The following is a 288358-nucleotide window of genomic DNA, read 5'->3' as shown; positions in this document are numbered from 1 at the left end:
ACCCAAAACACCCGACACCCAAAACACTCGACACCCCAAACACCGACACCCCAAACACCGACACCCAAAACACCGACACCCAAAACACCGACACCCAAAACACCCGACACCCCAAACACCCGACACCCAAAACACCCGACACCCAAAACATCCGACACCCAAAACACCGACACCCAAAACATCCGACACCCAAAACATCCGACACCCAAAACACCCGACACCCAAAACATCCGACACCCAAAACACCGACACCCAAAACATCCGACACCCAAAACATCCGACACCCAAAACACCGACACCCAAAACATCCGACACCCAAAACACCGACACCCAAAACACCCGACACCCCAAACACCCGACACCCAAAACACCCGACACCCAAAACACTTGGCTACGGCTGAGGAACATTGGAACGTAGGAACAGGCCAATCAGCCCCTCGAGCCTGTTCCGCCATTCAATTGGATCATGACTGATCTGTACCTTAACTCCATTTACCTGCCTTTTCTCCATATCCCATGATGCCCTTACCCAGTAAAAATCCATCAGTCTCAGCCTTGAAAGCCCCAACTGACCCCCAGCATCAACAGTTTTTTGGGGGAGAGAGTTCCAGATTTCCACTCCCCTTTGTGTGAAGAAGTGCTTCCTGATTTCACCCCTGAACGGCCCGACTCTAATTTTAAGATTCTGCCCCCCTTGTTCTAGACTCCTCCCCACCAGAGGGAATAGTTTCTCGATATTTACCCCATCGATTACAGAGCTCACACTCAATGGGGTGGTTTGGGGTAGGGAGGAGGTTAAAGTGACAGCTTTTTGGAGAGGGACCACAGCCCAGCTCCAACGTTCCGGGTTTATCCCAGGCCCGTTAGGATGCACGCAACAGACACCAGGAAGTCCCGCCCCCAATTAAAGCCGGGGGGGCGATAATTAAAGGGCCAATTTAGGTACTTGAGAGACTGAAGATGATTAACTGTTTGTGGATTCTGCAACAGAATAGATTGAACTTCACATGAACTTGTCTCCAGTGAATCACGGCATGGAAAAGGAGGTGAGTTACAGACGAAGCTTGTTTGGCCTTTAAACCAGTGATTGACACATCTCAATAAAAGGTCAGTTATTGCAGCAAGGCACTCAGTTCTCAGACAAATCTTTGAGTCATAGAGTTAGAGTCATAGAGTTATACAGCACAGATAGAGGCCCTTCGGCCCATCGTGTCCGCGCCGGCCATCAGCCCTGTCTACTCTAATCCTATATTCCAGCATTTGGTCCGTAGCCTTGTATGCTATGGCATTTCAAGTGCTCATCCAAATGCTTCTTGAATGTTGTGAGGGTTCCTGCCTCCACAACCCTTTCAGGCAGTGAGTTCCAGACTCCAACCACCCTCTGGGTGAAAAAGTTCTTTCTCAAATCCCCTCTAAACCTCCCGCCTTTTACCTTGAATCTATGTCCCCTTGTTATAGAACCCTCAACGAAGGGAAAAAGCTCCTTAGTATCCATCCTATCTGTGCCCCTCATAATTTTGTACACCTCAATCATGTCCCCCCTCAGCCTCCTCTGCTCCAAGGAAAACAAACCCAATCTTCCCAGTCTCTCTTCATAGCTGAAGCGCTCCAGCCCTGGTAACATCCTGGTGAATCTCCTCTGCACCCTCTCCAAAGCGATCACATCCTTCCTGTAGTGTGGCGACCAGAACTGCACACAGTACTCCAGCTGTGGCCTAACCAGTGTTTTATACAGCTCCATCATAACCTCCTTGCTCTTATATTCTATGCCTCGGCTAATAAAGGCAAGTATCCCATATGCCTTCTTTACCACCTTATCTACCTGTTCCGCCGCCTTCAGGGATCTGTGAACTTGCACACCAAGATCCCTCTGACCCTCTGTCTTGCCTAGGGTCCTCCCATTCATTGTGTATTCCCTTGCCTTGTTAGTCCCTCCAAAGTGCATCACCTCGCACTTTTCCGGGTTAAATTCCATTTGCCACTGTTCCGCCCATCTGACCAACCCATCTATATCGTCCTGCAGACTGAGGCTATCCTCCTCGCTATTTACCACCCTACCAATCTTTGTATCATCAGCGAACTTACTGATCATACCTTTTACATTCATATCCAAGTCATTAATGTAGACCACAAACAGCAAGGGACCCAGCACCGATCCCTGTGGTACCCCACTGGCCACAGGCTTCCAGTCACAAAAACAACCTTCGACCATCACCCTCTGCCTTCTGCCACTAAGCCAGTTTTGTATCCAAAGTGCCAAGGCACCCTGGATTCCATGGGCTCGTACCTTCTTGACCAGTCTCCTGTGGGGGACTTTATCGAAGGCCTTACTGAAATCCATGTATACCACATCCACTGCGTTACCCTCATCCACACGCCTAGTCACCCCCTCAAAAAATTCAATCAAATTAGTCAGACATGATCTTCCCTTGACAAAGCCATGTTGACTATCCCTGATTAATCCTTGCTTCTCCAAGTGGAGACTAATTTTGTCCTTCAGAATTTTTTCCAATAATTTTCCTACCACTGATGTTAGGCTCACTGGCCTGTAGTTCCCCGGTTTTTCCCTACTCCCCTACTTGAATAATGGTATTACATTAGCGGTTCTCCAGTCCTTTGGCTGGAAGATCTTTGTGTTCAGACTGAGAATTTTGTGTTCAGACAAATTTACCTACAATTTTGGACCCCCTCAAACTGACAGCATCAGGATGGGGGGGGGCAATGGATTTATTTCACACCACCTGCAGCATCACAGTACAGAGAGCGCCACAAGGACCTGCAGAGAGGGGACCAATGGAGGGGCCGAGGTCACCGGAGGAACTACTCGTGTGAGAGGGTCTCCAGGCAGAGGCTGAGCTTCCTGGTCCTCTCTGAGGAGCAGTGCCCACGAAGGCTGAGATTGAGGTTGAGTCACCAGGTGGTCGCAGACATCTGCAGGCTCCTTCATGCAGAGCGGTCCCCGGATGGGCCTGGTGGCCACACATTGCCCGTGGCAGTTAAACTCACCACTGCCCTCAACTTCTTCGCCTCCGGATCCTTCCAGGGCATCATCGGTGACATCACCAGGATCTCTCAGTCATCTGCACATAAGTGGATCCGACAGTTCACAGATGGCTTGTTTGCAGGGCATCCGACTCCGTCAACTTCCCCATCGATGATATCGGCCAGACTGAGAGGGCAGTGGGTTTCCACTCTCTGACTGGCTTCCCACAGGTACAGGGCGCAATTGATTGCACACAGGTAGCAATCCGAGGACCTCCACATGAACCAGGACTATTCATAAACAGAAAGGGATATCACTCCATCAATGCACAGCTGGTGTGTAACCCCTGGAAGAGGTTTCTGCAGGTGTGTGCACCAAATTCCCTGGCAGCTGCCGTGATTCTTCATTCTGCACAAATTCAACATAGAATCATAGAAAGGTTACAGCACGGAAGGAGGCCATTCGGCCCATTGAGTCCGTGCCGGCTCTATGCACGAGCAATGCAGCTAGTCCCACTCCCCCGCCCTTTCCCCGTAGCCCTGCACATTTTTCCTTTCAAGTACTTATCCAGTTCCCTTTTAAAGGCCATGATTGAATCTGCCTCCACCACCCCCTCGGGCAGTGCATTCCAGATCCTAACCACTCGCTGAGTAAAGTTTTTCCTCATGTCACCTTTGGTTCTTTTGCCAATCACCTTAAATCTATGTCCTCTGGTTCTTGACCCTTCCGCCAATGGGAACAGTTTCTCTCTATCTACTCTGTCTAGACCATTCATGATTTTGAATACCTCAATCAAATCTCCTCGCAACCGTCTCTGTTCCAAGGAGAACAACCCCAGCTTCTCCAGTCTATCCACGTAACTAAAGTCCCTCATCCCTGGAATCATTCTAGTAAATCTGTTCTGCACCCTCTCTAAGGCCTTCACATCTTTCCTAAAGTGCGGTGCCCAGAACTGGACACAATACTCCAGTTGTGGTCGAACCAGTGTTTTATAAAGGTTCATCATAACCTCCTTGCTTTTGTACTCTATGCCTCTATTTATAAAGCCCAGGATCCTGTATGCTTTTTTAACCACTTTCTCAACCTGCCCTGCCACCTTCAAAGATTTGTGCACATATACCCCCAGATCTCTCTGTTCCTGTACCCTTTTAGAATTGTGCCCTCTAGTTTATATTGCCTCTGCTCATTTTCCTACTGAAATGTATCACTTTGCATTTTTCTGCATTAAATTTCATCTGTCACAATGAGAATCCCTACGTGGTCAGTTTTCGGTAAAATATTAAAATGCCTACGTGGCAAAGAAGCAGAACGCAAAATGGTTAGAAAGGGTTAATTAGTTAGTAACTGAGATTGGTACAGGTGGCCTGGCCTCCTGCTGGGCCATATGTTTGCGTAGTCAGCAGGTTTGCATGGTCTTATCAATGATAGGTCTTTGATGTGAGTCAAGGACTGGTCTGAATGTCTCCATGTTTATGGCAGATCAATATAGGTAACGAGCTTAGCCAAAGTTGAAAGACATTCCAGGTTGGGAGATAAGGAACAGAAGGAACAGGGAAGAACATTCCAAGTTGGAAGATGAGGAAGTATCCCCTTTGATGTCTAACAGCAACATGGTCAGCACATGGACGATTTATGATTGGCTGGAAATAATGTAACCTCGCATGGCAACCTGTGCCCGGCTTATGATTGGTGTTGACCCTCCTTAAGTATGTTCCAACCCCTATTGATTGTATAAAAACGTATGGATTTCTGTATGTTTTTGTTCTTGCTCTGCCAGCATAGAGGGACTCTATCAGGAGTCCAAATCAATGCTGCAGACTAAGAACCCTGCTATTAAAGATGTGTTGAACTTTAAAATGTATTCGACTTCAGTTATTACTGAACCAGATTGAGGGGAAAGAATCCGGATCGTCATTTGGTGGCAGCGGTGGGATCTTAACGGTCGTTCACCGAGAGTTCGCGGAGTAAGAGGCGGATTGTCTCAGACACGGAGGAAGGAAATGGCGCCCCGATGTAAGTAGTCTTAATTTACTACGTCGGTTTTCCTCCAATCCGTCAGTCTGACGACGAATCGTCCAATCGCTAACACTCGTGTGGCGTCCTTACAAGATTCAGGTCAGTCTGGCGAATACACAGAAATAGCAGGAAGAGGTCAGTGGTCGAATATCACTGAAGGAATAACTTGTAAGCGGTAGGTCAGTGGTTAATATCACTGAGGGTAGTCAGGGTTTAAGTTCCTGGTGATTGGATATAAACAGGAACTATTGATAAAACTTAGATGCCGAAAAAAGGCTCAGGAATTAATTTGGAAAAATAACAGAGGTACTACAGCCAAAGAAGTAATTGCTTTATGGAGACAGTACTGTAAAAAAATATGGATAGAATTAAGTGACTAGACAAATGTTTAAAAGACAGAGACCCGAAAAAGAAAGGTTCTGTTGTTTAAGTGTACTGTCCCTTTAAAAAGCCTGTCTTGATCAGTGTTTTTTTTTGTCGGTGTTGTGGGCCACGCCCCCTTCTTACTGTGTCTTACGTGTTTTCTTCCTTTGTGTAATGTATCTGTCTTGTCGTGTGTTTAATTCTGATACTGCTGAATTAAAATTGGAGTTATTGAGGTTAAGTGACCTATTAAATTCTGGTTCTTATAAAGTGTGGGCATGTTAAATTCCAGACATGGGATCTTCAAAAAATTGGCATTTTGAATGTTTATTTTGTGATTGGCTGTGGTTTAAAAAGAGGTTAAAAATTAACGGGATAGATTAAAAAACTATCTGGATCATTGTGATAGGAAAAGTCGGAAAGCTGGAACAGCTCGGAGCGTTGATTATAATCACATCCATTAAAAGTATGTGAAAAAATCGTGTGCAAAAATATAGTATAAAGCAATCCACAAATGTGAGAAGTAAAAAATCAGTCATACCTGTGTGAAGAGAAATTTTGAAGGTGGGAACTTAATCTCAAAGGGAGAAGGATCAAGTTACTCCTACCACAAGAGCAAGTTAATATTAACCCCTTCCATCCCAAGAAGCCAGACTGTCATGCCAAGACCAGTTCAAACAGATAGAAATGACCCAGTCGGTTGAGAACTGTCTGAGGCTTGCCCAGAACACAGGTGAACATGAGGTAACAATTGGTATAGGTTATATTAGTAAAATTGTCCCAATTACTCGGAAATGCCAAAGGCTACAATTGACTGAGATATAAGTTTTCACGCTACAGTGAAAAATTGATGAGAAAGGAATGTAAAACAAATCATATGAAAAGGAAGCAAAGGTTAGACAATTGGAAGTCCATTACTTGAGCTATGTACTGACACAGGGTACTAAACACCTATCAGTTTTACCCTGCCACAGTATGATAAGGAAGTTTTGACAAGTTCTGGGGCTATTCAATTTTATTTGAAATTAATAGTAGAATACAAGATCTGACCAAAGAGGGGAGACCTTCTCTGACAAATTATATAACTCGCATTGAGAATGCTAAGAAAACTCAACAATTAGATCAACACCTCCTAACTCAAGTGTTAAAACAATGAGCGACATGGAATGGAGGTGGACATCGTAAAAAGAGATAGGCAAATATGGAGACGTAAAGATCTGTGATAAGTGATATAGCAACTGCCTTTGCCTCAGTTGTTACCACCATTGATTTGACAACATTAGATCAAAAGGTCAGAGATTTAGGGTCTCACATTAAAGATATATTAAAAGATAAATGAAAATACAGATAAGGAATTGTCTGAGGATCAAATGCTGACCATATATTTGCAAAGGATAGCTACAGTGCTAGAAACACATGCCCAAACCATTAATAAATTAATAAAAGAGGAATATAACGTATCTTAGCAGGCGGCTGCTAATGATATCTGCTTAATGTGGTTACATCTTGAAAACACAGAGATTAGGACTTGGAGTTAGAAATTCCAGTCTGCAGCCCTGCGTACATCTGTATGTGGGAGAGACAGTGTTTATTTCAGACAGGCTGCGTGCTTCAGAGAGAGAGCGAGAGAGGGACTAGGCAATTTCTCTCTCCTGTTTTGTTTTCTAAATTTGTTTTGGGTATAGGGATTATTCCTTTGGATAAATAAATAATAAATGAAGATTTGATAAATTAATCACTTGGGCTCTCAAGAAGAGCCGCAATGGATTTTCTGTGTTTCTTTTAAAACAGGTGACCCTGGTTTTTTTTTGGACCACGTGAGTGTTGATGGTGCAGGATTACCAAGAGTAGTTACAAAGTTATGGTGCAACCTTTGCTGGAGAAATTTGGTGCAGGAAACGATCCAGTGGTGTTAAAGATTTAAGACTTTAGCTGCAGACATCAGCGGATACCAAATGTCACAGCGTGGTGATATCAACCTGATTCTCTTCTTTTGAAAACATTTTGATTTGTTTTGTTTTAGCCTATTTGTTGTCTTCCGAGACAGAGTGCTCGAGGTGGGGAGATATGGGAATTTCTCTAAAGTCATTGAATTGGGCATGATAAAAAATCAATCTGGCATAAATATACAATCTAGTGGAAGTCAGGAAAGTGTAGTTGAGAATAGTAAATTGATAGCTTTCTCGTGGAGATATTTGTGTCCTTGCCTATAATGAATAATGAGAAAACTACACTCAATAGCCTGGCCACTACCCTGACATCGGGACCATTCAGGGGGAGATAAGCACTCTAGACACCCCTGATCTTTTTGATAAGATAACCTGAAAATCTAAGAATGGCTACAGTGGACATAAAAGATACAAATGTATGTTGCCATCATCTGAAACGGAGATCAGGATGAAGAACATGATTACAAAGGCCTATGGCCTGGTGAGCTATTGCAACCACTCTTTAAAAAAAACAGTTGCTTTTACAGGACTGAATCCTACAGGACATATGATGTGTGCCATGGAAAATGTTCGGAAATACCATGAGGAAGAAGAGACTGGCCAGCAGAAAGTTAATATCCAAGAACACTAAGCTCATTCCTATGAGATGCTGCTAGTATGCGGAGATACATGAAGAAGATACATTGAAGAATGAGTCTCAGACAGACTCAGTTACTTGACAACAGCATAACAGGAAAATGGTTAATGTGGTCCAGGCGAGTGAGAAATCCTTTTAAACAAGGCACTGACACATGGTCCATAGAGAAACCAACTAATTAATGAAACAGTCAGGAAACACTGGTATCAATCAAAAGGACTGAAATTAAAGTAAAGAGGGACACAGTAATTTGGATTTCCAAAATTCAGGGTTAGGTTCCCATCAGTTAACAATAAAATTGGGAGAAACAATATTTAGAAGATATCCGCACGATGGATACAAAATTACAAGATTATGAGGGGCCCAGATAAAGTAGACAGGAAGTACCTGTTTCCCCTCGCAGAGGGTTCAAGAACTAGAGGACGTAGATTTAAGCTGATTGGCTGGAACAAAATTAAAGGGATGTGTTACTAGACATGCTGTCACTGTGTGTCCACATAGTGTTGGACACAGCCTAGAAGCACAGTGTGGGTTTAATACCGGTACCAATCAGGATATTAACTGTACCATGGAGGCCCTAGAGGCGGATCTAAAACCCACTTAAGTGGTATATGCCGGAGAGGGCGAATACTGTGTTACAACTAATTTGAAAACGTTTAAATATGCCAATCTAACTTGTGATATTTTAAGTCCAGAATTCTACTCCATTTCTGAAGTCCTGGTTCGGATTGGACCCGAGGAACTGGTAGAAATACACCGGCATAACCTCACCACCTTACAAGTTTCTGAGAATGTCAGAAAGGACTTCAAAGCATATCAGGACACATTTGGGTATCTGACACCCCTGTTGCCTAAATACTTGAAAGCATTGCGAATGGAGATACGCCTCTCCCAGAAGGTTTAATATAACCTACAACAGGACAATAACAACATTAAGCATGATGTGGAGATGCCGGTGATGGACTGGGGTTGACAATTGTAAACAATTTTACAACACCAAGTTATAGTCCAGCAATTTTATTTTAAATTCACAAGCTTTCGGAGATTTTCTCCTTCCTCAGGCAAATGTTTCAAGATCTCCTTGAAGCCTACGCATTTATACATATTGAACAATAATAAATGGTGTTTACAGACTGCCCCTGCAACTGCCCGTTGCCAAGGCAATCACCGTGTTCAGACAGAGAGGTGTTACCTGCAGAACCTCCGAATACACATTCAATAAAAAAACAAACAGGGAAAAAAAAACAGAGAAAAAAAAACACAGAGAGAGGCAGAAACATCCGGAAGGCAGAGAGAGCCAGCAAATGACCCATTATATTAAAAACAATAATATAATGGGTCATTTGCTGGCTCTCTCTGCCTTCCGGATGTTTCTGCCTCTCTCTGTGTTTTTTTTTCTCTGTTTTTTTTTCCCTGTTTGTTTTTTTATTGAATGTGTATTCGGAGGTTCTGCAGGTAACACCTCTCTGTCTGAACACGGTGATTGCCTTGGCAACGGGCAGTTGCAGGGGCAGTCTGTAAACACCATTTATTATTGTTCAATATGTATAAATGCGTAGGCTTCAAGGAGATCTTGAAACATTTGCCTGAGGAAGGAGAAAATCTCCGAAAGCTTGTGAATTTAAAATAAAATTGCTGGACTATAACTTGGTGTTGTAAAATTGTTTACAAACATTAAGCATGACATTGACCAAATTAAAGTCACCACCTGGTGAAATGACCTCTGGAATTTGGGACTGAATATACAGATCCATCTTTGGATTAGATTAATTTCATATGTATTAGTCGTAGTGCAGTTTGTTGTAATGTGCTTCTTGATTTTCATTGCATGTAATAAATGTAAGCAGAGGATGAAGGGTTTGGCAAAGATAGTAAAACAGAGCCTGGGTGAGAATGTCCCCATTGTCTCTGTGGTTTCAACTAAGAAAACATCTTAATGGTACCGGGAGTAGCACCCGCTGGGGTAAGGTGCATGTAAAAGGGAAGACAATTATAGTTTGATAGGATTATCAGATGCTCTGCCTCTCTTCCACCCGGACTGGTGGCCAACACGAAGGGAACCTGGTTAAGATGAGGTACAGCATCTAACGGGATATTGTAGGGAGAATTTGGATTAAGGGATATAATGGGGAGGGCACCAATTCACAGGTGTAAAATGGTCTGAAAGGTACCATTCAGTCTAGTTAGGCTGGAAACAAAATATAAAGCACCATAGGATATTTGACTATGTTAGTCTTTTCAAACTAACATGAATAGGTTTAGCTGACCAAGGACATTCGCAGCTTACTTGAGAGATGTTTAGAAGGAGTCTGTTCCTGAGAACAGATAAAAGTACAAAGGCGTATTGATGAAACATGTCTGTGTTCTATTGGGACTTCTCTAGTTCAAGGGCTAGTCATATTCATTGTTATAATTCTTATAGTTTATTGCTTACTTAAATGTTGCTGCACTGCAGAACCTGCAGAACCAGTGAGCACCGTAATAATTGGTTATCATAAAATGATAAAAGGGGGGAATGAGAATCCCTCCGTGGTCAGTTTTCGGTAAAATATTAAAATGCCTACGTGGCAAAGAAGCAGAACGCAAAATGGTTAGAAAGGGTTAATTAGTTAGTAACTGAGATTGGTACAGGTGGCCTGGCCTCCTGCTGGGCCATATGTTTGCGTAGTCAGCAGGTTTGCATGGTCTTATCAATGATAGGTCTTTGATGTGAGTCAAGGACTGGTCTGAATGTCTCCATGTTTATGGCAGATCAATATAGGTAACGAGCTTAGCCAAAGTTGAAAGACATTCCAGGTTGGGAGATAAGGAACAGAAGGAACAGGGAAGAACATTCCAAGTTGGAAGATGAGGAAGTATCCCCTTTGATGTCTAACAGCAACATGGTCAGCACATGATTATTTATGATTGGCCGGAAATAATGTAACCCCGCATGGCAACCTATGCCCGGCTTATGATTGGTGTTGACCCTCCTTAAGTATGTTCCAACCCCTATTGATTGTATAAAAACGTATGGATTTCTGTATGTTGTTGTTCTTGCTCTGCCAGCATAGAGGGACTCTATCAGGAGTCCAAGTCAATGCTGCAGACTAAGAACCCTGCTATTAAAGTTGTGTTGAACTTTAAAATGTATTCAACTTCAGTTATTACTGAACCAGACTGAGGGGAAAGAATCCGGATCGTCAACGTGTCCGCCCATTCCACCAGCCTGTCTATATCCTCTTGAAGTCTATCACTATCCTCCTCACTGTTCACTACACTTCCAAGTTTTGTGTCATCTGCAAATTTTGAAATTGTGCCCTGTACACCCAAGTCCAAGTCATTAATATATATCAAGAAAAGCAGTGGTCCCAGCACCGACCCCTGGGGAACACCACTGTACACCTCCCTCCAGTCCGAAAAACAACCGTTCACCACTACTCTCTGTTTCCTGTCCCTTAGCCAATTCTGTGTCCATGTTGCTACTGCCCCCTTTATTCCATGGGCCGCAATCTTAATTGCAAGCCTACCATGTGTCACTTTATCAAACGCCTTTTGAAAATCCACATACACCACATCAACTGCCAGCATCATTCAAGAAAAGGAGGATGACAGGGACAAGGACGATGAGGAAGAGGAAGAGGAAGAGGAGGAGGAGGAAAATGAAGATGTGGAGCCCGTCGCCAGGGCAGCGGTGCGCATTGCTGCCCGTGATGTCAGAGATTCCCTTGTCTCTAACAGGTTCTCGTAATGAGATGTACAAATTGAAGACTTTGAAATACTGAGGCCGCCTGGAACCATCAACATTCCCCCCTCCTCCATTTACACAAACCAGTCCATCAACCACACATACACCCATTGCACACACACCCAATGGGTGGTGTCATGTCTTGGCATTCATATTGAAGCAGGTGGAAAGGCGAACACGCAAACAGGATTCAAAATGGCCAAGACGTGGCAGTAGTGGTGAGAATTATTACACTTAATGTTACAACATGACATCCTGTCAGACCCCCTGTGCACGCCCTTGGTGAATTACAAAGTCTTCACCTTTCTCTTCCTGCCGTTTCTACATGGTCCGTCCCCTTGTGGCTGCAGCAGAGGTAGTGGCAGGTTGTTCAGATTCATGCCCTGACTGCTGAGATGCTCTCCGCCTACGGCCTCTGGGTTTTGGAGCCAGTGAGGGCTCTGCCAAAGACTGTTCCACCTGCACCTGTGCAGGGGCAGACTCGGCCACCGGGAGAGGAGGCAGCATTGTGGGTACTGGTTGAGGAGGGGGCAACGGGTGAGATGTGGGAGCGCTTTGAGTGGAGTCCCCACCTCCATGTCCCCTCTCGCCACTATCGCTCTCCTGGGCCAGCTCAATGTCACTCCCACCACTCTGCTGGCTGGTGAGCAGATGTGTTGTGTTCTAAGGCATCAGCTAAAGTATCTGTCTGCCTGTTTAAGGCGGCAGACATGTTGGCACCCAGAGTCCGCACGGCCATTGTCATAGTTTGAATGGACTCATTTGAGATCTGTGCTTAAAGCTCAATGCAGGCGGCCACTCTCCATCGCAGACAGTCCCACAAATACCAGTGTCACCAATCCACTAACGATGGAGTTGGACTCCTCCATCCTCTCCGCTATTGTGGAGATTGCACATGGCACGTTTTCCAGGACCTGGCAAATTTGCTGCTGTTTTATTCTCAATCATTCTCCTCAACGATGGTCCCCAGGGTTCAGCATCTGTACCCAGCTGAGCAGAGCCTGGAGAGGAGTGGGCCCCCCGACACGGACTCTCCACAGCTGCCCCTGCCACCATTATCTGCTCGTGCTCACACGTGAGTGGCGAATCACCAAGTGAAAACCCAACTAACTGTCTCACAAGACCCACCGAGGTGTGAGTATCTGCGCTGGTGAACGGCTGTATGTCCTGTGACGGTGAACCCTCAGATGGATTGAGATCCTCTGAGGAATCTCTTTCATCCATCGCGGCTCCTTCCTCTCGCCTCGTGAAGGGGTGAAGGGGTGACGGGGTGAAGGGGTGACGGGGTGAAGGGGTGATGGGGTGAAGGGGTGAAGGGGTGAAAGGGTGAAGGGGTGACGGGGTGAAGGGGTGAAGGGGTGATGGGGTGACGGGGTGAAGGGGTGAAGGGGTGAAGGGGTGACGGGGTGAAGGGGTGATGGGGTGAAGGGGTGACGGGGTGAAGGGGTGACGGGGTGAAGGGGTGAAGGGGTGATGGGGTGATGGGGTGACGGGGTGACGGGGTGAAGGGGTGAAGGGGTGATGGGGTGATGGGGTGAAGGGGTGACGGGGTGAAGGGGTGACGGGGTGAAGGGGTGACGGGGTGATGGGGTGATGGGGTGAAGGGGTGATGGGGTGATGGGGTGAAGGGGTGATGGGGTGATGGGGTGAAGGGGTGACGGGGTGACGGGGTGAAGGGGTGAAGGGGTGATGGGGTGATGGGGTGAAGGGGTGACGGGGTGAAGGGGTGACGGGGTGAAGGGGTGATGGGGTGATGGGGTGAAGGGGTGACGGGGTGAAGGGGTGACGGGGTGACGGGGTGAAGGGGTGAAGGGGTGACGGGGTGAAGGGGTGACGGGGTGACGGGGTGAAGGGGTGATGGGGTGATGGGGTGAAGGGGTGACGGGGTGAAGGGGTGACGGGGTGAAGGGTGATGGGGTGAAGGGGTGAAGGGGTGAAGGGGTGACGGGGTGAAGGGGTGACGGGGTGACGGGGTGAAGGGGTGAAGGGGTGACGGGGTGAAGGGGTGACGGGGTGAAGGGGTGATGGGGTGACGGGGTGAAGGGGTGAAGGGGTGAAGGTGTGATGGGGTGACGGGGTGAAGGGGTGATGGGGTGAAGGGGTGAAGGGGTGACGGGGTGAAGGGGTGACGGGGTGAAGGGGTGACGGGGTGAAGGGGTGATGGGGTGACGGGGTGACGGGGTGAAGGGGTGAAGGGGTGACGGGGTGAAGGGGTGAAGGGGTGAAGGGGAGACGGGGTGAAGGGCTGACGGGGTGAAGGGGTGACGGGGTGACGGGGTGAAGGGGTGAAGGGGGGACGGGGTGAAGGGTGATGGGGTGAAGGGGAGACGGGGTGAAGGGCTGACGGGGTGAAGGGGTGACGGGGTGAAGGGGTGATGGGGTGACGGGGTGAAGGGGTGAAGGGGTGAAGGTGTGATGGGGTGACGGGGTGAAGGGGTGATGGGGTGAAGGGGTGAAGGGGTGACGGGGTGAAGGGGTGAAGGGGTGACGGGGTGAAGGGGTGAAGGGGTGACGGGGTGACGGGGTGAAGGGGTGACGGGGTGACGGGGTGAAGGGGTGAAGGGGTGACGGGGTGAAGGGGTGACGGGGTGACGGGGTGAAGGGGTGAAGGGGGGACGGGGTGAAGGGTGATGGGGTGAAGGGGAGACGGGGTGAAGGGCTGACGGGGTGACGGGGTGAAGGGGTGAAGGGGGGACGGGGTGAAGGGTGATGGGGTGAAGGGGGGACGGGGTGAAGGGTGATGGGGTGAAGGGGTGAAGGGGAGACGGGGTGAAGGGGTGAAGGGGTGACAGGGTGAAAGGGTAATGGGGTGAAGGGGAGACGGGGTGAAGGGGTGAAGGGGGGACGGGGTGAAGGGGTGAAGGGGGACGGGGTGAAGGGGTGACGGGGTGACGGGGTGAAGGGTGAAAGGTGAAGGGGTGACGGGGTGAAGGGTGAAGGGTGAAGGGGTGACGGGGTGAAGGGTGAAGGGTGAAGGGGTGACGGGGTGAAGGGGTGACGGGGTGAAGGGTGAAAGGTGAAGGGTGATGGGGTGACGGGGTGAAGGGTGAAGGGTGAAGGGGTGAAGTGGTGATGGGGTGAAGGGGTGATGGGGTGAAGGGTGAAGGGTGAGGGGTGAAGGGGTGAAGGGTGAAGGGTGACGGGATGAAGGGGTGATGGGGTGACGGGGTGAAGGGGTGATGGGGTGACGGGGTGAAGGGGTGATGGGGTGAAGGGGTGAAGGGGTGACGGGGTGAAGGGGTGAAGGGGTGAAGGGGTGACGGGGTGATGGGGTGACGGGGTGACGGGGTGAAGGTGTGAAGGGGGGACGGGGTGAAGGGGTGAAGGGGTGAAGGGGTGAAGGGGGGACGGGGTGAAGGGTGATGGGGTGAAGGGGTGACGGGGTGAAGGGGTGAAGGGGGGACGGGGTGAAGGGTGATGGGGTGAAGGGGTGAAGGGGTAATGGGGTGAAGGGGTGAAGGGGAGACGGGGTGAAGGGGTGAAGGGGGGACGGGGTGAAGGGGTGAAGGGTGAAAGGTGAAGGGTGACGGGGTGAAGGGGTGAAGGGTGATGGGGTGACGGGGTGAAGGGTGACGGGGTGAAGGGGTGAAGGGTGAAAGGTGAAGGGTGAAGGGGTGAAGGGGTGAAGGGTGATGGGGTGACGGGTGAAGGGTGACGGGGTGAAGGGGTGAAGGGGTGAAGGGTGAATTGGTGAAGGGGTGAAGGGTGAGGGGTGAAGGGGTGATGGGGTGAAGGGGTGAAGGGGTGAAGGGTGACGCCGTGAAGGGGTGAAGGGTGAAGGGTGACGGGGTGAAGGGTGAAGGGTGACGGGGTGACGGGGTGAAGGGTGAAGGGTGAAGGGTGACGGGGTGACGGGGTGAAGAGTGATGGGGTGACGGGGTGAAGGGTGAAGGGTGAAGGGTGACGGGGTGAAGGGTGAAGGGTGATGGGGTGAAGGGGTGACGGGGTGAAGGGTGAAGGGTGAAGGGTGACGGGGTGACGGCGTGAAGGGGTGAAGGGTGAGGGGTGAATGGGTGAAGGGTGATGTGGTGAAGGGGTGAGGGGTGAGGGGTGAAGGGTGAAGGGTGACGGGGTGATGGGGTGACGGGGTGAAGGGGTGAATGGGTGAGAGGTGAAGGGTGACGGGGTGACGGGGTGAAGGGTGAAGGGTGACGGGGTGACGGGGTGAAGGGTGAAGGGTGAAGGGTGACGGGGTGACGGGGTGACGGGGTGAAGGGTGAAGGGGTGAAGTGGTGAAGGGTGAAGGGTGACGGGGTGAAGGGGTGAAGGGTGAAGGGTGATGTGGTGAAGGGTGAAGGGTGACGGGGTGAAGGGGTGAAGGGTGAAGGGTGAGGGGTGAAGGGGTGAAGGGTGAAGGGTGAGGGGTGAAGGGGTGAAGGGTGATGGGGTGAAGGGGTGAGGGGTGAAGGGTGATGGGGTGACAGGGTGAAGGGTGAAGGGTGACGGGGTGAAGGGGTGACGGGGTGAAGGGGTGAAGGGTGACGGGGTGAAGGGTGATGGGGTGACGGGGTGAAGGGTGATGGGGTGACGGGGTGAAGGGGTGAAGGGTGACGGGGTGAAGGGTGAAGGGTGACGGGGTGAAGGGGTGACGGGGTGAAGGGTGACGGGGTGAAGGGGTGAAGGGTGAAGGGTGACGGGGTGAAGGGTGACGGGGTGAAGGGTGACGGGGTGAAGGGGTGACGGGGTGAAGGGTGACGGGGTGAAGGGGTGAAGGGTGAGGGGTGAAGGGGTGAAGGGTGATGGGGTGAAGGGGTGAAGGGTGATGGGGTGACTGGGTGAAGGGTGAAGGGGTGATGGGGTGAAGGGGTGAAGGGTGATGGGGTGAAGGGTGAAGGGTGACGGGGTGAAGGGGTGAAGGGTGATGGGGTGACGGGGTGAAGGGTGAAGGGTGAAGGGGTGAAGGGTGAGGGGTGAAGGGGTGACGGGGTGAAGGGTGAAGGGTGACGGGGTGAAGGGGTGACGGGGTGAAGGGTGAAGGGTGCAGGGTGACGGGGTGAAGGGGTGACGGGTGATGGGGTGACGGGGTGAAGGGTGAAGGGTGACGGGGTGAAGGGGTGAAGGGTGATGGGGTGACGGGATGAAGGGTGAAGGGTGAAGGGGTGAAGGGTGAGGGGTGAAGGGGTGACGGGGTGAAGGGTGAAGGGTGACGGGGTGAAGGGGTGACGGGGTGACGGGGTGAAGGGTGAAGGGTGACGGGGTGAAGGGGTGACGGGGTGAAGGGTGAAGGGTGAAGGGTGCAGGGTGACGGGGTGAAGGGGTGACGGGGTGAAGGGGTGACGGGGTGAAGGGTGAAGGGTGAAGGGTGCAGGGTGACGGGGTGAAGGGGTGACGGGGTGAAGGGTGAAGGGTGCAGGGTGACGGGGTGAAGGGGTGACGGGGTGAAGGGTGACGGGGTGAAGGGTGACGGGGTGAAGGGGTGACGGGGTGAAGGGTGACGGGGTGAAGGGGTGAAGGGTGAGGGGTGAAGGGGTGAAGGGTGATGGGGTGAAGGGGTGAAGGGTGATGGGGTGACTGGGTGAAGGGTGAAGGGGTGATGGGGTGAAGGGGTGAAGGGTGATGGGGTGAAGGGTGAAGGGTGACGGGGTGAAGGGGTGAAGGGTGATGGGGTGACGGGGTGAAGGGTGAAGGGTGAAGGGGTGAAGGGTGAGGGGTGAAGGGGTGACGGGGTGAAGGGTGAAGGGTGACGGGGTGAAGGGGTGACGGGGTGAAGGGTGAAGGGTGCAGGGTGACGGGGTGAAGGGGTGACGGGTGATGGGGTGACGGGGTGAAGGGTGAAGGGTGACGGGGTGAAGGGGTGAAGGGTGATGGGGTGACGGGATGAAGGGTGAAGGGTGAAGGGGTGAAGGGTGAGGGGTGAAGGGGTGACGGGGTGAAGGGTGAAGGGTGACGGGGTGAAGGGGTGACGGGGTGACGGGGTGAAGGGTGAAGGGTGACGGGGTGAAGGGGTGACGGGGTGAAGGGTGAAGGGTGAAGGGTGCAGGGTGACGGGGTGAAGGGGTGACGGGGTGAAGGGGTGACGGGGTGAAGGGTGAAGGGTGAAGGGTGCAGGGTGACGGGGTGAAGGGGTGACGGGGTGAAGGGTGAAGGGTGCAGGGTGACGGGGTGAAGGGGTGACGGGGTGAAGGGGTGACGGGGTGAAGGGTGAAGGGTGAAGGGTGCAGGGTGACGGGGTGAAGGGGTGACGGGGTGACAAGGTGAAGGTTGAAAGGTGAAGGGTGACGGGATGAAAGGTGAAGGGTGAAGGGGTGAAGTGGTGATGGGGTGACGGGGTGAAGGGTGAAGGGTGAAGGGGTGAAGTGGTGATGGGGTGAAGGGGTGACGGGGTGAAGGGGTGACGGGGTGAAGGGTGAAGGGTGAAGGGGTGACGGGGTGAAGGGGTGAAGGGTGAAGGGTGAGGGGTGAAGGGGTGAAGGGGTGAAGGGTGAGGGGTGAAGGGGTGAAGGGTGAAGGGGTGAAAGGTGACGGGGTGAAGGGGTGAAGGGTGATGGGGTGACGGGGTGACGGGGTGAAGGGGTGAAGGGTGAAGGGTGAAGGGGTGACGGGGTGAAGGGTGAAATGGTGAAGGGGTGAAGGGTGAGGGGTGAAGGGGTGATGGGGTGAAGGGGTGAAGGGTGAAGGGTGAAGGGTGACGGGGTGAAGGGAGAAGGGTGATGGGGTGAAGGGGTGAGGGGTGAAGGGTGACGGGGTGACGGGGTGAAGGGTGAAGGGTGACGGGGTGACGGGGTGAAGGGGTGAAGGGTGAAGGGTGAAGGGTGACGGGGTGACGGGGTGAAGGGTGACGGGGTGACGGGGTGAAGGGGTGAAGGGTGAAGGGTGACGGGGTGACGGGGTGAAGGGTGACGGGGTGACGGGGTGAAGGGTGAAGGGGTGAAGTGGTGATGGGGTGAAGGGGTGACGGGTGAGGGGTGAAGGGTGAAGGGTGAGGGGTGAAGGGGTGAAGGGTGAAGGGTGAGGGGTGAAGGGGTGAATGGTGATGGGGTGACGGGGTGAAGGGTGAAGGGTGAAGCGGTGACGGGGTGAAGGGGTGAAGGGTGAAGGGTGAGGGGTGAAGGGGTGAAGGGTGAAGGGTGAGGGGTGAAGGGGTGAAGAGTGATGGGGTGACGGGGTGAAGGGTGAAGGGTGAAGGGGTGACGGGGTGAAGGGTGAAGGGTGACGGGGTGAAGGGGTGACGGGGTGAAGGGTGAGGGGTGACGGGGTGAGGGGTGAAGGGTGATGGGGTGACGGGGTGAAGGGTGAAGGGTTGAAGTGGTGAAGGGTGAAGGGTGAAGGGTGACGGGGTGAAGGGGTGAAGGGTGAAGGGTGATGTGGTGAAGGGTGAAGGGTGACGGGGTGAAGGGGTGAAGGGTGAAGGGTGAGGGGTGAAGGGGTGAAGGGTGAAGGGTGAGGGGTGAAGGGGTGAAGGGTGATGGGGTGAAGGGGTGAGGGGTGAAGGGTGATGGGGTGACGGGGTGAAGGGTGACGGGGTGAAGGGTGATGGGGTGACGGGGTGAAGGGTGATGGGGTGACGGGGTGAAGGGGTGAAGGGTGACGGGGTGAAGGGTGAAGGGTGACGGGGTGAAGGGGTGACGGGGTGAAGGGTGACGGGGTGAAGGGGTGAAGGGTGAAGGGTGACGGGGTGAAGGGTGACGGGGTGAAGGGGTGACGGGGTGAAGGGTGACGGGGTGAAGGGGTGAAGGGTGAGGGGTGAAGGGGTGAAGGGTGATGGGGTGAAGGGGTGAAGGGTGATGGGGTGACGGGGTGAAGGGTGAAGGGGTGATGGGGTGAAGGGGTGAAGGGTGATGGGGTGACGGGGTGAAGGGTGAAGGGTGACGGGGTGAAGGGGTGAAGGGTGATGGGGTGACGGGATGAAGGGTGAAGGGGTGACGGGGTGAAGGGGTGAAGGGTGACGGGGTGAAGGGGTGAAGGGTGATGGGGTGACGGGGTGAAGGGGTGAAGGGTGATGGGGTGACGGGGTGAAGGGTGAAGGGTGACGGGGTGAAGGGGTGAAGGGTGATGGGGGTGACGGGATGAAGGGTGAAGGGTGAAGGGGTGAAGGGTGAGGGGTGAAGGGGTGACGGGGTGAAGGGTGAAGGGTGACAGGGTGAAGGGGTGACGGGGTGAAGGGTGCAGGGTGACGGGGTGAAGGGGTGACGGGTGATGGGGTGACGGGGTGAAGGGTGAAAGGTGAAGGGTGAAGGGGTGAAGTGGTGATGGGGTGACGGGGTGAAGGGTGAAGGGTGAAGGGTGAAGGGGTGAAGGGGTGACGGGGTGAAGGGGTGACGGGGTGAAGGGTGAAGGGTGAAGGGGTGACGGGGTGAAGGGGTGAAGGGTGAAGGGTGAGGGGTGAAGGGGTGAAGGGGTGAAGGGTGAGGGGTGAAGCGGTGAAGGGTGAAGGGGTGAAGGGTGAAAGGTGACGGGGTGAAGGGGTGAAGGGTGATGGGGTGACGGGGTGACGGGGTGAAGGGGTGAAGTGGTGAAGGGGTGAAGGGTGAGGGGTGAAGGGGTGATGGGGTGAAGGGGTGAAGGGTGAGGGGTGAAGGGGTGACGGGGTGAAGGGTGAAGTGGTGAAGGGGTGAAGGGTGAGGGGTGAAGGGGTGATGGGGTGAAGGGTGAGGGGTGAAGGGGTGACGGGTGATGGGGTGACGGGGTGACGGGGTGAAGGGGTGAAGGGTGAGGGGTGAAGGGGTGACGGGGTGAAGGGTGAAGTGGTGAAGGGGTGAAGGGTGAGGGGTGAAGGGGTGATGGGGTGAAGGGGTGAAGGGTGAAGGGTGAAGGGTGACGGGGTGAAGGGAGAAGGGTGATGGGGTGAAGGGGTGAGGGGTGAAGGGTGACGGGGTGACGGGGTGAAGGGTGAAGGGTGACGGGGTGACGGGGTGACGTGGTGAAGGGGTGAAGGGTGAAGGGTGAAGGGTGAGGGGTGAAGGGTGAGGGGTGAAGGGGTGAAGGGTGATGGGGTGACGGGGTGAAGGGTGAAGGGTGAAGGGGTGACGGGGTGAAGGGGTGAAGGGTGAAGGGTGAGGGGTGAAGGGGTGAAGGGTGAAGGGTGAGGGGTGAAGGGGTGAAGGGTGATGGGGTGACGGGGTGAAGGGTGAAGGGGTGACGGGTGAAGGGTGAAGGGTGACGGGGTGAAGGGGTGACGGGGTGAAGGGTGAGGGGTGACGGGGTGAAGGGGTGGAGGGTGAGGGGTGAAGGGGTGAGGGGTGAGGGGTGAAGGGTGATGGGGTGACGGGGTGAAGGGTGAAGGGTGAAGGGGTGACGGGGTGAAGGGTGAGGGGTGAAGGGGTGAAGGGGTGAAGGGTGACAGGGTGAAGGGGTGAAGTGGTGAAGGGTGAAGGGGTGAAGGGTGAGGTGTGAAGGGGTGAAGTGGTGATGGGGTGACGGGGTGAAGGGGTGAAGGGTGATGGGGTGAAGGGGTGAGGGGTGAAGGGTGATGGGGTGAAGGGGTGAGGGGTGAGGGGTGAAGGGTGAGGGGTGACGGGGTGAAGGGGTGAAGGGTGAGGGGTGAAGGGGTGAAGGGTGATGGGGTGACGGGGTGAAGGGTGAAGGGGTGACGGGGTGAAGGGGTGTAGGGTGAAGGGGTGAAGGGGTGAAGGGAAGAAGGGTGAGGGGTGAAGGGGTGAAGGGTGATGGGGTGAAGGGGTGAGGGGTGAAGGGTGACGGGGTGAAGGGGTGAAGGGTGACGGGGTGAAGGGGTGAAGTGGTGAAGGGTGAAGGGTGACGGGGTGAAGGGGTGAAGGGTGAGGGGTGAAGGGGTGAAGTGGTGATGGGGTGAAGGGGTGACGGGGTGAAGGGTGAAGGGTGAAGGGTGACGGGGTGAAGGGGTGAAGGGTGAGGGGTGAAGGGGTGAAGTGGTGATGGGGTGAAGGGGTGACGGGTGATGGGGTGACGGGTGAAGGGTGACGGGGTGAAGGGTGAGGGGTGAAGGGGTGAAGCGTGATGGGATGAAGGGGTGACGGGTGATGGGGTGATGGGGTGAAGGGTGAAGGGTGACGGGGTGAAGGGTGATGGGGTGACGGGGTGAAGGGTGAAGGGTGACGGGGTGAAGGGTGAAGGAAGATGGGGTGAAGGGGTGAAGGGTGAAGGGTGAAGGGTGACGGGGTGACGGGATGAAGGGTGAAGGGTGACGGGGTGAAGGGTGAAGGGTGAAGGGTGACGGGGTGAAGAGTGATGGGGTGACGGGGTGAAGGGTGAAGGGTGACGGGGTGATGGGTGAAGGGTGATGGGGTGAAGGGGTGAAGGGTGAAGGGTGAAGGGTGACGGGGGTGACGGGATGAAGGGTGAAGGGTGACGGGGTGAAGGGTGAAGGGTGACGGGGTGAAGGGGTGAAGGGTGATGGGTGACGGGGTGACGGGGTGAAGGGTGAAGGGTGACGGGGTGACGGGGTGAAGGGTGAAGGGTGACGGGGTGACGGGGTGAAGGGTGATGGGGTGAAGGGGTGAAGGGGTGAAGGGTGAAGGGGTGATGGGGTGAAGGGGTGAAGGGGTCATGGGGTGAAGGGTGATGGGGTGAAGGGGTGAAGGGTGAAGGGGTGATGGGGTGAAGGGGTGACAGGGTGATGGGGTGAACGGGTGACGGGGTGAAGGGGTGAAGGGGTGACGGGGTGAAGGGGTGAAGGGGTGACGGGGTGAAGGGGTGATGGGGTGAAGGGGTGAAGGGGTGACGGGGTGAAGGGGTGATGGGGTGAAGGGGTGAAGGGGTGACGGGGTGAAGGGGTGACGGGGTGATGGGGTGAAGGGGTGACGGGGTGAAGGGGTGAAGGGGTGACGGGGTGAAGGGGTGATGGGGTGAAGGGGTGAAGGGGTGAAGGGGTGATGGGGTGAAGGGGTGAAGGGGTGAAGGGGTGACGGGGTGAAGGGGTGACGGGGTGAAGGGGTGATGGGGTGAAGGGTGAAGGGGTGAAGGGGTGAAGGGGTGACGGGGTGAAGGGGTGAAGGGGTGACGGGGTGACGGGGTGAAGGGGTGATGGGGTGAAGGGGTGACGGGGTGAAGGGGTGACGGGGTGAAGGGGTGAAGGGGTGACGGGGTGACGGGGTGAAGGGGTGACGGGGTGAAGGGGTGATGGGGTGATGGGGTGAAGGGGTGACGGGGTGAAGGGGTGAAGGGGTGACGGGGTGAAGGGGTGACGGGGTGACGGGGTGAAGGGGTGAAGGGGTGACGGGGTGAAGGGGTGATGGGGTGAAGGGGTGACGGGGTGAAGGGGTGACGGGGTGACGGGGTGAAGGGGTGATGGGGTGATGGGGTGAAGGGGTGACGGGGTGAAGGGGTGAAGGGGTGAAGGGGTGACGGGGTGAAGGGGTGACGGGGTGAAGGGGTGACGGGGTGAAGGGGTGAAGGGGTGACGGGGTGAAGGGGTGACGGGGTGAAGGGGTGACGGGGTGAAGGGGTGACGGGGTGACGGGGTGATGGGGTGAAGGGGTGACGGGGTGAAGGGGTGATGGGGTGAAGGGGTGATGGGGTGAAGGGGTGACGGGGTGAAGGGGTGATGGGGTGAAGGGGTGATGGGGTGAAGGGGTGACGGGGTGAAGGGGTGAAGGGGTGAAGGGGTGAAGGTGAAGGGGTGATGGGGTGAAGGGGTGAAGGGTGATGGGGTGAAGGGGTGAAGGGGTGATGGGGTGAAGGGGTGATGGGGTGAAGGGGTGACGGGGTGAAGGGGTGAAGGGGTGATGGGGTGAAGGGTTGAAGGGGTGAAGGTGAAGGGGTGATGGGGTGAAGGGGTGACGGGGTGAAGGGGTGAAGGGGTGATGGGGTGAAGGGTTGAAGGGGTGAAGGTGAAGGGGTGATGGGGTGAAGGGGTGACGGGGTGAAGGGGTGAAGGGGTGAAGGGGTGAATGTGTGAAGGGGTGAAGGGGTGAAGGGGTGATGGGGTGATGGGGTGAAGGGGTGATGGGGTGAAGGGGTGAAGGGGTGAAGGGGTGATGGGGTGAAGGGGTGAAGGTGAAGGGGTGACGGGGTGAAGGGGTGACGGGGTGACGGGGTGAAGGGGTGATGGGTGAAGGGATGATGTTCTGAAGGTCCTGGAAGACAACAGAAGCCGATATTAATTATTTATCGGAAAATTGACAATCTTTCCACTGACATTGAGGTCCAGACAGGATATCGACAGGTTAAATGAGTGGGTGAGAAGGTGGCAGATGAAATATAATGTGGAGAAATGTGAGGTTATTCACTTTGGTAGAAAAAATAAAAAATATTTTTTAAATGTGAGAAACTATGAAATTCAGAGGGATTTGGGTGTCCTTATACACGAAACACAGAAAGTTAACAAGCAGGTACAACGAGCAATTTGGAAAGCAAATGGAATGTTGGCCTTTATTGCAAGGGGATTGGAGTACAAGAGTAAGGAAGTCTTACTACAGTTCTACAGGGCTTTGGTGAGACCTCACCTGGAGTACTGTGTACAGGTTTGGTCTCCTTATCTAGGGAAGGATATACTTGCCTTAGAGGCGGTGCAACAAAGGTTCACTAGATTAATTCCTGGGATGAGAGGGTTGTCCTATGAGGAGAGATTGAGTAGAATGGGCCTATCCTCTCTGGAGTTTAGAAGAATGAGAGGTGATCTCATTGAAACCTATAAGATTCTGAGGGGGTTTGACAGGGTCGATGCCGAGAGGCTGTTTCCCCTGGCTGGAGAATCTAGAACTAGGGGGCATAGTCGCAGGATAAGGGGTCGGACATTTCAGACTGAGATGAGGAGGAATTTCTTCACTCAGAGGGTCGTGAATCTTTGGAATTCTCTACCCCAGAGGGCTGTGGATGCTGAGTCATTGAATATATTCAAGGCTGAGATCGATAGATTTTTGGACTCTCGGGGAATCAAGGGATATGGGGGTCTGGCAGGAAAGTGGAGTTGAGGTCGAAGATCAGCCATGATCTTATTGAATGGCGGAGCAGGCTCGAGGGGCCGAATGGCCTACTCCTGCTCCAGTTCTTATGTTCTTATGTCAATCATTGATAAAATCAATTCCTCATGGTGTGAAAGATGTTAAAGTTCTGTCACCAGCCGTCTGTGGGTCCCCAGTCTCTCCATCTCCGACTGGTGTCCGTGGCCTCCTCCACTGCATCTGTCAGCTGGGCTACTTGTTGTGGACCCTCCTTCACCCCTCATCCTCTCCCGTGCATTTTGCACTCTCTTCTCCTGCAAGGGGAGAAAGAACAGACCTGTGAGAGAGGGTGACGGGGTCACCGATGGGTACATTGCTTTGTGTGAGGCTGACAATGGAACAGATCATCAGAGGGTGACTATCAGACAAATTCATCACATTGCATCAGGAGTATTCAGATGCCTCAAGCAGTTAGGAAGGCGAATGGTATGTTGGCCTTCATTGCAAGAGGATGTGAGTACAGGAGCAGAGATGTCTTACTGCAGTTATACAGTGCCTTGGTGAGACCACATCTGGAGCATTGTGTGCAGTTTTGGTCTCCTTATCTGAGGAAGGATGTCCTTGCCATGGAGGGAGTGCAACGAAGGTTTACCAGACTGATTCCTGGGATGGCAGGACTGACGTATGAGGAGAGATTGGGTCGACTCGGCCTATATTCACTGGAGTTTAGAAGAATGAGAGGTGATCTCATCGAAACATATAACATTCTAACAGGACTAGACAGACTAGATGCAGGGAGGATGTTCCCGATGGCTGGGGAGTCCAGAACCAGGGGTCACAGTCTCAGGATACGGGGTATGCCATTTAGAACCGAGATGAGGGGAAATTTCTTCACTCAGAGGGTGGTGAACCTGTGGAATTCTCTACCACAGAAGGCAGTGGAGGCCAAGTCATTAAATATATTCAAGAAGGAGATAGATAGATTTCTTAATGCTGAAGGGATCAAGGGATTTGGGGAAAAAGCGGGAACAGGATACTGAGTTAGACGATCAGCCATGATCATTTTGAATGGCGGACCAGGCCCGAGGGGCCGAATGGCCTACTCTTGCTCCTATTTTTTATGTTTCTATGATTGGGGTGAGTGGGAGTGGTGGGTGAATAAATGGGGAGGTGAGGAAGTGCAGAGAAAGTGAAGGTAAGTTGATGCTGAACCTTAAGTGGGTGTGAGGAGTGATGTGATGGAGTTGGTTTGTCAGGACAGAGTGAGAGAGGAGTGGGGTGGGGGGTGTTGTACAACACAGGATGTGGGTGAATCAGCAAATGTACTCACTTTTCCTGACCTGGTTGGGTCATTGAACACTTCCTGCACTGAACCCAGGACCTGGGCACCGTACTCCTGCTGCTCACCTCCTCCGCCACCTCCAGTCACCCCTTCTGAGTGGCAGAACCAGGCTTCTTCCTCCTGTCAGCCGGGAACAAGACATCCCTCCTGCTCCTCACACCGGCCGGTAGCACCGAGGGAGGCTGAACCAGGGTGCTGCCTTCGCCCTGTGTCCTTCCGTTTTCAATGCTCCTCCGTTCTCCTTCAAAATCCATTTTTGCACTGGCTCTTGCTTTTGCCGTCAGGTGATGAGGGTTTCAGTACGGCCGCAGCCCAGCTTGGAGACGCAAAACACGAGAGTAAAATAAAGTGCCGGCAAATGAGATGCGATCACTCAATCTGAGACGTTAAATTATTTCCAGATATCACACGGGATATTTACACAATTGCTGAGTTCCCACCGCCATGTTAAAATCACGCCCAATATACCTGTACAGAGCCCACACCCCATGTACCTGTACAGAGCCCACATCCCGTGTACCTGTACAGAGCCCACACCTCGTGTATCTGTACAGACCCCACACCCCATGTACCTGTACAGACCCCACACCCCGTGTACCTGTACAGAGCCCACACCCCGTGTACCTGTACAGAGCCCACACCCCGTGTACCTGTACAGAGCCCACATCCCGTGTACCTGTACAGAGCCCACACCTCGTGTATCTGTACAGACCCCACACCCCATGTACCTGTACAGACCCCACACCCCGTGTACCTGTACAGAGCCCACACCCCGTGTACCTGTACAGAGCCCACACCCCGTGTACCTGTACAGAGCCCACATCCCGTGTACCTGTACAGAGCCCACATCCCGTGTACCTGTACAGAGCCCACACCCCGTGTACCTGTACAGAGCCCACACCCCATGTACCTGTACAGAGCCCACACCCCGTGTACCTGTACAGACCCCACACCCCGTGTATATGTACAGAGCCCACACCCCGTGTACCTGGACAGAGCCCACACCCCGTATACCTGGACAGAGCCCACACCCCGTGTACCTGTACAGAGACCACACCCCATGTACCTGGACAGACCCCACACCCCGTGTATATGTACAGACCCCACACACCGTGTATATGTACAGACCCCACACCCCGTGTACCTGTACAGAGCCCACACCCCGTGTACCTGTACAGAGCCCACATCCCGTGTACCTGTACAGAGCCCACATCCCGTGTACCTGTACAGAGCCCACACCCCGTGTACCTGTACAGAGCCCACACCCCATGTACCTGGACAGACCCCACACCCCGTGTATATGTACAGACCCCACACACCGTGTATATGTACAGACCCCACACCCCGTGTACCTGTACAGAGCCCACACCCCGTGTACCTGTACAGAGCCCACATCCCGTGTACCTGTACAGAGCCCACATCCCGTGTACCTGTACAGAGCCCACACCCCGTGTACCTGTACAGAGCCCACACCCCATGTACCTGTACAGAGCCCACACCCCGTGTACCTGTACAGACCCCACACCCCGTGTATATGTACAGAGCCCACACTCCGTGTACCTGGACAGAGCCCACACCCCGTGTACCTGTACAGAGCCCACACCCCGTGTACCTGTACAGAGCCCACACCCCATGTACCTGGACAGACCCCACACCCCGTGTATATGTACAGACCCCACACCCCATGTACCTGTACAGACTCCAGACATTATTTTTTCTGATACTGTGGGCAGTTTGATCAAGGCTCCGATGTGGAGTTTCTGCTGGGAACGAACAGCCTGGATTTCCAATTCCCAATACTAAGTTGGTGATAACTCAGCCTGACCTATGACACGGTCTTAGACCAGCAGATGGACTGAGCAGATCACAGAGTCCGAGGTCAGAGCAGAAACTGGTCCCAGGTTTATGGATAATGTTGATGAGAAGCGGAATATTAACCGGGAATATGGGGGGTGAAGGATGGAGCCAAGGACCACCCCTCATGGCCAGTGGGGGGAGGGGCGGGGGGAGACGCTTTTGGAGGCTAACGTCGGACAGGAAGAATTGGAACCATCCCAGTGTAGAAACATGAAAATGGACCATTGTGGGAGGGGGGAGAGGGTGGAGCAGGAGGAGAGCAGGAGGAGACAGTGCACCAGCTCACAGAGCAGGAGGAGACAGTGCACCAGCTCACAGAGCAGGAGGAGGCAGTGCACCAGCTCACAGAGCAGGAGGAGACAGTGCACCAGCTCACAGAGCAGGAGGAGACAGTGCACCAGCTCACAGAGCAGGAGGAGACAGTGCACCAGCTCACAGAGCAGGAGGAGACAGTGCACCAGCTCACAGAGCAGGAGGAGGCAGTGCACCAGCTCACAGAGCAGGAGGAGACAGTGCACCAGCTCACAGAGCAGGAGGAGACAGTGCACCAGCTCACAGAGCAGGAGGAGACAGTGCACCAGCTCACAGAGCAGGAGGAGATAGTGCACCAGCTCACAGAGCAGGAGGAGACAGTGCACCAGCTCACAGAGCAGGAGGAGGCAGTGCACCAGCTCACAGAGCAGGAGGAGACAGTGCACCAGCTCACAGAGCAGGAGGAGACAGTGCACCAGCTCACAGAGCAGGAGGAGATAGTGCACCAGCTCACAGAGCAGGAGGAGGCAGTGCACCAGCTCACAGAGCAGGAGGAGACAGTGCACCAGCTCACAGAGCAGGAGGAGACAGTGCACCAGCTCACAGAGCAGGAGGAGATAGTGCACCAGCTCACAGAGCAGGAGGAGGCAGTGCACCAGCTCACAGAGCAGGAGGAGGCAGTGCACCAGTTCACAGAGCAGGAGGAGACAGTGCACCAGCTCACAGAGCAGGAGGAGACAGTGCACCAGCTCACAGAGCAGGAGGAGGCAGTGCACCAGCTCACAGAGCAGGAGGAGACAGTGCACCAGCTCACAGAGCAGGAGGAGGCAGTGCACCAGCTCACAGAGCAGGAGGAGACAGTGCACCAGCTCACAGAGCAGGAGGAGACAGTGCACCAGCTCACAGAGCAGGAGGAGACAGTGCACCAGCTCACAGAGCAGGAGGAGACAGTGCACCAGCTCACAGAGCAGGAGGAGGCAGTGCACCAGCTCACAGAGCAGGAGGAGGCAGTGCACCAGCTCACAGAGCAGGAGGAGACAGTGCACCAGCTCACAGAGCAGGAGGAGGCAGTGCACCAGCTCACAGAGCAGGAGGAGGCAGTGCACCAGCTCACAGAGCAGGAGGAGGCAGTGCACCAGCTCACAGAGCAGGAGGAGACAGTGCACCAGCTCACAGAGCAGGAGGAGACAGTGCACCAGCTCACAGAGCAGGAGGAGACAGTGCACCAGCTCACAGAGCAGGAGGAGACAGTGCACCAGCTCACAGAGCAGGAGGAGATAGTTAACCAGGTAACAGAGAAGGAGGAGGCAGTGCACCAGCTCACAGAGCAGGTGGAGGCAGTGCACCAGCTCACAGAGCAGGAGGAGACAGTGCACCAGCTCACAGAGCAGGAGGAGGCAGTGCACCAGCTCACAGAGAAGGAGGAGACAGTGCACCAGCTCACAGAGCAGGAGGAGACAGTGCACCAGCTCACAGAGCAGGAGGAGGCAGTGCACCAGCTCACAGAGAAGGAGGAGACAGTGCACCAGCTCACAGAGCAGGAGGAGACAGTGCACCAGCTCAGAGCAGGAGGAGACAGTGAACCAGCTCACAGAGCAGGAGGAGACAGTACACCAGCTCACAGAGCAGGAGGAGACAGTGCACCAGCTCACAGAGCAGGAGGAGGCAGTGCAACAGCTCACAGAGCAGGAGGAGACAGTGCACCAGCTCACAGAGCAGGAGGAGACAGTGCACCAGCTCACAGAGCAGGAGGAGACAGTGCACCAGCTCACAGAGCAGGAGGAGACAGTGCACCAGCTCACAGAGCAGGAGGAGACAGTGCACCAGCTCACAGAGCAGGAGAAGACAGTGCACCAGCTCACAGAGCAGGAGGAGACAGTGCACCACCTCACAGAGAAGGAGGAGACAGTGCACCAGCTCACAGAGCAGGAGGAGACAGTGCACCAGCTCACAGAGCAGGAGGAGACAGTGCACCAGCTCACAGAGCAGGAGGAGACAGTGCACCAGCTCACAGAGCAGGAGGAGGCAGTGCACCAGCTCACAGAGCAGGAGGAGACAGTGCACCAGCTCACAGAGCAGGAGGAGGCAGTGCACCAGCTCACAGAGCAGGAGGAGACAGTGCACCAGCTCACAGAGCAGGAGGAGACAGTGCACCAGCTCACAGAGCAGGAGGAGACAGCGCACAACAGTCACCATCAGATTGGATGTCTGTGTCGTGTGACCAGTCTGAAGGGGTGGAAACAGAGAGTGGTGAAAAACGTGGTGACCAGGGGGTAAATTTTAACCCCCAAGATTGGGTGGGTTGGGGACGGGGAGATGCTTAAAATAACAGGATTTTGAAGTGGACGCATCATATCTCCAACTCGCCCACTTCTGGGAAGTATGACATTCAGCCCTTCGAACCTGTTCGCCATTCAGTGAGATCATGGCTGATCTGTGACCTAACTCCATGTACCCGTCTTAGCCCCATATCCCTTAATACCTTTGGTTAACAAAAATCTATCAATCTCAGATTTAAAATTAACAATTGAGCTAGTATCAACTGCTGTTTGTGGAAGAGAGTTCCAAACTTCTACCACCCTTTGTGTGTCGAAGTGTTTCCTAATTTCACTCCTGAAAGTCCTGGCTCTAATTTTTAGGTGATGTCCCCTTGTCCTGGACTCCCCAATCAGCGGAAATAGTTTCTCTCTATCTACCCTATCGGTTCCCTTTAATATCTTGAAAACTTCGATCAAATCACCCCTTAATCTTCTAAATTCCAGGGAATACAACCCTAGTTTGTGTAATCGCTCCTCGTAACTTAACCCTTGAAGTCCGGGTATCATTCCAGTAAACCTACGCTGCACTCCCTCCAAGGCCAATATGTCCTTCCGAAGGTGCAGTCTAACCAGGGTTTTGTATAGCTGTAGCATAACTTCTGCCCCCTTGTACTCTAGTCCTTTAGATTTTAAGGCCAGTATTCAATTAGCCTTATTGAGTATTTTCTGTACCTGTCCATGACATTTTAATGATCTATGTACCTGAACCCCTAAATCTCTTTGGACCTCCACTGTTTTGAAATTTTTACCATTTAGAAAGTACCCTGTTCTATCCTTTTTAGGTCCAAAGTGGGTGACCTCACACTTGCCTACATTGAAATCCATTTGCCACAGTTTTGCCCATTCACTTAATCTATTAATATCTCTGTAATTTTATGCTTCCATCTACACTGCTTACAATGCTGCCAATCTTTGTTTCACCAGCAAACTTGGATATGTAGCTCTCTATCCCGTCATCTAAGTCGTTAATAAATACAGTGAATAGTTGAGGTCCCAACACACATCCTGCCAATTTGAGTACCTGCCCATTATCCCGACTCTCTGTCTCCTGCCGCTCAGCCAATTTCCGAACCAGGTCAGTAATTTGTCCTCAATTCCATGAGCTTCAATTTTAGCTAACAGTCAGAGTTGTCAGGCACGACCAACCCTTTGCAAATCTATGCTGGCTCTCTCTGATCAGCTGAAAATTTTCAAGGTGTTCAGTAACTCTTTCCTTAATTATAGACTCTAGTAATTTCCCGACAACAGATGTTAGGCCAACTGGTCTATAATTCCCCGGTTTCCCTCTCTCACTTTTCTTAAATAGCGGAGTGATATGCAATTTTCCAATCTCGAGGGACAGTTCCTGAATCGAGAGAACTTTGGAAGATTATAGTTAGGGCATCGGCAATGTGCTCACCTACTTCCTTTAAAACCCTGGGATGGAAACCATCTGGTCCTGGGGATTTGTCACTCTTCAGTGCTACTATTTTCTTCATTATTGTTAATTTGCTTACGTTAATTATGGTGAGTCCGGTATCTGAGTTTTCTTGGGGAATCTGGCATGTAACCCTCTGCCTCTACTGTAAATACTGATGCAAAGTAATTTTTTTTATTCGTTCATGAGATGTGGGTGTCGCTGGCATGGCCAGCAATTAGTGCCCATCCCTAATTGCCCTTGAGAAGGTGGTGGTGAGCCGCCTTCTTGAACCGCTGCAGTCCGTGTGGTGAAGGTTCTCCCACAGTGCTGTTAGGAAGGGAGTTCCAGGATTTTGACCCAGCGACGATGAAGGAACGGCGATACATTTCCAAGTCGGGATGGTGTGTGACTTGGAGGGGAACGTGCAGGTGGTGTTGTTCCCATGTTCCTGCTGCCCTTGTCCTTCTAGGTGGTAGAGGTCGCGGGTTTGGAAGGTGCTGTTGAAGAAGCCTTGGTGAGTTGCTGCAGTGCATCCTGTGGATGGTACACACTGCAGCCACTGTGCGCCGGTGGTGAAGGGAATGAATGTTTAGTATGGTGGATGGGGTGCCAATCAAGAGGGCTGCTTTGTCGTGGATGGTGTTGAGCTTCTTGAGTGTTGTTGGAGCTGCACTCATCCAGGCAAGTGGATAGTATTCCATCACACTCCTGACTTGTGCCTCATAGATGCTGGAAAGGCTTTGGAGAGTCAGGAGTTGAGTGACTTGCTTCAGAATATCCAGCTTCTGACCTGCTCTTGTAGCCACACTATTTATATGACTGGTCCAGTTAAGTTTCTGGTCAATGGTGACCCCCAGGATGATGATGGTGGGGGATTCAGCAATGGTTGTGCCGTTGAATGTCAAGGTAAGGTTGTTGGAGATGGTCATTGCCTGGCACTTGTCTGGCGCGAATGTTACTTGCCACTTATGAGCCCAAGCCTGGATGTTGTCCAGGTCTTGCTGCATGCGGGCACGGACTGCTTCATTATCTGAGGGGTTGCGAATGGAACTGAACACTGTGCAATCATCAGCGAACATCCCCATTTCTGACCTTATGATAGAGGGAAGGTCATTGATGAAGCAGCTGAAGATGGTTGGGCCTAGGACACTGCCCTGAGGAACTCCTGCAGCAATGTCCTGGGGCTGAGATGATTGGCCTCCAACAACCACTACCATCTTCCTTTGTGCTAGGTATGACTCCAGCCACTGGAGAGTTTTCCCCCTGATTCCCATTGACTTCATAGAATCATAGAAGTTTACAACATGGAAACAGGCCCTTCGGCCGAACATGTCCATGTCGCCCAGTTTATACCACTAAGCTAGTCCCAATTGCCTGCACTTGGCCCATATCCCTCTATACCCATCTTACCCATTTAACTGTCCAAATGCTTTTTAGAAGACAAAATTGTACCCGCCTCTAATGCTGCCTCTGGCAGCTCGTTCCAGACACTCACCACCCTTTGAGTGAAAAAAATTGCCCCTCTGGATCCTTTTGTATCTCTCCCCTCTCACCTTAAATCTATGCCCCCTCGTTATAGACTCCCCTACCTTTGGGAAAAGATTTTGACTATCTACCTTATCTATGCCCCTCATTATTTTATAGACTTCTATAAGATCACCCCTCAACCTCCTACTCTCCAGGGAAAAAAGTCCCAGTCTGTCTAACCTCTCCCTGTAAGTCAAACCATCAAGTCCCGGTAGCATCCTAGTAAATCTTTTCTGCACTCTTTCTAGTTTAATAATATCCTTTCTATAATAGGGTGACCAGAACTGTACACAGTATTCCAAGTGTGGCCTTACTAATGTCTTGTACAACTTCAACAAGACATCCCAACTCCTGCATTCAATGTTCTGACCAATGAAACCAAGCATGCCGAATGCCTTCTTCACCACCCTATCCACCTGTGACTCCACTTTCAAGGAGCTATGAACCTGTACTCCTCGATCTCTTTGTTCTATAACTCTCCCCAACGCCCTACCATTAACGGAGTAGGTCCTGGCCCGATTCGATCTACCAAAATGCATCACCTCACATTTATCTAAATTAAACTCCATCTGCCATTCATCGGCCCACTGGCCCAATTTATCAAGATCCCGTTGCAATCCTAGATAACCTTCTTCACTGTCCACAATGCCACCAATCTTGGTGTCATCTGCAAACTTACTAACCATGCCTCCTAAATTCTCATCCAAATCATTAATATAAATAACAAATAACAGCGGACCCAGCACCGATCCCTGAGGCACACTGCTGGACACAGGCATCCAGTTTGAAAAACAACCCTCTACAACCACCCTCTGTCTTCTGTCGTCAAGCCAATTTTGTATCCAATTGGCTACCTCACCTTGGATCCCGTGAGATTTAACCTTATGTAACAACCTACCATGCGGTACCTTGTCAAATGCTTTGCTGAAGTCCATGTAGACCACATCTACTGCACAGCCCTCATCTATCTTCTTGGTTACCCCTTCAAAAAACTCAATCAAATTCGTGAGACATGATTTTCCTCTCACAAAACCATGCTGACTGTTCCTAATTAGTCCCTGCCTCTCCAAATGCCTGTAGATCCTGTCCCTCAGAATACCCTCTAACAACTTACCCACTACAGATGTCAGGCTCACCGGTCTGTAGTTCCCTACGAGGGCTCCTTGGTGCCACACTCGGTCAAATGCTGCTTTGATGTCAAGGGCAGTCACTCTCACCTCACCTCTGGAATTCAGCTCTTTTGTCCATGTTTGGACCAAGGCTGTAATGAGGTCTGGAGCCGAGTGGTCCTGGCGGAACCCAAACTGAGCATCAGTGAGCAGGTTATTGGTGAGTAAGTGCCGCTTGATAGCACTGTCGACGACACCTTCCATCACTTTGCTGATGATTAAGAGTAGACTGATGGGGCGGTAATTGGCCGGATTGGATTTGTCCTGCTTTTTGTGGACAGGGCACACCTGGGCAATTTTCCACATCGTCGGGTAGATGCCAGTGTTGTAGCTGTACTGGAACAGTTTGGCTGGAGGCACAGCTAGTTCTGGAGCTATTATTTAACACGTCCAACATTTCCTTATTTTCATTTACAATATCACCCTGGCAGGTTTGTCTGCGTGTGGACAGCAGCCACCAGGAAGTCCCGCCCCTGATTAAAGCCGGCAGGCTGATACTTAAAAGGGCAATGTACCTCATTGAAATACTTCATATTTTGTGTATTGAAATGAAGTTAACTGTACCTGTACGAGGATCCCATCACTTCCAAATCACATCAGGTGACAGCAGGTGGGAAAGGCCAGGTGACGGCCTTAATTGGTTGTGGGCCCAGAGGAGCAGGAGGGCTCACCTGGCCGACAGGAACCCCACGATTGGCCACCCCCTCCATCGGCTGACCCCCCCACCCCCGATTCCCAATGCTGACTGTACCCCCCCGATTCCCAATGCTGAACCCCCCACACAAATATTGCCCACGCTCCCCCACCTCCCCGCCCCCCCACCCTCCGATTTTTTTTCCAAGGTCGATGAACTCTCTCTCCCTCTCCCTCGCCCCTCTCTGATTCGCTGCTCCTTTCACTGACTGTCGCTGCAGCTGCCGGGCGAGTGGGAAACTCAGGACCTGAAATACCCGCCTTCAGGTGAACTGCAATCATTCATTCAATGCACTCAATTGGCTTCTGGATTCCCCATTGAATATCTGCGGACGGACTGGGTTCCTGACTCCGAGTTAAAATCCTGCCCCATGTGTTTGGGGACCTGTGAGAAGGGAGGCGAGTCAGAGATGGCCTAGTCCTTGGTGAAGTAGAGAGGCGTTAAATTAATCTTAAATTCATTGAAATGAAAGCAAGGCATTGCCTGTAATCAGAGAGAGCACCATAGGGCAGTGAACCCGTTACTGTGGGGCACTGAGACACCCAGATACAGCAGAGGCACTGAATCTAACAGTGAACCATCCCTGTCATCCCAAAACTACACAGGGAATAGCCTGGTATTTCAATCCGAACGTAAGGCAGTCAAGTGAGGCTTGTTAGAGAGAACAGAACACTTCCCATTTCAGGCACATGGTGTCAGCACCAAACACTTCCAGTGCAGGTACAGGATGGGTCAGATACAGAGTAAAGCTCCCTCCACACTGTCTCTTCTTCTCCCCCCGCTCCCCCTCTTCCCCCTCTCTCTTCCCCCACCTTCGTCCCTCCTTCCTTCTTTCCCTCTCACCCCTTATGTCCCGTTCGTTAGTTAGTTTTCTGCTTGTGTGCTTGGTTAGTTAGATGGTTGGTTGGGTGCTTGATTAGTTAGTTCGTTACCTCGCCGGTTGTGTGCTTGCTTCATTAGTTGGTTCGGTGCTCAGTTAGTTAGTTAATTGGCAGGTTGGATGCTTGGTTAGTTAGTTAATTGCCTGGTTGGTCAATTGAGCACTTGGTTAGATAACTAGTTGTCTGATGCTTGGTTAGATGATCGGATGCAGAAAATAGTGATAGTGAGGAGGAAAGCTGTAGACTGCAGGAAGATATCAATGGACTGGTCAGGTGGGCAGAAAAGTGGTAAATGGAATTCAATCCAGAGAAGTGTGAGGTAATGCATTTGGGGAGGGCAAACAAGGCAAGGGAATACACAATAAATGGGAGGATACTGAGAGGTGTAGAGGAAGTGAGGGACCTTGGAGTGCATGTCCACAGATCCCTGAAGGTAGCAGGACAGGTAGATAAGGTGGTTAAGAAGGCATATGGGATACTTTCCTTCATTAGCCGAGGCATAGAATATAAGAGCAGGGAGGTTATGCTGGAACTGTATAAAACATTGGTTAGGCCACAGCTTGAGTACTGTGCACAGTTCTGGTCACCACATTACAGGAAAGTTGTGATTGCACTAGAGAGGGTGCAGAGGAGATTTACGAGGATGTTGCCAGCAGAATAGAATTTTAGCTATGAGGAAAGATTGGATAGGCTGGGGTTGTTCTCCTTGGAACAGAGGAGGCTGAGGGGAGATTTAATTGAGGTGTACAAAATTATGAGGGGCCCAGATAGATTGAATAGGGAGGACCTATTTCCCTTGGCAGAGAGGTCAGTGACCAGGGGAGCTTTTTTTCATTCGTTCATGGGATGTGGACATCGCTGGCGAGGCCGGCATTTATTGCCCATCCCTAATTGACCTTGAGAAGGTGGTGGTGAGCCGCCTTCTTGAACCGCTGCAGTCCGTGTGGTGAAGGTTCTCCCACAGTGCTGTTAGGAAGGGAGTTCCAGGATTTTGACCCAGCGACGATGCAGGAACGGCGATGAATTTCCAAGTCGGGATGGTGTGTGACTTGGAGGGGAACGTGCAGGTGGTGTTGTTCCCATGTGCCTGCTGCCCTTGTCCTTCTAGATGGTAGAGGTCGCGGGTTTGGGAGGTGCTGTCGAAGAAGCCTTGGGGAGTTGCTGCAGTGCATCCTGTGGATGGTACACACTGCAGCCACTGTGCGCCGGTGGTGAAGGGAGTGAATGTTTAGGGTGGTGGATGGGGTGCCAATCAAGCGGGCTGCTTTGTCCTGGATGGTGTCGAGCTTCTTGAGTGTTGTTGGAGCTGCACTCATCCAGGCAAGTGGAGAGTATTCCATCACACTCCTGACTTGTGCCTTGTAAATGGTGGAAAGGCTTTGGGGAGTCAGGATGTGAGTCACTCGCCACAGAATACCCAGCCTCTGACCTGCTCTTGTAGCCACAGGATTTATATGGCTGGTCCAGTTAAGTTTCTGGTCAATGGTGACCCCCAGGATGTTGATGGTGGGGGATTCGACGATGGTAATGCCGTTGAATGTCAAGGGGAGGTGGTTAGACTCTCTCTTGTTGGAGATGGTCATTGCCTGGCACTTCTCTGGCGCGAATGTTACTTGCCACTTATCAGCCCAAGTCTGGATGTTGTCTAGATCTTGCTGCATGCGGGCACGGAGTGCTTCATTATCTGGGGGCTTGCGAATGGAACTGAACACTGTGCAATCATCAGCGAACATCCCCATTTCTGACCTTATGATGGAGGGAAGGTCATTGATGAAGCAGCTGAAGATGGTTGGGCCTCAGACACTGCCCTGAGGAACTCCTGCAGCAATGCCCTGGGGCTGAGATGATTGGCCTCCAACAACCACTACCATCTTCCTTTGTGCTAGGTATGACTCCAGCCACTGGAGAGTTTTCCCCCTGATTCCCATTGACTTCAATTTTACCAGGGCTCCTTGGTGCCACACTCGGTCAAATGCTGCCTTGATGTCAAGGGCAGTCACTCTCACCTCACCTCTGGAATTCAGCTCTTTTGTCCATGTTTGGACCAAGGCTGTAATGAGGTCTGGAGCCGAGTGGTCCTGGCGGAACCCAAACTGAGCATCGGTGAGCAGGTTATTGGTGAGTAAGTGCCGCTTGATAGCACTGTCGACGACACCTTCCATCACTTTGATGATGATTGAGAGTAGACTGATGGGGCGGTAATTGGCCGGATTGGATTTGTCCTGCTTTTTGTGGACAGGACATACCTGGACAATTTTCCACATTGTCGGGTAGATGCCAGTGTTGTAGCTGTACTGGAACAGTTTGGCTGGAGGCACAGCTGGTTCTAGAGCTATTATTTAACACGTCCAACATTTCCTTATTTTCACTTACAATATCACCCTGGCAGGTTTGTCTGCGTGTGGACAGCAGCCACCAGGAAGTCCCGCCCCTGATTAAAGTCGGCAGGCTGATACTTAAAAGGGCAATGTACCTCATTGAAATACTTCATATTTTGTGTATTGAAATGAAGTTAACTGTACCTGTACGAGGATCCCATCACTTCCAAATCACATCAGGTGACAGCAGGTGGGAAAGGCCAGGTGACGGCCTTAATTGGTTGTGGGCCCAGAGGAGCAGGAGGGCTCACCTGGCCGACAGGAACCCCGCGATTGGCCACCCCCTCCATCGGCTGACCCCCCCACCCCCGATTCCCAATGCTGGCTGTACCCCCCAATTCCAAATGCTGGCTGTACCCCCCGATTCCCAATGCTGACCCCCCACACAAATATTGCCCACGCTCCCCCACCTCCCCACCTCCCCACCCTCCGATTTTTTTTCCAAGGTCGATGAACTCTCTCTCCCTCTCCCTCCCCCCTCTCTGATTCGCTGCTCCTTTCACTGACTGTTGCTGCAGCTGCCGGGCGAGTGGGAAACTCAGGACCTGAAATACCCGCCTTCAGGTGAACTGCAATCATTCATTCGATGCACTCAATTGGCTTCTGGATTCCCCATTGAATATCTGCGGACGGACTGGGTTCCTGACTCCGAGTTAAAATCCTGCCCCATGTGTTTGGGGACCTGTGAGAAGGGAGGCGAGTCAGAGATGACCTAGTCCTTGGTGAAGTAGAGAGGCGTTAAATTAATCTTTAATTCATTGAAATGAAAGCAAGGCATTGCCTGTAATCAGAGAGAGCACCATAGGGCAGTGAACCCGTTACTGTGGGGCACTGAGACACCCAGATACAGCAGAGGCACTGAATCTAACAGTGATCCATCCCTGTCATCCCAAAACTACACAGGGAATAGCCTGGTATTTCAATCCGAACGTAAGGCAGTCAAGTGAGGCTTGTTAGAGAGAACAGAACACTTCCCATTTCAGGCACATGGTGTCAGCACCAAACACTTCCAGCGCAGGTACAGGATGGGTCAGATACAGAGTAAAGCTCCCTCCACACTGTCTCTTCTTCTCCCCCCGCTCCCCCTCTTCCCCCTCTCTCTTCCCCCACCTTCGTCCCTCCTTCCTTCTTTCCCTCTCACCCCTTATTTCCCGTTCGTTAGTTAGTTGTCTGCTTGAATACTTGGTTAGTTAGTTGGTTGGCTGGGTTGTGTGCTTGGTTAGTTAGTTAGTTGGCTGGGTTGTGTGCTTGGTTCATTGGTTAGTTGTTTGGTTGGGTGCTTGGTTGGTTAGTTAGTTACCTCACTGGTTGTGTGCTTGCTTCATTCGTTGGTTGGTTGGTTGGGTTCTCGGTTAGTTAGTTAATTGGCAGGTTGGATGCTTGGTTCGTTAGTTAATTGGCTCGTTGGTCAATTGAGCACTTGGTTAGATAACTAGTTGTCTGATGCTTGGTTAGATGATCGGATGCAGAAAATATGCAAGTTCGATCCAAAATTGGTTCAGTGGCAGGAAGCAAAGGGTAATGGTCGACGGGTGTTTTTGTGACTGGAAGGCTGTTTCCAGTGGGGTTCCACAAGGCTCAGTACTGGGTCCCTTGCTTTTTGTGATATATATTAATGATTCAGACTTAAATGTAGGGGACATGATTAAGAAATTTGCAGGTGATACAAAAATTTGCCGTGTGGTTGATAGTGAGGAGGAAAGCTGTAGACTGCAGGAAGATATCAATGGACTGGTCAGGTGGGCAGAAAAGTGGCAAATGGAGTTCAATCCAGAGAAGTGTGAGGTAATGCATTTGGGGAGGGCAAACAAGGCAAGGGAATACACAATAAATGGGAGGATACTGAGAGGTGTAAAGGAAGTGAGAGACCTTGGAGTGCATGTCCACAGATCCCTGAAGGTTGCAGGACAGGTAGATAAGGTGGTTAAAAAGGCATATGGAATACTTTCCTTTATTAGCCGAGGCATAGAATATAAGAGCAGGGAGGTTATGCTGGAACTGTATAAAACACTAGTTAGGCCACAGCTTGAGTACTGTGTACAGTTCTGGTCACCACATTACAGGAAAGTTGTGATTGCACTAGAGAGGGTGCAGAGGCGATTTACAAGGATGTTGCCAGCAGAATAGAATTTTAGCTATGAGGAAAGATTGGATAGGCTGGGGTTGTTCTCCCTGGAACAGAGGAGGCTGAGGGGAGATTTAATTGAGGTGTACAAAATTATGAGGGCCCCAGATAGAGTGGATAGGGAAGACCTATTTCCCTTAGCAGAGAGGTCAGTGACCAGGGGAGCTTTTTATTATTCGTTCATGGAGTGTGGGCGTCGCTGGCAAGGCCGGCATTTATTGCCCATCCCTAATTGCCCTTGAGAAGGTGGTGGTGAGCCGCCTTCTTGAACTGCTGCAGTCCGTGTGGTGACGGTTCTCCCACAGTGCTGTTAGGAAGGGAGTTCCAGGATTTTGACCCAGTGACGATGAAGGAACGGCGATATATTTCCAAGTTGGGATGGTGTGTGACTTGGAGGGGAACGTGCAGGTGGTGTTGTTCCCATGTTCCTGCTGCCCTTGTCCTTCTAGGTGGTGGAGGTCGTGGGTTTGGGAGGTGCTGTCGAAGAAGCCTTGGCGAGTTGCTGCAGTGCATCCTGTGGATGGTACACACTGCAGCCACTGTGCGCCGGTGGTGAAGGGAGTGAATGTTTAGGGTGGTGGATGGGGTGCCAATCGAGCGGGCTGCTTTGTCCTGGATGGTGTTGAGCTTTATTAGTGTTGATGGAGCTGCACTCATCCAGGCAAGTGGAGAGTATTCCATCACACTCCTGACTTGTGCCTTGCAGATGGTGGAAAGGCTTTGGAGAATCAGGAGGTGAGTCACTCGCCGCAGAATACCCAGCCTCTGACCTGCTCTTGAAACCACAGTATTTATATGGCTGGTCCAGTTAAGTTTCTGGTCAATAGTGACCCCCAGGATGTTGATAATGGGGGATTCGGTGATGGTAATGCCGTTGAATGTCAAGGGGAGGTGGTTAGACTCTCTCTTGTTGGAGATGCTCATTGCCTGGCACTTGTCTGGCGCGAATGTTACTTGCCACTTATAAGCCCAAGCCTGGATGTTGTCCAGGTCTTGCTGCATGCGGGCACGGACTGGTTCATTATTTGAGGAGTTGCGAATTGAACTGAACACTGTGCAATCATCAGCGAACATCACCATGTCTGACCTTATGATGGAGGGAAGGTCATTGATGAAGCAGCTGAAGATGGTTGGGCCTAGGACACTGCCCTGAGGAACTCCTGCAGCAATGTCCTGGGGCTGAGATGATTGGCCTCTAACAACCACTACCATCTTCCTTTGTGCTCGGTATGACTCCAGCCACTGGAGAGTTTTCGCCCTGATTCCCATTGACTTCAATTTTACGATTGCTCCTTGGTGCCACACTCGGTCAAATGCTGCCTTGATGTCAAGGGCAGTCACTCTCACCTCACCTCTGGAATTCAGCTCTTTTGTCCATGTTTGGACCAAGGCTGTAATGAGGTCTGGAGCCGAGTGGTCCTGGCAGAACCCAAACTGAGCATCGGTGAGCAGGTTATTGATGAGTAAGTGCCGCTTGATAGCACTGTCGATGACACCTTCCATCACTTTGCTGATGATTGAGAGCAGACTGATGGGGCGGTAATTGGCCGGATTGGATTTGTCCTGCTTTTTGTGAACAGGACATACCTGGGCAATTTTCCACATTGTCGGGTAGATGCCAGTGTTGTAGCTGTACTGGAACAACTCGTCTGGAGTTGTGGCCAGTTCTGAAGCACAAGTCTTCAGCACTACAGCCGGGATGTTGTCGGGGCCCATAGCCTTTGCTGTATCCAGTGCACTTAGCCGTTTCTTGATATCACGTGGAGTGAATCGAATTGGCTGAAGACTGGCTTCCGTGATGATGGGGATATCGGGAGGAGGCTGAGTTGGATCATCCACTCGGCACTTCTGGCTGAAGATGGTTGCAAACGCTTCTGCCTTGTCTTTTGCACTCACGTGCTGGACTCCACCATCATTGAGGATGGAGATGTTCACAGAGCCTCCTCCTCCCGTTAGTTGTTTAATTGTCCACCATCATTCACGACGGATATGGCAGGACTGCAGAGCTTTGATCTGGTTCGTTGTTTGTGGAATCACTTAGCTCTGTCTATACCATGTTGCTTCCGCTGTTTAGCATGCATGTAGTCCTGTGTTGTAGCTTCAAAAGGTTGGCACCTCATTTTTAGGTACGCCTGGTGCTGCTCCTGGCATGCTCTTCTACACTCCTCATTGAACCAGGGTTGATCCCCTGGCTTGTTGGTTATGGTAGAGTGAGGAATATGCCGGGCCATGAGGTTACAGATTGTGCTGGAATACAATTCTCCTGCTGCTGATGGCCCACAGTGCCTCATGGATGCCCAGTTTTGAGCTGCTAGATCTGTTCTGAATCTATCCCATTTAGCATGGTGGTAGTGCCACACAACACGTTGGATGGCGTCCTCAGTGTGAAGACGAGACTTCGTCTCCACGAGGACTGTGCGGTGGTCACTCCTACCAATACTGTCATGGACAGATGCATTTGCGACAGGTAGATTGGTGAGGACGAGGTCAAGTAAGTTTTTCCCTCCTGTTGGTTTGCTCACTACCTGCCGCAGGCCCAGTTTAGCAGCTGTATCCTTCAGGACTCGGCCAGCTCGGTCAGTAGTGGTGCTACCGAGCCACTCTTGGTGATGGACATTGAAGTCCCCCACCCAGAGTACATTCTGTGCCCTTGCTACCCTCAGTGCTTCCTCCAAGTGGTGCTCAACATGGAGGAGGACTGATTCATCAGCTGAGGGAGGGCGGTAGCTGGTAATCAGCAGGAGGTTTCCTTGCCCATGTTTGACCTGATGCCATGAGATTTCATGGGGTCCAGAGTCAATGTTGAGGACTCCCAGGGCCACTCCCTCCTGACTGTATATCACTGTACCGCCACCTCTGGTGGGTCCGCCCTGCCGGTGGGACAGGACATACCCAGGGATGGTGATGGAAGAGTCTGGGACATTGGCTGAAAGGTATGATTCTGTGAGTATGGCTATGTCAGGCTGTTGCTTGACTAGTCTGTGGGACAGCTCTCCCAATTTTGGCACAAGTCCCCAGATGTTAGTGAGGAGGACCTTGCAGGGTTTACTGGGCTTGGTGTTTTGCCGTTGTCGTGTCCGGTGCCTAGTGGTCCGATGCCGGGTGGTCCGTCCGGTTTTATTCTTAATGTAACTTTTTGTAGCGAGATTGTACAACTGAGTGGCTTGCTGGGCCATTTCACGACAGCTAAGGATCAACCACATTGCTGTGGGTCTGGAGTCACGTGTAGGCCCAGACCGGGTAAGGACGGCAGGTTTCCTTCCCTAAAGGACATTAGTGAACCAGATGGGTTTTTACGATAATCCGGTAGTTTCATGGCCACCATTACTGATATTAGTATTTTTATTCCAGATTTTTATTTAATGAACTGAATTTAAATTCCCCAGGGCCGTGGAGGGATTTGAACTCAAGGGAGGGATTTTAACCCGCAGGAACGGGTGGGTTGGGGACGGGTGGGAGTTGAAAATAATTGCTTTTTGAGTTGCAACCGCAAAATGTTCGGACTTTGCGTTCCCAGTAGGAAGCCTGGACTTCTCCGCCCCGATGTTAAACCCGGAAATAAAGCCGGGTTGAGGTCGCGACCCAAAAAACAACTATTTTCAACTCCAACCCTCCCGTTCTTAGGGTTTAAAATGACCCCAATGTCTCTGGATTACTAGTCCAGTAACATAACCACTGTACTACCGCACCCAGAGATTTAAAGTGATTGGTAGAAGGATTGAGGGGAGCTGAGGAAAAACTTTTCACCCAGAGGGTGGTGGGGGTCTGGAACTCACTGCCTGAGAGGGTGGGAGAGGCAGAAACCCTCAACTCATTTAAAAAGTACCTGGATGTGCACCTGAAGAGCCGTGACCTACAGGGCTACGGACCGAGTGCTGGAAAGTGGGATTAGGCTGGGGGGCTCACTTTCGGCCAGCGTGGACACAATCGGCCTCCTTCTGTGCCGTAAATTTTCTATGATTCTATGATTCTACGTAGGGAGAGACTGGGACAAAGCATTGACCAGAAACTTAACTGGACCAGCCATATAAATACTGTGGCAACAAGAGCAGGTCAGAGGCTGGGTATTCTGTGACGAGTGACTCACCTCCTGACTCCCGAAAGACTTTCCACCATCAACAAGGCACAAGTCAGGAGTGTGATAGAATACATTCCACTTGCCTGGATGAGTGCAGCTCCAACAACACTCAAGAAGCTCGACACCATCCAGGACAAAGCAGCCCGCTTGATTGGCACCCCATCCACCACCCTAAACATTCACTCCCTTCACCACCAGCACACTGTGGCTGCAGTGTGTACCATCCACAGGATGCACTGCAGCAAATCGCCAAGGCTTCTTCGACAGCACCTCCCAAACCCGCGACCTCTACTGCCTAGAAGGACAAGGGCAGCAGGCACATGGGAACAACACCACCTGCACGTTCCCCTCCGACTTGGAAATATATCGCCGTTCCTTCATCGTCGCTGGGTCAAAATCCTGGAACTCCCTTCCTAACAGCACTGTGGGAGAACCTTCACCACACGGACTGCAGCGGTTCAAGAAGGCGGCTCACCACCACCTTCTCAAGGGCAATTTGGGATGGGCAATAAATGCCGGCCTCGCCAGCAACGCCCACATCCTATCAATGGATATAAAAATAATAGGGTGGTAATAGTAGGGGACTTTAACTTTCCCAACATTGACTGGGACAGCCATAGCATTAGGGGCTTGGATGGAGAGAAATTTGTTGAGTGTATTCAGGAGGAATTTCTCATTCAGTATGTGGATGGCCCGACTAGAGAGGGGGCAAAACTTGACCTCCTCTTGGGAAATAAGGAAGGGCAGGTGACAGAAGTGTTAGTGAGGGATCACTTTGGGACCAGTGATCATAATTCCATTAGTTTTAAGATAGCTATGGAGAATGATAGGTCTGGCCCAAAAGTTAAAATTCTAAATTGGGGAAAGGCCAATTTTGATGGTATTAGACAGGAACTTTCAGAAGTTGATTGGGAGAGTCTGTTGGCAGGCAAAGGGACGTCTGGTATGTGGGAGGCTTTCAAAAGTGTGTTAACCAGGGTTCAGGGTAAGCACATTCCTTATAAAGTGAAGGGCAAGGCTGGTAGAAGTAGGGAACCTTGGATGACTCGGGAGATTGAGGCCCTAGTCAAAAAGAAGAAGGAGGCATATGACATGCATAGGCAGCTGGGATCAAGTGGATCCCTTGAAGAGTATAGAGATTGCCAGAGTAGAGTTAAGAGAGAAATCAGGAGGGCAAAAAGGGGACATGAGATTGCTTTGGCAGATAAGGCAAAGGAGAATCCAAAGAGCTTCTACAAATACATAAAGGGCAAAAGAGTAACTAGGGAGAGAGTAGGGCCTCTTAAGGATCAACAAGGTCATCTACGTGCGGAACCACAAGAGATGGGCGAGATCCTGAATGAATATTTCGCATCGGTATTTACGGTTGAGAAAGGCATGGATGTTTAGGGAACTTGGGGAAATAAATAGTGATGTCTTGAGGAGTGTACATATTACAGAGAGGGAGGTGCTGGAAGTCTTAACACGCATCAAGGTAGATAAATCTCCGGGACCTGATGAAATGTATCCCAGGACGTTATGGGAGGTTAGGGAGGAAATTGCGGGTCCCCTAGCAGAGATATTTGAATCATCGACAGCTACAGGTGAGGTGCCTGAAGATTGGAGGGTAGCAAATGTTGTGCCTTTGTTTAAGAAGGGCGGCAGGGAAAAGCCTGGGAACTACAGACCGGTGAGCCTGACATCTGTAGTGGGTAAGTTGTTAGAGGGTATTCTGAGAGACAGGATCTACGGGCATTTGGAGAGGCAGGGACTGATTAGGAACAGTCAGCATGGTTTTGTGAGAGGAAAATCATGTCTCATGAATTTGATTGAGTTTTTTGAAGGGGTAACCAAGAAGATAGATGAGGGCTGTGCAGTAGACGTGGTCTACATGGACTTTAGCAAAGCCTTTGACAAGGTACCGCATGGTAGGTTGTTATATAAGGTTAAATCTCACGGGATCCAAGGTGAGGTAGCCAATTGGATACAAAATTGGCTTGATGACAGAAGACAGAGGGTGGGTGTAGAGGGTTGTTTTTCAAACTGGAGGCCTGTGACCAGCGGTGTGCCTCAGGGATCAGTACTGGGTCCGCTGTTATTTGTTATTTATATTAATGATTTGGATGAGAACTTAGGAGGCATGGTTAGTAAGTTTGCAGATGACACCAAGATTGGTGGCATTGTGGACAGTGAAGAAGGTTATCTAGGATTGCAACGGGATCTTGATAAATTGGGCCAGTGGGCCGATGAATGGCAGATGGAGTTTAATTTAGATAAATGTGAGGTGATGCATTTTGGTAGATCGAATCGGGCCAGGACCTACTCCGTTAATGGTAGGGCGTTGGGGAGAGTTATAGAACAAAGAGATCTAGGAGTACAGGTTCATAGCTCCTTGAAAGTGGAGTCACAGGTGGATAGGGTGGTGAAGAAGGCATTCAGCATGCTTGGTTTCATTGGTCAGAACATTGAGTACAGGAGTTGGGATGTCTTGTTGAAGTTGTACAAGACATTAGTAAGGCCACACTTGGAATACTGTGTCCAGTTCTGGTCACCCTATTATAGAAAGGATATTATTAAACTAGAAAGAGTGCAGAAAAGATTTACTAGGATGCTACCGGGACTTGATGGTTTGACTTATAGGGAGAGGTTTGATAGACTGAGACTTTTTTCCCTGGAGAGTAGGAGGTTTAGGGGTGATCTTATAGAAGTCTATAAAATAATGAGGGGCATAGATAAGGTAGATAGTCAAAATCTTTTCCCAAAGGTAGGGGAGTCTATAACGAGGGGGCATAGATTTAAGGTGAGAGGGGAGAGATACAAAAGGGTCCAGAGGGGCAATTTTTTCACTCAAAGGGTGGTGAGTGTCTGGAACGAGCTGCCAGAGGCAGTAGTAGAGGCGGGTACTATTTTGTCTTTTAAAAAGCATTTGGACAGTTACATGGGTAAGATGGGTATAGAGGGATATGGGCAATTGGGACTAGCTTAGTGGTATAAACTGGGCGACATGGACATGTTGGGCCGAAGGGCCTGTTTCCATGTTGTAAACTTCTATGATTCTGTAGGGAGAGACTGGGAGTTATAGGGAGAGACAACGGGAGACAGTGCGACAAGTATCTGGGAACTGGAATACATTGTGGAATACTGTGAACCTGGGAGAGACTGCAGGGACAGGGGGAAACCAATTTGTCCCAATTATCCGATAATTTGTCGTAACTAACTGAAGTCATGGCTGAGGTTCTGTTTACCTGAATCGGTGAATCTGCCACACACCTGCAAAAGGGTTAATGCAGGGAGTGCAACAACCTCAGCAATAATTGAACACAGATGAATGTTTTATGGGGTAGATAAGGTGAGAGGCAGTGCCCTGTCAGAAATAAAAAGAGAGAGAGACGTAGGAGCGGACAGACAGAGCAACACAGGAAAGGACAGAGAGAGACAGGACAGGAGAGGAGAGAGAGAGACAGGAGAGGAGAGAGAGAGAGACAGGAGAAGATAGAGAGAGAGAGACAGGAGAGGAGAGAGAGAGACAGGAGGGGAGAGAGAGAGAGACAGGAGAGGAGAGAGAGAGACAGGAGGGGAGAGAGAGAGAGACAGGAGAGGAGAGAGAGAGACAGGAGGGGAGAGAGAGAGAGACAGGAGAAGATAGATAGAGAGAGAGAGACAGGAGAGGAGAGAGAGAGAGACAGGAGAGGATAGAGAGAGAGACAGGAGAAGAAAGAGAGAGTCAGGAGAGGAGAGAGAGAGAGACAGGAGAAGATAGAGAGAGAGAGACAGGAGAGGAGAGAGAGAGAGAGACAGGAGAGGAGAGAGAGAGACACACACAGGAGAAGATAGAGAGAGAGAGACAGGAGAGGAGAGAGAGAGACAGGAGAGGAGAGAGAGAGAGAGACAGGAGAGGAGAGAGAGAGAGACAGGAGAGGATAGAGAGAGAGACAGGAGGGGAGAGAGAGAGACAGGAGAGGATAGAGAGAGAGACAGGAGAGGATAGAGAGAGAGACAGGAGAAGATAGAGAGAGAGACAGGAGAGGAGAGAGGAGAGGAGAGAGAGAGAGACAGGAGAGGATAGAGAGAGTCAGGAGAGGAGAGAGAGAGAGACAGGAGAGGAGAGAGAGAGACAGGAGGGGAGAGATAGAGAGAGAGAGAGGAGAGAGGACACCGCAGATACTGAAGGTGCTGCGAGTCTCCCCAGGGACAGAGGTGGATTTTATTTCATTGCGAAGGTAAGAGACAGACTCAGAATCCGCTGAACGATAAACTCGCTGCCGTCTGAAAACCGGGTTTAATGTAAACAGTGAGAGCCGCCGGAATCTCCCAGCTTCCTGCCTTTGGTCAAATGTGATGGGGTTTAAAGTGATGAACCTCGAGTGACAGTAAATCCGGATTGAGTCCGGCTCAGCCCGAGTGGGATTTAGATCCTGTTCCATTTTGGTCCGTTTTACTTTTGTTCTTTTAATATTTGACACTGAATTTAATCCGTTAAAGAACCGAATTCCAGAGCCCGGTCTGGGGACCAGAGATTGGCGAGAAACCGGTCTCTGCACCAAGGGTCCTGCCCCCCAAAAACAACCAGAGACCCCCCCCAGGGTCCTGCCCCCAAAAACAACCAGAGACCCCCCCCCCCAGGGTCCTGCCCCCAAAAACAACCAGAGACCCCCCCCAGGGTCCTGCCCCCAAAAACAACCAGAGACCCCCCCCAGGGTCCTGCCCCCAAAAACAACCAGAGACCCCCCCCCCCAGGGTCCTGCCCCCAAAAACAACCAGAGACCCTCCCCAGGGTCCTGCCCTCAAAAACAACCAGAGACCCCCCCCAGGGTCCTGCCCCCAAAAACAACCAGAGACCCCCCCCCCAGGGTCCTGCCCCCAAAAACAACCAGAGACCCTCCCCAGGGTCCTGCCCTCAAAAACAACCAGAGACCCTCCCCAGGGTCCTGCCCCCAAAACAACCAGAGACCCTCCCCAGGGTCCTGCCCCCAAAAACAACCAGAGACCCCCCCCCCCAGGGTCCTGCCCCCAAAAACAACCAGAGACCCCCCCCCAGGGTCCTGCCCCCAAAAACAACCAGAGACCCCCCCCCCCAGGGTCCTGCCCCCAAAAACAACCAGAGACCCCCCCCCCCAGGGTCCTGCCCCCAAAAACAACCAGAGACCCCCCCCCAGGGTCCTGCCCCCAAAAACAACCAGAGACCCCCCCCAGGGTCCTGTCCCCAAAAACAACCAGAGACCCCCCCCCAGGGTCCTGCCCCCAAAAACAACCAGAGACCCCCCCCCAGGGTCCTGTCCCCAAAAACAACCAGAGACCCCCCCCAGGGTCCTGTCCCCAAAAACAACCAGAGACCCCCCCCCCAGGGTCCTGTCCCCAAAAACAACCAGAGACCCCCCCCAGGGTCCTGCCCCCAAAAACAAACAGAGACCCCCCCCCAGGGTCCGGCCCCCAAAAGCAACCAGAGACCCCCCCCCCAGGGTCCTGCCCCCAAAAACAACCAGAGACCCCCCCCAGGGTCCTGCCCCCAAAAACAACCAGAGACCCCCCCCCCAGGGTCCTGCCCCCAAAAACAACCAGAGACCCCCCCCCAGGGTCCTGCCCCCAAAAACAACCAGAGACCCCCCCCAGGGTCTTGCCCCCAAAAACAACCAGAGACCCCCCCCCAGGGTCCTGCCCCCAAAAACAACCAGAGACCCCCCCAGGGTCCTGCCCCCAAAAACAACCAGAGACCCCCCCCCCAGGGTCCTGTCCCCAAAAACAAACAGAGACCCCCCCCAGGGTCCTGCCCCCAAAAACAACCAGAGACCCCCCCCAGGGTCCTGCCCCCAAAAACAAACAGAGACCCCCCCCCCAGGGTCCTGTCCCCAAAAACAACCAGAGACCCCCCCTCAGGGTCCTGTCCCCAAAAACAACCAGAGACCCCCCCCCACCCCAGGGTCCTGTCCCCAAAAACAACCAGAGACCCCCCCCAGGGTCCTGCCCCCAAAAACAAACAGAGACCCCCCCCAGGGTCCGGCCCCCAAAAGCAACCAGAGACCCCCCCCCCCAGGGTCCTGCCCCCAAAAACAACCAGAGACCCCCCCCAGGGTCCTGCCCCCAAAAACAACCAGAGACCCCCCCCCCAGGGTCCTGCCCCCAAAAACAAGCAGAGACCCCCCCCAGGGTCCTGCCCCCAAAAACAACCAGAGACCCCCCCAGGGTCCTGCCCCCAAAAACAACCAGAGACCCCCCCCCCAGGGTCCTGTCCCCAAAAACAAACAGAGACCCCCCCCCAGGGTCCTGCCCCCAAAAACAACCAGAGACCCCCCCCCAGGGTCCTGCCCCCAAAAACAAACAGAGACCCCCCCCCCAGGGTCCTGTCCCCAAAAACAACCAGAGACCCCCCCTCAGGGTCCTGTCCCCAAAAACAACCAGAGACCCCCCCCACCCCAGGGTCCTGTCCCCAAAAACAACCAGCGACCCCCCCCAGGGTCCTGCCCCCAAAAACAACCAGAGACCCCCCCCCAGGGTCCTGCCCCCAAAAACAACCAGAGACCCCCCCCCCAGGGTCCTGCCCCCAAAAACAACCAGAGACCCCCCCCCCAGTGTCCTGCCCCCAAAAACAACCAGAGACCCCCCCCCAGGGTCCTGCCCCAAAAACAACCAGAGACCCCCCCCAGGGTCCTGTCCCCAAAAACAACCAGAGACCCCCCCCCCAGGGTCCTGCCCCCAAAAACAACCAGAGACCCCCCCCCAGGGTCCTGTCCCCAAAAACAACCAGAGACCCCCCCAGGGTCCTGTCCCCAAAAACAACCAGAGACCCCCCCCAGGGTCCTGCCCCAAAAACAACCAGAGACCCCCCCCCAGGTCCTGCCCCCAAAAACAACCAGAGACCCTCCCCCCCCAGGGTCCTGCCCCCAAAAACAACCAGAGACCCTCCCCAGGGTCCTGCCCCCAAAAACAACCAGAGACCCCCCCCAGGGTCCTGCCCCCAAAAACAACCAGAGACCCCCCCCAGGGTCCTGCCCCCAAAAACAACCAGAGACCCCCCCCCCAGGGTCCTGCCCCCAAAAACAACCAGAGACCCCCCCCCCCAGGGTCCTGCCCCCAAAAACAACCAGAGACCCCCCCCCAGGGTCCTGCCCCCAAAAACAACCAGAGACCCCCCCCAGGGTCCTGTCCCCAAAAACAACCAGAGACCCCCCCCCAGGGTCCTGCCCCCAAAAACAACCAGAGACCCCCCCCCCAGGGTCCTGTCCCCAAAAACAACCAGAGACCCCCCCCAGGGTCCTGTCCCCAAAAACAACCAGAGACCCCCCCCCCCAGGGTCCTGTCCCCAAAAACAACCAGAGACCCCCCCAGGGTCCTGCCCCCAAAAACAAACAGAGACCCCCCCCCCAGGGTCCTGCCCCCAAAAACAACCAGAGACCCCCCCCAGGGTCTTGCCCCCAAAAACAACCAGAGACCCCCCCCAGGGTCCTGCCCCCAAAAACAACCAGAGACCCCCCCAGGGTCCTGTCCCCAAAAACAACCAGAGACCCCCCCCCACCCCAGGGTCCTGTCCCCAAAAACAACCAGAGACCCCCCCACCCCAGGGGTCATAGAATCATAGAAAGTTACAGCACAGAAGGAGGCCATTCAGCCCATCATGTCCATGCCAGCTGAAAGTGAGCCCCCCAGCCTAATCCCACTTTCCAGCACTTGGTCCGTAGCCCTGCAGGTTTCGGCTCTTCAGGTGCACATCCAGGTACTTTTTAAATGAGTTGAGGGTTTCTGCCTCTCCCACCCTCTCAGGCAGTGAGTTCCAGACCCCCACCACCCTCTGGGTGAAACATTTCTCCTCAGCTCCCCTCTAATCCTTCTACCAATCACTTTAAATCTATGCCCCCTGGTCACTGACCCCCCCGCTATGGGGAATGTGTCCTTCCTATCCACTCGATCGAGGCCCCTCATCATTTTATACCTCAATTAAATCTCCCCTCAGCCTCCTCTGAAACCTACCTCTTTGACCGAGCTTTTTGTCACCTGTCCTAATATTTCCTTAAGTGGCTCGGTGTCAGTTTTTGTCCGGTTAAACTCCTGTGAAGAGCATTTTGGGAAGATTCAATACATTAAAGGCACTGTATAAATTCAAGTTGTTATTGTTGTTGGTAAAACTTTTACATTGAGTCTTCACATGTACAATAGTCAGTACGAGGCTCTGAGTCGCTGGAGCAGGTACAGGGTTAGATACAGAGTAAAGCTCCCTCTACACTGTCCCATCAAACACTCCCAGGGCAGGTACAGGGTTAGATACAGAGTAAAGCTCCCTCTACACTGTCCCATCAAACACTCCCAGGGTCAGGTACAGGGTTAGATACAGAGTAAAGCTCCCTCTACACTGTCCCATCAAACACTCCCAGACCCATGCCCAGTAGAATCTGGATTGAGTCTCCTCAAGCTGATTTAATATTGGACCCAGGGCCCCTGATGGATCAGAGACTGCCCTGTGCTCTGTATTGTATCGGGAGCTGCACTATTTCACTGAGCCCTCGAGGGAGCTGCACTATTTCACTGAGCCCTCGAGGGAGCTGCACTATTTCACTGAGCCCTCGAGGGAGCTGCAATGTTTCTACACTAATGTCCATCTTTATTCAGTCCTTGTGCGACTCGACAATGTTCTGGTGAAGGATGCTGAGTGAAGTTTGTGTTTATTGTCCCTCAGATGCGAGGTTGGGAGGAACAGCCCGATTCTGCGGGAACACAGGGACAGGTATGGAGATTTTAACCCTTTTCATTCTATGTACCAATCCAGAACTTACATCATGTGCCCTGCCGTATTATAGAGTGACACACAGGTGGGTGCTGTTACCCCCCTCTCCCCCCGGGCATCGTCTCACACACCCGCTGTTACCCCCCTCTCCCCCCGGGCATCGTCTCACACACCCGCTGTTACCCCCCTCTCCCCCCGGGCATCGTCTCACTCACCCGCTGTTACCCCCCTCTCCCCCCGGGCATCGTCTCACACACCCGCTGTTACCCCCCTCTCCCCCCGGGCATCGTCTCACTCACCCGCTGTTACCCCTCCCCCCCGGGCATCGTCTCACACACCCGCTGTTACCCCCCTCTCCCCCCGGGCATCGTCTCACACACCCGCTGTTACCCCCCTCTCCCCCCGGGCATCGTCTCACACACCCGCTGTTACCCCCCTCCCCCCGGGCATCGTCTCACACACCCGCTGTTACCCCTCTCCCCCCCGGGCATCGTCTCACACACCCGCTGTTACCCCCTCCCCCCGGGCATCGTCTCACTCACCCGCTGTTACCCCCCTCCCCCCCGGGCATCGTCTCACACACCCGCTGTTACCCCCCTCTCCCCCCGGGCATCGTCTCACTCACCCGCTGTTACCCCTCCCCCCGGGCATCGTCTCACACACCCGCTGTTACCCCCCTCTCCCCCCGGGCATCGTCTCACTCACCCGCTGTTACCCCTCCCCCCGGGCATCGTCTCACTCACCCGCTGTTACCCCCCTCCCCCCGGGCATCGTCTCACACACCCGCTGTTACCCCCCTCTCCCCCCGGGCATCGTCTCACACACCCGCTGTTACCCCCTCCCCCCGGGCATCGTCTCACACACCCGCTGTTACCCCCCTCTCCCCCCGGGCATCGTCTCACTCACCCGCTGTTACCCCTCCCCCCGGGCATCGTCTCACTCACCCGCTGTTACCCCCTCCCCCCGGGCATCGTCTCACACACCCGCTGTTACCCCTCCCCCCGGGCATCGTCTCACACACCCCGCTGTTACCCCTCCCCCCGGGCATCGTCTCACTCACCCGCTGTTACCCCTCCCCCCGGGCATCGTCTCACACACCCGCTGTTACCCCCCTCCCCCCGGGCATCGTCTCACACACCCGCTGTTACCCCCCTCCCCCCGGGCATCGTCTCACACACCCGCTGTTACCCCCCCCCTCCCCCCGGGCATCGTCTCACTCACCCGCTGTTACCCCTCCCCCCGGGCATCGTCTCACACACCCGCTGTTACCCCCCCCCTCCCCCCGGGCATCGTCTCACTCACCCGCTGTTACCCCCTCCCCCCGGGCATCGTCTCACACACCCGCTGTTACCCCCCCTCTCCCCCCGGGCATCGTCTCACTCACCCGCTGTTACCCCCTCCCCCCGGGCATCGTCTCACTCACCCGCTGTTACCCCCCTCCCCCCGGGCATCGTCTCACACACCCGCTGTTACCCCCTCTCCCCCCGGGCATCGTCTCACTCACCTGCTGTTACCCCCTCCCCCCGGGCATCGTCTCACACACCCGCTGTTACCCCCCTCCCCCGGGCATCGTCTCACACACCCGCTGTTACCCCCCTCCCCCCGGGCATCGTCTCACACACCCGCTGTTACCCCTCCCCCCGTGCATCGTCTCACACACCCGCTGTTACCCCCCTCCCCCCGGGCATCGTCTCACTCACCCGCTGTTACCCCCCTCCCCCCGGGCATCGTCTCACTCACCCGCTGTTACCCCCCTCCCCCCCCGGGCATCGTCTCACTCACCCGCTGTTACCCCCCTCCCCCCGGGCATCGTCTCACACACCCGCTGTTACCCCCTCCCCCCGGGCATCGTCTCACTCACCCGCTGTTACCCCCCTCCCCCCGGGCATCGTCTCACACACCCGCTGTTACCCCCTCCCCCCGGGCATCGTCTCACTCACCCGCTGTTACCCCCCTCTCCCCCCGGGCATCGTCTCACTCACCCGCTGTTACCCCTCCCCCCGGGCATCGTCTCACTCACCCGCTGTTACCCTCTCCCCCCCCGGGCATCGTCTCACACACCCGCTGTTACCCCTCCCCCCGTGCATCGTCTCACACACCCGCTGTTACCCCCCTCCCCCCGGGCATCGTCTCACTCACCCGCTGTTACCCCCTCCCCCCGGGCATCGTCTCACTCACCCGCTGTTACCCTCTCCCCCCCCGGGCATCGTCTCACACACCCGCTGTTACCCCCTCCCCCCGGGCATCGTCTCACTCACCCGCTGTTACCCCCCCTCCCCCCGGGCATCGTCTCACACACCCGCTGTTACCCCTCCCCCCGGGCATCGTCTCACTCACCCGCTGTTACCCCCCTCCCCCCGGGCATCGTCTCACTCACCCGCTGTTACCCCTCCCCCCCCGGGCATCGTCTCACACACCCGCTGTTACCCCCCTCCCCCCGGGCATCGTCTCACACACCCGCTGTTACCCCCCTCCCCCCGGGCATCGTCTCACTCACCCGCTGTTACCCCCCTCCCCCCGGGCATCGTCTCACTCACCCGCTGTTACCCCCCTCTCCCCCCGGGCATCGTCTCACTCACCCGCTGTTACCCCCTCCCCCCGGGCATCGTCTCACACACCCGCTGTTACCCCCTCTCCCCCCGGGCATCGTCTCACTCACCCGCTGTTACCCCCTCCCCCCGGGCATCGTCTCACACACCCGCTGTTACCCCCTCCCCCCGGGCATCGTCTCACTCACCCGCTGTTACCCCCTCCCCCCGGGCATCGTCTCACACACCCGCTGTTACCCCCCTCCCCCCGGGCATCGTCTCACACACCCGCTGTTACCCCCCTCCCCCCGGGCATCGTCTCACTCACCCGCTGTTACCCCCCTCCCCCCGGGCATCGTCTCACTCACCCGCTGTTACCCCCCCCCTCCCCCCCGTGCATCGTCTCACACACCCGCTGTTACCCCCCTCCCCCCGGGCATCGTCTCACTCACCCGCTGTTACCCCCCCTCCCCCCGGGCATCGTCTCACACACCCGCTGTTACCCCCCTCTCCCCCCGGGCATCGTCTCACTCACCCGCTGTTACCCCCTCCCCCCGGGCATCGTCTCACTCACCCGCTGTTACCCCCCTCCCCCCCGGGCATCGTCTCACACACCCGCTGTTACCCCCCTCCCCCCGGGCATCGTCTCACTCACCCGCTGTTACCCCCTCCCCCCGGGCATCGTCTCACTCACCCGCTGTTACCCCCCTCCCCCCGGGCATCGTCTCACACACCCGCTGTTACCCCCCCTCCCCCCGGGCATCGTCTCACACACCCGCTGTTACCCCCCTCCCCCGGGCATCGTCTCACTCACCCGCTGTTACCCCCCTCCCCCGGGCATCGTCTCACTCACCCGCTGTTACCCCCCTCTCCCCCCGGGCATCGTCTCACTCACCCGCTGTTACCCCCCTCTCCCCCCGGGCATCGTCTCACACACCCGCTGTTACCCCCCCTCCCCCCGGGCATCGTCTCACTCACCCGCTGTTACCCCCCTCCCCCCGGGCATCGTCTCACTCACCCGCTGTTACCCCCCCTCCCCCCGGGCATCGTCTCACACACCCGCTGTTACCCCCCTCCCCCGGGCATCGTCTCACACACCCGCTGTTACCCCCTCCCCCCGGGCATCGTCTCACCACACCCGCTGTTACCCCCCCTCCCCCCGGGCATCGTCTCACACACCCGCTGTTACCCCCCCTCCCCCCGGGCATCGTCTCACACACCCGCTGTTACCCCCCTCCCCCCGGGCATCGTCTCACTCACCCGCTGTTACCCCCTCCCCCCGGGCATCGTCTCACTCACCCGCTGTTACCCCTCCCCCCGGGCATCGTCTCACACACCCGCTGTTACCCCCCCCTCCCCCCGGGCATCGTCTCACTCACCCGCTGTTACCCCCCTCTCCCCCCGGGCATCGTCTCACACACCCGCTGTTACCCCCCCTCCCCCCGGGCATCGTCTCACTCACCCGCTGTTACCCCCTCCCCCCGGGCATCGTCTCACTCACCCGCTGTTACCCCCTCCCCCCGGGCATCGTCTCACTCACCCGCTGTTACCCCCCCTCCCCCCGGGCATCGTCTCACTCACCCGCTGTTACCCCCCCTCCCCCCGGGCATCGTCTCACACACCCGCTGTTACCCCCCTCTCCCCTCGGGCATCGTCTCACTCACCCGCTGTTACCCCCCTCCCCCGGGCATCGTCTCACACACCCGCTGTTACCCCCCTCCCCCCCGGGCATCGTCTCACTCACCCGCTGTTACCCCCTCCCCCCCGGGCATCGTCTCACACACCCGCTGTTACCCCCCTCCCCCCGGGCATCGTCTCACTCACCCGCTGTTACCCCCCTCTCCCCCCGGGCATCGTCTCACACACCCGCTGTTACCCCCCCTCCCCCCGGGCATCGTCTCACACACCCGCTGTTACCCCCCTCCCCCCGGGCATCGTCTCACACACCCGCTGTTACCCCCCTCCCCCCGGGCATCGTCTCACACACCCGCTGTTACCCCCCTCTCCCCCCGGGCATCGTCTCACACACCCGCTGTTACCCCCCTCCCCCCGGGCATCGTCTCACACACCCGCTGTTACCCCCCCTCCCCCCCGGGCATCGTCTCACACACCCGCTGTTACCCCCCTCCCCCCGGGCATCGTCTCACTCACCCGCTGTTACCCCTCCCCCCGGGCATCGTCTCACACACCCGCTGTTACCCCCCCTCCCCCCGGGCATCGTCTCACTCACCCGCTGTTACCCCTCCCCCCGGGCATCGTCTCACACACCCGCTGTTACCCCCCTCCCCCCGGGCATCGTCTCACTCACCCGCTGTTACCCCCCTCTCCCCCCGGGCATCGTCTCACACACCCGCTGTTACCCCCCCTCCCCCCGGGCATCGTCTCACACACCCGCTGTTACCCCCCTCTCCCCCCGGGCATCGTCTCACACACCCGCTGTTACCCCCCTCCCCCGGGCATCGTCTCACACACCCGCTGTTACCCCCCTCCCCCCGGGCATCGTCTCACACACCCGCTGTTACCCCCCCTCCCCCGGGCATCGTCTCACACACCCGCTGTTACCCCTCCCCCCGGGCATCGTCTCACACACCCGCTGTTACCCCCCTCCCCCCGGGCATCGTCTCACTCACCCCGCTGTTACCCCCCCTCCCCCCCGGGCATCGTCTCACACACCCGCTGTTACCCCTCTCCCCCCCCCGGGCATCGTCTCACACACCCGCTGTTACCCCTCCCCCCCCGGGCATCGTCTCATTCACCCGCTGTTACCCCCCTCCCCCCGGGCATCGTCTCACACACCCGCTGTTACCCCCTCCCCCCGGGCATCGTCTCACTCACCCGCTGTTACCCCCCTCCCCCCGGGCATCGTCTCACACACCCGCTGTTACCCCTCCCCCCGGGCATCGTCTCACACACCCGCTGTTACCCCCCTCCCCCCGGGCATCGTCTCACTCACCCGCTGTTACCCCCCTCCCCCCGGGCATCGTCTCACACACCCGCTGTTACCCCCCTCCCCCCGGGCATCGTCTCACTCACCCGCTGTTACCCCTCCCCCCGGGCATCGTCTCACACACCCGCTGTTACCCCTCCCCCCGGGCATCGTCTCACTCACCCGCTGTTACCCCCCTCTCCCCCCGGGCATCGTCTCACTCACCCGCTGTTACCCCCTCCCCCCGGGCATCGTCTCACTCACCCGCTGTTACCCCCCTCCCCCCGGGCATCGTCTCACTCACCCGCTGTTACCCCCTCCCCCCGGGCATCGTCTCACTCACCCGCTGTTACCCCCTCCCCCCGGGCATCGTCTCACACACCCGCTGTTACCCCCCTCCCCCGGGCATCGTCTCACACACCCGCTGTTACCCCTCCCCCCGGGCATCGTCTCACTCACCCGCTGTTACCCCTCCCCCCGGGCATCGTCTCACTCACCCGCTGTTACCCCCCTCCCCCCGGGCATCGTCTCACTCACCCGCTGTTACCCCCCCTCCCCCCGGGCATCGTCTCACACACCCGCTGTTACCCCCCTCCCCCCGGGCATCGTCTCACTCACCCGCTGTTACCCCCCTCTCCCCCCGGGCATCGTCTCACACACCCGCTGTTACCCCCCTCTCCCCCCGGGCATCGTCTCACACACCCGCTGTTACCCCCCTCCCCCCGGGCATCGTCTCACACACCCGCTGTTACCCCCCTCCCCCGGGCATCGTCTCACACACCCGCTGTTACCCCCCTCCCCCCGGGCATCGTCTCACACACCCGCTGTTACCCCCCTCCCCCCGGGCATCGTCTCACACACCCGCTGTTACCCCCCCTCCCCCCGGGCATCGTCTCACACACCCGCTGTTACCCCCTCCCCCCGGGCATCGTCTCACACACCCGCTGTTACCCCCCCTCCCCCCGGGCATCGTCTCACACACCCGCTGTTACCCCCCTCCCCCCGGGCATCGTCTCACTCACCCGCTGTTACCCCCCTCCCCCAGGGCATCGTCTCACTCACCCGCTGTTACCCCCCTCCCCCCGGGCATCGTCTCACTCACACCGCTGTTACCCCCCTCCCCCCGGGCATCGTCTCACTCACCCGCTGTTACCCCCCTCCCCCCGGGCATCGTCTCACACACCCGCTGTTACCCCCCTCCCCCCGGGCATCGTCTCACACACCCGCTGTTACCCCCCCTCCCCCCGGGCATCGTCTCACACACCCGCTGTTACCCCCTCCCCCCGGGCATCGTCTCACACACCCGCTGTTACCCCCCTCCCCCCGGGCATCGTCTCACTCACCCGCTGTTACCCCCTCCCCCCGGGCATCGTCTCACACACCCGCTGTTACCCCCTCCCCCCGGGCATCGTCTCACTCACCCGCTGTTACCCCTCCCCCCGGGCATCGTCTCACTCACCCGCTGTTACCCCCCTCCCCCCGGGCATCGTCTCACTCACCCGCTGTTACCCCCCCTCCCCCCGGGCATCGTCTCACTCACCCGCTGTTACCCCTCCCCCCGGGCATCGTCTCACACACCCGCTGTTACCCCCCTCTCCCCCCGGGCATCGTCTCACTCACCCGCTGTTACCCCCTCCCCCCGGGCATCGTCTCACCCACCCGCTGTTACCCCCCTCCCCCCGGGCATCGTCTCACTCACCCGCTGTTACCCCCTCCCCCCGGGCATCGTCTCACTCACCCGCTGTTACCCCCCTCCCCCCGGGCATCGTCTCACTCACCCGCTGTTACCCCCCTCCCCCCGGGCATCGTCTCACTCACCCGCTGTTACCCCCCTCCCCCCCGGGCATCGTCTCACTCACCCGCTGTTACCCCTCCCCCCGGGCATCGTCTCACTCACCCGCTGTTACCCCCTCCCCCCCCGGGCATCGTCTCACTCACCCGCTGTTACCCCCTTCCCCCCCCCGGGCATCGTCTCACTCACCCGCTGTTACCCCCCTCCCCCCCGGGCATCGTCTCACACACCCGCTGTTACCCCCCTCCCCCCGGGCATCGTCTCACACACCCGCTGTTACCCCCTCCCCCCGGGCATCGTCTCACTCACCCGCTGTTACCCCTCCCCCCGGGCATCGTCTCACTCACCCGCTGTTACCCCTCCCCCCCCGGGCATCGTCTCACTCACCCGCTGTTACCCCCCTCCCCCCGGGCATCGTCTCACACACCCGCTGTTACCCCTCCCCCCGGGCATCGTCTCACTCACCTGCTGTTACCCCCCTCTCCCCCCGGGCATCGTCTCACTCACCCGCTGTTACCCCTCCCCCCGGGCATCGTCTCACTCACCCGCTGTTACCCCTCCCCCCGGGCATCGTCTCACACACCCGCTGTTACCCCTCCCCCCCCCGGGCATCGTCTCACTCACCCGCTGTTACCCCCTCCCCCCGGGCATCGTCTCACACACCCGCTGTTACCCCTCCCCCCGGGCATCGTCTCACACACCCGCTGTTACCCCCCTCTCCCCCCGGGCATCGTCTCACTCACCCGCTGTTACCCCTCCCCCCGGGCATCGTCTCACACACCCGCTGTTACCCCCCTCTCCCCCCGGGCATCGTCTCACACACCCGCTGTTACCCCCCTCCCCCCGGGCATCGTCTCACACACCCGCTGTTACCCCCCTCCCCCCCGGGCATCGTCTCACACACCCGCTGTTACCCCTCCCCCCGGGCATCGTCTCACACACCCGCTGTTACCCCCCCTCCCCCCGGGCATCGTCTCACACACCCGCTGTTACCCCCCTCCCCCCGGGCATCGTCTCACTCACCCGCTGTTACCCCCCTCCCCCCGGGCATCGTCTCACTCACCCGCTGTTACCCCCCCTCCCCCCGGGCATCGTCTCACACACCCGCTGTTACCCCCCTCCCCCCGGGCATCGTCTCACTCACCTCCTCTTACCCCTCCTTTTGTCATTGTGACGACAGCCTTTGATCATCAGACAGGAACTCTGTGCATTTTACAAAATCATAACGACAGATCCTGCTTCTGGGGAGGTTTAAGAAGGGGATGTGACGGGGTTACCGGGGTTACGGTGTGTGGGGTGTGACGGGGTTACCGGGGTTACGGTGTGTGGGGTGTGACGGGGTTACCGGGGTTACGGTGTGTGGGATGTGACGGGGTTTCCGGGGTTACGGTGTGTGGGGTGTGACGGGGTTACCGGGGTTACGGTGTGTGGGGTGTGACGGGGTTACCGGGGTTACAGTGTGTGGGGTGTGACGGGGTTACCGGGCTTACGGTGTGTGGGGTGTGACGGGGTTACCGGGGTTACGGTGTGTGGGGTGTGACGGGGTTACCGGGGTTACGGTGTGTGGGATGTGACGGGGTTTCCGGGGTTACGGTGTGTGGGGTGTGACGGGGTTACCGGGGTTACGGTGTGTGGGGTGTGACGGGGTTACCGGGGTTACAGTGTGTGGGATGTGACGGGGTTTCCGGGGTTACGGTGTGTGGGGTGTGACGGGGTTACCGGGGTTACGGTGTGTGGGGTGTGACGGGGTTACCGGGGTTACAGTGTGTGGGATGTGACGGGGTTTCCGGGGTTACGGTGTGTGGGGTGTGACGGGGTTACCGGGGTTACGGTGTGTGGGGTGTGACGGGGTGAATCCTGATCTGTGCTGGTTTGGAACTTGCCGTTGGGAGTCACGCTGACAAATGAAGGCTGGACTTTGGCATTTACCACTTTGACATGGTGTCAGTCGGCTGTGAGTGTAAATGTGACCCTGTTATTTTATGGTTTGTAGGAGCGACATGTTTGGGATTCTGTGAAGAAAGCTGCCTTCATCCTGGGCTCTGGGGTCTTCGTATTTGCAGCATTCAGCAACACAGTCACTTGGTGAGCTGACACAGCAAGAAGGGGCCCTGGGGACTGGGGCCTGGGACTGGGGGACTGGGGATTGGGGGAGGAGGGACTGGGGGCCTGGGGACTGGGGACTGGGGGAGGAGGGACTGGGGGCCTGGGGGCCTGTGTTTGTGGGTTAGCGCACAACTCCAGTCTAATGTTACATAAAAGGGGAACTTCATTTAACAAGTAACGTGATATCAGCTCACAGTCTCTCTGTCTGTAATAACAGCAGCCACAGAGACTCAGTCCCTCCCCAGGGTGAGTGTGAGGCACTCAGTCCCTCCCCAGGGTGAGTGTGGGACACTCAGTCCCTCCCCAGGGTGAGTGTGGGACACTCAGTCCCTCCCCAGGGTGAGTGTGGGACACTCAGTCCCTCCCCAGGGTGAGTGTGAGACACTCAGTCCCTCCCCAGGGTGAGTGTGGGACACTCAGTCCCTCCCCAGGGTGAGTGTGGGACACTCAGTCCCTCCCCAGGGTGAGTGTGGGACACTCAGTCCCTCCCCAGGGTGAGTGTGGGACACTCAGTCCCTCCCCAGGGTGAGTGTGAGACACTCAGTCCCTCCCCAGGGTGAGTGTGGGACACTCAGTCCCTCCCCAGGGTGAGTGTGGGACACTCAGTCCCTCCCCAGGGTGAGTGTGGGACACTCAGTCCCACCCAGGGTGAGTGTGGGACACTCAGTCCCTCCCCAGGGTGAGTGTGAGGCTCCGTACTGATGATCCAGGGAGTTATGAGGCGCTGGTTTCCATGGTCTCACTGGCTGTTCCTCCATCCTCTTTATCTGTCCCTCGGGACAAGCTGAGCTTTTACCCACAGATAATCCGGTCATTTTTCCTCAATTGTTTTCAGGCATTTGCAGCAGTTCTGGGGAGCGTCCGGAAACTTCTGGCAGGCCCAATGGGGAAAGGCACACAGCTCCTTTGAAGAGAAAGAGTGGGTCCCCTTCTTCCTGGGTGAGTGGACGTTGTTTCTCAGTTCAGTTGATGAAACTGCACCAGGTTTCTGCCCCTCTGTGTACAGGAGAAACCCATCAGGAAGTGAGGCAGCTCAAGGAACAACTTGTGTGCTGCGCTCATCGATCCATTTCAGGATTCTTACTCCTGTTACTTTAACCGTCATCAAATAGGATGTTAAGACAAACATGAGAGAATTTTAAGATTCCACAATTGTTCTAGAAACCAAGTTAAAATGCCAAGGCGAATGGGGCAGGACGAGAGAGAAGGTTATTGGGTGACATCAGCCTGGGGGTTTTAAAAAGCCTGTAGATTGTAGGAGGAGCAGGAGACTGTAATAATCATCGAATCTTACAGTTCAAAGGGAGGCCAATCAGCCCATCGCGCCTGTGCTGGCTCGATGAAAGAGCTATCCAATTAGTCCCATGCCTCTGCCCATTTCCCACAGCCCTGTAATTTCAAGGATTTATCCAATTCCCTTTTGAAAGTTATTATTGAATCTGCTTCCACCGCCCTTTCAGGCAGCGCATTCCAGATCAGAACAACTCGCTGTGTAACATCGAGTCTGCAGCACAGAAACAGGCCATTCGGCCCAACTGGCCCATGCTGGTGTTTATGCTCCACACGAGCCTCCTCCCTCGGAAACAGGCCCTTCGGCCCAACATGTCCATGTCGCCCAGTTTATACCACTAAGCTAGTCCCAATTGCCTGCACTTGGCCCATATCCCTCTATACCCATCTTACCCATGTAACTGTCCAAATGCTTTTTAAAAGACAAAATTGTACCCGCCTCTACTACTGCCTCTGGCAGCTTGTTCCAGACACTCACCACCCTTTGAGTGAAAAAATTGCCCCTCTGGACCCTTTTGTATCTCTCCCCTCTCACCTTAAATCTATGCCCCCTCGTTATAGACTCCCCTACCTTTGGGGAAAGATTTTGACTATCTACCTTATCTATGCCCCTCATTATTTTATAGACTTCTATAAGATCACCCCTTAACCTCCTACTCTCCAGGGAAAAAAGACCCAGTCTGTCTAACCTCTCCCTATAAGTCAAACCATCAAGTCCCGGTAGCATCCTAGTAAATCTTTTCTGCACTCTTTCTAGTTTAATAATATCCTTTCTATAATAGGGTGACCAGAACTGTACACAGTACTCCAAGTGTGGCCTAACTAATGTCTTGTACAACTTCAACAAGACATCCCAACTCCTGTATTCAATGTTCTGACCAATGAAACCAAGCATGCTGAATGCCTTCTTCACCATCCTATCCACCTGTGACTCCAATTTCAAGGAGCTATGAATCTGTACTCCTAGATCTCTTTGTTCTATAACTCTCCCCAATGCCCTACCATTAACGGAGTAGGTCCTGGCCCGATTCGATCTACCAAAATGCATCACCTCACATTTATCTAAATTAAACTCCACCTGCCATTCATCGGCCCACTGGCCCAATTTATCAAGATCCCGTTGCAATCCTAGATAACCTTCTTCACTGTCCACAATGCCACCAATCTTGGTGTCATCTGCAAACTTACTAACCATGCCTCCTAAATTCTCATCCAAATCATTAATATAAATAACAAATAACAGCGGACCCAGCACCGATCCCTGAGGCACACCGCTGGACACAGGCATCCAGTTTGAAAAACAACCCTCGACAACCACCCTCTGTCTTCTGTCGTCAAGCCAATTTTGTATCCAATTGGCTACCTCACCTTGGATCCCATGAGATTTAACCTTATGTAACAACCTACCATGCGGTACCTTGTCAAAGGCTTTGCTGAAGTCCATGTAGACCACGTCTACTGCACAGCCCTCATCTATCTTCTTGGTTACCCCTTCAAAAAACTCAATCAAATTCGTGAGACATGATTTTCCTCTCACAAAACCATGCTGACTGTTCCTAATCAGTCCCTGCCTCTCCAAATGCCCGTAGATCCTGTCTCTCAGAATACCCTCTAACAACTTACCCACTACAGATGTCAGGCTCACCGGTCTGTAGTTCCCAGGCTTTTCCCTGCCGCCCTTCTTAAACAAAGGCACAACATTTGCTACCCTCCAATCTTCAGGCACCTCACCTGTAGCTGTCGATGATTCAAATATCTCTGCTAGGGGACCCGCAATTTCCTCCCTAACCTCCCATAACGTCCTGGGATACATTTCATCAGGTCCCGGAGATTTATCTACCTTGATGCGTGTTAAGACTTCCAGCACCTCCCTCTCTGTAATATGTACACTCCTCAAGACATCACTATTTATTTCCCCAAGTTCCCTAACATCCATGCCTTTCTCAACCGTAAATACCGATGTGAAATATTCATTCAGGATCTCGCCCATCTCTTGTGGTTCCGCACATAGATGACCTTGTTGATCCTTAAGAGGCCCTACTCTCTCCCTAGTTACTCTTTTGCCCTTTATGTATTTGTAGAAGCTCTTTGGATTCTCCTTTGCCTTATCTGCCAAAGCAATCTCATGTCCCCTTTTTGCCCTCCTGATTTCTCTCTTAACTCTACTCCGGCAATCTCTATACTCTTCAAGGGATACACTTGATGCCAGCTGTCTATGCATCTCATATGCCTCCTTCTTCTTTCTGACTAGGGCCTCAATCTCCCGAGTCATCCAAGGTTCCCTAGTTCTACCAGCCTTGCCCTTCACTTTATAAGGAATGTGCTTACCCTGAACCCTGGTTAACACACTTTTGAAAGCCTCCCACATACCAGACGTCCCTTTGCCTGCCAACAGACTCTCCCAATCAACTTCTGAAAGTTCCTGTCTAATACCATCAAAATTGGCCTTTCCCCAATTTAGAATTTTAACTTTTGGGCCAGACCTATCATTCTCCATAGCTATCTTAAAACTAATGGAATTATGATCACTGGTCCCAAAGTGATCCCTCACTAACACTTCTGTCACCTGCCCTTCCTTATTTCCCAAGAGGAGGTCAAGTTTTGCCCCCTCTCTAGTCGGGCCATCCACATACTGAATGAGAAATTCCTCCTGAATACACTCAACAAATTTCTCTCCATCCAAGCCCCTAATGCTATGGCTGTCCCAGTCAATGTTGGGAAAGTTAAAGTCCCCTACTATTACCACCCTATTTTTCTTGCAGCTGTCTGTAATCTCCTTACATATTTGCTCCTCAATTTCCCATGACTATTTGGGGTCTGTGGTACAATCCTATCAAAGTGATCTCTCCCTTCTTATTTTTCAGTTCTACCCATATAGACTCAGTGGGCGAACCCTCGGATATATCCCCTCTCACTACTGCCGTGATGTTCTCCCTAATCAAGAACGCAACTCCCCCTCCTCTCTTACCTCCTGCTCTATCTTTCCTATAGCATCTGTACCCTGGAACATTGAGCTGCCAGTCCTGCCCCTCCCTTAGCCATGTTTCAGTAATAGCTATAACATCCCAGTCCCATGTATCCTCCTATTCCTTTCTCCCTCGTGTGTTTATCTAGATTTCCCTTAAATGTATCTACACTATTCACCTCAACCAATCCTCGTGGAAGTGAGTTCCACATTTTAACCACTCACTGGGTAAGATGAATTAAAAAAATTCTCCCCATCTCACCTCTGGTTCTTTTGTCGATCACCTTAAATCTGTGTCCTCTGGTTACCGACCCTCCGCCACTGGAAACAGTTTCTCCTTATTTACTCTATCAAAACCCCCTCATGATTTTGAACACCTCGATTAAATCTCCCCTTAACCCTCTCTGTTCTAAGGAGAACAATCCCAGCTTCTCCAGTCTCTCCACATCACTGAAGACCCTCATCCCTGGGACCATTCTAGTAAATCTCCTCTGCACCCTCTCTAAGGCCTTCACATCCTTCCTAAAGTGTGGTGCCCAGAATTGGACACAATACTCCAGCTGAGGCCTAACCAGTGTTTTGTAAAGGTTTAACATAACTTCCTTGCTTTTGTACTTTATGTACAAAAGAGGGAAGGAATTCCCCAGTTTTGGTGGTCCTGGGAAAGGATGAGTTAAGAGTGGGGGTCGGTGTGATTTGAACACAGTGAGGATGCAGAGTGGAGGGAGAACATGCAGGACAGGGTATTTGGAGATGAGGGGCAAGTTCCCGAGCACTGACCACCATTAATGAAGTAAGAGTAACAGCTGGCCATTCGGCCCATTGAGCCATTTTGTTGGCTATGACACCTCTTTTCCCAAATCCTCAAAATGGAATCAGGATTGTTAGCCGTATTTGGGCTGTCGAACAGTTAAAGGGGTTTCTGGCATGACACAGCTTCGAAGAAGGGGAGCTGGGCAAGGAAGGGGTCAAGGGGTCTGGTGACAGGGTTCATGACAGGGTGAAAGAGGAGAGCCTACAGTGCATAGGTCGTGGGGACAGGGTGAAAGGTGGGAGAGATTGGAGGGTAGGAGGAGGACTGTGAATGATTGAACAGTCTAACCAGTAGTGTCAGAGTGAGTATGGAGGGTGGAGGGTGGGGGGAGGGGTCTGGCATATCCCATTTTCCAGGTTTTCCGGTACCCGGGATTTCTGGTTCCCACCCTCTCACATGGACTGGTGGAGCCCAGGGCCCAACCTGAGCCAATCCTATCAGTCCTGAGTTTGTTGGTTTACTATCTCAGGTGCCATGGTGATTCCTACCATCGTTTTCTGGCTTTTTAACGGACTTCTGCTAATTGTGGATGCGACTGGAAAGCCCCAGGTGATTGCTCGCTATCGGATTCAGATGGGCAGGAATGATCCGGTAAGGCTCTGGTCTCTTTACTAAGATCAACAAAATGGACTTTTGCTAAATTGTTATTTTGTCTCAGTGAATAATTCAATATCTTTCCACTTTTTACCCCAATAATGAGATTTCACTATTTCACCTCAGCTTCAGTTTTTCCAATAATAATAGTAATTGGGAATGAACTGGAGCAGATTAAAGTGTAGAGGAACACCTAGGCAATAGCGATCATAACATAATAAGGTTTAAAATAATGATTGAGAAAGACATAAGACAAAGACCAAAGTAATAGATTGAAAAAAAGTTAATTTTGAGGGGATGAGAATGGAACTCGGGAAGGTAAACGGGAAAAAATGTTGATCGACAAAGAGATCGAAGAGCAGTGGGAAATATTTAAAACTGTGAACAATAGGGTTCAGGAGAAATATATTCCTCAAAAAAACAAGAACAAACTCATCAATAATGAAACACCCTGGATGAATAAAGAGATACGGGTAAAATTAAAACTGGAGTAAAAGGCAGACACTAAGAACAGAGACAATGAAGGAGAGGATGAGAAAAGGGAATATGAAGAGGTTAGGAAAGAAATCAAAAAACAATTAGGAAAGCAAAGAGGAATTACAAAAGTAAATTATCAAAGAATATAAAAGGAAATATAATGTATTCTACAGACACAAATAACAAAAGAAAAATCAGGATAGGGATCGGGCCACTATGGGATACACAAGATAAACTCACAGGTAACGACAGTGAAATGGCAGAAATGTTGAAGTTACTTTGCCTCAGAATTTACCAGGGAGACTAACACGGTGAGAAGGACATTAGAAGAAGAGATCAACAAAGATATAAAGACATTTAAGATAGAAAGGGGGGAGATAATTAATAAACTGATCAAACTTAGAGAAGATAAAACCCCTGATCCGGATGGATTGTATCCGCAAATATTAAAAGAAATTGGGAGGAGATAACAGAGGCACTATTACATATATATAAAAATTCATTATAAAACGGAATGGTGCCAGAGGACTGGCAGACAGATACTGTGATTCCCATATTTAAAAAGGGAGATGGAACAAGTCCAGGGAACTATAGACCAATTAGTTTAACATCAGTGGCAGGAAAGATAATGGAATCTTTACTCAAAGATATAATCGAAAAACATCTAGAGAGCGAAAATATAATAAAGAATAGTCAAAGTAGACAAGGGTAATGTAGTAGATGTAATATATTTGGATTTTCGAAAGGCCTTTGATAAGGTACCACATTGTAGACTCCAGACTAATTCAGAACATGTGGAGTCAGGGGTCAGGTAGCAGAATGGATAGCAAACTGGCAACAAAACAGAAAACAGAGAGTAGAGGTTAAGGGTAGTTACTCAAACTGGTGAAAGGTGGGAAGTGGTGTTCCACAGGGATCGGTGCTGGGACCACTGTTGTTCACAATTTACATCAAGGATTTGGACTCAGGAATCGGAAATACAATTTCAAAATTTGTGGACAACATCAAATTAGGGGGTGTGGTTAATACAGAGGAAGAATGGGTCAAAATACAAGAGGCCATTAATAAACTCGCAGAATGGGCGTGTAATTGGCAAATGAATTTCAATCTAGATAAGTGTGAGGTGGTACATTTTGGTAGGAAGAATAAGGAGGCCACACACTGCTTGGATAATAAGAGTCTAAATGGGATAGAGGAGCAAAGGGATCTGGGGGAACAGATACACAAATCACTAGAAGTAGCGACACAGGTTAATAAGGCCATAAAAAAAGGCAAATCAAGCACTGGGGTTCATTTCTAGAGGGATAGAATTGAAAAGCAGAGAAGTTATGTTAAACTTGTGTAGAACCTTGGTTAGACCGCACTTGGAGTATTGTGAACAGTTCTGGTTTCCATATTATAGAAAGGATATAGAGGCACTGGAGAAGGTGCAAAAAAGATTCACAAGGATGATACCAGAACTGAGAGGATATAATTATCAGGAAAGTCTGAACAGGCTGGGGCACCTTTCACGAGAAAAGAGAAGACTGAGGGGTGACCTGATAGAGGTCTTTAAGATAATGAAAGGGTTTGATAGGGTAGCAACAGAGAAGATGTTTCCACTTGTGGGGGAGACCAGAACTAGAGGTCATAAATATAAGATAGTCACTAATAAATCCAATAGGGAATTCAGGAGAAACTTCTTTACCCAGAGAGTGGTGAGAACATGGAACTCACTCCCACAAGGAGTAGTTGAGGCGAACAGTGTAGATACATTTAAGGGGAAGCTGGATAAACACATGAGGGAGAAAGGAATAGAAGGATATGCTGATAGGGTGAGATGAAGTAGGGAGGGAGGAGGCTCGTGTGGAGCATAAACACCGGCACTGACCAGTTGGGCCGAATGGCCTGTTTCTGTGCTGTAGTTTCGATGCAGCTCGTTGTACGGATGCAGTGGAGAGTTCCCTCTAAACTGCCTCAGTAACTTCCCAATGCTTTAATGTAGCCAGTCCCACTTGCCCACAAAGTTCTCTTTTATTGGTTGTAAATCTGGATGGTGACTGACTGAATCCCTTCCCCTTTAATCCCTGTATTAGCCCAATTAAAGAATCATAGAAATTTACAGCTCAGAAGGAGGCCATTCGTCCCATCATCCCTGTGGCGACTCTCTGAACGAGCAATCCCATGAAGGTGATTGTGTGATGATGGGAGTAGACAGAGATTGTGTGCCCTCCGTTACTCTCCCCAATCCCTATCTCTGCACCTCCTTGTTCTCTTGGCCCGGGTGTTGTGACATTGACTCTTTTCTCAGTCCTGCCCGTGTGAACATTCCGTACTGTGTCCACAAGTTATACAACGTTCCTGGGAAATTGCTGGCAATGAGGTTACAGAACAAACAAGATATGCTTTCTGCCTCCTGTTTGTAATTCGTGGAGTGTCGAGTAATGTAGCCAGTCCAGCTTTGGATCAGCTGTGTGAGTTCGTTGGTTACTTCACGTTAATCCACTGTAAACATATCAACTGGTGGAATGTTGAAGAGTTGGTCCCATTGGCGGTGCCCAGGGTTCAATATTAAAGGGCTTCTCACAGGATAAAATGGACAGGAAAGTCCCAGCCCCTCACTGACCCCGTCACAGTCTACGACTGCTGATTTTCTGTCAGTCTCTCAGCTGTAGCAGAAACTGTTTCTGGCACCTGGAGTCTGGTCATTCAGTGCAATAAAGAAAGAAAGACCTGCATTTATATAGCACCTTTCATGACCTCAGGACGACCCAAAGCACTTTACAACCAATGAAGTACTTTTGAAGTGTAGTCACCGTTGTAATGTTGACCCAAGACACTGGGGAGAACTCCCCCTGCTCCTCTTCAAAATATTGTCATGGCATCTTTTACATCCACCTGAGAGGGCAGGCAGGGCCTCAGTTTAACATCTCACCGAAAGACGGCACCTCTGACAGTGTAGCGCTCCCTCAGTACTGACCCTCCGACAGTGCAGCGCTCCCTCAGTACTGACCCTCCGACAGTGCAGCGCTCCCTCAGTACTGACCCTCCGACAGTGCAGCGCTCCCTCAGTACTGACCCTCCGACAGTGCAGCGCTCCCTCAGTACTGACCCTCCGACAGTGCAGCGCTCCCTCAGTACTGACCCTCCGACAGTGTAGCGCTCCCTCAGTACTGACCCTCCGACAGTGCAGCGCTCCCTCAGTACTGACCCTCCGACAGTGCAGCGCTCCCTCAGTACTGACCCTCCGACAGTGTAGCGCTCCCTCAGTACTGACCCTCCGACAGTGCAGCGCTCCCTCAGTACTGACCCTCCGACAGTGTAGCGCTCCCTCAGTACTGACCCTCCGACATTGCAGCCCTCCCTCAGTACTGACCCTCCGACAGTGTAGCGCTCCCTCAGTACTGACCCTCCGACATTGCAGCCCTCCCTCAGTACTGACCCTCCGACAGTGCAGCTCTCCCTCAGTACTGACCCTCCGACATTGCAGCCCTCCCTCAGTACTGACCCTCCGACAGTGCAGCACTCCCTCAGTACTGACCCTCCGACAGTGTAGCACTGCCTCAGTACTGACCCCCCGACAGTGCAGCCCTCCCTCAGTACTGACCCTCCGACAGTGCAGCACTCCCTCAGTACTGACCCTCCGACAGTGCAGCCCTCCCTCAGTACTGACCCTCCGACAGTGTAGCACTCCCTCAGTACTGACCCTCCGACAGTGCAGCACTGCCTCAGTACTGACCCTCCGACAGTGCAGCCCTCCCTTAGTACTGACCCTCCGACAGTGCAGCGCTCCCTCAGTACTGACCCTCCGACAGTGCAGCACTGCCTCAGTACTGACCCTCCGACAGCGCAGCACTGCCTCAGTACTGATCCTCCGACAGTGCAGCGCTCCCTCAGTACTGACCCTCCGACAGTGCAGCACTGCCTCAGTACTGACCCTCCGACAGTGCAGCGCTCCCTCAGTACTGACCCTCCGACAGTGCAGCACTCCCTCAGTACTGACCCTCCGACAGTGCAGCACTGCCTCAGTACTGACCCTCCGACAGTGCAGCGCTCCCTCAGTACTGACCCTCCGACAGTGCAGCGCTCCCTCAGTACTGACCCTCCGACAGTGCAGCACTCCCTCAGTACTGACCCTCCGACAGTGCAGCGCTCCCTCAGTACTGACCCTCCGACAGTGCAGCGCTCCCTCAGTACTGACCCTCCGACAGTGCAGCACTCCCTCAGTACTGACCCTCCGACAGTGCAGCACTCCCTCAGTACTGACCCTCCGACAGTGCAGCGCTCCCTCAGTACTGACCCTCCCTCAGTACTACATTGGAGTGTTGGCCTGGATTTTGTGCTCAAGTTGCTGGAGTGGGGACTTGAACCCATGACCTTCCGACTCCCAGGTGAGAGTGATAACAATATAACGTAACACAAGGTAAGACAGGGGCCAATCCTGTGACACCCCTCCATTACCACTCCTCTAAAAACAGCAGGAAGTGGGTCGCATGATTTGAGATTCTTTGGCCATTTTCCACAGAAAGGACTTGAACATAAAGTGATTTCTGATGCATATTCTTAGCGACAGGTCCCTCGACGTTGTTAGCCTTTAGGGACAGGCCCAGACAGACACACGGAATTAATGGGCAGGAAAAGACCAGCTGGTCCATCAAACCTGTCCCACACCATGATGGCTGGAGCATCCTGACTAAATTCTTCTTCCGGTCCAGCTCCCTCTTGAAGGCAGAGAATCGGCACCGAACTCACCAGCCGGCAATATATTCCAGAGACTCACTGCCCTCTGGGAAAAGACAAACCGCCCGACATCCAGTCTATTCCCACTCTCCCATAGTTTAAACTCGTGTCCCTGGTCCTTCCCAACCTGTTAAACTGAAATAATCTATCAATAGGGACACTATCCAGCCCTTTCATTATTTTATAGACCCAATCGGGTCACCTCTGAGTCTATGCTGCTCTACAGTAAATAGACCAAGGTCCTCGAGCCTATCGGAGTAGCTGAGGTTCTTTAAGCCGTGAATCATTCTTGTCGCTCTCCTCTGGACCTCTCCCAAGGCCACTGTATAACCCACCATGTGGGGGGACCAAAACTGGGCCCAGCACTCCAGATACGGTCTGACCAGCGACCCGTATTGTGGCAAGATGGTGTCCTTTGATTTATACTGAGTGGTTCTATTCATACAACCCAATACCCTGTTATCTTTAGTTACAGTTTCTCTTCAGTGACCTTCAGTGACCTGTGTACAATAACACCAAGATCTTTTTCTTGCTCAACCTCTTTCAGTGTTGTTCCCTGCAAATGATTCGTGGATTCAGTGTTGGTCCCACCAACATGCATAATGCTACATTTATCTAAATTAAACACCATTTGCCAACGTGTGGCCCATGCCCCGAGCACATCGAAATCTTTTTGGATTTGTTTGCACTCCGCTATCCTCTTAACCCTTGCACAGATTTTGGTGCCATCTGCAAACTTACTGACCATCCTCCCAACACCACTGTCCAGGTCATTAATAAAGGCCGTGAAGAGTAGCAGGCCCTGGGGCCGATCCCTGGGGGACGCCACTGGTAACATGTCTCCAAACTGAACCACATCCGTTAACTACAACTTTTTGGCGGTGGGATTGGAGCCAATTCCTAATCCAGTTTGTCAAATTTCTACTGATCCCACAAGCCTCTATCTTGTGAAGTAACCTAGTGTGAGGTAACTTATCAAAGGCTTTCTGAAAGTCCAGGTAGACAATTCCTCATCCACTACCCTTGTGATTTCCTCAAAAACCTCTCGCAAATTTATTAGGCACAACCTATTTTTTCAGAAGCCGTGTTGTGCATTTCTATTGGCCCCTTCCTTTTCCCAGTGATTGTAAAGGGAATTTCTTACCATCGCTTTGAGCATCTTCCCAATAAAGGATGTCAGGCTGATAGGCCTGTAGTTCCCCGGCTCTGATTTGTCCCCTTTTTTTGAAAATAGCAACTACTCGAGTGAGTTTCCAGTCTAAGGGAACTATCCCTGAATTTATTGACATATTGCTGCTGGCGAACACGTGGGCAGTCGAGAGGTGATTTAAATCCAGTTTTGCACAGACCCCAAACAATGGCCAATTTGTTAGTAATGTCCAGCCATTGACAAAGACACTTAGCACCTTGGCGTTGACAAACTGACCTTTGAAGAAAGGCTTTTAAAAATCAGAACACAGACACCAGAAAGTCAGTGGAGCAGAAGAGTGGGAGGATTCCGACTGGCTGCCCTGAGCGGTGGGACAGGGGAGAGAGAGATTGTGTTTTTAAATCAAGTTGGATATCCGAGTGGCGTGGGCCAGCGTTGCGTGTTCGTTATCTTGTAACACAATTGGATCAAGCGATTCTCCTCGATCTCAACGTTCCGTGTGTTTTCCCTACTCTGGAATAAAGCAGTTCATGATTGGAATAAAACTCTCCCTTTCCCAGTATTAACTCCAGCTGCGATCGGAAACTTCACATTAAAAGAACATTTCAGTGAATTATTCTTTCTCTCCAAATTGATTTCTAAACAAAGAAGAGACTGTTTTTGGGGACTGGCTGGAATGGAAAGAGGGGAAGAGATTAAGAGGAGTCACATGTGACTATTTATTTTGATTGGTGATTTTGTCTCCTGATTCGCAGGTGGAACCTGCTCGGCTTCAGCAGGCCATTAGGACAGTAGCATTTAACCAGGTCTTCCTGTCGTTTCCCATGGTGCTGCTGCTGTACCCCATCATGAAGTGGCGAGGGAATCCGTGCAGCCTTGAGTTACCCGCCTTTCACTGGGTCCTGCTCCAGCTCTGTTTCCTGGGGTTGCTGGAGGAGATACTCTTCTACTATTCACACAGGTGAGCTGGAGATTCCATCCAAAACTCTACTGCCCCCGTATCCGAACTCGCACCGAGTCCCGTTCATCCATCGCCCCCTGTGCTCGCTGACCAACATTGGAACCCGGTCCGGGAACGCATCAATTTTAAAATTTCTCATCCTGGTTTTCAAATCCCTCCATGGCCTCGCCCCCCTCCCTATCTCTGTAACCTCCTCCAGCCCTACAACCCTCCGAGATCTCTGCGTTCCTCCAATTCTGGCCTCTTGCACATCCCCGATTTTAATCACTCCACCATTGGCGGCCGTGCCTTCAGCTACCTGGACCCTAAGCTCTGGAATTCCCTCCCTGAACCTCTCCGTCTCTCCACCTCTCTCTCCTCCTTTAAGATGCTCCTTAAAACCTACCTCTTTGACCGAGCTTTTGGTCACCTGTCCTAATATCTCTTTATGTGGCTCGGTGTCAAATTTTGTTTGATAATCGCTCCTGTGAAGCGCCTTGGGACGTTTTACTATGTTAAAGGCACTATATAAATGCAAGTTGTAATTGAGCTGCTCGACTGGGTTATTGCTGCTCCCTCCGCCCACTCCTCCCCGAAGGTATCGTCCCCCCGCTGTTACAGCCTCCCTCCAGCACCGTACCAGAGAGGCTGGTGTTCAGGTGTAAACCTGGAACAGTGAAGGTTAGCAAGGGATCTGGGGAAGGGGCTTCATAACCCAGCCAGTTCCTGGCGCCGTCTGAGCTCCACACAGGCTGCTCTCAGGTGTAAATAACCTGCATTTATATAGTGCCTTTAACGTAGCAAAACGTCCCAAGGTGATTCACAGGAGCGATTATCAAACAAAATTTGAGCCACATAAGGAGATATTAGGACAGGTGACCAAAAGCTTGGTCAAAGATAAGGATTGTAAACAATTTTACGACACCAAGTTATAGTCCAGCAATTTTATTTTAAATTCACAAGCTTTCGGAGGCTACCTCCTTCTCCACATCAAAGATAAGGAGGTAGGGAGGGGCGATGCCATGGAGGGATTTGAATCAAGAATAAATGTAATTTCTTTGTTCCAAATCCTTTCTGTGCAGGAAAAATGGATTAAACACATGAAAACAGACAGGGATATAGTGAGTAGGTGGGTAGGTGGGATTGAGGGATATGGTGGGTAGGCGGGTTGTTGATCTATCAAAAAGGGGATGGATTTATTGGGTTTAGTGGCATTTTCAAGCTGCCTGCCCCAATACTGTGACAACATTTCAATATTCACCCTCTCCAGGCTTTTCCATCATCCAACACTCTACAAACACATCCACAAGAAGCACCATGAGTGGACAGCTCCGATCGGGATCATCGCCCTCTACGCACATCCCATTGAGCATGTGGTAAGAAGTATTTGTGTTGAACCAACAATATAGATCAGTGCGGTTCTGTCGCACTGTGAATGGAGGGTTGTTGGATCATGGAATGCTTTACCACAGGGAGTCATTGAGCAATGAGGCCATTTTTGAATAATTATTTGAAACAGTGGAAGATACAGGGCTATGGGGAGAGAGCGGGGCAGTGGGATTAGTTTGGGGATTGATACAGGGCTATGGGGAGAGAGTGGGACAGTGGGATTAGTTTGGGGATTGATACAGGGCTATGGGGAGAGAGTGGGACAGTGGGATTAGTTTGGGATTGATACAGGGCTATGGGGAGAGAGCGGGGCAGTGGGATTAGTTTGGGATTGATACAGGGCAATGGGGAGAGAGTGGGGCAGTGGGATTAGTTTGGGATTGATACAGGGCTATGGGGAGAGAGCGGGGCAGTGGGATTAGTTTAGGATTGATACAGGGCTATGGGGAGAGAGTGGGGCAGTGGGATTAGTTTGGGATTGATACAGGGCTATGGGGAGAGAGTGGGGCAGTGGGATTAGTTTGGGATTGATACAGGGCTATGGGGAGAGAGTGAGGCAGTGGGATTAGTTTGGGGATTGATACAGGGATATGGGGAGTGGGATTAGTGTGCATGTGTTTTTGTCTCTCTGTGTGATTTCTGGATTGTGGAAGATTTTATTGATGCATCATTCAGTCCATCACTGTTTCTGTCTTTGACTAGTTCTCTAACATGGTGCCGACCATGTTGGGACCGATACTCCTGGGAACTCACGTGACAACCATGATGTTGTGGTTTTCATTGGCCCTGCTGACTTCCACAGTTTCACACTGCGGGTATCACCTGCCATTTCTCCCATCCCCAGAATTCCACGACTTCCATCACCTCAGGTAAGTACCAAATAACTGAGTCCGTGCTTCAGATCCGCAGAGAATTAAACTTCTGACAATCGGAACCAGACGGTCAGAATCCCCCCCCAAAGGGGAGTCACTCACAACAGACGGTCAGAATGAAACCAAATATTAAAAGGGTCATTGTCAGATTGGCAGGCTGTAACTAGTGGGGTGCCGCAGGGATCAGTGCTTGGGCCTCAGTTATTTACAATCTATATTAATGACTTAGGTTAAGGGACCGAGTGTAATGTATCCAAGTTTGCTGACGGTACAAAGCTAGGTGGGAAAGTAAGCTGTGAGGAGGACACAAAGAGTCTGCAAAGGGATATAGACAGATTAAGTGAGTGGGCAAGATAAGAGCGACCGTCTCTCAGGCTCTTTCTCTGGTTAGAGAGTCAGCGTCTGTGAAACTGTATCCCAGTGAGAGTCAGTGTCTGTGGGACCCGTACCCCAGTGAGAGTCAGTGTCTGAGGGACCCGTACCCCAGTGAGAGTCAGTGTCTGAGGGACCCGTAGCCCAGTGAGAGTCAGTGTCTGTGGAACCCGTACCTCAGTGAGAGTCAGTGTCTGAGGGACCCGTACCCCAGTGAGAGTCAGTGTCTGTGGAACCCGTACCTCAGTGAGAGTCAGTGTCTGTGGAACCCGTACCTCAGTGAGAGTCAGTGTCTGTGGGACCCGTACCCCAGTGAGAGTCAGTGTCTGTGGAACCCGTACCCCAGTGAGAGTCAGTGTCTGAGGGACCCGTACCCCAGTGAGAGTCAGCGTCTGTGAAACTGTATCCCAGTGAGAGTCAGTGTCTGTGGGACCCGTACCCCAGTGAGAGTCAGTGTCTGTGGAACCCGTACCCCAGTGAGAGTCAGTGTCTGAGGGACCCGTACCCCAGTGAGAGTCAGTGTCTGAGGGACCCGTACCCCAGTGAGAGTCAGTGTCTGTGGGACTGTCCCCCAGTGAGAGTCAGTGTCTGTGGGACTGTCCCCCAGTGAGAGTCAGTGTGTGTGAGACCCGTACCTCAGTGAGAGTCAGTGTCTGTGGGACCCGTACCCCAGTGAGAGTCAGTGTCTGTGGGACCCGTACCCCAGTGAGAGTCGGTGTGTGTGGGACCCGTACCCCAATGAGAGTCAGTGTCTGAGGGACCCGTACCCCAGTGAGAGTCAGTGTCTGAGGGACCCGTACCCCAGTGAGAGTGTGTGTGTGAGACCCGTACCTCAGTGAGAGTCAGTGTCTGTGGGACCCCAGTGAGAGTCAGTGTCTGTGGGACCCGTACCCCAGTGAGAGTCAGTGTCTGTGGGACCAGTACCCCAGTGAGAGTCAGTGTGTGTGGGACCCGTACCCCAGTGAGAGTCAGTGTGTGTGGGACCCGTACCCCAGTGAGAGTCAGTGTGTGTGGGACCCGTACTCCAGTGAGAGTCAGTGTCTGTGGGACCAGTACCCCAGTGAGAGTCAGTGTGTGTGGGACCCGTACCCCAGTGAGAGTCAGTGTGTGTGGGACCCGTACCCCAGTGAGAGTCAGTGTCTGTGGGACCCGTACCCCAGTGAGAGTCAGTGTCTGTGGGACCCGTACCCCAATGAGAGTCAGTGTGTGTGGGACCCGTACCCCAATGAGAGTCAGTGTGTGTGGGACCCGTACCCCAGTGAGAGTCAGTGTGTGTGGGACCCGTACCCCAATGAGAGTCAGTGTGTGTGGGACCCGTACTCCAGTGAGAGTCAGTGTCTGTGGGACCCGTACCCCAGTGAGAGTCAGTGTGTGTGGGACCCGTACCCCAATGAGAGTCAGTGTGTGTGGGACCCGTACCCCAGTGAGAGTCAGTGTGTGTGGGACCCGTACCCCGGTGAGAGTCAGTGTCTGTGGGACTGTCCCCCGGTGAGAGTCAGTGTCTGTGGGACTGTCCCCCGGTGAGAGTCAGCTTGTTTCGAAGAGGGGGTGAGAAAATGGGAGGGAATAATTTAATCGATGTTTTGCCTAGTTCCTATTGAAGTGCAGATGGTCATTTATATAAAGTGATGTAACGGGGGATTGTTGTTGCAGGTTTAACCAGTGTTATGGAGTTTTTGGAATCCTCGATCGCCTGCACCAGACAGACACCATATTCCGAGAAAGTAAAGCTTACGAACGTCACACTCTCCTGCTCGGCCTGACTCCTCTCTCGGAGACCATTCCCGACTCCCTCAAGACAAAGTGAACGGCTCCTTTAAATCGCAATTGGAAGCTGACGATTTCTCAATTCTTAACCCTCTTGTTGATATTTAACACTGACTGATTGCGAGATGATTTGTTTGCGAGGAGATTGTTTTCCATTTGCTGTGAATCTTGCCCAGCTGCAGGTTTTTTGTTGTCTGGGAGATTCTCTGTTCATTCTCTGCCTTCAAATGGGATTCGCAGGATCCTGACCCCGACCCCGACCTCATACCGACCCCCGACCCCCGACCCCCGCCTCCATACCACCTCCCAACCCCTGAAGTCGATACCGACCCCCCCAATATCAACCCCTGACCCCCCCCTCCCCATACCGACCCCTGACCCCCACTCCCCATACCGACCCCTGACCCCCCCCCATACCGACCCCTGACCCCCCCTCCCCATACCGACCCCTGACCCCCCCCCCCATACCGACCCCTGACCCCCCCCCCCCACCGACCCCTGACCCCCCCCCCCCGACGCAGATACCAACCCCCAACCCCTGGTGTGACCAGGTCTGAGCCTGGCCCTGGAAGGCGGGGGGTGAACAGAAGTGATTTGACCCTGTGATCTCCGCAAAGCTCAATTCCAGGTGATGAATAAATGTTTTTGTGGCAAACAGTGTTGTGAATTCTCATTGGTGATTGGTGGAGCCAATTGTTTAAATAAGGCACTGGATAGGATAATATAATGGACAGAATGATGGTTTTCTAGACCAATACGTTGAGGAACCAACTAGAGAACAGGCGATCCTAGATTGGGTATTGTGCAATGAGAAGGGGTGAATTGATAATCTTGTTGTGCGGGGTCCTTTAGGGAAGAGTGACCATAACATGATAGAATTCTTCATTAAGATGGAAAGTGAAGTAGTCCAATCCGAAACTAGGGTCCTAAATCTAAACAAAGGAAACTACGAAGGTATGAGGAGAGAGTTGGCTGTGACAGATTGGGAAGTTTCATTAAAAGGCATAACGGTGGATAGGCAATGGGTAACATTTAAGGAATTAATGCATGAATTGCAACAATTATACATTCCTTTCTGATGCAAAAACACAAAAGGAAAAGCGGCCAATCCATGGCTAACAAAAGAAATTAAGGATGGTATTAGATCCAAAGAGGAGTCATATAAAGTTGCCAGAAAAAGTAGCAAACCTGAGGATTGGGAGCAGTTTAAAATTCAGCAAAAAAGGACCAAGAGATTGATTAAGAGGTGAAAAATAGAGTATGAGAGTAAAATTGCAAGGAACATAAAAATGGACTGTAAAAGCTTCTACAAGTACATAAAAAGAAAAAGATCAGTGAAGACAAATGTAGGTCCCTTACAGTCAGAAATGGAAGAATTTATAATGGGGAACAGGGGAAATGGCAGAGCAATTAAACAAATACTTTGATTCTGTCTTCACGGAAGAGGACACAAAATAACTTCCCAGAAATGCTAGGGAACCAAGGGACTAGTGAGAAGGAGGAATTAAAGGAAATTAGTATTAGTAAAAAAATAGTGCTGGAGAAATTAATGGGACTGAAAGCCGATAAATCCCCAGGGCCTGATAATCAGCAACCCAGAGTACTAAAAGAGGTAGCCATGGAAATAGTGGATGCATTGGTGATCATCTTCCAAAATTCTATAGATTATGGAACAGTTCCTGCAGATTGGAGGGTGGCAAATGTAACCCCACTATTTAAAAAAGGAGGGAGAGAAAACAGGGAACTACAGACCAGTTAGCCTGACATCAGTAGTAGGGAAAATGCTAGAGTCTATTATAAAGGATGTGATAACAGGTCACTTAGAAAATATCAATGGAATTAGACAAAGTCAACATGGATTTATGAAAGGGAAATCATGTTTGACAAACCTACTGGAGTTTTTTGAGGATGTAACTGGTAGAATAGATAAGGGAGAACCAGTGGATGTGGTGTATTTGGATTTTCAGAAGGCCTTTGATAAAGTCCCACATAAAAGGTTTGTATGCAAAATTAAAACACATGGGATTGGGGGGAATATACTGGCATGGATTGAGAATTGGTTAACAGACAGGAAACAGAGAGTAGGAATAAACGGGTCTTTTTCGGGGTGGCAGGCAGTGACTAGTGGGGTACCGCAAGGATCAGTGCTTGGGCCCCAGCTATTCACAATATATATCAATGATTTGGATCAAGGGACCGAGTGTAATGTATCCAAGTTTGCTGATGACACAAAACTAGGTGGGATTGTGAGTTGTGAGGAGGATGCAAAGAGGCTTCAAGGCGATTTAGACAAGTTGAGTGAGTGGGCAAATACATGGCAGATGCAGTATAATGTGGATAAATGTGAGGTTATCCACTTCGGAAGGAAAAACAGAAAGGCAGAGTATTATTTAAATGGTGATAGATTGGGGAATGTTGATATACAAAGGGACCTGGGTGTCCTTGTACACCAGTCACTGAAAGCAAACATTCAGGTGCAGCAAGCAGATAGGAAGGCAAATGGTATGTTGGTTTTCATTGCAAGAGGATTTGAGCAAATAGGAGCAAGGACGTCTTACTGCAGTTACACAGGGCCTTGGTGAGACCACACCTGGAGTATTGTGTGCAGTTTTGGTCTCCTTACCTAAGAAAGGATATACTTGCCATAGAGGGAGTGCAGCGAAGGTTCACCAGACTGATTCCGGGGATGGCAGGACTGTCGTATGAGGAGAGATTGGGTCGACTCGGCCTGTATTCACTCGAGTTTAGAAGAATGAGAGGGGATCTCATTGAAACATGTAAAATTCTGACAGGGCTAGACAGACTGGATGCAGGGAGGATGTTTCCCCTGGCTGGGGGGTCCAGAACGAGGGGTCACAGTCTCAGGATACGGGGTAGGACATTTAGGACTGAGATGAGGAAAAATTTCTTCACTCAGAGGGTGGTGAACCTGTGGAATTCTCTACCACAGAAGGCAGTGGAGGCCAAGTCACTGAATATATTTAAGAAGGAGCTGGATAGATTTCTAGACACAAAATGCATCAAGGGGTATGGGGAGAGAGCAGGAATATGGTATTGAGATAGAGGATCAGCCATGATCATATTGAATGGCGGAGCAGGCTCGAAGGGCCGAATGGCCTACTCCTGCTCCTATTTTCTATGTTTCTATGTGACCTCTCCTCATAGGACAACCCTCTCATCCCAGGAATCAATCTAGTGAACCTTTGCTGCACTGTCTCTAAGGCAAATATATCCTTCCTTAGATAAAGAGACCAAAACTGTACACAGTGCTCCAGGTGAGGTCTCACCAAAGCCCTGTACAATTGTAGTAAGACTTCCTTACTCTTGTACTCCAACCCCCTTTACAATAAAGGCCAACATGCCATTTGCCTTCCTAATTGCTTGCTGTAACTGCATACTAACTTTTTGTGTTTCTTGTACCAGGACACCCAAATCCCTCTGGACACCAACATTTAATAGTTTCTCACCATTTAAAAAATATTCTGTTTTTCTATTCTTCCTACCAAAGTGAATAACCTCTCATTTTCCCACATTATACTCCATCTGCCACCTTCTTGCCCACTCACTTAACCTGTCTATATCCCTTTGCAGACTCTTTGTGTCCTCCTCACAGCTTACTTTCCCACCTAGCTTTGTACCATCAGCAAACTTGGATACATTACACTCGGTCCCTTAACCTAAGTCATTAATACAGATTGTAAATAGCTGAGGCCCAAGCACTGATCCCTGCGGCACCCCACTAGTTACAGTCTGCCAACTTGAGAATGACCCGTTTATCCTTACTCTCTTTTCTGTCCATTAACCAATCCTAAATCCAAGCTAATATGTTACCCCCAATCCCATGAGCCCATATGATGCGTACCAGCCTGTCGCCCTGCCCATCGCCCACCTGCTGTCAGCCGCTGAGCTTTGGGACTGGGCCCTCAAGCCACACCTGGCCACTCAGCTTTATTCTGCTGGATCCTGGGCCGAATCCCATTTCCCCGCTGGATTCTGGGTTGTCCCGTGTTCTCGGATGAGGATTTCTCACTCTGGACGCTGACCAGCTCCGTCCGTTCCCACTGGTTCCCTTTCTGCTCCCTTGCTACTGAACATTCTCTGCTTCCCGTTTGCTTGCTGCCGCCTCTGACTCCAACCATCCCTCAGAACACCTCCATCATCCGTCACTGGACATGGTTCCATTGGCTCCTCACGCCCTGCCTTGGGCTCCCGATCTGGTGTGCTCCTCACGTCCCTACAGCTCTCCCTTGGACCCATTCCCTCGACGGCCCTGACTCCTTTCACCCACCCCTGGATCCTTGGGTTTCACTGCCACTGTTCTCACTCACTGCTGGTTTACCAAATGTGCTCATGTGGATTACTAACACTGAGATCAGTGCTCAGCTCCGCTCGATTCCTGGAGCGACCTCTGCCAGTTTATACTCTGCTCTGCACTCCTCCGGCCCACTGATACTCATGCCTCTTTTCATTTTTCCCGTCTTGGGTAATCTGCCCCCACAAATCCCTACCACAACCCTTCAGCGCTCCTCGACCTTCCTACTCTCCTGCCGCAGTCCCAGGCTTGATTCCCTCTTAGATTAGTCTACAGCATCCCTCTGTGCCTCTCTCAGCATCCTCTGAAGGGCCTATCGAGGTACTCATCGCTGCCTCCATACAAGCAGCAACCTCAACTGCCCCATCCCACTCTCTCACCGACCTTCCCGCCCAGCGTGCCCGCTGGGGACTAATCTTGCCAATCTCCATCCCATGCCCACTCACCCCTCCTGGCGCTGACCCCATGGTCTCTGCCAGCGGACCAGCTCTCACCGCCCCTCTCCGCATCTCCCTCCAGAATGTCCCGTTCACTTGTGAACAAGGCCCTTGCCGTCCATGAGCTTATTGTGGATGATTGCATCGACATCATGGCCTTGGCAGAAACTTGGCTGACGGGTGATGACACCTTCCCCCTGAATGAAGCCTCCCCGTCTGGTGATATCTTCCACCACTTGCCCCACCCAGACCGCCGCGGTGACAGTGTGTCCCTTATCACCAAATCACACCTTGCTCTGTCACCCTGCTCCTCCGGCACCTTCTATTTCTCTGAACATCTCACCTTGTTCCACCCCTCTGACCTCGCCTTTAAAATCCTCATTCTCCACCGCCCTCCCAAGTACCACGCCAAGTTTCCCACCGAGATATCTTCACTGCTTTCCTCCCTCAGCCTCAGCACCGAGCGACTTCTCATCCTCAGTGATTTCAACCTCCATCTCAACTCATCAACTCTCTCCTCTGAGTTCACTGCCCTCCTATCCTCCCTTAATCTCTCCCTCCATATAACCTCCCCGACCCATATTCACAGCCGCCCCCTCCAACTTGCCATCTCACGTGGCCTCTGCATCTCATCGTGTCAATCAAGGATAAGGCCATCTCTGATCACATCCCCCTTTCCCCTCCCAACCCCACTTCCTTCTCTATCCGCCCCTGGAAAAAAATTCTCCCCCAAGTCACTTACAATTGCACTTTCAAATGCCTAACTGGATAACCTTGAGCTCTCCATTCACTACGATATTTCTACAGCTTTCTATCTGCTCACTTTCACCATTGATGCCCTGACTCTCTCCGCACCAGTCATTTCCACTCCCTTACGTCCAAGGGACTTGAGTGTATCTGCCACACATCTTCAGCCGTTCATTGGCAGATCCAGCTGGACCACATCAAGCAACATCTGGTCCTCTTCGTCCAAAACCACCCTTGTTTGTAAAGATAACGCTGGTCTCCCTTATTCCACCACTGTCTCCTTCAACCTTGCTCCCGTGATGTGCTCTTTCCTCCAGCTGGAACTCTCAACAGTTCCAAATGGTCAATCTACCCACAACCACACAGGAGCTACCACCCAGGCAATGACCCTCTCACTGCCCACTGACCCGACTTCATCTCTGCCCAACGACTACTCCCCCCTCACTGCCCACTGACCCGGATCCCCTTCACTGTCCACTGACCGAGATCCCCCTCAATGCCCACTGACCCGGGGAAGGTTTAAACTAGAATGGCAGGGGGATGGGAACCTGAGCAGGGAGACAGAGGAGGGGGAAACAAGGATAGAAACAAAAGACAGAAAGGGAAGAAGCAATAGTGGAAGGCAGAGAAAACAAGGGCGAAAAACAAATAGGGCCATAGTGCAAAATAAAACTAAGATGACTAGCAATCTTAAAAAGACAAGTCTAAAGGCATTGTGTCTTAATGCGCGGAGCATTCGCAATAAGGTGGTTGAATTACCAGCACAGATAGATATTAACAGTTATGATATAATTGCGATTACGGAGACATGGCTGCAGGGTGACCAAGGATGGGAACTGAACATCCAGGGGTATTCAATATTTAGGAAGGACAGGCAAAAAGGGAAAGGAGGTGGGGTAGCATTGTTAGTAAAGGAGGAAATCAATGCAATAGTGAGGAAGGATATTGGCTCGGAAAATCACGATGTGGAATCTGTATGGGTGGAGCTAAGAAACACCAAGGGGCAGAAAACGTTGGTGGGGGTTGTCTATAGGCCCCCAAACAGTAGTGGAGATGTAGGGAGGGCATTAAACAGGAAATTAGAGACACATGCAAGAAGGGTACAACTATAATCATGGGTGACTTTAATCTACATATAGATTGGTCAAACCAAATTAGCAATAATACTGTGGGGGAGGAATTCCTGGAGTGTGTACGTGATGGTTTTCTAGACCAATACGTTGAGGAACCAACTAGAGAACAGGCGATCCTAGACTGGGTATTGTGCAATGAGAAAGGATTAATTAACAATCTTGTTGTGTGGGGTCCCTTAGGGAAGAGCGACCATAACATGATAGAATTCCTCATTAAGATGGAGAGTGAAGTAGTTGAATCCGAAACTAGGGTCCTGAATCTAAATAAAGGAAATTACGAAAGTATGAGGTGTGAGTTGGCTATGATAGATTGGGGAACTTTACGAAAAGGGATGATGGTGGATAGGCAATGGCTAATATTTAAAGAACGTGTGCAGGAATTACAACAATTATTCATTCCTGTCTGGCGCAAAAATAAAACAGGAAAGGTGGCTCAACCGTGGCTTACAAAAGAAATTAGGGATGGTATTAGATCCAAAGAGGAGACATATAAAATTACCAGAAAAAGCGGCAAACCTGAGGATTGGGAGCAGTTCAGAATTCAGTAAAGGAGGACAAAGAGATTGAATAAGAGGGGAAAAATAGAGTACGAGAGTAAACTAGCAGGGAACATAAAAACTGACTGTAAAAGATTTTATAAATATGTCAAGAAAAAAAGTTTAGTGAAGACAAATGTAGGTCCCTTACAGTCAGAAATGGGGGAAATTATAATGGGGAACAAAGAAATGGCAGAACAATTAAACTCATACTTTAGTTCTGTCTTCACAAAGGAGGATACAAATAACCTCCCAGAAATGTTAGGGAACCAAGGGTCTAGTGAGAGGGAGGAACTGAAGGAAACCAGTATCAGTAAAAAAAAAATAGTGCTCGGGAAATTAATGGGGCTAAAGGCTGACAAATCCCCAGGGCCTGATAATCTACATCCCAGAGTACTAAAGGAAGTGGCCCTGGAAATAGTGGATGCATTGGTGATCATCTTCCAAAATTCTATAGACTCTGGAACAGTTCCTCCAGATTGGAAGGTGGCAAATGTAACCCCACTATTTAAAAAAGGAGGGAGAGAAAAAACAGGGAATTACAGACCAGTTAGCCTAACGTCAGTAGTGGGGAAAATGCTCGAGTCTATTATAAAGGATGTGATAACAGAACGCTTGGAGGGCATTAATGGGATTGGACACAGTCAGCATGGGTTTATGAAAGGGAAATCATGCTTAACAAATCTACTGGAGTTTTGTGAGGATGTAACTAGTAGAATAGATAGGGGAGAACCAGTGGATGTGGTGTATTTGGATTTTCAGAAGGCTTTTGATAAGGTCCCACACAAGAGATTAGTGTGCAAAATTAAAGCACATGGGATTGGGGGGAATATACTGGCATGGATTGAGAATTGGTTGACAGGCAGGTAGTGACTAGTGGGGTACCGCAGGGATCAGTGCTTGGGCCCCAGCTATTCACAATATATATCAATGATTTGGATGAGGGAACTGAATGTAACATTTCCAAGTTTGCAGACGACACAAAGCTGGGGTGGAATGAGAGCTGTGAGGAGGATGCAAAGAGGCTCCATTGTGATTTAGACAAGTTGGGTGAGTGGGCAAGAACATGGCAGATGCAGTATAACGTGGATAAATGTGAGGTTATCCACTTTGGTTGTAAAAACAGAAAGGCAGATTATTATCTGAATGGTGATAGATTGGGAAAAGGGGAGGTGCAACGAGACCTGGGTGTCCTTGTACACCAGTCGCTGAAAGCGAGCATTCAGGTGCAGCAAGCAGTTAGGAAGGCGAATGGTATGTTGGCCTTCATTGCAAGAGGATTTGAGTACAGGAACAGGGATGTCTTACTGCCGTTATACAGGGCCTTGGTGAGACCACATCTGGAGTATTGTGTGCAGTTTTGGTCTCCTTATCTGAGGTAGGATGTCCTTGCCATGGAGGGAGTGCAACGAAGGTTTACCAGACTGATTCCTGGGATGGCAGGACTGACGTATGAGGAGAGATTGGGTCGACTAGGCCTATATTCAGTAGAGTTTAGAAGAATGAGAGGTGATCTCATCGAAACATATAAAATTCTAACAGGACTAGACAGACTAGATGCAGGGAGGATGTTCCCGATGGCTGGGGAGTCCAGAACCAGAGGTCGCAGTTTCAGGATACGGGGATGCCATTTAGAACAGAGATGAGGAGAAATTTCTTCACTCAGAGGGTGGTGAACCTGTGGAATTCTCTACCACAGAAGGCAGTGGAGGCCAAGTCATTAGATGTATTCAAGAAGGAGATAGATATATTTCTTAATGCTAAAGGGATCAAGAGATATGGGGAAAAAGCGGGAACAGGGTACTGAGTTAGACGATCAGCCATGATCATTTTGAATGGCGGACCAGGCCCGAAGGGCCGAATGGCCTACTCTTGCTCCTATTTTCTATGTTTCTATGATCCCCCTCACTGCCCACTGACTTTCTGTCACACATCAATGCTTAAATTTCAGTTTTAAAAAATTCCATTTCAGAAATACCCACCACTCACTCCACGATGCATTACAAGATTTATTCCCACATCCCTTCTACTGAAAGGCTAAATGTTTAACTCCCGTATTCGTGCACAGGGACTGCCGACTGACACCACACAATGTGTGCATTGGACAGATCTGTCCCCAGCTCATCTGCCAAGACGTTGCTTCTCTCCGTGGCTCGACCCATTCACGGTCTCTCACTGGGGGACAGTCCCACAGGCATTGACTCTCACTGGGGGACAGTCCCACAGGCACTGACTCTCACTGGGGTACAGTTCCACAGACACTGACTCTCACTGGGGTACAGTTCCAGATACTGACTCTCACTAGGGTACAGTCCCCACAGACATTGACTCTCACTGGGGTTCAGTCCCACAGACACTGATTCTCACTGGGGTACAGTCCCACAGACACTGATTCTCACTGGGGTACAGTTCCGCAGACACTGATTCTCACTGGGGGACGGTTCCACAGACACTGACAGATTTATATAGCGCCCTAAACATAGAAAAATGTGATAAGGTGCTGTAGAGGTGTAATTTTTTTATAAAATGGACGTTGAGACATCAGGAGTTGCAACCAATAGTTTGGTTAAAGAGTTGTTTTTTTAAGGAGGGTCTTAAACGTGAGGGAGGCGGGGTGACTTTGGGAGGGATTCGCAACATACAGAATTGACAGCAGGAAAAGACCGTCCCACATCATGACTAGACATTTCCTCCCTCCGTCATGTAATCTCCTGGGAGGCAAAAAAAGAGAAAAACTCCGGGCCAATAAGCAAAAAAATACTCTGTAAAATTCCCCTCAGGCGATCGAAACCAGTCCAGGCGATCGAAACCAGTCCAGGCGATCACACGGACCGAGTGTTATCTATAAAGACACTGACCTTCTCTATGATGCGATCTCTGCCCCAGTCAGGAACTGGTCCAGCTCCCTCTTGAAGGCAGAGAGTCGGCACCGACCTCACCAGCCGGCAATATATTCCAGAGACTCACTACTCTCTGGGAAAAGGATCACCCGATACCCAGGGCATCCCAGAGGGTGGGGCACTCAGAGGGCGGCTGAGGCAGGGCCACCAAGTTAGACAATGGGAAGAGATTTATAAGAGGCCAGAGTCAGAGGGACAGAGAGCTCGGGGGGGTGTGGGATGGTATGGGTACCATAGTGTCGAGGTTATGTCACTGGACTAATAATAGAGAAATCCCACTGTGGGCAGTGTGAGAATTTGAATTCAATTTTAAAAAATCTGGAAATAAAAAGCCGGTCTCAGTAAGTGACCAAGAAGCTGTCGGATTGTCGTGAAAACCCAACGGGTTCACTAATGTCCTTTACGGAAGGAAACCTGCCGTCCTCACCCGGTCTGGGCCTATAGGTGACTCCAGTCCCCACACCCGGTCTGGGCCTATAGGTGACTCCAGTCCCCACACCCGGTCTGGGCCTATAGGTGACTCCAGTCCCCACACCCGGTCTGGGCCTATAGGTGACTCCAGTCCCCACACCCGGTCTGGGCCTATAGGTGACTCCAGTCCCCACACCCGGTCTGGGCCTATAGGTGACTCCAGTCCCCACACCTGCCGTCCTCACCCAGTCTGGGCCTATAGGTGACTCCAGTCCCCACACCCAGTCTGGGCCTATAGGTGACTCCAGTCCCCACACCCAGTCTGGGCCTATAGGTGACTCCAGTCCCCACACCTGCCGTCCTTGCCCGGTCTGGGCCTATAGGTGACTCCAGTCCCCACACCTGCCGTCCTTGCCCGGTCTGGGCCTATAGGTGACTCCAGTCCCACACCTGCCGTCCTTGCCCGGTCTGGGCCTATAGGTGACTCCAGTCCCACACCTGCCGTCCTCACCCGGTCTGGGCCTATAGGTGACTCCAGTCCCACACCTGCCGTCCTCACCCGGTCTGGGCCTATAGGTGACTCCAGTCCCCACACCCGGTCTGGGCCTATAGGTGACTCCAGTCCCACACCTGCCGTCCTCACCCGGTCTGGGCCTATAGGTGACTCCAGTCCCCACACCTGCCGTCCTTGCCCGGTCTGGGCCTATAGGTGACTCCAGTCCCACACCTGCCGTCCTCACCCGGTCTGGGCCTATAGGTGACTCCAGTCCCACACCTGCCGTCCTCACCCGGTCTGGGCCTATAGGTGACTCCAGTCCCCACACCCGGTCTGGGCCTATAGGTGACTCCAGTCCCACACCTGCCGTCCTCGCCCGGTCTGGGCCTATAGGTGACTCCAGTCCCCACACCTGCCGTCCTTGCCCGGTCTGGGCCTATAGGTGACTCCAGTCCCCACACCAATATGGTTGAGTCTTATCTGCCCTCTGAAGTGGTCTAGCAAGACACTCAGTTGTATCAAAATCACCACTTTCTCAGAGCACAAGGGCAATAAATGCCGGCCTGAGAATGAACTTAAAAAAAAATAGGGAGAGATAAGGCCATGAAGGGATTTAAATACAAGACATTGCCGGACTGGGAGTCAATGATCAGCAGGCACAGGGGGTGATGGGAGAACGGGACTTGGTGCGAGTTAGGATATGGGCAGCAGAGTTTTGGATGAGCTCAAGTTTATGGAGGGTGGAAGATGGGAGGCCGGCCAGGAGAGCATTGGAATAGTCGAGTCTAGAGGTAACAAAGGCATGGATGAGGGATTCAGCAGATGAGCTGAGGCAGGGGGCGGAGACGGGCGATGTTACAGGGGTGGTCTTGGTGATGCAGCAGATATGTGGCCGGAAGTTCATCAGGAACTTCCAGGATATCCCCAAAATACGGACCCTCCCTCCCCCCGCGATTTATGCTCAGTCTTCCTGGCACTAACTACCATCTGCAGCCCTTCGAAACATGTTAGACTAGACAGTGAGGTAGCAGGATATTCCCCTATGGGCTGGGAGACACAGCGCAGGTCAGACAGATTTGTAATTTACTGAACATCAAACTCGAGCTCCGTTACATTGAAAATAACCAGACCAAAAAAGATCATTTTAGTGTTTTTTTTAATTTTTTGTACATTTTAACTGATTTTTTTTTTATATAAAAGGAAAGCAGAATTACCACAAATTACAAAGGGCTAAACGCTACCCGGAAGGAACCACATCAGACTAAAAAGCAAATACTCTAAGTGATTAATAGTTTATGTTACAAGCTCTTGTTCAAGTATTTTACAAGTTTTTTTTAAAGTGGGATAAATCTGCGTTTGTTGTAGTTTCTAATGTTACAGCAGCCAGTGAGATCATGTAGAGACTCACCAGCACTCTGGGCACTCCACATCAGGCTAATGTTTCACTGTCTGCACTCAGTCTAGCTCTGCATATGTCTATATTTAAACTGCTAGGGAAGTGTAATAAATACTGAGCCACACTGCTGGAAGATGCTTCTTGGCTCATTAAAGCATTGTATCCCTTTTCAAACCATCAACCTGTCAATCTATTTTGCAATCGTTTGTACTCGAAGGTGAACCATCCTACCAGTGTGTTCTTGGTAATTGAAACCTGGACCTGTCAGTAACGGAGCGACTGAAATGAAATTATCAACTTTCAATGGAGAAAACAGACGTTTAAACACAGGTCGATAGGTTAAGAGATGTTCTGCCAGAAGGGGGCAGTTCAAATGAAGCAGAGATGAAAATATCATTCGGGCCTGGACATTGAATTATTTTGGGCTGGGGGTGAAGCCAGGAAATATAATCACACAAACGTTACAGCATCTGTGTGACAGCAAGTTAACCAGCAAAGGCCCAGGCAGCCCCCCTCCCACAACGAGGCCCCCCCCAGCCCAGCTCCCCAGCCTGCGAGGATATCCCTGGCCCGCACTGTGCTGTACATTCACAAATTTGCCCTTGAAAGGACAAACTCTAAGCCCCTGCTACGAGCAGTGGTATTCAATTTAAAATGAACTAAAATCCCATTTACTGGGAGGCTTTAGGCGTGGATGGAATCGGAAGTAAAGGTATTAAAATTAAACACAATTGACAAAGCAGTCTTGACGCGGGTCGACTAATCCGAGATTCAAGTGCAATGGAATAGTGTGAAACTTGCTGATTAGAATGGGCTCACTCACTGGTCTAAACACAGGTTAATATTGAACAAAGGACCTGCAGCGAGTAAACTAGCTCCAGGTCTATCAAATAAACAAAACAAGTGCGAACCCAGCCACACGGAGTAAGAGACCGTCTCTCCAAATCCACCACATTTACAGAGAAATCACGACCTGGTCAATAATCTGTGAATTGAAATGTTCCAAGAAATTTATCTATTTTCTCCCCTCACTCTGTTCCTGTTGCAAAAAACGGAGATCAGCTGGCCCCGAATTTGACCAAGCGGTTTTAAAGATGCACGCAGAGCTCGTTGACTACGTCAGGTCACTGGGCTGGGCTCATGCACCATTTACAGACCCGAGTTATGATTCAGTTGGTGTTGATTTAACTCCACCAGGACCCGGCCCCAATCTCAGGCACACACACACTGGTGTTCTGTGCCTGCAAAGGACCAGCGAGCCCTTTGGAAGAGAATCCAATTCCTCACCAGTCTCGGCCAGGTGCCACGAGGCTGAGTGCGGTGAAGGATTCTGCTCTAATCCCACCATCTTCGGCTCTGCTTTGGATTTGAAATCTGGGGAGATTGGAGGCCCGAGGGACTGACAAAAGACAAGTCCGTGAGATGACACTACCAAACGGACATCAACTGCTGCTGGGAAAGAGCTGGTCCAGGCTACAACCGAGGACATGAGTTTCTGTAGCAGACGATTTACTCCAGTAATTTCACATGACTGCCATTATTCCAGACTGAACAGGACTGGACCCTTCACTAAATGAACGAAAGAGCACATTTCGCGAGGTAGGATCCCTCATGCTTTACCAAAGACTTTCCCAACTCACACACGAGTTTCTATCAAGCTAGAAACAAAAAGCCACAGCTGAAAAGTAGAACTTCTCCAGAGATTTCACAGACTAGATACTCCTGAACAATTGGAGGGAAACTTTCCCCCTGCCTGGGCTGCCTGTACCCTAAACTGTTCACTACACATTCTCAGCACTTTCTGCAATTCACAGTAGTTCAATGTGAGACTAGTCTCACTGTGAGGGACAGTTTGCAATCTCAGTCTGAGTTTGAAGTGTGACTGCCCATTACTGAGGGCTGAGTGATGATTCCTGCCCGTACTGTAACCATTTATAAAACATCCCAGCTCTTTTCTAATTCCTATCTTCAGGTCAGGATATTTCTCAATACTTTAGTTCCAGTTTCCAAGGGATTTCTCATGTACAATAAGTTTGTACGTTCAATGTAGAAATTATTTAGAAATCATATGGACATTATTGATGAAGATTTGATAACGATGGAGCGTCCCAGTCATCAGACAGACTGAAACTTAATAATCTGAAGGGAGAACTTTCAAAACAAAATAAACCTGATCGAGGAGAGACTGGGCCCCGGGGAGGGCTTACACTGAGTGTTAAACCTGATCGAGGAGAGACTGGGCCCCGGGGAGGGTTTACACTGAGTGTTAAACCTGATCGAGGAGAGACTGGGCCCCGGGGAGGGTTTACACTGAGTGTTAAACCTGATCGAGGAGAGACTGGGCCCCGGGGAGGGTTTACACTGAGTGTTAAAGCTTCATACCCCAGAACAGAGAGACTGGATGCATCACTAGGTGTATAAAAGGTCTAACCTACATCCGGTGAACAAAGGCTACACATACAACTAATGTACTTCAACAAAAAACTGGGAAGTTAAGTTTGCAGCACTCAGAATGGAGCGCTGTTCTGTGAACCGTTAGTATTTTCCCTCCTCGTTCTCCTGCCCATTTCAGTCTGTTTTTAGTGACTGGCCCAGGATCCTTGCTACAGCCTCGCTGATGACTAACAGTCTCACTCACAGGGAGTGAGCCCTTCATTAATATCTGGTAGTTGGGATCTCAGTCTGGCTAAAACAAGTGGAGCAAGGCAGGGTGGGAGGGTGTCAGGCATCAGGTCCTCTGCCCCAGAGCTGATCACCTTTACAATGAGCACTGTGGCTTGTGGAGATATCACAGTTTAGGTAAAGTGGAGGTGGAGCCTGTTCTAATTCCCGGCTTGTAGCTGGACAGCTATCAACTGTGGCACTTCATACAGTGACAGGTGTGTGAAGCAGGAATATTAAGTTTGCACATCTCACTAAGATTTAAGGGATATGGGGATCAGGCAGGAAAGTGGAATTGAGATTGAAGATCAACCATGATCTTATTGAATGGCAGAGCAGGCTCGAGGGGCCGAATGGCCCACTCCTGGCTCCTATTTCTTGTGTTCTTATTTAAGCACTGATACTTAGTCTGTCAGCAGGTGTTCACGGGGGAGGGTACACGGGGGAGAATGGGGTGTTCAGGTATACAATGGAGGATACACGGGGGAGAATGAGGTGTTCAGGTACACAATGGAGGGTACACGGGGGAGAAAGAGGTGTTCAGATACACAATGGAGGGTACACGGGGGAGAAAGAGGTGTTCAGATACACAATGGAGGGTACACGGGGGAGAAAGAGGTGTTCAGGTACACAATGGAGGGTACACGGGGGAGAAAGAGGTGTTCAGGTACACAATGGAGGGTACACGGGGGAGAAAGAGGTGTTCAGGTACACAATGGAGGGTACACGGGGGAGAAAGAGGTGTTCAGGTACACAATGGAGGGTACACGGGGGAGAAAGAGGTGTTCAGGTACACAACAGAGGGTACACGGGGGAGAAAGAGGTGTTCAGGTACACAACAGAGGGTACACAGAGGCGAGTGGTTCAAAAGGAAGAAAAGGGGGAGGAGGAAGGAAAAAAACTCACGTCCTTGCCATGAACTGTTGATGTGAACCGTGCCTTTCACCCATGAGGCTGAGAAACGCAGAATAAATCCACACCATCTTTTTAAAAAATGTGTAACTGACTTATATCGAGTATCTGTGAAACCCAGAATATTTCTTTGGCAAATATGGCTAGATTCTCAAATATTTCTTACCTAGGAAAAAAATTACATTCAGCTGTACGCTCATGGCCTCGAGTTATATACAGATTGCCCCATGAACCAGCCACTGGCCTTCTAAACGTAGCAGAGTGATTTTAGCATAACCAAAACAGCAAAGAGTAGCTTACCAAATAGTCCCAATTACCTGAAATAAAACGTGTTGAAGATCTAGGTTCCTGTCTAGTGGAGGCATTTTAAAGTATTTCTCATTTAAATAAAAGCAGCTTCACATTCTCCGAACTGAACAGGCTGAGAATTCAGGAAGCCTCAGCCCTGAATTATTGCCAACAATGCAGCCTTTTAGTTACAAATACGTCAGTCTTGATTTGTGTGAACATTCTGGTTAAATTGGTCAAACAACTGACTGCATGTGATCACAATCCTGGACTCGAGGAGTTACCGGGGAGGGGGGAGAAAGTTAATCACACAAAGGATTGATGCAGTCTGTGGGACTCCCTGAAATGGAGTGCTGTAAACAATATGTGGTCAAAGATCACAAATCTGGTGACAGGTGACACGTTCAAACACAGTGCGTCAGGCAGGGACTCTGAAGTCTTCCCAGTCAGGCAATTACGGAGAGTTTAATCAAGGTCATGTTAAAGGGGTCACATTTTCGTGAACAGAGTGATGACCCTGAAAAGCAGGACTATTACTCAGTACACATACATTAATATACACACCTTAAAACTGATCTTATTTGGCCAACATTTCTTATCCTACAAGCTGCTGGTTAAACAACTCATCTTCAGAAAGAGTTAGCATCGATGGTAAATGTTAACCCGAAGATAAAACATCCAACAACACTGATCGGAGTTTCGGTTTCAGGGGCTAGTTCGACAGCACAGAGGAGGGAGGGAGGCAGACGCTGAACTCACCACTCAATCAGCAACAAAATCAACCTGATTTTAGAATGGTCGATGGGACTGTCCAGCAATGAACCCAGGGGGTTTGCACGGGGATAAGGGAGCCCTCCCCCAAACACCGTCTACATTGCACATACCCTCCACTCCTAAACAGCCCAGGGCACTTCACCAAATACCAACTCCTTCAACTGGGAGGACAGGGTGGCTCCGACTGCCAAAACTGCCTCTCCATGGCCTGCTGAATGAGTGTGAGAGACAGAGAAAAAGAACAAGAATGAGAAAGAACAAGAGAGAACAAAAGAAAAGAGAACCAGGGGGGCGGGGGGACGAGGGTGCGCGCGGACGGGGGGGGCGCGGACGAGGGAGGGGGGGGGCGGACGAGGGAGGGGGGGGGCGGACGAGGGAGGGGGGGGGGCGGACGAGGGAGGGGGGGGTGCGGACGAGGGAGGGGGGGGCGGACGAGGGGGGGGGGGCGGACGAGGGAGGGGGGGGCGGACGAGGGGGGGGGGGGCGCGGACGAGGGGGGGGGGGCGCGGACGAGGGAGGGGGGGGCGGACGAGGGAGGGGGGGGCGGACAAGGGAGGGGGGGGCGGACAGGGGGGGGGGGCGCGGACGAGGGAGGGGGGCGCGGACGAGGGAGGGGGGCGCGGACGAGGGAGGGGGGGGCGCGGACGAGGGAGGGGGGGGCGGACGAGGGAGGGGGGGGCGCGGACGAGGGAGGGGGGGGCGCGGACGAGGGAGGGGGGGGCGCGGACGAGGGAGGGGGGGGCGCGGACGAGGGGGGGGCGCGGACGAGGGAGGGGGGGGCGCGGACGAGGGAGGGGGGGGCGCGGACGAGGGAGGGGGGGGCGCGGACGAGGGGGGGGCGCGGACGAGGGAGGGGGGGGCGCGGACGAGGGGGGGGGGGGCGCGGACGAGGGGGGGGGCGCGGACGAGGGAGGGGGGGTGCGGACGAGGGAGGGGGGGTGCGGACGAGGGGGGGGGGGTGCGGACGAGGGGGGGGGGGTGCGGACGAGGGGGGGGGGGTGCGGACGAGGGGGGGGGGGGCGGACGAGGGAGGGGGGGTGCGGACGAGGGGGGGGGGGTGCGGACGAGGGAGGGGGGGTGCGGACGAGAGCGAGAGCGCCATGTGCACTCAAAAGAGATACAGAGGAGAGAGTTCATTTTCCTAACCAAAAGTTCCTGTAAAGCACCGACCCAACTCGCTGAGTTTTTCCAACAGTTCCACTTGAGGAAAAGACGGCCCAGGGTCTGAGCTGTGATTAGAAAAGCAAGGCTACCAGACTGCCCCCGTTGCCAGCTCCACCAGACTGCCCCCGTTGCCAGACTGCCCCCGTTGCCAGACTGCCCCCGTTGCCAGACTGCCCCCGTTGCCAGCTCTACCAGACTGCCCCCGTTGCCAGCTCTACCAGACTGCCCCCATTGCCAGCTCTACCAGGGCCCATTAATGCAACACTCGCCACATCCATGAAAAACATGCACACCAATCACAACATAATAATCTGATATTACGAATATCACAATAGCACATTCCAATATAACTCTGATGCAGTAAATCTGCAAAAATAGCAGGGCTCCATTTGTCCTGGGTGCTGCTAACCACAGACCACAGTAAATGTGAAAATGATCAACAAAATGAAGAAAACACCAAGCCTTGTGCTCCTAGTGATGGCCACGTTTTCAGGGCAACAGCTAGAATAATGGGACTTAAGATCACCACTGTACCAGTACATTGAAAATAAATCACACAGCGACATCCCTACGTAACACACAACATTTCGAGAAGGATGTTGCCCGATATAAATTGCAGCAATGTTACCCATTGTTACTCCGTGCAGGCAGCTCTGCTTATCTCAGGTTATCAACTAAGATGAAATCGGACTGTAGTTTTCGAGGAGGTGTTGCTGGTTTGAGTACGGGAGGAGGGAAAGAGACAACTGGACAGTAGCAACAAAATGTTTGTGGCCAAAGGCACTGTAGCAGTGGCCCTGATCGAGAGTTTGACGTGGGTCAGTGAGCCGCTGCCTGGGCTACTTTCGAACGTCTTTACCTCTGGCTACCAGACTGTTGAAGTCCTTTACCAATGACCAAGCGTAATAAGGCCTGACAGAAAAGTACCTGCCACTCAATAGGATTTGTGTTTTAAATCACCTTCCCTGTTTGTTCCCGCCTGCGGTAATTTTTAATGGGTAAAAACAAAACCTTGACAATTCAAAATCCAGGATAAGGAACTGATAATTTTATCAAGATTAGCAGGCCAATAGGAGAGTCATTAGCCGAGCGAGCAGAATTTAACTATGTGTAGCCCACAAACAGGAGCAGGCAGTAATAAGGCATCTTTTTAATCCCGTTCTCCTCAAGGGACAGTTTTTGTTTTTTTGTTTTTTTTGTGTTTTCTGGATATCTGAGCGAAGCTGTACTGTCGACCCCAAATGGAGCAGGTGAATTATATTTCAGCCAATTGTTCTCATGCAACATTCATTCATATGGGTGAAGGGCGAGAAACCGATTTTGAATACAAATCTTCAGGCAACGGATGCGATTGTCCACTGGTGAGGGTTGAAGAGTGTCTGATATCTGGCCCAGTTTTTCTGTAGGTCATTGAGGTGACAATACCAAAATTCTAATGAAAGATCCAGGGTTGAGGGGCAGAGTCCCAGCTCTATTTGTTTGCTGTTTCCGCTTCCAGGGGCTCCACTGAAGCAGCTTTCTGGCTCAGAGTGGGTTTGGCTTCTTTTGTCGTACTTTTCAAGGGGGGATGTGACCTGGTCTCGGCCTCACTGGTGGCGCTGGAAGTTTTACTGGAAGACAGCGATGGCTGACGCCGTTTCTCTTCAGCTCCTGAAGAATGACGCTTGTGGCCAACTTCATCACAAATTGGAGGCTGCAACGCAAATGGTTACTTCATTGTATAAAGTGGTAAGTCGCAATTCCCCACTGGTCAGAACCACAAGGCATATTCTCAACACTTTTCCCATTCTACGTTGAACCATTTTAGGATCTCGAGAAACCAGGAGTAACAAGACTGATTCATTTGGATATTTATCAACAGCAGCTCCCACGGACCACTTGTGCATTTCAGTGACAGTAATTCTACTCCAAAACACTAACGTACTTCCTTTACAAAGATATCTCCCAAATATTAACTATTGATTTCTGTAACTACTTCCTCAAAAGGAAGGAATCTGCCACTGAAGACCTTTAGGGAGGGTTATCAAATACAAACTTCCCACCACCCTCTGCTCTTACATCGCTGTCAGCACCAAGATCGAATCAGCAGCCCGACTCCCCGTTGTCGGTGAGACTGATAGTAGCTCAGGCTCAGGCATCAGACATGTTACCATTACAAGGCATGTGAAGCATTAAACTAATGTGCTCCATAGCAGCATTTAACAAGTGAAAGGATTCGTGGGGCACTGGCACCAGTGCTGGGGAAAGAGAGAGCTGTTCCATTGGGATGGACTCCACCTGAACCATGCTGGGACCAGAGTTCTAGCGAATCGAATAACTAGGGAGGTAGATAGGGCTTTAAACTAAATTAAAGGGGGGGGGTGGGGGAGGGGGTCCCAGTGGAGGGAAATCTAGAATATTAAAGAAAAAAGACAAAGAAGCAGTGCAGGAAAGTGATTGGGGTAAGGATACCAGATTGTGTGGATACCAGAAGGGACAGAGTGTACAAAAAAAAGGCAACAAATAGGGTCCGGGTAAGAAAAAATGGTAATAAGACAAATAGGGCCATAGTACAAAAAAATATTAAGATGTCTAAAAATGTTAAAAAGACAAATCTAAAGGCACTGTATCTGAATGCACAAAGCATTCGTAATAAGGTAGATGAATTAACAGCACAAATAGATGTAAACGGATATGACATAACAGCGATTATGGAGACATGGATGCAGGGTGACCAAGGCTGGGAGCTGAATATCCAAGGGTATTCGATATTTAGGAAGGACAGGCAAAAAGGAAAAGGAGGTGGGGGTGACATTGTTAGTAAAGGATGAAATCAGAGCAATAGTGAGATAGGATATTGGCTCAGAAAATCAAGATATAGAATCAGTCTGGGTGGAGTTAAGAAGCACCAAGGGGCAGAAAACACTGGTGGGAGTTGTCTATAGGCCTCCAAACAGTAGTGGTAATGTAGGGGACGGCATCAAACAGGAAATTAGAGATGCATGTAACACGGGTACTACAGTAATCATGGGTGACTTTAATCTACATATAGACTGGCCAAACCAAATTAGCAATAATACTGTGGAGGATGAATTCCTGGAGTGTGCACGAGATGGTTTTTTAGACAAGTACGTTGAGAAGCCAAACAGGGAACAGGCGATCCTAGATTGGGTATTGTGCAATGAGAAGGGGTTAATTAATAATCTTGCTGTGCGGAGTCCTTTAGGGAAGAGTGATCATAACGTGATAGAAATCTTCATTAAGATGGAAAGTGAAGTAGTCCAATCCGAAACTAGGGTCCTAAATCTAAACAAAGGAAGCTACGAAGGTATGAGGAGTGAGTTGGCTATGATAGATTGGGAAGCTTCATTAAAAGGCATGACGGTGGATAGGCAATGGCTAACATTTAAGGAACGAAGGCATGAATTGCAACAATTATACATTCCTTTCTGGCGCAAAAACACAAAAGGAAAAGCGGCCCAACCATGGCTAACAAAAGAAATTAAGGATATTAATAGACAAATACTTTGGTTCTGTCTTCACGGAAGAGGACACAAATAACTTCCCAGAAATGCGAGGGAACTAAGGGACCAGTGAGAAGGAGGAATTAAAGGAAATTAGTAAAAAAAAAAGCAGTGCTGGAGAAATTAATGGGACTGAAAGCCGATAAATCCCCAGGGCCTGATAATCTGCATCCCAGAGTACTGAAAGAGGTAGCCATGGAAATAGTGGATGCATTAGTTGTCATCTTCCAAAATTCCAAAGATTATGGAACAGTTCCTGCAGATTGGAGGGTGGCAAATGTAACCCCACTATTTAAAAAAGGAGGGAGAGAGAAAACAGGGAACTACAGACAAGTTAGCCTAACATCAGTAGTAAGGAAAATGCTACAGTCTATTATAAAGGATGTGATAACAGGACACTTAGAAAATATCAACGAGATTAGACAAAGTCAACATGGATTTATGAAAGGGAAGTCATGTTTGACAAACCTACTGGAGTTTTTTGAGGTTGCAACTGGTAGAATAGATAAGGGGGAACCAGTGGGTGTGGTGTATTTGGATTTTCAGAAGGCCTTTGATAAAGTCCCACACAAGAGGTTAGTGTGCAAAATTAAAGCACATGGGATTGGGGGAAATATACTGGCATGGATTGAGAATTGGTTAACAGACAGGAAACAGAGAATAGGAATAAATGGGTCTTTTTCAGGGTGGCAGGCAGTGACTAGTGGGGTACCGCAAGGATCAGTGCTTGGGCCCCAGCTATTCACAATATATATCAATGATCTGGATGAGGGAACCAAATGCAATATTTCCAAGTCTGCTGACGACTCAAAACTAGGTGGGATCGTGAGTTGTGAGCAGGATGCAAAGAGGCATCAAGGCGATTTTGACAAGTTGAGTGAGTGGGCAAATACATGGCAGATGCAGTATAATGTGGATAAATGTGAAGTTATCCACTTCAGAAGGAAAAACAGAAAGGCAGAGTATTATTTAAATGGTGATTGGGGCCTCAATTATTCACAATATTTATTAACGACTTAGATGAAGGCATAGAAAGTCTCATATCTAAGTTTGCCGATGACACAAAGATTGGTGGCATTGTAAGCAGTGTAGAGGAAAACATAAAATTACAAAGCGATATTGATAGATTAGGTGAATGGGCAAAACTGTGGCAAATGGAATTCAATGTAGACAAATGTGAGGTCATCCACTTTGGATCAAAAAAGGATAGAACAGGGTACTTTCTAAATGGTAAAAAGTTAAAAACAGTGGATGTCCAAAGGGACTTAGGGGTTCAGGTACATAGATCATTGAAGTGTCATGAACAGGTGCAGAAAATAATCAAGAAGGCTAATGGAATTCTGGCCTTTATATCTAGAGGACAAGAGTACAAGGGGGCAGAAGTTATGCTGCAGCTATACAAAACCCTGGTTAGACCGCACCTGGAGCACTGTGAGCAGTTCTGGGCACCGCACCTTCGGAAGGACATACTGGCCTTGGAGGGAGTGCAGCGTAGGTTTACTAGAATGATACCCGGACTTCAAGGATTAAGTTACGAGGAGAGATTACACAAATTGGGGTTGTCTTCTCTGGAGTTTAGAAGGTTAAGTGGTGATTTTATCAAAGTTTATAAGATATTAAGGGGAACAGATAGGGTGGATAGAGAGAAACTATTTCCGCTGGTTGGGGATTCTAGGAGTAGGGGGCACAGTCTAAAAATTAGAGCCAGACCTTTCAGGGGTGAAATTAGAAGACATTTCTACACACAAAGGGTGGTAGAAGTTAGGAACTCTCTTCCGCAAACGGCAATTGATATTAGCTCAATTGCTAAATTTAAATGTGAGATAGATAGCTTTTTGGCAACCAAAGGTATTAAGGGATATGGGCCAAAGGCAGGTATATGGAGTTAGATCACAGATCAGCCATGATCTTATCAAATGGCGGAGCAGGCACAAGGGGCTGAATGGCCTACTCCTGTTCCAATGTTCCCTATGTGATAGATTGGGAAATGTTGATGTACAAAGGGACCTGGGTGTCCTTGTACACAAGTCAGTGAAAGCGAACATGCAGGTGCAGCAAGCAGTTAGGAAGTCAAATCGTATGTTGGTCTTCATTGCAAGAGGATTTGAGGACAGGAGCAGGGATGTCTTACTGCAGTAATAAAAGGCCTTGGTGAGACCACACCTGGAGCATTGTGTGCAGTTTTGGTCTCCTTACCTAAGAAAGAATATGCTTGCATAGAGGGAGTGCAGCGAAGGTTCACCAGACTGATTCCGGGGGTGGCAAGAGCAATCCAGCTAATTCCACTCCCCCACTCTTTCCCCGTAGCTCTGCAATTTTTTTTCCTTTCAAGTACTTATCCAGTTTTCTTTTGAAGGCCATGATTGAATCTGCCTCCACCACCCCCTCAGGCAGGGCACTGCAGATCCTAACCACTCGCTGTGTAAAAAAGTTTTTCCTCATGTCACCTTTGGTTCTTTTCCCAATCACCTTAAATCTATGTCCTCTGGTTCTTGACTATTCCGCCAATGGGAATATAGGAACAAGAGTAGGCCATTCAGCCCCTCGTGCCTGCTCCGCCATTTGATAAGATCATGGCTGATCTGTGATCTAACTCCATATACCTGCCTTTGGCCCATATCCCTTAATACCTCTGATTGCTAAAAAGCTATCTATCTCAGATTTAAATTTAGCAATTGAGCTAGTATCAATTGCCGTTTGCGGAAGAGAGTTCCAAACTTCTACCACCCTTTGTGTGTAGAAATGTTTTCTAATCTCACTCCTGAAAGGTCTGGCTCTAATTTTTAGACTGTGCCCCCGACTCCTAGAATCCCCAACCAGCGGAAATAGTTTCTCTCTATCCACCCTATCTGTTCCCCTTAATATCTTATAAACTTCGATCAGATCACCCCTTAACCTTCAAAACTCCAGAGAATACAACCCCAATTTGTGTAATCTCTCCTCGTAACTTAACCCTTGAAGTCCGGGTATCATTCTAGTAAACCTACGCTGCACTCCCTCCAAGGCCAATATGTCCTTCCGAAGGTGCGATGCCCAGAACTGCTCACAGTACTCCAGGTGCGGTCTAACCAGGGTTTTGTATAGCTGCAGCATAACTTCTGCCCCCTTGTACTCTAGTCCTCTAGATATAAAGGCCAGCATTCCATCAGCCTTATTGATTATTTTCTGCACCTGTTCATAGAATCATAGAAGTTTACAACATGGAAACAGGCCCTTCGGCCCAACATGTCCATGTCGCCCAGTTTATACCACTAAGCTAGTCCCAGTTGCCTGCACTTGGCCCATATCCCTCTATACCCATCTTACCCATGTAACTGTCCAAATGCTTTTTAAAAGACAAAATTGTACCCGCCTCTACAACTGCCTCTGGCAGCTCGTTCCAGACACTCACCACCCTTTGAGTGAAAAAATTGCCCCTCTGGACCCTTTTGTATCTCTCCCCTCGCACCTTAAATCTATGCCCCCTCGTTATAGACTCCCCTACCTTTGGGAAAAGATTTTGACTATCTACCTTATCTATGCCCCTCATTATTTTATAGACTTGTATAAGATCACCCCTCAACCTCCTACTCTCCAGGGAAAAAAGTCTCAGTCTATCCAACCTCTCCCCATAAGTCAAACCATCAAGTCCCGGTAGCATCCTAGTAAATCTTTTCTGCGCTCTTTCATAGAGTCATAGAGTCATAGAGTTATACAGCACGGATAGAGGCCCTTCGGCCCATCATGTCCGCGCCGGCCATCAAGCCCTGTCTACTCTAATCCCATATTCCAGCATTTGGTCCGTAGCCTTGTATGCTATGGCATTTCAAGTGTTCATCCAAATGCTTCTTGAATGTTGTGAGGGTTCCTGCCTCCACAACCCTCTCAGGCAGTGAGTTCCAGACTCCAACCACCCTCTGGGTGAAAAAGTTCTTTCTCAAATCCCCTCTAAACCTCCCGCCTTTTACCTTGAATCTATGTCCCCTTGTTATAGAACCCTCAACGAAGGGAAAAAGCTCCTTAGTATCCATACTATCTGTGCCCCTCATAATTTTGTACACCTCAATCATGTCCCCCCTCAGCCTCCTCTGCTCCAAGGAAAACAAACCCAATCTTCCCAGTCTCTTTCTAGTTTAATAATATCCTTTCTATAATAGGGTGACCAGAACTGTACACAGTATTCCAAGTGTGGCCTTACTAATGTCTTGTACAACTTCAATAAGACATCCCAACTCCTGTATTCAATGTTCTGACCAATGAAACCAAGCATGCTGAATGCCTTCTTCACCACCCTATCCACCTGTGACTTCACTTTCAAGGCGCTATGAACCTGTACTCCTAGATCTCTTTGTTCTATAACTCTCCCCAACGCCCTACCATTAACAGAGTAGGTCTTGGCCCGATTCGATCTACCAAAATGCATCACCTCACATTTATCTAAATTAAACTCCATAAATGTGAGGTGATGCATTTTGGTCGATCGAATCGGGCCAGGACCTACTCCGTTAATGGTACGGCGTTGGGGAGAGTTATAGAACGAAGAGATCTAGGAGTACAGGTTCATAGCTCCTTGAAAGTGGAGTCACAGGTGGATAGGGTGGTGAAGAAGGCATTCAGCATGCTTGGTTTCATTGGTCAGAACATTGAATACAGGAGTTGGGATGTCTTATTGAAGTTGTACAAGACACTTCAATGATCTATGTACCTGAACCCCGAAGTCCCTTTGGACATCCACTGTTCTTAACTTTTTACCATTTAGAAAGTACCCTGTTCTATCCTTTTTTGATCCAAAGTGGATGACCTCACATTTGTCTACATTGAATTCCATTTGCCACAGTTTTGCCCATTCACCTAATCTATCAATATCGCTTTGTAATTTTATGTTTTCATCTACACTGCTTACAATGCCACCAATCTTTGTGTCATCGGCAAACTTAGATATGAGACTTTCTATGCCTTCATCTAAGTCGTTAATAAATATTGTGAATAATTGAGGCCCCACGACAGATCCCTGCGGGGCTCCACTAGTCACATCCTGCCAATGTGAGTACCTACCCATTATCCCTACTCTCTGTCGCCTTTTGCTCAGCCAACTTCCTAACCAAGTCCCTACTTTTCCCTCAATTCCATGGGCTTCTATCTTAGCTAACAGTCTCTTACGTGGGACCTTATCAAATGCCTTCTGGAAGTGCATATAAATAACATCCATTGACATTCCCCTGTCCACTATTTTAGTCACCTCTTCACAAATTTCAATCGGGTTTGTCAGGCACGACCTACCTTTCACAAATCCATGCTGGCTCTCTCTGATTAACTGAAAATTCTCGAGGTGTTCAGTCACCCTATCCTTAATTATAGACTCCAGCATTTTCCCCACAACAGATGTTAGGCTAACTGGTCTATAATTCCCTGGTTTCCCTCTCTCTCCTTTCTTAAAAAGCGGAGTGACGTGCAATTTTCCAATCCAGAGGGACAGTTCCTGAATCTAGAGAACTCTGAAAGATTATAGTTAGGGCATCCGCAATGTGCTCACCTACTTCCTTTAAAACCCTGGGATGGAAACCATCTGGTCCTGGGGATCTGTCACTCTTTAGTGCTATTATTTTCTTCATTACTGTTGCTTTACTTATGTTAATTTTATTGAGTCCCTGTCCCCGATTCAACATTAGTTTTCTTGGGATTTCCGGCATGCTACCCTCTTTTTCTACTGTAAATACTGACGCAAAGTAATTGTTCAACATGTCTGCCATTTCCCCATTGTCAATAACAATATCCCCACTTTCAGTTTTTAAGGGGCCAACACTGCTCCTGACCACCCTCTTTTTCCTAATATAACTATAAAAGTTCTTTGTATTGGTTTTGATATCCCTTGCAAGTTTCTTTTCATACTCTCTTTTTGTAGCTCTTACTATCTGTTTTGTGATCCTTTGTTGATCTTTGTATCTTTCCCATTCGCCAGGATCTGTGCCATTTTTTGCCTTTTTGTATGCCCTTTCCTTATGTCTTATACTGTCCCTTACCTCTTTAGTTGTCCATGGCTGTTTTTTTTTTGGCAAGTAGAGTTCTTGCCCCTCAGGGGTATAAACCGGTGCTGTATCACGTTAAATGTTTCTTTAAACATTTCCCACTGATCATCAGTCGTTTTACCCATTAACAGATTTGCCCAGTTTACTGTGGACAGTCTCTGTCTCATCCCATTGAAGTCGGCCTTACCCAAGTCTAGAATCTTAGCAGCTGATTCACTTTTTTCCCCTTTCAAACACTACATTGAACTCGATCATGTTATGATCGCTATTGGATAGATGTTCACGCACAGTTAAGCCGTTAACTAAATCTGGTTCATTACTCATTACTAAATCTAGTATGGCTTGCCCCCTTGTTGCCTCTAAGACAGACTGCCGTAGAAAACTATCCCGGACACACTCAAGGAACGGTTTCTCTCTATCTATACTGTTGTAATGTTGGAAACGTGGCAGCTAATCTGCACACAGCAAGATCCCACAAAGAGCAATGTGATAAATGACCAGGTAATCTGTTTTTTAAAAAAAAAATTAGTGATGTTGGTTGAGGGATAAATATTGGACAGGGGACTGGAGAGAACTCCCCTGCTCCTCTTGGAAATAGTGCCATGGGATCTTTTATGTCCACCTGACAGGGCAGACAGGGTCTCAGTTTAACGTCTCATCCGATAGTGCAGCACTGCCTCAGTACTGCACTGGGAGTGTCGGCCTGGATCTTGTGCTCGAGTCTCTGGAGTCGGGCTTGAACCCATGACCTTCTGACTCAGAGGCGAGAGTGTTACAGGCCAGAGAATTATAAGCAGAATTATAATTAAAAAGATGATTTTGTCTGGTTGGGGAATCAGTTGTTAATTGTATCCATGTGATTTATATCAATTAGTGTTAATTGTATTCAGGTGGTGTGGAACAATTGGGGACTCTTTTGTATCAATTTATAAGACAGCTGATCTCGGGGTGGGTTTTGTTGATCTGTGAATAAAGGTTTGGAAGCAACTGAAGACCAGGCTCTAGTATTCAAACCTTCACCACCTGCCTATCCAATTTATAACAAGTGACGAGTGTCATTAAGAGAGTGAGGAGAGAGATTAGAAGAAATATCTACATGATCCGTTGTTGGAACCTGGAATGCTTTGCCACAGGGAGTGGTTGAGGCAGAGACTATTGCATCTTTTAAGGGAAAACTGAAATATCTGAAGCAGGAGGATACAAGGATAAGCGGGACAGTGGGATTAGTTTGGGGATTGACACAAGGCTATGGGGAGAGAGTGGGGCAGTGGGATTAGTTTGGGGATTGATACAGGGCTATGGAGAGACAGCGGGGCAGTGGGATTAGTTTGGGATTGATACAGGACTATGGGGAGAGAATGGGGGCAGTGGGATTAATTTGGGATTGATACAGGGCAATGGGGAGAGGGCGGGGCAGTTAGATTAGTTTGGGGATTGATACAGGGCTATGGGGAGAGAGTGGGGCAGTGGGATTAGTTTGGGGATTGATACAGGGCTATGGGGAGAGAGTGGGGCAGTGGGATTAGTTTGGGGATTGATACAGGGCCATGGGGAGAGCGTGGGGCAGTGGGATTAGTTTGGGATTGAGGTTGGTAGTGGGGTGTCCCAAGGATCTGTGCTGTGACCTCTTTCTTTTGTATATACGATTTGGACATAGGCACAAGAATAATATTGAAAATCTCTAACGATACTGAATTGGGAGGCCCAGTAATATGTGAGGAAACTTGCAGGAGGACAGGAACAGGCTGCTGGGCAGATCAGTGGCAGATACAGTTCAATGCAGAGAAACGCTGCTGGGCAGATCAGTGGCAGATACAGTTCAATGCAGAGAAACGTGAAGCGCAGCATTTTGGGACAAGTAGTGTGAAAGGAAGTTAATCTGAACCCTTCCAGCAAGGAGGAGAGAGGGTGGTTGGGGTCAGGGGTGTGCACAGATCTCAAAAGGTTGGAATTCAGGCAGAAAAGGCAAATGGGAATCTGGGTTTTATATACATGCATTTAATATAAAAGCAAAGGAGTACTGCTGAATTTATACATTGGTTAGGCCACAGTTGAAAGAGTGTGTGCAATCTGGGCACCCCATTATAGAAAAGACATCAGAGCCTTGGAAAGCGGACAGTGAAGATTCACTAGTGTGATACTGTACCAGGAATGAGGGGATCAAAAAATTAGGGCCTTTTTCATTGGGACAGAAAAGGTTAAGAGGAATCCAATAGAGATTTTCAAAATGATGAAAAGTTTTGACAGGATAAAGTAGTGGTGCAACGGAAAGAATTCACTGCTGTAAGGGAACAATTTTACGATACGAGTGAAAATCTACTGAGTGTCATTAGCAGATCCTGCCATTCTCAGCTAACACTCTTCTGCTGATGCTGAGCTGTGCCGTGTAGGGACTGAATATCATAGGGTATAAAACAGAACTTGTTCCCACCCACACAGCAATGACCGTCCACAGACCAGACAAGAATAGTTCATTAAGGATTCGGAGCAGGACATTGTGACCATTACTTACATCCACCCGGAAATCTTCCAGCCGTTTAAATTTGCTGAGGTAATCCTGAAGTTTTGGCTCAATATCCAGATTCTTAGCTTTTGAATACTTTAGATAGGCCCAGAATTTCTCCAATCCGTACAGCTGCCCTAATACATTAAACACAAAACACACACAGAACACAGGATGTACAATGACGATTCAGGCACATAAATCTAAAATGTTAAATCAGTCTACAAATGTGTTAAATCTACCCAATGTGCTAAATCTATTGTGAAAATTTTGTTTAATGTCCTAAATCTAATCACTAATGTTCTAAAACTTATCACTAACATTGGAACGTAGGAACAGGAGGAGGCTATTCAGCCCTTCCAGCCTGTTCTGCCATTCAATTAGATCATAGCTGATCTGTATCCTAACTCCATTTATCCGGCTTTGCTCCATATCCTCATGAACAAAAATCTTTCAATCATAGTCTTGAAAATTTCAATTGACCCCCAGCGTCCACAGCCTTTTAAGGGAGTGAGTTCCAGATTTCCACTACCCTTTGCGTGAATCTAACCATTATCGTGTGTAATCCAAGCACTAATGTGCTAAATCTAACCAAATCCAAAAATTAAGCACTAACATGCTAAAGCTAACTACTATTAACTTGCTAAATCTAACCACCAACATGCTGAATTGAGCCATTAAATAACATGAATATAACCAATGGACTAATGTGCAATATTACCACCATGTTAACTCACTTATCTAACTGTTAATGTGCTAAAAGTAACCATTACTGTACTAAATCTAACATGGAATATCCAACTCCTAGCAAACTAATTCTAACCACTAACATGCTAAATCTAACCACTAATGTACTAATTTAATATACCTCAGCACTATTATACTAAACCTAACTATTAACTAATCTAATCATTAATGTACTGAAAACAATCAAGTAACAAGTCGATAATCAAACAAAAAGTGAGAAATTCTTTTGGGAATAAAGGAACTGTTACTGACTTATTTTAAATGGAGTTCTCCCTGCAGTGAAGGGCTGCATTCTGGGTCACCTCACATGCAGCATGAAAAGTGCACCAACCAGCAGCCTGCAGGACCTTGTCCCATGGTGTCAGCCCAGTAAATGGCAGATATTCGACCACTGGGCCATCACCTGATGTCCAACCGCATTTCCCAGCAGGAGTGACTGGGCAGTGGTCAGTTCCTCACCCTCCTTAACTCGGGGTACTGAGCCTTCTCAAGGGGATTCCTTAGGGCGACCCCTTGTTCAACAAACCAAGTTTTAACGTACATTATCCCTTTAAGTGCGGAAAGTTTTGCTTTTAAAAGTCTAATTTTCTCCAATCCTGTATCACTTGCCAAGGGATGGCACGACAGAGACTCTGGCTCAGTGTTACTCCAACCAGTGGGGCACTTGCGGTAATCCACCCCTTCAGTAATGCCGCTCTCATAATGAAACTCTTTGCCATTCACATGATCCTGTGATCTGATTCCTCCCACCTCGGCTGAATGACCTGCAGCACCTCAGCACTGCTCTGTTCTCCAGCTGTCGTTCCAGTAATGAAGATACAGATGATTAGAGATACTGAGTCATAGAATATTTCTGCAGCAAACTGTATGACACATTGAAACTGATAAATACCCCAGGGCATCGTTCCCTATTTCCAGAACAAGGGAAAGTTGATGCAACAAATCAACACTGTACCTGCTTCATAATCCACAACGGTTTCTTCCTGGAAATCCTTGAAGATCTCTGGTCTAAATTTCCTCTCAAGGCCATAGCTATAATATCTGAAAAGGCACTCCAATCCGTACCTAGAGAAAGGAGACAAAACATGCTGATATCACAGGATCAAAGGACCAGAGGTAAATACTCGAAAGTTCTCTCACACTGTGCTGGGACAGGGGTGAGTTCCTCAGAATGATGGCAGTGCAACCAACAAGCCTACAGCGACTGCAGAATTAATGCAATAATGCAAACTTAGACTGCTAGTAATAATAGGATACTGAGCTTAAACCCATTGATAAACGGTTATATCTAAGTTATATCATCTTCACTCATGGGATAACCATAACCGTTAACAGCACAGAAGGAAGCCATGTGGCCCATCATTGTCTGTGCTGGCTCTTTGCTAGAGCGATCCTAAACTAATCCCACTGCCCCACTCTCTCCCCATAGCCCTATATCAATCCTAAACTAATCCCACTGCCCCACTCTCTCCACATAGCCCTGTATCGATCCTAAACTAATCCCACTGCCCCCCATTGCCCTGTATCAATCCCAAACTAATCCCACTGCCCCACTCTCTCCCCATAGCCCTGTATCAATCCTAAACTAATCCCACTGCCCCACTCTCTCCCCATAGCCCTGTATCAATCCTAAACTAATCCCACTGCCCCACTCTCTCCCCATAGCCCTGTATCAATCCTAAACTAATCTCACTGCCCCACTCTCTCCCCATAGGCCTGTATCAATCCCAAACTAATCCCACTGCCCCACTCTCTCCCCATAGGCCTGTATCAATCCCAACCTAATCCCACTGCCCCACTCCCTCCCCATAGCCCTGTATCAATCCCCAAACTAATCCCACTGCCCCGCTCTCTCCCCATAGCCCTGTATCAATCCTAAACTAATCCCACTGCCCCACTCTCTCCCCATAGGCCTGTATCAATCCCAAACTAATCCCACTGCCCCGCTCTCTCCCCATAGCCCTGTATCAATCCCAAACTAATCCCACTGCCCCACTCTCTCCCCATAGGCCTGTATCAATCCCAACCTAATCCCACTGCCCCACTCCCTCCCCATAGCCCTGTATCAATCCCCAAACTAATCCCACTGCCCCACTCTCACCCCATAGCCCTGTATCAATCCCAACCTAATCTCACTGCCCCACTCTCCCCATAGCCCTGTATCAATCCCAAACTAATCCCACTGCCCCGCTCTCTCCCCATAGTCCTGTATCAATCCCAAACTAATCCCACTGCCCCACTCTCTCCCCATAGCCCTGTATCAATCCCCAAACTAATCCCACTGCCCCACTCTCACCCCATAGCCCTGTATCAATCCCAAACTAATCCCACTGCCCCACTCTCACCCCATAGCCCTGTATCAATCCCAAACTAATCCCACTGCCCCACTCTCCCCATAGCCCTGTATCAATCCCAACCTAATCTCACTGCCCCACTCTCTCCCCATAGCCCTGTATCAATCCCAACCTAATCCCATTGCCCCACTCTCTCACCATTGCCCTGTATCAATCCCAAACTAATCCCATTGCCCCACTCTCTCCACATAGCCCTGTATCAATCCCAACCTAATCCCATTGCCCCACTCTCTCACCATTGCCCTGTATCAATCCCAAACTAATCCCACTGCCCCACTCTCTCCCCATAGCCCTGTATCAATCCTAAACTATTCCCACTGCCCCACTCTCTCCCCATAGCTTTGTATCTTCTCCTGCTTCAAACATCTCCCACATGGTGTGTTGCCCCCCTGGTGCCAGGGTAAAGGACATCCATGAGAGGGTGCAGAATGTTTTGAGGGGGGAAGGGGAACAGCCAGAAGTCGTGGTCCATTAGGGAACCAATGACATAGGAAGGAAAAGGGTCGAGGTCCCGCAGTCGGAGTTTCAGGAGCTAGGCAGGAAGTTAAAAAGCAGTCAAAGGTAGTAATCTCTGGATTACTCCCAGTACCATGTGCTGGTGAGTATAGGAATAGTAGGATAAGACAGATTAATGTGTGGCTGGAGTAACAGTGCAGGAGGGAGGGCTTCAGATTCCTGGGGCATTGTGACCAGTTCTGGGGCAGGAGGGATCTGTACAGGCCGGACGGGTTGAACCTCAACAGAGCCGGGACCAATGTCCTCGTGGGGAGGTTAATTAGTGCTTTGGGGAGAGTTTAAACTAATTTGGCAGGGGGGTGGGCACCAGGAGGAGACATGAGAGAGGAGAAACAAGGTGCACAGAGGATTGAGAGAGACAAATAGAACTAGAGTAAAGAATAATTCAGAAATAGGAGGGATCAGAGAGGGGTAAATGTGAGGCAGCCGAAGATGAGTTTGGAGTGCACGTGTGTAAATGCACGTAGCGTGGTAAATAAGGTCAGTGAGCTGCAGGCTCAAGTCACAACATGGGTCTATGATATAGAGGCAATAACAGAGACCTGGCTCAAAGAAGGGGAGGAATGGGGACTTAATATTCCTGGCTTCAAGGTATTCAGGAAAAATAGGGAAGGAAGGAAAGGAGGGGGTGGCAGCATTGATCAAAGAAACTATTCGGTTAGAATTAAGGAACAATAGAGGAGCTATTACACTACTGGGTGTATACTATAGGACACCAAATAGTGGGAAGGAGAGAGAGGAGCAAATTTGCAGGCAAATTACAGAAAGATGCAAGAGCGATAGAGTAGTGATAATGGGGGACTTTGATTAGACTGGGATAGTAACAGTATAAAGGGCAAAGAGGGGGAGGAATTCCTGAAATGTGTTCGGGAGAACTTTCTTGATCAGTGTGTTTCCAGCCCAATGAGGAAGGGACCAGTGCTGGATCTAGTTCTGGGGAATGAAGTGGGGCAAGTGGAGCATGTTTCAGTGGGGGAGCCTTTGGGGAACAGTGATCATAATATCATCAGATTTAGAATAGTTACAGAAAAGGGCAAGGAACATCAAGCATAAAAATCACTAAACTGGAGGAGGGCAAATTTCAGTGAGTTAAACAGGGATCTTGCCCGGGGAGATTGGAATCAGAAAATGGTCAGCAAAACAGTAATTGAACAACGGAGACCTTCAAGGAGGAGATGGTTCGGGTACAGAGTAGACACATTCCCACGAGAGTGAAGGAAGGGCATCCAAAGCTAGAGCTCCCCAGATGACTAAAGATATAGAGAATAAAATGAAACAGAAAAAGGAGGCTTAGGACAAATGTAAGATTCATAATATAGTAGAGAACCAGGCTGAATACAGAAAGTACAGAGGAGATTTAAAACAGGGAATGAGAGGGAGTATGAGAATAGATTAGTGGCGAACATAAAAGGGAATCCAAAAGTTTTTGTGAACATATAAATAGTAAAAGGGCAATCAAAGGAAGGGTGGGACCGGTTAGGGACAAAAAAGGAGATCTTCTTGTGGAGGCAGAGGGCACGGCTGAGGCACTAAATGAATACTTCACATTGGTCTTCACTGGAGAAGAGGATGCTGCCAACGTCACAGTAAAGGAGGAGGTAGTAGCGACACTGGATAGAATAAAAATAGATAAAGAGGAGGTGCTTAAAAGATTGACATTACTCAAAGTAGAAAAGTCTCCTGGTCCAGATGGGATGCATTCTAGATTACACAGAAACATAGAAAATAGGAGCAGGAGTAGGCCATTCAGCCCTTCGAGCCTGCTCCGCCATTCAATGTGATCATGGTTAATCCTCGATCTCAATACCGTATTCCCGCTCTCTCCCCATACCCCTTGATGCCTTTTGTGTCTAGAAATCTATCCAGCTCCTTCTTAAATACATTCAGTGACTTGGCCTCCACTGCCTTCTGTGGTAGAGAATTTCACAGGTTCACCACCCTCTGAGTGAAGAAATTTCTCCTCATCTCAGTCCTAAATGTCCTACCTCGTATCCTGAGACTGTGACCCCTCGTTCTGGACCCCCCAGCCAGGGGAAACATCCTCCCTGCATCCAGTCTGTCTAGCCCTGTCAGAATTTTATATCTTTCAATGCGATCCCCTCTCATTCTTCTAAACTCGAGTGAATACAGGCCGAGTCGACCCAATCTCTCCTCACATGACAGTCCTGCCATCCCCAGAATCAGTCTGGTGAACCTTCACTGCACTCCCTCTATGGCAAGTATATCATAAGAACATAAGAAATAGGAACAGGAGTAGGCCAATCGGCCCCTCGAGCCTGCTCCGCCATTCAATAAGATCATGGTTGATCTGATCCTAACCTCAAATTTAAATTCATGTCCAATTTCCTGCCCGCTCCCCGTAACCCCTAATTCCCTTTACTTCTAGGAAACGTCTATTTCTGTTTTAAATTTATTTAATGATGTAGCTTCCACAGCTTCCTGGGGCAGCAAATTCCACAGACCTACTACCCTCTGAGTGAAGAAGTTTCTCCTCATCTCAGTTTTGAAAGAGCAGCCCCTTATTCTAAGATTATGCCCCCTCGTTCTAGTTTCACCCATCCTTGGGAACATCCTTACCGCATCCACCCGATCAAGCCCCTTCACAATCTTATATGTTTCAATGAGATCGCCTCTCATTCTTCTGAACTTCAATGAGTAGAGTCCCAATCTACTCAACCTCTCCTCATATGTCCACCCCCTCATCCCTGGGATTAACCAAGTGAACCTTCTTTGTACTGCCTCGAGAGCAAGTATGTCTTTTCTTAAGTATGGACACCAAAACTGTATGCAGTTTTCCAGGTGCGGTCTCACCAATACCTTATATAACTGCAGCAATACCTCCCTGTTTTTAGATTCTATCCCCCGAGCAATAAAAGCCAACATTCCGTTGGCCTTCTTGATCACCTGCTGCACCTGCATACTAACTTTTTGATTTTCTTGCACTAGGACCCCCAGATCCCTTTGTACTGCAGTACTTTCCAGTTTCTCGCCATTAAGATAATAACTTGCTCTCTGATTTTTCCTGCCAAAGTGCATAACCTCACATTTTCCAATATTGTATTGCATCTGCCAAATCTCCGCCCACTCACCCAGCCTGTCTATATCCCCTTGTAGGTTTTTTATGTCCTCCTCACTCTCTACTTTCCCTCCCATCCTTGTATCATCCGCAAACTTTGATATGTTACACTCGGTCCCCTCCTCCAAATCGTTAATATAGATTGTAAAGAGTTGGGGACCCAGCACCGACCCCTGCGGAACACCACTGGCTACTGGTTGCCGGTCCGAGAATGAACCATTTATCCCAACTCTCCGCTTCCTGTTAGATAACCAATCCTCCACCCATGCCAGAATATTACCCCCAATCCAGTGATTTCTTAGGTAAGGAGACCAAAACTGCACACAATACTCCAGGTGTGGTCTCACCAAGGCCCTGTATAACTGCAGTAAGACATCCTTGCTCCTGTACTCACATCCTCTTGCAATGAAGGCCAACATACCATTTGCCTTCCTAACTGCTTGCTGCACCTGCATGTTTGCTTTCAGTGACTGGTGTACAAGGACACCCAGGTCCCTTTGTACATCAACATTTTCCAATCTATCACTATTTAAATAATATTCTGCCTTTCTGTTTTTCCTTCCAGTGGATAACTTCACATTTATCCACATTATACTGCATCTGCCATGTATTTGCCCACTCACTCAACTTGTCTAAATCGCCTTGAAGCCTCTTTGCATCCTCCTCACAACTCACCATCCCACCTAGTTTTCTGTCGTCAGCAAACTTGGAAATATTACATTTAGTTCCCTCATCCTAATCATTGATATATATTGTGAATAGCTGGGGCCCAAGCACTGATCCCTGCGGTACCCCACTAGTCACTGTCTGCCACCTCGAGAAAGACCCATTTATTTCTACTCTGATTCCTGTCTGTTAACCAATTTTCAATCCATGCCAGTATATTACCATGATGTGGAGATGCCGGTGATGGACTGGGGTTGACAATTGTAAACAATTTTACAACACCAAGTTATAGTCCAGCAATTTTATTTTAAATTCACAAGCTTTCGGAGGCTTCCTCCTTCCTCAGGTGAATGTTGACCTGAGGAAGGAGGAAGCCTCCGAAAGCTTGTGAATTTGAAATAAAATTGCTGGACTATAACTTGGTGTTGTAAAATTGTTTACAAACATATAAGATTCTAAGAGGGCCTTTTTTTCCATTCGTTCATGGGATGTGACCGTCGCTGGGTCAAAATCCTGGAACTCCCTACCTAACAGCACTGTGGGAGAACCTTCACCACACAGACTGCAGCGGTTCAAGGCGGCGGCTCATCACCACCTTCTCAAGGGCAATTAGGGATGGGCAATAAATGCCGGCCTCGCCAGCGACGCCCACATCCCATGAACGAATAAAAAAAATTTATCTTCTTAAATGGCGGAGCAGGCTCGAGGGGCCGTATGGCCTGCTCCTAATTCTTATGTTCTTATGAAAGATTTAAAGTGATTGGCAAAAGAGTCATAGGCGGCATGAGGAAACATTTTTTTACGCAGCGAGCTGTAATGATCTGGGATGTACTGGCTGACAAGGCGGTGGAAGCAGATTCAATAGTAAGTTTCAAAAAGGAATTAGATAAATACTTGAAGGGAAAAAATTTACAGGACTATGGGGAAAGAGGAGGGGAGTGGGAGTAATTGGATAACTCTTTCAAAGAGCCGGCACAGGCACGACGGGCCGAACGGCCACCTCCGTTGTCTCTTCTATGATAACCTTAAAATTAGAGCTAGGCCATGCAGGAGTGAAATAAGGAAGCACTTTTTCACACAAAGGGTAGTGGAAATCTGGATCTCTCTCCCCAAAAGGCTGTGGATGCTGGGGGTCAATTGGAGTTTTCAAGAATGAGATCGACAGATTTTTGTTAGGGTAGGGTTATCAAGGAGTATGGAATTATTTGGTCACAGGGGCATCATAACCGAGTCCAATCTTTTCCTTGAGTGGCGTCCACATGTAAAGTTTCCAGCAGGGTCACTGCCTGGCGATCACTCCTTGTCCCCCTCCCTAGCCCAGGAACACTAAGGCCCATTGTTGTCCCAGTGGACATGAGGCCATTCAGCACAGAGGGACTGCCCCTGTATGGCTTTGTATGCAACATGTGGTGTACTGAGGGACAGCAGGAGAGGTGGAGGGAGGTACTTTTGACATAAGAGTTCACCAAGAATGCTGGGGGAAAGTTGAAACCTCTGGGACAGCAGCATTCCACCCAGCTTGAGCTTATTCCCCTGACCGTTTCACCCACAGATCCAACCTAAGGCAGCTCCACTCATCTTAAAATGTTGGATCATGTTTCATGCCGTGTGTCAGTATCGGAGAAATGAGCCACCCCACTGCTGGAAGTGGCACTGGGATACCAGTCGGAGCAGCTTCTCTCTGGGCTAATCGGCCTGAATCGAGATGCAAAGACCCACCGATTCCCAGTCACAGGTGACTGGCCGAACGTCAGCCTGAAACTCAGTGCAACACATTACTCCCACAGCTAGAAGACTGATAGGGGCAGAGCGCCATGATCTCTCCTATGCTCGTATTTGGAGGATGAATAAACGAACAAGACACAAAGGCAGGATTGAGCCCAAGGAAGTAGTCCTGTTGTTGTTAAGGTGAATCACTGGTGCATACAGTTACCTGTACCCTTCTTCACCATCCTCCACAGAGAGCTGCCTGAACTCTTCGTACATCTTCTTGTTGAAATGGTCTCTTAGGAAGAACGACCAGAATCGGAAGAGCGTGTTCATTTCCTGAGACTGTCCTATTCCCAACCTCTTTCGCTCTGTAAGATGGAGAACAATGAAGCACTGGGCAGCACAGCAAACAGCAGAGCAATTACACAGTAACAGACACCTGGAAATTAATTAGATGGTAACCACATCTAGAGGGTCACAGATCCTAAACCGCGGGAAACTCAGGGATTTGCAATCACCCACTAAACTTCGATAATCGTCCTGGGTTCACTTCCACTTCATCACTGAACCAAATTTAAAATCATACACTTTTTGTGTCGGATTTCTTATGTTATTTGAGAATGAAAGGAATGTAACAATGGTAAAATTACAGAGCCAGTGTACCACCACTTCCTGCACAGGAACATCTGTATCACCAACTCTCTGTAAGAAACACAACACACATCTGGGAGATCATAAAGCCTGAGATCTCAAGGAGTTCCGATGATGGAAACTAGTCAAATCCAGAAATAAGATTACAAACCAAAATTGTTCCAATGTATCTGTTTATTTCAAGATTACATCTTGCAGAATTCACTGGGGTTCCCCCTCCCCTTCTTCCTGACGCACTGCTGACCTCACCCAAGTTGCCATTCTTCCATGTGTGAGCCTAACCAGTAAATGCAGACTGGCTATTCAACAGTGCAGCATCACGATCAAGCCTGATCCTTGTTTTCATCTGACGTCCCCAAAAGGATCATCCAACAGCAATGAGGAGGAACTGTGCCCGATTTCTCCCCCCCTCCTGCCCCAAACCTGGGAGCACTGCAGTGCCACTATCTCTCTTCCACAAGACCATAAGAGACAGAGGAGGAGTAGGCCATATGGCCCCTCGAGCCTGCTCCGCCATTTATTGAGATCATGGCTGATCTGATTTTTACCTCAACTCCACTTTCCCGCCCTTTCCCCATATCCTTTGACTCCCTCGCTGATCAAAAATTTGTCTAACTCAGCTTTGAATGTATTCAATGACTCAGCCTCCACAGCTTTTTGGGGTAAAGAATTCCAAAGATTCATGACCCTCTGGGAGAAGAAATTCCTCCTCATTTCCGTCTTAAACGGGTGACCCCTTATTCTGAGACTATGCCCCCTAGTTTTAGATTCCCCCATGAGGGGTAACATCCCCTCAGCATCTACCCTATCGAGTCCCCTCAGAACCTTATATGTTTCAATAAGATCTCCTCTCATTCTTCTAAACTCCAATGAGTATAGACCCAACCTGTTCAATCTTTCCTCATAAGACAACCCTTCCATACCCGGAATCAACCTAGTGAACCTTCTCTGAACTGCCTCCAATGCAAGTATGTCCTTCCTTAAATAAGGGCACCAGAACTGTACGCAGTGCTCCAGGTGTGGTCTCACCAGCACCCTGTACAGTTGTAGCATGACTTCCCTGCTTTTATACTCCATCCCCCTAGAAATAAAGGCCAATATTCCATTTGCCTTCCGGATTACCTGCTCCACCTGTATGTTGACTTTTTGTGTTTCATGTACGAGAACACCCAGATCCCTCTGTACCGCAGCATTCTGTAGTATTTCTCCACTCAAATAATATTTTGTTTTTTTTATTTTTCCTCCCAAAGTGGAAACTTCACATTTTCCCACATTATATTCCATCTGCCAAATTTTTGCCCATTCGTTTAACCCGTCAATATCCCTTTGCAGACACTTTGTGTCCTCATCACAACTTGCTTTTCCACCTATCTTTGTATCAGCAGCAAATTTGGCCACAAGACACTCTGTTCCTTCATCCAAGTCATTGATATATATTGTAAATAGTTGAGGCCCCAGCACTGAGCCCTGCAGCACCCCTATAGTTACAGATTGCCATTTTGAAAATGACCCTTTTATCCCGACTCTTTGTTTTCTGTTAGTTAGCCAATCCCCTATCCATGCCAGTATATTACCCCCAACACCGTGAACTCTTATTTTGTGCAGTAATCTTTTATGTGGCACCTTATTGAATGCCTTTTGGAAATCCAAATATACTGCATCCATTGGTTCCCCTTTATCCACCCTGCCTGTTACTTCCTCAAAGAACTCTAATAAATTTGTCAGACACGATTTCCCCTTCATAAAACCATGTTGACTCTCCTTGATTTTATTATGAGTCTCCAAATGTCCTGCTACTACTTCCTGAATAATGGATTCTAGCATTTTCCCAATGACAGATGTTAGGCTAACTGGTCTATAGTTACCTGCTTTCTGTCTCACTCCCTTCTTGAATAGGGGTGTTAAGTTTGTGGTTTTCCAATCCACTGGGACCTTTCCAGAATCTAGTGAATTCTGGAAGATTACAACCAATGCATCCACTATCTCTGTAGCCATTTCCTTTAAGACCCTCGGATGCAAGCCATCAGGTCCAGGGGACTTGTCAGCCTTTAGACCCATTAGTTTACTGAGTACTTTTTCTCTAGTGATAGTGATTGTTTTTAGTTCCTCCCTCCCCTTTGCCCCTTGATTTTCTACTATTATTGGTATGTTATTAGTGTCTTCTACTGTGAAGACAGATACAAAATATCTGTTCAATTCCTCTGCCATTTCCTTGTTTTCCATTATTATTTCCCCAGTCTCATCTTCTAAGGGACCAATGTTTACTTTAGCTACCCTCTTCCTTTTTATACACTTGTAGAAACTTTTACTGTCAGTTTTTATATTTCTTGCTAGTTTACTCTCATAATTTATTTTCTCCCTCTTTATTATTCTTTTCGTCATCCTTTGCTGGTTTTTAAAGTTTTCCCAATCTTCGGGCTTTCCAGTAATCTTTGCCATGTTGTATGCTTTTTCTTTTAATCTGAGCTCGATTTAATCACGGAGAACCAGGGCTCAAACCTGGGGCCTGAGCATCACATCGAGACCTCTGGGGAACTAGGAACGTTGCTGTGAAGGCTGTCGGGCCTGTCTAACCATCGCTTGGCGTCAGATCACCTCCCCCTTCCCTCGCCCATCACCTACCATTCAGGCATCTCCTGCGGAACTTGTGATACACGTGCTGGGTGAATCCGTTTTCCTTCAGCAGCTCGTGCGAGGGATGTTGGAACTTGGGAAGAGACTGTGGGGTGCAACCGTAGCTTCCGGCGATGGGGATACCCTCTGACGGACTGGCATTGGAACTGCCACAAAGCACAAAATCGACTCTTTAACATCCAGTACTAATTGTCAACACAATCACTTACTCCACATAGCTCTTTATTCCCACAACTGTGTTGCAATGCTCAAACTAGTCACTTATACACAAGACCCCTGCAGCTCACTCTCACTGTCTGCCTCCCCTTACAGCTATACACAACGGCTGCAGTTATTTACCACCTTAAAGCAATATGGATTATCTCAGCTCAAACTGGTGAAAACCTTCAGAACTGCAGTTAAACTTCACCTCCACCAACCCTGTGCTTTCCCAATAAAGTAAAGGTCACTTTTCAGAGATTGCAAAAGCAATTCCACTTTGAGCAATATTACCCGTGAGACCCCTCTCACAATAAATTACCCCAGTGAGACCCCTCTCACAATAAATTACCCCAGTCAGACCCCTCTCACAATAAATTACCCCAGTCAGACCCCTCTCACAATAAATTACCCCAGTCAGACCCCTCTCACAATAAATTACCCCAGTCAGACCCCTCTCACAGTAAATTACCCCAGTCAGACCCCTCTCACAATAAATTACCCCAGTCAGACCCCTCTCACAGTAAATTACCCCAGTGAGACCCCTCTCACAGTAAATTACCCCAGTGAGACCCCTCTCACAGTAAATTACCCCAGTGAGACCCCTCTCACAATAAATTACCTAGTGAGACCCCTCTCACAATAAATTACCCCAGTGAGACCCCTCTCACAATAAATTACCTAGTGAGACCCCTCTCACAATAAATTACCCCAGTGAGACCCCTCTCACAGTAAATTACCCCAGTGAGACCCCTCTCACAGTAAATTACCCCAGTGAGACCTCTCTCACAGTAAATTACCCCAGTGAGACCCCTCTCACAATAAATTACCCCAGTGAGACCCCTCTCACAGTAAATTACCTCAGTGAGACCCCTCTCACAATAAATTACCCCAGTGAGACCCCTCTCACTCTAGCATTACCCCAGTGAGACCCCCCTCACTATAACATTACCCCAGTGAGACCCCTCTCACTCTAGCATTACCCCAGTGAGACCCCCCTCACTCTAGCAATACCCCAGTGAGACCCCTCTCACTCTAGCATTACCCCAGTGAGACCCCCCTCACAATAACATTACCCCAGTGAGACCCCCCTCACTATAACATTACCCCAGTGAGACCCCTCTCACTCTAGCATTACCCCAGTGAGACCCCCCTCACTCTAGCATTACCCCAGTGAGACCCCCCTCACTCGAGCATTACCCCAGTGAGACCCCCCTCACTCGAGCATTACCCCAGTGAGACCCCCCTCACTCTAGCATTACCCCAGTGAGACCCCCCTCACTCTAGCATTACCCCAGTGAGACCCCCCTCACTCTAGCAATACCCCAGTGAGACCCCTCTCACTCTAGCATTACCCCAGTGAGACCCCTCTCACTATAACATTACCCCAGTGAGACCCCTCTCACTATAACATTAACCCAGTGAGACCCCTCTCACTCGAGCATTACCCCAGTGAGACCCCCCTCACTATAACATTACCCCAGTGAGACCCCTCTCACTATAGCATTACCCCAGTGAGACCCCCCTCACTCTAGCAATACCCCAGTGAGACCCCTCTCACTCTAGCATTACCCCAGTGAGACCCCTCTCACTATAACATTACCCCAGTGAGACCCCTCTCACTATAACATTAACCCAGTGAGACCCCTCTCACTCGAGCATTACCCCAGTGAGACCCCCCTCACTATAACATTACCCCAGTGAGACCCCTCTCACTATAGCATTACCCCAGTGAGACCCCTCTCACTCGAGCATTACCCCAGTGAGACCCCCCTCACTATAACATTACCCCAGTGAGACCCCTCTCACTCTAGCAATACCCCAGTGAGACCCCTCTCACTCTAGCATTACCCCAGTGAGACCCCTCTCACTCTAGCATTACCCCAGTGAGACCCCTCTCACTCTAGCATTACCCCAGTGAGACCCCCCTCACTATAACATTACCCCAGTGAGACCCCTCTCACTCTAGCAATACCCCAGTGAGACCCCTCTCACTATAGCATTACCCCAGTGAGACCCCCCTCACTATAACATTACCCCAGTGAGACCCCTCTCACTCTAGCAATACCCCAGTGAGACCCCTCTCACTCTAGCATTACCCCAGTGAGACCCCTCTCACTCTAGCAATACCCCAGTGAGACCCCTCTCACTATAACATTACCCCAGTGAGACCCCCCTCACTATAGCATTACCCCAGTGAGACCCCTCTCACTCTAGCAATACCCCAGTGAGACCCCTCTCACTATAACATTACCCCAGTGAGACCCCTCTCACTATAGCATTACCCGAGTGAGACTCCTCTCACTCTACCACCCTGAAACTCCCCTCACTTTAATCCCAATTAAAATGGCCAGGAGTTTATTTTGAATGTTCAACAATTGTTTCAAAGAGTATTTTCCTCGAACAGAAGCGTGCAGCGTGCAACCTGAAAGAGGATGTCCTGGGCCTGTGCTCTCTAGAATCCATCACCCAGCCCACATGGCTCTCCAGCGGGGGGTTCGAGCTGTGCCTCGTCTTTCGCTTCCGAGGAGTCTGCAATAAAATACAAGCACTTCATGAAGGCCATTCTGCAATGATGAGGCAACGTGTCCTGTGCTGGTGAGAGATATACTGACTTCTGGTAATGTCAGTTTGCGCAACCCTCCCGATTTCATTGCTGCCTGGACATCTGATCAAATATAAGAATTAACAAGGATAGAGTGTTAGTATATAAATGCCCGGGTGCAGGAGATAAGGTGACAGCCAACTGGACTTACAGAATCGTAAAGTATTACACAGCACACACAGCCAATTCGGCCATCAACTCTGAGTTGGTCTCTCGTGAACCCGCTCCCTTCACCCCACCATCGGAGGTCGTGCCTTCAGCAGTTTAAGACCCATGCTCTGGAATTGCCTCCCTAAACCTTTCCACCTCCCTCTGCTCCTTTAATACCCTCCTTAGAACTCACATCTTTGGTCCAGCTTTTGGTAACCCCTTCATAATATCGCCTTTGGCTTGGCAGCAATTTGTGTCTGTCTTGGCTCAGCGGGTAGAACTCCTGTCTGAATCAGGAGGTTGTGGGTTCAAGCCCCATGCCAGAGCACAAAACCTAGGCTGACACTCCAATGCAGTACTGAGGGAGTGCTGCACTGTCGGTGGTGCTGTCTTTCAGATGTGACGCTAAACTGAGGCTCTGTCCGCCCTCTCAGAGTAAAGGTAAAAGATCCCATGCCTCTATTCGAGGAAGAGCAGGGGAGTTCTCCCAACAGGGGAGTCCTGGCCAATATTTATCCCTCAACCAACAACACTAAAGCAGATTATCTGGTCATTATCACATTGCTATTTGTGGGTTTTTGCTGGGCACAAATTGTCTGCCGCGTTTCCTACATTACAACAGCGACTACACTTCGAAAGTACTTCATTGGCTGTAAAGCGCTGTGGGACGCCCCGAGGTTGTGAAAAGTGTTATATAAACGCAAGTTCACTCTATCTTTGATTATGGCCCTGTGTTACACTGTGGGATGTTTATACGAACATACGAATTAAGAGTAGGCCATTCGGCCCCTCGACCCTGCTCTGCCATTTGATAAGATGATGGCTGATCTGATCGCGATCTCAACCTTACTTTCCCCTCTACCTACTATAACCTTTGACTCCCTTGTTATTTAGGAATCTATCTAACTCAGCCTTAAAAATATTCAATGACCCTGCCCCCACCGCTCTCTGGGGAAGGGAGTTCCACAGACTCACGACCCTCAGAGAGAAAATTCCTCATCTCCGTCTTAAATGGGAGACCCCTTATTTTTAAACTATGGCCCCTCGTTCGTCTCTCCCACAAGGGGAAACATCCCGTCAGCATCTACCCCTTCAAGTCCCCTCAGGATCTTATATGTTTCAATAAGATCACCTCTCATTCTTCTAAACTCCAGTGTAAACAGGCCCAACTTGTCCAACCTTTCCTCATAAGATAACCCCCTCATCCCAGGAATCAGTCGAGTGAACCTTCTCTGAACCGCCTCCAAAGCAATTATGTCCTTTCTTAAATAAGGAGACCAAAACTGCACACAGTATTCTAGATGTGGTCTCACCAATGCCCTGTACAACTGGAGCAAAACATCTCGACTTTTATATTCCATTCCCCTTGCAATAAATGACAACATTCCATTTGCCTTCCTAATCACTTGCTGTACCTGCATACTAACATTTTGTGATTCATGTACTCGGACACCCAGATCCCTCTGTACCTCAGAGTTTTGCAATCTCTCTCCATTTAAATAATATACTGCTTTTCTATTCCTCCTGCCAAAGTGGACAAGTTCACATTTTCCCACATTATACTCCATCTGCTAAATTTTTGCCCACTCACTAAACCTATCTATATCCCTTTGCAGACTCCTTATGTCCTCTTCACAACTTACTTTCCTACCTACCTTTGTGTCATCAGCAAATTTAGTAACCATACATTCGGTCCCTTCATCCAAGTCATTGATATAGATTGTAAATAGTTGAGGCCCAAGCACTGATCCCTGTGGCACTCCACTCGTTACATCTTGCTAACCTGAAAATGACCCATTTATGCCTACTCTCTGTTTCCTGTTAGCTAACCAATCCTTTATCCATGCTAATGTTACCCCCTGCACCATGAGCTCTTATTTTGTGTAATAGCCTTTGATGTGGGACCTTGTCAAAAGCCTTCTGGAAATCCAAGTACACCACATCCACAGGATCCCCTTTATCTAAGTTGCTTGTTACTTCCTCAAAGAGGAAACACGTAAAGGTGTTACATAAATGCAAGTTGTTGCTGTTTAGCTTGGAGCCTTCAGCCCAGGTAACATCCTGAAAAGTTGTCACCGAACTCTCTCCAAGGCCAGCACACCCTTGCAAGATGGGCTGGCTAAAACCGAGCACAATACTCCATCTGAGGGCGGACCAGCACTCATGACACTGCAGTAGTAGTTCCTTGCTTTTATATTCTATACTGTTGTGACCAAGCACCGAATCCCTTTAGCCTTTTTGCTACTATAAGTTTGTTTTTAATAACTCAGTACGACAGAAATACAGTGTTACCTCCCGAGATGCAGCTCCAATGCCAGGGTCTTACCTTCGCATCCAATGGCCTCCCTTCTTTCACAACAGGGTAAAATCTGGGCGTTTGACTTGGATCCTTTAACCTTGGGGTGCGGGGAGTTCGAGGGGTCCGTGCACCTCGGTAATTCGGAGATTCTGGTACAGTTGTTGGCAAAGATCGTGCCACACAAGACACAGGTGGTTCAGCTGCACCAAACAGCTTATTGGCCAATGCATCTGTAGGTACTGGAAGCAACACATGATTCCTGTTTTAGTACACGCCTGGTACACAGATCGATGGTTTATACTTAATTTACAGTACACGCCTGGTACACAGATCGATGGTTTATACTTAATGTACAGTACACGCCTGGTACACAGATCGATGGTTTACATTTAATTTACAGTACACGCCTGGTACACAGATCGATGGTTTACATTTAATTTACAGTACACGCCTGGTACACAGATCGATGGTTTACATTTAATGTACAGTACACGCCTGGTACACAGATCGATGGTTTACATTTAATTTACAGTACACGCCTGGTACACAGATCGATGGTTTACATTTAATTTACAGTACACATCTGGTACACAGATCGATGGTTTATATTTAATTTACAATATACACCTGGTACACAATGATGGTTTCTATTTAATTTACAAAAGAGACCTAGTACATAAAAATGTGGTTTGTATTTAATTTACAATAGACACTTGGTACACAGATTGATGGTTCATAGTTAATTTACAATAGACACCTGCTCCACAGACTGTGATTGATATTTAATTTACGATATACACCTGGTACAAAGACTGTGATTATTATTTAGAGATATCTGGGGGTACAGATACATAAATCACTAAAAGTAGCAATGTAAGTTAATAAGACCATAAAAAAAGCAAACCAAGCACTGGGGTTCATTTCTAGAGGGATAGAATTGAAAAGCAGAGAAGTTATATTAAACTTCTATAGAACCTTGGTTAGACCACACTTGGAGAACTGTGAACAATTCTGGTCTCCATTTTATAAAAAGAGGCAATGGAGAAGGTGCAACAAAGATTTACTAGGATGATACCAGAACTGAGAGGTTATACTTATCAGGAAAGACAGAGCAGGCAGGGGCTCTTTTCTCTAGAAAAGGGAAGACTGAGGGGTGACCTGATAGAGAGTTTTAAGATTATGAAAGGGTTTGATAGGGTAAACAGAGAAGGTATTTCCACTTGCAGGGGAGACCAGAACTAGGGACCACAAAGATAAGATAGTCACAAATAAATCTAATAAGGAATCCCACAGGAATTCCTCAGGGCAGTGTCCTAGGCCCAACCATCTTCAGCTGCTTCATCAATGACCTTCACTCCATCATAAGGTCAGAAATGAGGATGTTGGCTGATGATTGCACAGTGTTCAGTTCCATTCGCAATTCCGCAGATAATGAAGCAGTCCGAGCCCGCATGCAGCAAGACCTGGACAACATCCAGGCTTGGGCTGATAAGTGGCAAGTAACATTCGTGCCAGACAAGTGCCAGGCAATGACCATCTCCAACGAGAGTCCAACTACCTCCCCATGACATTCAACGGCATTACCATCGCCGAATCCCCCACCATCAATATCCTGGGGGTCACCATTGACCAGAAACTTAACTGGACCAGCCACATAAATACTGTAGCTACAAGGGCAGGTCAGAGGCTGGGTATTCTGCGGCGAGTGACTCACCTCCTGACTCCCCAAAGCCTTTCCACCATCTTCAAGGCACAAGTCAGGAGTGTGATGGAATACTCTCCACTTGCCTGGATGAATGCAGCTCCAACAACACTCAAGAAGCTCGACACCATCCAGGACAAAGCAGCCCGCTTGATTGGCACCCCATCCACCACCCTAAACATTCACTCCCTCCACCACAGTGTGTACCATCTACAAGATGCGCTGCAGCAACTCGCCAAGGCTTCTTCAACAGCACCTCCCAAACCCACGACCTCTACCACCTAGAAGGACAAGAGCAGCAGGCACATGGGAACAACACCACCTGCATGTTCCCCTCCAAGTCACCATCCCGACTTGGAAATATATCGCCGTTCCTTCATCGTCGCTGGCTCAAAATCCTGGAACTCCCTTCCTAACAGCACTGTGGGAGAACCTTCACCACACGGACTGCAGCGGTTCAAGAAGGCAGCTCACCACCACCTTCTCTAGGGCAATTAGGGATGGGCAATAAATGCTGGCCTCGCCAGCGATGTCCACATCCCATGAATGAATTTTTTAAAATTCAGGAGAGAGTGGTGAGAATGTGGAACTCGCTACCACAAGGAGCAGGTGTGGCGAATAGTATAGATACATTTAAGGGGAAGCTGGATAAACACATGAGGGAGAAAGGAATAGAAGGATACGTCGACAGGGTGAGATGAAGTTGGGAGAGAGGAAGCTAATGTGGAGCATAAACACTGGCATAGACCAGATGGGCTGAATGGCCTGTTTCTGTGCTGTACATTCCATGTAATTCTATGTAATTCACAGTATACACCTGGTACACAAACTGCGATTTCTATTTAATTTACATTATACACCTGGTACACAGATCGATGGTTTATATTTAATTTACAGTATACACCTGGTACACAGACTGATGGTTTCTATTACTGATGAGCAGCCTCTTGCTCAGTCAGTGTAATATGATGAGACAGCCAGCTGCTAAACACATCAGAAGTGGGAACAAGAATATGTCACAAACCTCCCAATAATAAGGAACGAACTCGCAAACTCCCCGTTAGTTGCAATTTTACCACTTGTACAATTTTAAATGATTAATTATATTCAAACAGACCTGCAAGACATCATGCCTCTCAAACTGGAAGGTAAGAGCATTCTACAGATGGTTGATGTTCCAGCTCTCGTTTGTGGACTCAGTGCAGAAAGGAGAGGCGAAGTGATGAGCAGGTGCTGCAGTCTAACCCCTCACCCACTGTAACACCCGGGGGGGTGTGGAGATGGGGAGGGGGGCAGTGGTCTGTCTATCTTTCCTAATCTACTAAAGAAATATTTGAACAAATGCTTCATCAGCATCACCTCGGTGTACAGTGCCAGCTATATGTTGATCACCATTTCGCAGCTCAGTCAAGCGCTGAAAAGTGAATTCTATGCACTCGATCTGGTGCAATTAAACAGGGGTTTCAGTCAAACTCGGAAAGAGCAGAGGATCCCAGACAAGCCGTATGACAGAAAGCTGTTGGAAGCCACAGAAGCTAGCTTTCTCCGCCAGTGTCCTTCCCTCCCCGTGAGGAGCAGCTTCAGATTCCTCCTCTCACTCTCCCATTCAGGCACCTTTACTCTCCAGCACATGTACACTTTATACAACATCTGTAAACGGGCACGTACTTCCCAGACTGTTTGTATCTCACAGGCTTTCTCGAGCACGAGCTGGAGGAATAGAGTGGCCTTCAAAAATCTATAAACTAGACGCAGGAGCTGCAGTGAACCACACTGGGTCTGGCTGCTGAATTAATGGGATGTTCTGAAACCTGGAACAGGATTTCTGGGCTGAATCTATGAAGGAAATTTCAGCATAAACAGCACCTGTGAATTTCATGGTGCATCTTGAGGCCAGAGTTAATGAACAGTTTAATCTGCTCTCCGCAAGATAACACTAAGTTTCAGGCAGATGTCCATCTAGCCCACCCATCCACAGTATTCCCTTCGGCCCATCTAGCCCACCCATCCACAGTATTCCCTTCGGCCCATCTAGCCCACCTATCCACAGTATTCTCTTCGGCCCATCCAGCCCACCTATCCACAGTATTCCCTTCGGCCCATCTAGCCCACCCATCCACAGTATTCCCTTCGGCCCATCTAGCCCACCTATCCACAGTATTCTCTTCGGCCCATCCAGCCCACCTATCCACAGTATTCCCTTCGGCCCATCTAGCCCACCCATCCACAGTATTCCCTTCGGCCCATCTAGCCCACCTATCCACAGTATTCCCTTCGGCCCACTTAGACACAATATTCCCATGGTGCATTTCTAACATCTCTGAATCCCATTTGTTGGCAAGAACTTGCCTCATTCTTTCTTGAAACCCAGTAAGGTTCCTTGTTCCATCAACCATGCCGATAATCTGACCCACATACTGACCAGTCTTTTAGTAAAAAAAAACACGTGCCTCCTGCATTTCCTATTTTATTTTGTTGTCCTTAATTTGTAAATTAAATTCTGTACACGGCCAAAAATCTTACTTGGATCCAATTCATCCAAACCTTTCATAATTTTAAACCCTTCTATTATATCCCCTCTCTGTCATCTTTCGAGAGAAAAATATTATCAATCTTTCCTCATACGTCATTCCCTTAAATTCTAGAATTAACTTTGTAGCCCTTCTCTGTACCCCCAATAACTGAATCCCCTTCTCTGTACCCCCAATAACTGAATGCCCATCTCTGTACCCCCAATAACTGAATGCCCTTCTCTGTACCCCCTCCAATAACTGAATACCCTTCTCTGTACCCCCAATAACTGAATGCCCTTCTCTGTACCCCCTCCAATAACTGAATACCCTTCTCTGTACCCCCAATAACTGAATGCCCTTCTCTGTACCCCCTCCAATAACTGAATACCCTTCTCTGTACCCCCTCCAATAACTGAATACCCTTCTCTGTACCCCCTCCAATAACTGAATACCCTTCTCTGTACCCCCTCCAATAACTGAATACCCTTCTCTGTACCCCCAATAACTGAATGCCCTTCTCTGTACCCCCAATAACTGAATGCCCTTCTCTGTACCCCCTCCAATAACTGAATACCCTTCTCTGTACCCCCTCCAATAACTGAATGCCCTTCTCTGTACCCCCTCCAATAACTGAATACCCTTCTCTGTACCCCCTCCTATAACTGAATGCCCATCTCTGTACCCCCTCCAATAACTGAATGCCCTTCTCTGTACCCCTCCAATAACTGAATACCCTCTGTACCCCCTCCAATAACTGAATACCCTCTGTACCCCCTCCAATAACTGAATACCCTCTGTACCCCCTCCAATAACTGAATACCCTCTGTACCCCCTCCAATAACTGAATACCCTCTGTACCCCCTCCAATAACTGAATACCCTCTGTACCCCCTCCAATAACTGAATACCCTCTGTACCCCCTCCAATAACTGAATACCCTCTGTACCCCTCCAATAACTGAATACCCTCTGTACCCCCTCCAATAACTGAATACCCTCTGTACCCCCTCCAATAACTGAATACCCTCTGTACCCCTCCAATAACTGAATACCCTCTGTACCCCCTCCAATAACTGAATACCCTCTGTACCCCCTCCAATAACTGAATACCCTCTGTACCCCCTCCAATAACTGAATACCCTCTGTACCCCCTCCAATAACTGAATACCCTCTGTACCCCCTCCAATAACTGAATACCCTCTGTACCCCCTCCAATAACTGAATACCCTCTGTACCCCCTCCAATAACTGAATACCCTCTGTACCCCCTCCAATAACTGAATACCCTCTGTACCCCCTCCAATAACTGAATACCCTCTGTACCCCCTCCAATAACTGAATACCCTCTGTACCCCCTCCAATAACTGAATACCCTCTGTACCCCTCCAATAACTGAATATTCCTTTTGAAACAGGGAGACTGTGATGCTTCCTGCCCGATATACAATGCTTTTGAGAGGTTTCAATAGCATAAATAAGGAGAAACTGTTTCCACTGGCAGGAGGGTCGGTAACCAGAGGACACAGATTAAAGGTAATTTGCAAAATAACCAGAGGGGCGGATGGGGATTTTTTTTTACGCAACGAGTTGTTATGATCTGGAAAATGCACTGCCTGAAAGGATGGTAGAAGCAGATTCAATAGTCTCTCTCTGTGTATATATATATATATATATATACACACACACATTGGACATATACCTGAAAAGGAAGAATTTGCAGGGCTATATGAAAAGAGCAGGGGAGTGGGACTAATTGGATAGCTCTTTCAAAGTGCCAGCACAGGCTCGATGGGCCGAATGGCCTCCTTCTGTGCTCTATCATTCTTTCTACAATGAGCTCATCTTTTCAGTATTTTGAGTTGAGCCTCACACTGAGCACATACACAAACCCTGGTTTAAATTCAGTAGACAGTGGGTGTGGACATAAATATTTGTGATTTGTTAACATTGTTCCTGGTGCCGGACCAGTTTGCACACGGATCTGGACTGCGCCCTCCGCCCCTCCCCGACTGCGCCCTCCGCCCCTCCCCGACTGCGCCCTCCGCCCCTCCCCGACTGCGCCCTCCGCCCCTCCCCGACTGCGCCCTCCGCCCCTCCCCGACTGCGCCCTCCGCCCCTCCTCTGATCCAGTGCCAATAGTGGAAAACTAAGGACACTTTACCATGCATCAAATCTCACTGGGACCAACAGAGATTGGATTCTGGGAACATCTACACTAACAAGAAGCCCTTCAGGCTTCAAGCAGACATGATTGTAGGCTGGACCAGGTGAGGAGTCGTGTTCCTCTCACTGAACCACTTGGATTGTTCCGCGAATGTGCCAGCCTCCTGGTCGTCTCTAGGTGCAGGCCTGTTTGTTGCTGACCCCTGGGACTTTGCCCTGTGCCATGTGGGGATCAGACGGGGACCTTAACATCTGACCTGATGGATTTCCATTGAAGAGTTCCCCTTACCTTGCTGAGGCCTCGGTGGTCCAGGCGGGACTTCTTGGTTTGGATCCACAGGTGGTTCAGGGGTCAGGGTGTCAAACTCTTCCCGACTGATCATGTTCAGCTTCTTGAAATTTTCCACTTCTTGCTGCAATGTAAAGAGAGAGACAGAGTGAGTGAGAGAGAGAGAGAGAGCGAGAGAGAGAGAGATGGGAAAATACAGAGAGAGAGAGAGAGAGAGAGAGAGAGAGAGATGGGGCAAACAAGCGAGAGAGAGAAAGAGAGAGAGTGAGAAATGGGAAAATACAGAGAGAGAGAGACACACACACGGGAAAAGAGCGAGGGGGACACGAGGCGAGGGGGGGACGAGGCGAGGGGGGGACGAGGCGAGGGGGGGACGAGGCGAGGGGGGGACGAGGCGAGGGCGACGAGGGCGGGCGAGGGCGACGAGGGCGGGCGAGGGCGACGAGGGCGAGCGAGGGGGACGAGGGCGAGGGGGACGAGGGCGAGGGCGAGCGAGGGGGACGAGGCGAGGGCAAGCGAGGAACAGAGATACGAGAGTGAATAAACACACACACAGCATTTTTAAGTTGAATACTTTCTCTGATCTCCCTATTCCCCCATCATATACTCTTTCCCCTTACTGGAATATACTTGATTTGATCTCCTGTTTTTGGATTTCCCGTCTTCAATAGGTGGGTAGCGGTGTTCCCCAGACCCTGTCAATGCCACTCGCTGCCAGAACAGCGACGGGTCCTTCTCACATCTATCCTGTCCCATCCCCCCCACCCCCGAGGTAAATGTTGGGCCATGCATTCTGCTCCATGCTGACATCGATGCCCTGTCAGATTGCACTGGGCAGAGCGTGCAGGCACGTTACTCTAAGTTACAGTTACCTACAGTTCCAGTACTGACTTTCTCGCAGGAAACAAAATCTTGGTTTAAGTCACAGGAAACCCATCAGTAACGTCCATTTCAAACACTCCAAAAGCACCCAGTTTCTTTATAAGCTGTGCTTGATTCAGTCAGTTTTCTGTGAACGAATGTTACATGAGTACAAAGTAGAAAGGGACAGAATGGTGAGGTAAGCAACCTGAGCCATTGACGATTATCAGTTAGGATTCAGGCCCACCAGAAACTACTCTGTGACTGCCATCTCTGGAAAGTTCATCTGTTTCAGGAACATAGACATTGTTGGAATAACTTTTTGTTAAATTGAAACCTCCGGCATTGACAAGAACAGAGTGTGTTTAAAATGCATTCACTTCCAAAGAGGTCAACAAGACACTCCCCCATTAGGATTCTCCTCAAGTACCTTCTCGCCATGGTCCAACATTACGCTGTAACATGTTTAGAAACAGGAGATGCACCCAGTCTCATCCCTTCTCCTCTCCCTCACATTCCTTGATTCCTTCACCTTGTGGTTAACAACTCAAACTGTGACTGACGACCCTGGGTTGGGGGTTTGAAGGGCCGCGACTGGGAGACCCTGGGTTGGGGGTTTGAAGGGCCGCGACTGGGAGACCCTGGGTTGGGGGTTTGAAGGGCCGCGACTGGGAGACCCTGGGTTGGGGGTTTGAAGGGCCGCGACTGGGAGACCCTGGGTTGGGGGTTTGAAGGGCCGCGACTGGGAGACCCTGGGTTGGGGGTTTGAAGGGCCGTGACTGGGAGACCCTGGGTTGGGGGTTTGAAGGGCCGTGACTGGGAGACCCTGGGTTGGGGGTTTGAAGGGCCGTGACTGGGAGACCCTGGGTTGGGGGTTTGAAGGGCCGTGACTGGGAGACCCTGGGTTGGGGGTTTGAAGGGCCGTGACTGGGAGACCCTGTGTTGGGGGTTTGAAGGGCCGTGACTGGGAGACCCTGGGTTGGGGTTTGAAGGGCCGTGACTGGGAGACCCTGGGCTGGGGGTTTGAAGGGCCGTGACTGGGAGACCCTGGGTTGGGGGTTTGAAGGGCCGTGACTGGGAGACCCTGGGCTGGGGGTTTGAAGGGCCGTGACTGGGAGACCCTGGGTTGGGGGTTTGAAGGGCCGTGACTGGGAGACCCTGGGTTGGGGGTTTGAAGGGCCGTGACTGGGAGACCCTGGGTTGGGGTTTGAAGGGCCGTGACTGGGAGACCCTGGGCTGGGGGTTTGAAGGGCCGTGACTGGGAGACCCTGGGTTGGGGGTTTGAAGGGCCGTGACTGGGAGACCCTGGGTTGGGGTTTGAAGGGCCGTGACTGGGAGACCCTGGGCTGGGGGTTTGAAGGGCCGTGACTGGGAGACCCTGGGTTGGGGGTTTGAAGGGCCGTGACTGGGAGACCCTGGGTTGGGGGTTTGAAGTGCTCAGGCAGCTGCATCAACAGAACAGGCTGGAGAATTGAAATTACCAATCCCAATGCTGAACAGAAAAGGCTTTTCAATTGAGCGGGGTTTCAAAAAGGAGGATGATTGGAGCCGCTGAACGAGTACAGTAATGATTGAATTTGAAATTCCACTGCTGCTCCAGGGCACCTGTTACTCGCAGTGGATGACTCCACAGAGACCTACCTTTATAGTTGCATATTCTGGTTCATAATCCTCTTTCCACAGGTCCTGCTCGTAGTAGTAAAGGCCGTCATTAATGACCTTACCAAACTCCGATGTCAGTTTTGCTCTGGAGATGTGATTCCCTGTCCTGTCCCCACCGGGATGTTTCCGCAAGTACGGAGGTGTCTGTGTCACAATCAGAATCTTGTTCACGTCGTGATCATCAATTTCACAGTCGGAATCTTCATCCGACCAGTCGGTGAAGGTGTTCTTCCGCCCATCGATCTGCTCCATCTCCTCATCGAACATGAAGTCTAGCTCCTCCTGTTCCTCTTGGTCCGCCTTCAAACATGTTTGTGATTTGGGTTCCTCGGATTTCTGAAGCATACAGAATCAGCATAATTCTACCAGTGCTGTGCTTCAATTTTCTGCACCCAGAATTTATTTCCATAATTTGTAAATTCAAAATCCACAATAGTACTAATAAATTCTGCAGCAACAAAATTAAATGTAAACAGTAATTAAAACGTCAAACGATGTTAACGAGTAAAAGATACGCAGCGATATTCCACTGAGTTCTGCTTTGGGCTTTCACACAGCACGAACAAAAGGTAACTTCATAATCAAACCAAGTCTACTCAGAACCAGAACCTACCCCCGACATAAACCACACCTCGACCCACACCCGACATAAACCACACCTCGACCCACACCCGACATAAACCACACCTGAACCTACACCCGACATAAACCACACCTCGACCCACACCCGACATAAACCACACCTCGACCCACACCCGACATAAACCACACCTCGACCCACACCCGACATAAACCACACCTCGACCCACACCCGACATAAACCACACCTCAACCTACCCCCGACATAAACCACACCTCGACCCACACCCGACATAAACCACACCTCAACCTACACCCGACATAAACCACACCTCGACCCACACCCGACATAAACCACACCTCGACCCACACCCGACATAAACCACACCTCAACCTACACCCGACATAAACCACACCTCGACCCACACCCGACATAAACCACACCTCGACCCACACCCGACATAAACCACACCTCAACCTACACCCGACATAAACCACACCTCGACCCACACCCGACATAAACCACACCTCGACCCACACCCGACATAAACCACACCTCGACCCACACCCGACATAAACCACACCTCAACCTACCCCCGACATAAACCACACCTCAACCCACACCCGACATAAACCACACCTCAACCCACACCCGACATAAACCACACCTCGACCCACACCCGACATAAACCACACCTCGACCCACACCCGACATAAACCACACCTCAACCCACACCCGACATAAACCACACCTCAACCCACACCCGACATAAACCACACCTCGACCCACACCCGACATAAACCACACCTCGACCCACACCCGACATAAACCATACCTCGACCCACACCCGACATAAACCACACCTCGACCCACACCCGACATAAACCATACCTCGACCCACACCCGACATAAACCACACCTCAACCTGCACCCTCACCTATCGCACACCTCAACCTGCACCCTCACCTATCGCACACCTCAACCTACACCCTAACATATATCATACCTGAACCTACACCCTCATATATATCACACCTGAACCTCTAGCCTCACAACTATCACACCTGCACCTATACCCTCACGTATATTATACCTGAACCTACACCTTGATGTATATGGTACCCAACGGCCAGTAATTCTACTATCTTTTACATCGTGGCTACTCCACAGAGCTAAGATTGCATAAACACGAGATCGGAGAAACCTGTTGCAAAAAGAGAGTGGTAATAATGGGAGACTTTAATTTCACATCGGCTGGGAGAAGCAGAGCAGCTTAAGTCCCAAGGGCAACAAATTTTTTGAGTGTATTTGGGACAATTTTCAGAAACAAGATGTTCTTGAACTAACAAGAGAACAGGCCATCTGAGATTTAGTGATGAGTAACCATAGAATCATAGAAAGCTTACAGCACGGAAGGAGGCCACTCAGCCCATCGAGTCCGCGCCGGCTCTATGCAAGAGTAATCAAGTTAGTCCCACTACCCCGCCTGTAGCCCTGCAAATTTTTTCCTTTCAAGTATTTATCCAGTTCCCTTTTGAAGGCCATGATTGAATCTGCCTCCACCACCCCCTCGGGCAGTGCATTCCAGATCACAACCACTCGCTGTGTAAAAAATGTTTTCCTCATGTCACCTTTTGGTTCTTTTGCCAGTCACCTTAAATCTATGTCCTCTGGTTCTTGACCCTTCCGCCAATGGGAACAGTTTCTCTCTATCTACTCTGTCTAGACCCTTCATGATTTTAAATACCTCTATCAAATCTCCTCTCAACCTTCTCTGTTCAAAGCTTCTCCAGTCTATCCACGTAACTAAAGTCCCTCATCCCTGGAATCATTCTAGTAAATCTCTTCTGCACCCTCTCTAAGGCCTTCACATCTTTCCTAAAGTGCGGTGCCCAGAACTGGATACAATACTCCAGTTGTGGCCGAACCAGTGTTTTATAAAGGTTCATCATGACTTCCATACTTTTGTACTCTCTGCCTCTATTTATAAAGCCCAGGATCCCGTATGCTTTTTTAACCACTTTCTCAACCTGCCCTGCCACAGTCAACAATTTGTGCACATAAACCCCCAGATGTCTGTTCCTGTACCCCTTTTAGAAGTGCACCCTCTAGTTTATATTGTCTCTCCTCGTTCTTCCTACCGAAATGTATCACTTTGCATTTTTCTGCCTTAAATTTCATCCGCTCATGCCACCAGCCTGTCTATATCCTATTGAAGTCTATCACTATCCTCAAGTTTCACCTTCCAAGTTTCGTGTCAAAGTCCAAGTCATTAATATATAACAAGAAAAGCAGTGGTCCCAGCACCGACCCCTGGGGAAGACCACTGTACACCTCCCTCCAGTCCGAAAAACAACTGTTCACCACTAATCTCTTTTTCTTGTCGCTTAGCCAATTCTGTATCCATGTTGCTATTGCCCTCTTTATTCCATGGGCCGCAATCATGTGGCATGTCGTTTGAAAGTCCATATACACATCAACATTAGTGAGCCTGGGTTAATCAATAATCTAATGATAAGGGAACACTGAGATAACAGTGGCAATAACATGACTGAATTTGATACTAAGTTTGACCTATGGCTTTAAATATAGATAAGGCGGACTTTGAAGGGATGAGGCAGAAACTAACAATAATAGGCTGGGCAGAACGATTAACGGAAAAAACTACAGACAAACAGTGGAAGGTGTTCAAAGAAATATTTGGTGGAATACAAGACCTGTACATACCTCTAAAGGGCAAGAGCTCCACTCGTGTAATTAAACAACCTTAGTCAACAAGGGAAGTGAGAGATAGTATAAAACTAAAAGACAGGGTTTACGCAAATGCAGAGAATAGTGGAGATCCTGCGGACTGAGAGAGATATAAAGAACAGCAAAGAGATACAAAGAAAGGAGGGAGAGAGAAAACAGGAAACTACAGGCCGGTTGGCCTAACATCAATAGTACGAAAAATGCTAGACTCTATTATAAAGGATGCGATAACAGGACGCTTAGAAAATATCAAGGGGGTTAGACAAAGTCAACATGGATTTATGAAAGGGAAATCATGTTTGACAAACCTACTGGAGTTTTTTGAGGATGTAACTGGTAGAATAGATAAGGGAGAACCAGTGGATGTGGTGTATTTGGATTTTCAGAGGCCTTTCGTAAAGTCCCACACAAGAGGTTAGTGTGCAAAATTAAAGCACATTGGATTGGGGGAAATATACTGGCATGGATTGAAAATTGGTTAACAGACAGGAAACAGAGAGTAGGAATAAATGGGTCTGTTTCAAAGGGACCTGGGTGTCCTTGTACACAAGTCACTGAAACCAAACATGCAGGTGCAGCAAGCAGTTAGGAAGGCAAATGGTATGTTGGCCTTCATTGCAAGAGGATTTGAGTACAGAGGCAAGGATGTCTTACTGCAGTTATACAGGGCCTTGGTGAGACCACAGCTGGAATATTGTGTGCAGTTTTGGTCTCCTTACCTAAGAAAGGATATACTTGCCATAGAGGGAGTGCAGCGAAGGTTCACCAGACTGATTCCTGGGATGGCAGGACTGTCGTATGAGGAGAGATTGGGTCGACTCGGCCTGTATTCACTCGAGTTTAGAAGAATTAGAGGGGATCTCATTGAAACATATAAAATTCTGACAGGGTTGGACAGACTGGATGCAGGGAGGATGTTTCCCCTGGCTGGGGGGTCCAGAACGAGGGGTCACAGTCTCAGGATACGGGGTAGGACATTTCTTCACTCAGAGGGTGGTGAACCTGTGGAATTCTCTACCACAGAAGGCTGTGGAGGCCAAGTCACTGAATATATTTAAGAAGGAGCTGGATAGATTTCTAGACACAAAAGGCATCAAGGGGTATGGGGAGATAGAGGATCAGCCATGATCATATTGAATGGCGGAGCAGGCTCGAAGGGTCAAATGGCCTACTCCTGCTCCTATTTTCTATGTTTGTATGTTTGTAAAGAGTGTGGCTGAGAGTAATGTGGGCCCCTTAGAGACAGTCGCAGATGATATTGTAATTGGAAATCAGGAAATGGCAGATCTGCTGAATAATTACTTCACAGCAGAGGATGAGGATAAAGTACCAGAGATACAAAGAAAACTAACAATAAATCAAGGGGCGGAACTTACTGGATTTAATATAAGTAAAAAAAAATGGTGATGGAGAAAATGAGACTGAAGATTGACAAATCCCCGGGACCTGATGGCTTCCACCCCTAGGTAGTAAAAGAAGTCGGTGAGGAAATTGTTGATGCCCCAGTCATGATCTTCTCAAACTCTCGATTCAGGAATTGTCTCCTTGGATTGGAAAATTACCAATGTCACTCCATTATTTAAGAAGGGTGGGAAAGAGAAACCAGGAAATTAAAGGGCTATTAGTCTAACGTCAGTTGTGGGGAAGTTACTAGAATCTGTTATTAGGGACAGAGTGAGCGAGCACTTGGACAAACATGAACTGATCAGAGAGAGGCAGCATCGATTTAAAGGGTAAGTCATGTCTAACGAACCTAGTTAAGTTTTTTGGGGTCACTAGCACGGTAGATAAGGGATGTAATTTATATGGATTTCCCAGAGGCTTTCGATAAGGTTCCACCCAAGAGACTGTTAATAAAAATTAAAGCGTGTGGATCTGGAGGCAACTTATTGGCTTGGATAGGGAACTGGTTGTGAGGTAGGAGACAGAGAGTAGGGATAATGGGTACATACTCCAATTGGCAGGATGTGACTAGTGGTGACCCCCATGGATCAGTACTGGGGCCTCAGCTTTTCACTATATTTATAAATGACTTGGATGAAGGAATAGAGAGCCATATATCTCAGTTTGCTGATGACACTAAGTTAGGTGGCACAGTAAACAGTGTAGATGGGAGCAGAAAGTTGTAAAGGGACACTGAAAGATTTAGTGAGTGGGCAAAACTGGAGCAGATGGAGCTCAATGTGGGGAAGTGTGAGGTCATCCACTTTGAACTTAAAAGAGATCAGAATATTTTCTAAATGGTGAGAAGCTCGGAATTGTGGAGGAGCAGAGATTTAGGGATCCAAGTACAGAAATCACTGAAAGGTAGCGAACAGGTATAAAAAGTAATTAAAAAGGCTGGAATACAAAGGGGCAGAAGTTATGTTCCAGTTATATAAAGCTCTGGTTAGGCCCCACCTGGAGACTGGGTTCAGTTCTGGGCACTGAACTTCAGGAAGGATATATTGACAATGGAGGGGGTGCAGTGCAGATTCACCAGAATGATACCAGGGCTTAAAGGGTTAAATTATGAGGCCAGGTTGCACAGACTTGACTTGTATTCCCTCGAGTATCGAAGATTAAGGGGTGATTTAATTGAAGTTTTAAGATGATTAAAGGATTTGATAGGGTCGATGGAGAGAAACTATTTCCTCTGGTGGGGAGAGTACAGAACAAGGGGGCAGAACCTTAAAATTAGAGCCAGGCTGTTCAGAAGAGATGTCAGGAAGCATTTCTTCACACAAAGGGGAGTGGAAATCTGGAACTCTCTCCCCCAAAAAGCTGTTGAGGCTGGGGGTCAACTGAAGGTTTCAAAACTGAGATTGATGGATTTTTGTTAGACAAGGGCATTAAGAGATATGGAACCAAGACGGGTAGATGGAGTTAAAATGCAGATCAGCCATAATCTAATTGAATGGCGGAACAGGCTCAAGGGGCTGAATGGCCTCCCCTGTTCCTAAGAATCCTGTAACTTGCAGACAACTGACTTTGCATTTTTATTCTGAAATTTAATAGGGAAAGAAACTTTACCCTCTATATCTACGGTCAAATAAACTGTACAGGGCTCCAAAATCATCACAGTAATCACAGTGAGGTATTTAATTTTCCCCTATTCTCACTTTTTGTTCATTCTCGGGATGAGAGTCGCTGCCAAAGCCGGCATTTATTGGCCATCTCTTGTTACCCTGAGAAGGTGGTGGGCTTGGAGTCACATATAGGAACTTGGGGATTGCTGGATGAAAAATGACCAAGGTCCATCTAGTTCATCATCTCCCATCCTGGTAGTCACGTGATACAACGATAATGGATTTGTTGACTAATCATAGCAATCAATCTCTATCAATTAGTCTACAATAGACCCAGACATGAGGCGAGGAAAACCTCCAGTCGTGGAGAGCTTTGGGAACTGATCCTTGCGGCACCCCACTAGTTACAGCCTGCCAGTCTGAAAATGACCCGTTTATCTCTACTCTCTGTTTTCTGTCCATTAACCAATCCTCTATCCATGTTAATATATTACCCCCAACTCCATGAACCCTTATCTTGTGGAACCACCTTTTGTGTGGCACCGTGTCGAATGCTTTTTGAAAATCCAAATATATGACATCCACTGGTTCCCCTTTATCTACCCTGCTAGTTACATCCTCAAAAAACTAAAATTTGTCAAACACAATTTCTCTTTCATAAAACTATGTTGACTCTGCCTAATCATATTATGATATTCTAAGTGTCCTGTTACCACTTCCTGAATAATAGATTCTAGCATTTTCCCGACGACTGATGTCAGGCTAACTGGCCTGTAGTTCCCTGTTTTCTCTCTCCCTCCTTTCTTGAATAGCAGGGTTACATTTCCTACCTTCCAATCCACGGGGACCGGTCTAGAATCTAGGGAATTCTGGACGATCATAACCAATGTATCCACTATCTCTGCAGCCACCTCTTTTAAAACCCTGGGATGTAGGCCATCAGGTCCAGGGAATGTCAACTTTTAGTCCCATTAATTTCTCCAGTACTAATCTTAATTACTTTAAGTTCCTCACTCTCATTTACCCGTTAGTCCCCCATTGTTTCCGATGTTTTTTGTGTCTTCTACTGTCAAGACAGATACAAAATACTTGTTTAATGTCTCTGCCATTTCCTGATTCCCCATTATAATTTCTCCTGTCTCAGCCTCTAAGGGGCCAACGTTTACTTTCACTACTCTCTTTTTACATACTTGCAGAAGCTCTTAAAATCTGTTTTTATATTTCCTGCTAGTTTACTCTCATATTCTATTTTCTCCCTCTATCAATTTCTTGGTTATCCTTAGCTGGTTTCTAAAGCCCTCCCAATCCACTGGCTTACTACTCTTTTTGGCAACATTGTAAGCCTCTTTTAATCTAATACTATCCTTAACTTCTCTCGGTAGCTACGGTTGGATCACCTCCGGCACCTGTTCCATAGATTGACCACTCGCTCACTGAAATATTATATCCGCAGATTAGTTTTGAATTTACCGCCCACCAAGTTTCCTCTGGTTCTACTGTTCAGGACAGGGTGAAACAGCTCGTCATGGACTACAGTATCGACTCTCTTTAGAACCCTAAAAACAGCAATCATATCACCTCTCAACCGTCTTCTTTTCCAGTGAGAACATACCCAATTTATGTAATCACTCCCCATAATCCAATCCCTCTATCCCTCCAATCATTCTGCTAGCTCTCTTCTGTATCCTTTCAATAGCTGCAATATCCCTTTTGTGCTGTGGCGGCCAGAATTGTACACAGTATTCTAAGTGTGCTACATCAATGATTTATAAAGTGGCAGGATTCCCTCACTATTTTGGCTCAATATTGACCTTTGAATACATAGAAACATAGAACATAGGAGCAGGAGTAGGCCATTCGGCCCTTCGAGCCTGCTCCGCCATTCAATATGATCATGGCTGATCCTCTATCTCAATACCATATTCCCGCTCTCTCCCCATACCCCTTGATGCCTTTTGTGTCTAGAAATCTATCCAGCTCCTTCTTAAATATATTCAGTGACTTGGCCTCCACAGCCTTCTGTGGTAGAGAATTCCACAGGTTCACCACCCTCTGAGTGAAGAAATTTCTCCTCATCTCAGTCCTAAATGTCCTACCCCGTATCCTGAGACTGTGACCCCTCGTTCTGGAACCCCCCCAAGCCAGGGGAAACATCCTCCCTGCATCCAGTCTGTCTAGCCCTGTTAGAATTTTGTATGTTTCAATGAGATCCCCTCTCAGTCTTCTAAACTCGAGTGAATACAGGCTGAGTCGACCCAATCTCTCCTCATACAACAGTCCTGCCATCCCAGGAATCAGTCTGGTGAACCTTCGCTGCACTCCCTCTATGGCAAGTATATCCTTTCTTAAATAAGGAGACCAAAACTTCAAACAATACTCCAGGGTGTGATCTCACCAAGGCCCTGTATAACTGCAGTAAGACATCCTTGCTCCTATACTCATCCTCTTGCAATGAAGGCCAACATACCATTTGCCTTCCTAACTGCTTGCTGCACCTGCATGTTTGCTTTCAGTGACTTGTGTACAAGGACACCCAGGTCCCTTTGTATATCAATATTTCCCAATCTATCACCATTTAAATAATACTCTGCCTTTCTGTTTTTCCTTCCAAAGTGGATAACTTCACATTTATCCACATTATACTAAATCTGCCATGTATTTGCCCACTCAACTTGTCTAAATCACCATGAAGCCTCTTTACATCCTCCTCACAGCTCACATTCCCACCTAGTTTTGTGTCGTCAGCAAACTTGGAAATATTACATTTGGTTCCCTCATCCAAATCATTGATATATATTGTGAATAGCTGGGGTCCAAGCACTGATCCCTGCGGTACCCCACTAGTCACTGTCTGCAACCCCGAAAAAGACCTGTTTATTCCTACTCTCTGTTTCCTGTCTGTCAACCAATTTTCAAACCATGCCAGTAAATTTCCACCAATCCCATGTGCTTTAATTTTGCACACTAACCTCTAACATCCCAACATCTGATTTGCTTCACTCACTGTCACCGAGCATTGCTGCGATACCTTCAATTTGTCAATCAGGACCCCCAGATCTCTTTCATTTTCTGACGCATATGATTTTTCTTCCATTTAAATGACAGTCCTCTCCTGGAGTTTTTATCCCCACTGGGTAAGGACAGCAGGTTTCCTTCCCTAAAATACATTAGTGAACCATTTGGGTTTTTACAACAATTCGACAGTTTCATGCCCGCTTTTACTGATGCCAGCTTTTTTAAAAAATAAGTTCAGCTTCTCAAACTGCCCTTGGTGGGATCTGAACTCACGTTCTCTTGATTATTATTCCAGGTCTCTGGATCACTAGTCCAGTAACACTATGATACTCACAGGGCACTGGCACTGGACACTGGTGAAAGTAACTACCAGCCAATCTTACTGTGACTCCACTGCCAGTAGTGCCACGGAAAGCAGCAACAGAAATCAGCACCTGTACAAAGAGAGGGGGGTCTCAGGAACAGCACAGGATGGCCGTAATAGGGGGGCTCGAGACTCAGGGACAGCACAGGATGGCCGTAATAGGGGGGCTCGAGACTCAGGGACAGCACAGGATGGCCGTAATAGGGGGGCTCGAGACTCAGGGACAGCACAGGATGGCCGTAATAGGGGGGCTCGAGACTCAGGGACAGCACAGGATGGCCGTAATAGGGGGGCTCGAGACTCAGGGACAGCACAGGATGGCCGTAATAGGGGGGGCTCGAGACTCAGGGACAGCACAGGATGGCCGTAATAGGGGGGCTCGAGACTCAGGGACAGCACAGGATGGCCGTAATAGGGGGGCTCGAGACTCAGGGACAGCACAGGTTGACCATGATAGGGGGGCTCGAGACTTAGGAAAAGCACAGAATGGCCGTAATAGGGGGGCTCGAGACTCAGGGACAGCACAGGTTGACCATGATAGGGGGGCTCGAGACTCAGGGACAGCACAGGTTGACCATGATAGGGGGGCTCGAGACTCAGGGACAGCACAGGTTGACCATGATAGGGGGGGCTCGGAGACGTACCTTTGGTTTTGCAGGAGCTGGCCGATGCCGTTTCTTCACTTCGATCCATGTGTCGGAGTCCAGGTCTGGGAGACTGGTGGAAAGGCCTTTTGGCAAAGTCTTCAAGTTACTGGGCTCCTCAGTCTTAGAACTTGCAGCACTGCCAGCTCGGGGGGAACCTGGAGCCGACTCTTTAACACAGAGATAGAGAGGTCACACTGTACCACACACAAGATCACATTTACTGAAACCAGACAACCTACAAACCCAAACCACTCAACCCCACTAACCGCCCGTGCAGTGTTACACTCACCCCACTGACCGCCTGTCCAGTGTTACACTCACCCCACTGACCGTCTGTCCAGAGTTACACTCACCCCACTGACCGTCTGTCCAGAGTTACACTCACCCCACTGACCGCCCGTCCAGTGTTACACTCACCCCACTGACCGCCTGTCCAGTGTTACACTCACCCCACTGACCGCCCGTCCAGTGTTACACTCACCCCACTGACCGTCTGTCCAGTGTTACACTCACCCCACTGACCGTCTGTCCAGTGTTACACTCACCCCACTGACCGCCCGTCCAGTGTTACACTCACCCCACTGACCGTCTGTCCAGAGTTACACTCACCCCACTGACCGCCCGTCCAGTGTTACACTCACCCCACTGACCGCCTGTCCAGTGTTACACTCACCCCACTGACCGCCCGTCCAGTGTTACACTCACCCCACTGACCGCCTGTCCAGAGTTACACTCACCCCACTGACCGCCCGTCCAGTGTTACACTCACCCCACTGACCTCCCGTCCAGAGTTACACTCACCCCACTGACCGCCCGTCCAGAGTTACACTCACCCCACTGACCGCCCGTCCAGAGTTACACTCACCCCACTGACCGCCCGTCCAGAGTTACACTCACCCATGCAGTGTTATACTCACCAGTCTGCTTTTTGTAAGTCTGCCCAGGAATGAATTCTGGGCAGTTCAATAATCGTGTGAAGTCTGTCTCCGGGAGAGGCCATTTCTCAGGGGTTTCCTTTTTCCGGATTTTCTTGTCCACCACTTCCACCTCAGTGCTGTCCTTCAAAGCCTGAAAAATAAAACACAATCTGACTGAGCAGCTTAAACTGCAGAAATTTACTGATTCCCTGCACTGATCACAAATACGTTGAGAAATAACGGCCGATACAATCAACTCAGACAGCATAGATGTATAATGCCGTCAATCTCAAACCCAGCAGCCCGTGTATCCCAATCCCAGTGTCCCCCTGTGGGTACCCCAATCCCAGCACCATTGTGCGTACCCCAATCCCAGTAGCCCCTCGTGTGTACCCCAATCTCAGCCCCCCTTATGTACCCCAATCCCAGTAGCCCCTCGTGTGTACCCCAATCTCAGCCCCCCTTATGTACCCCAATCCCAGTAGCCCGTGCGCAACCCCATCCCAGTAGTCCCCCGTGTGTACCCCAGTCCCAGTAGTCCCCCGTGTGTACCCCAGTCCCAGTAGTCCCCCGTGCGTACCCCAGTCCCAGTAGCCCCTGTGCGTAATCCAATCCCAGTAGCCCCTGTGCGTAATCCAATCCCAGTAGCCCCTGTGCGTAATCCAATCCCAGTAGCCCCTGTGCGTATATGTTTTTGGAAGTGTAGATACAGTAGGTAGAGATTCTCACTAACCAATGGCAATGACACATCTTCAAAAATGTCAATTTGGTCAGGCAGGATTTTCCTCCTCTAAATGCACACTGGATTATCGTGCAGATAATCCTCAAGTTTACTCCCGATAATCGATTCCATTATATTACTTGCCACTGAGGTAAGACTAATGGATTTGGAGTTGCTTAGGTCTTGAAAATGGTCAACACATTGGCCTGTTTTCAATCTACTGATACACTCTCCAGTGTTCACATTTTCACCAACCTCTGTTTTGATGTAACTCAATGTAATGTACAAATGTAAGGAATCTTACAACACCAGGTTATAGTCCAACAAATTTATTTTAAAATCACAAGCTTTCGGAGATTATCCCCTTCGTCAGATGAATGAGTGAAAAGGTTCTCAAATCGCATATCTTATACTAGGCTGGGACAGCATCACACCAATCAAAAGGTGTCGTTGTTATTCAAACAGGCCAGTCACGGAGAACAGCACGTCCCAGTACACTGGATATACATTGTGTCAATTACACAGACAGGCAGAAAGAAACCCAAAATGGCAGAGAGAGAGATGTAATGTACAGCACAGAAACAGGTCATTCGGCCCAATAGGTCCAAATGGCCTGATAATGCTCCACACGAGCCTCCTCCCTCCTTACTTCATCTCACCCTATCAGCATATCCTTCCATCCCTTTCTCCCTCGTGTTTATCCAGCTTCCCCTTAAATGTATCTATTCTATTCGCCTCAACTACTCCTTGTGATAGCGAGTTCCTCATTCTAACCACACTCTGGGTAAAGAAGTTTCTCCTGGATGCCCTATGGGATTTATCATAGAATCACAGAATAGTTACAACATAGAAAATAGGAGCAGGAGTAGCCCATTCGGCCCTTCAAGCCTGCTCCGCCATTCAATATGATCATGGCTGATCCTCTATCTCAATACCATATTCCCACTCTCTCCCCATACCCCTTGATGCCTTTTGTGTCTAGAAATCTATCTAGTTCCTTCTTAAATATATTCAGTGACTTGGCCTGAATATATTTAACAGAACACAACTAGACACAACACAGAACATAAGAACTTCAGAAATAGGAGCAGGAGTGGGCCATACGGCCCCCCGAGCCTGGTCCGGCCATTCAATAAGATCATGGCTGATCTTCAACCTCAACTCCACTTTCCCACCCGACCCCCACATCCCTGGATTCCCTTAAGAGTCCAAAAATCTGTCGTTCTCAGTCTTGAATGTGCTCACCGACTCAGCATCCCCAGCCCTCTGGGGTAGAGAATTCCAAAGATTCACAACCCCATCTGAGTGAAGAAATTCCACCTCATCTCAGTCTTAAACGGCCGACCCCATATCCTGCGACTATGCCCTCTTGTTCTAGAGGGGGCCATTCGGCCCATCAAGACAGCGCCGGCTCTCTGCAAGAACAATCTAGCTAGTCCCACACCCCCATTCTTTCCCCATAGCCCTGCAAATTTTTCTCTTTCAGGTACCTATCTAATTCCGTTTTGAAGGCCACAATTGGCCCTGCTTCCACCGCTTTTTCAGGCAGTGCATCCTAGATCCTAACCACTCGCTGCGTAATAAGTTTTTCCTCATGTCGCATTTGGTTCTTTTGCCAATCACCTGAAATCTATGTCCTCTGGTTCACGACCCTTCTGCCAGTGGGAACAGTTTTTCATTTATTCTGTCTACTCCATTCATGATTTTGAATACCTCTATCAAACCTCCTCTCAACCTTCTCTGCTCTGAGAACAATCCCAGCTTCTCCAGTCTATCCACTAAACTGAAGTCCCTCATCCCTGGAACCATTCCAGTAAATCTTTTCTACACCCTCTCCAAGGCCTTCACATCTTTCCTCCTAAAGTGCGGTGCCCAGAATTGGAAACAACGCTCTAATTGTGGCCGAACCAGTGTTTTATAAAGGTTCATCGTAACCTCCTTGTTTTTGTACTCTACACCTCTATTTATAAAGCCCAGGATCCTGTATGCTTTCTTAACCACTTTCTCACCCTGTCCTGCCACCTTCAATGACCTGTGCACATACAACCCCCAGGTCTCTGTTCCTGCACCCCCTTTAGAATTGTACCCTTCAGTTTATATTGTCTCTCCTCTCCTATCAGAATGTATCACTTCGCAATTCTCTGCATTAAATTTAATCTGCCACGTATCTGCCCATTCCACCAGCCTGTCTATGTCCTCCTGAAGTCTGTCACTATCCTCCTCACTGTTCACTACACTTTCAGTTTTGTGTCATCTGCAAATTTTGAAATTGTGCCCTGTACACCCAAGTCCAAGTCATTAATATATATCAAGAAAAGCAGTGGTCCCAGCACTGACCCCTGGGGAACACCACTATACACCTCCCTCCAGTCCGAAAAACAATCGTTCACCACTACTCTCTGTTTCCTGTCATTTAGCCAATTTTGTATCCATGCTGCCACTGCCCCCTTTTATTCTGTGGGCTTCAACTTTGCTGACAAGCCTATTATGTGGCATTTTATCAAACGCCTTTTGAAAGTCGATATACACCACATCAACTGCATTGCCCTCAACAAACCTCTCTGTTACCTCATCAAAAAATTCAATCAAGTTAGTCAAACACAATTTGCCTATAACAAATCCGTACTGGCTTTTCCTTATTAATCCATGCTTGTCCAAGTGACTATTAATTTTGTCCCGGATTACTGTTTCAAAAAGCTTCCCCACCACTGAGGTTAAACTGACTGGCCTGTAGTTGCTGGGTTTATCCTTACACCCATTTCTGAACAAGGGTGTAACATTTGTAATTCTCCAGTCCTCTGGCACCACCCCTGTATCTAAGGATGATTGGAAGATTATGGCCAGTACCTCTGCAATTTCCACCCTTACTTCCCTCAGCAACCTAGGATGCATCCCATCCGGACCGGGTGACTTATCTACTTTAAGTACAGCCAGCCTTTCTTGTACCTCCTCTTTATCAATTTTTATCCCATACAGTATCTCAACTACCTCCTCTTTTACTGTGGCTTTGGCAGCATCTTCTTCCTTGGTAAAGACAGATGCAAAGTACTCAATTAGTACCTCGGCCATGCCCTCTGCCTCCATGAGTAGGTCTCCATTTTGGTCCCTAATTGGCCCCACCCCTCCTCTTACTACCCATTTACTGTTTATAGGCCTATAGAAGCCTTTTGGATTCCCCTTTATGTTAGTTGCCAGTCTATCCTCATACTCTCCCTTTGAACATAAGAACATAAGAAATAGGAGCAGGAGTAGGCCAATCGGCCCCTCGTGCCTGCTCCGCCATTCAATAAGATCATGGCTGATCTGATCCTAACCTCAAATCAAAATTCATGTCCAATTTCCTGCCTGCTCCCCGTAACCCCTAATTCCCCTTGCCCCTCTCATTTCCTTCTTTGCTTCCCCTCTGAATTTTCTATATTCAGCCTGGATCTCATTTGCATTATTAACCTATCATCTGTCATATGCTCCTTTTTTGTGCTTCATCTTACTCTCTATCTCTTTTGTCATCCAGGGAGCTCTGGCTTTAGTTGCCCTCCTTTCCCCCTTGTGGGAATATACTGAGACTGTACCCGAGCCATCTCCTCTTCAAAGGCCGCCCAATGTTCTATTACAGTTTTGCCTGCCAATCTTTGATTCCAATTTACTCGGGCCAGGTCCGTTCTCAACCCACTGAAATTGGCCCTCCTCCAATTAAGTATTTTTACTCTAGATTGCTGTTTGTCCATTTCCATAGCTAATCTAAACCTTATGATATTATGATCACTATTCCCTAAATGTTCCCCCACTGACTCCACTTGACCCACCTCATTCCACAGAACCAAGTCCAGCAATGCCTCCTTCCTCGTTGGCCGGAAACATACTGATCAAGAAAGTTCTTTTGAACACACTTCAGAAATTCCTCCCCCTCTCTGCCCTTTACACTATTACTATCCCAGTCTATATTAGGATAGTTGAAATCCCCCATTATCACTACTCTATAGTTCTTGCACCTCTCTGTAATTTCCCTGCAAATTTGCTCCTCTATCTCCTTCCCACTAGTTGGTGGCCAATAGAATACACCCAGTAGTGTAATGGCACCTCTTTTATTTATTAATTCTAACCAAATAGAGTCTGTCCTTGACCCCTCCAGGACATCCTCTCTCTCCAGCACTGCAATATTCTCTTTAATCAATACTGCCACCCACCCCCCTCCTCCTTTCTTTCCTTCCCACTTTGTATCCAGGAATATTTAGTACCCAATCCTGCCCTTTCTTGAGCCAGATCTCCATTATCGCGATGACAGCATATTCCCATGTGACTATTTGCACCTGCAGCTCACCAACCTTGTTTACCACACTTCGTGCATTTACACACACGCACTGTAAACCAGTCTTAGACTTTCTTGGTCTTTCTCTTAGTCTGATCCCATCTAATACTGTATTATTACTTGCTTTAGTGATATTTTTCTCCCCCGATCCTTTGTGCCCCTTGTTTCTCCTTTCCAATGCTATATCCTGGTGCCCATCCCCCTGCCAAATTAGTCTAAACCCTCCCCCACAGCACTAGCGAACCTCCCCGCAAGGACGCTGGTCTCAGCTCTGTTGAGGTGCAACCTGTCCGGCCTGTACAGGTCCCACCTTCCCCAGAACTGGTCCCAATGCCCCAGGAAGCTGAAGCCCTCCCTCCAGCCCCATCTCTCCAGCCACGCATTCATCTGCTCTATCCTCCTATTTCTATGCTCGCTAGCACGTGGCACGGGATTACTACTCGAGGTCCTGTTCTTTAATCTTTTTCCTAGCTCCCTAAAATCTGCCAGCAGGACCTCAACCCTCTTTCTATCAATGCTGTTGGCACCAATATGGACCATGATCTCTGGCTGTTCACCCTCCCTCCCTCCCAGAATGTTCTGCAGCCGCTCAGTGACATCCTTGACCCTGGCATCAGGGAGGCAACATACCGTCCTGGAATCACGCCTGCGGCCGCAGAAACTGCCGGGCTGCTCCCCTATCACTATTGTTCTCCTGACCTTTCTCCTCCCCCCCTGTACAGCTGAGCCACCCATGGTGCTGTGGTCTTGGCTCTGGCTGCACTACCCAGAGTAACCCTCTCCCTCACCAGTATTCAGGACTGAATACTGGTTGGAGAGTGAGATGCCCTCAAGGGACTCCTGCACTACCTGCCTGGTCCCTCGTCTGTCTGGCGGTCACCCAGTCCCTCTCTGCCTGCACTCTCTTAATCTGTGGGTGACCACCTCCTGAAACGTGCTGTCCACGTAACTCTCAGCCTCGCGGATGCACTGCAGTGACGTCAGCCGCTGCTCAAAGTCCGAAACCCGGCGCCGAGCTCCTCCAGCTGACGGACATTTCCTGCACATGTGGTTGTCCAGGAGACGGAAGCACTCTGGAGTTCCCACATGGCACAAGTTGCGCATTCGATGGGTCTGAGCTGCCCTGCCAGGCCTCGATTTATTAGATTATTAACTAAACTTAATAGAAATAAACTGAAGACTTCAAAAAAAAACTCACCAGCTACTCACCAATCAGGTTCCATCCCTTGTGCTGACGTCACTTCAGTTTCTTTCCTTGCTCCCTGGGCCTCGCTTTTTACCTGCTCCGATTCTCCGCCCCGTCTCTCGCACGGCCACACTCGCGCTCGCTCTGGACTCAGGGCTCCCGATAGTCACTATCTTATTTTGTGACCCCTAGTTCTGGTTTCACCCGCAAGTGGAAACATCTTCTCTACGTCTACCCTTTCTTAAAGACCTCGAACAGGTCACCCCTCAGTCTTCTCTTTTCTAGAGAAAAGAGCTCCAGACTGTTCAATCTTTCCTGATAGGTATAACCTCTCAGTTCTGGTATCATCCAAGCAAATCTTTTTTGCACTTGCTCCAGTCCCTCTGTATCCTTTTTATAAAGTGGAGAGCAGAACTGTCACAATACTCCAAGTGTGGTCTAACCAGGTGCAAAGTTTAACATACGTCTCTGCTTTTCATTTCTATCCCTCTAGAAATGAACCCCAGTGCTTGGTTTGCTTTTTTTATGGCCTTATTAACCTGTGTCGCTACTTTTAGTGATTTGTGTATCTGTTCCCCTAGATCCTTTGCTCCTCTATCCATTTAGACCTATTATCCAAGCAGTGTGTGGCCTCCTTATTCTTCCTACCAAAATGCACCACCTCACACTTATCTAGAATGAAATTCATTTGCCAATTACACGCCCATTCTGTTTATTCATGTCTTCCTGTATTTTGTCTCAGTCCACCTTGGTATTAACTACAACCCCCAATTTGGCGTTGTCCGCAAATTTTGAAATTGTACTTCCAATTCCAGAGTCCAAATCCTTAATGTAAATGCTGAACAACAGTGGTCCCAGCACCGATCCCTGTGGAACACCACTTCCTATCTTTTGCCAGTTTGAGTAACTACCCTTAACCCCTACTCTCGGTTTTCTGTTTTGTAGCCAGCTTACTATCCATTCTGCTACCTGTCCCCTGGCTCCACGTGCTCTGACCTTAGTCATGAGTCTACAATGCGGTACCTTATCGAAGGCCTTTTGAAAATCCAAATATATTACATCTACTACATTACCCTTGTCTACTCTTTGTTATTTCTTCCAAGGTTGGTGTTCAATTCAATAAGGTTGGTCAAGTATGACTTTCCCTTCTGAAATCCGTGCTGACTATTCTTTATTATATTTTCAGTTTCTAGGTATTTTTCTATTACATCTTTGAGTAAAGATTCCATTATCTTTCCTTCCACGGACGTTAAGCTAATTGGTCAATAGTTCCCTGGACTGGTTCTATCTCCCCTTTTTAAATATGGGAATCACAGTATCTGTCTGCCAGTCCTCTGGCACCATTCCCTTTTCTAATGAATTTTTATATATATGTAATAGTGCCTCTGCTATCTCTCCCCTAACTTCTTTTAATACGCACAGATACAATCATCCGGACCAGGGGTTTTATTCTCTTTAGGTTTGATTAGTTTATCAATTATCTCCCCCCTTTATATCTTAAATGTCTTGATATCTTTTTAGATCTCTTCTTCGAATGTCATGCCCACCGTGTTAGTCTCCCTGGGCCGAGAGGTGAGCGCAGTGTAAAAGGAGAGTCCAAGAGGTGAGCGCAGGGTGGGGGGGGTCCAAGAACGGAGGGAGTGGTTCCGACGTCCGAGAGCAGGGGGGGGGGGGGGGGGGGGGGTCTGAGAGCGGGGAGGACAGTCTGAGAGCAGGGGGGGGGGGGTCTGAGAGCCGGGGGGGGGGGGGGGTCCGAGAGCCGGGGGGGGGGGGGGGGTCCGAGAGCCGGGGGGGGGGGGGGTCCGAGAGCCGGGGGGGGGGGGGGGGTCCGAGAGCCGGGGGGGGGGGGTCCGAGAGCCGGGGGGGGGGGGGGGGGTCCGAGAGCCGGGGGGTCCGAGAGCCGGGGGGGGGGGGGGGGGGTTCCGAGAGCTGGGGTGGGGGTGGGGGAGGTATGAGAGCGGAGGGAGTGTGTCCGACGTCCGAGAGGCGGGGGGGGGGGGGGGGGGGGGGGGGTGAGTCTGATAGTGGGGTGGGCGGGTCCGAGAGCCGGGGGGGGGGGGGGGGTCCGAGAGCCGGGGGGGGGGGGGGGGGTCCGGGAGCCGGTGGGGGGGGGGTCCGAGAGCCGGCGGGGGGGGGGGGGTCCGAGAGCCGGGGGGGGGGGGGGGGGGGGTCCGAGAGCCAGGGGCGGCGGGTCCGAGAGCCGGGGGGGGGGGGGGGGGGGCGGGCGGGTCCGAGAGCCAGGGGGGGGGGGGGGGGTCCGAGAGCCGGGGGGGGGGTCCGAGAGCCGGGGGTGGGGTCCGAGAGCCGGGGGGGGGTCCGAGAGCCGGGGGGGGGTCCGAGAGCCGGGGGGGGGTCCGAGAGCCGGGGGGGGGTCCGAGAGCCGGGGGGGGGGTCCGAGAGCATCAGGGCAAGAGGTGAAAACAATACCAAAAGTGACATTAGCACATGCGAAGGAGCTGATTGGTGAGTAGCTGGTGAGTGTTCTTTTTCTGGTGAGTGTTTTCTTTTTATGTCTTTAAGTTTATTTTTGTTAATAATATAATAAATTGAGGCATGAACAGGCACCTCAGTCCCATCAAATGCAGATCTTGTGCCATGCGGGAACTCCACGACGCTTCCCGTGCCCGGGACAACCACAGGTGCAGGAAGTGTCGTCAGCTGGAGGAGCTCAAGCTCTGGATTTCGGAGCTTGAGCATCAGCTGGCGTCACTGCAGTGTATCCGCGAGGCTGAGTGCTGTGTGGACAGCACGTTTCGGGAGGAGGTCACCCCACAGCTTAAGAGAGTGCAGGCAGAAAGAGACTGGGTGACCGCCAGACAGACAAGGAGGACCAGGCACGTACTGCAGGAGTCCCCTGAGGGCATCTCACTCTCTAACGAGTATTCAGTTCTGAATACTGGTGAGGGAGAGGGTTCCTCTGCGGACCTACGCACTAATGAGTATCGAAATAGGAAGACAGAGCAGATGAATGCGTGGCTGGAGAGATAGTGCAGGAGGGAGGGAGGGCTTTAGATTCCTGGGGCACTGGGATCAGTATTGGTGGAGATGGGACCTGAAGAGACCGGACGGGTTTGCACCTGAACAGAGCTGGGTACTAAATATTCCTGGATACAAGGTGTTCAGGAAAGATAGGGAAGGAAAGGGGGGTGGGGGTGGCAGTATTGATTAAGGAGAATATTGCAGTACTGGAGAGAGAGGATGTCCTGGAGGGGTCAAGGACAGAATCTATTTGGTTAGAGTTAAGAAATAAAAGAGGTGCCATTACACTACTGGGTGTATTCTATAGGTCACCAACTGGTGGGAAGGATATAGAAGAGCAAATTTGCAGGGAAATTACAGAGACGTGCAAAAGCCATAGAGCAGTGATAACTGGGGACTTCAACTATCCTAATACAGACTGGGATAACAATAATAATAAGGGGCAGAGGGGGAGAAATTTTTGAAATGTGTTCAGGCTAACTTTCTTAACCAGTACGTTTCCGGCCCAACGAGGAAGGAGGCATTGCTGGATCTGGTTCTGGGGAATGAGGTGGGCCAAGTGGAGCAAGTGTCAGTGGGAGCGATCATAGTATCATAATAGCGATGGAAAAGGACACAGACCACTCTAAAGTAAAAATACTCAATTGGAGGAGGACCAATTTCAATGGGATAAGAACTGGCCCGGGTAAATTGGAATCAAAGACTGGCAGGAAAAACTGTAATTGAACAGTGGGCGGCCTTTAAGGAGGAGATGGTTCGGGTACAGTCTCGGCACATTCCCACGAGGCAGGAAGGTAGGGCAACTAAAGCCAGAGCTCCCTACATAGTGAGTAAGATGAAACGGAAATAAGGGGCATATGGACAACACAAGAAAGGACCAGGCAAAATATAGAAAGTTCAGAGGGGAAGTGAAAAAGGAAACAAGAGGGGCAAAGAGAGAGTATGAGAATAGACTGGCGGCCAACATAACAGGGAATCCAAAAGTCTTCTACAGGCACGTAAACAGTAAATGGTTATTGTAAACAATTTTACAACACCAAGTTATAGTCCAGCAATTTTATTTTAAATTTAAAATAAATTTAAAATAAAATTGCTGGACTATAACTTGGTGTTGTAAAATTGTTTACAATTGTCAACCCCAGTCCATCACCGGCATCTCCACATCAGTAAATGGTTAGTAAGAGGAGGGGTGGGGCTGATTAAGGACCATAAAAGGAGATCTACTCATGGAGGCAGAGGGGATGGCCAAGATACTAAATGAGTACTTTGCATCAGTCTTTACCAATGAAGAAGATGCTGCCAGAGTCTCGGTAAAGGAAGATATATTTGAAATACTGGATGGGCTAAAAATTGATAAAGAAGAGGTACTTGAAAGACTAGCTCTACTTAAAGTCGATAAGTCGCTCGGTCCGGATAGGATGCATCCTGGGTTGCTGAGGGAAGGGTGGAAATTGCGGAGGTACTGGCCATAATCTTCCAAACATCCGTAGATACAGGGGTGGTGCCAGAGGACTGGAGAATTGCAAATGTTACACCCTTGTTCAAAAAAGGGTGTAAGGATAAACCCAGCAACTACAGGCCAGTCAGTTTAACCTCAGTGGTGGGGAAACTTTTAGAAACGATAATCTGGGACAGAATTAACAGTCACTTGGACGAGTGTGGATTGATTAGTGAGAGCCAGCACGGATTTGTTAAAGGTAAATCATGTTTAACTAACCTGATAGAGTTTTTTGATGAGGTAACAGAGGGTTGATGAGGGCAATACAGTTGATGTGGTGTTTACGGACTTTCAAAAGGTGTTTGATAAAGTGCCGCACGGTAGGCTTATCATCAAGATTGCGGCCCATGGAATAAAGAGGGCAGTAGCAATATGGATACAGAATTGGCTAAAGGACAGGAAACAGAGAGTAGTGGTGAACGGTTATTTTCAGACTGGAGGGAGGTGTACAGTGGTGTTCCCCAGGGGTCGGTGCTGGGACCACTGCTTTTCTTGATATATATTAATGACTTGGACTCGGGTGTACAGGGCACAATTTCAAAATTTGCAGATGACACAAAACTTGGAAGGGTAGTAAACAGTGAGGACGATAGTGATAGACTTCAAGGGGATATTGACAGGCTGGTGGCATGGGCGGACACATGACTGATGAAATTTAACGCAGAAAAATGCAAAGTGATACATTTCCGTAAGAAGAACGAGGAGAATCAATATAAACTAAAGGGCACAACTCTAAAAGGGGTACAGGAACAGAGAGATCTGGGGGTATGTGTTGAAGGTGACCGGACAGTTTGAGAAAGTTGTTAAAAAAGCATACGGGATCCTGGGCTTTATAAATAGAGGCAGAGAGTACAAATGTATGGAAGTCATGATGAATCTTTATAAAACACTGGTTCGGCCACAACTGGAGTATTGTCTCCAGTTCTGGGCACTGCACTTTAGGAAAGATGTGAAGGCCTTAGAGGGTGCAGAAGAGATTTACTAGAATGATTCCACGGATGGTTGTCTTCAGTTACGTGGATAGACTGGAGAATCTGGGGTTGTTCTCCTTGGAACGGAGAAGGTTGAGAGATTTGATAGAGGTACTCAAAATCACGAAGGGTCCAGACAGAGTAGATAGAGAGAAACTGTTCCCAATGATGAAAGGGTCAAGAACTAGAGGACAGATTTAAGGTAACTGGCAAAAGAATCAAAGGTGACATGAGGAAAAACTCTTTAACACAGCGAGTGGTTAGGATCTGGAATGCACTGCCCGAGGGGGTGGTGGAGGCAGATTCAAACATGACCTTCAAAAGGGAACTGGATAAGTACTTGAAAGGAAAACATTTGCAGGGCTACAGGGAAAGGGCGGGGGAGTGGGACTAGCTGGATTGTCCTGGCATAGAGCTGGTGCGGACTCGATGGGCCGAATGGCCTCCTTCCTTGCTGTAACCTTTCTATGATTCTATGTCCTTCTTGATCTTTATCTTAAACCTTATTATGTTGTGATCATTGTTGCCTCAATGTTCCCCTAAACTTACTTCTCTTATCTGTTCTGGTTCATTTCTCATTACTAGATCTAGCAGTGATTCCTCTCTTGATGTGCTTCTAAAATATAGTGGGTAAGAAAGAGGTCATCCCTTTCCTTTGTGAATACGGAGACAAAATATTCATTTAAAACCCTACCCACATCCTCTGCTTCTACACACAAGTTACCCTCATCATCCCTGATAGGTCCCACCTTTTCTTTAGCTATCCTCTTGTTCTTAATGTACTGATAAAACATCTTTGGGTTTTCTTTAATCTTACTGGCTAATATTTTTTCATGCCCTCTCTTTACTTTCCTTATTTCCTATTTTACGTCATCCCTGTACTTTCTATACTCCTCTAGGCTTTCTGCAGTATTTAGTTTTCTGTGACAGTCATAAGCTTTCTTTTTCTGCTTAATCTTGCCCCGTATACTTCTAGACAACCTGGGGGCTCTAAATTTGGCAGTGCCACCCTTTTTCTTTGAGGGGACGTGTCTGCATTGTACCCGTAGAATTTCACTTTTTAGTGCCTGCCACTGGCTTGCCACTGATTTCTCCTCAAGTAGTTGTGTCCAGTCCACTTCTGCCAAATCACCTTAGTTCTGTAAAATTTGCCTTCCCCCAATTTAAAACATTTACTCCTGATTTAACTCTGTCCTTTTCCATAATAATGCTAATACTAATTGAATTGTGGTCACTATCCCCATTATGGTCACCCACTTGCCCATCTTCATTTCCCAGGACTAAATCTAGAATTGCATCCCCTCTTGTTGGGCTTGTCACGTACTGGCTAAAAAAGCTCTCCTGGACACCAACCAAGAATTTTGCGCCCTCTGTGCCCCTCACACTGTTTGAATCCCAGTTGATGTTCGGGTAGTTGAAGTCCCCTATTATTATTGCCTTCTTATTTTTGCACTCAGAAATTTGCCTAAGTATTTGTTCTTCTATCTCCCTTTCGCTATTCGGGGGTCTATAGTTCACTCCTAGTAGTGTGACTGCCCCTTTTTTATTTCTTAGCTCAACACATATGGCCTCGATTGATGATCCATTTAGCAGATCATCCCTTCTCACAACTGTAATTGATTCTTCAACCAATAATGCTACCCCCCTCCTTTTTTATCACCCTATTCTGCTGGAAAACTCTATATCCAGGGATATTGAGCTGCCAATTATCCCCCTCTTTAAGCCAGGTTTCCGTTATAGCAATGATATCGTGCTGCCATGTGTCTATCTGTGCCCTTAGCTCATCTGTTTTGTTTGTAATACTCCTTGCATTGAAGTATATCCCCTTTAACCCCGTCAAATTCCTGTGCTGAACACTATTTAACCTTTGCTTCTTTTGCCTTTCTGAGTCACTAACTACGTCACTAACTGCTTTTCTATTTCCCGTTTCCTGGTCTGAATTTGTCCTATCTGTACCTGCCCTTTGGTTCCCATCCCCCTGCCATACTAGTTTAAACCCTCCCCAACAGAACGAGCAAATGCCCCCGCGAGGATATTGGTTCCAGTTCTGCTTGGGTGCAACCCGTCCAGCTTGTACAGGTCCCGCCTTTCCCAGAATCGGTCCCAATGCCTCAGGAATTTAAACCCCTCCCTCCTACACCATCTCTCAAGCCACGCACTCATCTGGTTTATTCTCCTATTTCTGCTCTCGCTAGCACGTGGCACTGGGAGTAATCCTGAGATTACTACCTTAGAGGTCCTGATTTTTAATTTATTTCCTAACTCCTTATATTCTGCTTGCAGGACCTCATCCCTTTTTTTTAACCAATGTCGTTGGTACCGATATGGACCACGACCTCTGGCTGTTCACCCTCCCCCTTCAGAATGTCCTGCAGCTGCTCCGTGACATCCTTGACCCTAGCACCAGGGAGGCAACATACCATCCTCGAGTCACCTCTACGGCCGCAGAAACGCCTATCTGTTCCCCTTACACTGGAATCCCCTATCACTATCCCATTCTTTTTTCTTCCCTCCTGTGCAGCTGAGTCACTCGTGGTGCCACGGTCTTGGCTCTTGCTGCATTCCCCTGATAAGCCATCTCCCCCAACAATATCCAAAGCGGAATATCTGTTTGAGAGGGAGATGGCCCCAGGGGACTCCTGCTCTACCTGCCTAGTCCTTTTACTCTGCCTGGCGGTCACCCATTTCCTTTCTACCTGCGTAATCTTCACCTATGGTGATTTAGAGAATTAATTTACATTGTAAAAACTCCATTCCCTGTACCCCTTTACCTACCTCCTCTTGCCAGTTTATTTGGGGGTAGTTAAAATTCCCATGATTATTATTAAATAAGAACATAAGATAAGAACATAAGGAATAGGAGCAGGAGTAGGCCAATCGGCCCCTCGAGCCTGCTCCACCATTCAATAAGATCATGGCTGATCTTCAACCTCAACTCCATTTTCCCGCCCGATCCCCATATCCCTTGATTCCCCTAGAGTCCAAAAATCTATCCATCTCAGCCTTGAACATATTGAACGGCTGAGCATTCACAGCCCTCTGGGGTAGCGAATTCCAAAGATTCACAACCCTCTGCGTGAAGAAATTCCTCCTCATCTCAGTCTTAAATGGCCGACCCCTTATCTTGCGATTATGTTCCCTATGTTTTATTTTGGACGCTGTCTGCCTCATGCTCCACGGTTAACATCCTAGGCATCCTCCCTGCAGCCTTCATCCTTATCCTCACAGATACATTGTACCTGTTGGATAGGACCAGTGTCTGTGGGACCTACTTCTCCCAGAATTGTACCCAGTACTCCAGGTGTGGGGGAATCAGGGCCCAGAATTGTACCCGGTACTCCAGGTGTGGGGGAACCAGGGCCCAGAATTGTACCCGGTACTCCAGGTGTGGGGGAACCAGGGCCCAGAATTGTACCCGGTACTCCAGGTGTGGGGGAACCAGGGCCCAGAATTGTACCACCCGGTACTCCAGGTGTGGGGGAACCAGGGCCCAGAATTGTACCTGGTACTCCAGGTGTGGGGGAACCAGGGCCCAGAATTGTACCTGGTACTCCAGGTGTGGGGGAACCAGGGCCCAGAATTGTACCCGGTACTCCAGGTGTGGGGGAACCAGGGCCCAGAATTGTACCTGGTACTCCAGGTGTGGGGGAACCAGGGCCCAGAATTGTACCCGGTACTCCAGGTGTGGGGGAACCAGGGCCCAGAATTGTACCTGGTACTCCAGGTGTGGGGGAACCAGGGCCCAGAATTGTACCTGGTACTCCAGGTGTGGGGGAACCAGGGCCCAGAATTGTACCTGGTACTCCAGGTGTGGGGGAACCAGGGCCCAGAATTGTACCCGGTACTCCAGGTGTGGGGGAATCAGTGTCTTGTACAGAATCATATCCTCTCCTGGGGTTTGTACTCTATCCCTTGGGCTGCAGGAACAGGTTAGCTCTCCTTACAGCTGTTGCTTTCATTGAACTACCCACTAATATCCCAGATTCAGCAGCCATTTAGTTTATATTTCCAGACAGTTGCTGAACAAACCCATCCCCAATTTACTTCAGCCATTCCCAGTTAGCCCTTGTAAAGTTTCCTATTTTCCAACCAACTCGACTTCTCCCCACCCCACGTCCATCCCAACCACCTGTGCCCACCACCTCCTCAAACTCATTGATCACCAGATCCCCCTGAAAGACACCACGATCATCTTTAAACCCAGGCCGAGGTCAGGGATTCCAAATAGCGTATGGTGGTCCAGTCTCTGTCCAACTGCACTTACCTACCTTCTATTGGTTGGCTCAGAGCAACGACGCTGTGGCCTGCCCGAGCCACTTGTTCTCCCCGCCTGACCCAAGCTCACCGCCCGAGCAACCAGCCCTCCCCCCACCTGCCCCCAGCTCCCCACCCGAGCAACCAGCCCTCCCCCCTCACCTGCCCCCAGCTCCCCACCCGAGCAACCAGCCCTCCCCCCACCTGCCCCCAGCTCACCGCCCGAGCAACCAGCCCTCCCCCCTCACCTGCCCCCAGCTCCCCACCCGAGCAACCAGCCCTCCCCCCTCACCTGCCCCCAGCTCCCCACCCGAGCAACCAGCCCTCCCCCCTCACCTGCCCCCAGCTCCCCACCCGAGCAACCTGCCCTCTCCGCCTGCCCCCAGCTCCCCACGCGAGCAACCTGCCCTCTCCGCCTGCCCCCAGCTCCCCACCCGAGCAACCAGCCCTCCCCCCACCTGCCCCCAGCTCCCCACCCGAGCAACCTGCCTTCTCCGCCTGCCCCAAGCTCATTGCCCGAGCAACCAGCCCTCTCTGCCTGCCCGTTCACTAGATTGATTCCTGGGATGAGAGGGTTGTCCTATGAGGAGAGGTTGAGTAGAATGGGCCTATCCTCTCTGGAGTTTAGAAGAATGAGAGGTGATCTCATTGAAACATATAAAATTCTGAGAGGGCTTGACAGGGTCGATGCTGAGAGGTTGTTTCCCCCGGCTGGAGAGTCTAGAACTAGGGGGCATAGTCTCAGGATAAGGGGTCAGACCTGTAGCACTGAGATGAGCAGGAATTTCTTTACTCAGAGGGTTGTGAATCTTTGGAATTCTCTACCCCAGAGGGCTGTGGATGCTCAGTCGTTGAGAATATTCAAGGCTGAGATCGATAGATTTTTGGACTCTCGGGGAATCAAGGGATATGGGGATCGGGTGGGAAAGTGGAGCTGAGGTCGAAGATCAGCCATGATCTGATTGAATGGGGGAGCAGGCTCGAGGGGCCGAATGGTCTACTCCTGCTCCTATTTCTTATATTCTGTAACTGTGACAGAAGTAAAATATATTCTTATTAAACTAAAAAGCAGTCACTGCGAGATTGCAGGTATTTAACAACTAAAACTTCTGTACTGTGTGCTGGATGGGGAGGTGGTAACCATTACTACATACCTCCAAGATAAGGTTGACATCAGTGGTCAAGGCCTGGACCCTGTGAAAGCCCCCAATTAATGAGACTGGCAGAAATCCGTCAGCATCCATCTTTCTTCTCAGGAAAAAGTCTCTTTCCAAGTTTTCCAGGCTAAAGTAGTACTCGCTGAAACAAAATAAAATAAATCTATATACATCGTACCTATACAGGCATTCGACACAGAACACATGACATACCATACACAGTATGCACCATATTTATACAGACATCCCGCACCATATACATTACATACAGTATAAACAGTCTGCACTATCCATACCGGCACTCCACACAGTACAAAGTGTAAACAGTATACACTATTTACACAGACAAAACAAACAATACATCGAATTACATCAAGTCTACACCACAAAAACAGGCCATTCGGCCCAACTGGTCCATGCCGGTGTTTATGCTCCACACGAGCCTCCTCCCTCCCTACTTCATCTCACCCTATCAGCATAACCTTCTATTCCTTTCTCCCTCGTGTGTTTATCGAGATTCCCATTAAATGTATCTACACTATTCACCTCAACTACTCCTTGTGGGAGCGAGTTCCACATTCTTGACACACACTGGGTAAAAACAAATTCCTCCTGAATTCCCTATTGGATTTATTAGTGACTCTCTTATATTCATGATCTCGAGTTCTGGACCCTCCCACATGCGGAAACAATTTCTCCACGCTGACCCCGTCAAACCCTTTCATCGAGGTCTTTAACATTATCAGGTCACCCCTCAGCCTTCTCTTTTCGAGCAAAAACAGCCCAGCCTGTTCAGACTTTCCTGATAATTATATCCTCTTAGTTCTGGTATCATTCTTATGAATCTTTTTTGCACCTTCTCCAGTGCCTCTATATCCTTTCTATAATATGGAGACCAGAACTGTTCACAATACTCCAAGTGTGGTCTAACCAAGGTTCGATACAAGTTTAACATAACTTCCCTGCTTTTCAATTCTATCCCTCTAGAAATGAACCCCAGTGCTTGATTTGCCTTTTTTTATGGCCTTATTAACCTGTGTCGCTACTTTTAGTGATTTGTGTATCTGTTCCCCCAGATCCCTTTGCTCCTCTACCCCATTTAGACTCTTATTATCCAAGCAGTGTGTGGCCTCCTTATTCTTCCTACCAAAATGCACCACCTCACACTTATCTAGATTGAAATTCATTTGCCAATTACACACCCAATCTGCAAGTTTATTAATGGCCTCTTGTATTTTGATGCATTCTTCCTTTGTATTAACCACACCCCCTAATTTGGTGTCGTGCTCAAATTTTGAAATTATACTTCCGATTCCTGAGTCCAAATCCTTAATGTAAATTGTGAACAACGGTGGTCCCAGCACCGATCCCTGTGGAACACCACTTCCCACCTTTTGCCAGTCTGAGTAACTACCCTTAACCCCCACTCTCTGTTCTCTGTTTTGTAGCCAGCTTGCTATCCATTCTGCTACGGGTCCCCTGACTCCACACGCTCTCAACATAGGAACAGGAGGCCGTTTAGTCCCTCGAGCCTGTTCCGCCATGCAACGAGATCATGGCTGATCTGTGACCTAACTCCATATACCCGCCTTAACCAAAGGTATTAAGGGATGTGGGGCTAACAAAAATCTATCAATCTCAGATTTAAAATTAACAATTGAGCTAGCATCAACTGCTGTTTGCTGAAGAGAGTTCCAAACTTCTACCACCCTTTGCATGTAAAAGCTTTTCCTAACTTAACTCCTGAAAGTCCTGGCTCTAATTTTTAGGCTATGTCCCCCAATCGTAGACTCCCCAACCAGCAGAAATAGTTTCTCTCTATTTACCCTATCATGGTGGAATGGGCAAACACATGACAGATGAAATTTAACACAGAGAAGTGCGAAGTGATACATTTTGGTAGGAAGAATGAGGAGAGGCAATATAAAGGTGTGCAGGAACAGAGAGATCTGGGGGTGTATGTGCACAAATCTTTGAAGGTGGCAGGGCAGGATGAGAAAGCGGTTAAAAAAGCATAAGGCTCCTGAGCTTTATAAATAGAGGAAGGAAGTTATGTTGAACCTTTATAAAACACTGGTTTGGCCACAACTGAATATTGTATCCAATTCTAGGCACCGGACTTTAGGAAAGATGTGAAGGCCTTAGAGAGGGTGCAGAAAAGATTTACTAGAATGGTTCCGGGGATGAGGGACTTTAGTTACGTGGATAAACTGGAGAAGCTGGGATTGTTCTCCTTCGAGCAGAGAAGGTAGAGAGGAGATTTGATTGAGGTATTCAAAATCATGAAGGGTCTAGACAGAGTAGATAGAGAGAAACTGTTCACATTGGCGGAAGGATCAAGAACCAGAGGGCACAGATTTAAGGTGATTGGCAAAAGAACCAAAGGTGACATGAGGTAAAACTTTTTCACACAGCGAGTGTTTACGATCTGGAATGCGCTGCCTGAAAAGACGATGGAGGCAGATTCAATCGTGGCCTTCAAAAAGGAATTGGATAAATACTTGAAGGGAAAAAATTCCAGGGCAACGGGGAAAGAGCGGGGGAATGGGACTAACTGGATTTCTCTTACAAAGAGCCGGCACGGGCCCGATGGGCCAAATAGCCTCCTTCTGTGATGTATGATTCTATATATCAATGCAACCTCCTTTTTTACATACGCAGTCAGCGTACACAGAATGCAGTAAATGCAGGTAGAGTTTAGGGATTGAATGTAACAGAGGTAGAATATACAGCTTTTTAAATTTTGAAGGGTTTTGATAAAGTAAATATAACACTTTCCTACTTGGGGAGTCAGTGATGAGGGGTTATCGATCTAGAATTATCACTGAGGAGACATGTCAGGAATTTTTTTTTTAATGCAGAGAGCTGTTGGAGCATGAAATGCTTTGCCACATAACTGAGGCAAAGATCATAAGCAAGTTTTTAGGGAAAATTGGATAAATATTTGAAGCAGAGGAAGATACAAAGCTATGGGGAGAGAGAGCAGGGCAGTAGGATTAGTGTGGGATTGTCTTTGCAAAGAGCCAACAAAGAGCCAACACAGACATGCCTTCTGTGCTGTAAATGTTTAGGGCTCTAAGACTATGGGAAGGATTTTAGAAAGTATAGGGGAGATTAAGGGGTAAGAGAGATTATAGGGCAATTGAGGGATATAAGAGATGGGTGTACTGAGGGGGAGAGAGAGAATGGGTGCAGTGTGGGGCGAGAGAAAGGGGGGGGATTGAGGGGCAGAGAGAGTGAAAGGGGGGGGATTGAGAGGCAGAGAGAGAGTAAGGAGGGGATTGAGGGGGGAAGCGGGGGAGCCAGAGGGAATATATATTACCAAATAATACAATAAGGGAACAGCTATAATTATGGGGGATTTTAATTATCATATTAACTGGACAAATCAAATTGGGCAGGGTAGCCTTGAGGAAGAGTTCATTGAATGTATTAGGGATGGATTTCTTGAGCAGTATGTAACTGATCCTACAAGGGGGCAAGCAACCTTGGACCTGGTCCTGTGTAATGAGCCAGGATTAATTAATAATGTCCTAGTTAAGGATCCCCTTGGAACGAGTGACCATAACATGGTTACATTCCATATCCAATTAGAGGGTGAGAAAGTTGGTTCTCAAACAAGTGTACTGAGCTTGAATAAAGGAGACTATGATGGTATGAGAGCGGAATTGATTAAAGTGGACTGGGAAAATAGATTAAAGGGTAAGACGGTACATGAGCAGTGGTGTTCATTTAAGGAGTTATTTTACAACTTTCAAAAAATATATATTCCACTGAGGAAAAAAGGGTGTAAAAGAAATGACAGCCATCCGTGGCGAAGTAAAGAAATCAAGGATAGTATCCGACTAAAAACAAGGACATATAAGGTAGCCAAACTTAATGGGAGGATAGAAGATTGGGCAGTCTTCAAAAGACAGCAAAAAGTAACTAAAGGATTGATTAAGAAAGGGAAGATAGATTATGAAAATAAATTAGCAAAAAATATAAAAACAGATAGCAAGAGTTTCTACAGTTATATAAAAAGAAAAAGGGTGGCTAAGGCAAACGTAGGTCCCTTCGAGGATGAGACCGGGAAATTAATGGTGGGAAACATGGAGGTGGCAAAAATGCTGAACAAATATTTTGTTTCAGTCTTTACGGTAGAGGACACTAAGAATATCCCAACACTGGACAAACAGGGGGCTCTAGGGGGGGAGGAGCTAAATACGATTAAAATCACTCAGGAGATGGTACTCAGTAAATTAATGGGACTCAAGGCGGATAAATCCCCTGGACCTGATGGCTTACATCCTAGGGTCTTGAGGGAAGTGGCAGTAGGGATTGTGGATGCTTTGGTAATAATTTTCCAAAATTCTCAGGACTCGGCAAAGGTCCCGGCAGATTGGAAAACTGCTAATGTAACACCCTTATTTAAAAAGGGTAGTAGGCAGAAGGCTGGAAATTATAGACCAGTTAGTCTAACATCTGTGGTGGGTAAAATTTTGGAGTCTATTATTAAGGAGACAGTAGCGGAACATTTGGATAAACATAATTTAATAGGACAAAGTCAGCATGGCTTTACGAAGGGCAAGTCATGTCTGACAAATTTGCTCGAGTTCTTTGAGGACATAACGTACAGGGTGGATAAAGGGGAACCAGTGGGCGTAGTGTATTTAGACTTCCAGAAGGCATTCGACAAGGTGCCACATAAAAGATTATTGCTCAAGATAAAGAATCACTGGATTGGGGGTAATATTCTGGCATGGGTGGAGGATTGGTTATCTAACAGGAAGCAGAGAGTTGGGATAAATGGTTCATTCTCGGACTGGCAACCAGTAGCCAGTGGTGTTCCGCAGGGGTCGGTGCTGGGTCCCCAACTCTTTACAATCTATATTAACGATTTGGAGGAGGGGACCGAGTGTAACGTATCAAAGTTTGCAGATGATACAAAGATGGGAGGGAAAGTAGAGAGTGAGGAGGACATAAAAAACCTACAAGGGGTTATAGACAGGCTGGGTGAGTGGGCGGAGATTTGGCAGATGCAATACAATATTGGAAAATGTGAGGTTATGCACTTTGGCAGGGAAAATCAGAGAGCAAGTTATTATCTTAATGGCGAGAAACTGGAAAGTACTGCAGTACAAAGGGATCTGGGGGTCTTAGTGCAAGAAAATCAAAAAGTTAGTATGCAGGTGCAGCAGGTGATCAAGAAGGCCAACGGAATGTTGGCTTTTATTGCTAGGGGGATAGAATATAAAAACAGGGAGGTATTGCTGCAGTTATATAAGGTATTGGTGAGACCGCACCTGGAATACTGCATACAGTTTTGGTGTCCATACTTAAGAAAAGACATACTTGCTCTCGAGGCAGTACAAAGAAGGTTCACTCGGTTAATCCCGGGGATGAGGGGGCGGACATATGAGGAGAGGTTGAGTAGATTGGGACTCTACTCATTGGAGTTCAGAAGAATGAGAGGCGATCTTATTGAAACATATAAGATTGTGAAGGGGCTTGATCGGGTGGATGCGGTAAGGATGTTCCCAAGGATGGGTGAAACTAGAACTGGGGGCATAATCTTAGAATAAGGGGCTGCTCTTTCAAAACTGAGATGAGGAGAAACTTCTTCACTCAGAGGGTAGTAGGTCTGTGGAATTTGCTGCCCCAGGAAGCTGTGGAAACTACATCATTAAATAAATTTAAAACAGAAAGGGACAGTTTCCTAGAAGTAAAGGGAATTAGGGGTTACGGGGAGCGGGCAGGAAATTGGACATGAATTTAGATTTGAGGTTAGGATCAGATCAGCCATGATCTTATTGAATGGCGGAGCAGGCTCGAGGGGCCGATTGGCCCACTCCTGCTCCAATTTCTTATGTGGGGGGCGGAGCGAAGGAGCGAGGGGGGGGGGGGGGGAGCGAAGGAGCGAGGGGAGGGGGGGGGAGCGAAGGAGCGAGGGGGGGGGGAAGCGAAGGAGCGAGGGGGGGGGAAGCGAAGGAGCGAGGGGGGGGGGAAGCGAAGGAGCGAGGGGGGGGGAGCGAAGGAGCGAGGGGGGGGGGGAGCGAAGGAGCGAGGGGGGGGGAAGCGAAGGAGCGAGGGGGGGGGGGAGCGAAGGAGCGAGGGGGGGGGAGCGAAGGAGCGAGGGGGGGGGAGCGAAGGAGCGAGAGGGGGGGAAGCGAAGGAGCGAGAGGGGGGGGAGCGAAGGAGCGAGAGGGGGGGGGAGCGAAGGAGCGAGAGGGGGGGGAGCGAAGGAGCGAGGGGGGGGGGAAGCGAAGGAGCGAGGGGGGGGGGGGAGCGAAGGAGCGAGGGGGGGGGGAGCGAAGGAGCGAGGGGGGGGGAGCGAAGGAGCGAGAGGGGGGGAAGCGAAGGAGCGAGAGGGGGGGGAGCGAAGGAGCGAGAGGGAGGGGGAGCGAAGGAGCGAGAGGGGGGGGGGGGAGCGAAGGAGCGAGAGGGGGGGGGAGCGAAGGAGCGAGAGGGGGGGGAGCGAAGGAGCGAGGGGGGGGGAGCGAAGGAGCGAGGGGGGGGGAAGCGAAGGAGCGAGGGGGGGGGGGGAGCGAAGGAGCGAGGGGGGGGGAGCGAAGGAGCGAGGGGGGGGGGAGCGAAGGAGCGAGAGGGGGGGGAGCGAAGGAGCGAGAGGGGGGGGAGCGAAGGAGCGAGAGGGGGGGAGCGAAGGAGCGAGAGGGGGGGGGAGCGAAGGAGCGAGAGGGGGGGGAGCGAAGGAGCGAGAGGGGGGGGGAGCGAAGGAGCGAGAGGGGGGGGAGCGAAGGAGCGAGAGGGGGGGGAGCGAAGGAGCGAGAGGGGGGGGAGCGAAGGAGCGAGAGGGGGGGCGCGAAGGAGCGAGAGGGAGGGGGAGCGAAGGAGCGAGAGGGGGGGGGAGCGAAGGAGCGAGGGGGGGGGGGGGGAGCGAAGGAGCGAGAGGGGGGGAGCGAAGGAGCGAGGGGGGGGGAGCGAAGGAGCGAGAGGGGGGGAGCGAAGGAGCAAGGGGGGGAGCGAAGGAGCGAGGGGGGGGGGAGCGAAGGAGCGAGAGGGGGGGGAGCGAAGGAGCGAGAGGGAGGGGGAGCGAAGGAGCGAGAGGGAGGGGGAGCGAAGGAGCGAGAGGGGGGGGGAGCGAAGGAGCGAGGGGGGGGGGGGGGAGCGAAGGAGCGAGGGGGGGGGGGGAGCGATGGAGCGAGGGCGGGGGGGAGCGAAGGAGCGAGGGGGGGGAGCGAAGGTGAGAGGGGGGGGAGCGAAGGAGCGAGAGGGGGGGGAGCGAAGGAGCGAGAGGGGGGGGAGCGAAGGAGAGAGGGGGGGGAGCGAAGGAGAGAGGGGGGGGAGCGAAGGAGAGAGGGGGGGGAGCGAAGGAGCGAGAGGGGGGGGAGCGAAGGAGCGAGGGGGGGGGAGCGAAGGAGAGAGGGGGGGGAGCGAAGGTGAGAGGGGGGGGAGCGAAGGAGCGAGGGGGGGGAGCGAAGGTGAGAGGGGGGGGAGCGAAGGAGCGAGAGGGGGGGGAGCGAAGGAGCGAGAGGGGGGGGTGCGAAGGAGCGAGAGGGGGGGGAGCGAAGGAGAGAGGGGGGGGGAGCGAAGGAGAGAGGGGGGGGAGCGAAGGAGAGAGGGGGGGGAGCGAAGGAGAGAGGGGGGGGAGCGAAGGAGCGAGAGGGGGGGGAGCGAAGGAGCGAGAGGGGGGGGAGCGAAGGAGCGAGAGGGAGGGGGAGCGAAGGAGCGAGAGGGGGGGGGGGGAGCGAAGGAGCGAGAGGGGGGGGGAGCGAAGGAGCGAGAGGGGGGGGAGCGAAGGAGCGAGGGGGGGGGGAGCGAAGGAGCGAGGGGGGGGGAAGCGAAGGAGCGAGGGGGGGGGGGAGCGAAGGAGCGAGGGGGGGGGAGCGAAGGAGCGAGGGGGGGGGGAGCGAAGGAGCGAGAGGGGGGGGAGCGAAGGAGCGAGAGGGGGGGGGAGCGAAGGAGCGAGAGGGGGGGAGCGAAGGAGCGAGAGGGGGGGGGAGCGAAGGAGCGAGAGGGGGGGGAGCGAAGGAGCGAGAGGGGGGGGGGAGCGAAGGAGCGAGAGGGGGGGGAGCGAAGGAGCGAGAGGGGGGGGAGCGAAGGAGCGAGAGGGGGGGGAGCGAAGGAGCGAGAGGGGGGGCGCGAAGGAGCGAGAGGGAGGGGGAGCGAAGGAGCGAGAGGGGGGGGGAGCGAAGGAGCGAGGGGGGGGGGGGGGAGCGAAGGAGCGAGAGGGGGGGGAGCGAAGGAGCGAGGGGGGGGGAGCGAAGGAGCGAGAGGGGGGGAGCGAAGGAGCAAGGGGGGGAGCGAAGGAGCGAGGGGGGGGGAGCGAAGGAGCGAGAGGGGGGGGAGCGAAGGAGCGAGAGGGAGGGGGAGCGAAGGAGCGAGAGGGAGGGGGAGCGAAGGAGCGAGAGGGGGGGGAGCGAAGGAGCGAGGGGGGGGGGGGGAGCGAAGGAGCGAGGGGGGGGGGGAGCGATGGAGCGAGGGCGGGGGGGAGCGAAGGAGCGAGGGGGGGGAGCGAAGGTGAGAGGGGGGGGAGCGAAGGAGCGAGAGGGGGGGGAGCGAAGGAGCGAGAGGGGGGGGAGCGAAGGAGAGAGGGGGGGGAGCGAAGGAGAGAGGGGGGGGAGCGAAGGAGAGAGGGGGGGGAGCGAAGGAGCGAGAGGGGGGGGAGCGAAGGAGCGAGGGGGGGGGAGCGAAGGAGAGAGGGGGGGGAGCGAAGGTGAGAGGGGGGGGAGCGAAGGAGCGAGGGGGGGGAGCGAAGGTGAGAGGGGGGGGAGCGAAGGAGCGAGAGGGGGGGGAGCGAAGGAGCGAGAGGGGGGGGTGCGAAGGAGCGAGAGGGGGGGGAGCGAAGGAGAGAGGGGGGGGAGCGAAGGAGAGAGGGGGGGGAGCGAAGGAGAGAGGGGGGGGAGCGAAGGAGAGAGGGGGGGGAGCGAAGGAGCGAGAGGGGGGGGAGCGAAGGAGCGAGGGGGGGGAGCGAAGGAGAGGGGGGGGGGAGCGAAGGTGAGAGGGGGGGGAGCGAAGGAGCGAGGGGGGGGAGCGAAGGAGAGAGGGGGGGGAGCGAAGGTGAGAGGGGGGGGAGCGAAGGAGCGAGAGGGGGGGGAGCGAAGGAGAGGGGGGGGAGCGAAGGAGCGAGAGGGGGGGGAGCGAAGGAGAGAGGGGGGGGAGCGAAGGAGCGAGGGGGGGGGGAGCGAAGGAGCGAGAGGGGGGGGAGCGAAGGAGCGAGGGGGGGGGAGCGAAGGAGCGAGAGGGGGGGGAGCGAAGGAGCGAGGGGGGGGGGAGCGAAGGAGCGAGGGGGGGGGGAGCGAAGGAGCGAGAGGGGGGGGAGCGAAGGAGCGAGAGGGGGGGGAGCGAAGGAGAGAGAGGGGGGGGAGCGAAGGAGAGAGAGGGGGGGGAGCGAAGGAGCGAGGGGGGGGGAGCGAAGGAGCGAGAGGGGGGGGAGCGAAGGAGCGAGGGGGGGGGGAGCGAAGGAGCGAGGGGGGGGGGAGCGAAGGAGCGAGAGGGGGGGGAGCGAAGGAGCGAGAGGGGGGGGGAGCGAAGGAGAGAGAGGGGGGGGGAGCGAAGGAGAGAGAGGGGGGGGAGCGAAGGAGCGAGGGGGGGGAGCGAAGGAGCGAGAGGGGGGGGAGCGAAGGAGCGAGGGGGGGGGGGAGCGAAGGAGCGAGAGGGGGGGGAGCGAAGGAGCGAGAGGGGGGGGGAGCGAAGGAGAGAGGGGGGGGGAGCGAAGGAGAGAGGGGGGGGAGCGAAGGAGCGAGAGGGGGGGGGGAGCGAAGGAGAGAGGGGGGGGAGCGAAGGAGCGAGAGGGGGGGGAGCGAAGGAGCGAAAGAGGGGGGGAGCTAAGGAGCAAGAGGGGGGGGAGCGAAGGAGCGAGGGGGGGGGGAGCGAAGGAGCGAGGGGGGGGGAGCGAAGGAGCGAGAGGGGGGGGGGAGCGAAGGAGCGAGAGGGGGGGCGCGAAGGAGCGAGAGGGAGGGGGAGCGAAGGAGCGAGAGGGGGGGGGAGCGAAGGAGCGAGGGGGGGGGGGGGGAGCGAAGGAGCGAGAGGGGGGGAGCGAAGGAGCGAGGGGGGGGGAGCGAAGGAGCGAGAGGGGGGGGAGCGAAGGAGCAAGGGGGGGGAGCGAAGGAGCGAGAGGGGGGGGAGCGAAGGAGCGAGAGGGGGGGGAGCGAAGGAGCGAGAGGGAGGGGGAGCGAAGGAGCGAGAGGGAGGGGGAGCGAAGGAGCGAGAGGGGGGGGGAGCGAAGGAGCGAGGGGGGGGGGGGGGAGCGAAGGAGCGAGGGGGGGGGGGGAGCGATGGAGCGAGGGCGGGGGGGAGCGAAGGAGCGAGGGGGGGGAGCGAAGGTGAGAGGGGGGGGGAGCGAAGGAGCGAGAGGGGGGGGGAGCGAAGGAGCGAGAGGGGGGGGGAGCGAAGGAGAGAGGGGGGGGAGCGAAGGAGAGAGGGGGGGGGAGCGAAGGAGAGAGGGGGGGGGAGCGAAGGAGCGAGAGGGGGGGGGAGCGAAGGAGCGAGGGGGGGGGGAGCGAAGGAGAGAGGGGGGGGGAGCGAAGGTGAGAGGGGGGGGAGCGAAGGAGCGAGGGGGGGGGAGCGAAGGTGAGAGGGGGGGGGAGCGAAGGAGCGAGAGGGGGGGGAGCGAAGGAGCGAGAGGGGGGGGTGCGAAGGAGCGAGAGGGGGGGGAGCGAAGGAGAGAGGGGGGGGAGCGAAGGAGAGAGGGGGGGGGAGCGAAGGAGAGAGGGGGGGGAGCGAAGGAGAGAGGGGGGGGAGCGAAGGAGCGAGAGGGGGGGGAGCGAAGGAGCGAGGGGGGGGGAGCGAAGGAGAGGGGGGGGGGGAGCGAAGGTGAGAGGGGGGGGGAGCGAAGGAGCGAGGGGGGGGAGCGAAGGAGAGAGGGGGGGGAGCGAAGGAGAGGGGGGGGAGCGAAGGAGCGAGAGGGGGGGGAGCGAAGGAGAGAGGGGGGGGGGAGCGAAGGAGAGAGAGGGGGGGGAGCGAAGGAGCGAGGGGGGGGAGCGAAGGAGAGAGGGGGGGGGAGCGAAGGAGAGAGGGGGGGGGAGCGAAGGAGCGAGAGGGGGGGGAGCGAAGGAGCGAGGGGGGGGGGGAGCGAAGGAGCGAGGGGGGGGGGAGCGAAGGAGCGAGAGGGGGGGGAGCGAAGGAGCGAGAGGGGGGGGGAGCGAAGGAGAGAGAGGGGGGGGAGCGAAGGAGAGAGAGGGGGGGGAGCGAAGGAGCGAGGGGGGGGAGCGAAGGAGCGAGAGGGGGGGGAGCGAAGGAGCGAGGGGGGGGGGGGAGCGAAGGAGCGAGAGGGGGGGGAGCGAAGGAGCGAGAGGGGGGGGAGCGAAGGAGAGAGGGGGGGGGAGCGAAGGAGAGAGGGGGGGGAGCGAAGGAGCGAGAGGGGGGGGGGAGCGAAGGAGAGAGGGGGGGGAGCGAAGGAGCGAGAGGGGGGGGAGCGAAGGAGCGAAAGAGGGGGGGAGCTAAGGAGCAAGAGGGGGGGGAGCGAAGGAGCGAGGGGGGGGGGAGCGAAGGAGCGAGGGGGGGGGGAGCGAAGGAGCGAGAGGGGTGGAGCGAAGGAGCGAGAGGGGGGAGCGAAGGAGCGAGAGGGGGGAGCGAAGGAGCGAGAGGGGGGAGCGAAGGAGCGAGAGTGGGGGAGCGAAGGAGCGAGAGGGGGGGAGCGAAGGAGCGAGAGGGGGGGAGCGAAGGAGCGAGAGGGGGGAGCGAAGGAGCGAGAGGGGGGGAGCGAAGGAGCGAGAGGGGTGGAGCGAAGGAGCGAGAGGGGGGGAGCGAAGGAGCGAGAGGGGGGGAGCGAAGGAGCGAGAGGGGGGAGCGAAGGAGCGAGAGGGGGGAGCGAAGGAGCGAGAGGGGGGAGCGAAGGAGCGAGAGGGGGGAGCGAAGGAGCGAGAGGGGGGAGCGAAGGAGCGAGAGGGGGGGAGCGAAGGAGCGAGAGGGGGGGGAGCGAAGGTGGGATAGAGCGGGATTGGAGGAATGAAAGCGGGGTATTGATGGTATGGTACAGGGGGCCATTCAAGTCGGGGGAGTAAAAGGAATGTGGTAATGGTAGGGGATAGTATAGTCAGGGGGATAGACTCTGTTCTCTGCAGCCGCGACCGAGAGTCCCGAAGGCTGTGTGGCCTGCCTGGTGCCGAGTTTAAGGACATCTCATCACGGCTGGAAAAGAACTTGGAGCATGAGGGGGGAGGATCCAGTTGTCGTGGTCCACGTAGAAACCAATGATATCGATAGAACTAAGAATGGGGTTCTGAGAGACAGTTTGAGGAACGAGGGTCTAAATTAATAAGCAGAACCTCAAAGGTAATAATCTCTGGATTACTACCTGAGCCACGTACAAATTGGCATTGGGACAAACAGATCAGAGAGTTAAATGTGTAGCTGAAAGAGTGGTGTGGGAGACGGGGGTTTCGATTCATGGGGCACTGGCACCAGGACTGGGGAAAGAGGGAGCTGTTCCGATGGGACGGGCTCCACTTAACTGGGAGCTGGGACCAGCGTTCTGGCGAATTGAATAACTAGAGCTGTAGTTAGGGCTTTAAACTAAAAAGGGTGGGTGTCAGGTGAGGGGAAATTTAGAAATCTGATCGAGAAGTCAAGGAAATAGAACAGTGTAGTGATTTGGGTAAAGGTAAGCAGAGTGTGGCAGGAAGTGACAGAGAGTTTACCAATAATGGTGCAACAGCAAATAATGTCAAAGCAGGAAAAAATGGTAAAAAGTCAAAATTAAAGACTCTTTATCTGAATGCACAGAGCATTCGTAACAAGATCGAGGAATTTGTTGCACAAATAGAGATAAGTGGGTTTGATCCAATCGCCATTACAGAGACATGGTTGCAAAGTGATCAAGATTGGGAACTAAATATTCCAGGGTTCATGATGTTTAGAAAAAGACGGGCAGAATGGAATTGAGGGGGTGTAGCCCTGATAATAAAGGATGAGATAAGGACAGTGGTGAGAAAGGATCTCGGCTCGGAAAATCAGGAAGTAGAATCAGTCGGGGTGGAAATAAGAATTAACAAGGGGCAGAGAACACTGGGAGTAGTTTACAGGCCCCCGAACAGTAACAATACCATTGGACAGAGTATTAATCATGAAATAATAGGAGCTTGTAACAAAGGTAATGCAATAATCGTGGGGCACTTTAAACTTCATATAGACTGGGCAAATCAAATTGGCAAAGGTAGTTTGGAGGATGAGTTCATGGAATGCATTCAAGACAGTTTCCTAGAGCAATACGTCATGGAACCAACCAGGGAACAGGCTATTTTAGATCTAGTATTGTGTAATGAGGCAGGGTTAATTAGTAATCTCACAGTAAAGGATCCTTTGGGGAAGAGTGATCATAATATGCTCGAATTTCACATTGAGTTTGAGAGTGACGTACTTAAATCAGAAACTAGAGTCTTAAACTTAAATAAAGCCAATTACATAGGTATGAGGAGTGAGTTGGCTAAGGTCGATTGGGAAATTAAATTAAAGGGTGTGATGGTTGAAAAGCAATGGCAAACATTTAAAGAAATATTTCAATATTCTCAACAAATATACATTCCATTGAGAAATAAAAACTCCACGGGAAAAGTGATCCACACCCTTGGCTAACTAAAGAAGTTAAGGGGAGTATTGGATTGGAAGAAGAGACCTATAATATTGCCAAGAACAGCAAAGGACAACCAAAAAATTGATAGAGAGAAAGTAGAGTACAAAAGTAAACTAGCAGGAAATATAAAAACGGATTGTAAGAGTTTCTACAAGTATATAAAAAGGAAGAGAGTAGCAAAAGTAAACGTTGGTCCCTTAGACGCTGAGACAGGAGAAATTATAATGGGGAATCAGGAAATGGCAATTACGTTATACAAAATATTTGTTTCTGTCTTCATAATAGAAGACACCAAAAACATACCAGAAATAGTGGGGAACCAAGGGTCTAATGAGAGTGAGGAACTTAAAGTAATTAATATCAGTAGAGAAAAAGTATTCAAGAAACTAATGGGATTAAAAGCTGACAAAATCCCCTGGACCTGATGGCCTACATCCGAGGGTTCTAAAAGAAGTGGCTGCAGAGATCGTGGATGCATTGGTTGTGATCTTCCAAAATTCCCTAGATTCTAGAACAGTCCCAGCGGATTGAAAGGTAGCAAATGCACCCTGCTATTCAAGAAAGGAGGGAGAGAGAAAACAGGGAACTACAGGCCTGTAGCCTGACATAACTCGTCTGGAAAATGCTGGAATCCATAAGGAAGTCGTAACAGGGCACTTAGAAAATCATAATATAATTCGGCAGAATCAACATGGTTTTATGAAAGGGATATCGTGTTTGACAAACCTATTAAGAGTTTTTTGAGGATGTAACTAGCAAGGTAGATAAAGGGGAACCAGTGGATGTCGTATATTTGGATTTTCAAAAGGCATTCGATAAGGTGCCACATAAAAGGTTGTTACACAGGATAAGGGCCCATGGGATTGGGGGTAACAAATTAGCACGGAGAGAGGATTGGTTAACGGACAGAAAACAGAGAGTAGGGATAAACGGGTCATTTTCGGGTTGGCAGGTTGTAACTAGTGGGGTGCCGCAGGGATCAGTGCTTGGGCCTCAGCTATTTACAATCTATATTAATGACTTAGATGAAGGGACCGAGTATAATGTATCCAAGTTTGCTGATGATACAAAGTTAGGCGGGAAAGTAAGCTGTGAGGAGGACACAAAGAGTCTGCAAAGGGATATAGACACATTAATTGAGTGGGCAAGAAAGTGGCAGATGGAGTATAATGTGGGGAAATGTGAGGTTATTCACTTTGGTAGGAAGAATAGAAAAACGGAATATTTTTTAAATGGTGAGAAACTATTAAATGTTGGTGTCCAGAGGGTCTTGGGTGTCCTCGTACAAGAAATACAAAAAGTTAGTATGCAGGTACAGCAAGCAATTAGGAAGGCAAATGGCATGTTGGCCTTTATTGCAAGGGGATTGGAGTACAAAAGTAAGGAAGTCTTACTACAGTTCTACAGGGCTATTGTGAGACCACACCTGGAGTACTGCGTACAGGTTTGGTCTCTTTATCTAAGGAAGGATATACTTGCTTTAGAGGCGGTGCAACGAAGGTTCATTAGATTAATTCCTGGGATGAGAGGGTTGTCCTATGACGAGAGATTGAGTAGAATGGGCCTATACTCTCTGGTGTTTAGAAGAATGAGAGGTGATCTCATTGAAACATATAAAATTCTGAGGGGGCTTGACAGGGTAGATTCTGAAAGTTAGTTTCCCCTGGCTGGAGAGTCTAGAAATAGGGGGCATGGTCTCAGGATAAGGGGTCGGCCATTTAAGACTGGGATGAGGGGGAATTTCTTCACTCAGAGGGTTGTGAATCTTCGGAATTCTCTACCCCAGAGGGCTGTGGATGCTGAGTCATTGAATATATTCAAGGCTGAGATCGATAGATTTTTGGACTGTCGGGGAATCAAGGGATATGGGGATCGGGTGGGAAAGTGGAGTTGAGTTTGAAGATCAGCCATGATCTGATTGAATGGCGGAGCAGGCTCGAGGGGCCGTGTGGCCTGCTCCTGCTCCTATTTCTTATGTTCTTATGAGAGGGGGAGCGAAGGAGCGAGGGGAGCGGGGCGGGCGAGCGAAAGAGGGGGGCGAGCGAAAGAGGGGGGCGAGGGGGGGGGGGCGAGCGAAGGAGCGAGGGTGAGCGAAGGAGCGAGGGGGGGGGGGGCGAGCGAAGGAGCGAGGGGGGGGGGCGAAGGAGCGAGGGGAGCGGGGCGGGCGAGCGAAAGAGGGGGGCGAGCGAAAGAGGGGGGCGAGGGGGGGGGGCGAGCGAAGGAGCGAGGGGGGGGGGCGAGCGAAGGAGCGAGGGGGGGGGGGGCGAGCGAAGGAGCGAGGGGGGGGGGGCGAGCGAAGGAGCGAGGGGGGGGGGGCGAGCGAAGGAGCGAGGGGGGGGGGGGGGGGGGCGAGCGAAGGAGTGAGGGGAGGGGCGAGCGAAGGAGCGAGCGAAGGAGCGAGGGGGGGGGGGGCGAGCGAAGGAGCGAGGGGGGGGGGGGCGAGCGAAGGAGCGAGGGGGGGGGGCGAGCGAAGGAGCGAGGGGGGGGGGCGAAGGAGCGAGGGGAGCGGGGCGGGCGAGCGAAAGAGGGGGGCGAGGGGGGGGGGCGAGCGAAGGAGCGAGGGGGGGGGGCGAGCGAAGGAGCGAGGGGGGGGGGCGAGCGAAGGAGCGAGGGGGGGGGCGAGCGAAGGAGCGAGGGGGGGGGGGGCGAGCGAAGGAGCGAGGGGGGGGGCGAGCGAAGGAGCGAGGGGGGGGGCGAAGGAGCGAGGGGGGGGGGCGAGTGAAGGAGCGAGGGGGGGGGGGGGGGGCGAGCGAAGGAGCGAGGGGGGGGGGGGGCGAGCGAAGGAGCGAGGGGGGGGGGCGAAGGAGCGAGGGGGGGGGGCGAGTGAAGGAGCGAGGGGGGGGGGGGGGCGAGCGAAGGAGCGAGGGGGGGCGAGCGAAGGAGCGAGGGGGGGGGGGCGAGCGAAGGAGCGAGGGGGGGGGGCGAGCGAAGGAGCGAGGGGGGGGGGCGAGCGAAGGAGCGAGGGGGGGGGGCGAGCGAAGGAGCGAGGGGGGGGGGGGCGAGCGAAGGAGCGAGGGGGGGGGGCGAGCGAAGGAGCGAGGGGGGGCGAGCGAAGGAGCGAGGGGGGGGGGCGAGCGAAGGAGCGAGGGGGGGGGGCGAGCGAAGGAGCGAGGGGGGGCGAGCGAAGGAGCGAGGGGGGGGGGCGAGCGAAGGAGCGAGGGGGGGGGGGCGAGCGAAGGAGCGAGGGGGGGGGGCGAGCGAAGGAGCGAGGGGGGGGGGCGAGCGAAGGAGCGAGGGGGGGGGGCGAGCGAAGGAGCGAGGGGGGGGGGCGAGCGAAGGAGCGAGGGGGGGCGAGCGAAGGAGCGAGGGGGGGGGGCGAGCGAAGGAGCGAGGGGGGGGGGCGAGCGAAGGAGCGAGGGGGGGGGGGCGAGCGAAGGAGCGAGGGGGGGGGGGCGAGCGAAGGAGCGAGGGGGGGGGGCGAGCGAAGGAGCGAGGGGGGGGGGGGGCGAGCGAAGGAGCGAGGGGGGGCGAGCGAAGGAGCGAGGGGGGGGGGGGGGGCGAGCGAAGGAGCGAGGGGGGGGGCGAGCGAAGGAGCGAGGGGGGGGGGGGGCGAGCGAAGGAGCGAGGGGGGGGGGGGGCGAGCGAAGGAGCGAGGGGGGGGGGGGGGGGCGAGCGAAGGAGCGAGGGGGGGGGGGGGGAATTGAAGGTGAGAGAGATACTGTATTGGATGGCATTGAGCATCTATTGGATGCGATTTGTTTTATGCTTTGGGACTGGTGAGGTGGAGCACATTGTGATTTCGTGCCCTGTACATTTCACGCTCTGAGCTGAATGAGCCAACGAGCTTTTCCTGTCCTGGACTTTTCTTATGTTTAATATAATGGTGACATTTGGTCCTCCTCGGCAGTATTCACTAAGGTATTTGATCTAGAAATTGAGGGGTGTACAAGGAAAAGAGCCTCTACAGATTTGAGGGTGGGAACTGGAATCTTGCCTGTTATTCTTAGTGCTGTTAACCAATCAGGCATCACTCTGTCTTCGGAGTACTGTACTCCAACATCAGACTAAACCACAAATAAAAATCAGGTAAAACTGCTGCTTTTACAAGCAGAGGCCTGGAACCACCAGGCACACCCCTAACTCCAGATTCACTCCACATTAAAGCATACTTGTTCCAGCTCACAACTGAACTCACAGATTGTGCTGTGGGAAATGGCAAAGATCTGAGAACCAGGGGATGAAGGCACCAGAGTTTCAGTACAGAGTGTACGTTGGGGCGCTGGTACAACCGAGTTATGCAACATAGCGTCGAGCTGACCGAGTGTCAGCTAAATTGGACTGTGAAACCAGGCCAGAGGTAGAATATGGACACTGCTGAGACACAAGAGTGTGTGCCTGCTTAGACCAGAAGTTCCACAGCTGCAGAATAAACGTTAGGGTTCACATCTGAAATGGACTGAGACACGAATTCACTTTCCTATTATAAACAGGGCCATAAGAAATTTGCTCTGTGTTCTGACATATCCACATTGGGTTCAAAAGTTCATTTCCACACTAGGTAACAGCACCAGTCACAGGAGTGTTCAAACTCCAAGCCACGTAGCAGGGTTAGACTGTGTGTTGTAGCATTTCTGACGGCACTTCAAAGTTCCAGGTTCAAAAACTCGTGCCAGCTCTTACAGATCCATGGCTGCTTTCCTAGAGACAGCCAGGTCTGAAAATCCAGTGAGAAAAACCCTCGAGGGCACGAGTTCAAACTAACCTCAGCAACATACCCACACATCCGGGGAATGTATGGAACTCAGCCAATAGGGGTTGGATACCGTAGTGCTTATGTTATTGGACTAGTATTCCAGAGCCCTGGACTAATAATCCAGAGAACAGGAGTGCAAATCCCACCACGGGCAATGTGAGAATTTCAATACAGTTTACAAAATCTGGAAATAAAAAGCCAGTCTCAGTTAACAGTGACCACGAAGCAGTCGGATTCTCGTAAAAACTCAACGGGTTCACTAATGTCCTTTAGAGAAGGAAACCTGTCGTCCTCACCCGGTCTAGGCCTATAGGTGACTCCAGTCCCCACACCTGCCGTCCTCACCCGGTCTGGGCCTATAGGTGACTCCAGTCCCCACACCCGGTCTGGGCCTATAGGTGACTCCAGTCCCCACACCTGCCGTCCTCACCCGGTCTGGGCCTATAGGTGACTCCAGTCCCCACACCTGCCGTCCTCACCCGGTCTGGGCCTATAGGTGACTCGAGTCCCCACACCCGGTCTGGGCCTATAGGTGACTCGAGTCCCCACACCCGGTCTGGGCCTATAGGTGACTCGAGTCCCCACACCCGGTCTGGGCCTATAGGTGACTCGAGTCCCCACACCTGCCGTCCTCACCCGGTCTGGGCCTATAGGTGACTCCAGTCCCCACACCTGCCGTCCTCACCCGGTCTGGGCCTATAGGTGACTCCAGTCCCCACACCCGGTCTGGGCCTATAGGTGACTCCAGTCCCCACACCCGGTCTGGGCCTATAGGTGACTCCAGTCCCCACACCCGGTCTGGGCCTATAGGTGACTCCAGTCCCCACACCAACATCGTTGAGTTCAAACTGCCCTCTGAAGTGGCCCAGCGAGCCCTACTACATTGGTTCAAGGCGGCGGCGGCAGCTCAGAGCAACTAGGGATGGGCAATAAATGCTGGCCTTGCCAGCTGCGCCCACATCCCGAGAATATAAAAGCCTGTGCACGTGTGTGTATGTGCGCACGTAGAACTGAACATTTAACACAAAACCTAAATCTCCACTCTCCTACCACCTCTACCATGTAATCAGCCAGGGGATAAAACACATTGAAACATGTCCAACGCGCAGGTAACCACAGTACTTACATCTGTTTCTTGATGTAGTCTTTGAGCAGCTTTTTGTCCATTGTGTAGAGCTCCGCACTGCTCTGATTGTCATAGTAATAGATGATATCACCGCCAAATTTTGGCCTGTACAATCCGTCATTACTTTCCGTGCTTGCGTTGTAAGTGTAATGGTAGTCAAAGTGAGCTAGAACAAGCAGAATCGACACAGAGTTAGACATTCCGTTAAAGGCTCTCCCACAAATCACTGCATTTCAGTGTACATGATGCAGCTTGGGAGGATTGAGAGATGTGGGAAGGGATTACATTAATGCAAGTGGGTGAGGTACCAGATCAGAAAATGAATAAAACTATTCAGCTCTTTCTAGCAGATACGAGGTGTGCTGGTTTCACAAGATTGAGTTGTTTGGCCCTGTGCTGTGTTACGGGCTTTCTCTCAGTCTTGTCCCTTCTACCCAGAAGATCCAGGTCAGATCATATTAATCTGTTCTACGCACCTTTCCAAACCACCCGAGTCATTCATTTTGGAATGGTTACATTTATTATTTATCTCAAACAAGTTATCACTCTCCAGTAGGTACAACAAACGTTTACCAATCTTGTATCAAAACTGAACAAACTCCTTCATCAGCTTGAGTTGGGAAGTGCACCGTGCAGCCCGGCCCTGTGCAGCCCGGCAACCGTGCAGCCCGGACCATGAGGTCCTCGGGCTCAATCCCTAGCCTGTCTTGTTAACTGATCGCAGTTGGGGCAGCTAAACGCTGCTACATTTGGCATCAGTGCTCCTGGGATAGATCTGGAACGTCAGCCTGGCTCCACGGTAAAACTTGCTTCTTAGTCAGAAGATCACCGGTTCCAGCTCCACTCCAGGAATAATCCAGGCTGGCACTCCAGTACAGTATCGAGGGAGTGCTGCATTGTCGGAGGTGCAGGCCTCCAGATCAAACATTAAACCAGGGCATTGTTCTCCTGTTCTGTGGGTTCAGATGGATGTTGAAGATCCCATGACACGCTTTGAAGAGGAGCAGGAAGTTCTCCCGAGGCCCGGGGCCAACATTCCAGGCTCAGTCAATGCCCCCAAAATACAGAATGGCACAAAAGGACACAACATCAGTGGGTCTGCTCATCTGAATCCTCACTTTAATATCCCATTACCAAAAGCCTCTGCTGGTAAGAGCCTATTTCTAATCTAGAGAGTACTTCATTTTGTATCATAAACCCAAAACATCAAAGTAAAACCAGCCCAAAAGATCTGCCAGAATTGAGCAGACTCCCCAGAACTATATCAGCGTTCTTCCTTTAAATAAATGGCTCTCACTTTGGATGAGAAACAAATCTAAGGTATAACTTGCTGCCACTCTGCTCCAGCGTGAAGCCCATCCTTTCTCTGCCCTCTAGATAATGACCATTATTCTCTATTCATTATGTAATAGGTCTGAAACCCTCTCCCCAACTTCTTCCACCACTGCTGCAAGGTCCATGCAATAACTTTCTTCACGGTGTGGAGATGCCGGTGGACTGAGGTGGACAAATGTAAGGAGTCGCACAACACCAGGTTATAGTCCAACAGTTTTATTTGAAATCGCAAGCTTTCGGAGCTTTGCTCCTTCGTCAGGTGAGTGAAAGGTTCCATAAAGGCACAGCATATATAGTCAGAGAACAATGCCTGGTGATTACAGATAATCTTTCTAACTGCCCTTTATCACATTCAATCCTTTGATTGCTGTGATTATCTCTCTGCCGAGGTGTGATAAAGGGCAGTTAGAAAGATTATCTGTAATCACCAGGCATTGTTCTCTGACTATATATGCTGTGCCTTTATGGAACCTTTCACTCACCTGACGAAGGAGCAAAGCTCCGAAAGCTTGTGATTTCAAATAAAGCTGTTGGACTATAACCTGGTGTTGTAAGATTCCTTACATTTCTTCACGGTGTCATCAGTTCCCACCCATTAAACCCAATTTATTTAAAATTTCACACTGCTGCATAAAGAATTGTCGCTAAACACCAGCACCAATTTACTTAAAGGAAGAACACCAATCTCCATGTGCGAGCACTAAGGTGAGTGGGAGGGAGATAAATGCTGTTCACTTCTAAATATCCCAACTGTGCCCCTGGATAATCGGGAGATCAAGATTTCAATTCAAAGGACGTCACGCTGGTTCAGAAAGTGTGCAGCCTAATGGCAAGATGTCAGCACAGAACGTACAGCGGTTAGCACCTCTGGCACGGCCCCTCCCCCGGCCTCGTCCACGCCCGCGTCCTCGGAAGCCCCCTCGGATGGTCCCACCCTCGCTTTTCACGCTGGATATCTCATCGCGGTCTTCCCTCCAATCTCGGGAGTCGTGTTTCTCGTCACGATGGTAACCTAAAAAAGAGAGGAAGATAAAATGACAGCCAGTGTGCACTATCCCAATCCCGAACATCTCCCAAACATCTGTCCCAATCCCGAACATCTCCCAAACATCTGTCCCAATCCCGAACATCTCCCAAACATCTGTCCCAATCCCGAACATCTCCCAAACATCCGTTCTAATCCCAAACATCTGACCTAATCCCGAACATTTCCCAAACATCTGTCAATAACCATCTTAAACCCAGCCTTCCCGAATATCTGATCGCTGTCATACACCAATCACCATCTTATACATGTCTACCCTTCACCCAAAGGCTGAGCTGCCTGCAGTACTGCTGCGTGATTCACCACTGGAGCAGGGCCTCACAGGTCAGGCTGTGACGTGGCAGATTCTGCTGTGACTCACACCTACCAGGACAAGTCCTGACGCTAACTCACAACACCCCCCGCCCCCCCAACCATGGTTTTGATGTTCAAAAACATCACCTACACCTTTCAAACAGATTTAAATCAACGGGAACGGTGCCCTGGGACACTGTTGAGGAGGCACCTGCCAGCATTAGGGATAGGGTTAGGCTGGCTCCTGTCAACATTCAGCACTCTAACTGCAAATTGTCGGTGGGACAAACCTTTTGAGTCGTTCCTGTTGTTGACTGGTGGTCGCAGAGGCTCCGTCTGGGGGCGGGAGTTGCTTCGAGACGCTGGCTTGTCCTGTGTACCCTCCGATTTTACGTCCAATTGTAGTGGGACCCACTTTTGCTTGTACCCTAGACACAAAGTGGGAAAGCATTAATAGAACTGTCACAAGGTGCAGGGCATGCGATCCTCCAGCCCTGGCAAAAAATCCAGGGGGAAAGAGGAGGAGAATTTTTTTTTTTTTAAAGTTGTTACGATCTGGAATGCACTTCCTGAAAGGGTGGTGGAAGCAGATTCAATAATAACTTTCAGAACGGAATTAGATAAATACTTGTAAAGGAGAAATTTGCCGGGATGTGGGGAAAGAGCAGGGGAGTGGGACTAATTGGACAGCTCTTTCAGCGAGCCAGCACAGGCACAGTGGGCCGAATGGCTCCTTCTGTGCTGTAACATACTGTGCATTAACTCGGGGAAAATCGCCGTGGTACTGATGCAGCCAGACCAATCAAGACATTATTCCCGTTGTGCATATTTGATGAACTGTAGAGGCCTATGGCTTTGGGGAGAGACAGCAACACCCCAATCGACTGGTCAGTGGGCACACCGCACTGCCAGCAACAAAGGTCATTGCTCGAGCATCTGCCTGGCTCTATGCATCTCAACGATTGGCATGAAAATAGTTAATTGAACTCAACGCCCTACAGGAGTCAAGCCCGCCTGGCACTGGGTGTGAGGGAGTGTACACCAAGTATAGGGATGTACAGGAGTCAGGCCCGCCTGGCACTGGGTGTGAGGGAGTGTACACCAAGTATAGGGATGTACAGGAGTCAGGCCCGCCTGGCACTGGGTGTGAGGGAGTGTACACCGAGTATAGGGACATCCTGCAGCTTCCTACACAAGGGTCCTTGCCTTGACATCACCTGACCTATTCTCCACTCTGTGTACACAGCCTTGGAACAGAATCTCCACCCCATCTAAAAATTGGTGGGATACCTTTTCTCTTCTGTGTAGATTTCTGTGAATCTTCGTCAGCGCTCCGTTCCTCTGGTGATTCGTCCGATTTGGCTTTCTGGTTCTCTTTGCTCTCACTGCTGTCACATTTCTCCGGCCGCTCCTTCCTTGCCGGAGGCTTTTTGTTCTGTTGTGGTTTACTGTTCTGTGGATGCTGGAACAAAATGATGTGACGGTGACTGACAAATGCGTATAGCCGTTACATGACATTGCCCGAAAGTGTTCCTGTCCCTCCCCTCACCAATTCACAGCTTTCCCATCTCCCGAAGAACTTGACTCCTTCCTGAGGTATGGGCTCCCCAGGCGTCCTTTACCCAAGTACTCAAGTATGAGTGTTGACATCCTATTCAGTCATGATAGGTGTCAGAGTTGAGACAAGCCTCTTGTCACACGCTTTCCAGTAGGAGTTACTGGTCAGTGATCAGGAGTAGAAACCCTGGTTAATGCCTACAACCCCCACCCCTGTTTACAATCAGCCATCAGCATGGATTGGGTTAATTAAACCGAACAAATAACAAACATACTTATCCAATGACTGACACCAGCAAACCTACTCACCTCGGAGGTAATGACCGGCTCCCATGTCTGAAACACAAGATTAGCAGTGTTTAAAAACAAGTCAATGAAACTGAACTCACAGCAAAAGACACTCAGTATAAACAGAGCTCTGCTGAGCTCCAAAGGGACATTTATCACAGGGTATCTGTATAAGACAGGGTGTGATAGGGACACTATAGGGACAGTATCACTGGGTATCTGTGTAAGACAGGGTGTGATAGAGACACTATAGGGACATTTATCACAGGGTATCTGTATAAGACAGGGTGTGATAGGGACAGTATCACAGGGTATCTGTATAAGACAGGGTGTGATAGAGACACTATAGGGACAGTATCACAGGGTATCTGTGTAAGACAGGGTGTGATAGAGACACTATAGGGACAGTATCACTGGGTATCTGTGTAAGACAGGGTGTGATAGGGACACTATAGGGACAGTATCACTGGGTATCTGTGTAAGACAGGGTGTGATAGGGACACTATAGGGACAGTATCACTGGGTATCTGTATAAGACAGGGTGTGATAGAGACACTATAGGGACAGTATCACTGGGTATCTGTGTAAGACAGGGTGTGATAGAGACACTATAGGGACAGTATCGGGTATGGCAGCATAGTGGTTATGTTACTGGGCTAGTAATCCAGAGGCCTGGACTAATAATCCAGAGTTATGAGTTCAAATCCTGCCATGGAAGCTGGGGAATTTAAATTCAATTAATTAAATAAAACCTGAAATTAAAATTCTTGCATCAGTAACGGTGGCCATGAAACTACCGGATTGTTGTAAAAACCCATCTGGTTCACTAATGTCCTTTAGGGAAGGAAACCTGTCGTCCTTACCCAGTCTGGCCGATATGTGACTCCAGACCCACAACAATGTGGTTGATTCTTAATTGCCCTCTGAAATGGTCTAGCAAGGCCACTCAGTTGTACAATCTTGCTTTTAAAAAAAAGTCAGAATAAGAATAAAACCGGACGGACCACGAGGCACCGGACACGACAAAGGCAAACCAAGCCCAGTCGACTCTGCAAAGTCCTCCTCACGAACATCTGGCAACTTGTGCCAAAATTGGGAGAGCTGTCCCACAGACCAGTCAAGCAACACTCACAGAATCATACCTTTCAGCCAACATCCCAGACTCTTCCATCACCATCCCTGGGTATGTCCTGTCCCACCGGCAGGACAGACCTACCAGAAGTGGCGGTACAGTGATATACAGTCAGGAGGGAGTGGCCCTGGGAGTCCTCAACATTGACTCTGGACCTCATGAAATCTCATAACATCAGGTCAAACATGGGCAAGGAAACCTCCTGCTGATTACCACCTAATGCCCTCCCTCAGCTGATGAATCAGTCCTGAAGGACATAGTGGCCAGACGGGGCCTGTGGCAGGTGGTGAGCGAACCAACACGAGGGGAAAAACTTACTTGATCTCGTCCTCACCAATTTACCTGTCGCAAATGCATCTGTCCATGACAGTATTGGTAGGAGTGACCACCGCACAGTCCAGTCCTCGTGGAGACTAAGTCCCATCTTCGCACTGAGGACACCATCCAATGTGTTGTGTGGCACTATCACCATGCTAAATGGGATAGATTCAGAACAGACCCAGCAGCTCAAAACTGGACATCCATGAGGTGCTGTGGGCCATTAGCAGCAGCAGAATTGTATTCCAGCACAATCTGTAACCTCATGGCCTGGCATATTCCTCACTCTACCATTACCAACAAGCCAGGAGATCAATCCTGGTACAATAAGGAGTGTAGAAGAGCATGCCAGGAGCAACACCAGGTGTACCTAAAAATGAGGTGCCAATCTGGTGAAGCTACAACTCAGGACTACATGCATGCTAAACAGCGGAAGCAACATGCTATAGACAGAGCTAAGCGATTCCACAACCAACGGATCAGATCAAAGCTCTGCAGTCCTGCCACATCCAGTCGTGAACGGTGGTGGACAATTAAACTAACGAGAGGAGGAGGCTCTGTAAACATCCCCATCCGCAATGATGGTGGAGTCCAGCACCTGAGTGCAAAAGACAAGGCTGAAGCGTTTGCAACCATCTTCAGCCAGAAGGGCCGAGTGGATGATCCATCTCTGCCTCCTCCTGATATCCCCACCATCACAGAAGCCAGTCTTCAGCCAATTCGATTCACTCCACGTGATATCAGGAAAAGGCTGAGTTCACAGGATACAGCAAAGGCTATGGGGCCCGACAACATCCCGGCTGTAGTGCTGAAGACTTGTGCTCCAGAACTAGCCACGCCTCTAGCCAAACTGTTCCAGTACAGCTACAACACTGGCATCTACCCGACAATGTGGAAAATTGCCCAGGTATGTCCTGTCCACAAAAAGCAGGACAAATCCAATCCGGCCAATTACCGCCCCATCAGTCTACTCTCAATGATCAGCAAAGTGATGGAAGGCGTCATCGACAGTGCTATCAAGCAGCACTTACTCACCAATAACCTGATCACTGATGCTCAGTTTGGGTTCCGCCAGGACCACTCGGCTCCAGACCTCATTACAGCCTTGGTCCAAACATGGAAAAAAGAGCTGAATTCCAGAGGTGAGGTGAGAGTGACTGCCCTTGACATCAAGGCAGCATTTGACCGAGTGTGGTACCAAGGAGCCCGAGTAAAATTGAAGTCAATGGGAATCAGGGGGAAAACTCTCCAGTGGCTGGAGTCATACCGAGCACAAAGGAAGATGGTAGTGGTTGTTGGAGGCCAATCATCTCAGCCCCACAACATCGCTGCAGGAGTTCCTCAGGGCAGTATCCTAGGCCCAACCATCTTCAGCTGCTTCATCAATGACCTTCCCTCCATCATAAGGTCAGAAATGGAGATGTTCGCTGATGATTGCACAGTGTTCAGTTCCATTCGCAACCCCTCAGATAATGAAGCAGTCCGTGCCCGCATGCAGCAAGACCTGGATAACATCCAGGTTTGGGTCGATAAGTGGCAAGTAACATTCGCGCCAGACAAGTGCCAGGCAATGACCATCTCCAACAAGAGAGAGTCTAACCACCTCCCCTTGACATTCAACGGCATTACCATTGCCGAATCTCCCACCATCAACATCCTGGGAGTCACCATTGACCAGAAACTTAACTGGACCAGCCATATAAATACTGTGGCTACAAGAGCAGGTCAGAGGCTGGGTATTCTGCAGCGAATGACTCACCTCCTGACTCCCCAAAGCCTTTCCACCATCTACAAGGCACAAGTCAGTATTCTCCACTTGCCTGGATGAGTGCAGCTCCAGCAACACTCAAGAAGCTCGACACCATCCAGGAGAAAGCAGCCCGCTTGATTGGCACCCCATCCATCACCCTTAACATTCACTCCCTTCACCACCGGCGCACTGTGTACCATCCACAGGATGCACTGCAGCAACTCGCCAAGGTTTCTTCGACAGCACCTCCCAAACCCGCGATCTCTATCACGTGGAAGGACAAGAGCAGCAGGCACATGGGAACAACACCACCTGCACCTTCCCCTCCAAGTCACACACCATCCCAACTAGGAAATACATCGCCGTCCCTTCATCGTCGCTGGGTCAAAATCCTGGAACTCCCTTCCTAACAGCACTGTGGGAGAACCTGCACCACCACCTTCTCAAGGGCAATTAGGGATGGGCAATAAATGCTGGCCTCACCAGCAATGCCCACATCCCATGAACGAATAAAAAAAGCATCACTGGGTATCTGTATAAGACATGGTGTGATAGAGACACTATAGGGACAGTACCACTGGGTATCTGTATAAGACATGGTGTGATAGAGACACTATAGGGACAGTATCACTGGGTATCTGTATAAGACATGGTGTGATAGAGACACTATAGGGACAGTACCACTGGGTATCTGTGTAAGACAGGGTGTGATAGAGACACTATAGGGACAGTATCACTGGGTATCTGTATAAGACAGGGTGTGATAGAGACACTATAGGGACAGTATCACTGGGTATCTGTGTAAGACAGGGTGTGATAGGGACACTATAGGGACAGTATCACTGGGTATCTGTATAAGACAGGGTGTGATAGAGACACTATAGGGACAGTATCACTGGGTATCTGTGTAAGACAGGGTGTGATAGGGACACTATAGGGACAGTATCACTGGGTATCTGTATAAGACAGGGTGTGATAGGGACACTATAGGGACAGTATCACTGGGTATCTGTGTAAGACAGGGTGTGATAGAGACACTATAGGGACAGTATCACTGGGTATCTGTGTAAGACAGGGTGTGATAGAGACACTATAGGGACAGTATCACTGGGTATCTGTGTAAGACAGGGTGTGATAGAGACACTATAGGGACAGTATCACTGGGTATCTGTGTAAGACAGGGTGTGATAGGGACACTATAGGGACAGTATCACTGGGTATCTGTATAAGACAGGGTGTGATAGGGACACTATAGGGACAGTATCACTGGGTATCTGTGTAAGACAGGGTGTGATAGGGACACTATAGGGACAGTATCACTGGGTATCTGTATAAGACAGGGTGTGATAGGGACACTATAGGGACAGTATCACTGGGTATCTGTGTAAGACAGGGTGTGATAGGGTCAGTATCACTGAGTAAAGAAAGTTAGGGAAAGAACCTGCATTTATATAGCACCTTTCACAAACTCAGGACATCCCAAAGCAGTTTACAACCAATGAAGTACTTTTGAAATGTGGTCACTGTTGTAATACAGGAAACACAGCAGCCAATTTGCACACAGCAAGATCCCTTAAACAGCAATACTGTCCAGATATTGCTGTTCGTCAAGCAGTATCGTGGGATCTTTTACATCCACCTGAGGGGACAGATGGGGCCTGGGTGTAACGTCTCATCTGAAAGTCGGCACCTCCAACAGTGCAGCTCTCCCTCAGTACTGGCACTGGGAGTGTCGGCCTGGATTATGAGCTCAAGTCTCTGGAGTGGGACTTGAACCCACGACCTTCTGACTCAGAGGCGAGAGAGAGACCCACTGAGCCACGGCCAACAGCTGTGCAACACAGTGTGTGATAGTAACACTATAGGGACAGTATCACTGAGAATCTGTAGAACACAGGGTGTGATAACAATGTACATGTGTGTACATATGTGTATATACGTGTGTGTATATGGTGTCTGTATATGCATGTATATATACGGGGTGTCTGTACACATGCATATTGGGCGTGAGTTTGTATGTACACATAGTGTGTGTGTGTGTTGCCTGTATATATGCGGTGTGTGCGCACACACGGTCATACACGCAGTGCGTACATGTGCGCATACATGTAGTGCATGTGTACACGTATATAAACGTTGCATATATGATGCGAGTATACATATATGATGTGTGTACACATTTGGTGCACATGTATGCATTTGGTGTGCACGTATATACATTTATATATGATGTGACTACATACATTTATATACATCTGGTGCGTGCATATGCATGTGTATTTTACATATATATATATGATGCGTGCTAATGCGTGTCTATGTACGTGTGTCTGGTAGCAGTTGGTGCCTGAGTAATGATGTCACTGTCTGCCCATCCGAGAATGTCTTCCTACCTCCCTCACAACCAGTGTCTGATCCGCAACATGACGTTTGCTCCAATTCCACGGGACTCCACTTTAATTAATATTCTCGTCTGCATAACCCTAATCGAATGCCTCCTGATAATCCACATACAGCATAACCATTGCTTCTCCTCTATCTACCACCTCACTCACTGTCAATAACTCATGTCTAACAGGTTAGTTAGACATGACCTACCTTTCAAAATACAACACTGATTCTCCCTAATCACCTTATACTTTCCAAGTGTTACTGATCCATTCTAGCAATTTTCCCACTACTGATGTTAAACTCACTGGGCCTGTAGTTTCCTACATTACAACAGTGACTACACTTCAAAAGTACTTCACTGGCTGTGAAGCTCTTTGAGGCATCCTGAGGTAATGAAAAGCACTGTATAAATATGAGTCTTTCTTTCTTCCTTAATTTATTATTTCTATCAAAAGCTATATAACGCTTTCAAACAATATAACACGATGAATTGTAGGGTGTTACTGTACACTGTGTTGAATTGAACGCTCACCCAGCACTGGACTGTTACTGTTCCCAGTTTAGGTAACAAGGATCTGTCAATGAGCTGCACATACACTGACATCCAGTGACAGGAGTGGGTACTGCAACAACGTAAAAAGTCAAGGAAAAGTGAAAAACTGCAGATGATGAAAATTCAAAACAAAAACAGAAAATGCTAGAAACACTCAGGTCAGGAAGCATCGGTCAGACATCAGATCCAGTAACATTTCAGGTGTGGACTCTTTGTCAAACCTGGAAGTGCATTTAAAAGGGAAAAGGACACACACCCGCCCACACCCAAAAACATTAGTGGGATTAGTTTGGGATTGATACAGGGCTATGGGGAGAGAGTGGGGCAGTGGGATTAGTTTGGGATTGATACAGGGCAATGGGGAGAGATTGGGGCAGTGGGATTAGTTTGGGATTGATACAGGGCGATGGGGAGAGAGTGGGACAGTGGGATTAGTTTGGGATTGATACAGGGCTATGGGGAGAGAGCGGGGCAGTGGGATTAGTTTGGGATTGATACAAGGCTATGGGGAGAGAGCGGGGCAGTGGGATTAGTTTGGGATTGATACAGGGCTATGGGGAGAGAGCGGGGCAGTGGGGTTAGTTTGGGATTGATACAGGGCTACGGGGAGAGAGTGGGGCAGTGGGGTTAGTTTGGGATTGATACAGGGCTATGGGGAGAGAGTGGCAGTGGGATTAGTTTGGGGATTGATACAGGGCTATGGGGAGACAGCGGGGCAGTGGGATTAGTTTGGGGATTGATACAGGGCTATGGGGAGACAGCGGGGCAGTGGGATTAGTTTGGGGATTGATACAGGGCTATGGGGAGACAGCGGGGCAGTGGGATTAGTTTGGGATTGATATAGGAGTATGGGGAGAGTGTGGGGCAGTGGGATTAGTTTGGGATTGATACAAGGCTATGGGGAGAGAGTGGGGCAGTGGGATTAGTTTGGGATTGATACAAGGCTATGGGGAGAGAGCGAGGCAGTGGGATTAGTTTAGGTTTGCTGTAGTGAACAGTCAGTACAGGACACAGTACGCTGATGGCCACGTTCTGGACTGTAGAAGTCTCGTTCAATGGCTCGTCGAGAAAACTCGGTAACATTTTGTTTGCAGTGAGAGTCAGCACCTTCAGGGGAGTGGGGAGTCGGGGTTTCAGAGACTGAACCCTAGCAAGAGTCAGGAGAGGAGAGGGTCGGAAAAGACTGAAAGGAACAACATTTTTTTTGATATATTAGTTCATGAGATGGCGTCACTGGCGAGGCCGGCATTTATTGCCCATCCCTAATTGCCCTTGAGAAGGTGGTGGTGAGCCGCCTTCTTGAACCGTTGCAGTCCGTGTGGTGAAGGTTCTCCCACAGTGCTGTTAGGAAGGGAGTTCCAGGATTTTGACCCAGCGACAATGAAGGAACGGCGATATATTTCCAAGTCGGGATGGTGTGTGACTTGGAGGGGAACGTGCAGGTGGTGTTGTTCCCATGTGCCTGCTGCTCTTGTCCTTCTAGGTGGTAGAGGTCGCTGGTTTGGGAGGTGCTGTCGAAGAAGCAGTGCATCCTGTGGATGGTACACACTGCAGCCACTGTGCGCCGGTGGTGAAGGGAGTGAATGTTTAGGGTGGTGGATGGGGTGCCAATCAAGCGGGCTGCTTTGACCTGGATGGTGTCGAGCTTCTTGAGTGTTGTTGGAGCTGCACTCATCCAGGCAAGTGGAGAGTATTCCATCACACTCCTGACTTGTGCCTTGTAGATTGTGGAAAGGCTTTGGGGAGTTAGGAGGTGAGTCACTCGCCGCAGAATACCCAGCCTCTGACCTGCTCTTGTAGCCACAGTATTTATATGGCTGGCCCAGGATGTTGATGGTGGGGGATTCGGCGATGGTAATGCCGTTGAATGTCAAGGGGTGGTGGTTAGACTCTCTCTTGTTGGAGATGGTCATTGCCTGGCACTTGTCTGGTGCGAATGTTACTTGCCACTTATCAGCCCAAGCCTGGATGTTGTCCAGGTCTTGCTGCATGCGGGCATGGACTGCTTCATTATCTGAGGGGTTGCGAATGGAACTGAACACTGTGCAATCATCAGCGAACATCCCCATTTCTGACCTTATGATGGAGGGAAGGTCATTGATGAAGCAGCTGAGATGGTTGGGCCTAGGACACTGCCCTGAGGAACTCCTGCAGCAATGACCTGGGGCTGAGATGATTGGCCTCCAACAACCACTACCATCTTCCTTTGTGCTGGGTATGACTCCAGACGCTGGAGGGTTTTCTCCCTAATTCCCATTGACTTCAACTTTACTCGGGCTCCTTGGTGCCACACTCGGTCAAATGCTGCCTTGATGTCAAGGGCAGTCACTCTCACCTCACCTCTGGAATTCAGCTCTTTTGTCCATGTTTGGACCAAGGCTGTAATGAGGTCTGGAGCCGAGTGGCCCTGGCGGAACCCAAACTGAGCATCAGTGATCAGGTTATTGGTGAGTAAGTGCCGCTTGATAGCACTGTCGTCGACACCTTCCATCACTTTGCTGATCATTGAGAGTAGACTGATGGGGCGGTAATTGGCCAGATTGGATTTGTCCTGCTTTTTGTGGACAGGACATACCGGGGCAATTTTCCACATTGTCGGGTAGATTTTTTTAAAATTCGTTCACGGGATGTGGGCGTCACTGGCAAGGCCGGCATTTATTGCCCATCCCTAATTGCCCTCGAGAAGGTGGTGGTGAGCCGCCTTCTTGAACCACTGCAGTCCGTGTGGTGACGGTTCTCCCACAGTGCTGTTAGGAAGGGAGTTCCAGGATTTTGACCCAGCGACAATGAAGGAACGGCGATATATTTCCAAGTCGGGATGGTGTGTGACTTGGAGGGGAACGTGCAGGTGGTGTTGTTCCCATGCGCCTGCTGCCCTTGTCCTTCTAGGTGGTAGAGGTCGCTGGTTTGGGAGGTGCTGTCGAAGAAGCCTTGGCGAGTTGCTGCAGATGCCAGTGTTGTAGCTGTACTGGAACAGCTTGGCTAGAGGCGTGGCTAGTTCTGGAGCACAAGTCTTCAGTACTACAGCCGGGATGTTGTCGGGGCCCATAGCCTTTGCTGTATCCAGTGCACTCAGCCGTTTCTTGATATCACGTGGAGTGAATCGAATTGGCTGAAGACTGACTTCTGTGATGGTGGGGATATCGGGAGGAGGCTGAGATGGATCATCCACTCGGCACTTCTGGCTGAAGATGGCTGAAAATGGAAGTAGAAGTTACAGATTTCACTTCCATCCGAGCCCCCTCAGTTAATTGGGCGAATAGCCTGAAGCCTTCCTGCAGACATTTGTGACTTGATGTCCGTCACCAGCAGCAAGTGAGCAGCGTGTGTCACAGTGTGTGCATTGTAGGCTCGTTACAGGGACTGAGCTGTGATGACCATGCTGTCAATAAACGGTGACCAATGGCAGCTCTCGATGCAGTGTAAGCCCACCACGACTCATCAAACCTAAAACCCTCTCCCTCCCCATGCAGGAGTTCATTATTGCAGTCTGAATGACATCGAGGCCAGGCTCACTCGGCCAAAGTTAACCTCAGGGATCTGGCCTCAGTATTCCAGCTAAACCAGCTGTGTTTCTGCAGAGCTCCAGCCCTGGGCCCTCGAATCCCAGCTGAGAATTCACCAACAATAAAAGTTAGACCATTTTTTGAAGTGAAGAAAGTCAGGCACAGCAATACCTTATTATTGACGATTTCACCGGGTGTGGGCCAGCTTGTGGTGTCACCAAAATCGCTGACCTGTTAATGGAAAAAAATCCCCATCAGATTGTTTCAAACAAGAAGTTTTAAAGTTGAACACAATCAGGCCACAATTGAGCTATTTGGACAAAATCTAAATCCCATTTATACAAAGAAAATTAGACTCTATAACGACACTTGTTTGTTTCATTTCAACACCCCTGAATGAAGCAATAATCATTCGCTCGAGTGCAGACAGTCGCTGCGACAACGGGCACCAGACTGAATGAACCAATCCTGCATTTACACCGTGGGACAGAGGACGTGGCATGGAGCCCAACAACAACTTGCATTTATATAGCGCCTGTAATGTAGTGAAACATCCCAAGGCGCTTCACAAGAGAGTGATCAAACAAAATTTGACTTAAAAACTTTTTGAACTTTAAGAACGTAAGAAATAGGAGCAGGAGTCGGCCATCCGGCCCCTCGAGCCTGCTCCGCCATTCAATCAGATCATGGCTGATCTTCTACCACAACTCCACTTTCCCACCCGATCCCCATATCCCTTGATTCCCCTAGAGTCCAAAAATCTATCGATCTCAGCCTTGAATATATTCAATGACTGAGCATCCACAGCCCTCTGGAGTAGAGAATTCCGAAGATTCACAACCCTCTGAGTGAAGAAATTCCTCCTCATCTCAATCCCTTATCCTGAGACTATGCCCCCTATTTCGAGACTCTCCAGCCAGTGGAAACATCCTCTCAGCATCTACCCTGTCAAGCCCCCTCAGAATCTTATGTTTCAATGAGATCACCTCTCATTCTTCTAAACTCGAGAGAGTATAGGCCCATTCTACTCAACCTCTCTTCACAGGACAACCCTCTCATTCCAGGAATTAATTTAGTTGTATGGTAACCATATCTAGCCCACATACTGCAGCTCGCAACTGTCTGGCCCATCCTACTGCCAGACAACTTGTACGTCGGCAGCAAGTCAGTAAGGATGTAACTGTAATGTGATTCCTCACACATCTCACAGCGTGCTGTCACACTACGACTCACCTGCATCCGTACAGAAGTACGGGTGAATGGTGACAACTATAACTCGGGGACATGCGGGAGTGTTGCAACACTGCCACCTGTTCTGTGCCTCGACAGGTCCGTGATGTTCAAGTTCTGCAGCATAAATCCAACATCATTTAGACCAGGAAGACGAGGAGCAAAATTCAGCAGTGCTGCAATACCTCAAAGCAGTTTGATTCCAAACAGTTTAGTTGTTTTAGTAATAGTAATAGTAGGTACAGCACAGGAGGAGACCACTCGGCCCATCGTGCCTGTGCCGGCTCTTTGAAAGTGCTATCCATTTAGTCCCACTTCCCCTGCTCTTTCCCCGTAGTCCTGCAAATTTTTCCCCTTCAAGTATTTACTCAATTCCCTTTTGAAAGTTACGATTGAATCTGCTTCCAACAGGCAGTTTCAGGCAGTGCATTCCCGATCATTACCACTCGCTGCGTAAAACAACGTTCCCTCATGCTGTCTCTGGCTCTTTTGACAATCACTTTAAATCTGTATCCTCTGGTTACCAACCCTTCTACCTCTAAAAATAGATTCCCCATATTTACCCTGTCAAAACCGTTCATGATTTTGAACACCTCTATTAAATCTCCCCTTAACCTTCTCTGCTCTAAGGAGAACAATCCCAGCTTCTCCAGTCTCTCCACATAACTGAAGTCCCTCATCCCTGGAACCAATCTAGTAAATCTCCTCTGCACCCTCTCTAAGGCCTTCACATCTTTCCTAATGTGCAGTGCCCAGAATTGAACACAATACTCCAGCTGAGGCCTAACCAGTGTTTTATAAAGGTTTAGCATAACTTCCTTGCTTTTGTACTCTATGCCTCTATTAATAAAACCCAGGATCCCATATGCCGTTTTAACAGCCTTCTCAACTTGTCCTGCCACCTTCAAAGATTTGTGTACAAAAACCCCCAGGTCTCTCTGTTCCTGCACCCCCTTTAAAATTGTACCATTTAGTTTATTTTGCCTCTCCTCATTCTTCCTACCAAAATGCATCACTTCACACTTCTGTGTGTTAAATTTCATCTGCCATGTGTCTGCCCATTTCACCAGTCTGTCTCTGTCCTCCTGAAGTCTGTTACTATCCTCCACATTGTTTACTACATTTCCCGAGTTTCGTGTCATCTTCTTTAGCCAATTTTGTATCCACGCTGCCACTGACCCTTTAAACCCATGGGTTTTAATTTTGCTAACAAGTGGTAATTTATCAAATGCCTTTTGAAAGTCCATAAACACATCAACCACACTCCCCTCATCAACCCTCTCCGTTACAAAGAACTCAATCAAGATACTCAAACATGATTTTCCTTTAACAAATCCGTGCTGACTATCACTTATTAGCCCAGACTTTTCCAAAGTGCCAGTTTATTGTGTCCCGGATTATTGTCTCTAAAAGTTTCCCCACCACCGTTAGGCTGACGGGCCTGTAATTGCCAGGTTGATCTCTCTTCCCTTTTTTGAACAGGGCTGTAACATTTGTAATCCTCCAGTCCTCTGGCACCATCCTCAAAAAGAAATAACGGAAATAGTGGGGAACCGAGGGTCTAATGAGAGTGAGGAACTTAAGGTAATTAATATTAGTAAAGAAAAAGTACTGGAGAAATTAATGCTACTAAAAGCCGACAAATCCCGTGGACCTGATGGCCTACATCCTAGGGTTCTAAAAGAGGTGACTGCAGAGATAGTGGATGCATTGGTTTTGATCTTCCAAAATTCCCTAAATTCTAGACCGGTCCCCATGGATTGGAAGGTAGCAAATGTAACCCTGCTATTCAAGAAAGGAGGGAGAGAGAAAACAGGGAACTACAGGCCAGTTAGCCTGACATCAGTCGTCAGGAAAATGCTGGAATCCATTATTAAGGACGTGGAAACAGGGCACTTAGAAAATCATAATATGATTAGGCAGAGTCAACACGGTTTTACGAAATGGAAATCATGTTTGACAAACCTATTAGAATGTTTTTTGAGGATGTAACTAGCAGGTTAGATAAGGGATGTCGTATATTTGGATTTTCAAAAGGCATTCGATAAGGTGACACACAAGAGGTTGTTACACAAGATAAGGGCTCATGGGGTTGGGGGTAATATATTGCCATGGATTGGTTAACAGACAGAAAACAGAGAGTAGGAATAAACGGGTAGTTTTCAGGTTGGCAGGCTGCAACTAGTGGGGTGCTGCAAGAATCAGTGCTTGGGCCTCAGCTATTTACAATCTATATCAATGACTTAGATGAAGGGACTGAGTGTAATGTATCCAAGTTTGCTGAGTGGGAAAGTAAGCTTCGAGGAGGATGCAAAGAGGCTCCAAAGCGATAGACAGGTTGAGTGAGTGGGCGAGTGGAGTATAATGTGGGGAAATGTGAAATTATCCACTTCGGTGTGAAGAATAGAAAAGCAGAATATTTTTTTATGAAGGTGAGACATTAAGGAATGTTGGTGATTAGAGGAATTTGGGTGACCTTGTACGCGAAACACAGAAAGTTAACATGCAGGTACAGCAAGCAATTAGGAAGGCAAATGGTATGTTAGCATTTATTGCAAGCGGGTTGGAATATAAGAGTGAGGAGGACTTGCTGCAATTATATAGAGCTCTGGTCAGGCCACATCTGGAGTACTGTGTACAGTTTTGGTCTCCTTACATTTTTTAAATTCATTCATGGGATGTGGGCATTGCTGGCGAGGCCGGCATTTATTGCCCATCCCTAATTGCCCTTGAGAAGGTGGTGGTGAGCCGCCTTCTTGAACCGCTGCAGTCCGTGTGGTGAAGGTTCTCCCACAGTGCTGTTAGGAAGGGAGTTCCAGCATTTTGACCCAATGACGATGAAGGAACGGCGATATATTTCCAAGTCGGGATGGTGTGTGACCTGTAGGAGAACGTGCCGGTGGTGTTGTTCTCATGTGCCTGCTGCCCTTGTCCTTCTAGGTGGTAGAGGTCGCAGGTCGCTGTCGAAGAAGCCTTGGCGAGTTGCTGCAGTGCATCCTGTGGATGGTACACACTGCAACCACAGTGCGGCAGTGGTGAAGGCAGTTAGTGTTTAGGGTGGTGGCGGATGGGGTACCAATCAAGTGGGCTGCTTTGTCCTGGATGATGCCGAGTTTCGAGTGTTGTTGGAGCTGCACTCATCCAGGCAAGTGGATAGTATTCCATCACACTCCTGACTTGTGCCTTGTAGATGGTGGAAAGGCTTTGGGGAGTCAGGAGGTGAGTCATTCGCTGCAGAATACCCAGCCTCTGACCTGCTCTTGTAGCCACAGTATTTATATGGCTGGTCCAGTTACGTTTCTGGTCAATGGTGACCCCCAGGATGTTGATGGCGGGGGATTTGGTGATGGTAATGCCGTTGAATGTCAAGGGGAAGTGAACAAACTCCTACTTGTTGGAGATGGTCATTGCCTGGCACTTGTCCGGCGCGAATGTTACTTGCCACTTATCAGCCCAAGCCTGGATGTTATCCAGGTCTTGCTGCATGCAGGCACGGACTGCATCATTATCTGAGGGGTTGCGAATGGAACTAAACTCTGTGCAATCATCAGCAAACATCCCCATTTCTGACCTTATGATGAAGGGAAAGTCATTGATGAAGCAGCTGAAGATGGTTGGGCCTGGGACACTGCGCTGAGGAACACCTGCAGCAATGTTCTGGGGCTGAGATGATTGGCCTCCAACAACCACTATCATCTTCCTTTGTGCTAGGTATGACTCCAGCCACCAGTTTTTTCCCCGATTCCCCCTGATTTCAATTGTACTAGGGCTCCTTGGTGCCACTCGGTCAAATGCTGCTTTGATGTCAAGGGCAGTCACTCTCACCTCACCTCACCTCTGGAATTCAGCTCTTTTGTCCATGTTTGGACCAAGGCTGTAATGAGGTCTGGAGTAGAGTGGTCCTGGCGGAACCCAAACTGAGCATCGGTGAGCAGGTTATTGGTGAGTTAGTGCCGCTTGATAGCACTGTCGACGACACCTTCCATCACTTTGCTGATGATTGAGAGTAGACTGATGGGGCGGTAATTGGCCGGATTGGATTTATAGAATCATAGAAGTTACAACATGGAAACAGGCCCTTCGGCCCAACATGTCCATGTCGCCCAGTTTATACCACTAAGCTAGTCCCAATTGCCTGCACTTGGCCCATATCCCTCTATACCCATCTTACCCATGGAACTGCCCAAATGCTTTTTAAAAGACAAAATTGTACCCGCCTCTACTACTGCCTCTGGCAGCTCGTTCCAGACACTCACCACCCTTTGAGTGAAAAAATTGCCCCTCTGGACCCTTTTGTATCTCTCCCCTCTCACCTTAAATCTATGCCCCCTCGTTATAGACTCCCCTACCTTTGGGAAAAGATTTTGACTATCTACCTTATCTATGCCCCTCATTATTTTATAGACTTCTATAAGATCACCCCTTAACCTCCTACTCTCCAGGGAAAAAAGTCCCAGTCTGTCTAACCTCTCCCTGTAAGTCAAACCATCAAGTCCTGGTAGCATCCTAGTAAATCTTTTCTGCACTCTTTCTAGTTTAATAATATCCTTTCTATAATAGTGACCAGAACTGTGCACAGGATTTGTTCAGCTTCTGTGGACAGGACATAACCTGGGCAATTTTCCACATTGTCGGGTAGATGCCAGTGTTGTCGCTGTCCTGGAACAGTTTGGGAAGAGGCGTGGCTAGTTCTGGAGCACAAGTCTTCAGCACTACAGCTGGGATGTTGTCGGGGCCCATAGCCTTTGCTGTATCCAGTGCACTCAGCCGTTTCTTGATATCACATGGAGTGAATCAAATTGGCTGTGATGGTGGGGATATCGGGAGGAGGCCAGGATGGATCGTCCACTCGGCATTTCTGACTGAAGATGGTTGCAAACGCATCAGCCTTGTCTTTTGCACTCGCGTGCTGGACTCTGCCATTGTTGAGGAATGGGGATGTTCACAGAGCCTCCTCCTCCTGTTAGTTGTTTAATTATCCACCACCATTCACGACTGGATGTGGCAGGACTGCAGAGCTTTGATCTGATCCGTTGGTTGTGGAATCGCTTAGCTCTGTCTATAGCATGTTGCTTCCACTGACTAGCATGCATGTAGTCCTGAGTTGTAGCTGCACCAGGTTGGCACCTCATTTTTAGGTACGCCTGGTGCCCTCAGTGCGAAGACGGGACTTCGTCTCCCCAAGGACTGTGCGGTGATCACTCCTACCAACACTGTCATAGACAGATGCATCTGCGACAGGTAGATTGGTGAGGACAAGGACAGGTAGGTTTTTCCCTCGTGTCAGTTCGCTCACCACCTGCCGCAGGCCCAGTGTGGCAACTATGTCCTTCAGGACTCTGCCAGCTCGGTCAGTCGTGGTGCTACCGAGCCACTCTTGGTGATGGACATTGAAGTCCCCCACCCAGAGTACATTTTGTGCCCTTGCTACCCTCAGTGCTTCCTCCAAGTGGTCCTCAACATGGAGGACGACTGATTCATCAGCTGAGGGAGGACGGTAGGTGGTAATCAGCAGGAGGTTTCCTTGCCCATGTTTGATCTGATGCCATGAGATTCCATGGGGTCCAGAGTCAATGTTGAGGACTCCCAGGGCCACTCCCTCCTGCCTGTATATCACTGTACCGCCACCTCTGGTGGGACAGGACATACCCAGGGATGGTGATGGAAGAGTCTGGGACGTTGGCTGAAAGGTATGATTCTGTGAGTATGGCTATGTCAGGCTGTTGCTTGACTCGTCTGTGGGACAGCTCTCCCAATTTTGGCACAAGTCCCCAGATGTTAGTGAGGAGGACTTTGCAGGCTCGACTGGGCTTTGTTGCCTGTCGTGTCCTATGCCTAGTGGTCCGTCCGGTTTTATTCTTATGACTTTTTATAGCGAGATTGGACAACTGAGTGGCTTGCTGGACCTTCCTAGGTTTCCTTCCCTGAATGACATCAGTGATCCAGATGGGTTTTTATGACAATCTGGTAGTTTCATGGCCACCATTACTGATACTAGTTTTTTTTTATTCCATTAATTGAACTTAAATTCCCCAGCTGCCTTGGTGGGATTTGAACTAATCACTCTGGATTATTACTCCAGGCCTACTGGTCCTGTAACATAACCACTATGCTACCGTACCTGAAAGGATCTACTTGCCTTAGCGGGGGTACAACGAAGGTTCACTAGATTGATTCCTGGGATGAGGGGGTTGTCCTATGAGGAGAGTGGCTTGACAGGGTAGATACTGAGAGGCTGTTTCCCCTGGCTGGACAGTCTAAAACTAGGGGGCATAGTCTCAAGATAAGGGGTCGACCATTTAGGGCCGATATGAGGAAAAGTTTCTTTACTCAGAGGGTTGTGAATCTTTGGAATTCTCTACCTCAGAGGGCTGTGGATGCTGAGTCATTGAGTATATTCAAGGCTGAGATCGATAAGATTTTTGGACACTAAGGGAATCAAGGGATAGGGGATCGGGCAGGAAAGTGGAGTTGAGGTTGAAGATCAGCCATGATCTTACTGAATGGCGGAGCAGACATGAGGGGCCGTATGGCCTTCTCCTACTCCTTTTTCTTAAGTTTGTATGTTTTTATATCGAAGGAGGATTGTGGCCAGAGCCTCCGCAATTTCCACCCTTACTTCCCTCAGTAACCGAGGATGCATCCCATCTGGACTGGGTGACTAATATTTTAAGTATCTCCTCTTTATCTATTTTTATCCTGTCCAATATCGTTACTACCTCCTCCTTTACTGCAACAAAGGCAGCGAACTCTTCTCTAGTGAAGACAGATGCGAAGTATTCATTTAGTACTTCAGCCATGCACTCTGCCTCCACAATGAGATCTTCTTTAGAACATAAGAAATAGGAGCAGGATTAGGCGATACGGCCCCTCGAGCCTGCCCCGCCATTCAGTCAGATCATGGCTGATCTTCGACCTCAACTCCATTTTCCCGCCCGATCCCCATATCCCTTCATTCCCTTAAGAGTCAAAAAATCTATCGATCTTAGCCTTGAATATATTCAACGAGTCAGCATCCAAAGCCCACTGGGGTAGAGAATTCCAAAGATTCACAACGCTCTGAGTGAAGAAATTCCTCCTCATCTCAGTCTTAAATGGTCGATCCCTTATCCTGAGACTATGCCCCCTAGTTCTAGACTCTCCAGCCAGTGGAAACAGCCTCTCCGCTTCTACCCTGTCAAGCTCTGTGAACATCCCCATCCTCAACAATGGCAGAGTCCAGCCAAGGGAAACAATCTCTCAGCATCTAGCCTGTCAAGTCCCCTCAGAATTTTGTATGTTTCAATGAGATCACCTCTCATTCTTCTAAACTCCAAAGAGTATAGGCCCATTCTACTCAATCTTTCCTCATAGGACAAGCCTCTCATCCCAGGAATTAATCTAGTGAACCTTCGTTGCACCGTCTCTAAGGCAAATATATCCTTTCTTAGATAAAGAAACCAAAACTGTACACAGTACTCCAGGTGTGGTCTCACCAAAGCCCTGCACAATTGTAGTTAAGACTTCCTTACTCTTGTACTCCAAGCCCCCTTGCAATAATGACCAACATTGCTTCCCTAATTGCCTGCTGTAACTGCATACTAACTTTTTGTGTTTCCTTTGTGACACCCAAGTCTCTCTGAACACCAACATTTAATTGTTTCTCACCATTTAAAAAATATTCTGTTTTTCTATTCTTCCCAAAGTGAATAACCTCACATTTCCCAAATTATACTCCATCTGCCACCTTCTTGCCCACTCACTTAACCTGTCTATATCGCTTTGCAGACTCTGTGTCCTCCTCACAGCTTACTTTCCCACCTAGCTTTGTATCGTCAGCAAACTTGGATACATTACACTCGGTCCCTTCATCTAAGTCATTAATATAGATTGTAAATAGCTGAGGCCCAAGCACTGATCCTTGCGGCACCCCACTAGTTACAGCCTGCCAACCTGAGAATGACCTGTTTCTTCCTACTCTCTTTTCTGTCCATTAACCAATCCATGCTAATATATTAACCCCAACCCCATGAGCCCTTATCCTGCGTAACAACCTTTTATGTGGCACCTTATCAAGTGATTTTGAAAATCCAAATATACTACATCCCCTTTATCTACCCTTCTAGTTACATCCTCAAAAAACTCTAATAAATTTGTCAAACACGATTTCCCTTTCATAAAACCATGTTGACTCTGCCTAATCATATTATGATTTTCTAAGTGCTCTGTTACCACTTCCTTAATAATGGATTCCAGCATTTTCCCGAGGACTGATGTCAGGCTAACTGGCCTGTAATTCCGTTTTCTCTCTCCCTCCTTGAATAGTGGGGTCACATTTGCTACCTTCCAATCTGCTGGGACCGTTCTAGAATCTGGGGAATTTTGGACGATCATAACCAATGCATCCACGATCTCTGCAGCCACCTCTTTTAGAACCCTAGGATGTAGGCCATCAGGTCCAGGGAATTTATCGGCTTCTAGTCCCATTAGTTTCTCAAGTACTTTTCTCTACTTATATTAATTACTTTAAGTTCCTCCCTCTTATTTACCCCTTGGTTCCCCACTATTTCCGGTATGCTTTTTGTGTCTTCTACTGTGAAGACAGATACAAAAGAGACGGTAGATGAGGGCATTGCAGTTGATGTGGTGTATATGGACTTTCAAAAGGCGTTTGATAAAGTGCCGCATGGTAGGCTTATCATCAAGATTGCAGCCCATAAAGGGGGCAGTAGCAACGTGGATACAGGAAACAGTAGTGGTGAACGGTTGTTTTTCAGACTGGAGGAAGGTGTACAGTGATGTTCCTCAGGGGTCAGTGCTGGGACCACTGCTTTTCTTGATATATGTTAATGACTTGGACTTGGGTGTACAGGCCACAATTTCAAAATATGCAGATGACACAAAACTTGGAAAGATATTGAACAGTGAGAAGGATAGTGATAGACTTCAAGAGGATACAGACAGGCTGGTGGAATGGGCGGACAAGTGGCAGATGAAATTTAATGCAGAAAAATGCGAAGTGATGCATTTAGGTAGAAAGAACGAGGAGAGGCAATATAAACTGGAGGGCACAATTCTAAAAGGGGTACAGGAACAGAGAGATCTGGGGGTATATGTACACAAATTGTTGAAGGTGGCAGGGCAGGTTGAGAAAGCGGTTAAAAAAGCATACAGAATCTTGGGCTTTATATATGGAGGCAGAGTACAAAAGTATGGAAGTCATGATGAATCTTTATAAAACACTGGTTCGGCAACAACTGGAGTATTGTGTCCAGTTCTGGGCACCGCACTTCAAGATGTGAAGGCCTTAGAGAGGGTGCAGAAGAGATTTACTAGAATGATTCCAGGGATGAGGGACTTTAGTTACATGGATAGACTGGAGAAGCTGGGGTTGATCTCCTTGGAACAGAGATGGTGGCGAGGAGATTTGATAGAGGTATTCAAAATCATGAAGGGTCTAGACAGAATAGATAGAGAGAAACTGTTCCCATTGGCAGAAGGGTCAAGAACCAGAGGACATAGATTTAAGTTGATTGGCAAAAGAACCAAAGGCAACATGAGGAAAAACTTTTTTACACAGCGAGTGGTTAGGATCTGGAATGCACTGCCCGAGGGGGTGGTGGAGGCAGATTCAATCATGGCCTTCAAAAGGCAACTGGATAAGTACTTGAAAGGAAAAAATTTGCATGGCTACGGGGAAAGAGTGGGACTGGCTGGATAGCTCTTGCATAGAGCTAGCGTGAACTCGATGGGCTGAATGGCCTTCTTCCGTGCTGTAGCCTATGATTCTAAAATATTTGTTTAACGCATCTGCCATTTCCTGATTCCCCATTATAATTTCTCCTCTAAGGGACCAGCGTTTATTTTTGCTGCTACTCTTCCTCTTTACATATTTGTAGAAGCTCTTACAATCGTTTTTATATTTCTTGCTAGTTTACTTTCATATTCTATTTTCTGTTTTTTTTAAATCAATTTTTTGGTTGTCCTTTGCTGGTTTCTAAAACTCTCCCAATCCCCAGGCTTTCTACTCTTCTTCCAATCTAATCTATTCTTAACTTCTTCAGTTAGCCACGGGTGGATCACTTTTCCCGTGGAGTCTTTATTTGTCAATGGAATGTATATTTGTTGAGAATATTGAAATATTTCTTTAAATGTTTGCCATTGCTTTTCAACCATCACACCCTTTAATTTAATTTCCCAATCTACCTTAGCTAACGTGCCCCTCACACCTATGTAATTGGCTTTATTTAAGTTTAAGATGCTAGTTTCTGACTTAAGTACGTCACTCTCAAATTCAGTGTGAAATTCTATCATATTATGATCACTCTTCCCCAGAGGATCCTTTACTGTGAGATTACTAATTAACCCTGTCTCATTACACAAGATCTAAAATAGCCTGTTCCCTGGTTGATTCCATGACGTATTGTTCTAGGAAACGGTCTCGAATGCATTCCATGAACTCGTCTTCCAAACTACTTTTGCCAATTTGATTTGCCCAGTCTATATGAAGATTGAAGTCCCCCATGATAATTGCATTACCTTTGTTACACGCTCCTATTATTTCATGATTAATACTCTGTCCAATGGTATTGCTACTATTAAGGGGCCTTTAAACTACTCCGTGTTTTCTGCCCCTTGTTAATTCTTATTTCCACCCAGACTGATTCTACTTCCTGATTTTCCGAGCCGAGATATTGTAGTAATGTGTAGAGTGAATCCTGTACAGATATTGTAATGTGTAGAGAGAATCCTGTACAGATATTATAATGCTGGCCTTGCCAGCGACACCCACATCCTATGAACAAATGAAAAAGAGAATCCTGTACAGATCTTGTAATGTGTGGAGTGAATCCTGTACAGATATTGTAATGTGTAGAGTGAATCCTGTACAGACATTGTAATGTGTAGAGTGAATCCTGTACAGACATTGTAATGTGTAGAGTGAATCCTGTACAGACATTGTAATGTGTAGAGTGAATCCTGTACAGACATTGTAATGTGTAGAGTGAATCCTGTACAGACATGGTAATGTGTAGAGTGAATCCTGTACAGACATTGTAATGTGTAGAGTGAATCCTGTACAGACATTGTAATGTGTAGAGTGAATCCTGTACAGACATTGTAATGTGTAGAGTGAATCCTGTACAGACATTGTAATGTGTAGAGTGAATCCTGTACAGACATTGTAATGTGTAGAGTGAATCCTGTACAGACATTGTAATGTGTAGAGTGAATCCTGTACAGATATTGTAATGTGTAGAGTGAATCCTGTACAGATATTATAATGTGTAGAATGAAACCTGTACAGATATTGTAATGTGTAGAATGAAACCTGTACAGATATTGTAATGTGTAGAGTGAATCCTGTACAGATATTGTAATGTGTAGAGTGAATCCTGTACAGATATTGTAATGTGTAGAATGAAACCTGTACAGATATTGTAATGTGTAGAGTGAATCCTGTACAGATATTGTTGTAATGTGTGGAGTGAATCCTGCACAGATATTGTAATGCGTAGAGTGAATCCTGTACAGACATTGTAATGTGTAGAGTGAATCCTGTACAGACATTGTAATGTGTAGAGTGAATCCTGTACAGATATTGTTGTAATGTGTAGAGTGAATCCTGCACAGATATTGTAATGCGTAGAGTGAATCCTGTACAGACATTGTAATGTGTAGAGTGAATCCTGTACAGACATTGTAATGTGTAGAATGAAACCTGTACAGACATTGTAATGTGTAGAGTGAATCCTGTACAGACATTGTAATGTGTAGAGTGAATCCTGTACAGATATTGTAATGCGTAGAGTGAATCCTGTACAGACATTGTAATGTGTAGAGTGAATCCTGTACAGATATTGTAATGTGTAGAGTGAATCCTGTACAGATATTGTTGTAATGTGTAGAGTGAATCCTGTAAAGATATTGTTGTAATGTGCAGAATGAAACCTGTACAGACATTGTAATGTGTAGAGTGAATCCTGTACAGACATTGTAATGTGTAGAGTGAATCCTGTACAGATATTGTAATGTGTAGAGTGAATCCTGTACAGATATTGTTGTAATGTGTAGAGTGAATCCTGTAAAGATATTGTTGTAATGTGCAGAATGAAACCTGTACAGACATTGTAATGTGTAGAGTGAATCCTGAACAGACATTGTAATGTGTAGAGTGAATCCTGTACAGATATTGTAATGTGTAGAGTGAATCCTGTACAGATATTGTAATGTGTAGAGTGAATCCTGTACAGACATTGTAATGTGTAGAGTGAAACCTGTACAGACATTGTAATGTGTAGAGTGAATCCTGTACAGATATTGTTGTAATGTGTAGAATGAAACCTGTACAGACATTGTAATGTGTAGAGTGAATCCTGTACAGACATTGTAATGTGTCGAGTGAATCCTGTACAGATATTGTAATGTGTAGAGTGAATTCTGTACAGATATTGTAATGTGTAGAGTGAATCCTGTACAGATATTGTAATGTGTAGAGTGAATCCTGTACAGACATTGTAATGTGTAGAGTGAATCCTGTACAGACATTGTAATGTGTCGAGTGAATCCTGTACAGATATTGTAATGTGTAGAGTGAATTCTGTACAGATATTGTAATGTGTAGAGTGAATCCTGTACAGATATTGTAATGTGTAGAGTGAATCCTGTACAGACATTGTAATGTGTAGAGTGAATCCTGTACAGACATTGTAATGTGTAGAGTGAATTCTGTACAGATATTGTAATGTGTGGAGTGAATCCTGTACAGATATTGTTGTAATGTGTAGAATGAAACCTGTACAGACATTGTAATGTGTGGAGTGAATCCTGTACAGACATTGTAATGTGTAGAGTGAATCCTGTACAGACATTGTAATGTGTAGAGTGAATCCTGTACAGACATTGTAATGTGTAGAGTGAATTCTGTACAGATATTGTAATGTGTGGAGTGAATCCTGTACAGATATTGTTGTAATGTGTAGAATGAAACCTGTACAGACATTGTAATGTGTGGAGTGAATCCTGTACAGACATTGTAATGTGTAGAGTGAATCCTGTACAGACATTGTAATGTGTAGAGTGAATCCTGTACAGACATTGTAATGTGTGGAGTGAATCCTGTACAGACATTGTAATGTGTAGAGTGAATCCTGTACAGACATTGTAATGTGTAGAGTGAATCCTGTACAGACATTGTAATGTGTAGAGTGAATTCTGTACAGATATTGTAATGTGTGGAGTGAATCCTGTACAGATATTGTTGTAATGTGTAGAATGAAACCTGTACAGACATTGTAATGTGTGGAGTGAATCCTGTACAGACATTGTAATGTGTAGAGTGAATCCTGTACAGACATTGTAATGTGTAGAGTGAATCCTGTACAGACATTGTAATGTGTGGAGTGAATCCTGTACAGACATTGTAATGTGTAGAGTGAATCCTGTACAGACATTGTAATGTGTAGAGTGAATCCTGTACAGACATTGTAATGTGTAGAGTGAATCCTGTACAGACATTGTAATGTGTAGAGTGAATCCTGTACAGACATTGTAATGTGTAGAGTGAATCCTGTACAGACATTGTAATGTGTAGAGTGAATCCTGTACAGACATTGTAATGTGTAGAGTGAATCCTGTACAGACATTGTAATGTGTAGAGTGAATCCTGTACAGATATTGTAATGTGTAGAGTGAATCCTGTACAGATATTGTAATGTGTAGAGTGAATCCTGTACAGACATTGTAATGTGTAGAGTGAATCCTGTACAGACATTGTAATGTGTAGAGTGAATCCTGTACAGACATTGTAATGTGTAGAGTGAATCCTGTACAGACATTGTAATGTGTAGAGTGAATCCTGTACAGATATTGTTGTAATGTGTAGAACAGCTGGTGATCGGCCTCCTTTGCACATTGATCTGCAACATGCCTGTGCTTCACTAATTATCCATTAATACTTTTAACTATTCGCTAATTGTTCCATTTCCATTAGCTGTTGGATTTTACTGCCGAATGGTTTTCTGAAGTTTAACGACCAATTTAAATCTGAACAAGGCGCTGCAGCAAAGCCCCGTGGACTCTTAGCTTCCACACTTCACCCTGTAATAGTTGTGTATCTTTTGTCCAATGCAGCTCGCAATCTGAAAGCTGGCAGAACTAATTTTGGCTCCCCGAAGGGAAGATAAGAAACTGACACATGGAGTAAATAAGCAGTATTTTAAGGCACCATCTCAGCATTAGATAAATTTAGCTTTCCAAAAGGAGGGCTGTGGGAAGCTGTAACTTATGAGACGACAGCATTCAACATGTAAACTCCCCATCTATTCTGAATCTTGACATTAGTGGTGTAAATGGAGAACGTAATCGTTGCAAGTGTTTCTGGACACACTTCCCAAATTCCTACGTGCACACTTTGTTGGTTAAAGTGGACGAAATCCTCGGCTGCACACCCAGATTTGATAAATGTACCATCATGGCACAAGACTGCTCTGCATCTGTACATTGCACAACCGATTCTTCATCCACGTTCCCTCTCTGGGTAAAGGAAACAGAGTTTAAGCAGCTGCCTTCTAAACAATTGACTTTAAACTGCCCTGATTGGAAGCAGAGGGGCTGGTGGGGTAGAGGACACATTTTCGCAGCAAAGAGGCGATGCCACCTCCTACATCAGCACATCTGTCCAACCACGTTTACTGCAGAAACACCGATCCTCTTCAAACACACCGCACAGGAACGTTTGTCCCAAGACTAGCTCCACGGGGATGCTCAGGGACCTTCCTGTTAGGCTACACTGCGCAATCTACTACACTCAAACAATCCAAAAACAACGTGCATTGCTACAGTGCCGTCAACCTACAAAATGTTAACGGTGCTTTACAAAAGCAAGTTGCTCTTCACAGAGTAATAGTGAGAGAAACAGAACACTAAGTCAGGGAGGATGCATGATGATGAGTGAAGTCTTGGGAGAAAAGATGAGATTTCAAAAAGAAAGAAAGAGAAGTAAAGAGGAGGGGTTTAGGGAGGGATTTCCAGAGAGCAAGATCTACATGGCTGATAGTTCTAGCAGTGGTGAGGTGGGGGGGGAGGGGGGGGGGGGGGGGGGGAGGGCGACATCATCCGAAAATTACGTCAGGTTCCACATGTACGCTGACGACCCCCAGCTCTACCTCACCACCACCTCTCTCGACCCCTCCACTGCCTCTGATTTGTCACACTGCTTCTCCGACATCCAATACTGGATGAGCAGAACTTTCCTCCAACTAAATATTGGGAACACCCATTGTCTTTGGTCCCCGCCACAAACTCCATTCACTAGCCACCGACTCCATCCCTCTCCCTGTCCACTATCTGAGGTTGAAGCAGACTGTTCGCAACCTCGGTGTCCTATCTGACCCTGAGATGAGCTTCCGACACATATCCTCTCCATCATCCAGACCGTCTACTTCCACCTCCACCCCAGCTCATCTGCTGCTGAAACCTTTGTTCGTGCCTTTGTTACCTCCAGACTCCACCATTCCGATGCTCTCCTGGGCGGCCTCCCATCTTCCACCCTCCATAAACTTGAGCTCATCCAAAACTCTGCTGCCCGTATCCTAACTTGCATCGAGTCCCATTCACTCATCACCCCCCCGTGCTCGCTGACCAACATTGGCTCCCAGTCCGGCAACACCTCGATTTTAAAATTCTCATCCTTGTGTTCAAATCCCTCCATGGCCTCACCCCTCCCTATCTCTGTAACCTCCTCCAGCCCTACAACCCTCCGAGATCCTCCAATTTTTGCCTCTTGCGCATCCCCGATTTTAATCGCTGCACCATTGGCGGCCGTGCCTTCAGCTGCCTAGGCCCTAAGCTCTGGAATTCCCTCCACAAACCTCTCCGCCTCTCTCTCCTCCTTTAAGACGCTCCTTACAATCTACCTCTTTGACCAAGCTTTAGATCACCTGTCCTAATAACTCATGTAGCTCGGTGTCAAATTTTGTTTGATAATCACTCCTCTGAAGCGCCTTGGGACGTTTTACTACGTTAAAGGCTCAACAAATTGTTGTTGTAAAGGAGTCCAGAGCCCGAAGGCCGAAACGTAGGTAATCCTGGAGGAGGTTGCAATGGTAATGCAGAGCCAGGCGAGGAGAGATTTGAAGAGAAGGATGAGGATTTGAAATGCGATGCGCTGGGGAACAGGGAGCCAGTGTACGATGGACCAACGGGCAAGAGAGAGGCAGCTGCATTCTGGGCAAGCTGCAATTCATGAACCCAGCTCAGTTTTGACAGAAGGTCATCGACCTGAAACATTAGCTCTGTCTCTTTCTCCACGGGTGCTGCCTGACTTGCTGAGTATTTCCGGCATTTTCTGTTTTTATTTCTGATTTCCAGCAGCCGCAGTATTTTGCTTTTCATTCAACTTTTCATTTTTCAATTTACTTTGCTCTTTTCTTGAAGGTGGTGATTGTAACCCACACGATGAACAGATACATCATGCTGAAAATGGCACTAAGAGTCCATACGTGCCTCCTTATTTCCTACATTACAACAGTGGCTACGCTTCAAAAGTACTTAATTGGCTGTAAAGTGCTTTGGGACGTCCTGAGGTTGTAAAAGGCACTGTAGAAATGCAAGTCTTTCTTCTCTTTTATTTAACCATATGAGTTTATAAAAGGGCTAACCATCAGAGTAAAAGAACACTCTGCTAGTTCCATCAAACATCACAAACTGCAGCAGTTTTGAATGATTGCTGGTTACAGACATTCTGGACAGCTTTAAATATTCCTTCAGAAAAAGCAAGGCCTCTGCTCCAAACACAAGACTTGGCTCACGTTACATTGGTGGAGTCCGAGGAACTCATTCTCCCCAACATTGCAAAGCAGATTCCACAGTACCACAGACACAAGAATTTCACTCTGGGTCGAAAGCAATAGTGTTTGATTATTGACAGTGTATGATTATTGGGCATCGTTAGATGTATACACGCTAGCCCAGGATGGGGAGAGGGGTTAGCCAGGACAGGGAGAGAAGAGGTTACAGAGAGTAGGAATAAATGGTCATTCTCAGGTTGTCAGGCTGTAACTAGTGGGGTGCCGTAAGGATCAGTGCTTGGGCCTCAGCTATTTACAATCTATATTAATGACTTAGATGAAGGGACCGAGTGTAATGTATCCAAGTTTGCTGATGATACAAAGCTAGGTGGGAAAGTAAGCTGTGAAGAGGACACAGAGTCTGCAAAGGGATATAGACAGGTTAAGTGAGTAGGCAAGAAGGTGGCAGATGGAGTATAATGTGGGAAAATGAGAGGTTATTCACTTTAGTAGGAAGAAGAGAAAAACAATGTTTTAAATGGTGAGAAACTATTAAATGTTGGTGTTCAGAGTGATTTGGGTGTCCTTGTACACGCATCAAAAAGTTAACATGCAAGTAGAGCAAGCAATTAGGAAGGCAAATGGCATGTTGGCCTTTATTGCAAGGGGGTCGGAGTACAAGAGTAAGGAAGTCTTACTACAATTGCACAGGGCTTTGGTGAGACCTCACCTGGAGCACTGCGTATAGTTTTGGTCTCCTTACTTGCCTTAGAGGCGGTGCAACAAAGGTTCACTAGACTGATTCCTGGGATGAGAGGGTTGTCCTATGAGGAGAGATTGAGTAGAATGGGCCTATACTCTCTGGAGTTTAGGGGAATGAGGGGTGATCTCATTGAAACATATAAAATTCTTAAAGGGCTTGACAGGGTAGATGGGGAGAGGCTGTTTCCCCTGGCAGGAGAGTTAGAACTAGGGGGCACAGTTACAGGACAAGGGATTGGCCATTTAAGACTGAGATGAGGAGGAATTTCTTCACTCAGAGGGTTGTTGATCTTTGGAATTCTCTACCCCAGAGGGCTGTGGATGCGGAATCATTGAATATATTCAAGACTAGATCGATGGATTTTTGGACTCTAGGGGACTCAGGGATATAGGGATTGGGTAGGAAAGTGGAGTTGAGGGCAAAGATTAGCCATGATCTTATTAAATGGCGGAGCAGGCTCGAGGGGCCATATGGCCTACACCTGCTCCTATTACCTACGTTCTTATGTTCTTCGCCCAGCACAGGGGGAGAAGAGGTTAGTCCAGGATGGGACTTCAGCACATAATCTAAGTTGAGACTCCAGTGCAGTGCCAAGGGAGCGCTGCACTGTTGGAGGTGCTGTCTTTCGGACGAGATGTTAAACCGAGGCCCCGTCTGCCCTCGCAGGTGGGCGTAAAAGAACCCACTGCAGTATCTTGAAGAGCAGGGATGTTATCCCCAGTATCCTGGCCAATATTTACCCCCCCCACCCCACCCCAACTAACATCACTAAAACAGATTATCTAGTCATTATCACACTGCTGTTTCTGGGACCTTGCTGTGCACAAATTGGCAGCCATGTTTCAAAATAACAGTGACTACACTTCAAAACTGGCTGTAAAGGGACATCCTGAGGTCATGAATAGCGCTATATAATCCAAGTTTTTTCTGCTGTCTTTTAATTAGCCGTTACAAGTGTGGGTTTGATCTTTCATAAGGGGTCGGCCATTTCAGACTGAGATGAGGAAGAATTTCTTCACTCAGACGGTTGTGAATCTTTGGAATTCTCTACCCCAATGTACTACAATTGTACAGGGCTTTAGTGAGACCTCACCTGGAGTACTGCGGACAGTTTTGATCTCCTTATCTAAGGAAGGATATACCTGCCTTAGAGGTGGTGCAGCGAAGGTTCACTGGATTGATTCCTGGGATGAGAGGGTTGTCCTGTGAGGAGAGGTTGAGTAGAATGGGCCTATAATCTCTGGAGTTTAGAAGAATGAGAGGTGATCTCATTGAAACAAGTAAGATTCTGAGGGGGCTTGACGGGGTAGATGCTGAGAGGTTTTTTCCCCTGGCTGGAGAGTCCAGAAATAGGGGCCATAGTCTCAGGATAAGGGGTCAGCCATTTAAGACTGAGATGAGGAGAAATTTCTTCACGCAGAGGGTTGTGAATCTTTGGAATTCTCTACCCCAGAGGGCTGTGGATGCTGGGTCTTTGAGTATATTCAAGGCTGAGATCGATAGATTTTTGGACTCTCGGGGAATCAAGGGATATGGGGATCGGGTGGGAAAGTGGAGTTGAGGTCGAAGATCAGCCATGATCTGATTGAATGGGGGAGCAGGCTCGAGGGGTCGTATAGCCTACTCCTGCTCCTATTTCTTATGTTCTTTCACCAGCACGCTGCAGGTTCCAGGAGCTCCTCACAAACGGCAAATTGAGCAACTCAACTGTTATGGCTGCATTGCTACCATGTTCTTGAACACAGCATTGACACACACCATGCACCGTACACCTCCCAACAGGTCAACCGGCTGAAGGTGGGGCAGCAGCAGCTGCTGGCCTCTCTGGTAGACACCAAACCCTTGGTCTTGCAGGCATCCAGAGGCCATGCATGCACCAGGCTCTCTCAACAACTTGCATTTGTACAATTCTTTTAACATAACAAAACATTGAAAGGAGTTTCACATGAAGAAGAATGAACAGAGGGGCAGAAAATGGATTAGGAGAGGTGACCTGAACACATCAAACCAAAAGGGTCTGAGGGGGCTTTTAAACGGAGGGAGAGGAGCAGCGAGGCAGCATGGTTCAGGAGTGAGTTCCAGAGAGAAGGGAAGCAGTGTCGGAGCCCGAGGTCTGTGGTGTGCAGGCTTGTATATAGGGCACAGGCACAGCGTCGTAGGTAAGTAGGGCTGAAGGAGGTTAGAGGTAGAGGGCGGGACAAGGACAGTGAGCTGGCAAACTATCGCAACACCACCAGCAGAGCTGGCAAACTATCGCACCACCACCAGCAGAGCTGGCAAACTATCGCACCACCACCAGCAGAGCTGGCAAACTATCGCAACACCACCAGCAGAGCTGGCAAACTATCGCAACACCACCAGCAGAGCTGGCAAACTATCGCAACACCACCAGCAGAGCTGGCAAACTATCGCAACACCACCAGCAGAGCTGGCAAACTATCGCAACACCACCAGCAGAGCTGGCAAACTATCGCAACACCAGCAGAGCTGGCAAACTATCGCAACACCAGCAGAGCTGGCAAACTATCGCAACACCACCAGCAGAGCTGGCAAACTATCGCAACACCACCAGCAGAGCTGGCAAACTATCGCAACACCATCAGCAGAGCTGGCAAACTATCGCAACACCACCAGCAGAGCTGGCAAACTATCGCAACACCACCAGAGCTGGCAAACTAACGCAACACCAGCAGAGCTGGCAAACTAACGCAACACCAGCAGAGCTGGCAAACTAACGCAACACCAGCAGAGCTGGCAAACTAACGCAACACCAGCAGAGCTGGCAAACTATCGCAACACCACCAGCAGAGCTGGCAAACTAACGCAACACCAGCAGAGCTGGCAAACTAACGCACCACCACCAGCAGAGCTGGCAAACTAACGCAACGCCAGCAGAGCTGGCAAACTATCGCAACACCAGCAGAGCTGGCAAACTAACGCAACACCAGCAGAGCTGGCAAACTATCGCAACACCACCAGCAGAGCTGGCAAACTATCGCAACACCACCAGCAGAGCTGGCAAACTAACGCAACACCAGCAGAGCTGGCAAACTATCGCAACACCACCAGCAGAGCTGGCAAACTAACGCACCACCACCAGCAGAGCTGGCAAACTCAGGCTCTGTGCCCTCAATGTGTGGGAGTGAGGGTCCGTGAAGGGCAGAAGTGTAGGGGTGGAGTATTTTTTTTTTAAAAGTCAAGAAGAAATACAAAAGTACGTGAAGCATTTATGAAGCCAGTCAGGTTTACCTTGCCTCCTTTCTTTGGTCTCGGGTTCCCTGCTTTGACTACTTTGGCTGGTGCTGGCATTTCTGTAGGGGGAGAAAACATGACCACCATGAATGTTTATTCAATCACACTTGGTTCGAATAATGACAGCCAATCGGGCGAGAGTTGACCCCGATTGTTGACCCAGGACAGGTGAGATCAATCGAAAGCCCCTGGGTGATGGCACAGGGAGGCTGTGAGCTCACATTGGATTCAACCACAGCCCGTGGGGGAACCCTCAGCATGTGATAAACCACAAGCACCCCTCTCCCCACCCCCATCCCCTCCTACACAAACCATTCCCGGCAAAACTCACCCTTTCCTCCCTCCACACCGCCCCCACCTCCATATTCACCCCTCCACATCCCCCTCTCCCCATGCACCCCACACCCCCCTCCCTGTCCAAGCAAGGCTCACACCTGAGAGCGCATCTGGAAAATTAGTGATACAAGGACTGTTAACTTGCAAACTGTTCTCTCTAGTCCCTGAACAGTAATGTTATTTTGAGGCTTATTCAGACGGTTTTCTGGTGGGCTTGGACGCACTCACCTCGATGCCGATTCCTGCCTCCTTCACGCTCTCTCTCTGGGATGTAAAAGCTGAGTAAAGGCACAGGCATTGTCTACGTGGACCTATGTGCCTCCCAGGGCCATATCACCTACAGGAATAGCCTCCAGGTTAGGGAGGTACCCTGGAAGCAGGGCTCCAGCTGGTCGGTGCTTATTCCAGACATCTCTGCCCCTCACTGAGGGCATCTGCAGAGCTCAGAAAAGGTTGCTCCTGATTGGTCAAAAGCAGTGATGATATAATAAACAGTGTTACAGCAGGAAATAAATTTTAACCCAAAGGCAGTACGGACAAGAGGGGGGAGGGGGAGAGAGGGGGGGGCGGGGAGGGGGAGAGGGGGGGAGGGGGAGAGAGAGGGGGCGGGGGAGGGGGAGAGGGGGAGAGAGAGGGGGCGGGGGAGGGGGAGAGGGGGGGGGGAGAGAGAGGGGGGGGGGGAGAGAGAGGGGGGGCGGGGGAGAGAGGGGGGAGGGGAGAGAGGGGGGGGCGGGAGAGAGGGGGGGCGGGAGAGAGAGGGGGGGCGGGGAGAGAGGGGGGGGCGGGGAGAGAGAGGGGGGGCGGGGAGAGAGAGGGGGGCGGGGAGAGAGAGGGGGGGCGGGGAGAGAGAGGGGGGGCGGGGAGAGAGAGGGGGGGCGGGGAGAGAGAGGGGGGGCGGGAGAGAGAGGGGGGGCGGGGAGAGAGAGGGGGGGGCGGGAGAGAGAGGGGGGGCGGGGAGAGAGGGGGGGGGCGGGGAGAGAGGGGGGGGCGGGGAGAGAGGGGGGGGGCGGGGAGAGAGGGGGGGGCGGGGAGAGAGGGGGGGGCGGGGAGAGAGGGGGGGGCGGGGAGAGAGGGGGGGCGGGAGAGAGAGGGGGGGGCGGGGAGAGAGGGGGGGGCGGGGAGAGAGAGGGGGGGCGGGGAGAGAGAGGGGGGGCGGGGAGAGAGGGGGGGCGGGGAGAGAGAGGGGGGCGGGGAGAGAGAGGGGGGGCGGGGAGAGAGAGGGGGGCGGGGAGAGAGAGGGGGGGCGGGGAGAGAGGGGGGGGCGGGGAGAGAGGGGGGGGGCGGGGAGAGAGGGGGGGGCGGGGAGAGAGGGGGGGGGCGGGGGAGAGAGGGGGGGGGCGGGGAGAGAGGGGGGGGCGGGGAGAGAGGGGGGGGCGGGGAGAGAGTGGGGGGGCGGGGAGAGAGGGGGGGGGCGGGGAGAGAGGGGGGGGCGGGGAGAGAGGGGGGGGGCGGGGGAGAGGGGGGGGGCGGGGAGAGAGGGGGGGGGCGGGGAGAGAGGGGGGGGCGGGAGAGAGGGGGGGGCGGGGAGAGAGGGGGGGGCGGGGAGAGAGGGGGGGGGCGGGGAGAGAGGGGGGGGGCGGGGAGAGAGGGGGGGCGGGGAGAGAGGGGGGGCGGGGAGAGAGGGGGGCGGGGAGAGAGGGGGGGCGGGGAGAGAGGGGGGCGGGGAGAGAGGGGGGGCGGGGAGAGAGGGGGGGGCGGGGAGAGAGGGGGGCGGGGAGAGAGGGGGGGCGGGGAGAGAGGGGGGCGGGAGAGAGGGGGAGGGGAGAGAGGGGGAGGGGAGAGAGGGGGAGGGAGAGAGGGGGAGGGGAGAGAGGGGGAGGGGAGAGAGGGGGGAGGGGCGGGGTACGGACAAGAGGGGGGAGGGGAGAGAGGGGGGGAGGGGCGGGGTACGGACAAGAGGGGGGAGGAGAGAGAGGGGGGGACGGGGGGGCGGTACGGACAAGATGGGGGAGGGAGAGAGGGGAGGGGAGAGAGGGGGGGCGGGGAGAGAGGGAGGGGCGGGGAGAGAGGGGGGAGGGGGCGGGGTACGGACAAGAGGGGCGAGGGGAGAGAGGGGGGGAGGGGAGAGAGGGGGGGCGGGGGCGGGGTACGGACAAGAGGGGGGAGGGAGAGAGGGGGGGCGGGGTACGGACAAGAGGGGAGGGGAGAGAGGGGGGGCGGGGAGAGAGGGGGGGGCGGGGAGAGAGGGGGGGCGGGGGAGAGGGGGAGGGGAGAGAGGGGGAGGGGAGAGAGGGGGAGGGGAGAGAGGGGGGAGGGGGGCGGGGTACGGACAAGAGGGGGGGAGGGGAGAGAGGGGGGGAGGGGGCGGGGTACGGACAAGATGGGGGAGGGGAGAGAGGGGGGAGGGGGCGGGGTACGGACAAGAGGGGGGAGGGGAGAGAGGGGGGCGGGGAGAGAGGGAGGGGCGGGGAGAGAGGGAGGGGCGGGGAGAGAGGGGGAGGGGCGGGGTACGGACAAGAGGGGGGAGGGGAGAGAGGGGGGGAGGGAGAGAGGGGGGCGGGGGCGGGGTACGGACAAGAGGGGGGAGGGGAGAGAGGGGGGGCGGGGTACGGACAAGAGGGGGAGGGGAGAGAGGGGGGAGGGGGCAGGGTACGGACAAGAGGGGAGAGAGGGGGCAGGGTACGGACAAGAGGGGGGGAGGGGAGAGAGGGGGAGGGGAGAGAGGGGGCGGAGAGAGAGGGGGGCGGAGAGAGAGGGGGGCGGGAGAGAGAGGGGGGCGGAGAGAGAGGGGGCGGGGAGAGAGGGGGGCGGGAGAGAGGGGGGCGGGGAGAGAGGGGGGCGGGGAGAGAGGGGGGGCGGGGAGAGAGGGGAGAGAGGGGGGGAGGGGAGAGAGGGGGGGAGGGGAGAGAGGGGGGCGGGGGCGGGGTACGGACAAGAGGGGGAGGGGAGAGAGGGGGGGAGGGGGCAGGGTACGGACAAGAGGGGAGAGCGGGGCAGGGTACGGACAAGAGGGGGCGGGGAGAGAGGGGGGGCGGGAGAGAGGGGGCGGGAGAGAGGGGGGCGGGAGAGAGGGGGGCGGGGAGAGGGGGGGGCGGGGAGAGAGGGGGGGCGGGGAGAGAGGGGGGGCGGGGAGAGAGGGGGGGCGGGGAGAGAGCGGGGGGCGGGGAGAGAGGGGAGAGAGGGGGGAGGGGAGAGAGGGGGGGAGGGGAGAGAGGGGGGGAGGGGAGAGAGGGGGGGAGGGGAGAGAGGGGGGGAGGGGAGGAGAGGGGGGGAGGGGAGAGAGGGGGGGAGGGGAGAGAGGGGGGGAGGGGAGAGAGGGGGGGAGGGGAGAGAGGGGGGAGGGGAGAGAGGGGGGGAGGGGAGAGAGGGGGGGAGGGAGAGAGGGGGGGAGGGGGAGAGAGGGGGGAGGGGAGAGAGGGGGGGAGGGGAGAGAGGGGGGAGGGGAGAGAGGGGGGGCGGGGCGGGGGACGGACAAGAGGGGGGAGGGGAGAGAGGGGGGGCGGGGAGAGAGGGGGGGGCGGGGGAGAGAGGGGGGGCGGGGAGAGAGGGGGGGCGGGGAGAGAGGGGGGGCGGGGAGAGAGGGGGGGCGGGGAGAGAGGGGGGGCGGGGAGAGAGGGGGGGCGGGGAGAGAGGGGGGCGGGGGAGAGAGGGGGGGCGGGGGAGAGAGGGGGGGCGGGAGAGAGGGGGGGCGGGGAGAGAGGGGGGGCGGGGAGAGAGGGGGGCGGGGAGAGAGGGGGGCGGGAGAGAGGGGGGGCGGGGAGAGAGGGGGGGCGGGGAGAGAGGGGGGCGGGGAGAGAGGGGGGGCGGGAGAGAGGGGGGGCGGGGAGAGAGGGGGGGCGGGGAGAGAGGGGGGCGGGGAGAGAGGGGGGGCGGGGAGAGAGGGGGGGCGGGGAGAGAGGGGGGGCGGGAGAGAGGGGGGGCGGGGAGAGAGGGGGGGCGGGGAGAGAGGGGGGCGGGGAGAGAGGGGGGGGCGGGGAGAGAGGGGGGGCGGGAGAGAGGGGGGCGGGGAGAGAGGGGGGGCGGGGAGAGAGGGGGGGCGGGGAGAGAGGGGGGGCGGGGAGAGAGGGGGGGGCGGGGAGAGAGGGGGGGCGGGAGAGAGGGGGGGCGGGGAGAGAGGGGGGGCGGGGAGAGAGGGGGGCGGGAGAGAGGGGGGCGGGGAGAGAGGGGGGCGGGGAGAGAGGGGGGGCGGGGAGAGAGGGGGGCGGGGAGAGAGGGGGGGCGGGGAGAGAGGGGGGCGGGGAGAGAGGGGGGGCGGGGAGAGAGGGGGGGCGGGGAGAGAGGGGGGGCGGGGAGAGAGGGGGGGCGGGGAGAGAGGGGGGCGGGGAGAGAGGGGGGGCGGGGAGAGAGGGGGAGGGGAGAGAGGGGGAGGGGAGAGAGGGGGGGAGGGGGCGGGGTACGGAAAGAGGGGGGGGAGGGGAGAGAGGGGGGGAGGGGGCGGGGTACGGACAAGAGGGGGAGGGGAGAGAGGGGGGGAGGGGCGGGGTACGGACAAGATGGGGGGAGGGGAGAGAGGGGGGAGGGGGCGGGGTACGGACAAGAGGGGGGAGGGGAGAGAGGGGGAGGGGAGAGAGGGGGGCGGGAGAGAGGAGGGGGCGGGGAGAGGGGGGAGGGGGCGGGGTCCGGACAAGAGGGGGAGGGGGCGGGGTCCGGACAAGAGGGGGGAGGGGAGAGAGGGGGGGAGGGGAGAGAGGGGGGGAGGGGAGAGAGGGGGGGAGGGTGAGAGGGGGGGCGGGGAGAGAGGGGGGGCGGGGGCGGGGACGGACAAGAGGGGGGAGGGGAGAGAGGGGGGCGGGTACGGACAAGAGGGGGCGGGAGAGAGGGGGGGCGGGGAGAGAGGGGGGGTGCGGGGAGAGAGGGGGGGCGGGAGAGAGGGGGGCGGGGAGAGAGGGGGCGGGAGGAGAGGTGGGGGCGGGGAGAGAGGGGGGGGCGGGGAGAGAGGGGGGGCGGGGAGAGAGGGGGGGCGGGGAGAGAGGGGGGGGCGGGGAGAGAGGGGGGGGGCGGGGAGAGAGGGGGGGGCGGGGAGAGAGGGGGGGGCGGGGAGAGAGGGGGGGGCGGGGAGAGAGGGTGGGGAGGCGGGGAGAGAGGGGGGGGCGGGGAGAGAGGGGGGGGCGGGGAGAGAGGGGGGGGCGGGGAGAGAGGGGGGGCGGGGAGAGAGGGGGGGGGCGGGAGAGAGGGGGGGGCGGGGAGAGAGGGGGGGGGCGGGAGAGAGGGGGGGGCGGGGAGAGAGGGGGGGGCGGGGAGAGAGGGGGGGGGCGGGGAGAGAGGGGGGGCGGGGAGAGAGGGGGTGGCGGCGGGGAGAGAGGGGGGGCGCGGACAGAGAGGGGGGGCGCGACAGAGAGGGGGGGCGCGGACAGAGAGGGGGGGGCGCGACAGAGAGGGGGGGGGCGGCGGACAGAGAGGGGGGGGCGCGGACAGAGAGGGGGGGGCGCGGACAGAGAGGGGGTGGGGGGCGCGACAGAGAGGGGGGGGCGCGGACAGAGAGGGGGGGGCGCGGACAGAGAGGGGGGGGCGCGGACAGAGAGGGGGGGGCGCGGACAGAGAGGGGGGGGGCGCGGACAGAGAGGGGGGGGCGCGGACAGAGAGGGGGGGGGCGCGGACAGAGAGGGGGGGGCGCGGACAGAGAGGGGGGGGCGCGGACAGAGAGGGGGGGGCGCGGACAGAGAGGGGGGGGCGGCGGACAGAGAGGGGGGGGCGCGGACAGAGAGGGGGGGGCGCGGACAGAGAGGGGGGGGGGCGCGGACAGAGGGGGGGGGGGGGCGCGGACAGAGGGGGGGGGGGCGCGGACAGAGGGGGGGGGGGCGCGGACAGAGGGGGGGGGCGCGGACAGAGGGGGGGGGGCGCGGACAGAGGGGGGGGGGCGCGGACAGAGAGGGGGGGCGCGGACAGAGAGGGGGGGGCGCGGACAGAGAGGGGGGGGCGCGGACAGAGAGGGGGGGGCGCGGACAGAGAGGGGGGGGGCGCGGACACGACGGGGGGGGGGGGGCCACACGTCGGGGGGGGGGGGCCACACGACGGGGGGGGGGCCACACGACGGGGGGGGGGGGGCACGAGGGGGGGGGGGCCAGAGAGGGGGGGCCACACGACGGGGGGGGGTGGGGGAGAGGGGGGGCGGGAGGAGGGGGGGGCGCGGGGTGGGGGGGGGGCCACACGACGGGGGGGGGGGGCACACGACGGGGGGGGGGGCCACACGACGGGGGGGGGGCCACACGACGGGGGGGGGGGCCACACGACGGGGGGGGGGGGGCCACACGACGGGGGGGGGGGCCACACGACGGGGGGGGGGGGGGCCACACGACGGGGGGGGGGGGGGGGCCACACGACGGGGGGGGGGCCACACGACGGGGGGGGGGGCCACACGACGGGGGGGGGGGGGCCACACGACGGGGGGGGGGGGGGCCACACGACGGGGGGGGGGGGGCCACACGACGGGGGGGGGGCCACACGACGGGGGGGGGGGCCACACGACGGGGGGGGGGGGCCACACGACGGGGGGGGGGGGCCACACGACGGGGGGGGGGGGCCCACACGACGGGGTGGGGGGGGGCCACACGACGGGGGCCGGGGGGGGGCCACACGACGGGGGGGGGGCCACACGACGGGGGGGGGGGGGGCCACACGACGGGGGGGGGGGGGGGGGGGCCACACGACGGGGGGGGGGGGGGCCCACACGACGGGGGGGGGCCACACGACGGGGTGGGCACGACGGGGGCCACACGACGGGGGGGGGGGGGCCACACGACGGGGGGGGGGCCACACGACGGGGGGGGGGGCCACACGACGGGGGGGGGGGGGGCCACACGACGGGGGGGGGGGGCCACGACGGGGGGGGGGCCACACGACGGGGGGGGGGGCCACACGACGGGGGGGGGGGGGGCCACACGACGGGGGGGGGGGGGCCACACGACGGGGGGGGGGGGACACACGACGGGGGGGGGGGGGGCCACACGACGGGGGGGGGGGGCCACACGACGGGGGGGGGGGGGGGGGCCACACGACGGGGGGGGGGGCCACACGACGGGGGGGGGGCCACACGGACGGGGGGGGGGGGCCACACGACGGGGGGGGGGGGGCCACACGACGGGGGGGGGGGGGGGGCCACACGCGGGGGGGGGGGGGGGCCACACGACGGGGGGGGGGGGGGGCCACACGACGGGGGGGGGGGGGGGGCCACACGACGGGGGGGGGGGGGGGGCCACACGAGGGGGGGGGGGCCACACGACGGGGGGGGGGGGGGCGGCACACGACGGGGGGGGGGCAAGGCACACGACGGGGGGGGGGGGGGCCACACGACGGGGGGTCGCTCTGAAATCCAGATGAACGGGTGACTGAGTGAAACACAACTGGGCTGGTGTCCAAACCGTAAAAACAAACTAAAGAATCCTAAAACTCCAGATAAAAAACAACGGAACACCCTGAGGGATGTTAGAATTTGGAGTGTCTGAAATCCCGCCTCAACCACCAGCCCACGAGTGAAAAACTGAAAAAATGTCAGTTGAAACCAATCTCAATGGAACCGTTCGGAGGTGCCAGGTATTACTGAGAGAACAACAGCTCCTGATTCTCACAAAAGGATGTTGTAACTCCTCTCAGGCTTGGAAACTGCATAACCAGGAGCATGTTGTTGGAATTTATCCCGGACAATCCATAACAAATGCTTCCTGCACGTTCTATCCATTCTGCCCCATAACCAAATGCTAGCTAGCAGATTCTATCCATACCAACCCAGAACTCAATGCTCCCTTGTCGAATTTTATCCGCCCCAGCACTCTCCTTCCTGCAGTCAGGAGTTTGAAATGGTCATTCTCAAAATGGCACTGTGAATTTCTTTCAAAATGATTGGATCAGGATGTGGGCACTTCTAGTGATTATGGTTTTCTCATACGTGTTGGATATTTAAATTCCACATTCGACACACAGAGTTTAACATTTATTCCTCGCTTACATTGGTCATTCAGGTATAAAAGGGGACAGGTCACAGCCAGGAGTGAGATATTCTGAGTTGTGAAGTAGCGCAAACACCGCAGCCCTGCCCCGCGTTACGCTGCAGCCCTGCCCCGCGTTACGCTGCAGCCCTGCCCGCGTTACGCTGCAGCCCTGCCCCGCGTTACAGTGAGGTGTTGTAAAGGTTAGTGAGATATTTTTATGTTACAGTCAGGTGTTGTGTCACCACGAGCAAGGCTTAAATAGAAATCTCAAGTATATGACGGTCAACCCCATTCAACAGCTTGCCTTTATACAGCGCCTTTAACGCAACGAAACGTCCCAAGGCACTTCACAGGAGCATAAATCAGACAAAAATTTGACACCAAGCCACATAAGGACTTATCAGGACAGCTGACCAAAGCATGGTCAAAGAGGTCGGTTTTAGGGGTAACTTAAATGAGGAGGGAGAGGCAGAGAGGTTTAGGGAGGGAATTCCAGAGCTTAGGGCCTCGGCAGCTGAAGGGACGGCCGCCAATGGTGGACAGATTAAAATCAGGGATGTGCAAGGGGAGGAGCGCAGAGATCTCGGAGGGTTGTAGGAGGTTACAGAGATAGGGAGGGGCGAGGCCATGGGGGGATTTGAACATGAGGATGTGAATTTTAAACTCGAGGTGTTGCCGGACTGGGAGCCAACGTAGGTCAGCGAGTGCGGGGGTGATGGAGTGAACGGAACTTGGTGGGATTTGGGAGTTTTGGATGAGCTCAAGTTTACGGAGGATGCAAAGTGAGGGGCCGGCCAGGGGAGCATTGGAAGAGTCAAGTCTGGAGGTTGTATCTTTCTCCCAATCGCTACATTTTAAATATGTGGCATAAGTGGAATTTATTTTAAAAATTTTACATCAATCTGAGCCAAGGATGAGAAAAAGGATATTTGGCCCTTTGAAGCTCTTTCTTCCTGCATTTACTCTCTGGTATCTTAACTCTACCATCTAAGTTTGTTCCCTCTTACAATAAATCTCACATTGAAGTTCATTCTTCTTGTAGGATAACTCTCTCCTAAAAGCTAATTTTTCCTGCACTCTACCTCTCCCACCAAAGTACCTTCCTCTAGTTTTTATCTATTTGTTCTAGGGTTGTGGGCAACACCAGCCAATATTTATTGTCCATTCATAGTTGCTGTGTCAGTGTGGGACTGGAGTCTAGTGCAGACCAGGCCAGATAGAAGTGACAGGTTGCACCTGATGGACATTAGTGAATCGGCTAGCTTACCACCACAATCTGGCAGCTTTCGTGGTCGTTTTTTTTGTGCCCGCTCACAAAAGACCAGAATTCAATTTCACAACTTGCCAGGGTGGGGGTTGGACTTGCAATCTTTGTGATTGCTAGTCCAGAACCGTTCCCACTATGCTACTGTACCCTAGCACAAAGTAACACTCCCACTGAAGGGAAGGGGCAGAGTTGACAGAAACAGTGTGCTTCCAATGGTTGAGGAGTCAAGAATGATGGGACAGAGGACAAGATTAAATGTAAAGAATTTAGGACAGAGAGCAGGAGCAAGTTTTATTTTTAAACAGTGGGTTGTGAGGTTGTCGGATGCACAACCACAGTTAGTAATTGAAGCAGAAATCATGTCAACATTTGGTTGAAGGAAAGGGGGGATAAAGGAAAGGGGGGATAAAGGAAAGGGGGGATAAAGGAAAGGGGACCAGGGTGGCCATATGACTGCTCGTAGCGGAAAAACACCAACACCCGATGGTTGCAGCAAAAGGCATGTTTCCTTGTCGTAATTTTTATAATTTATCATTCTATGTAATCCCTTCCTCTAGTACAGTAACACACTCACTGTGGCTGCAGTTTCAACCTACCTAATGTTTTGTCTCTATTCCCCCCCATTTATTATTCACTTGCTATCTGTCCTCAGTTTGCTTTTGCACTAATTATTACTGCTATCTTCTAGTTTCCACTTCTCTTGCTTACTCAGAAGTTTATTCTGTCTTTACTCCCCTAATTTTTCCTCATAGCCCATGCCTTTTACACTGTGATTCAGTCCTGTGGCACTTCTCCACACCCTCTCCCATCTATCGATTTCTTTTATGGTGTGGTCATCATAAAGTTGCACTACCAATTCTACCAAGATTGTATATGCAGTGCCACTAATTTCTGTTCAATATTTTCAGGATTTACAAGATTTAAACAAGGCAGCTATTAAGTTTTCTTTTTAAGTGTGCATAGATTAGGGAAGGGAAAATGAACCAGGATTAACAATCCCACTTGAAAGGCATCTGTGTCGATGTTATGAGGACAATATTCAGATTGGCCATAATATCTTCACTCACTCACCAACGAGGCTCATGCACAAAGAACAATGGAGACTACAGCTGGGGTCAGCACCTTCAGGAGAGGGGGGGGGTCAGCACCTTCAGGAGAGGGGGGGGGGTCAGCACCTTCAGGAGAGGGGGGGGTCAGCACCTTCAGGAGAGGGGGGGGGGTCAGCACCTTCAGGAGAGGGGGGGGGGGGGTCAGCACCTTCAGGAGAGGGGGGGGGGGGGGTCAGCACCTTCAGGAGAGGGGGGGGGTCAGCACCTTCAGGAGAGGGGGGGGGTCAGCACCTTCAGGAGAGGGGGGGGGGGTCAGCACCTTCAGGAGAGGGGGGGGGTCAGCACCTTCAGGAGAGGGGGGGGGTCAGCACCTTCAGGAGAGGGGGGGGTCAGCACCTTCAGGAGAGGGGGGGGGTCAGCACCTTCAGGAGAGGGGGGGGGTCAGCACCTTCAGGAGAGGGGGGGGGTCAGCACCTTCAGGAGAGGGGGGGGGGTCAGCACCTTCAGGAGAGGGGGGGGGTCAGCACCTTCAGGAGAGGGGGGGGGTCAGCACCTTCAGGAGAGGGGGGGGGTCAGCACCTTCAGGAGAGGGGGGGGGTCAGCACCTTCAGGAGAGGGGGGGGGGTCAGCACCTTCAGGAGAGGGGGGGGGTCAGCACCTTCAGGAGAGGGGGGGGGTCAGCACCTTCAGGAGAGGGGGGGGGTCAGCACCTTCAGGAGAGGGGGGGGGTCAGCACCTTCAGGAGAGGGGGGGGGTCAGCACCTTCAGGAGAGGGGGGGGGTCAGCACCTTCAGGAGAGGGGGGGGGTCAGCACCTTCAGGAGAGGGGGGGGGTCAGCACCTTCAGGAGAGGGGGGGGGTCAGCACCTTCAGGAGAGGGGGGGGGTCAGCACCTTCAGGAGAGGGGGGGGGGTCAGCACCTTCAGGAGAGGGGGGGGGTCAGCACCTTCAGGAGAGGGGGGGGGGTCAGCACCTTCAGGAGAGGGGGGGGGGTCAGCACCTTCAGGAGAGGGGGGGGGTCAGCACCTTCAGGAGAGGGGGGGGGTCAGCACCTTCAGGAGAGGGGGGGTCGGGGTCTGTGGAACTGAACCCATGAGATTCGGCACCTTCAGAAGTGGGGAAAAAAATTGGCAGAAAAAAAACATACTGAGAGAATTAACACCCTGGTGCACTTGGTACCGATTTTCCAGCTTGCACTTCAGTTTATTCGATTCAATGCCATTGGTTTAAGGCAAACTGTGGTTAGACGCCAATGCTCATTGTTACTGGCAAAGAAACCTGATGTTAAATTCTCTGCTTTCTGTCCATTAACCAATCCTCTATCCATGCTAATATATTACCTCCAATCTCATGAGCCCTTATCTTGTGGAACAACCTTTAATATGGCACCTTATTGAATGCCTTTTGAAAATCCAAATATATCATATCCACTGGTTCCTCTTTATCTACCCTGCTATTTACACCCTCAAAAATCTCTAATAGATTTCACAAACACGATCTCCTTTTCATAAAATCATGTTGACTCTGCCTAATCATATTATGATTTTCTAAGTGCCCTGTTTCTACGTCCTTAGTAATGGATTCCAGCATTTTCCCGACGACTGATGTCAGGCTAACTAGCCTGTAGTTCCCTCTTTTCTCTCTCTCTGGACCAGGGACCAACCGAATAAAAATGCCAAGAAATGATCCCTGCTGCAATTTGGCTGTGCGCTGGGAGAGACTGATAATACGGTCACTGATGGTTAAACCACTAACTGGGCCTGTGCGCTGGGAGAGACTGATACCACGGTCATTAATGGTTAAACCACTAACTGGCCTGTGCGCTGGGAGAGTCTGAACACTACGGTCATTAATGGTTAAACCACTAACTGGGCCTTGTGTACCTGCATTATATTCAGGGCCACTCAGCCACAAACCAAAACACGTGAACTAATCTGGTGAATTCTTAGCTCAGTGACTTGATGAGATAAAACGTTAAAGGCTGAAAGAAAGCCCATCCCCTGGAATAAAGGAGACTGGGGTTACCTTTACACAGAGCGGGTCAGGCTCAGGGCACTGTTGACACAAGCATGCTGTACTCCTGCAACACTTCAGCCATGCTGTTCATCGATGCTTAAATGTGCCCCCTGGTGAGATGGAAACTCTTGACAGTGCATCGTCACGAGTTATTTCATTAGGTGACAGAATAAAGAGTCTGTTAGACACACCAGAGGAATTATTTCTTTTTGAAACAGATAAACAAGGAGACAGTTGCTTTATGATGTAAGCAGGGTGATGTAACATTAGAACATTTAACGTATCATGTGATGATGCACTGGAAACAAACACAGCCCCAGTCAGCTGATCACCAAGACCCACTGATGATTCTGAATGTCACGAAGAGCACCCCTTATGTTTGCAAACATTTCCTATTTCTAAGTGTATGTTTGTAATTTTATCAGCTAAGAGGGCCATGAGTATTTTCCTACAGTCGCCACCAATGTAACTGTCTGCACCACAGCCCAAGGCTGCCTGTCAGACTGATTTTCCTTTTAACAATCTGAAGCCAACATTTCGTATTGTAAAACACGCCGTATCATCCTCATCCCTTCTTTCAACCCTGTGATCTGGGTGCGAGTCCAGCCCAGGATCACACATGGAATAAGCTTAGACAGACACACCCCAATCCTTACAGTATCAAATCACTGCCAATTGAGAGCAAACTGACATTCTGGAAAAAGGTTGTGAGGATGGTTAGTGTGAAGAGAGGAAAGTTGACACTGGTAGACAGGGTGTTCAGTGCTGCCCAACGCCCTCTGCTCAACTCTCAAAGGGACCAGTGCTGTCAATAGTATGAGGAAGTGCTCTGCTACACCTTCGAGAGGCCATTCAATCTATCTCCCTACATTCAGCGGCAAAAACCCATGTGACTGGCTACAGATCCAGTGTCGGTGCGAGTGTCCTCTCACTTTTAATATCTCTTCCAACAGCTTCTGCCACCAGCAAAGTGGAACACCACCACCTGCACGTTCCCCTCCAAGTCTCACACCATCTCGACTTGAAAATATATCACCGTTCCTTCATCGTTGCTGGGTCAAAATCCTGGAACTCCCTACCCAACAGCACTGTGGGAGAACCTTCACCACACGGACTGCAGCGGTTCAAGAAGGCGGCTCACCACCACCTTCTCAAGGGCAATTAGGGATGGGCAATAAATGACGGCCTCGCCAGCGACGCCCACATCCCATGAACGAAAAAAAAGCTGCAACACTGGCATCTACCCGACAAAGTAGAAAATTGCCCAGGTATGTCCTGTCCACAAAAAGCAGCACAAATCCAACCCACCAATTACCGTCCTTTCAGCCTACTCCCACTCATTAGCAAATTGATGGAAGGAGTCGTAAACCGTGCAATCAAGTGGCACTTACCAATAACTTAGGCCCAACCATCTTCAACTGCTTTATCAATGACCTTCCCTCCATCATAAGGTCAGAAGTGGGGCTATTTGCTGATGATTGCAGTGTTCAGCCCCATTTCTCATTCCTCAGATAATGAAGCAGTCCTTGCCTTCATACAGCAAGACCTGGACAACAGGCAATGACCATTTCCAACAAGAGAGAGTGTAACCACCTCCCCTTAACATTCAGTGGCATTATCATCGCCAAATCTCCCACCATCAACATCCTGGGGGGTCTCTTTTAACCAGAAACTTAATGGGACCAACAGCATAAATACTGTGGCTACTAGAGCAGGTCAGAGGCTGGGTATTCTGCGGCGAGTGACTCACCTCCCGACTCCCCAAAGCCTTTCCACCATCTACAAGGCACAGGTCAGGAGTGTGATGGAATACTCTCCACTTGCCTGGATGGGAGCAGCTCCAACAACACTCAAGAAGCTCGACATCATCCAGGACAAAGCAGCCGCTTGATCTGCACTCCATCCACTTGTTTAAACTTAAACACTGCTCCCTCCACCACCGGCACACTGTGGTTGCAGTGTGTACCATCTACAAGATGCACAGCAGCAACTCGCCAAGGTTTCTTCAGCAGCAACTCCCAAACCCACGACCTCTACCACCTGGAAGGACAAGGGCAGCAGGTGCATGGGAACACCACCACCTCTAAGTTACACACCATCCTGACTTGGACAGATATCGGCCGTTCCTTCTTAGCCGCTGGATCAAAATCCTGGAACTCACTACCTAACAGCACTGTTGGGAACACCTTGACCACACGGACTGCAGCGGTTTATGAAGGTAGCTCACCACCACCTTCTCAAGGGCATATAGGGATGGACAAAAAATGCCGGCCTTGCCAGCAATGCCCACAATCCGAGATTGAATTTTTTAAAATGGGTTTGTTAAAGATTTCAACGGGCCAGTAACGGGACTGAACAGAGAATGGCAAAGCCATCAACCAAGAATTAAAGGTTTAGGGCTCGTGCACTGAAGCATTTCCAGAAACGGTGGCATCACCGCGGTGCGTACCACACCCGGCGCTGCGCGGTGCGTACCACACCCGGCGCTGCGCGGTGCGTACCACACCCGGCGCTGCGCGGTGCGTACCACACCCGGCGCTGCGCGGTGCGTACCACACCCGGCGCTGCGCGGTGCGTACCACACCCGGCGCTGCGCGGTGCGTACCACACCCGGCGCTGCGCGGTGCGTACCACACCCGGCGCTGCGCGGTGCGTACCACACCCGGCGCTGCGCGGTGCGTACCACACCCGGCGCTGCGCGGTGCGTACCACACCCGGCGCTGCGCGGTGCGTACCACACCCGGCGCTGCGCGGTGCGTACCACACCCGGCGCTGCGCGGTGCGTACCACACCCGGCGCTGCGCGGTGCGTACCACACCCGGCGCTGCGCGGTGCGTACTACACCCGGCGCTGCCAGTTTTTAAAAATTTGTTCATGGGATGTGGGCGTCGCTGGTGAGGCCGTCATACTTGCCCTTGAGAAGGTGGTGGTGAGCCGCCTTGAACCGCTGCAGTCCGTGTGGTGAAGGTTCTCCCACAGTGCTGTCAGGAAGGGAGTTTCAGGATTTTGAGTCAGCGAAGATTAAGGAACGGCGATATATTTCCAAGTCAGGATGGTGTGTGACTTGGAGGGGAACGTGCAGGTGGTGTTGTTCCCATGTGCCTGCTGCCCTTGTCCTTCTAGGTGGTAGAGGTCGTGGGTTTAGGAGGTGCTGTTGAAGAAGCCTTGGCGAGTTGCTGCAGTGCATCCTGTGGATGGTGCACACTGCAACCACAGTGCTCCGGTGGTGAAGGGAATGAATGTTTAGTGTGGTGGATGGGGTGCCAATCAAGAGGGCTGCTGTATCTTGGATGGTGTCGAGCTTCTTGAGTGTTGTTGGAGCTGCACTCATCCAGGCAAGTGGAGAGTATTCCATCACACTCCTGACTTGTGCCTTGTAGATGGTGGAAAGGCTTTGGGGAGTCAGGAGGTGAGTCACTCGCCGCAGAATACCCAGCCTCTGACCTGCTCTTGTAGTCACGGTATTTATATGGCTGGTCCAGTTAAGTTTCTGGTCAATGGTGAGCCCCAGGATGTTGATGGTGGGGAATTCGGTGATGGTAATGCCGTTGAATGTCATGGGGAGGTGGTTAGACTCTCTCTTGTTGGAGATCGTCATTGCCTGACAATTGTCTGGCGCGAATGTTACTTGCCACTTATCAGCCCAAGCCTGGATGTTGTTCAGGTCTTGCTGCATGCGGGCTCGGACTGCTTCATTATCTGATGGGTTGCGAATGGAACTGAACACTGTGCAATCATCAGCAAACATCCCCATTTCTGGCCTTATGATGGAGGGTAGGTCATTGATGAAGCAGCTGAAGATGGTTGGGCCTAGGACACTGCCCTGAGGAACTCCTGCAGCATTGTCCTGGGGCTGAGATGCTTGGCCTCCAACAACCACTACCATCTTCCTTTGTGCTAGGTATGACTCCAGCCACTGGAGAGTTTTCCCCCTGATTCCCATTGACTTCAATTTTACTAGGGCTCCTTGGTGCCACACTCAGTCATTCTCATCTCACCTCTAGAATTCAGCTCTTTTGTCTGTGTTTGGACCAAGGCTGTAATGAGGTCTGGAGCCGAGTGGTCCTGACAGAACCCAAACTGAGCATCGGTGAGCAGGTTATTGGTAAGTAAGTGCCGCTTGATAGCACTGTCGACGACACCTTCCATCACTTTGCTGATGATTGAGAGTAGACTGATGGGGCGGTAATTGGCCGGATTGGATTTGTCCTGCTTTTTGTTAACAGGACATACCTGGGCAATTTTCCACATCGTCGGGTAGATGCCAGTGTTGTAGCCGTCCTGGAACAGTTTGGCTAGAGGCACAGCTCATTCTGGGGCACAAGTCTTCAGCACTACAACCAGGATGTTGTCGGGGCCCATCGCCTTTGCTGTATCCAGTGCACTCAGCCGTTTCTTGATATCACGTGGAGTGAATCGAATTGGCTGAAGACTGGCTTCTGTGATGGTGGGGATATCGGGAGGAGGCTGAGATGGATCATCCACTCGGCCCTTCTGGCTGAAGATGGTTGCAAACGCTTCAGCCTTATCGCTTGCACTCACGTGCTGGACTCCGCCATCATTGAGGAATGGGGATGTTCACAGAGCCTCCTCCTCCCGTTAGTTGTTTAATTGTCCACCACCATTCACAACTAGATGTGGCAGGACTGCAGAGCTTTGATCTGATCCGTTGGTTGTGGAATCGCTGCACTGGAACAGCTTGGCTAGAGGCACAGCTCGTTCTGGATTACAAGTCTTCAGCACCACAGCATTATTGTTGGGGCCCATAACCTTTGCTGTGTCCAGTGCACTGAGCTGTTTCTTGATATCACGTAGAGTGAATCAAATTGGCTGAAGACTGGAATCTGTGATGGTGGGACCTCAGAAGGAGGCAGAGATGGATCATCCACTCGGCATTTCTGACTGAAGGTGGATGCGAATGCTTCAGCCTTGTCTTTTGCCCTCACGTGCTGGACTCTACCACCATTAAGGATGGGGATGTTCACTGACCCACCTCCTCCCATTAGTTGCTTAATTGTTCATCACCATTCACGACTGGATGTGACAGGACTGCAGAGATCGAGACCAGTTAGTAGCAGCAATTGGCCTTGACTATGTTGCTTTTCAGACATTCCCACACCCCTAAAGCCGACATCTAAATGCACCTCGTTGATATTTTTGTAGCCTTGGTCGCCCCCCTTCCCCCCTTAAATTTATTCCATATCCATTTTATTTACAATCCTCCCCATTATGCCTTAATTTAGCAAATGCCAAGGAGAAAGATAAGATTAGCTATTTAAGGCACACTGGGACAGGTCAGCTAGGGTTTTTTTGTTATTCGTTTATTGGATGTGGGCATCGCTGGCGAGGCCGGCATTTATTGCCCATCACTAATTGCCCTCGAGAAGGTGGTGGTGAGTCGCCTTCTTGAACCGCTGCAGTCCGTGTGGTGAAGGTTCTCCCACAGTGCTGTTAGGAAGGGAGTTCCAGGATTTTGAGCCAGTGACGATGAAGGAACGGCGACATATTTCCTAGTCAGGATGGTGACTTGGAGGGGAACGTGCAGGTGGTGTTGTTCCCATGTACCTGCTGCCCTTGTCCTTCTAGATGGTAGAGGTCACGGGTTTGGGAGGTGCTGTCGAAGAAGCCTTGGCGAGTTGCTGCAGTGCATCCTGTGGATGGTACACACTGCAGCCACTGTGCGCCGGTGGTGAAGGGAGTGAATGTTTAGGGTGGTGGATGGGGTGCCAATCAAGCGGGCTGCTTTGTCCTGGATGGTGTCGAGCTTCTTGAGTGTTGTTGGAGCTGCACTCATCCAGGCAAGTGGAGAGTATTCCATCACACTCCTGACTTGTGCCTTGTAGATGGTGGAAAGGCTTTGGGGAGTCAGGACGTGAGTCACTCGCCACAGAATACCCAGCCTCTGACCTGGCTCTTGTAGCCACAGTATTTATGTGGCTAGTCCAGTTAAGTTTCTGGTCAATTTTGCTGGTGTAACAGTGCAGATTCTGAACTGTTGTAATCAGTGAGCTGGGTTCCTAACTGCGTGATAGGAACGGAGACAGTGAACTCGGCCCACCAAGTACAACTCAAAATAGCTTTGGAGGGAAAAAAAATCCAAGAATTCTCCCGCTGTTGCATGAGCAGGGTCAGGATCGGAGGCTCAGAGTCGCATGGGTTCAATCAAACTGATGGTGCTTTTACAGGAGAGTAGCCTCCTCCAGTCTATCAGCTGCACTCCTCAATGTAAACAAGCCTGGGTTCCAGGTACACGGGTCTATCAGCTGCACTCCTCAATGTAAACAAGCCTGGGTTCCAGGTACACGGGTCTATCAGCTGCACTCCTCAATGTAAACAAGCCTGGGTTCCAGGTACACAGGTCTGTCTATCAGCTGCACTCCTCAATGTAAACAAGCCTGGGTTCCAGGTACACGGGTCTATCAGCTGCACTCCTCAATGTAAACAAGCCTGGGTTCCAGGTACACGGGTCGATCAGCTGCACTCCTCAATGTAAACAAGCCTGGGTTCCAGGTACACGGGTCGATCAGCTGCACTCCTCAATGTAAACAAGCCTGGGTTCCAGGTACACAGGTCTGTCTATCAGCTGCACTCCTCAATGTAAACAAGCCTGGGTTCCAGGTACACGGGTCGATCAGCTGCACTCCTCAATGTAAACAAGCCTGGGTTCCAGGTACACAGGTCTGTCTATCAGCTGCACTCCTCAATGTAAACAAGCCTGGGTTCTACAAATTGGGGTATGGATTTACAAATGTAAACACAAAATGCTGATCCCACCCATTTTGAAATGGAGCCTGGCACATTTACAGAGACCAAATCTCCAGTCTGAAGAAAGTAGAATTCACATCATAAAGTGCAATGAAACATTATTCAAATCCTACCACCATTATAGATTTTAATTCCCTTCCACGATGAAATGATCTGTGCCACACTACAATCCGATGGGATCACCATGAGACCCCAATTCTGCATGTTAAGGAACTATTTTTGGAGCCCAGCTTTCACCTATAGTTTAAGATTGGAATGACTTGGAACTAAGGCAGCACAAGGACGATGAAATACTTCAGTCCATGAACGTACAACTGCAGCAACACTGCAGACATTTCACATTAAAATCAAAGGTGCTAATCATAGCCTACATGTAACATGCTAAACTATTGTAAAATCACTTACCAGTCGTGTTAACAAGACCAACAGCATCAGAAGGGTCGGTAACATACGACATATTAAGCAGTGTGCACACCAAGCACCGCAGTGTAGGCAAACATGATAGTATCACATGACAGGGTGTTGCAAGGTTATTTTTGCAGTGGACAAGGCTATTCCCTACCTTGTATGTTAGCACTTGAAGTCTCACTATAAACAGTCTTACTGAAGGCTTCATTTTACAGAACTGAACTACAAGCATATTCGAGTCTTTTATGTTGCTTAACATACAAAAAATTATGATTTTATATGAAATTTGAACGGGAGATTCCCTCTCCCACACAAAAATCATTTGGCCCAGACCTTGAACTAGATTCAAGAAACCTTGAGCTGAGTCTTGATTAATAGACAAATATTTGCTTAAAATTTATTGATAAGCATCCGAACTGTACACGTGGGAAAAGTACATTTGCTGTCAAATAATCTTAACCCATATAAAACATACTCTGCCACCCCAACCATGGAGCTCGACTATGGCTCAGTGCTGAAAGGCCTGTGGTGATGAGCCACAGATTGTACCAGGGCCCAGGTTCATTCCAACTCGACATTGATAACTATTCACAGCTAAGGCAGTGAGCTGGCGGGCTACAATTGGCAGCAGTACCGCTGGGCGAGAGACGAAAGAAAATCAGCCCGAGTCCCCCATCAATCACAATCCAGCAACTCACGCTGGAAAGTAAAAGCTTGTACCCCCAGGGCGGCCCCCGGGATCGCGCCCCGCGGCCCCCTGATCCCAGGGTGGGCTCAGGATCACTAATGGAAACAAATCCAGGGGCACTGGAAAACAGCAATTGCTCGAGGAAAAGAGATCACGGTCATAGTATCATAGTATGTTACATCGAAACTACAGCACAGAAACAGGCCATTCGGCCCATCTGGTCTATGCCAATGTTTGTGCTCCACACGAGCCTCCTCCCTCCCTATTTCATCTCACCCCATCGGCATATCCTTCTATTCCTTTCTCCCTCATATCCAGCTTCCACTTAAATGCATCTATGCTATTTGCCTCAAGTACTCCTTGTGGGAGCGAGTTCCACATTTTTTATCACTCTCTGGGTAAAGAAGTTTCTCCTGAAATCCCCATTAGATTTATTAGCAACTATTTTATATTTATGACCTCTAGTTTTGGTCTTCCCCGTAAGTGGAAACATTTTCTCTATGTCTACCCTATCAAACCCTTGCATAATCTTAAAGACCTCTATGATGTCACCCCGCAGTCTTCTCTTTTGTAGAGAAAAGAGCCCCAGCCTGTGAACCCAGGGTGGTCCAGGTGATCCTGAGCCCACCCTGGGTTAAACATCACTGCCTGTTTAGCCTTTCCTGATAAGGATATCCTCTCAGTTCTGGTGGTATCCTCGTGAATCTTTTTTGCACCTTCTCCAGTGCCTCTATATCCTTTCTGTAATATGGAAACCAGAACTGTTCACAATACTCCAAGTGTGGTCTAACCAAGGTTCTATACAAGTTTAACATAACTTCTTTGCTTTTTAATTCTATCCTCTAGAAATGAACCCCAGTGCTTGATTTGCCTTTTTTATGGCCTTATTAACCTGTGTCGCTACTTTTAGTGATTTGTGTATCTGTTCCCCCAGATCCCTTTGCTCCTCTATCCCATTTAGACTCTTATTATCCAAGCAGTGTGTGGCCTCCTTATTCTTCCCACCAAAATGCACCACCTCACACTTATCTAGGTTGAAATTCATAGAATCATAGAATGGTGATAGGACGGAAGGAGGCCGTTCAGCCCATCTAGTCCACGCCATCTCTATGCAAGAACAGTCCCACTAGTCCCACTCCCCTGCCTGTAGCCCTGTAATTTTTTTACATTCAAGTACTTATCCAGTTCCCTTTTGAAGGCCATGATTGAATCTGCCTCCACCACCCCCTCGGGCAGTGCATTCCAGATCCTAACCACTCGCTGAGTAAAAAAGTTTTTCCTCATGTCACCTTTGGTTCTTTTGCCAATCACCTTAAATCTGTGTCCTCTGGTTTTTGACCCTTCTGCCAATGGGAACAGTTTCTCTCTATCTATTCTGTCTAGACCCTTCATGATTTTGAACACCTCTATCAAATCTCCTCGCAACCGTCTCTGTTCCAAGGAGAACAACCCCAGCTTCTCCAGTCTATCCACGTAACTAAAGTCCCTCATCCCTGGAATCATTCTAGTAAATCTCTTCTGCACCCTCTCTAAGGCCTTCACATCTTTCCTATAACGCGGTGCCCAGAACTCGACACGATACTCCAGTTGTGGCCGAACCAGTGTTTATAAAGGTTCACTCTATGACTCTATTGGAATATGGGATTAGAGTAGACAGGGCTGATGGCCGGCGCGGACACGATGGGCCGAAGGGCCTCTATCCGTGCTGTATAACTCTATCATGACTTCCATACTTTTGTACTCTATGCCTCTATTTATAAAGTATGCTTTTTTAACCGCTTTCTCAACCTGCCCTGCCACAGTCAACGATTTGTGCACTGTACTTTGAGTTGTGCCCTCTAGTTTGCATTGCCTCTCCTCATTCTTCCTACCGAAATGGATCACTTTGCATTTTTCTGCGTTAACTACCTTAGCCATAAGTCTATAACGTGGTACCTTATCGAAGGCCTTTTGAAAATCCAAATGTACATCTACCAGATTACCTTTCTGCTACTCTTTCTATTACAACACAGAAGGCAGTCATTCAGTCCATCGTGCCTGTCAGTTCTTTGAAAGAGCTATCCATTTAATCTCATTCTCCCGCTCTTTCCCCGTAGCCCTGCAAATTTTTTCCCTTCAAGTATTTATCCAATTTCCTTTTGAAACTTATTATTGAATCAGCTTCCACCGCCCTTTCAGGCAGCGCATTCCAGGTCGTAACAACTCGCTGTATAAAAAATGTTTCCTCATGTCACCTCTGGCTCTTTTACCAATCACCTTGAATTTGCATCCTCTGGTTACCGACCCTTCTATCACTGGAAACAGTTTCTCCTTATTTACTCCATCAAAACAGTTCATGATTTTGAACACCTCTATCAAACCTCCCCTTAACCTTCTCTGTTCTAAGGAGAACAACCCCAGCTGCTCCAGTCTCTCCATACAACTGAAGTCCCTCATTCCTGGTATCATTCTAGTAAATCTCTTCGGCCTCTTGAAGGCCTTAACATCCTACCTAAAGTGCGGTGCCTAGAATTGGTCACAATACTCCAGCTGAGGCCTAATCAGTGTTTTATAAAGGTTTAGCATAACCTCCTTGCTTTTGTACTCTGTGCCTCTATTAATAAAGCCCAGGATCCCGTATACTTTTTGAACAGCCTTCTCAACTTGTCCTGCCACCTTCAATGATTTGTGTACATACACCTCAAGGTTGCTCTATCCCTGTAAACCCTTTAAAATTGTACCATTTAGTTTAGTTTCCTACCAAAATGTATCACTTCACACTTCTCTGCATTAAATTTCATCTGCCATGTGTCTGTCCATTTCACCAGTCTGTCTATCCTCCTGAAGCTATCCTTCACATTGTTTGCTACAGATCCATCTAGTTCGCCGTCTATCGTGCTGGTAGTCACGATACAATAATGGAGTTGTTGACCAATGACAGCAGTCAACCTCCATCAATGAGTCTGCAACAGACCCAGACATGAGGTGAGGAAACCCCCAGTGGTGGAGAGCTTTGGGAATCAGAGGTCCAAATTCAGCTGTTCCTCCCAAGCCTGTTCCACTCACCACGTCATGTCTCAAATTACTCATATACTGGATACCAAAATATTATTTTCTGATTTGCATTTGAATGAATTAACACTTTTGTATCCCCAGGAAGCCTGATCCATAGATTAATCGCTCACTGAAATATCGTTTCCTCAGATTAGTTTTGAATTGACCCCCTTCGAGCGCAGGCCGTGCCCTCTGGTTCTACTGTTGCGGACAAGGTGGAACAGTTTATCGCGGTCTACATTCTCCAGACCTTACTGCTTCCTAATAACAGCAATAATATCACCCCTCAACCTCGTCATCACGCCAATGATTTATAAAGTGGCAGGATTACTATTGCGGCTCTCTACTGAGCTTTTAATACATCCCAACATTTGATTCGCTTTACTCACTGGCACAGAGCATTGTTGTGATACCTTTAATTTATCAATCTCCACTTTCCATGCATATTACTTTCCTTCCATTTAAGTAAGTCACTTCCTGGATTTTTTGTCCCCATGTGAAGCACTTTGCATTTCTCGACATTGAATTCCATCTGCCACCTGTCTGCCTAATTTCCAAGTATATTCAAATCCTCCTGTATCTTATCCTTTTCAGCTTTGGAGTCCACCACCTTCATTAGCTTTGTATCATTTGCTAATTTAGTCATGGTGCTTACGACACCTGCTGTCGATTACCTATGGAAAGTGATCCCAGTCAGGGATCTGCTGATTTACCTATGGAAAGTGATCCCAGCCAGGGATCTGCTGATGATTTACAAATGGAGAAGGAGCCTCATTTACTCAGCTGCGAGCCAGGAATGAATGCCAAGGGTACAGAGCTCATCGCTACCCGTGCAAAACTGGAGACGGGGGTTAACCCTTCACATACTCAAAAGGACTGAACCAATCACTTTTAAAATGAGCAAACCATCAAAAGACAATTCTTAGCTGAATTGGTAGTTTTGACTTAAACTTGCAATGAGATGGCCCTCTGAACAGGCATCACCGTAACTCCCACTTTATACTCAATGTGCTACAGAGTCAGGAATGAAGAGACACTGGACCTTTTTTTATTTGTTTATGGCAAGGCCAGCATTTATTGCCCATCCCTAATTGCCCTCGAGAAGGTGGTGGTGAGCCGCCTTCTTGAACCGCTGCAGTCCGTGTGAAGGTTCTCCCACAGTGCTGTTAGGAAGGGAGTTCCAGGATTTTGACCCAGCGACGATGAAGGAACAGCGATATATTTCCAAGTCGGGATGGTGTGTGACTTGGAGGGGAACGTGCAGGTGGTGTTGTTCCCATGTGCCTGCTGCCCTTGTCCTTCTAGGTGGTAGAGGTCGCGGGTTTGGGAGGTGCTGTCGAAGAAGCCTTGGCGAGTTGCTGCAGTGCATCCTGTGGATGGTACACACTGCAGCCACTGTGCGCCGGTGGTGAATCATAGAAAATAGGAGCAAGAGTAGGCCACTCGGCCCTGCTCCGCCATTCAAAATGATCATGGCTGATCGTCTAACTCAGTACCCTGTTCCCGCTTTTTCCCCATATCCCTTGATCCGTTTAGCATTAAGAAATATATCTATCTCCTCCTTGAATACATCTAATGACTTGGCCTCCACTGCCTTTTGTGGTAGAGAATTCCACAGGTTCACCACCCTCTGAGTGAAGAAATTTCTCCTCGTCTCGGTTCTAAATGGCATACCCCGTATCCTGAGATTGCGACCCTGGTTCTGGACTCCCCATCCATCGGGAACATCCTCCCTAAATCTAGTCTGTCGAGTCCTAAAAAAAAAATTTTGTGCTGGACTTGTATAAGAGCTGGTGTGGTGGCTCCCAGAAACAAGGCGGCTCTCAGTCTTTATCAGTCTAGCCTTGAGGGGCCTGCTTCCAGTTGCTGCACTTTCACTGATGCAAGGGCAGTCTGGCCCGGTGTGCTTTCTGGCTACTGTGAAGTCCTCGGGGGGCAGAGGACTGTGGAGTTGTTGCCATCTGGAGAGTTAACAATGTCCTCCAATTGCAGCGACCCCTGGTGGAAGCCTGTGTCACTGTACCCACAGCGATACAGCCGAGCAGGGAGTGAATGTTTAGGGTGGTGGATGGGGTGCCAATCAAGCGGGCTGCTTTGTCCTGGATGGTGTCGAGCTTCTTGAGTGTTGTTGGAGCTGCACTCATCCAGGCAAGTGGAGAGTATTCCATCACACTCCTGACTTGTGCCTTGTAGATGGTGGAAAGGCTTTGGGGAGTCAGGAGGTGAGTCACTCGCCACAGAATACCCAGCCTCTGACCTGCTCTTGTAGCCACAGTATTTGTGTGGCTGGTCCAGTTACGTTTCTGGTCAATGGTGACTCCCAGGATGTTGATGGTGGGGGATTCGGCGATGGTAATGCCGTTGAATGTCATGGGGAGGTGGTTAGACTCTCTCTTGTTGGAGATGGTCATTGCCTGGCACTTATCTGGCGCGAATGTTACTTGCCACTTATCAGCCCAAGCCTGGATGTTGTCCAGGTCCTGCTGCATGCAGGCACGGACTGCATGGACCTATAAAGCCCACTCTGACCAGAATCAACAATCTCTTCTCCTGCACCATCTGCTGCTCTCCTTTAACACATTAAATTCCGTGCTCAATTTCCCCTGGAAAAATATCAAGGTCGGTGTTAATCTCTCTCTAACCATCACCCTTCTCAACATGCACCAATCGAGCTCCTTTTAAAGATGCCAAGTGACCCAAAGTCAACTCCCTTCTCTCGGAGTTTTTCCAGAGGTGTGGTGGCAGGGAGACACTTTTGCCAATCTCTAACCCTACTTAAGGCTTGTGAATTTTGTACTTGTGCCCTCTTGTCCCACGGCAATTGATACTAGCTCAATTGCTAAATTTAAATCTGAGATAGATAGCTTTTTGGCAACCAAAGGTATTAAGGGATATGGGCCAAAGGCAGGTATATGGAGTTAGATCACAGATCAGCCATGATCTTATCAAATGGTGGAGCAGGCACGAGGGGCTGAATGGCCTACTCCTGTTCCTATGTTCATTTTTTAAAGTTCATTCTTGGGATGTGGACGTCGCTGGCAAGGCCGGTATTTATAAGAACATAATAAATAGGAGGAGGTGGTCATCCGGCCCCTCGAGGCTGCTCAATCATTCAACAAGATCATGGCTGATCTTCTACTTAGAATCTACTATCTCGAAATCTATCGATCTCTGTTTTGAATGTACTCAATGACTGAGCCTCCACAGCCCTCTGTAGTAGAGAATTCCAAAGATTCACCACGCTGAGTGAAGAAATTTCTCCTCATCTCAGTCCTAAATGGCCGACCAGTTATTCTGAAACTGTGATCTCTGGTTCTAGACTCCCCAGCCAGGGGAAACATCCTCGATGTCAAGTCCTATAAGAATTTTGTATGTTTCAATGAGATCACCTCTCATTCTTCTAAACTCTAGAAGCCTAGTCCACTCAATCTCTCCTCACATGACAATCCCGCCATCCCAGGAATCAGTCTGGTGAACCTTTGTTGCACTCCCTCAATGGCACAAATATCCTTTCTTAGGTAAGGAGACCAAAAGTGTACACAATACTCCAGGTGTGGTCTCACCAAGGCCCTATATAATTGTAGTAAGACTTCTTTACTCCTGTACTCAAATCCTTTTGAAATAAAGGCCAACATACCATTTGCCTTCCTAATTGCTTGCTGCACCTGCATGTTAGCTTTCAGTGACTCATGTACAAGGACACCCAGGTCCCTTTAAACATCAACATTTCTCAATCTCTCACCATTTAAAAAATACTCTGCATTTCTGTTTTTCCTACCAAAGTGGATAACTTCACATTTTTCCACATTATATTCCATCTGCCATGTTCTTGCCCACTCACTTAGCCTGTCTATATCCCCTTGAAGCCTCTTTGCATCCTCCTCACAACTCACATTCCCAACAGCGAACTTGGAAATATTACATTTGGTCCCGTCATCCAAATCATAGAGGGGGAGGGAGGGAGGGAGGGAAACACAAGTGTAGTGTTTCGGGTTTAATCATTGATATAGATTGTGAATAGCTGGGGCCCAAACACCGATCCCTGCGATACCCTACTAGTCACAGTCTGCCAACCCTTATTGCCCATCCCTAGTTGCTCGAGAAGGTGGTGATGAGCCGCCTTCTTGAACCGCTGCAGTCCGTGTCGTGAAGGTTCTCCCATAGTGCTGTTAAGTCAGGAGTTCGAGGATTTTGACCCAGCGACAATGAAGGAATGGCCGATATATGGCTAAGTGGGGATGGTGTGTGACTCGGAGGGGAACTTGGAGGTTATGTTGTTCCCATGTGCCTGCTGCCTTTGACCTTCCAGGTGGTAGAGGGCGTGGGTTTGGGAGGTGCTGCCGAGCTTCTTGAGTGTTGTTGGAGCTGCCCCCATCCAGGCAAGTGGAGAATATTCCATCACACTCCTGACTTGTGCCTTGCAGATGGTGGAAAGGCTTTGGGGAGTCAAGAAGTGAGTCACTCGCCGCAGAATACCCAGCCTCTGACCTGCTCTTGTAGCCACAGCATTTATGTGGATGGTCCAGTTGAGTTTCTGGTCAATGGTGACCCCCAGGATGTTGGTGATGGGGGATTCGGCGATGGTAATGCAGTTGAATGTCAAGGGGAGGTGGTTAGACTCTCTCTTGTTGGAGGCGGTCATTGCCTGGCACTTGTCTGGCACAAATGTTACTTGGCACTTATCAGCCCAAGCCTGGATGTTGTCCAGGTCTTGCTGCATGTGGGCACGGACTGCTTCATTATCTGAGGAATTGGGAATGGAGATGAACTCTGTTCAATCATCAGCGAACAGCCCCACTTCTGACCTTATGATGGATGGAAGGTTATCAATAAAGCAGCTGAAGATGGTTGGGCCTAGGATAACACCCTGAGGAACTCCTGCAGCAATGTCCAGGGGCTGAGATGATTGGCCTTTGAGCTAGGTATGAATGACTCCAGCCACTGGAGAGAATATCCAAGTTAAACAGTTTGTTTACTTGCACCTCGTCTCGACCATTCACTATTTTGAAGACCTGTAGCACATCGCCCCTTAATCTTCATTGTTTCAGCTTTTCTTCATAAGTCCTCCCCTGGAAACTTCTGGTCTGAACCACTCTTCTCTGAACCTTTAGTAATTCACCTGTATCCTTTTTGAGGTAGGGAGCAAAAAGTGCACGCCATACCTCAGAACTGGACTCGCCATTGATCTGTTCAAGGTCAGTATTTTTCTGACTTGCAGTTCAATGTCCTCCAGGTGTATCCGATTTGTTCTTTCAACAACTCTTCACAATGAGCTGATGCTTTCAGCCCAAATATCTCCTTCACAATGACTCGATCAATGATCATCCCTAGATTCTTTTCTCTCTCTATCAACGGAGACCCTTTCACATTTTACAGCTCGCTGGATGTCTCTATTCACCGGTTGGCACCAGATGGAATTTTTGTTTTGATTTCCCAATTTTACTATTTTGAGCTAGTTATTTAATTTTGGCTTGTTTGAGAATAGTTTGGGACAGCTCCCCCTATAATGTTATGATGTTCCTTTAAAGGGGGGCATTTGATGTATCCAAGGGGGATGATTTAACCCAATCTCACAATTACCACCAGCCTAAAAGCCTTTCCTGTTTCCTAAAGAGGGATTTGACTGGGCACCTGCAGTTCGAGGCAAGATGACAGGTCCCAAGGGTGTTTATAATGGGAAAAGGGCAGCTTATTAAAGTACAAGAGAATGGATCCCAGCATGATGTTCAATATTAACACAAACTCTCAGACAAGGGGAAACAGATTCAAGCTGGTGAAGAGAACAGGTGAGTGTATGATTAAGATATAACTTAAACTGGGACATTTTGGGCGATTAGTTTAAATGTCTAGCGATGCAGCATGACTAACTCTGGAGATCGCTCAATTGCCTTATGGACATGGGAAGCAATTTCTCAGATATTTTCCTGAAATCAGCAGGATTTTTCTGATTGTTTGCCTCCCCAGCAGGTATTTCTAGTAGTTGCAGGGGCTGACATTCGAGGCTGTACAATCTGATGGGTAAAGTGAACACTAACAGGCCTGTTCTCACCCTTCTCGTATCTTTGTAAGATCACAAGATAGATATGGACAAGAAAGGCCATTCGCTCTATCTTAGTTCATCCACCCAGAAGCACCCCACACAGTCATGGCATCCCACTGCTTCTTAAAGGATTCCAGGGATTTTGCCTCCACTACCCCATCTATTCATTCCATATATTGATCAGTTTGTGCGTATAGAACTTCCTAACATTAATCCTACAAGGCTCGAATGTCTCAGTGATCAGAACTGGACACAGTACTCAAGGTGAGGTCTGATCAGCGCACAGTTTGAGTATGACTTGCTCTCGTGACTTCACTCCAAATGAAATTAATTGGATGTGAAGCACTTTGGAGCATCCTGAATATATGACACAGCATGGTAAATCCAAGCTCGCTCTTCATTCTTCTGGCTATATAACTCAGCATTCGACTTGCTTTGTTGCTTATTGCTCTGCACTGATTTGACATATTAGGCACTGAGTCTATTAAAATCCCTTTCAACTTCAACTTGAGCTATCCAATACCATTCATGGAGTGTTACTCTTTCCTTCCTATGTGCTGTGCTTTACACTTACTGCTATTAAATTACATCTGCCACTGTTCTGTCCCCTTTCAGATTTCACCAAACTCATTTCATAGTTTCCTGAACTGCCTCCTCAGATCCTACTTTACTATGCCTACAAATGTGACCAGTTCACACTGAGCTTCTCAATCCAAGTTGCTGATGTGAATTAGAAACAGGATAAACCGAACATTGGTCCTGCCTAGCACTTCCTGTCATCCACCCGGACAGTAAAAGAAAGCTTTGAGCAGAGTTATTTCAAAAACGTAGCATTTAGTTTTGAGCATCCTCTCCCACCGTGTGCGTTACCTATCTCAAAACAATTAACAGAGGGGCTTGGCTGACAATATACGCTTCATTTTCTCGTGCTCACCACCTGTCCACTCCACTTCCAGACCTCTGCTAATGATGGTTGGAAGCGCAGCGGGGCTACGGCGCCCGGGCCCACCAGCGCAGCGGGGCTACGGCGCCCGGGCCCACCAGCGCAGCGGGGCTACGGCGCCCGGGCCCACCAGCGCAGCGGGGCTACGGCGCCCGGGCCCACCAGCAGCATTTCTGGGTTATGATTCCAGGACACAAAACAGCATGGCGGGGTAACTACGCTTCCTCCCTCACAGGGGAAATGGCTCACCTCCTCACGACATGGCTGAGATGGGGATTCAGCAGCATCACCATTGTTACTGCAAGCACACGCCCCAGCACCAAATGTCCTGTACATAAGACTTCATTACTACCTCAGCATCTTTCTCAAGTACTGTTGTCCAGTATTATGTTTTCACATCTAGACTTCTTGAATGACCTGAATTAATGAATAGTTCTTTTAAAGTTTAAAAGGGAAAAAATTAAAAAGAACAAAAATGTCAACACTGAGTGAGGAGTGATGAGTGGATTAAGACTATTAGCCACACACCTCCAGGAGACAGGCTTGGAAAGTCTCCACAATGGCGGTAAGGACCCAGCTCAGTGAGCTCAGATTCGATCCTAATGGGCACAAGTCTCCACAATTGAACATTGACACTATACAGGTATTGCCATACCATGCACTCTTAGCCTGGGATTAAAGCACATTACTGGAATAGAGTGGGTGGAGCTTAATCCCAGCGTTTAATCCAACCGTGGGTACAAAAGTACCCATCCCAGAAAGGGTATCCCTTTGTTGCGGCTCCTACAAACTTTAAGATGTGGGAAGAAATGAAGTGGTATGTGATAGCTACAAGGAGCACGAACAAATATCCCTCGAGATTGCTATTAGATTCATTAGATAAATTTCTAAAACCAAAAGCACATTTTTCATTGAGACACAGCCTGCCAGTTAAAAAAAACTACAGATCAGCAATCTGATTTGCAATCTGTGCATTAGAAAGTTGTATAAAGTGTGCCATATACTGATTATATATCACTAATGCTTCAAATATCCTCAACAACAAAACTGTACATTGGCTGCTAAAAACACATCTAATTTTAGATCACACCTGTGGACCAGGTAGTTTAACTGCTGTGGGCTATTTCACAAACTACATACAAACATATCAAAAGGACAGGTGAAACCACCTTGTCTATCGTGCCCATCCTATCTGGGCACCGTGAACTTCCGTACACATCCCCTCCCCCATCCCCTCCCCCACCCCCTCCCCCACCCCCTCCCCCACCCCCTCCCCCACCCCCTCCCCTTCACCATCCCCCACCCCCTCCCCTTCACCATCCCACCCCCTCCCCTTCACCATCCCACCCCCTCCCCTTCACCATCCCACCCCCTCCCCTTCACCATCCCACCCCCTCCCCTTCACCATCCCACCCCCTCCCCTTCACCATCCCACCCCCTCCCCTTCACCATCCCACCCCCTCCCCTTCACCATCCCACCCCCTCCCCTTCACCATCCCACCCCCTCCCCTTCACCATCCCACCCCCTCCCCTTCACCATCCCTTCCCCTCCCCTTCACCATCCCTTCCCCTCCCCTTCACCATCCCTTCCCCTCCCCTTCACCATCCCTTCCCCTCCCCTTCACCATCCCTTCCCCTCCCCTTCACCATCCCTTCCCCTCCCCTTCACCATCCCTTCCCCTCCCCTTCACCATCCCTTCCCCTCCCCTTCACCATCCCTTCCCCTCCCCTTCACCATCCCTTCCCCTCCCCTTCACCATCCCTTCCCCTCCCCTTCACCATCCCTTCCCCTCCCCTTCACCATCCCTTCCCCTCCCCTTCACCATCCCTTCCCCTCCCCCCTCCCCATCCTCCCCTCCCCCGCCCCCAATGCAGCCACATAATCTCCTGGGACTGCCAACAAAAGAAAAACACTCCAGGAAATTCCTCCCCGACCCTACCGGCAATCAAATGCTGCGGGAGACACACAACCCCCAACGAGCCACTTACCTTCTACGTGTAGATATTGTAGCCACTCTCGGGAACTTATCCAGCTCCCTTTTAAATACTTGCAATGAATCTGCACTCATTGTATGTACATGAAACTCTAACCTCGGTAGCCCTTCAATTCTCTCTCACACCAGCCACTTCCACCGGTAGTTTCAGGCCTTTTTTACAAAGTCCATTCCTCGAACATTACAAAACATTAAAATGTGGCTCATTTAGCAGCACTCTGTGATACGCCCACCAGCCAGTCTGGTGGCTATGCTAATACAGAAGCAGCACTCTGCTTCAAACCGACCAAAGCTCCAGGGCAATAACAGGCTCAGCAAAGGTACTGCTACCCAATCTCTAAATATTACAAGGATCCTAGTTATTCAACTCAGAATTTGAACAAGATGTACAACAGGACTTAACCATGTAGTTCATGTCACACTGTGCTGTATTTTCAGAAAGGCACTCAGTCCAGTCATGGTCATTCCATAAATGCGACATTGTGTAAATTAAAACATGTTTGAACTTTCCAATTTTGCCTAGCGATTTCTGCTCCATAGAACCATGAGGGGAGGCCATTCGGCCCATCACATCTGTGTTGGCTCTTTGCTAGAATATTCCAAAACGAATCCCACCGCCCTTTATCCCATCCCTCCTTGCTCTGCCTGCACACAATTTGCACAGCAGCAATTCTGCATAAGGCAGATGAACTTGGATTGCTAGCAGGCTAACCAAAGACAGACAAAAGTCACCAATCTGATGGAACCAAGCTTGCTCACAAGCAGGGAAAGACAAATCCTCAGATCAAAAGACCATCAGCAAGTTTCCCGAGGTAGAGGAGATTTTGTCCAAACTGCACGAATCCCAGCCTGCCTGCTCCAAACTGCAGGATTCCCACTCTGCCAGCTCCAAACTGCACGATTCCCAGCCTGCCAGCTCCAAACTGCACGATTCCCAGCCTGCCAGCTCCAAACTACAGGATTCCCAGTCTGCCTGCTCCAAACTACAGGATTCCCAGTCTGCCTGCTCCAAACTACACGATTCCCAGTCTGCCTGCTCCAAACTACATGATTCCCAGTCTGCCTGCTCCAAACTACATGATTCCCAGTCTGCCTGCTCCAAACTGCACGATTCCAAGCCTGCCTGCTCCAAACTGCAGGATTCCCAGTCTGCCTGCTCCAAACTGCACGATTCCCAGTCTGCCTGCTCCAAACTGCAGGATTCCCAGCCTGCCTGCTCCAAACTGCACGATTCCCAGTCTGCCTGCTCCAAACTGCAGGATTCCCAGTCTGCCTGCTCCAAACTGCACGATTCCCAGTCTTCCAGCTCCAAACTGCAGGATTCCCAGCCTGCCTGCTCCAAACTGCAGGATTCCCAGTCTGCCTGCTCCAAACTACACGATTCCCAGTCTGCCTGCTCCAAACTACACAATTCCCAGTCTGCCTGCTCCAAACTGCACGATTCCCAGTCTTCCAGCTCCAAACTGCACGATTCCAAGCCTGCCTGCTCCAAACTGCAGGATTCCCAGTCTGCCTGCTCCAAACTGCACGATTCCCAGCCTGCCTGCTCCAAACTGCACGATTCCCAGCCTGCCTGCTCCAAACTGCACGATTCCCAGCCTGCCTGCTCCAAACTGCACGATTCCCAGCCTGCCTGCTCCAAACTGCACGATTCCCAGCCTGCCTGCTCCAGAGAGGGTGGGCATCCAGGCAATTTTGGTGTGGGGGAGTTGGAGAAATGTTCGATTTGCATCTTGCTGCAAAATTGAGACAGCGGGCTGATCCGGCAGAAGGTGGCCAGAGATATAAATATTTCCCAGAGTTTGAAGTTGCAACACATGAAGCCGCTGTGGACCCCACATCCACCAGGATCTAGTCCTGGCACTCCAGTACACCCATACGATGTAGATGTACTACGGACCAAATGCTGGAATATGGGATTAGAGTAGACAGGGCTGATGGCCGGCACGGACACGATGGGCCGAAGGGCCTCTATCCGTGCTGTATAACTCTATGACTCTATGACTCAATGGAGGCACAACTGTCGGCACTTATCATTTATCTTTAAGGAATCTGCTACATTATAGAGAATTTTAAAACTTAAATGAATCTAGATTTCTGCACACACATTATAATCTTCAGATTCCAGTAGGGGTCTTGTATTTGTGTTAGTTTTGCCTGACTTACAATTTCTACTTTATTTACAAGATAAAAAGCAGTAAAGATCCCCTGCCTCCTACACAGTAATACCTGCACATTGCCTTCCCTACAGAAATGCCTCAAAGTGCTCCACACAAAATGACTTTCTGAAGTGCAGCAACTGTCGTTATGTAGACGAAGATTCCCAATGTGCTGCAGTCAGGCAATAAAATAATCCAGTATGGTAAAACTTTCTTTGACAGATGAAGCCCCAAACTGAGAGGGCAAAGCCACAATGTGGTGTACTTCAACTCGCAAAAGGTGTTTGATAAAGTAGCGCACAAGAGATTCCTGGAATGGAATGGCGCGGGGGGCGGAGCGCGAGCGCGGAACGCGGGGGGCGGAGCGCGAGCGCGGGGGGCGGGGGCGGAGCGCGGGCGGAGCGCGGAACAGAATGAAAATATATATGCACACGCAGAGTAAAACCGATGCATGCATAAAGTAAATACGCTGCACTATACAGAGTACTGATGGTTCTCTACTTACCCCCTTCTACGCGATGGCAAAGAAACTGGTTCAAGGTGAGACTTCCTGGACCACTGGTAGTGACCAAGAGCAGCAGTGTGTAAAGTTGTGTACACTAAGGAACAGGAATAGTGGCTCCTAATGTGATTCTGAACAAAGTGTTGGTGGCGCGGTGATCACGAACAGGGAGGCAGGGAGTGCCTCTGGACACAGCTTTGTTTAAGAGAACTCTACATAAAATGCCCAGTCATTTCACTACAGGAGTGAAAGACGTTCCAGCATATCTGTCCACACAGTGCGGGCAGCAAAAAAATCAACCGGTACAGTGACAGACAAGATCACAATAATTGAACACTCAGATTGTACAACAGCCTGTCGTACAGAACATACAGAATCTCCAGGACTAACAACTAACCCTACAGCTCGGTGTGAGAGACTGTTTCACAAAGCACATTTGTCTGCGAACTTCAGCGTAATACCACCCCTTTAAAAATGGTATTTGAATGGTAAATAGGTGATAACTAATACCCAATTAATTACAATTACACAATTACACTAAGTGAGAAGGTTCAGCTACTAACCCACCAGAACAAAGCTGGAGTGCTTCATATATTCATGGTTCTGATGATCCAGATTAACACACAGCCTTCATCGACTGAAAGCTGCTATTTTGTAAATAAACCGAACGGCCCTGAATGTCACTTTTATTTAAGTGTCGCGGTGCCCCATTTCCAACTCAAGATGCCATGTGACAAAACCTGAAGGCACAATAGATAAAGGGCTCGCAGTATTACAAAGCTCTTGTGAATTAAGAGAGAAATTACTGAGTACTGGCACCACCCACAAACCTCTTCAGGTTTAATTTGTACTGAAGTATTCCGCCCAACAAGATAGTTTCTAAAATTAAAATCTTAAGTAGATGTTCATTTTGTGCAACTTCGGTCACTAAAATCAGCATTAGCTTAATATAAAATTCTTTCAACTACTTTAGATTCTTGGGCCTGTAATTTGACATGAGAATGAATATTGAACAAATATTCAATTTCCACTGCAGACTTTTTGGTGATTCGCACAATCCTTTTAAAAATCGCTTGGGAGAATGCCAGCAGTCACAGACAGGGGTTACAGAACACTCAAGGACTAGAGTGCGACACTGTCAAAATCAGTAAGGTCCAATTTATGTTGGATCTTCTCAAAACCCTCCCCAGTCCCTGATTTGCAGCACCGAGTCACTTTCTGTCTCTTCATCCTACTGGTAAAAGTGACCTGTTTATACTGCAAGTAGGAGAGGAAAGCGCAGCAGCTGGAAACATAGCTGCCGCCCCCAATGCTTCCAGCTACCCAGCTCCTGCCTAGACTTAATGAACACAGTCCTTGGCACACGAGCAATACCAGGTTCCTACCTCACTGATCCAGGAGGGTTCGGAGACTTGCCCGGTTTTATATTAGCATCCAATGGCTTTTCCTCTCCCTACAAACTCAATGTTCTAAGTAGCGGCCGCATTAAGCACTCCAGAAAACCGAACAGCAGGAGGCAGCTATGGAAACCCCTGAACTGCCATCACGGTCACCACCAGTTTATAGCAGCACAAAGCAGAACCAGAACCAGTCGACCATTACCGGTGGGTTTGGAAACTACCAAAACAGACGGTTTGTCTAAGTCAGCTTTTTTCATCTACGCTGTATGGTGGCAGCTTGGCTCAGTGGGTAGCGCACACACTACAGGACGTAAGCACATAACCAAGGCTGACATTTCAATACAGTAGAGGACATCCTGCATAGTCAGAAGTGCCAGGAGACTGTAAAACCAGGCCCCGTTTACCTGTTTAGCTGGATGTTAAAGATCCCATGGCACTACTGGAAGAGCAGGGAGCTCCCCTCGTGTCCCAGCGCTCTGCCATCACCAGAGTATGTGGTCAAACACGTTTGATGTGTGTGAAACCATGCTGTGTGTGATGGGCTGCTGCATTTATCTACATAACTGACTGCACTTCAAAAAAAAGTAATTCATTAGCTGTGAAGCGGTTTGGGGTGTCCTGAGGATGTGAACGGCCCAACTATAAATGCAAGTTCTTTACATGGAACATACAGCACAGAATCAGGCCTTTTGGCCCAACAGGTCGATGCTGGTGTTTATGCCCCACACGAGCCTCCTCCCTCTCTATTTCATCTCACCCTATCATATCCTTCTATTCCTTTCTCCCTCGTGTTTATCTAGCTTCCTCTTAAATGCATCTATGCTATTCGCCTCAACTACTCCTTGTGATGCTCTTCTGGTTCTATAAACAAACATCACCTTCACACCATCAGCAATTCCTCCAACATAGGATGAAGAGCAGTACATCTTTTCACACTGTCTCACTTGGTAAAATCAAGGGAAACACCCCCAATTAATCCTGAACCCAACAATTAAGTTACAGCCAGGTACCTCAGTCCCAAAGATGTGTTCATGTATGCACAACTTAGAGGCATGGTAACTCTTGGAACACAAAACGCACATAAGCAGAAAAATCAGCTTTTTCTCTCTCCATTTTCCAGCCTATGAATATTCGCTATTGCACATGGCTGTCTTGTGCTTTCAGCTTTCAGAGCACTGCCCCTACCCACTCACAGGCCAATCCAATAAGGATGACTCATCAAGTAGTGTGAGCCAACTGTTCAACTGTTTCTGGGAACTAGGGCTGATGCAACCAAGTACAGAAACTACAGGCTGTTGCAGCAGCCCATCAAACAGGCTCTCCCATTCAGTACACTGGGCAAGCTTTAAACTTCACTCAATAACTCGAATCTGCACTGGACATAGAGTGGCTTCACTACTATTTCTGAAGATGCCGACTCACACTGGGGTGCAGCTCACCAAGTCCAGTGCCCATTCTCCATGTGAGCACATAAGTATCAGCAGGACGATCCGTCAAGTGGGACTAACTGCTGAACTGGATCAGGTCCCCTTCACTCACACACATACAGCTGAACTGGATCAGGTCCCCATCATACACACAGCTGAACTGGATCAGGTCCCTATCTCACTGCAGCAGAATTCACTGGACAGTAATCAGCAGGAACCCTCCGAGCGCAAGGGCAACAAACTAATTTCAATCCAACTGCCCTGGATGTGAAATAGCAAAACAAAGTACACAACAATTGAGACTGTCTGCAGGAATTGGAATGACCACAAGGGATAAGGAGGATTCAGTCCACTCCTGTTAATTCAAACCCACATTCAAATTAATGGATATTTTGATTTTTTAGGGGGATAAGTTTTTGGAGCAACAAGTCAAAAGCTCTACATTAAATCACACAAAAGTACAGAGTATCGATCCTTCTGGAGCTAAACCCCCCCCACGCCACTGCAAGTCCAGTGACTCCGGACCGAGCAGTGTGTGTGCTGTGTAAACATGGACCCTGAAGCACTCTCTCTCTCTGTACTTCACAAGTATTCAGCCTATAACACCATGTCCTTGTCTGCACCTGTACTAACTCCGGGCTCAGGATCTGCTGCTCCCCAAATCGAATCAGAACTTAAAACGTAATGTTAAGGAAGGCGAAGTACCCAGACTCGAGAAAGAATCTGCTTTTATATCGTGCCTCTCACATTTTTTTATTTGTTCTCGGGATGTGGGCGTCGCTGGCGAGGCCGGCATTTATTGCCCATCCCTAATTGCCCTGGAGAAGGTGGTGGTGAGCCGCCTTCTTGAACCGCTGCAGTCCGTGTGGTGAAGGTTCTCCCACAGTGCTGTTCGGAAGGGAGTTCCAGGATTTTGACCCAGCGATGATCAAGGAACGGCCGATATATTTCCAAGTCGGGATGGTGCGTGACTTGGAGGGGAATGTGCAGGTGGGGTTGTTCCCATGTGCCTGCTGCTCTTGTCCTTCTAGGTGGTAGAGGTCGCGGGTTTGGGAGGTGCTGTCAAAGAAGCCTTGGCGAGTTGCTGCAGTGCATCCTGTGGATGGTACACACTGCAGCCACTGTGCGCCGGTGGTGAAGGGAGTGAATGTTTAGGGTGGTGGATGGGGTGCCAATCAAGCGGGCTGCTTTGTCCTGGATGGTGTCGAGCTTCTTGAGTGTTGTTGGAGCTGCACTCATCCAGGCAAGTGGAGAGTATTCCATCACACTCCTGACTTGTGCCTTGTAGATGGTGGAAAGGCTTTGGGGAGTCAGGAGGTGAGTCACTCGCCGCAGAATACCCAGCCTCTGACCTGCTCTTGTAGCCACAGTATTTATGTGGCTGGTCCAGTTAAGTTTCTGGTCAATGGTGATCCCCAGGATGTTGATGGTGGGGGATTCGGCGATGGTAATGCCGTTGAATGTCAAGGGGAGGTGGTTAGACACTCTCTTGTTGGAGATGGTCATTGCCTGGCACTTGTCTGATGCGAATGTTACTTGCCACTTATCAGCCCAAGCCTGGATGTTGTCCAGGTCTGGCTGCATGCGGGCTCGGACTGCTTCATTATCTGAGGGGATTACTTTTGAGGTGTAGCAACTGATATTATGTAGGCAAATATGGCAGTTAATTTGCACACAGAAAGATCCCACAAACAGCAAAAAGCTGAATGACCATGGAATCTGTTTTTAGTGGTGTTGGTTGAAGGATAAATGTTGGCCTGGACACCAGGAGAACTCTACGCTCTTCCAATAATGCCTGAGCACGCAGCTTTAACAGCTCACCTCAACGGCAATGCACAGCGCTCCTTCAGTACTACCCCTAGATTATGGGGTAGAAGTTCTGCCCGTGTTATGGCAGGAGATTGGGAGAATTCCCTCAGAGATTCAACCCCTGTGAGCTTTACTCCTGGAGTGGGACTTGAACCCAGAATCATCTGACTCAGAGGTAAGAGTGCAAGCCACTGAGCCAAACTGACATTGTAGCAAAGGCGACGGAGACGCTGAGGGAGCAGGGGTACAATCTTATACTGTTTGTTCAGAAGAACACACTTCAAACAAAGAACTGCCCTGCCGGCCACATTCTGCTTTCCGACTTGCTGAACTCCAAGCTATAAAAGGTAGTGCAATGCCAAATCAATTCAGGGCCTCCCACGCAGCAGAGTTCGACCACGCAACTATGCAGAGTCACCAGAACAGAAATTATGTTTAGTTTAAACTAGTAAAGTCCTCAGAGAGCGTGGGCATCAGTCTACTCTTCAAAAACAGAATTACAAAGTAACATGTATGTTGGGTACAGTAACCTACTGGTTCTGACCTTGGATAGCAGCCCAGAGATCACAAGTTCAAATCCCGCCAGGGCAAGTTGTGAAAATGACCTCAGTAAATCTGGCGATTTGTGGGTAGGAGCCAGAAAATGACCAAGAGAACTGCCTGATTCATAGAATCATAGAAAACAGCAGGAAGAGTAGGCCATTCGGGCCTACTCCGCCATTCAAAATGATCATGGCTGATCGTCTAACTCAGTACCCTGTTCCTGCTTTTTCCCCATATCCCTTGATCCCTTTATTGATTCCCCTTAAATATATCTATCTGCTTCTTGAATATATTTAATGACTTGGCCTCCACTGCCTTCTGTGGTAGAGAATTCCACAGGTTCACCACCCTCTGAGTGAAGAAATTTCCCCTCATCTCGGTTCTAAATGGCATACCCCGTATCCTGAGACTGTGACCCCTGGTTATGGACTCCCCAGCCATCAGGAACATCCTCCCTGCATCTGGTCTGTCTAGTCCTGTTAGAATTTTATGTTTCGATGAGATCACCTCTCATTCTTCTAAACTCTACTGAATATAGGCCTAATCGACCCAATCTCTCCTCATACGTCAGACCTGCCATCCCAGGAATCAGTCTGCTAAACCTTCGTTGCACTCCCTCCATGGCAAGGACATCCTTCCTCAGATAAGGAGACCAAAACTGCACACAATACTTCAGATGTGGTCTCAACAAGGCCCTGTACAACTGCAGTAAGACATCCCTGCTCCTGTACTCAAATCCTCTTGCAATGAAGGCCAACATACCATTCGCCTTCCTAACTGCTTGCTGCACCTGAATGCTCACTTTCAGCGACTGGTGTACAAGGACACCCAGGTCTCGTTGCACCTCCCCTTTTCCCAATCTATCACCATTCAGACAATAATCTGTCTTTCTGTTTTTACAACCAAAGTGGATAACCTCACATTTATCCACATTATACTGCATCTGCCATGTTCTTGCCCACTCACCCAACTTGTCTAAATCACATTGGAGCCTCTTTGCATCCTCCTCACAGCTCACATTCCACTCCAGCTTTGTGTCTGCAAACTTGGAAATGTTACATTCAGTTCCCTCATCCAAATCATTGATATATATTGTGAATAGCTGGGGCCCAAGCACTGATCCATGTGGTACCCCACTAGTCACTGCCTGCCACCCGGAAAAAGACCCGTTTATTCCTACTCTCTGTTTCCTGTCTGTCAACCAATTCTCAATCCATGCCAGTATATTCCCCCCAATCTCATGTGCGTTAATTTTGCACACTAACCTCTTGTGTGGGACCTTATCAAAAGCCTTCTGAAAATCCAAATACACCACATCCACTGGTTCTCCCCTATCTATTCTACTAGTTACCTCCTCAAAAAACTCCAGTAGATTTCCCAAGCATGATTTCCCTTTCATAAACCCATGCCGATTTTGTCCAATCCCGTTAATGCCTTCCAAGTGTTCTGTTATCACATCTTTAATTGTCATTGAAACCAAACTGGCTAACTAATGCCCTTCAAGGAAGCTGCTACCTCCACCCCTCACCACCACCACCATCTCTACCCCCCCACCTGTGGCTGACTCCTAATACCCGCATGGATGGGCTACAAATTGTAACATGCTAGTGTCGCACACATCCTAGGAACAAATTATACAGAACAAATTTTGCATTTTTGGTTTCTGCAAGTTTGCTGAGGGAAACTGGCTTACAATACTTGAAATAATTTCATCCTAAACATTTAGCACTTTATATCCACAGGTTTTTTATAAACAGAAATTACAATATGGAAGCATCAAGGTAGATAAATCTCCGGGACCTCATGAAATGTATCCCAGGACGTTATGGGAGGTTAGGGAGGAAATTGCGGGTCCCCCAGCAGAGATATTTGAATCATCGACAGCTACAGGTGAGGTGCCTGAAGATTGGAGGGTAGCAAATGTTGTGCCTTTGTTTAAGAAGGGCGGCAGGGAAAAGCCTGGGAACTACAGACCGGTGAGCCTGACATCTGTAGTGGGTAAGTTGTTAGAGGGTATTCTGAGAGACAGGATCTACGGGCATTTGGAGAGGCAGGGACTGATTAGGAACAGTCAGCATGGTTTTGTGAGAGGAAAATCATGTCTCATGAATTTGATTGAGTTTTTTGAAGGGGTAACCAAGAAGATAGATGAGGGCTGTGCAGTAGACGTGGTCTACATGGACTTTAGCAAAGCCTTTGACAAAGTACCGCATGGTAGGTTGTTACATAAGTTTAAATCTCACGGGATCCAAGGTGAGGTAGCCAATTGGATACAAAATTGGATTGACGACAGAAGACAGAAGGTGGGTGTAGAGGGATGTTTTTCAAACTGGAGGCCTGTGACCAGCGGTGTGCCTCAGGGATCGGTGCTGGGTCCGCTGTTATTTGTTATTTATATTAATGATTTGGATGAGAATTTAGGAGGCATGGTTAGTAAGTTTGCAGATGACACCAAGATTGGTGGCATTGTGGACAGTGAAGAAGGTTATCTAGGATTGCAACGGGATCTTGATAAATTGGGCCAGTGGGCCGATGAATGGCAGATGGGAGTTTAATTTAGATAAATGTGAGGTGATGCATTTTGGTAGATCGAATCGGGCCAGGACCTACTCCGTTAATGGTAGGGCGTTGGGGAGAGTTATAGAACAAAGAGATCTAGGAGTACAGGTTCATAGCTCCTTGAAAGTGGAGTCACAGGTGGATAGGGTGGTGAAGAAGGCATTCAGCATGCTTGGTTTCATTGGTCAGAACATTGAATACAGGAGTTGGGATGTTTTGTTGAAGTTGCACAAGACATTAGTAAGGCCACACTTGGAATACTGTGTACAGTTCTGGTCACCCTATTATAGAAAGGATATTATTAAACTAGAAAGAGTGCAGAAAAGATTTACTGGGATGCTACCGGGACTTGATGGTTTGACTTATAGGGAGAGGTTGGACAGACTGGGACTTTTTTCCCTGGAGAGTAGGAGGTTAAGGGGTCGAAGTCTATAAAATAATGAGGGGCATAGATAAGGTAGATAGTCAAAATCTTTTCCCAAAGGTAGGGGAGTCTATAACGAGGGGGCATAGATTTAAGGTGAGAGGGGAGAGATACAAAAGGGTCCAGAGGGGCAATTTTTTCACTCAAAGGGTGGTGAGTGTCTGGAACGAGCTGCCAGAGGCAGTAATAGAGGCGGATACAATTTTGTCTTTTAAAAAGCATTTGGGCAGTTACATGGGTAAGATGGGTATAGAGGGATATGGGCCAAGTGCAGGCAATTGGGACTAGCTTAGTGGTATAAACTGGGCGACATGGACATATTGGGCCGAAGGGCCTGTTTCCATGTTGTAAACTTCTATGATTCTATGAAACTGGCTTTTTGGCCCAGTCAGTTTTAGCCAATTAAACTCTGGGAGTACACCTGTGCACATAGGGGCACCCAACCCAAAGCTCTTCAAAACCCACCCCCACGTTTCATTAAGTGGGGTGTGCCCCCACAGGGACAAGGAGCATATCCCTCATAGTGACTCCTCCTGACTGGCTCTTTTACTACTTGGTTTCTAGGCTCTTTGAAAACATGGTAATGGGTTTCCACCCATGTCAGACATGTTCACCCAAAACGTTCGTTGGTCACAAACTTTACCAACAGATGGTTCAAGCCCAGGCAAAAGGGAACAGGCAGTCTGGGTTTAATTACTTGATGCATAGATTAGGCTCCTGGCCTGTGCTGCACTAGCTCATTTCAGGTGGGACGACAATCATTTTACCAGACTAATTCCTGGGATAGCAGGACTGACATATGAGGAGATTGGGTCGACTCGGCCCTTATACACGCGAGTTTAGAAGAATGAGAGGTGATCGCATCGAAACATATAAAATTCTAACAGGACTAGACAGACTAGATGCAGGGAGGATGTTCCCAATGGCTGGGGAGTCCATAACCAGGGGTCACAGTCTCAGGATACGGGGTATGCCATTTAGAACCGAGATGAGGGGAAATTTCTTCACTCAGAGGGTGGTGAACCTGTGGAATTCTCTACCACAGAAGGCAGTGGAGGCCAAGTCATTAGATGTATTCAAGAAGGAGATAGATATATTTCTTAACGCTAAAGGGATCAAGGGATATGGGGAAAAAGTGGGAACAGGGTACGGAGTTAGACGATCAGCCATGATCATTTTGAATGGCGGAGCAGGCCCGAAGGGCCTACTCTTGCTCCTACTTTCTATGTTTCTAAACTGCTCAACATTCCCTGGCTGGAGACAGGAAAGACTGACCAAAGAAAGAGGCGGAAGGGCTGGAATTTGAAAGATAAAAAAAGAGGCTAGAAAATTACAAATAAGACGAGAATGTTCGAAGTGTGAATGGTAACCCCGAGGATTTTGATGAACTGCAACACAGCTTTGATTCCTGAAGAAAAGTTATTGATGTCAGATTTTGATTTGCTTGCCTGTTTTTGTTTTGAATCTTCATTTCTACTGGGAGTTGTGGATCCTGAAAACAGAGCTGTTTTAGTGCAGAGCCCGCTGGGGTAAGCAATCTTTTCCAGAACTAAGTAAAGACATTCAAATGCCTTAAGAGCAGCAGCCTTTAAACTTTAGCTCTTAATGTGCTTGTATTCTACACTCTCACTCATAAATTCATCCCCTTTAACCCTTTCTCAATTCAATATCGAAAGGATTAGTGTTGAAGAATGGTTTGAAACCATTAGCTCAGCAGATAGCTGCAGCAACAATGGTGAACAAGTTGCTGTCTAGAGAGATTGAGTACAAATGAAAAGAGGTATTACTCTACGAGGCATCATTCTACATGGGATTATAGAAGAATGTACAAAAATCAGGCCAATGCCAGAGTGGAAATTATGCCCCCATGATCTCAACACTCACCCCCACCAAATATACATCTAGCTCTTCTATTTACCAACATAATCCACCTACACTGTCTCCTGGGGATTTGGTTAGTCTGCTCACACTTGTCTAGGCTCACGAGGGCTGGCCATTGGGAGAGATATTGGAGGATCACTACTGCATGTGGAGCTGTTATCTACATACTGGAGCGAAGACTGAAAACAAGAAAACTCTGGTCTAATCAAATTTCTCACACCACAAGCCAGCCTTCAGTCATTTTTTACTGTATTTATAACATTCTCATTCATCCCAATTACTTTATATGCATAGGACAATCTGACAAAAACTGGGTACAGTAATAATGGGAATTCCCAGGACTCGATAAAAGGCAGTTTAAATCTTTGTTTGAGACAAGCATTCACATCCAAACTTATCCAACTTTACAAGTCCAGCAAAAAACTCGTGCTTAAGGAAGATTCTATTATACATTTCACTTTTGCATCTCTAAGTGAGAAAACTAGAACTGAATTATTTTCCAGAACTCTACAATGTGTCAGCTTAGCTCTGGTAGCACTCTCACCTGAGTCAGGAGGCTGTGGGTTCAAATCTGAATCCAGAATTTGACCACGTACTCTAGGCTGACGTTTCAGTGCAGGACTGTGGGCATGCTGCATCGTCAGTGGTGCCATCTTTCAGATAAGACACTAAACCGGGGCCCCAGTTGCCTGTTCAGCTGGATGCTAAAGAATCACTGCCACTTAATTTTTTGAAGAGCAGAAATCTCCCAGTGCCTCGGTCAAAATAATCTTTCATCCGCCATCAAAACAGATTATCTGGTCATTCATTTTATCGCTGTTTGTGGGACCTTGCCGTGTGCAAATCGACTGCCACATCCGACTACACTTCAAAAATTAAATGGTTGTGATGCGCTTTGGAAGTGTCCCGTGGATGTAAAAGTACATTATAAATGCAAGTCTATTCTGTCTTTACCACAGTAATTGTGTAAATGACAATGCGCCTTTAAATACTACACTGTATTTAAAGGGCAGGAGAAGCCTGGTTGAAATTCAGCATTCCAATCACTGGTTCATTTCAAACAACAGGCCATCATGTTCACCCAATCACTCTCCATTCAACAGTCCCACACATACATTCATTACCAAATTGAAAAGGAAACTGGATAGTACTTTTGCTGAAAGCGGAGATCGAGGAATATGGCATTTTCTGAGCCACAGTGGCCTTTTCCCAGACTGTACATCCCAATGTTACATAGCAGTAAATGTCACTGCTGCTATAAGCCAGATGTACTTCAAGTTGCACTTTCTGCACCCAGACTCAAGACAAACGTCCCCAACAAACAAGGACATTGGAGCCATGGAGCAACACAGATTCACTGGGATCACAGCACCAAACTTGCAGTGGAAATTCATTGTGTCAGAAATATAGTCTCTACACCTGTACGGACAACTCCCGATGAGTATTCAAATGTACTAACTTGTATCACCATTGTGAACTCTGTATTTCCACAGATACCACTGGAGTACAACTAGCGCATTAATCTGCATTAGAAAACCACCGAGGATGCTGGGATAGACAGCACAGCTTGGGGGGATATTCAGGCCTCACGGGAGGATCTGTAGTGTAAACGGTGCCAGCACAGCTCGGGCACAATCCCTGACAGGGGGATCTGTAGTGTAAACGGTGCCAGCACAGCTCGGGCACAATCCCTGACAGGGGGATCTGTGGTGTAAACGGTGCCAGCACAGCTCGGGCACAGTCCCTGACAGGGGGATCTGTGGTGTAAACGGTGCCAGCACAGCTCGGGCACAATCCCTGACAGGGGGATCTGTGGTGTAAATGGTGCCAGCTCTGCTGCCAAAGCAGCAGAAATTTACAGCCCCAAATATAAAGGCTGTCTCTGGAGACAGAGGCCACGACCTGCACTGTTCGCAGTGCCGGCACCATTTATATTACACGTCTGTGAGGGGGGAGTGGGCCCAGACTGTGCGGCACTGTGTACACTACAGACTGACCCGTGAGGGGGGTGTGGGTCCAGACTGTGCGGCACTGTGTACACTAGACTGACCCGTGAGGGGGGAGTGGGCCCAGACTGTGCAGCACTGTGTACACTAGACTGACCCGTGAGGGGGGTGTGGGCCCAGACTGTGCGGCACTGTGTACACTACAGACTGACCCGTGAGGGGGGTGTGGGCCCAGACTGTGCGGCACTGTGTACACTACAGACTGACCCGTGAGGGGGGAGTGGGCCCAGACTGTGCGGCACTGTGTACACTAGACTGACCCGTGAGGGGGGAGTGGGTCCAGACTGTGCGGCACTGTGTACACTACAGACTGACCCGTGAGGGGGGAGTGGGCCCAGACTGTGTGGCACTGTGCACACTACAGACTGACCCGTGAGGGGGGTGTGGGCCCAGACTGTGCGGCACTGTGTACACTACAGACTGACCCGTGAGGGGGGTGTGGGCCCAGACTGTGCGGCACTGTGTACACTAGACTGACCCGTGAGGGGGGTGTGGGCCCAGACTGTGTGGCACTGTGTACACTACAGACTGACCCGTGAGGGGGGTGTGGGCCCAGACTGTGTGGCACTGTGTACACTACAGACTGACCCGTGAGAGGGGAGTGGGCCCAGACTGTGCGGCACTGTGTACACTACAGACTGACCCGTGAGGGGGGAGTGGGCCCTACTGGCTGCAGTAGTGGTGGGGGGAAGCTGAGAATTCAGCAATGCACTTTGGACATTGCTGATGTCAGAAGTCTGTAGGCAAATCAGAGGTCACAAATAGTGATTTTTAGTCACCACAAATTGTGAGGTAGGGAAGAGGGAACTTTCTCAATCACCAATGGTGAATCGGATCAGTCACAGAAAAGCTCTCATCTCGATGACGAGGCTGGATAAAGCAGATACTTGGCCGGACCTTTTAAGTGTGTAACAGCCTACTTGGGCTGTACTGTTTCTGCACAATCCTCTCGCTTTAATCTCACACCAGCTCTTTGATACAAAAAAAAATTAAAAACTGAAGTAAAATTTCCTTTTAATTTATTGAGCTATTCCAGCCAAGTAATTTTTCTGATTTCAATTTACTGCAGATGTTAATGAAAGTTTTAAACTCTAAGGAATGAACACCATCAAATCCTGATGGTGTTCAACTTCAACGCAATTCACTGGTTGTGAAGGACTTTCAGGCGTTTTACAGATGATTAAGGCGCAATATAAACAAAGTCCAAATCAGCACTGGATGCATAAAACACCGACAATTCACAGGTCACAATGTTAGCCCGATGAATTGACGGTTTTTGGGGGGCAGGCCTGACACATTCCAAGAAAAATGTAGAGAAGTATAGAGACAAAGTCTGTAGGGCATGGTACACCCTGACCACCCTAATACGGCAGCTAATCTACAATGTTCCTCACCGCCAATTCTAACTCTTGCACTGTATCTGTCTCCTCACACGGAGCTCTTCTGACAGCTGGCTCATATCTACCTCTTGCAGAATACCTTGCAAGCAGCCACACTCTGAAAACCCAAGATGAGCTTTCTGACTTCTTTCAACTGCTACTCTCACTCTTCTGACCCTTCTATTTGTCCCAGTGCAGTAACCGATGTCACTCCTGTGGGCATGGGCGGTTTCATATCTTCCTCTTCTCATTCATTCACATTTGGTACTGGTTCATTTCCTATTGGAAAGACGATGAGGCCTTGATCAGGTCACAGCTCTCAAGTGTTGGATGTCCTCTGCAGCCATCTCATGCTCGTCCAAAATACAAGCAGCAAATATGACCGTTGAGCCAAATATAGACACTGCCTCCAGAGCCACTCATACTGTGTTGTTCCAGCCTGGTTGCCCATTTGCCGTTCTATTTTCCCTTCCCTACAGCTTCAACACACTGCCTCTCAAATTGCAAGTTTGACTGGAGCAAGCTGCTCCCAGGGTTCTACACTGACAATCCTCTAGGCTGCTTTTCAATGTGCCCCAATACACTAGCTGTCTGTCGGAACATCTGCCTGATTTCAGCCAAACAATCTTGGGCAGTTTGTCATCTGACTTTCTGAAGATGTGCCCAAACCTTCTCAGCTGGACCTTCAAGAGTATGGTCTCAATCCCTGACCAGCCAACACAAGACAGGACTTCAGTCAGGAGGGACAGTTGCTGTTTCAACGTCACAAAGCTGGAATGTCTCACTGCATGATTGAAATACGACAAAGAGGAAATGTATTTGAGACAGCATCAATTAAGAATTCTGTTGCATGTTGGACCTCCGAATTTTCGGGGGATTTCCGAGTGGCTATTAATTGGGGGGGGAGATATACATACAGCACCTAGACTTTGGGAGTAATTTACACTGAACAAGTGAGTGCCAAACCTTCGCTGTAGGGTTTGGAGAGCTGACCAAAACACTTGGTTGAAGAGTAATGGTCTCTCATCCCTAAAAACTCATTACTTTCTTACTTTATTTCAAAAACAGAAAAATTAATTTTATACAGCAACATTTTATTAGTTCATTAACACCCCCTGCACATGTACAACCATCTTACACTCTGGTGGGAACCACCATTGACATCGTCAACTGAAATGGTTTAGTCCCCGGTATTACTGATGGTGGTGGGAGTGGGGTTAAATTGTGTAATACAGTTCGTCAAAAACACTCATTCCTCCATCTGGGAATTTTTAGAACTGGTGCCTGGAAGTTAATAAATGTGCCTGGGAACTGGTCGACCAAAACAAACACGTACGTAGAAGTCAAACTTAGAAAAACAACACGTCAGTGCCAAACCAACACACATGTCACAGGTTACTGCGACTTCTGAGATTCCTCTCAAAATATGGGCTCACCTGGAGTTAAAAAGTCACTATCCCCAAAGGCTCAGAGAGTAAATGCAATATACATTGCTATACGGAGTAGCAAGGCCCCAGCTTCAACCTCTGATCTGTGCTTTTTAAAAAAATTCATTCATGGGATGTGGGCGTCGGTGCCAAGGCCGGCATTTATTGCCCATCCCTAATTGCCCACGAGAAGGTGGTGGTGAGCCGCCTTCTTGAACCGCTGCAGTCCGTGTGGTGAAGGTTCTCCCACAGTGCTGTTAGGAAGGGAGTTCCAGGATTTTGACCCAGCGACGATGAAGGAACGGCGATATATTTCCAAGTCAGGATGGTGTGTGACTTGGAGGGGAACGTGCAGGTGGTGTTGTTCCTTTGCGCCTGCTGCCCTTGTCCTTCTAGGGGGCAAAGGTCATGGGTTTGGGAGGTGCTGTCGAAGGGGCCTTGGCTGTGTTAGCAAATCGCAGCCACAGTGGAAGCCTTGGCACTATTGGCACCAGTTATCTTGGGCGGAAGGGAAAGGAAATACAGCCAGACCTCCGCTTCTTAGTGCTGTCCAGAAACCCCTGCTAGAAAATAGGCGTGTGTGTGGGGGGCACTGGGCAAAGACATGTACGTCTTAGGCAGCGCTGCTCCCCATGGTTAAAGAGCCAGAGGACACTCCCAGGGGTTATAAATACAGAACGACCACCTGGGTGAATAACGAGGGCAGCTAACACTCATGGAACCATGCGGTGCCATGAGTTAACTGCTCCGAGAGAGGGGAGACATTTTAAACATCGGCTAAAGTGCCAAAGATAACCCAGTTAGCTCTTCCACAGCAGTTACCTGTTGTAATCCGGAGAAAATGCTTGTTAATAAAGACGTAGAAAAAGTGTTCAAACAGGATGTGGACAGCACAGCTTTAAAACGCTGAAGGGTTATTTTCTGCTAATTTATGATTACTGACCAACACAATAATAGAAAGATCACAACAGCAGCTTTTAACTACATCAGTATTTTGCCATCCTTACCTGGCCGGAGTGAGATAATCCATAGACTGTTAGTCCTATACATTAACATCTCTGCTACTGCTGCAATCAGCAAACAGGTAGCTCTACTATCATGTAATTGTGAACTTGAGGCATTTACTGACGTGGATTTCCCCACTTGACACCAACAGTCTCAGACTGCCTGTCATTCCCTTTCACTCTGCTGCCAGCGGAGTAATGCTGTATAAAGCATGTGCCACCCCTCACACCCAACACAATGCAGCACACACTAGTCACCTAGGCGCACGCCCGGCCGCTCTGAGGCGCACGCTCGTACCAACGGTTGCTGCAGTTTGTCTTTCCAGACTCTCCATAACTTTCTAACCTGCTTCTGGCCCCATCCAAAACCGTGCTCCTTTTCTATTCTTTCCTGAGCTATTGTGGGACATTTCTCTACATTAAAGGCACTATATAAATGCAGATTGTTGTTGCTATTTCCATTATGTTTTATTCTTATTGCAGCACAAGTTTTGTCTGTTCACTTTGGGAACACTTTAGGTTGTTAGAGGTTATGAAGGTGACCAATTGAACCAGGTGCGAGCAGTGGTCACACCTTGCCTCCGAGTCAGAATGTTGTGGGCTCAAGCCTCATTACAGGCCTTGAGTACATTATCTTGCACTGAGAGAGTTCTGCATTGTCGGGCGGACTGTCTTTTGAATGGGATGTCCAACCCATGTCTGCCTGCTCCAATGATTCAGGAGGATGTTAAAGATCCTACTGTACTATTCAAAGAAAAGCAGGAAACTTTTCTGGTACCCTAGCCAACATTCAACTCCAACCAACACCAGCAAAAACAAATGATTCGTCTCACCTGCTGTTTGTGAGACCTTGCTCGGCACAAATTGGCTGCCACGTTTGCCTATATAACAGTGGCTGTACTTCCAAAGTAACTCATTTGTTGCCGAGCACTTTGGGACTTCCTGAGGACACGATAAGGCACTATGTAAATACAAGTCAATTATTTTCCATTGCAAACCAGAGCATGTGTCACACTGCCAGGGTTTCTGAGCAGCAATGTGCGTAGAAAGAGGCAGTGTTCCAATGCCCACTGTCATCACTCAGGGAGGACTGCTAACCATCACCAACAGACGATGTTCCTTCAAGAAATCAAGTTTCATAGATCAGAGACTAGCTTAAAAACAGCTTCAGACAACTGAAACACAAACTGAACATGAATTAAAACAGAAAATGCTAGAAGCACACAGTATTGCCATCAACATCTAATCAGAAGACAGGTTATTGTTTTGGGTGGAGATTCCTCTTCAGATGATCCTACAGTCTGACACTGCCTCCACCCTAAACCTTAACCTCTCACTCTTACCTTCTTCCCCCTCCCCCCACTCCTCAAATGACAATTAACCTGCTGCGTATTTTCAGAATTCTCTTGTTTTGATTTCAGATCACCAGCATTCTGTTTCCCTTTTGTCTGCTACCCTTCCTTTAAATATTTCCAAATACCCATTTAATACTTTGGCAACAACCAAAATTGCCTTTAACATAATCATGGTGCATTGCTTAATGAATGCATTCTGCTGTCAGTTGTTTAGCTCTCCACAGAACTGATCCAAGCCTGTCGGAGGCCGGGAAGGACCTTCCAAACCCAGATTAATCTTCACTTCACATTTCAGTCTTTCAATATCGAGGAAGTGTCTTTGATGGGCTTTTCATAGTTCAGTTTAAGAAAGGCACATAATGCGAGTGTGTTGAACAAACCACATGTCAGACTGGGACACGTGATTCACACAAGCCATGTGGGCCTGTTTGTGGAGATTCTGGGTAACTGCTTCTCCATTCTCTGCAGATTCAGCACCAAATAAATTAGCAAAACTCTCCATGTGCTGAACTGTGCACGTTCCAGCAAGCACATAATCACATCAGCAGTCAGAAACACACCAGCATTAAGAGCTGGGAGGACACACAGAATCACAACCTAAACAGGCTGCTCCACCCACAGCCACTCGGTGTTGGTGTCGGAGCTCCACACCAGCAGTATTCCAATCCATGTGTCTGCCATGTTCTCCGATTCCTTTATCCCCCTTTCATTCAACCACCTTTCGAACCTATTCTTAAACAGTCTCTGGTCGTGCGTTCCAGCCTCACACCTCTGTTAAAAAGTTCTCCTGCTCTCTGTATTCCCTTATATGTCCGTCCCCTCGATCTACACCCGTCAATCAATGAATACAGTGTTTCCATCAACTCGGTCGCATCACTGCATGGTTTTAATTATCCCCAATCTCTATTCTAATGAAAAGACCCTAAAGCCAGTGGGCTCCAAGAAAGCTAAAAAGCCAACGAAAAGTTACAACACCTCAGAAATCAACGTGAACAAAAAGAAAACAATAAGAAAATGTAACCCTGGGCATAAATAGTGCCCATGACTGGGGGTCCCTGGGCCTGTGGTCGGGGGGGGGGGTCCCTGGGCCCTTGGTCAGTGGGGGGGTTCCCAAGCCCGTAGAGGGGTCAGTGGAGGGCATCCCCAGGCCCGACGTCAATGATACCCGGGCCGGCGGTCAGAGGGGGTTGTCCCGTACCTGTGGTCAGTGGGGGAAGGGTCGAGGGGTCAGTGGGGGAAGGGTCGAGGGGTCAGTGGGGGAAGGGTCGAGGGGTCAGTGGGGGGAAGGGTCGAGGGGTCAGTGGGGGAAGGGTCGAGGGGTCAGTGGGGCAAGGGTCGAGGGGTCCCCGGGCCTGTGGTCAGTGGGGGAGTCGAAGGGTCACTTTGCCTGCGGTCAGTGGAGGAGGGGTTTGGGAGGGTTCCCCTGGGCCTGTGGTCAGTGGGGCAGTCAGGGAATGGGGGCCCGTGGACAATGGAGGTGACCCCGGCCTGTGGTCAGTGGGGGAGGCCCCAGTCCTGTGTTTGGGGGGGGGCACAGTGCTGTGGTCAGAGGGGGAGGGGGGTTGGCCCCGATCCTGTGGTCAGTGGGGGGGGGTCCTGTGGTCATTGGGGGGGGGGGGTGTCCTGTGGTCATTGGGGGGGGGGGGGTGTCCTGTGGTCATTGGGGGGGGGGGGGGGGGTGTCCTGTGGTCATTGGGGGGTCCTGTGGTCATTGGGGGGGGGGGGGGGGTCCTGTGGTCATTGGGGGGGGGGTGGGCCCTGGGAGTGGGGGGAGGTGGGTCCTGTGGTCATTGGGGGGGGGGGGTCCTGTGGTCTTGGGGGGTCCTGTGGTCTTGGGGGGGGGGGGGTCCTGTGGTCTTGGGGGGGGGGGGGGGGGGGTCCTGTGGTCTTGGGGGGGGGGGGGTCCTGTGGTCGGGGGGGGGGGGTCTGTGGTCGGGGGTCCTGTGGTCAGGGGGGGGTCCTGTGGTCAGTGGGGGGTCCTGTGGTCAGTGGGGGTCCTGTGGTCAGTGGGGTCCTGTGGTCAGTGGGGGGGGGGGTCCTGTGGTCAGGGGGGGTCCTGTGGTCAGGGGGGGGGGGGTCCTGTGGTCAGGGGGGGGGGGTCCTGTGGTCAGGGGGGGGGGGTCCTGTGGTCAGGGGGGGGGGGGGTCCTGTGGTCAGGGGGGGGGGGGGTCCTGTGGTCAGGGGGGGGGGGGGGTCCTGTGGTCAGGGGGGGGGGGGGGTCCTGTGGTCAGGGGGGGGGGGGGGTCCTGTGGTCAGGGGGGGGGGGGGTCCTGTGGTCAGGGGGGGACAGGGGGGGGGGGGTCCTGTGGTCAGGGGGGGGGGGGGGGGTCCTGTGGTCAGGGGGGGGGGGTCCTGTGGTCTTGGGGGGGGGGTCCTGTGGTCAGGGGGGGGGGGTCCTGTGGTCGGGGGTCCTGTGGTCAGGGGGGGGGGGTCCTGTGGTCTTGGGGGGGGGGTCCTGTGGTCTTGGGGGGGGGGTCCTGTGGTCTTGGGGGGGGGGGGGTCCTGTGGTCTTGGGGGGGGGGGGGGTCCTGTGGTCTTGGGGGGGGGGGGGTCCTGTGGTCTTGGGGGGGGGGGGGGTCCTGTGGTCTTGGGGGGGGGGGGGGTCCTGTGGTCAGTGGGGGGGGGGCGGCCCCGGGGTCCGGGCGGCCCCGGGGTCCGGGCGGCGCCATTCCCGCCCCTTCCCCTAACCCCTGTCCCGGGCCCGGGCCGTGGGCTGTAGGCCGCTCCCTTGCTCCCCCTCCCCCGGCCCCGCACCCACCTGGCTCGGCCTCCACGCCGCTCCCGGCCCCGCTCACTCTCCTGGTCCAGGGGTTGACCCTGGGCGGCGGCGCCTCGATGAACTCCTTCCTGCGGCCGCTGCCGGCTCTCGGCTCCTCGGCGCTGTCCCCGGCCTGGCCCGGGGGGTCGGAGCCCGGCCCGGGCCCCGCTTCAGCTGGCGGCCCCGGGCTGGGAGTGCCCGTCTCCCCGGCAAAGGCCGCCTTACTCCACGGGTTCACCTTGGGCGGCGGGGCGGCCATGAGGCGCTTGGCCTCGGGCCTGGTGCCGGCCGCACGCTCCCCGGCCCCGGTCCCTGCCCCCGCCGGGTGGGCTCCGTGCTCGGGCCCCGAGGCCAGCGCCTGTGCCTGTCCCGGCTCCGGGCGCTGCTGCTCCGAGGCCGGGGCTCCGTGAGGCGGCGGCGGCGGCGGCAGACTCTGCACCTGCGTGGCCATGGCGGCTCGGCTCGCGCTCCCGCTCCGTGTGGCAGCACCGCGAGCGCGCACGGCGGCGGGGGCGCGCACGGCGGCGGCGCACCGGGGCTGGCAGGAGCGCGCACGGCGGTGGCACGCTGGGGCTGGCGGGGGCGCGCGGGGGGGGCGGGGCCGGGAGGGGGAGGGGGAGGAGCTATTCCAGCTGGTGCCTGGGTGAAGGAGTGATCTCAGAGTGAGGGATCCTGTGGGGAAGAGCGATCATAATATGAGACACGGTCACACTCAGGTCGAGAGTGACGGACTGAAGTCAGAAACTAGAGGCGTAAACTTAAACAAAGCCAATTACATGGTGCGAGGGGCGAGTCGGCTAAGGTCAAATAATAACTCCACGGGAAAAGCGATCCACCTGTGGCCAACTAAAGAAGTTAATGATAGTTTTCGATTAAAAGTAGAGGCTTATAATGTTGCCAAGAAGAGTAGAAAGCCTGAGGATTAGGAGAGTTTTAGAAACCAAAAAAGGACAACCCAAAAATTGATAAAAAGGGAGAAAATTAAATGAGAGTAAACAAGCAAGAAAGTGAAAACGGATTGTAAGAGCTTCTACAAATGTGTAAAAAGGAAGAGAGTAGCGAAAGTAAACGTGGGCCCCTAGAGGCTGAGACAGGAGAAATTATAATGGGGAATCAGGAAAAGGCAGATATGTTAAATAAATATTTTGCATCTGTCTTCACAGTAGAAGACACAAAAAGCGTACCAGAAATAGTGGGGAATCAAGGGTAAAGGAGAGTGACGAACTTAAAGTAATTAATATCAGTAGAGAAAAAGTACTGGAGAAACTAATGGGACTGAAAGCTGATAAATCTCCTGGATCTGATGGCCTACATCCAATTGTTTTCAAAGTGGTGGCTGTAGAGATAGTGGATGCATTGGTTATGATCTTCCAAAATTCCCTAGATTTTAGAACGGTCCCAGCGGATTGGAAGGTAGAAAATGTAACCCGCTATTTAAGAAAGGAGGGAGATGAGAAAACATCTCTGACATCAGTTGCAGGAAAATGCTGGAATCCATTATTAAGGAAGTATTAACAGAGCATTTAGAAATCATAATAAGATTAGGCAGAGTCAACATGGTTTTATGAAAGGGAAATCATGTTTGACAAATTTATTAGAGTTTTTTGAGGATGCAACCAGCAGGGTAGATAAAGGGGAACCAGTGGATGTCGTATATTTGGATTTCCAAAAGGCATTCAATAAGGTGCCACATAAAAAGTTGCTATACAAGATAAGGGCTCATGGGATTGAGGGTAACATATTAGAATGGATTGAGGATTGGATAATGGACAGAAAACAGAGAGTAGGGATAAAGGGTTCATTCTCAGGTTGGCAGGCTGTAACTAGTGGGGTGCTGCAAGGATCAGTGCTTGGGCCTCAGCTATTTACAATCTATATTAATGACTTAGATGAAAGGGACCAAGTGTAATGTGTCCAAGTTTGCTGACTTCACAAAGGTAGGTGGGAAAGTAAGATGTGAGGAGGACACAAAGAGTCTGCAAAGGGATATAGACAGGTTAAGTGAGTGGGCAAGAAGGTGGCAGATGGAGTATAATGTGGGGAAATGTGAGGTTATTCACTTTGGTAGGAAGAATAGAAAAGCAGAATATTTTTTAAATGGTGGGAAACTATTAAATGTTGGTGTTTAGAGAGATCTGGGTATCCTTGTACAACAAACACAGAAAGTTAGCATGCAGGTACAGCAAGCAATTAGGAAGGCAAATAACATTTTGGCCTTTATTGTAAGGGGGTCGGAGTACAAGAGTAAGGAAGTCTTACAGCAATTGTGCAGGGCTTTGTGAGACCACACCTGGAGCACTGTGTACAGTTTCAATCTCCTTATCTAAGGAAGGATATACTTGTCTTAGAGGCGGTGCAACGAAGGTTCACTAGATTGATTCCTGGGATGAGAGGGTTGTGCTATGAGGAGAGGTTGAGTAGAATGGGCCTATTACTCTCTGGAGTTTAGAAGAATGAGAGGTGATCTCATTGAAATATATAAAATTCTGAGAGGGCTTGATAGGGTCGATGCTGAGAGATTGTTTCCCCTGGCTGGTGAATCTAGAACTAGGGGGCAGGATGAGGGGTCGGCCATTTAAGGCTGAGATGAGGAGGAATTTCTTCACTCAGAGGGATGTGAATCTTTGGAATTCTCTACCCAGAGGGCTGGTGGATGCTGAGTCATTGAGTATATTCAAGACTGAGATCGATAGACAGCTGAGAGGAGCCGAGCGGAGGGAGGGTCCGATAAAAGGCGGGATTTCAGAGCGCTCGAGAACAGCTGAGAGGAGCCGAGCCGAGCGGAGGGAGCGTCCGATAAAAAGGCGGGATTTCAGAGCGCTGAGAACAGCTGAGAGGAGCCGAGCCGAGCGGAGGGAGCGGTCCGATAAAAGGCGGGATTTCAGAGCGCTGAGAACAGCTGAGAGGAGCCGAGCCGAGCGGAGGGAGCGTCCGATAAAAGGCGGGATTTCATAGCGCTGAGAACAGATGAGAGGAGCCGAGCCGAGCGGAGGGAGCGTCCGATAAAAGGCGGGATTTCAGAGCGCTGAGAACAGCTGAGAGGAGCCGAGCCGAGCGGAGGGAGGGTCCGATTAAAAGGCGGGATTTCAGAGCGCTGAGAACAGCTGAGAGGAGCCGAGCGGAGCGGAGGGAGCATCCGATAAAAGGCGGGATTTCAGAGCGCTGAGAGGAGCCGAGCCGAGAGGAGGAGCGTCGATAAAAGGCGGGATTTCAGAGCGCTGAGAGGAGCCGAGCCGAGCGGAGGGGAGCGTCCGATAAAAGGCGGGATTTCAGAGCGCTGAGAACAGCTGAGAGGAGCCGAGCCGAGCGGAGGGAGCGTCCGATAAAAGGCGGGATTTCAGAGCGCTGGGAACAGCTGAGAGGAGCCGAGCCGAGCGGAGGGGAGCGTCCGATAAAAGGCGGGATTTCAGAGCGCTGAGAGGAGCCGAGCCGAGCGGAGGGAGCGTCCGATAAAAGGCGGGATTTCAGAGCGCTGGAGAACAGCTGAGAGGAGCCGAGCCGAGCGGAGCTGCGACCGAGTTCGAAGTGACGTCAGGAATCAGATCAGGACGCGACACAGGGGAGGCACCTGATTGGTGAGTAGGTTCAGGTGAGTATTTCTCCTTATCTACAGGAACTGAAGTAAAAGGAAAGGGAAGGTCTGCAGGTCTTATAGGAAGTAGCGTTTATTTTTTAGTGAATCAAGGTCCCTAGTGTAGTTAACATTCTCTAAATTGAGAACAATTTAAAGGAGTAAACTCCTTAAAGGGAGTGGTAAGTAGTTTTTCTTTCCTTTTTTTTTTCTCTTGACATTGTAGTTGTTCTTAAGCTAATTTAAGGGTTAAGTCATGGCAGGAGATCCCAGCGCCGTGTCATGTTCCTCTTGTGGGATGTGGGAATTCAGGGCTCCTTCCTGTATCCCTGATTCCTTCACCTGCGGGAAGTGTGTCCAGCTGCAGCTATTGTTTGACCGCTTGACGGCTCTGGAGCTGCGGATGGACTCACTTTGGAGCATCCGCGATGCTGAGAAAGTCGTGGATAGCACGTTCAGTGAGTTGGTCACACCGCAGATAAAAATTACTGAGGGAGATAGTGAATGGGTGACCAACAGACAGAGGAAGAGTAGGAAGGCAGTGCAGGGGTCCCCTGCGGTCATCTCCCTCCAAAACAGGTATACCGTTTTGGATACTGTTGGCGGAGATGGCTCACCAGGGGAAGGTGGCAGTGGCCAGGTTCATGGCACCGTGGCTGGCTCTGCTGCACAGGAGGGCAGGAAAAAGAGTGGCAGGAGCTATAGTGATAGGGGACTCGATTGTAAAGGGAATAGACAGGCGTTTCTGCGGACGCAACCGAGACTCCAGGATGGTATGTTGCCTCCCTGGTGCAAGGGTCAAGGATGTCTCGGAGCGGCTGCAGGACATTCTGGAGGGGAGGGGTGAACAGCAGTTGTCGTGGTGCATATAGGCACCAACGATATAGGTAAAAAACAGGATGAGGGCCTACAAGCTGAATTTAGGGAGTTAGGAGTTAAACTAAAGAGTAGGACCTCAAAGGTAGTAATCTCAGGATTGCTACCAGTGCCACGGGCTAGTCAGAGTAGGAATGACAGGATAGCTAAGATGAATACGTGGCTTGAGAGATGGTGCAAGAGGGAGGGATTCAAATTCCTGGGCCATTGGAACCGGTTCTGGGGGGAGGTGGGACCAGTACAAATTGGACGGTCTGCATCTGGGCAGGACTGGAACCAATGTCCTAGGGGGAGTGTTTGCTAGTGCTGTTGGGGAGGGTTTAAACTAATGTGGCAGGGGGATGGGAACCGATGCAGGAAGTCAGTGGGAAATAAAGTGGTGACAGAAACAAAAGGCAGTAAGGGAGAGTGTACAGAACATGACCGGACAGATGGTCTGAGAAAGCAGGGCAAAGACCAAGGGAAGACTAGATTAAACTGCATTTATTTCAATGCAAGAAGTCTGATGGGCAAGGCAGATGAACTCAGGGCATGGATGGGTACATGGGACTGGGATGTTATAGCTATTACTGAAACATGGCTAAGGGAGGGGCAGGACTGGCAGCTCAATGTTCCAGGGTACAGATGCTATAGGAAAGAATAGAGCAGGAGGTAAGAGAGGAGGGGGAGTTGCGTTCTTGATTAGGGAGAACATCACGGCAGTAGTGAGAGGGGATATATCCGAGGGTTCGCCCACTGAGTCCATATGGGTAGAACTGAAAATAAGAAGGAGAGATCACTTTGATAGGATTGTACTACAGACCCCCAAATAGTCAACGGGAAATTGAGGAGCAAATATGTAAGGAGATTACAGACAGCTGCAAGAAAAATAGGGTGGTAATAGTGGGGGACTTTAACTTTCCCAACATTGACTGGGACAGCATAGCATTAGGGGCTTGGATGGAGAGAAATTTGTTGAGTGTATTCAGGAGGAATTTCTCATTCAGTATGTGGATGGCCCGACTAGAGAGGGGGCAAAACTTGACCTCCTCTTGGGAAATAAGGAAGGGCAGGTGACAGAAGTGTTAGTGAGGGATCACTTTGGGACCAGTGATCATAATTCCATTAGTTTTAAGATAGCTATGGAGAAGATAGGTCTGGCCCAAAAGTTAAAATTCTAAATTGGGGAAAGGCCAATTTTGATGGTATTAGACAGGAACTTTCAGAAGTTGATTGGGAGAGTCTGTTGGCAGGCAAAGGGACGTCTGGTAAGTGGGAGGCTTTCAAAAGTGTGTTAACCAGGGTTCAGTGTAAGCACATTCCTTATAAAGTGAAGGGCAAGGCTGGTAGAAGTAGGGAACCTTGGATGACTCGGGAGATTGAGGCACTAGTCAAAAATAAGAAGGAGGCATATGACATGCATAGGCAGCTGGGATCAAGTGGATCCCTTGAAGAGTATAGAGATTGCCGAGAGTAGAGTTAAGAGAGAAATCAGGAGGGCAAAAAGGGGATATGAGATTGCTTTGGCAGATCAGGCAAAGGGTGGAATCCAAAGAGCTTCTACAAATACATAAAGGGCAAAAGGGTAACTAGGGAGAGAGTAGGGGCCTCTTAAGGATCAACAAGGTCATCTATGTGCGGAACCACAAGAGATGGGTGAGATCCTGAATGAATATTTCACATCGGTATTTACGGTTGAGAAAGGCATGGATGTTAGGGAACTTGGGGAAATAAATAGTGATGTCTTGAGGAGTGTACATATTACAGAGAGGGAGGTGCTGGAAGTCTTAACGCGCATCAAGGTAGATAAATCTCCGGGACCTGATGAAATGTATCCCAGGACGTTATGGGAGGTTAGGGAGGAAATTGCGGGTCCCCTAGCAGAGATATTTGAATCATCCACCGCTACAGGAGAGGTGCCTGAAGATTGGAGGGTAGCAAATGTTGTGCCTTTGTTTAAGAAGGGCGGCAGGGAAAAGCCTGGGAACTACAGACCAGTGAGCCTGACATCTGTAGTGGGTAAGTTGTTAGAGGGTATTCTGAGGGACAGAATCTACAGGCATTTGGAGAGGCAGGGACTAATTAGGAACAGTCAGCATGGTTTTGTGAGAGGAAAATCATGTCTCACGAATTTGATTGAGTTTTTTGAAGGGGTAACCAAGAAGATAGATGAGGGCTGTGCAGTAGACGTGGTCTACATGGACTTCAGCAAAGCATTTGACAAGGTACCGCATGGTAGGTTGTTACATAAGGTTAAATCTCATGGGATCCAAGGTGAGGTAGCCAATTGGATACAAAATTGGCTTGACGACAGAAGACAGAGGGTGGTTGTCGAGGGTTGTTTTTCAAACTGGATGCCTGTGTCCAGCGGTGTGCCTCAGGGATCGGTTGCTGGGTCCGCTGTTATTTGTTATTTATATTAATGATTTGGATGAGAATTTAGGAGGCATGGTTAGTAAGTTTTGCAGATGACACCAAGATTGGTGGCATTGTGGACAGTGAAGAAGGTTATCTAGGATTGCAACGGGATCTTGATAAATTGGGCCAGTGGGCCGATGAATGGCAGATGGAGTTTAATTTAGATAAATGTGAGGTGATGCATTTGGTAGATCGAATCGGGCCAGGACCTACTCCGTTAATGGTAGGGCGTTGGGGAGAGTTATAGAACAAAGAGATCTAGGAGTACAGATTCATAGCTCCTTGAAAGTGGAGTCACAGGTGGATAGGGTGGTGAAGAAGGCATTCAGCATGCTTGGTTTCATTGGTCAGAACATTGAATGCAGGAGTTGGGATGTCCTTGTTGAAGTTGTACAGGGCATTGGTGAGGCCACACTTGGAGTACTGTGTACAGTTCTGGTCACCCTATTATAGAAAGGATATTATTAAACTAGAAAGAGTGCAGAAAAGATTTACTAGGATGCTACCGGGACTTGATGGTTTGACTTACAGGGAGAGGTTAGACAGACTGGGACTTTATTCCCTGGAGAGTAGGAGGTTAAGGGGTGATCTTATAGAAGTCTATAAAATAATGAGGGGCATCGATAAGGTCGATAGTCAAAATCTTTTCCCAAAGGTAGGGGAGTCTATAACGAGGGGGGCACAGATTTAAGGTGAGAGGGGAGAGATACAAAAGGATCCAGAGGGGCAATTTTTTCACTCAAAGGGTGGTGAGTGTCTGGAACGAGCTGCCAGAGGCAGTAGTAGAGGCGGGTACAATTTTGTCTTTTAAAAAGCATTTGGACAGTTACATGGGGAAGATGGGTATCGAGGGATATGGGCCAAGTGCAGGCAATTGGGACTAGCTTAGTGGTATAAACTGGGCGACATGGACATGTTGGGCCGAAGGGCCTGTTTCCATGTTGTAACTTCTATGATTCTATGATTCTATGATTCTATGATAGATTTTTGGACTCTAGGGGAATTAAGGGATATGGGGATCGGGCGGGAAAGTTTAGTTGAGGCTAAAGAGGGAGGGAGGGAGAGAGGGAGGGAGAGAGAGAGACAGACAGAGAGAGATGGAGAGGGAGGGGAGACTAAAGGAGAGAGAGGGAGATAGAGAGATGGAGAGAGGGGTGAGAGAGAGAGAGTGGGTGAAGGAGATGGGATTGGAGGGAAAGAGGGTAAGGGAGAGGAGGGGAGGGAGAGGGTATGCGAGAGAGGAGGTGAGGGGAGGGAGAGCAGTGTGAGGGAGAGGAGGTGAAGTGAGGAACAGGGAAGAGAGGGTGAGGGAGAGGAGGGTGAGAGGGTGAGCTAGAGGAGGTGAGGGAGAGGAGAAGAGGGAGGGAGAGGAGAGTGTGAGTGGGAGAGGGAGGGAGGGAGAGAGAGAGAGGGAGAGAAAGAGAGAGAGAGGGAGGGAGAGCGGGGAGAGGGAGAGACAGAGAGGGGAATAAGAAGGGAGAGGAGAGTGAGAGAGAGATAGAGGCAGGGAGAGAGAGGGGGCAGGGAGGAAGAGGGAGAGCGCGGGAGGGAGAGGGAGAGGGGAAGAGAGGGAGGTAGCGGGAGGGAGGGAGAGAGAGGGATCAAGAGGGAGAGAGCGAGTGGTAGAGTGGGTGAGGGAGAGGAGGTGAGGGAGAGGGACTGAAGAAGATGGGGAGGGGGAGGGAAAGAGGGGTGAGTGAGAGGGGCGAGGGAGGGGGTGGGGGAGAGAGGGGACAGGAGGTGAGGGTGAGGGATTTGGGTGAGGGAGAGGAGAGGAGGTGAGGGGGATGGAGGAGAGTGTGAGGGAGAGGGGTTGAAGTGAGGGGCAGGGAGAGAGGGTGAAGGAGAGAGTTGAGGGAGAGGAGGTGAGGGAGTGGGAGGGGAGGGAGAGTGGGTGAGGGAGAGGAGGGTGAGGGGGGTTAGCTAGAGGAGGGTGAGGGAGAGGAGGCAAGGGGGTGAGGGAGAGGAGAGAGAGGGAGAGAGAGAGGGAAGGAGAGAGAGGGAGGGAGAGATTGAGACAGAGAGGGGAGGGAGAGACAGAGAGGGGGACAGGGAGGGAGGGAGAGAGAGAGGGAGGGAGAGAGAGGGAGGGAGGGACAGAGAGGGGGATAGGAGTGAGGGACGAGGGAGAGAGATAGAGAGATGAAGGGAGAGAGAGGGAATAGAGGGAGAGGGAGGGAGGGAAGGAGGGGGAGGGGAGCGAGAGGAGAGGAGAGGTGGAGGGAGAGTAGAGATGGGGAGAGATGGGGAGAGGGGAGGTAGAGGGGTTAAGGGGAGAGAAGGTGAGGACGAGAGGAGAGAGGTGAGGAGAGGAGGTGAGTAGAAGGACTGTGAGGGAGAGTCAGAGGGAGGAAGGAGGCAGAGACCTTCCGGGAAGTGAGAGCTTAGGAAGTGGAGGAGCAGTAGCGAGGAGCGTGAGGGAGCGGTGAGGGATTCGTGCGGAGTCGAGGGCAAGGAGGAGCTGAGGTGAGGACGTGGATGGAGGGGGATGGGAGGGAGTGATGGGACCGTGGTACGGAGTGGGCGTGAGAGCGGCAGGTAGAACGGGGGCGGAGGCTGAGGAGGCGGTTCGTCTCGGTCGAGGCGCGTGGGGAGGGAGTGGAGAGAGGCGTGGGGAGTGGGAGAGGCGTGATGCGGAGGGGTGAGGCTGGCGTGGTTTGGAGTGGTCTTGGGCGTTAGGGGGAGGTGAGGGAGGGGGTGTTGAGGTGAGGGCGTGAGCTGCAGGGCGGGGGCGCGCGGGGAAGGGAGAGAGGCTCTTGGCCTGGAGTGAAGTCTGGATGAGCTGGGACAAATCATTGCACTGCGTCCTTCACACACAGGGGGCCATGGATACACCTTCTTTCCAGGCTGTTCAGACACCCATCAGGTGGGATCACCTCTATCGGACTTTCTAGCCCAAGCACGGCGGGCACCCAAGACACAACACGAGGTGATACCAGGTTCCTGACATTGGAATGTTAATTCGGGAACTTTCCCTTGATCCAGATAATCTGCCAGGGTCAGTGGCGGAGGTTGATGGCGAGAACCATCCTGATCACTTTCAGCTCCGTGCTGATTTAGGAAGCAGAATGTAACAGAGTTAGCAGAATTGGAAAGCTTTCTATGATTTCTTTAAACAATGAAATCATTGGAACAGCTACAAGAAAAATCAGTTTCCACCAACATCGCAGTGATTTTGATTAAGATGGCCAGCCGTGGCGATCCGGGAGTTAATCACATGTCGAGCTGTTTGTTCTGGTTGGTGACTATGCTCCAGTTTCTGCCGAAACAGAAGTAGAGATGTCCCTGTGTTCTGGGAGCGTGCAGCCTTATCGAACATTAGGGGTTATTGTCCCTTCCATCCCAGCCTATAGTTCCCTAATCTCCTGGTAAATAGCTCCAGCCTGCAGAGTCCCACTGGTCAGCACTTCACAGGAAGGATTTTAGCCTCATCCTGCAATGTTCAGCACCAACAATGGCAGCTGTCAATCCCCCAAAGCTGACAGGATACTCTCTGCACCGACTATTGGCAGCTCCCCAGCTCACTGAGTGGTCAGGTACACGCAGTGCATTGAAGCAAAGGTAAGTTATAGACCTCAAACACCTCACCATATGGCAGGATTTGTGTCAGCTTCACAGGATCACAGTGATGTTATCATCACAGGGGAACATTGCAACATCTTCAATACATCCACTATTTCTGAAAAAAGTTAACTGACGCTTTGTGCTGTTGAGAACCAGACAATACATCAGCAAGATTCTACAGATCAGTAACATTAGGACCCCAGCACCCCGACTGTCAGAGCTCTCGATATCTGCGACATCAATACAGGCTCCCATTATTAGGTACAGTATGTTACAAGACAGGAGGCCATTCAGCCCATCGTACCTGTGCTGGCTCTTTGAAAGATCTATCCAATTAGTCCCACTCTCCTGCTCTTTCCTCATATCCCTGTAAATTTTTCCCTTCAAGTATTTATCCAATTCCCTTTTGAAAGTTATTATTGAATCTGTTTCCATCGGCCTCTCAGGGAGCACATTCCAGATCATAACAACTGGCTGTGTAAAAAATGATTCCTCATCTCCCCTCTGGCTCTTTTGCCGATCACCTTAAATCTGTGTCCTCTGGTTACCGACCCTTCTGCCACTGGAAACAGTTTCTCCTTATTTACTCTATCAAAACCCTTCATGATTTTGAACACCTCGATTAAATCTCCCCTTAACCTTCTCTGTTCTAAGGAGAACAATCCCAGCTTCTCCAGTCTCTCCACATAACTGAAGACCCTCATCCCTGGAACCATTCTAGTAAATCTCCTCTGCACCCTCTCTAAGGCTTTGACATCCTTCCTAAAGTGCGGTGCCCAGAATTGGAGACAATACTCCAGTGTTTTATAAAGGTTTAGCATAACCAGGGGAAAAATTTGCAGGGCAATGGGGAAAGAGCAGGGGGGGGGGGAATAATTGGGTAGCTCTTTCAAAGAGGCGGCAGGGGTGCAATGGGCCAAATGGCCTCCTCCTGTGCTGCATCTTTCTATGATTCTATGATCTGTTACTCTGTGTGATCTGCTCTTAGACTAATCCCTGGTTCCTGTTACTCTGTGTGACCTGCTCTTAGTCTAATCCCTGGTTCCTGTTACTCTGTGTGACCTGCTCTTAGTCGAATCCCTGGTTACTGTTTTTTTTATTCGTTAATGGGATGTGGGCGTCGCTGGTGAAGCCAGCATTTATTGCCCATCCCTAATTGGCTTCTTGAACCGCTGCAGTCCGTGTGGTGAAGGTTCTCCCACAGTGCTGTTAGGAAGGGAGTTCCAGGATTTTGACCCAGCGACGATGAAGGAACGGCGATATATTTCCAAGTCGGGATGGTGTGTGACTTGGAAGGGAACGTGCAGGTGGTGTTGTTCCCATGTACCTGCTGCTCTTGTCCTTCTAGGCGGTAGAGGTCGGGGGTTTGGGAGGTGCTGTCGAAGAAGCCTTGGCGAGTTGCTGCAGTGCATCCTGTAGATGGTACACACTGCAGCCACAGTGCACCGGTGGTGAAGGGAGTGAATGTTTAAGGTGGTGGATGGGGTGCCAATCGAACGGGCTGCTTTGTCCTGGATGGTGTCGAGCTTCTTGAGTGTTGTTAGAGCTGCACTCATTCAGGCAAGTGGAGAGTATTCCATCACACTCCTGACTTGTGCCTTGTGGATGGTGGAAAGGCTTTGGGGAGTCAGGAGGTGAGTCACTCGCTGCAGAATACCCAGCCTCTGACCTGCTCTTGTAGCCACAGTATTTATGTGGCTGGTCCAGTTAAGTTTCTGGTCAATGGTGACCCCCAGGATGTTGATGGTGGGGGATTCGGCGATGGTAATGCCTTTGAATATCATGGGGAGGTGGTTATACTCTCTCTTGTTGGAGATGGTCATTGCCTGGCACTTGTCTGACGCGAATGTTACTTGCCACTTATCAGCCCAAGCCTGGATGTTGTCTAGGTCTCGCTGCATGCGGGCACGGACTGCTTCATTATCTGAGGGGTTGTGAATGGAACTGAACACTGTGCAATCATCAGTGAACATCCCCATTTCTGATCTTATGATGGAGGGAAGGTCATTGATGAAGCGGCTAAAGATGGTTGGGCCGAGGACACTGCCCTGAGGAACTCCTGCAGCAATGCCCTGGGGCTGAGATGATTGGCCTCCAACAACCACTACCATCTTCCTTTGTGCTAGGCATGACTCCAGCCACTGGAGAGTTTTCCCCCTGATTCCCATTGACTTCAATTTTACTAGG

General features: G+C 50.5%; 2 protein-coding genes across 2 annotated transcripts; one reads left to right on the top strand and one right to left on the bottom strand.

Annotated features, from left to right (window-relative positions):
• The first annotated feature begins 53139 nt into the window (after positions 1-53139).
• On the top strand, positions 53140-79998 carry faxdc2 (fatty acid hydroxylase domain containing 2). The gene is made up of 8 exons (XM_067995757.1): positions 53140-53187; positions 62427-62518; positions 63375-63478; positions 68078-68199; positions 75304-75509; positions 76759-76864; positions 77580-77746; positions 79775-79998. The coding sequence occupies exons 1-8, from the start codon at positions 53140-53142 to the stop codon at positions 79926-79928; spliced, it is 999 nt and encodes a 332-aa protein (XP_067851858.1). The 3' UTR covers positions 79929-79998.
• Positions 79999-99081: 19083 nt separating this feature from the next.
• Positions 99082-276233, bottom strand: larp1 (La ribonucleoprotein 1, translational regulator). Its single transcript, XM_067995931.1, has 20 exons — positions 275764-276233; positions 220725-220786; positions 198885-198944; positions 189085-189111; positions 188509-188680; positions 187509-187646; positions 186733-186891; positions 184545-184710; positions 165210-165354; positions 148141-148291; positions 147221-147390; positions 136838-137194; positions 134336-134459; positions 127700-127911; positions 125044-125150; positions 122409-122566; positions 119359-119503; positions 111769-111878; positions 110076-110203; positions 99082-99748 (listed from the first exon to the last, which is right to left on the bottom strand). Exons 1-20 carry the CDS (start codon positions 276212-276214, stop codon positions 99527-99529), a joined length of 3264 nt encoding a protein of 1087 aa, XP_067852032.1. The 5' UTR covers positions 276215-276233; the 3' UTR covers positions 99082-99526.
• Positions 276234-288358: the final 12125 nt, after the last annotated feature.

This window comes from Heptranchias perlo, chromosome 14, assembly GCF_035084215.1.
Source record: "Heptranchias perlo isolate sHepPer1 chromosome 14, sHepPer1.hap1, whole genome shotgun sequence".
NCBI classification, from domain to species: Eukaryota; Metazoa; Chordata; class Chondrichthyes; order Hexanchiformes; family Hexanchidae; genus Heptranchias; species Heptranchias perlo.
Note: the sequence above shows the minus strand (reverse complement) of the source record. Positions and strands in the feature narration are given on the sequence as shown.

What these genes read in the sequence shown, in the direction of transcription:
- faxdc2 (XM_067995757.1), top strand. Translation starts at nt 53,140, where the DNA reads ATGCGAGGTTGGGAGGAACAGCCCGATTCTGCGGGAACACAGGGACAG. An exon ending in TTCAGCAACACAGTCACTTG is followed by an intron (nt 62,519 to 63,374) that starts GTGAGCTGACAC and finishes AATTGTTTTCAG; the next exon opens with GCATTTGCAGCAGTTCTGGG. An exon ending in AGATGGGCAGGAATGATCCG is followed by an intron (nt 68,200 to 75,303) that starts GTAAGGCTCTGG and finishes CCTGATTCGCAG; the next exon opens with GTGGAACCTGCTCGGCTTCA.
- larp1 (XM_067995931.1), bottom strand. Translation starts at nt 276,214, where the DNA reads ATGGCCACGCAGGTGCAGAGTCTGCCGCCGCCGCCGCCGCCTCACGGA. An exon ending in GTGAAATCGTCAATAATAAG is followed by an intron (nt 189,112 to 198,884) that starts GTATTGCTGTGC and finishes CTTGTGTTTCAG; the next exon opens with ACATGGGAGCCGGTCATTAC. An exon ending in CCGCAGGAGATGCCTGAATG is followed by an intron (nt 119,504 to 122,408) that starts GTAGGTGATGGG and finishes TCCATCTTACAG; the next exon opens with AGCGAAAGAGGTTGGGAATA.